We start from the raw sequence: 261188 nt of genomic DNA, 5'->3' as shown, positions 1-261188 counted from the left end.
CAATAAATAAATTGATTCAAGAGGAAGGTTAATGTTATTTATTAATTTATTTAATTAATAACAATCATATCTCTAACATTACAGGTTACCCCAATGTTGTGTTGAATGTGCGAAGTTGGGGCGGGTCCCTAGTTATAAATAAGATCTAGATATTTCTATAAATAGTCCCCGAAAGAAGCGCCTATTCAGACATGACGTCTATATCGAAGGCAATGTAACTACCCGCCTCACAACGACCCCAGAGACATTTTAGTTCTAGGTTCGCTCACTTTTATGTCACAAATGCAGTACAATTAACTGCAGGGTGTGGAGCTCCTTGCCAGTTTAACCATCATCTTATCAGCCAGTAGTTCTGCTGGTTCTTTAATTATTTTTAAAGCCTTTGGTTTTTTATCTATATAATTTAGGGAGTCTTGCTAAAACGTAGTCGCTAGCCGAGGGTCCATTTATTACATCTTCTGTCGGATTTACGACAATATGGCACGGGGATATGGCATGGACTTGTAAGGATGACAGACTCAATAAAGTTTAGTCCAAAGGCGTGTTTCCATTAGTCACCAAGGGCAATTAGATGTCAGCGTTATTTGGCCCTATTTTCTTGCGGTTACACCCATTATTGCTCTAGCGTTCTTCAATAATAACCTATTCGTTATGTAGTTATTACATTATTTATTTAATTTAATATAGAGCTGAGCAAATAAGTCAAATTCTTATCATCGGAGAAACCAAATCTATCTCATATCATTAAAGAAAACCTTCACTAACTTGCAAAGCTTCAGTCACATTTGTGAAAACAGCTGATAGATTTTTGATTGATTAGATAAAAATGATGGTTAATGTCAAGTTGACATTGTCAACATAAACTTTACTGAATAATAGTGGTAGAGTTAGAAAGAACAATGTGTGAACCAGCCAGCTATACCTAAAGAACTTGAAGCGTTACTCACGGTACATTGGTTTTGTTTGTCTTGCGAACTCCGAGCGTAAGGTTTTACAACGGCTATCTAGTAACTTCGAAGTGCGAAAAAAATAAAACTGAAAACAAATGCTAAAACAAATAGAGCAGCTAAAATAAAATAATGAGGTGTGCTTTGGATGGACTTTTGCCATTTAAAGAGTACTAATTCATTTCAATCGCTCTATGTAAGATCGTGGTTGTATCACGGTAGTGAATAGAGAAGAAATTGCCCTAAATAAATATTTAAATCAAATTAAATGGATTTATTTATTTATTAAAATATGGGTAAAATTTACCCATTAAAACGCTAAAGAACATACCAATAATATACATACCATGTATTGGTTAAGGTATACAAGTGTAAATGTTAATGTATGTTTTAAGTTCAATAAATTATTTGTATTTGTATTTGTAAAGATATTGCAATAGAAAATAATAGAATAAGGAGAACAGATGCATTTTGCATTTACAAAATTTTATGTATTTGCTTTGCAAAGTCTTCAAGCGCTTCAAAGTCGTGCGTAATATATTAACCTATCATCTTCACACCTGTCAATGTCATTGAAGTAGAAGTAGTATGATCATATAGCTAATGCAGCTACTATCGAGGTTATAACAGTAGTGATCAAAACCCTAGGTTCAGACCGCGAGCCGCCATATGCGTCTGAAATGCCCATTATGACCTCCAAAGCCTGAATTTAGGTATGTTCTGACAATCAGCTGTTGACGTTATTTAAATAGTTATGGATATTAAATGTAAACATTGAATGTAAAGATATGGATAATAATTGAAACGGTTTCAATTAAGTGGTGTACACTGTACGCTTACCGCTAGCTTACAGTGTACAGTTAAAGTGGTGGTGTAAGCTAGCTAAGCTAAGTGGTATAAAAACTCAGAAATATGCGACATATTTACGAGGTATTATTTGTCATGAATGATAAATCGTATTTCGTAACGGATACTTTTAAACGACGAAAAGATACCATCAATAAATAATCAACGTATCCAATATCCGATAGGTCAATCAATCACCTTATTAGACTTAAAAAATCAATCAAACATAGCGTGTTACGTTAAAAAGGTCAATGTAATGTAAATTGTTGTAGCTCAGGCGGTTATGTCATTATCGTGGAACGGATTGTGCCTACTACGCATCCCCCCACTGCAACCACCACTAGCAATGCCTCTGCAAAATCAGGTGGTTTTGTTATAGCTAAATTGTTATCTAACCCTAAACGAAATTGATCATAAAGGGAAAGAGGGAGCTTAAAGCTTAAGTAGTCGACACTATTTAAATTTTGCTGGAGACATGACTAAACTATAGCACCATTGTTTAATATCTAATTATGTAATAACCACTTATGTGGGCGATTAATTTACTAGTTGTTATGTTCAATAAAATAATACGTTCTATTCAATAACATTAAGCGTTCAATACTCACCTAGGCCGGTCGAAGTTACGCAAGCGAGGTGTCCCGTCTTCACATCACTCTTTATCTAAATCTACTACTAATTCTACGTCAATAAAATCGTTATAAAATACAAAAAGACGCCATATTCATTTATAAAAACACTCGAAAATATAAGGTGAGAACGATCACAGCATTATTGCAGTCATAGTCACTGGCACGAAATAATTCGCGAAAAAAATGGAACGCGCGTTTGGTTTTTAAATTTTTAAATTTTGGTTAGCGCGATGGTTTCGTTCGGTTTAGGGTTGTGGTTTTGGTTTTTGGTTTTTTGTAAGTTGTTTTTTTATTAGTAGAGATCGTATTTGGGTGTATTTCGGTGGTGTAAAGCGCGGCGCGTGCATTCGGCCGCTCGGTCTGGGGCGGCGGTGAGCGGGCCCGCGCGCAGGCGCGAGTCTTGCACCCCCAGAACAGGCCCCAATCCAGGTCCTGGGGATTCCGATGAAGGATAAGGTGTCTTGGAAAATGCAAGTCAATGAGTATTTTTAAGTACTTTTATAACCTATTTTTATAATATAAAACCAGCCCCGTTGAGCATCGGATATGATTGCTTTCAGTAGTGTTGAATTTCTATGGACAGTCAAACGTTTGGGCTTGTAGGCAACACATTTGTTTATACAAAAATCTAAGTTAAGAAGTCTTAGTTTACTTTGAGTTACTTTCAATTGTAATGTAGGTAGATAGATGTGTAATTGTAGCTTACTGTATTTGATGCTGTCATCTTTTTTATAGAATAAATGCAAAACATACCGTCCCATTTTAATGACAGCATAACCCTTTTAAACAAAATTTGTAGAGAATTTAGTATTCTACAATATTGATAATAAATACAAATAGCAAAAAACCCATAGGAAATGAGATATTTCCAAAAAAAGCGCAAAAAGCCGATTTTTGTGACCTTTGACCTTAAAATTTAATAGTTGCTTACACCCTACCATATGTAGGTTTTGAGACAACTTTTAGGGTGTCAATATACAAGTATTTACAGACTTACAGCTGGGTATCTCGAATTCCGAGATTCTTACCTAATTTAAGCTTAAATGACTGGACTACATATCACACAAAGGCGACAAAAATCAATCGAAAATAGCCCCCACCAGTTTCACTCCTAACTCCGTCCACTCCTGAAAGCTTACACGCTTTTCATTTTCCGGAAAATCTCGACCGCCGCCGAACTTTTCCGAAGGCAGACACGTCTGAAGTTGCACCAAACGTGCGGAGCCCCTACCGATCATTTATACTGCGTAAACGACGTAATCAGATTTGACAGCAGGGCTCAAGGCGCACTGGTCGCGGGCGATGGCACATGCGCTAAGACATCGACGGCAGAGTCTTAGAAAATTCGTTCTTGAATGTCATGTCCTCATTAGATTAAAGGCCTATTCAGATCTAAGCGATATTCGCTACCGTCTGCGGCAGAGAAAACCCAGTGGGTATGCGGTAATAATACTGTTCGGACCTGAGCGGTATTCGCTACCGTCTGCGGCAGAGAAAATCGCTCTAGCCGCGGTACTTGATACTAAATACCTGAGCGAAACCCGCGTGGTATGTACCTCTACCCACAGCGGCAGCGAATATCGCTCAGGTTTGAATAGGCCTTAAGGCTGGGTTGCACGTTACTTTGACTGTAACACACGTCAAAAATCTGTCTAACCCCATACAAAAGCACCGGTTATGGTTTTGGTTAAAGTAAAGGTGCAACTTAGGCGTACAAGCTTGGTGTGGAATACTTATATGGTAGGGCCCAAAAGATAAGGAGACATGTAAAGTGCCCCATAAGGGCTACCTTTTCTTTTTTTATTATTTTCTTTTGACGTTCATAAGTGCCACTTGTGGTCTATATAAATCTAAATATTTTTGATTTTGATTTTGATTTTATGGTATTGATTTGTTTGGTGATGATGATGATCATGTGATTGTAATGTAAGGCGAATTTCATAAGTTTTAGATTAAGTTTATTCGTAATTGGAGATGGTTTTAAAATGAATGAAAATTCGTGAGTGGTTCACTTTGCGAACATTAAGTTTATTTACACGATACGAATCTATGTAAACTACCTATTAAATTACGAGACTTTGGCATTCGATTAGAGACTGATAGTAAATAAATAAGCATAACTTAATACTCGTAACAGACAATTGAAAATAATAGTTTTCCTCAAATACTTGCTTCTTCCATTGAAGTGCGTAAAACAATTATAATATAATATTAATACCTATATACATTATAAGGAAAAAGCCCTTATAATTAAGTCATAATTATAAATAGTATATTATTTACAAAGTAACACAGATGTTTTATGACAATGATGGCTTAATATTATTGTTATCAAACTTATTGTTCTAAATGACTATTAAAATATTAAATATGTTTTCCTCGGTAGGGATATATCACTTGAGAAATAACTGTCCCAGGTGGGACACGAACCCTTGGTCTTCCATTTTCCATCAAACGCTCAGGGATCTGGTAAACCTGAAAATATCAAAACACTTGTTATATTCAACTGTTATTCTACTTACAGTTCTCTACTATACAATATTGAAGGAATTATCCTAATGTGTAATATTTTAATATCATTGTCAGTTACAAAAAAGTTAGTCCAGTCAAAATACGGCATAGAGGGAAACGCGTGGAACACAGTTTTTGACTTCGTGACTTTATTTAGACTAGTTAGGAGGTAAGGCTTCTAAATTGTCATTTTTAGCTTGTGCTCATTTGCTATTTAAGTATGAACTTTTCATATTAAGTTGTTAATGCTTAAATAGAAGATGAGCACGCTCTAACTAAAAAAACTTAATCTAGAAACGATTTGTTATCAAATAGGGTAATAGGGATGTTTCCTGGGTCAAAAAGCAGGAGTTTTAATTAGTTCGTCAGTTAACTTATCAAAAAAATACTCTACACGTATATTTCACTTTTTCAAACTAATGAAAATTTAAAGAGATAAAGCGCGCCAAAGTTCATAAGAAGAGGCCCGTGACGTCAATGCTTGCATAAAAGTGCCGCACGTTGTGACGTCATGCGGAACTTCAACGCACCATAACTATGTAATTGTTAGATTGACAAATAAAAATATGTGTCCTATATTTTTTGATATTAAACATGACGGACTAAAACAATTTTTTTAGGAAACTAGCCTATTATATTACTCACGGTATACTCCAGAGTGCGCGCAATACTCCACCACTTTATTCGCCGCGAATTTTACTAAAATGCACACACCCACTGCCGCCAAAGCTCCCACAACGCCGGCCATCACCTTGTTAGCTACCGCCTTACTCTTTTCAGGATCATATTTGTGAAGGTCACTTATCGTTTCTGTAGTTGTTGCTACATCATCTAGCTCACCAAACAATTCTGCATTCTCTTTATTTATAATGTTGGGATCAGTTGAATAAACATCTTCAGTGGTAATAGTCTCAAGATATGATAAATCAATATCATTCTTTGCGGCGATCGATGTAGCTTCTGTATCCTTATCACTAATTGGTATTGTTGAATTGGCAGTAATTGTTTCTACTTCTGATGGAGTGGAGCTATCTCCTTTATGTGTAGCTGTAGATGCTGTATCAGGTATTTCTTCAGTCGATGATGTATTTTCCCCTACAGTAGATATTTTTGTATCACTTGTAGTAGTTGCAGTGGTCTCGAGATCTGATGTACTATTAACACTCTTTGTGACGAATAATGCAGCTTTTGTATCCTCATCAGTAATTGGTATTGTTGATTTGGCAGTAATTGTTTCAACGTCTGATGGAGTGGGGCTATCTCCTTTATGTGGGACTGTAGATGCTGTATAAGGAATTTCTTCAGTCAATGATGCATTTTCTCCTTTAGTAGATATTTTTGTGTCAGTTGTAGTAGTTGCAGTAGTATCAAGATCTGACGTACTATTAACATTCTTTGTGGCAAATAATGCAGCTTTTGTATCCTCGTCACCAGTTGTCATTGTTGAATTGGCAGTAATTGTTTCAACGTCTGATGGAATGGGGCTATCTCCTTTATGTGTGACTGTAGTTGCTGTATAAGGCATTTCTTCAGTCAATGATGTATTTTCCCCTACAGTAGATATTTTTATATCAGTTGTAGTAGTTGCAGTAGTCTCAAGATCTGACGATTTTTTAACATTTTTTGTGGCGATCGATGTAGCGTCTGTATCCTCATCACTAATTGGTATTGTTGAACTGGCAGTAACTGTTTCAACATCTGATGGAGTGGGGCTATCTTCTTTATGTGTTATTGTAGATTCTGTAGTAGTTGTTTCTTCAGCCGGTTCTGTATCTTCTGTAGTAGATATTTTTGTGTCAGTTGTAATTTTAGGTGTTGATTCTGTTTTCATGTCGATGACAGTAGGTGCTGTACTACTGTCATCTTCAAAATCATCAGTCATCGTAAAAGTTACATTCTGACAGTAAAGATCTAATACACAGGACATATCAAAATCAATTGTTTCTCTGCCCTTATGGAGTTTGGTTATATTCCAGGTTATGTTGGATCTGAAAGTTAAAAATAAAACGTAAATAATCTAGTAGTAAAATGAGTACCTAGTCGGTAGTTATATTAAGCTGAATATCCTACTAACATTATAAATGCGAAAGTTTGGATGTCTGGATGTTTGTTACTCTTTCACGCAAAAACTACTGAACGGATTTTGATGAAACTTCACAGTATTGTTGTTTATAACCCAGAATAATATATAGGCTATAATTTATGACGATCTATGACAAACTAAATTTCACGCGGGTGAAGCCGCGGGCAAAAGCTAGTCTTCAAATAATTAATTTTTATTTCTTTCTTTCAAAAGTAAATAAGATGGGTTACAAAGAAGGTTCGATCCTATTGCAGTACAATAGAAATAGGAGACATAAGTTTTTGAATCCAAATTCAATTTTTTTTTCAAATTCAAATCCAATGAAAAATTATGTATATCCAATAAACAAATTTTGTTCAACTATTATTAACTTATATAAATACATATAGTACCTACTTACTCGTATATTACAACTTACTTTTGAATAGGTTCGTACAATGATCCGGCGTGGCCATCAGTAGAGTTTAACATAATTATATAGTAATTTTCGCATTTAGCGAAGCAAATTGCAGGAATACTGACCATCTGCAAAATATAATCTATTTTTAAACTCTTAAAACACACTTTATTGATCGTTCTCATAGCACGTAGAAAATTAATACAAATACAAATATTATATTTAAGCAAACACTCCGTTTACGCATACACATTCACATACAATTAGAATTATTAGGGGCAGCTTTATTAATAATACTCACAAAACTAAAAATCATCACACTAATATAACATTTCAACTTGAACATTTTGAATTCACACAATGCCACTACAATTTAATACTTTTTAATTTAAATAAACTCTAATAACACGCAATAAGTCAACTGAGTGGATCTCTCATTGTCAGTGTGTCGACTATTAATAATATAATTTGTAACCGAGTTAATTATTATTATCCTCAGTGATTCAACATGTAAACCACTATTTTAGTAATATGTTCAAAATAGTTTCATTAGAAGGCAAGTTTGGTTTGGATATTACTTTTACCTTGTTTTGATGATAATTAATGTCAACTATAGACAGCAATTGAAAAAACGAACAACCATAATATTTTGTTGTTATACTAATAGGTATAAACTCTAAACTCTATACCTATGGTATGGTATGGATAGTTTCACCCACAAAGACGCGCCCTATCACTTTTTGGTTGAGGGAAGCGCGGTGTGCATCATAGGTGTATCATAAAAAGCATATCCATCCATCCAAGTTAGTATGTAATTATTTGATTAAGTTTGAAATATAAAAGTTTTGTTTAATTTTGATCAGCATCACACTACAAAAGCTTTATGGGTCATATGACGGTGGCGCTTCGAGACGAATAATAAGATTGATAGCCAGTTCTTCTGTGGTTTGAGAATTCCGAGTGAAGCTCGATTCCACCTTCAGCATGTGTGGTTGTGTTCCCCAGTCGATGAAGCACTGATGTCATGCCCTGCATACCCAAACAAATGCACGCAGGAAGATTTAATGAATGCTACTGACAACGCCACTCTAGTAGCGGAGTTTTGGGCAGATATAGGTTTGTTGTCGACACGGCAAGAAGAAGAACTTCGGCCTGTACCTCTAGCATGAACAACTTTTGTCTTCGAATCGTTTGCGTATTCGATAAAATTCGATACTCAACTTTCAAATTAAACGATAACGCGACAATTTTGATTCTTACAATAAGTTTCGTGCAACCATTTCTCACACTAAGTTCACTTTACGACACGTTCACAAGGGCGCTGTTGTAGTTTTCGTACTAAACCTTTTGATAGCGATTCGAGTACGCAAACGATTTGAACTCGAAAGATTTTCGTGCTATCCGTACTGATTATCACTTTCCTTCAGACCAGGAGCCTTCATCTTTGGAGATAACAAAACAGATAATTTTTTTTCAAGACACGTTTTTTTTCGTGAATTCGCAATTCGTTTATCACAGTTAAAAATAACAAGAGCGTTTTATCAGCGGCATCTTCTGGCGCAGTCGGGTAAAAACAAAAATCCAGTGACTTCAATAGTCCGTTATCGCATCCGTAACATTTCACCCGCGGCGCAGTGGTTGACCCCACTTTCTGTGAACTCTGTCTCTTTTATCAGTTGAACCGATGGTCGGTTTGTCTGTTTGTAATTGTTTTTATTTTGATAGTGATCTCAAATATTTTTCTTTTTTAACAAGCTTTATATTGACTTCGCTTGTTATTACTATTTATTTAACTTCATATTTAGAAGTAGACGTCATTTGGCTGTAACGAACGAACTACCTATTTAACGTTTGTTATTTATCAAAACCATAGCAAAATGGGATCGCTATTTTTTTAATCAATCACAATCTCAATTCGGAGGTCTAAAGATTTACTAAGAAGCCCCCCGATTTAGAGGTCCTGGATTTTATTGGATGAAAAAAGAGCGATTTGGTCAGTAAAACTTATTTTACTAGGGTTGAACCATCTTACTTTAACTTTGACAAACGTCAAACAACTGTCAAACCCCAAACAAAATACACCGGTTATCGTTATAGTTACGGTCAAAGTTAGCTCGTGCAACTCAGCCTAAGTTACTTAATGTCAGTAAGGACTAAACGACTCGTTTCGTTATAGAATTTAGATGCAGTTACAGATCTCATGTGTAAGAAATGTATTTTGGTATAACAAATAATGAGGGCTATCGTTTTTATACTTAACAGTTGGCACCCCTGGCGATTGACAAGACCTTACTCTACAGTGGCGCCATCTTGATGAGTGCAAATGCGATAGTCCTTCTACCACTTTAGCGCTCACCAGTTGGTGCCACTGTCTTCGCTACTAGCAAGTGACAGGACCTTACTCTACAGTGGCGCTAACTGGTGAGCGCTAAAACGATAGCCCTCATTACATATAACGTTTTAGTATGCAAAATCAATGTAGAGCAGCCAACCATTAGTCGTAACCAAGTATGTTCTTGATAGCATGTTTCTTATAATAGAAAATTTGTAGCTGTGTACAGACCACGTCAAAACTGGCATCTTAACCTGTTGCAATAAGACATAGTTTGCAACAAACCTGTATAGTCTGATGTGCCTCTGTTGTCAATTCCCGCCGCCAGATAGCCCGTGATTGACTGGGAGTGATTGACACCAGCTCGTGACGTCAAACATGGAGATATATGATATTGCACCAGCTGTAGTTTAGGGATAAGTGTATGAGTATAGGGAAACGGAATTTACCCAGAAGTAATACAGTATCCTTTTGTAAAATTACAGGAAAATTGTCTCTAGTTCTCTACATTTCAGACTTTACCCGATTAGGCATAGTCATACCGTTCGTCTACTTACATATACATATAATTACCTAAACCAATCATATATTGAAATAATTAAGCAATTTAGTCATAGATGAAATCTAAGATCTAAAAGATCGTTGTTACTAAATGAAATAGGCATAGAATTCAGTTATTAAATACAATTAAAAAAGAATTAACAATGTCTATAATAGTCTATATTATCTAAAAATTAAGTACAATATGTAGAAATATACTAACAGTAGGTACCATTGAATAGGAGTTAAAAATCCAAAGACGTTAATTGCTGGACAAAGATCTCCCCTAAGGATTCCCATAGCAACCGGTCCTACGCTTAAAAATGTACAAAAATAGGTTTAAGAAAAAATAAAATAATGCCCGTTTTCACCATCAATCCCTAATTTTTAAGGGACCTCTATGTAACACATAACAGGAATTTTGTTTTCATAGGGGTCACTAAAAATTAGGGATTGATGGTGAAAACGAGCATAATGCCCGTTTTCACCATCAATCCCTAATGTTTAAGTGAAACCTAACCTATGGTAACATAACAACACATATCAGGCATTTCGTTTTCATAGGGGTCACTTAAAAATTAGGGATTGATGGTGAAAACGGGCATAAGTCTCTCAAAAAGCTGTGTAAAACTCAAAACTATTTTCACTGCCAAACATACTCGCATGATTTCATTGTATGTTACTAAATCAAACGACTAACAAAACTAAAGGGAGCTTTCAAACGTTCAAAATAAGAGATGTATTCCATTGTTTTGTGTATAATCAGCACTTCATATTAATGATATGGACATTTTAAGTAGATTCAGATAGCCTCTTCACACAGTAGCCGGGTGTACAGTATAATGGTGGTGTCAAAAGGAATGTAATTGCGCGCAAAATTTGACAGCTTTTCGAATCTGAAAATGGAACTAAGTTTTTTTTAAACGGCCAGCGTCTGTAGTGGATACTTAGCTCTTTTATATTTTTTTGTGAAAATGTTAAGGTTGCCAGTGCTTTGTTTAGTGGTTTTGAGCGCAGTTATAGTGCGGGAAGTGACGACTTTGAATGCCGGTGACGTTGGAGTATGCATGACCAAAATAAGGTGCGTGCGTACTTACGATTGGTTTTGTTATCCTTGAGCTACAAATACAATGCATTGTGAGGAAGAGTGTCACAAGTATTTAAGTACTTATTATTATTCTTGGACTTTATGCTACGAGTTTTAGGTTTTTATTAGAGTTAAGATAGTCCCTTAATTTTTATTGACTACATACTTATTATCCTTATTAGCTTAACATTATGGCTCCTGTTGGAAACCAACATGAAGGTTGCAATACTTTTTACTTAATAAAACAAAAAAATAGTAATATAAAATACAAAACATAATCGACACTCTTTTGTTTGACATATTAATATATTAATTTTAATAACAATGCCTGAAATTAAAGTTCAATAGAGCTTTAAAATAAAAACAACATTTAAAATTAAATAACTTATTTTTGATCAATAGAAGCTTTGAATATAAAATGGAAAACTTTCAAGAAGAGAGTCGAATTTTCCGTAATTAGAGATCAATCACAACTTGGAAAATAATTAAAAAAAAATGGTTTGAATGAAATCTATTTATTAGTGACTTCAAATATAACAATTATGTACACAATTACGTAATTATTATCTGCCTTTTGGTGCGCATTTTTGGGGTAGGTTTTTTTTATCTGTATGTTAGTGCAATGCCATCAAAATACTTTAAAAAACGCAGGAAGTTTTAATGAATGTCACTCTTGTAGCAGAGTTTTGGGCTGACACTGTGTAGGTTTGTTGTCGACACGAGAAGAAGAAGAACATTTTCAAAATACTTCATTTTCCATAGCTCCCGGACGAGCAAAAGGGTGACGTTCACGAAGCTCAGCAACAAATGGTGCGGCAAGAGAAAGTGCGTCGTACGGGTGGCCAGGATACAGGTTAGTTTAGTTACGATTACCAATAACAAAATGTAGAGCTTTAACATTGCAGTTAATGTAATGTGTCAAACTGTTATTGAGATAAAGGTTTTTTAGATTGTTTTATAAACAAATTTTGAACTATAAATGTAGAATGGCCGATTGTTTCTTGAATATTTGCGAGTTAAAACTTTTAGGTTGAGTTGCACTACTAGCTTAGATCGTAACTATAAATAACGATAAGCGGTGCTTTTTGTATGGAATTTGACAGATTTTTGTCATTTGTCAAAGTTAAAGTAAGATAGCGCAAACCAGCCTTAGCCTATGCGCAGACCACCGATTTTTTGTCGGCCGATAGTTTAGTCGGGCAGTTAATCAGGATGGGCATGTATGTAAGTGCGCACATTACACCGATTTGGTGTCGGCCGATTCTTCATACAAATAAGAATCGGATTCAATTATTGGCGAACTAAAAGGTGGTAGTCTGCGCCCAGGCTTAGTTATTTAAAACTTTTCTGTTTTTTTTTTTATATTTTGATCACTTTCGTACTATGGGAAGAAACTATTCTGTATGAATATTTTAGAAAAATTGTGTTTATTAAAAAAAACCTTTTTTTTATAATTTTTAGCCAGTAGTGGAGGTGCACGATCGACTGATATGCTGCAGTGGCTTCCAATACCAAGCCGAGAGTGATGACTGCGCGCCTCTGTGCACCACGGGCTGCCTCGGCGGCCGCTGTGTGGCCCCCGACGTCTGCCAGTGTGACCCACCAGCTTACCTCGAGCCTGGACACCAGAACACCTGTGTCCACCCCGTCTGTGACCCCCCCTGCCTCAATGCAGACTGCACGTCCAACAACACCTGCACCTGCCACCAAAACTTCCAACCTTTCAACTCTACCCACTGCCACAACTGTGGACCAGGGTACTCTGTCGCCCCCAACTTGACTTGCAACCCCATTTGCGACCCTGAATGCGACGGGGAATGCACTGGGCCCAACGTCTGCTCCTGTTCCCCTGGGTACATTGCTGTTGGACACAAGTGCGAGCCAGTGTGTGACCCAGTGTGTGTAAACTCCAAATGCGTAGCTCCTAACTCGTGCTCCTGCTTCGACGGCTACTCTGCAGTGAACCGCTCTTACTGCGCACCTGTGTGCGAGCGTTGCGACACGAAATGTACCGCTCCGAACGTGTGTGAGTGCTTCGAAGGCTATGAGCACATCGACGGGACTTGCAGGCCGATCTGCAACTCCAGTTGTGAGAACGGCTACTGTTCCGGCCCGAACGAATGCTCATGCAACGAGGGGTACAAGAAGAATGAAACCACGGGGGTGTGCTCCAAGCCTTGCGAAAAGTACTGCCCTGGCACGTGTACTGTACACGGAGAATGCCGCTGTGTTGTTCAATCAACGTGAGTATTGTAATTCTAATCTTTACTAGTAACAGTGGCGGCGTAGCAATAATAATGGCACACGGGGCGATCTTTAACGCCAACGTAAAGTCGAGGGGACCCTTAACCTTAATCGATTAAGCAAGAGGAAACTGACATGAATTTAATAATGACCAGTCCAGTCGCAGCTTTGCCCGCGTTTATGGTTTGTCCCATAAATACCGGGACAAAAACTATCCCTAGTCTTTCCCTGGGTTTCAAACATCCTTTTATCAACCTTTCATCTAAATTAGTTCAGTGGTTTAAGCGTGAAAAAGCAACAGAGTAGATAATTTTCTCATTTGTAAAATTAGTATCCATATCGGTTTTTATAAAAATTACTTGAATTATCGAAAGCCGCCGGGCGGGCTTGGTGTATAGAGTCTTTAAGTAATCTGCTAGCAATTACAATACAATGTAATTATGCGGCGTAAGATCAGGTGTCTCATCGCCAGCGTATGGCACCGCGCAGGAAGCCAAGATGCGCCCGCGCATGCCAAATCGTGCGCATTGTCGCTCATTACGCATATCCTGCGCGTACAGTCAGCGCCAAATAGTTCGTGACGCCCAAAGTGGCCAAAAAGCTGATAACACATTCTTATTCCAATTGTAACAAAGCGCGAAACTTTTTGGCTACTTTGGGTGTCACGAAATATTTGACGCCGACAGTATCTCCACGCATCAGGTCACCCGCGCACAGCAAAGCTATGTTTTTGCCAAAGACATTGTTCTTACCCAAATCCGTTAGTGAAATAATTAATTTAAATAAACGGGCTGGAAGACGTAGTGTGGGCAGGCCTCCTACTAGGTGGACCGACGATCTGGTAAAGGTCGCGGGAAGAGCCTGGATGCGGGCAGCGCAGGACCGTTCATTGTGGAAAACCTTGGGGGAGGCCTTTGTCCAGCAGTGGACGTCATTTGGCTGAAACGAACGAACGAACGAAACTGCCGGAAGAAAAAATATTTCAAAATTCAATCCAGTGACTTGGACCGTGGACCAAGCTAAAAGTCGGCCAAGTCGCTGGAAGGCTCACAGAAGATAACACCTTGACACAGTGATAACCTGTCGTCAACGACTTTGAAACGTCAAGTGGCAAAAATCAAAAACTAAAAACCCACTATTAATAGTAGAGCCCTCCTGTATACAGGGTGGCCAAAACAGTGAGGTCTAAAAGAAAAATTTAGATTCCGTACATCAAGGTGTATCTAAATCACCCATGTATGTTCTAAGATTTTGCTTAGTTTAGGAGATAGAGTTAATTTTGTGATATTTTAAAATTCTATGACCTAGTTAGTAGGCTTTAATTTTTTTAAACTTTTTTTGGGTTCTGGAAATAAACTAAGCATACATATTACATGGGGGTGATATAGATACACCTTGAATCTAAATTTTTCTTTTAGAACTCTTTGTTTTGGCCACCCTGTATGTCATAATTATATTAATAAGGTTGTCCAACGTGGCAATAATAGAAACTAATGATCAGTGTTGATAGCAGCGCCCTCCTGACAATGTGACGCTGGGACGCGTCCCAGCTAGAAGGTTCAGTGTAGGACATCTACGAGTATCAATGAGGGCTATCGTTTTTATACTTAACAGTTGGCACCCCTGGCGATTGACAGGACCTTATTCTACAGTGGCGCCATCTTGATCAGTGCAAATGCGATAGTCCTCCTATCACTTTAGCGCTCACCAGTTGGTGCCACTGTCTTTGCGGCTAGCAAGTGACAGGACCTTACTCTACAGTGGCGCCAACTGGTGAGCGCTAAAACGATAGCCCTCATTGGTCATTGGTAAATTGCCAATGTATTTTATTTATTTACATCACGGAGGCTCACTCTGTTGATGAAACTTTGGCGAATAAAGATAATGACATTTAATAGTTCCGAACATTTCCCAGAGATGGCGTCTGAAGTTTCGAATTGATGCCTTAGTTAGAGGAAAACATTAGCTATACAATTAATATATCAATAATCAATAATTAAAATATACAAATTTTATAAAAAAGATAATTCAATTTTGACATAAAACTGAGTTAGGTAATTTTCAATTTCTTGTATATTTTTAGCTTTTAAATCAACACATTGTTAGTCAATTGAGTTCTCGAATTAAATGACTTTATAATCAGGTTTCCCATACAAAATCTACAGGAATAAAAAAGTATGTCAATCAGGCGTACTAACTACCCTTATTCAAAAACTTTGAAGATTTAAAGGAATGTTTGAATTGGAGCTCGAAAATATGTTAAATGTAGTTCTGATCGTCTGCGAGAGATGGCGTTAGGAGTAACGAAATATGTCATTAAACCGGTAGTTAGTCGTGATTCATAACTGAACCTAAAAGCTCACTGATGATACTTTGGTTGGTGGTTTACTTTGTAAACATTAATGTTTAACTTCATATGAAGTTTTACATAAAAATGAAAAATAAAATAGATGCAGAATCTGGGGGCACGGCAGTGCCCCCACCAAGTCGAGCAAAAAAGCGGCACGGCCGTACCATCCTTTTCTCGAAGCAATTCAGGCCATTTTCGACTGCCTGTAACTTCGTTGTGGATAAAACTAGAAGGCTGAATTTTCATTAGCTATGCAGGCATTGTAAAGACACGGTATATTTAAAATTTCATTCAATTTGAACCAGTAGTTTAGGAATTGTAACGGGTCAAAGTTACTTAATTTTGTCACTCACTGACTCACTGACTCACCGATCATCAAAATTCTAAGGCACTTCTAGCAGACCTAGAAGCTTCAAATTTGGAATATAAGTAGTGTTTGGTGTATGAATCAAGGAAAAACTAAAATATTTGGGGGCACGATAGTGCAACCGCCAAGTCGAGTAAAATTTTTCAATTTCGGTCCAGTTTTCTAGATACATAACTGCTAACTGCTGTCTACAAAAAAATACAAAAAGAAATGAGATCCCATCAAAAACAATACTTGTCAAAAAAACCAAGTCTCGCAACTCAGTTGTTCTACGGTAAAAAGTTGTGAGATCCATGTAATACCTACCAAGTCCAGGCTAGGAAATCTTTAACATTTTATATAAATATATTGACTTGGCCATCGCATGAAAACACGTGTAAATTAAATTATTTAGTGCGATGGCCAAGTCAATATATTTATGTAACACGTTAAAGATTTCCTGGCCTGGACTTGGTATTACATGGATCTCACAACTTTTTACCGTAGAACAACTGAGTTGCGAGACTTGGTTTTTTTGACAAGTATTGTTTTTGATGGGATTGAATCTTTGTTAAACTATGTTTTCCTAGTACAGATAGGTAGGTGTTAGGTATCTAGCTTTGTGCTATCTGGCTGAATAATATAATTTTGTGGAAAAAACAAAAAAAAAATGTTGTTGTATAAGCCTAGGCGCACACTACGGATTTTTAGTTGGCGATTGGGCCCAATTTTAATTTGTATGAAGGATCGGGCGATACCAAATCGGTGTAATGTGCGCACTTTCATACATGCCCATACTGATTAACAGCCCGACTAAACTATCGGTCAACAAAAAATAAATATATTTGTACAGTTATAACTTTCAGTGTAACTGAAAGCTCCTCTGCTTTTCTACGAGATGTTCATCATTATACTCGTAGTACACCGTTGTACACCAGATAAATGGTTGGAAGGACACAATATCGGCACAACTACTTTAGTTGCCAGATTCAAAATAATGCATGGGCAATAGGGATGATGACTGTTTAATGAAATATAAATTCTATTTAGTCCGTCAGACAGATAATTAGAAAATATTTGACTCGTATTTTTTATTTTTTTCCATAATCGAATAATTACAGTATTATATTAATTGACATGTCGCTCATTTGAGTAAAAATTCTACTCAAACGTGACGTATCGCGCCATCTCAACTCGATGTAGCACTGTTATTATTTAATTATGAAAGAAAATTAAAAATATGAGTCTAATATTTTCTAATTATCTGTCTGACGGACAAATAATTGAAATTTTGTCATCTAGCCTATTACATGTGAAGCAGTCATGTTGGTTAGGTACATTGCGTAGTTACAGGATGTTTCAAGATTAGGAAGCTTTCAGGTATACAATATTTAGAAAACAAATGTCACTCCCTAGTATATCTAAGTCATATAAAAGGCAGTGGGCGAGGCATATGGCTCGCAGAGTTGATGGCCGCTGGGGCAGAAAAGTTCTCGAATGGTGACCATGGGCCGGAAGACCTAGTGTGGACAGGCCCCCCACTAGGTGGACCGACGATCTGGTGAGGGTCGAGGTGCCTGGATTCGGGCGGCGCAAGACCGAAATCCTTGGGGGAGGCCTTTGTCCAGCAGTGGACGTCATTTGGCTGAATGGAACGAATGAAAACGCTATAAATTAAATCAACTCTCCCATAAAACCGGGTAAATGGCTCTTTAGCGTCACTGATCCATTACCCCGGTCCAAGGACGTGTGCGTTGTTAATTAAACAGTTATCCTGTCAACAAGCTATCGCACCCATTAAAGCTTATCAAATAGGAAAAATACATAACACGTGTTTTGTTGCGGGCGACATAGCAGCTATGGTGTGTCTATGTATTCATAACCGAGTCTATATTTTAATGCTAGTTTTGGTTTTTATAATAAAATTAGCAATGTTTCTTTCTATCGCAAATATACTCGGAAAATGAGGGCTATCGTTTTTATACATAACAGTTGGCACTACTGGCTAGTGACAGACAGGAGCAGGACCTTACTACCAAACTGCTATTTCAGGTGTTTTTAAACATTATTTGTTTTTAAGACATGTAGAGATTCACCTAGTAAATCATACGCAATAGTATTGTAATAATTTGGACTACAATCTTACTGATTAAAGCTGTATTTGTGTATCGATATGTGTTTTAAATTAAAAAATATTTTGAGAAAGACACCGGTGAGTGGATCTCTGAATCATGCAAAACAACTGGTGATAAAATTACGTCCCGCATCCGGCACAAATGTATAACTGGTTGGAGGGAATATGTTCAGATGATTAATTAAAAGTTAGGTTTCATGGTATCGGAAACAATGTAGCATACCATACCAATGAAGTGACTAATATTTGCTAGAGCAAAGGTTCCTTCATGAATTATTGTTTCTCATGGCCGGGCCATAATTTTCTAACAAAACCATAAGTTTTCTAATATTGGACAAAATAACGAAAATTTAATTTATACTTACTAATATTATAAAGCTGAAGAGTTTGTTTGTTTGTTTACTTGAACGCGCTAATCTCAGGAACCACCGGTCCGATTTGAAAAATTATTTCAGTGTTAGATAGCCTATTTATTGAGGAAGGCTTATAGGCTATATAAACCATCACGCTACGAGTAATAGATGCAGATCAAAAATGAAAAATGTTGCGAAAACGGGTTTTCACGCGTACGAAGTCGCGGGCACAGCTAGTAATTTTATAAAACTTAAAGTTGAAAGTTATGTTCTATAGCTATGGGGTTTTTAAATGTATAAAGTGTGCACATTAAAAAAAAATGAAATCCCCATAGAACATTTAACTATTTGTAAGACTCTTTTATGAATATTTCTATAACCGTCTATTTATTCCTATTATTATCGCAAACTCTGACGTCATTAGTGCAGCAACACTATTCAATTATAAATGCATAACCCATAATTGGTTATTTTAATTATATTCAGTTTGAATTTCAATAATTGCAGTTCCCCAAGAACATTTTCAAAACGTTGACCATGTAGGTAGTATATAAGTTTATCCTTCAGTTGTCTCTATTTTCGCTCGTTTCAGCCTAAAGACGTCCACTGCTGGACAAAGGCCTCCCGCAAAGATTTCCACAAAGACTGGTCCTGCGCTTTTCGCATCCAGGCACCTCCCGCGACCTTCACCAGATCGTCGGTCCACCTAGTGGGAGGTCTGCCCGCTATGTCTTCCGGCTCGTGGTCGCCACTCAAGAACTTTGTCTCTATTTACTCTAGTAAATTAGAAAGGGTCGTGTCTCTTCAGCGGATACCAATCTGATGATGATGACGTGTACCTACTTATGAGATTGTAGTTAAAGAAATATTTGCTAACCAGAAATGCCTGTTAAGTTACAAAATAGTACAAAGTAATATTTTTTCCTTTGTCCAATTTATATGGTATCTACAGTTATTCCATATTGTAGTCACGCTTAGATTTTAAGTCTAGTCTATAAATTATCGTCACATTTTAATTCAGGTCTCATACGCAACGCGTAAATTCAAATTTCGCTAATCGTTTTAGTGTATGCTAATGATTGTGGCTCGTAAAAATCCCGCAAACAAGCGTTGCGGCCATAAGCCCGCCTTGTGAGGATCGATTTCGCATAACGGATCGATTGTTTAACGATCGTCTGTCCGAGTAAATCCGTAAAAGATATAATGCTACGGTTGTGCTGCACTTTTTGAAAGGAAGTCGTGCTTAGGGTTGCTCATTTTCAGGAATTAAGTCTGCTATCTGACTAATTTATTTACCTAATTAAAATATCATTTACCTACTTTGATAATTTGAACATCCAAAAAGGTTCATCATCATCATCATCATTTCAGCCATAGGATGTCTACTGCTGAACATAGGCCTCCCCCAATGATTTCTACATCGCACGGTTGGTAGCGGATTGCATCCAGCGCTTTCCTGCTACCTTTATCAGGTCGTCGATCCACCTTGTGGGTGGTGAAAAAAGGTTCAAAGTAACATAATTTAATAATTATGCTACCATCATTTCGGTACATATCGGCTAGTGCTGAGAAGCCAATGCAATGGGACCTGGTTTCACTGGGCCCCATTGGCCAAGATTTTAGCATGGGAACATAATTCCTTAGATCGAGTAGAGTCCCTGTTTGCTGGACCTAGCTGATATCGATACCTACTGAAGTGAAAGTCAGTAATTTATATTAACAACACAACACAAAAGAAGATAGATAGAGAAATAAATAATAAGAAAAGAAAGAAATATACAAAAAAGATGTCACAATCACAATTTGGTGAGGGTCGTGGGAGGTGCAGGACCGGTCCTTGTGGAAATCCTTGGGGGAGGCCTTTGTCCAGCAGTGGACGTCTTTCGGTTGAAACGAACGAACGAACGTACGATGTTACAACATGATGAAGTCTGTAATTTGTGTGGTATTTTTTTGTGTAATATTTTTGTGACCAGTAATCCAGTGGCATCCCTCGTGCATTTCAAGAGTGCCGGCGCCGGGAAACGCGGCAATAAAAGACATGCAAAATGTCATTGTACGCAAACGACTCGATGCGCCTGCGCTGAAACCCAATCGCGGCACGTATCAGGGCTAGTACTACGAAACGCTGTTTCCGTAGTATCGACTCTATCTGTCACCGTCGCTCATGCTAGCTTCTCGCTTTGCGTGAGAGGGATGGTACTATTCGAAACTTCAGATTAACCCCCCAGAGTAACCCCCCAGTTCAAGAGTTTGCATGCGAAACGCAGTTCAAGGCGCATTCACGCGGGTCGAAGCCGATATATGAAAACAACGTTGTTGTATGTGAAAACGGAAGAAGTGTTCTTACGCGGTACCTCACACTTTTATCATAGATCAATATTGCACATCCTACAAACTATATTATGCTAATGAAATGGACTTTGATCCGGGCTCTTTGTAAAATATATACTTACGGTAACTAGTACGGAACGTCTGTGTCAGGAGTCACAGGGCTTAAACTCATTATTAGTGTATGATACTATCATGCTACTACGACAGTCATCTATAGTAATAAACTAATATTATAAAGCTGAAGAGTTTGAACGTGCTAATCTCAGGAAAATTAGCGATCCGATTTAAACAATTAATTTTGTGTTGGATTTCCCATTTATTGAGGAAGACTTTAGGCTATAATAATCAAACGTCCTTTGAGCTCAGAACTTCCGAAGTTCAATAAACTGTGAGCACATTAATTGGGTACTTTAACCAAAATCGCAAAAGTGCCGAAGACAAAAAACATATAGCCACTAGGGGGAGCAGTAATGAAAAATGTTTCAAAAACTGAAATTTTCAAAACTATTTTCATGCGCACGAAGTCGCGGTCACAGCTGGTGCCAAATAAAATAATAATTAACAGCTTCATTTCGAAATTCAGGTCACATTCAATTTAAATCACATTCAAGATGTTTGTAATTTTGTAATTTTTATGTTCGGTTTTATTTCATAAATAATGATTTTCTTATTTATTGATTAAATGACCATAAGTCCTGTACTTAACGTCCTGTTTTTCCTGTTCAAGATAAGATGTGGCCAATGCCAAATATAGAGACATTTGTTCAGTATCATGACACATTTCACAGTATAATAACATCGAATATAATGTGAAAAATGCGCTCGGTTTGACGACCGCGATGCATGTTGGCCACACTCGCAAACATTGGCCGAAGTTGATTTGCGAGTTTGTGTATTTGACAAAATCCATTCGCTGTAGTAGCACGGCCGGTGCGTAAGCGACCCCGGTCAGTTTGCGTTTCGGTGGTTTGGTGTTGTTGACGGAACGACAAAGTGGGAAATGATCTTGGTGATAACGAGTGATATCTTGTGAAAAGTGAAGTGATATTTTTGTCTATCGGCAACAGACAACGACAATTTGGATCTACTTAATTTTCAAACTGAACTTTAACTTTACTCGTAGTAGTAAATTGATGTCCTTCAAGTCTACGCTGATGCTTAATTATCTTAAAAGACTTCCTATTTTTAGAGAATTGATAACACATTAGGTATCAGTCTTTAGATTAAAAATAATAACATAACCTCAATTTAACTGATAACTTTTTATTATTGAAGTTTAAGTTCAAACTTACATTACTGAATTTAAAACATCAAAACATTTAAAAGATACAACGAATTATTTCAAAGCCTATGGATGATTTTACTGTATGTACGGACGATAGCATAATAAAGCTTTTTTTTATGCATATCAAAGCAGATATTTGACCACAATCGCACCTGATGTTAAGTGGGATGCAGTCTAGGATGGTACATATCTGCCCTGTAAGTGCCTATTTACTCTCGTCTTGAAAACGCCCGGATTATAGTCTTCGGGAAAGACAGATAATCACTAATATGTTATACGAGTATACTTAGTTGTATTAAATGCGATTTTGGAACAAAAATGTGTGATAGTGATGTGTATCATGTCCTGGGGACTGTACATAAATAATATATTATTTTGAAATAACCCGAATTATTTCACATGTAGAGGCAATAAACAACTGAAACAATATTTAGTTGATAACGTATCGTCACAGCTCCATGACCGTTTTTAATGAATCGCCTTTATCGCCTCAGTCCAGTGGTTAGAGGTGGGCTCTATCGATCCGAAGGACCTGGGTTCTATTCCTGGGCGAAACAAAGTGAAGTTTATTGTTCAAAGTTTGGTTAGGTTGGAGAAACTGGGGACACTTGATCCCCCTTTTGTTTTTTAGCCATTATTTCGTAAATATTGACCGATTTGAAAAATCTTGGTACTGAAATAGGTAGTACGTGGAATTTCATTGGCTATACTAAGTATAATAGCTATTTAATAGTATATTTTTCACACGAAGGAAAATCATTAAAATATTTTTTTCAATTTTGAACTGACTTTTTGCTATTTCCTGGCGTAATTTTATTAATTATTAATATATACATTAGTATAGCAATACTTTGTTTTGACCGCAACTACACTTGAGTGGTTTAATATGACCCAAATCAACATTGTTTATTGTGCGCTCCTAGATCTAAAAACACTGTCGTAATTTAAACTATTCAGAATAAGATTTGTGACACAAATTCATATGAATTTTCATGTCTTTACCATGAAAAAATCACGAGTTCCCATAGAAAACTATCCCATGTATCAACACACAGATAGAAGGGTTACTCATAATGCAACAAATTAATCTTACTTACCTATCAATGAATTTCGTTTCTGCGTACAAAGACAATGCATTAATTTTATAAATATATTTGAATCGTGTGGATTGTTTCAAATTGCTACTCAATATAAAGACTTATTGTAATGTGGTTGTGGGAACATTGCAGGAAACGATAACATATCTACGCTCCAATACATTCTAGCGAACAGTAGCAAACTGGACATGGAGGATACTGCAGTCTATTATTAAATAATTACATGAATACACGTGTTTATATTTATTTATTTCGGACTTATAAAATAACACTATGAAGTTAAATGTGGTGGTACTTTTAATCGTGTGCTGTGTTGTGCCAGTGTTGAGTGACAAACTGAAGAAAGGTGACCCGCACACTTGTCAGGAGAACTTGGTGTAAGTTTAAGAAAGACACTCGGCTTGAAAGTTTTTTGAAATAACTTCTTTGCGCTTATATTCTAATAATAGAAGGACAGATTTAACTTGATCATCTTCATCAGATCATTTTCTCAGAGGCAAACGCAAGTTGTACTTCCCACACTAATCGGGTTGGGGATCTTGGGATGATGTTCAAATTTTTTTTTTAATAGATCGACAGTTTAAAGGCTAAATTCGACTTCTAAGAATATGTTTTTATTATTATAAAATATCTCGTATTTGGTGAGAGATTTTTTCTGTATGAAGAATTTCTGTTCAAGATCACTTACTTAGAATGTCAATTTAAAATATTAATAATGTTTATTATTATAGCGAGTAGTCATGCTCATGTTAACAGTTTAAAACAAGATTTTCTGACTACATTTTTCACGCGTAAACTACTGAACGCATTTTGATTAAGTTAATTGGCCGATTTACAACGAAAGGTGTCAAGAAGGTAATACGTTCTTTCAGTGACACACTGAATTACAGCCTTCAGGGAAGTGAAGACATGAGCCACAACTATCAGTAATAAATATCATAAGAAGTGAGAGAATTCAACACTAGTGGGTTCTCTTTCGACCTGAGGATTCGGTTCCCCAGTGGGGGTTAATTGGTTAGGAGGATAATGCTGATTATCTCACGAGACTGTATTGGATATTGAAGCGAACTCTGTTTTGGTGGACATTTCGAAACTGACATTGACATAACTAAGGCTGGATTGCTTCACCTAATTTTAACAGTAACTTTAACGATAACCGGTACTTTTTGTATGGAGTTTGACAGATTCTGACGTTTGTCAGAGTTATAGTAAGATGGTGCATCCCAGCCTTAGTGTTCGCGCGTTCGTTTCAATCACTGCTGGACAAAAGCCTCTCCCAAGGATTTCCACAACTTACTACTTATAACAATAAAAAACTTAAAGCTGCGTCATTTCAAATCAATTAAATAAATAAAAAATGTATTTGTTGCCTTCGAACCATCATACAATTAACGTTTTCTTCTTTACAGTGACTTAGTTCCCAGGAAAGTGCAATATAAGTGCGGCCCGAGAAAAAAACAGATATGTACTACAATGAAAAAAGAGGTAATAGTCACTTATTTTCTCCAATTTCATACAAGAAGTACTTTTTCTTCTTCTTCTCCTCTATGGCTACTGTGTTTCCACGTTTGATACACAAGAAGTTAGTAAGAAACGTATAATTTTCGTAATCTTTTAATTGTATTTTTTGTCATGTTTTCAGAAAGTGATAAAAACATCGTATATTTGCTGCGACGGATGGACCTACCTTGATGGCAAATGTGTTGCTAAGTGTGATCCGGTATGCCTCAACGCGCAGTGCACGGATACCAACAAATGCACCTGCGACTCCGGCTTTGTGCCTCTCAACGAGACCCTCTGCGTCCCTCCGTGCCCTCCCGACCAGTACAACGACCTCTCAGTCCCAGAATTCCCATGCAGGTCCAAATGCACTCAACCCTGCTCTAACGGCACCTGCGTAGACTTCAACAAATGCTCATGCAATTCCGGCTTTAAACAAAAAGACCAGTTTACCTGTGAGCCTAAATGTGGTGCATGTGAACATGGCGTTTGTGAAGCACCTGAGTATGAATGCACCTGCTTATCAGGATATGAAAAAGGTGAAGATGGGCGCTGCGAGCCGATATGTGAAGGCTGTGAACAAGGAAAGTGTGTTGCTCCTAACGACTGTCAGTGTCATGACGGATATAGACGAGAAAATAACAAATGTGAGCCTGTATGCCACAACTGCGAACATGGAAGCTGCAGAGCTCCCAACGACTGCCAGTGCCATGACGGATATAGAAGAGAAAATAACACATGCGAGCCCATATGCTATGATTGCGAACATGGAAGATGCGTGGCTCCCAGCGATTGTCAGTGTAATGACGGGTATAGGCGAGAAGAAAACAAATGTAACCCAGTATGTGATGACTGTGAATATGGAAAATGCGTAGCTCCCAACGATTGTCAGTGTCAAAGCGGGTACAGACGAAAAAACAACAAATGCGAACCCGTATGTGATGAAACGTGCCAGAATGGTCTCTGCACGGCACCTAATGAATGCACATGCAAGCGTAATCACTCTCACGATGCAACAAACAAATTCAAATGTAACCCCATTTGCGATAATGCTTGTGTGAACTCTCTTTGCATTGCTCCTAATACGTGCATGTGCATCGACGGGTTTGAATCTTCTGGCAACAATTGGACATGTCGACCGAGCTGCAAGTCTTGCGACAATGGACAATGTTTGGCACCCAACGAGTGTGTATGTAACAAAGGATATGAAAAAAATGATAAAGATATATGTGTTCCTGTTTGCAAATTACCATGCACTCACGGAGTTTGCACACAACCAGATTTATGTGTATGCAATCCGGGATACAAGATGGATGATATCTCGAAGACTTGTAAGCCAACCTGCGACCAAAGTTGTGTGAATGGCACTTGTGTTGCGGTTAACGAATGCGAATGTTTTTCTGGCTACGAAAAGACCGACGTCGGAAACATTTGCAAGCCAATCTGCGCACACACTTCTTGTGTGAACGGAGATTGCGTTGCGCCCGATGTTTGTCAGTGTCGCGACGGATATGAGTTCGTTAATGGAACATGTGGGCCTGTGCCGTTGTGAGTATATTACTTTTCACTTCTTAGTTAACAAAAAAAAAAGACTGCTTACCTATCTGTTTACATTATAGGAACCTTAATGCACCTGCGCTACAACTCCTGTGTGACTCTGTAGTAGATCCTGGTTACACAGGAGTTGCAGCGGTGGGAACGAGAGGTGGGAATAGTCCCGTTACATCTATTTGGTTGACAGCTTGTCACAGTGAATTTTTTGAATTATTTTTACCCAAAAAATTACTCACTGTGTGAAGTATAGGAAACTACGAGGACAGTAAATGGACACAAATCTACAATACTACGTCTCAACGAGTGTTCATACTGATTCCAGGATGAACTGCAAGGACTGCGAGGGATTGTGCAAGGACGGCGTCTGCGCGTGTCCCAACGGCTCTCTGTGCCACCAGGCCGAGTCCGCTTCTACTGACGTGGAGTCTACCCCTACGTGAGTTTGTATTTTTCTGTAGTACCTTAGATCAGGGGTCTCCAAACTACGGCCCGCGGGCCATATCCGGCCCGCCACTGCCATCAATCCGGCTTGCAACATACCGAAAAAATTATATTGTACCGAATAATATTGTCGGCCGTTTGGTGTAGTGGTTCAGAACGGACTACAATGCCGAGAGGTCCCGGGTTCGATTCCCGGCTGGGCAGAAATTGAAATGATGAATTTTAATTTCTGTGACGGGTCTGGGTGTTTTCTATGTATAATATGTATGTATTTACAAAAAAAAAGTATTTAAGTATGTTTATCCCGTCGTCTAGTACCCATAGTACAAGCTTTGCTTAGTTTGGGACTAGAGGCGCAGTGTAAAATGTCCAAGGATATTTATTTATTTATTTATTATGGCCCCAAGGCCTCAAAGTTTGGAGACCCCTGCCTTAGATTAATAACGCCTAGATGGATATCATACAAGCGCTTTGTCTAAAGTGAGGTAAAAGTAATGTATGTAATAATTATGTCATCCAATCTCATCTTACATACATTTTCACTAGTGTTTGACTTTAACAACTGTCTGAACGTATGGAAGAACTAAGGCTGGGTTGCACCATCTTACTTTAACTGTGACAAACGTCAAAAATCTGTCAAATTCCATACAAAAATCACCGGTTATCGTCATAGTTACCGGCAAAATTAGATGGTGCAACCCACCCTAAGCCAGTCGTTTAGTTTGAAATGACTCACTTTTATCTGCGCGTAATCCTCGGTTTCTAGGTGTTATATATAACTAATTCTATCGTTCATAAGTGCCTCTAGTGGTCTAAATTGAATAAAATATATTTGATTTGATTTTTGATTTTATGACCGATTCAACTCGACTGAACATTGATTTTGCGTTTAACTTTTGCGAAGCAGAATAAATAGGTACTGGATTTGTACCACAACTAAATTGTTGAGTAAATATTAAAATTTCTTTTATATTTAGTACTAAGTAATTTTATGTTCTTTAAAAAAATCCTAGAAAATAATGTTCTGAGGTTTTTTTTATGCATAAAATTTTAACGGCACATTACGTTCTCCTACCTTATTATGGACGTGAAGAAGGTTCTTTCCCCGCTAAATAGACGACGTCAAGAAGAGAGTTGGCATTTACTGGTTAAAAAATCGGAAGATCGTGTTTTTTGATGGTCCTTGAGCAAGTAATAATCATTATTTTGTCCTTGCTTCAAACTTTTATCGACCGCAGGCCGATAGACCCAGCAGTTGTTTTATATCGACTGAATGATAATGATGTTAAATGTATAAGGTCGCGCAACCAGTGTTGAGGCCATTAACACAAGCAAAGATTTGTATCTTATACGCTGTCTGTTTCTGTCTCGCTTGCAGACATTTACGAGAGCGTGGTAGCTTACTAGCTGTATATTCGATTTTTTTTTAATTTATTTTACAACTAAACGACAGTTACATTGGGACAATTACATTTAGATAGCTTTAAAAACCACTAGGGTTTGATCTAAAGCTAATGAGTTTGCAGTGGGTACATTCACAATTTCACATACCTACAATTACATAATACAGCATTTGAAATGTGTTGTTTGTGTTCTGTATTCAAATATTACTTCAGTTTGAGTACGTGTTCGCCTCAACTTTCGTTGAGCTATCTATAATGACTATGTGACGTCACAGGTTAGCTGGTCTGCAGTTGACGTGGGCGCTGGGAGGGGCGGTGGGGATCCTGCTCGTCGTCATCATGATGGTGGTCATGGCTCGGATCTGGCGCCAGAGGCAAAGATACGACAAGAAGAATCCAGACAAACGTAAGAACTGCATTGTTAATGAGGGCTATCGTTTTTATACTTAACAGTTGGCACCCCTGGCGATTGACAGGACCTTACTCTACAGTGGCGCCATCTTGATGAGTGCAAATGCGATAGTCCTCCTACCACTTTAGCACTCACCAGTTGGTGCCACTGTCTTCGCTACTAGCAAGTGACAGGACCTTACTCTACAGTGGCGCAAACTGGTGAGCGCTAAAACGATAGCCCTCATTACACCATCATTGTAAATTGAAAATAGTAGAAGGGATTTGCAGCATTTTCAAGCAGACGGCAGATGAATCAAATAAACTAAGACAAGCCGCCTCCGCCTCTATAACCGCCTCTGTGATGTTGTGGTAAGACCACCTGCTTTTGACGCAGAGGTCCCGGGTTCGATTCCCAGTGGGAGCAGATTTTTCTGTTCGGTTTGGTTGGTGGTGGGCTTGTTCTAAGTCCGCCTGGCTAGCTACCACCGTCTTACCTAAGTCTGTCGCCATAACAACAATGTCAACAGCATTGTTGTGTTCCGGCAGTAGATGTAAGATAGCCAGTTCCTCCGTGGTTGAGGATTCCGGGTGAAGCTCGCTTCCACCTTCGGCCTGATATTCACTTATCATCAGGTGAGATACAGGCCACGAGCTTCCTCGTTGTGGAAAAAAAAAGCCCAAAATATGAACAGTAGTTTATAGTGACATTTTCATACTAAACGTCACTTTCAACAAGTGTTCAACGAGCGAATAACTTTTATTAGTAAAGAGGTTAGCATTGAGCCAACATCATTAATTGACCAGGACAAATTGCTTCTTATTTCTCAGATGATGCAGCCTATGGCAGCGTTCTGTATCCTCTTGCCAACACTTTGGTACCTCGGGATCCGACCGACGTGGATCCTGACTACGATGACGTAGAACTGAACAAGCAGACCGATGTGGGTCTTCTAGGGCATATACCCACGGAAGACTGTGTCGAGAGGATATGATGACTTTGTTAACCTTTTACCTACAGGAGGCGCCTATTGATGCCAAGTCAAAAGTCACTTCTCAAAATACTGGTGGCATCTATCGTTGTTTTGGCAAAGCCAAAATCACGGTTCACGACAAAAAATGAGCATGTAATTATGAAACTACATTAGTTGCAGAATTATATTTCAAATTTCAATACCGTAAGTCTCATACTTTTTAAAATATCTTGATGTAAAGTAAAGCAAAAATGTTGGCAGCATAAAATACCCCGTATTGAGAGGCGCACTTTGGTTTACAAGAGCCCGTAGGAAAAGGGTTACTGACTATTATTGAGAATGGCTCCAGTGTGAGTTTAGGAACTCTGTAACACGGAGAACGTAGCTGACTGTAGTCATATTGTCACTGTTGATTTCAACCACTGAAACTCCTGTGTAGATCATCTATAAGTAGTGAGTTTTCAGTAGCATGTGAAGTTTTATGTAGAATGTAATTTATTTTTTATAATGGATTATGTAATTAAATTTTCAGACTGCAACATAGCTGTAAAATATGCAGTGAAGTACAACGTAAATGCAGTAGAGGCTCAATTTTATTTACCAAAGTTTTAAACGAACTTACAAAAGAAGCTTAAAAGCTTTTGTATCTCATAAATGTACTTTAAACGCCTATTATTTACAGTATTGTTAGTTCAATTGGTCAATAATAATGATTTGTTCGTCGCTTCTGTAGTAGCATACAAAATACACTGCAATTTTAATGTTGAACGTAAGATATGTACAAAAAGTTACTAAAATGTTACATAAATGTAGGTACAGTGAATCTCAGTTGCAATCTTAGTCTAATAAAATAAATACATAATATTTATTAACTAACTAACAAACAAAACGTAGAAGTATGTTTGTCATTAAAAAATGACTTAAAATTGTATTATAGGAGACAATTAAGAATAATAAAATGTATTAGGTTTAATTATTGCACTATGTAAATTAAAAAAGTGATGGCATTCTTTGAATGTTTTAGGCTGAGATGCACCACCTAACTTTAACGGTAACTATAACGATAACCGGTGCATTTTGTATGGAGTATGACAGATTTTTGGCGTTTGTTAAAGTAAGATGGTGCAACCCAACCTTAACTTTCGTTATCTCATCGATAGTCTAAATTTTCTTCTTTGTATGTACTTAGCAGGTGGTTTTAGAATCGAATTCGAATATAACATTGTGTAAAAGAAAAATATTGCATTGTTTTGTGCCATATTCATTTAGATTATTCCATTTTAATGCCAAAGTTATGTTAAACTTTAGCTCGGTACCAAAAGGTTCCCTGCGTGATCGAATCAGAAATGAGGAGATCCGCAGGAGAACCAAAGTGACTGGCATACCCCGTAGAATCGCAAGTGGCAGTGGGCGGGGCACATACATAGCTTGTAGAGCTGATGGCCGCTGAGGTAGAAAAGTTCTCGAGTGGCGACCACGAGCCGGAAGACGTAGTGTGAGCAGAGGTCTCCCACTAGGTGGACCGACGATCTGGTGAAGGTCGCAGAAGTTGCTTGGATGCGGGCGGCGCAGGACCGGTCTTTGTGGAAAACCTTGGGGAAAGCCTTTGTCGGCAGTGGACGTCTTTCGGCTGAAGCGAACCAAAAAGGTCTAAAGATTTATCACAGCTCACATCTAAAAATCACAAATGGCCTGTGGTCTATGTGAAGTGTAAGACCTAGAATTAGCAGATGCTGTTTTCTTGAAGTATAACGAATTCTCTTTATCTGTGGAACTATGGTGGAACTACTCGTACAAAATTTGTGGTTAAACTACGTCGTGGTAACTTTGACTTTAGTATGGTATTATTAACAGCTTTTAGTCTTCCCTTTTTTGCATTGCACATTGGAAAAAAGTACCTTGTTTTTCGTATCACGTAATATACAAACATCCAAACTCTTTGTAAATAATAATCACACACAAGCATTATTATTATAAAATTAGTCGTTAAAACTTGCAAACGCAGTTGTGAAATTAATAAATAATTATAAATATTTTATAGGTTTATCTTTTAGATGTAGGTTTATCTTTTCAATGTAATGAAACTGAGTGAAACTTGTTTCAAGTCCGTATCACAGAACGGTGCTTAAAACTCGATTCAACTTTAATATCGTTCATTCACTGCAATGACTACACGTCAAGAGTTCTGGAAACGTCAAGTGTCAAGCTTCCAATGCATTATTATCAATATCATCATCACATCACGCTTATTTAAGTAAGAAATCGATTGTGATCATTGACAATTCTCATAATTTATTTGTCTAAAAACTACTTTTCCGTAGGTACTTTAATATTAAAAAAAGTAAATAAATTAATTTAACCTGAAATCTGTTTTTTAATACCACTCTAGGATATTATCAATACTTGAATTTTGAAATTATGTTACAATGCTGAAAAGGTGACTAATCGAATTGAAATTAATAATTATTGAAAGAATGAGGGGCAGGCCTCCCACTAGGTGGACCGACGATTTGGAGGAGGTTGCGGGATGTACCTGGATGCAGGCAGCGCAGGGCTGATCGTTGTAGACATCCTTGGGGAGGCCTTTGTCCAGCAGTGGACGTCATTTGGTTGGAACGAACGAAATAATAATAAAATGGTGGAATGTCGGTGATATGAGTTATCAGTTGAATGACTGTTCGAAGAATGACTCATGTGAAATAGCGTGTCAATTTTCAGATAAAAGTAACCCTAACTAAATATATCCCTTCATGTTGTTAAAGAAGATTCACGGAAAGACAAAAAAGAGGATACGTCAATTAAAGCTTTAAAGGAAGTAAACTTTTTATAAATTGCTCACCCCTTTTGAGAGATATCTAACTCGAGTCGATGTTTCTCTGAAGGGATGCGCGAAGCCACAACAAGGGCTCTCGCGGAAGACCAGTTTCTTGACATGCCCTCACGAGCATGTCAGGATAAATGCTGAGCGGAAGCCTTTTGACACAGTGGCCCACTATTTTATATATTCGTTTTGTGTTGTTATTGTTTATAATTTGTGCTTACTGTGTTCAATAAATTCTACAATTCTTTCTTTCTTTCTTTCTTTCTAAATTCTTCTAGAATAAACGAGATTGCGCAATTTCTGGAAATCGACCATAGTACGTCGCACTTCCTTCATGGAATCATTATACATAAACACGAATTCAAACTCGATCTGTCTCCCATTTATGACCGTTCCTTTGTTGAAGTAAATCATGAGCATATCTGCATGAAATGTATTCATATTACTTGATATAGGTAAAAACTTTATGAATTTGATCCATGAAGCACTGTAATAAGTATACTCGTACCTATACTTTTTGTGCTTTCTATGATTCAACTCGGACGCAGCCAGCCCATTTTACCCGACCATAAACAACGAAGATGGAAGGGGAATTAATATTTTAATTAGTGTCCATAGAGCCTAGATAACTATATCAATATCATCCTACACATGAATATATCGCGCCAATAGGAACTGGTAATTTTGTGAATATAGTATGATAAAAAAATGGACTGGAACGAGATTAAATGACTGAACATCCTCATTTATTCAGATTACTGGATACAACTCGGTATCAATGCTACGTCAGCATTGCTTGTCATAAATATTGCCAGGTTTATTTGGCGCTGGTTGTACATCCGTAGAGCGCTGATACTTACTCTACTCTACAATTTACCTACTCTATTTAATTTTGCTCTTGCGCATTATTTCGGAGTTTCAGACTGGAGTGTGTCTTGCCATGTGGAAGTTTGTTGTGCTTGGGTTGGTGCTGGTGACATGCCAAGTGGAATCACGAGTTGGTGTGTGTCAAACTGTGAAAACGTGAGTGTTTTTTTATTTGTAATAGAGTAGTGCTAAATTTGGATGTTTGCTCATTAATAACAATTGGAATATCAAAAAGAACCTAGGATACAGTTTAAAATCAATAATTTTACATGAAGGAGCTAAAGTTGATTGTGATGTAACTATAATGTGTTGTAACTAATCTGGTGAAAACTTAGATCAAGACAAATAATTTTTTAAATACATTTTGAATTTAAATAATGATTCTTTCTGTTTTCCACGACAGATACGAAAAGACATATTGGGGTCAGAAATGGGGTAGCTATGTCCAATCCTACGAATCTTGTTGGACGAGTCTGTGGTGCTCCACAAAAACAAGAATAGCTCATGGTTTTAGAGATGCTAAACTGACGGTAGGTAAATATTTTTTCTATTAGTGGTTAGTAAGCTTATGGATAAACTAGCTACAACCCGTTAGAGGTGACTGCGCACCTAGTACCGTGACGTCACATCGACACTGGTACGGAGGGGGTGAACTCGGGCACAGAATAAGTAATAGTACAGGTACAGAAGGATTACTCCGTAAGACGATTTAAATAAATGCGAGTCTTGCTGCGACGCGATACAGTAGAATTCAGCTCGCACAGCACTACGTACCTACAATTTTATTCACCTACAAGTTTTGTCTCTTTCTATCGCGTGCCTCTGAACTCTTCTTACGCTGTTAGGGTTGCTGTCTAGTGAAAAAAATAATTAATCTACTTATATGTCATGAGGTACGTACCTCATGACACGTATGTATGTAAGTACGCATTCATTATGGAAAACCTTGGGAGAGGCCTTTGTCCAGCAGTGGACGTCATTTGGCTGAAACGAACGAACGCATTCTGAGCAGTAGTCATGGTAGGTTAGGTTCCTATACTATCCTAAGAATTATTGATACCTTTCAGCATCTCTGGGAAGCGAAAAAAAAAGATAAATCCGGTAGATTTCTTTTCGAATTTAAACACCAGTACCTCTAGTAGGAAAAACTTTCGAGTTCGTTTCGTTGCGTATTCAAAGTGTCATCGAAAAATTTTGTATGAAAAATTAAACAGCGCCCCCTATATTATAGCCGCCCTAGGGGGCGCTGTTTAATTTTTCATACAAAATTTTTCGAAGATTAATAAAAAATCAAGTTTTTTGATTAATGATTAAAACATTGAAAAAGTGACCAGAATAGCATGATTTTTAATTTATATTCTCAAAATGTGATGTATTGGGATCACGAAAATTCGCTGAGAGAGTTGAAGAATAGCATCAGTCGCATTTCAATTTCATTTCAATGGACGAAATACGGCAAAACAGGGAACGCTTCATGAAAAACAAAACTGAGTGGATTCCCGGAGCCATAGTGTTACATGTTTCTGTTCATAAAGTTCAGCCTTCCACGTCGAAAGATTCTACACCTGGACGACCACTCAAGGAGTTCAACGAGTCCAGCAAAAAGACGAAAAGAAGAAGACTTTTAGACCTCATTTCCTCAAGAAGTACTTGAGAACTGATATTGACTGCTGAAGCTGCAGCGCAAATGTCTGCTGGCCACAGCAACTTGGCAAGTCATTAATGTTGTCCCAGTCTACCCACTAAATTAAAAAAAAACTGAGATTCTTTGTTCCATATAAATCGCAAAAATGTTTATATCGAAAAATTGATTTTCATTAAATTCTCCATAAAAAACGGGAATTTCATACTTTAACACCTAATACATCATAAGACCAATTATTATTATACTGTAAAGTTAGTTTCTTCTTTCCTTTTTAGTCTGTTTCTCTTGATTTTAGGAAATAAATATTTTATTACCAAAAAAAATTTTTTTTTCAAACCTACCTAATATAATTATAATAAGAAGCCTAATTAATCTTAAATTGCACAAAAAAGTAAGTAATGCGTGTATTAAACCCATTAAAGTAAAAAAATAATATTGTCCAGCTAGCTTGTTCTACTCGAATCACTGTGCGGCGGGGCGCTTCGCTGTAGGTAATTATCGGATGTACCGCGCGGAGTGAGCCAGGCCTGACTCGGGGAGTGCGAGGGAGTCGCATTTCAGCGAGGTGCGCAGTTTACTCGATCGGGTTGTACGCCATGACATAAATATCACTTAATCATTAGTTTGTTGCGGAGCTATTTTATAACTAACTAGCTGACCCGGCGAACTTTGTTCCGCCTTAATGGCAATAAATAACGGAATAAAAAGTATCCTATGTCCTTCTCCTGGCTCTAAACTACCTCACTGACAATTTTCAGCTAAATCAGTTCAGCCGTTCTTGAGTTATAACTGGAGTAACTAACACGACTTTCTTTTATAAGTATAATAGACTAGCTGACCCGGCGAACTTTGTTCCGCCTTAATGGCAATAAATAACGGGATAAAAAGTATCCTATGTCCTTCTCCTGGCTCTAAACTATCTCTCTGACAATTTTCAGCTAAATCGGTTCAGCCGTTCTTGAGTTATAAGTGGAGTAACTAACACGACTTTCTTTTATAAAATAGACTAGCTGACCCGGCGAACTTTGTTCCGCCTTAATGGCAATAAATAAGCAGACTTTTTTTTATTTCGAACGGGATAAAAAGTATCCTATGTCCTTCTCCTGGCTCTAAACTACCTCCCGGACAATTTTCAGCTAAATCGGTTCAGCCGTTCTTGAGTTATAAGTAGAGTAACTAACACGACTTTCTTTTATATATATAGATGATTTTCCTAAGATATTCATAAATTAAATTATGTCAAGCAAGGGTAATTTTGTTGGAAAGTAAATACATTACATGTAACATAATGTTACATTGTAATGAATAACGTATTTACTTGGATAAGGATTAATACTTATTATGTCTATTAAAGACCTTGGCAAATAACGCAGTAACTTCAGAAGCCAATCTATACCTACTTTTTTTAAATTATTTAATTAAAAGCGTTTTATATTTCTTCTGTAATCATGCATTGCCCTGCTAAATATTTTGAAGATAATGTAATGTATTGTAATGTATGGAATAGCAATAAAGAATTTAAAATAAATTAAATTGTCCTAAAAAGTAACGCCAATCTGACTGAATCGTAGCCTTTTAGATAAACATAACTTGTCACAAGTAAAAGTCGTTAAGAAGTTACTGTCATATAATAATTAAATGTTAGATGTTATAGATGACCCACGCTGAACTGTCCCACCAAACTCAATGACAGGGGGGCGCTACCATCGTTCAACTATATGGTTTCCAACATGGCAAAAATCTGAACCAGCGATCCGGTATTGACGGTGGCGCCCCACTGTCAATGTCATCGACAGGACAGTCCAGCCCCCCTAGACAAAACTCACTTTTTGATCGAATCGAAAATCGAATCCGTCAAAAATCCATACAAAAAAGGGGCTTTTCGACCACTTTTTGACTGGTTTGCGATTATAATTTGCACTTTGTCTAGACCCACTGTATTTTGGAACTATAGGTTTATAGTCAGTGTCAGTCAGTTTTTCAAATATGTAAAATAATGATATGCTTTTTTCAGAAAGTTGGCTATAAATATGAAGATGTTTGCTGCGATGGTTACACAGGCAATCCCAAGTATGGAGGACCCTGCAGACCTGTATGCAATCCACCCTGCAAAAATGGCTTTTGCGACGCACCGAATACATGCAGATGTAACTTCGGATACAAAATGTCCCCAAGCCTTACGTGTGAACCACAATGTTCCAGGGGATGTTCTCATGGCAAGTGCNGAAAATGTGTCGGCCCAGAAATGTGCCAATGTGACTTGGGATATAAACTTTCTAAGTCCTTTACCTGCGAACCCCAGTGCTCTAAAGGATGCCCAAATGGAAAATGCATTAGCCCTGAAGTTTGTGAATGTAATGTTGGTTACAACATGTTGGAAAATAAGACTTGTGCCCCTGTGTGCACGAAGGAGTGTCCTTCTAATGGAAAATGTGCCAGCCCTGAAGTGTGCCAATGTGACCCCGGCTACAACATGACAATTGATGGCACTTGCGATCCTCTTTGCTCTGACGGTTGTCCTTCTAATGGAAAATGCACTACCCCTGAAGTTTGTGAATGTAATGTTGGTTATAGAATGTCGAAAAATAAGACTTGTGACCCTGTGTGCACTAAGGGGTGTCCTTCTAATGGAAAATGTGCCAGCCCTGGANCCTCTCTGTTCTGACGGATGTCCTTCTAATGGGAAATGCATTAGCCCTGAAGTTTGTGAATGTAATGTTGGTTATAGCATGTCGAAAAATATGACTTGTGACCCTGTGTGCACTAAGGAGTGTCCTTCTAATGGAAAATGTGTCAGCCCTGAAGTGTGCAAATGTGACCTCGGTTACAACATGACAATTAATGGCACTTGCGACCCTCTCTGCTTTGATGGTTGTCCTTCTAATGGAAAATGCACTAGCCCTGAAGTTTGCCAATGTGACCTCGGCTACTACATGACAGTAAATGGCACTTGCGACCCTCTCTGTTCTGGCGGATGTCCTTCTATTGGAAAATGTGTCAGTCCTGAAGTATGCCAATGTAATCTGGGGTACAAAATGTCGCAAAATGCCACCTGCGATCCTCACTGCTCTCGGAATTGCCCAGAAAATTCTAAATGTGTAAGTCCAGACGTTTGCCAATGTGAAATCGGCTACAACATTACATTTGATGGCACTTGCGACTCTTTCTGTTCTGATGGTTGTCCTTCTAATGGGAAATGCATTAGCCCTGAAGTTTGTGAATGTAATGTAGGTTACAGCATGTCGAAAAATAGGACTTGTGAACCTGTGTGCTCTAAGGGGTGTCCTTCTCATGGAAAATGCGTCAGTCCAGAAATTTGTCAATGTGACCTTGGCTACTATCCTCGCATACCTAAAAATAATATCTGCAAACCTCTTTGTCATACAGGTTGTAGAAATGGAATTTGTGTGAGCCCACTCCACTGCATATGTAAGCTTGGCTTTAGAATGTCTGCAAACGGCACATGTGAACCTAATTGCTCTAATGGCTGCCCACACGGAGAATGCGTAGCCCCAGAAACTTGTCAGTGTGATTCCGGATACAAAATAAAAAATAATACCTGTGAGCCCCAATGTTCTTCAGGATGTCCCTATGGCAAGTGTGTGAGTCCTGATACTTGTTTATGTGACCCTGGCTACACATATTCGAATAACACATGTCAGCCGGACTGCCCGAATGGTTGTGACCATGGCAAATGTGTTGGCCTTGGTAAATGCCTGTGTGATACTGGATATTTGTATACGTATTCGAATGAGCATATAAACGGTACTTGTAAACCATATTGCAAAATAGAGTGTGGTAATGGGAAGTGCATAGAACCAGACATTTGTACTTGCGCTCCCGGCTACACTGTGGATTTGCAAAACAATACGGAAAATAAAACAGAGGGCCCTCTTTGCATTCCTAAATGTACTAATTGTCAAGGACTATGTGTCGCTCCAAATCAATGTATTTGCCAGCTTCCATTCATCGCCAAGAACACTACCGCAGATGGTGGCGAGTGTGATGGTTTTGAATCAATATCTGGGTTGATTATGTGCAATATGACAATTTGTGTGTTAAATTCAAGCACACATGATGACAATTATGTAACTGAAGTATTTGAATCCTCAGAAGGAATTGATTTGGAAACAACGTTTATGTCATCAAAAGTTACAAACAACAAAGACATTGACTTATCAACAGCTACAAACGATGAATTAGAACAAAATGATACAATAATGTATCCTTCTTTTTATACGACCAAAGTAGACATGGACGAGTCATCAACACCAACAGATTATGAAGACTTTACGCAGAGTGAAGTAAATATTACTATCTCTTTCGTAACTACAAAGCTTGCAGAGAAAAGCTATGATAGTAAACTCCAAAATGGTTCTAAAAGCAGGTACCTACCCAATTTATTTAGTTGAATTATTTACCATTCAAGTGTTGGTCTAATAAACATACAATTTTGTAGCGGGCTAGATGTTTAAAAATTAAATTACTTACGTTTTCTGTTCCAGGTCTATTCCAGTCTGGGTATACATTGTCGCAGCAGTAATGGCCATACTGATTGTACTACTTATTTTGATGGTCTATCTTAAAAGAAATCTTTTGATGAATTACTTTAAGCGCAGCAAATATGAAGTGAAAGGTAAATGACTTTAAATACACAACTTCATTTTAAACTGTTAAATTAGCTTAGTTTTTACATAGTTGCTTTCAAATCCACTTTTTGAAGCCCCGATAGCCGAACGGTGACGGGGTCAGACTGGCCGACTCGTGATCCGGGGAACGCGGGTTCGGTCCCCGCCGCCGCTCGACTATTGTGGTGAGCTCACCCGTGATACAAGCATATTTAGCTTAGTACGAGGGGCTAACGGGACTTGCTTAAGTGAAGCTGCAAATCGAATGCACAGCGTTGAATAGAGTTCTTTGATTGGTTTGTTGTGTGTCACCCTGCGCATGCACGCGTACAGTGAGACCTCATTTACTATGAGGTCGGGTTGTTTGTGAATATGGGCGTTAATTGTGGTTGCCTATACATTTTCAATGAACTCAATGTTTCAGATCACACTGAAGAGTACAGTATTCCAACTATCCAGTTCACAGGAGTGAAGTCGGAGGATGACCGTTCTATGCACTCGAATGAAACGTATGAATGTGTAAATTAATCACTAAATAAATGAATAACACCTTAATAGGTTAAATTATTACAAACATGTTATCGTATGGATAAAAGATATACACAAAATGTAATATTTAATTAAACCCATTCTTATTAATTATTTCTTTATTCATTGTAGTTGTTCGGGCCACTTTATGGCCATTTTTTCACGTTTAAAACTGCATTACATAGCACTGGCTGGCAACTGACAGGTGGACTTCATTCGGAAGAACGTCAGCCTGTCCTGTCAAGTCTACACCGCAGGAGATTCCCTCCGCATTCGCACACAAATACTTGGAGATAATTTGCCAAGCCAAGGAGGGCTCAGGAGTCGTCACTCTGCGATGGGACGGCTAGTCGAAGGTCCGGTGAGTCCCCTTTATCTAGACGACCAGGCTATCGAATTTCCATATCCCGTATTCCCACTAGTTCTCGTAGAAGTATTTTTGTATTTAGGAATGAATTCGCTCACTTCGTATATTTCATAAATTAGTTTTCATAAAAAAAAACAGTCAATGATTCTGAAAAGTTAAGTTAAAAATCAGAACTAATAACCCAGTACTGATAGTAGCGCCCTCCTGTATATGTCATAATTAAATGGGACACTTCACAAAAACCGCATTCTATTGTAACATTAAATTCAATATTTTCACTCGACATTGGCAAAAATAAAACTCCCAGATTGGTTGCGACTAAACAAAAAAAAAATAACATTATTTTTGCCTGACACTGTGACGATTTTAGTTCTACCCCCGATTCTATGTTTTTCTCCAAATTCTTTTAGTCAGTCATAGAAATCAGTTTTTAATAGGCGCTTTTACACGTGCCTGTGTCTCTTTTACTTTAAACCTGATTCGGGACAATAAATGTGTCAGTGTTGAAAAGAAGTACCGCACGAATCTCAATAAGTTTGTTAGCGTCTAGAGATTTTGTGGAGAACTTTAGAATAATGATTTTATGGAATTATCAGGAAAAGTGAAAAGTGATACTGAAAAGAGTGTAACGACTGGAAGAAGAACTTTTATAGTAAGTGAATTTTTGTATGTTTTAATTCTTGCACATTTTCCTTTTGGATTATTAGGTTAGGATTACATATTTGAATAGTAATGTTGCTGTATTTTTAAAATATACACGCAGTTTCCTATAGTGTTTGCAGTTTGCATACAAGTAGGTATACAATTATGGAAAATTGCATCAGGTATGCGAGCTAAGCTAAACTACCTTCTATTATAATATCTTATTATCGAGTATGCACTGGACCGCAAATAAAATGGGTCGGTCGGAAAATCTTCTATATTATCTTCAATTAGGTACCTGAACCAGCTTTAAGGAATAAAACGTACTGTAAAAATTTCGTAATTTTTATTTTTTATTAAATTCTTCAAATCATAAAGCTAGGTCAGGTATTTCTAAGATATTGAAAATTTTGTAACCGATCCTTCTTTGCGGTCCAGTGAAGTTGTAAAGCTGCTCAACGAATCCGTTTGACGCACACAGCGTGGCCCTTGACGCTGGTATCCCGGTAGTAGCCCTCGTCACATGCACAGGAGTGCGGCGCCGCACAGTAACCGTTGAGGCAACCGCCGGGGCAGTGTGGGCGACACCTGGAAATTTAAAAAAACTCATTTATTTTTGCAAATTGGCTTTTAAAAAGCACTTTCACACGTCCCAGTATCAACCCTGCCACTGCTTCGGGACAATAAATGGACCACGGGACTATTCCCACGTCTCGTTCCCACCACTGCAACTCCTGTGTAGCCAGGATCTACAGCTTGACCGCCATAAAAACCCAACCAATGAAGGTCAAGTTTGTCCCGGGGGAAAGCTAAACTGTCATTGGACCCGCAACGAAATTAATCAGAAGAACATAGGACATCGAAATTTAAGGTTCGACTTCCCTCGATAAACAAAGATTTTTTTTCTTTTTTATGCTAGATTAAAAAACAGATACATACAGTCCTACATATAACCTCCTCCTTTTTTGAAGTCGGTTAATAAATGGGCCAGTGCTGAGAAGAAGCAGCGCAAGAAACTCAGTAACTACCTACCTATTGAGCGTTATAAATGAGCAGTATAGACGTTTACATTTTTTATATTATTACTGGCCTGTGCCTACCCCTCTGCAGAGTGGTACGAGTTACTTAAAATGTAAGACTCAGGTCAGGGGTTCCTCACGATTTGAATAAATGCGGTCTTCAAATGACAGCACGTCAAGCAATGCAGTGCGGTTTTATTTTGCAACTATAAATGTACAGCTTGAGGTGAGTTGTTGACTGTACCGTTTTTGTTAGGACTCAAGACTATTGAGCTCTATTTTGATGATGTGAATTCTATGCATTTTATGCATATATTTTTGATTTTTGTACCTATGGCTGTCACGAATTTTGTGGTCAAGATTTTATAAGTTGACAACGATATCAATAATTTACTTACCGACTTCCGCTGGGATCATTCTCATCTGTTATGTAGCCTGGATTACACCTGCACCTGTTGTGGTCGATGCATACAGCGTTGACGCAGGGCTCAGCGCACAATGTCTCTTGGACTTCGAACGTGTTCTGCTGGCTGGGGTTATAGTTCTGATAACTTGGGTACCCATTCGAGTAGTAACCTCCCTGATTTGAAGGGTAATTGTTTCCCGGCTCATTCGAAGGATAGTACCCGTGCTGAGGAGTAGGATAACCGGGCCTTTGGTAAGATGGGTATTGAGGGGAACCCCCTTGACTGTCAGTAGTTGCATTCGATCTTTGACCATATTGAGGTTGCCCAGGTACATTCGACGGGTTTACTGGACCGTAAGGGCCAACTTGATTGTCCGGGTACATAGGATGAGGATAAGTCACGTTGATTGTTTGGAATGAGGGATACTGAGGGTTTGACGCTTGATTTGATGGGTTTTGTGTGTTTTGTGGATTGTAGGGGTATTGCGGTTGATTATACTGAGGATTCTGACCAATTTGACTGCCTGGAGTCAAGGGATAGTGATGAGTTCCATAAGATATGTTGTATTGAGGATTTGTTGAGTTTTGAGGGTATGGATACTGGTGATTTTGATTGTAAGGATATAATGGATTGGGTTGGGGGCCTTGATTTGTTTGTGATCCGTTTTGAGAATTCGGATACTGAGGATAGTTAGAACCTTGATTATGAGGATAAGATGGGTTCGGTTGATAGGAGCCTTGATTTGCTTGTGATCCGTTTTGAGAATTCTGATATTGAGGATAGTTAGAACCTTGATTATGAGGATGAGATGGGTTCGGTTGATAGGTGCCTTGATTTGGGTGTGATCCATTCTGACTAGAGGGATAAGGATAATAGGGATTATAAGAGTTGAAATTGTAAGTATTCTGTCCAGAGCCGCCTGCAGGGTTTTGAGGGCTTGGTCTCTGGCCAGGAGGTAGTCGTTCCGCGTCAGGGGACGTACTGCATACGTTCGGTGCTAAGCATTTTCCATTTGGGCCACAATTTCTGTAACGAAAGAATAAGAATTAAATTGCATTTTTCTTGTCTTCAATTCTCTGGAGGAAACACACTTCACAAATACTTCAATGTTATTCACGAATATTTTAGTCGATTAAAACTTTATGGTTATTAATTCTGATAACATATTTATGTTATGCGACACCTATTTGGTGTCGCAGCAATTTAACTTACGCCCGCATTCACAAACATGTCTCACAGTGCGCGTGGACGCACAGGGTGACACACGAACCAATCACAGAGCTCTATTTAACGATGTGCGTTTAATTTGCTGCTTGTGTATGTTCGATTTGCTGCTTCACTTAAGCAAGCATCGTTTGTGAATACGGGCGTTAGATTTGAGATGTTTTAAGAGAGGGGTTAACATGGAAAGCATTGGGGGAGGCCTATGTTCAGCAGTGGACGTCCTAATGGCTGAAATGATGATGATGATGATGAAGAGAGGGCTTGTTGCTTACTGGTTGCAATGAGGCATACAGTCCCCTTGGGTGTCCCTGGCGTAGCCGGCGTGGCAGCGGCACTGGCCCCGCACGAAGTCCCCGTTGGTGCACCGGTCGATCGCCTGGCACGAGCCGTCCGGGGTAGACCGGTAGCCTGTATTGCACTCGCAAGTGTTGGGGGCAGTGCAGTTGCCTGAATGGTTATCATGTTAATTAAATTATAGTTGTCGAAGTTTTCACACACGACTTATTTTACTGACACTTGCTAATTACTTTAATGACTTTACTGACACTTGCTAATTGGGTACTATACTGACCAATTTAGCTATTGAAATGAAAGTAATAGAGACTTAGACTAGTTCTTTTTCTTATAAAAGTAAAAAAAGGAGATCCTTCAGTAATTGTTTTCATGTCTTCTTATCTTATGGGCTCTAGCTCAAGCGCCGAAACATAGGCAAGTGTTTAAGTTGGTACTACAGATTCGGAATCATTATTATTGACACATAAAACATGTCTAAATGTATATGAGGTGGTGTTTCTTCAATCTCCCACTGTAAATAAAAAATATCTAGATATTTCGTTTGAGATAGAAGAAAACTTTACCCAATCCACCGCAGTTAAGCCTGCAGTTTGGCAAGCAGAATCGTCCGTCTATGTCCAGCTTGTATCCCTCTTTACACAGGCACTCTCCGCCTGAGCAGTGTCCGTTCTGGCAGCCTATAGGACAGGTGGCGACGCAGATCCCAGCAAGGTTCCTGACGTGGTCAGGGAAGCAGGTGCAGGTGTCTGGAGCGGTGCAGAGCGCGTTCACGCACTCCTGGCTGCAGACTGGCTCGCAGATCTTGTGGTTATACACGTTTCGTGTGTAGCCCTTGCAGCACGTCCGGATACGGCTGAGGTCCGGGCGTGACTGGAACCATTGGAGAAATTGGGTTACTGGCTGCTGGATCTTAAAGGAACAGAGACTCTTGGCTCGATGCGCTTCCTTTGGCAGTGCTTGCCAATGACACTTTATCAACTAAAGGATCAGTTTCTATCTACAGTTAAAGAGTGTCTGAGTCTGAGAATCTTAAATGCGATGCTTAGATGGGACGCTTAATTTATTGTTTTGTGTAATAGTTTCCAGTTTGGAACATCAGGCTTGATAGGGGCGGAGCAGTGAAGACCTTGACCTTTAAGACTGCGGTTCTACTGATCTTGTCAGACACTTTTAGCTTGTTATTTTTAATTATAGGGTTGGTTTAGTCTTTTGTGACAAAAGAGCAGGGAATTCTAATAATGTACAGACATTTCTACACAACCAAATCGTCTGTGATTACGAAACCGAGTCCCTTTGTAAGTCGCAGACAAAGTGAAGCATTTCAGGAATGCTTGTATCTCAGACTACTGACGTTACACGATCATTTGCAACGCGAGTGCCGACGGTGGATCCTCGGTATAAGGACGTCTAGAGTAAAAACAGCGAGTGTGAACGCTCCTTAGTAAATATTTGGTTAACTGAAGGATATAAATTTCTTGGAATATCACGTGTGAAACGTGATGTAAGCATTTTTATATGAAAGTATCGAGATTTTCCAAGGGTTGTGCCTTTGAGAGCATTTCCTTGACTTAAATTAATGTATCGGAAAGATCACGATCATTTAGAAGCTTAATTAGTTTAGTTTCTACTTAGTAAGTGATACTTACCCCATTACCTGCAGGGACATGAGCTGGGTCTCGCACTAAAGTGGCAGTACTGGAATAAAGAAGGAATTTGTTTTGTAATATTGCATGTTATATGTTGCACTTGTGTGTAGAGACAACAGCACATTACCTACTTAAAGATTGATTTAAGAAACTTGATTAGTTGATAAGATGACTTGTTTAGATATTTTTGTTTTTCTCTTCATTATTTTACTTTTGGTGTGCAGTTGTATGCACCAGCTCTTCTCAGTACTATTGATTATTACTTACGGCACTTCGATGTAGCATACGCCGACTTCAAAGTTGACTGACGGCGCTTGCCCGTAGCCACCCCCGCCACTGGTGTGGGATGACGACCCATTGTTGAAGAATCTGCGTACATTTTAATCAAATTCAAATTCTTTATTGCTATTCCACACATTAAATAGGATGTTACAAATAATATAGGACAGTATGGACCCTGTCGGTGATCATCATCATCATCATCATCATTTCAGTCACAGGACGTCCACTGCTGAACATAGGCCTCGCCCAATGATTTCCACAATAGCCGGTTGGTAACGGCCTGCATCCAGCGCCTCCCAACTACCTTTATAAGGTCGTCGGTCCACCCTGTCGGTAATCTTCTTAAAAGTTGGTTTTCCGTGCATTCTTACAGCAAATCGTCGATTCGTGCTTAATGCCTGTTTTCCACCGGCCCGGAGGGGAGAAGAGTCTACATGGAATAAATAAACAGATTTCGTTATTCCCAAATCACCAGGTGTGTAAGATTCGGTTCTGTAACTTGATTGGTTATATAAAACTCTTCTCCTTTCCTCTTTGCTTTTGTGGAAATCGGGCCTTAAGTTTGTCAGACTTTAAACAACAACAAGAAATTAGGTTACCTGCATACTTATAATTAGATTGTTTGTCCTACGTGTTCACTTGTTTTGTTATGACTGGATTTATTTGGCAACTGTACAGCAGATGCACAATACTTGTTTACATTTCCCATAAAATATGAACTTTATTTTAAGAGCCGATAGGGCTCAATTTCAACAGAAACAAAATAATTAATTCCTCTGCAGTTGACTGTAAGCATTGTTGTTGTCACCTCCAAGTACAAGTGATTCACCTGGTGACGTCACCTCCTCGGTACTGGAAGCTGTGCTGGCCTCCTTTAACGGATTGTGTGGACTGGGCGAGGTCGAATGCGCGTGCGCTGACCACCACCGCGACTAGCAATAGAAGCCGCATCTTGCTCTGAAAATTCCATAAAATTAACTTAAAGCGAACGTAATTTTCCCCGAAGTTGTGGTAGTTCATGCTATATTGGGACATGTAAAAAGGGCCTACTTAAACTAATCTATACTAATATTATAAATGCGAAAGTAACTCTGTCTGTCTGTCTCGCTTTCACGTCTAAACCACTGAAGCGATTTTGGTGAAATTTGGCATAGAGATAGTTTGAGTCCCGGGAAAGGACATAGGATAGTTTTTATCCCGGTTTTTGAATCAGGGACGCGCGCGACTATGTTTTTCTGTGACAGATAAAATTCCACGCGGGCGGTAAGCTAGTTGTTGCGGACAGCCGCTCGGGCGTGCGGAAATAAGAAAAACCTTCGGTTAAAATGAAGATATATTCCTGCCAAATATGCCCACAACGGCTATCAAAAAACATCAACTTCAAACTAAATAAAAGGTATCAAAAGTAATAAAAAAAGTATAAAAAACATAGACAATATAAAAAAGAGGTTGATTCACCAATCGGTTCCCAACACTAGTAAATAAATAAATAAATATCCTTGGACATTTTACACTGCGCTTCTGAAAGTCCCAAACTTAAGCAAAGCTTGTAGGTACTATGGGTACAAGACAACGGATATAAACATACTTGAATACTTTTTGTTTTCATCATTCAAATTGATCATTTTAATTTCTGCCCGGCCGGGAATCTAACCCAAGACCTCTCGGCATAGTAGTCCGTTCTGAACCACTACACCAAACGGCCGACGAAAGAAAAACGAATAAATAATTTGAATTAACTTTAATTAATAAGGCTGAGTTGCACCATCTTACTTTAACTTTGACAAACGTTAAAAATCTATCAAACTCCATACAAAAACCGCCGGTTACGGTTAAAGTAAGTTGATGCAACTCAGCCTAAGAAGGTTAGTAATAAGCCCAGTTTTTTTAATTGAAAAAACAGCTACCTAATAGGGGTTAGTAGTAGTTTCGCACGATTTTCCTTCGCAATAATGTGCGAAACGTCCCCTTTCAATAATTTTTTTAGTAGGCTTTCGCCCCGATGCATCAAAAGTATTAAAAACGGGTCCGAATCGACCCCTTTGAGAACTAGTAATCACATACTACTAGTTCAAAAAAGAGTGGATTCGCACGCGATTTTAATTACGTTATCGTTATCGTCATAGTTACGGGCAAAGTTAGGTGGTGCAACTCAGCCTTAAAATTGATCGACCCATTTCGTTTGGTTGCACTTTTGTTTCATTGAATAGTTTTATTTTATGTAGACTAAGTTAGGTGTAAAGCACATTAGTAAACATGTATTTTTAGATCTTATCACGGAGGTCGAAAAACAAATTCAATTCCAAGTTCAATTTGTTTATCTCCTGGCACATCTTAAGTAAACAAACAAAAACAAGAGAGTCAAAGTTACTTGTTTTTATTTTTTTAAACTTAAGTTTATTTTAAGAGAGTATTATTTAAGACCAGAATACCCTATGGAAGTGGTGGGAATAATGCCGATTACATAATAAGAAGTTGTTACCTTTGAGTCGCGAAATTATTCTGTGAAATATTCCTTACAACTTGTTAAAAAACACTAAAATGTTTACCGATTTGAACTTCATTAACACTGGGTGCACGTCTATTGAGATAATCTTACCTTAAATCAAATTATAGCAAGTTGACTAGTTCACTAAACGTTTGGTTGTACACTGAGATGTTATTTACTTCGAGCGATATGTTTGAGGTCAGCTTGACTTGTCAATGCGAAATCCCGATGGTTCCGTATGAAAATTTAAAATGTATAGTTCATCCAGTGTCTAAGTAGCTCAGTTGGAAGAGCTGTTGCCCGGCAAGCGGAAGGTCGTGGGTTCAATTCCCGCCTTAGGCAGTTCGAATTTTTCAAGTTATTTATTTATAATTTTCAAAATGTATAGTCTAGTTTAAAAATACTAATACCTGATAGTTTGGCCCCAAGGTTGATTGGAGGATATTGCCGAATGACATTAAGTTCGCCTTATGTACTGTAATTTATGCACATAAACATTAAACTTATAAGTATGTATGCACATACATACTTATAAGTTTAATGTTAAACAAAAAAGTGCAACTCCGTAGTTTCTTAGGTTCTTAGGTTTAGTGGGCAACTTACTTACTGTCAGTCCTTATTGGGATCCTTGTAGAGCCAAATGAGGTTATTTAGAAGTTTATGGTGGTGTCTACAAAGCTTCTAAAATGATAACAATTTTTTTACTAATATTATTATAACCTCGAGAATATACTTCACAGATTTGCGATCATCTGATAAAAATGTTAAAACAAATTGGAATCTGCGCTAGGTACTCCAGAATATTTTTTTTGAAGTTGATGATTGGTGTAAGTAGTGAAGATCGACCATCACATTAATTAATCCATGCATCATTTCGCATTGAGTTTAAAGATGCTTCTTCAAAATAACTTATGTCAGATTAGGGCATCAAATACGAATTAATCTTGTTTACAAAACATTTTCCTTAAAATTTTCCTTAGAGCGGTCTTCGATTCACCAGCTGACCCCTAATTCTAGTTAGCAACATGTCGTCATGCGTATATCAGAAACGGTGAGATAATGCACGCTACTTTGCATATTGGAGTATTTTGATTCATGTTGATTTGTTTTTTTATGGATAAGTTTTTGTACTATTTGCTAGCTAAGTAGTGAACACGTCACGAACGACGATATGGAAGCACCTGGATGCGGGCAACCGGTCTTATGGAATTCCTTGGGGAGGCCTTTTGCCACGGTGGTACCCATAGTATTTTTTTATTAATATACCTACTTACTTTATTAGGAACCTATAAAGGAATAGGATCTACTTGATTACTCGTAATGGCTGATTTTTAACCGTCGGAGATATTTGAGCTCAAGAATAAAATTGACATTTTGACATATTTCCCTGTCAGTAGTTATTCGATGATTGAATTCGATGATTGAAAGATCTGCCCTATGAGAACACTCGAGTAACAGGGTTAATTTTCTTTGTTACAGAGAGGCTGTCCGAGGCTGAGCGAGCACCATGACTTCATACGAAACAACACAAAAGGGTAAGTACTTACTTATTGATTTCAGCCCATCTTTTTTTTCAACTACAATTGATCCGATATTAATTAGATCCGAGATTAATCATGATAAATCGGTTTGTGGGGATCGAACCCGTGTCGTCGTTTCAGCCAAATGACGTGCACTGCTGGACAAAGGCCTCCCCCAAGGTTTTCTATAATGAACGGTCCTGCGCTGCCCGCATCCAGGCTCTTCCCGCGACCTTTACCAGATCGTCGGTCCACCTAGTAGGAGGCCTGCCCACGCTACGTCTTCCAGCCCGTGGTCGAACCCGCGTAATTTTGGGAATTGTTGTTGTTGTTGTTGTTGTTGTAGTGTAGCTTCTCCGATGGGTATTCTGATGACCAGTGGAATAATTTGACGAGTATTGTTTATTGGCTCGTTACTGTGCAAATATAAACGGCTGTAAATAGGAAGTTTCGCAAACTAGATAACAGCGCACGCAGCGTCCACGACCTTTCTTATCAGAGCTTCCATAGAATTCAGTTGGGTACAGTCCGATGCAAAAAGGTGGCTTCATTGTGTTAGTTTGGGGGTAGGTATATTTTCTGGGCAGCGATAACGTGAAAAATGCCTTTATTTGAAAATTGTGGACGAGTTTTTTAAATAAGGCCGAAAGGGAAATTTTGTTAAAACGAGGTATGAATGGGGAAGATATTTTTTCTTAAGATCTATTCATCTCTATTATCTTGGCTTATACTTAAATTATGTATAACTAACATAGATAGATTGTTAGTTATATGAGCATATCAAGCTAAACTTTCATATTTTATGTAAGTAGGTATAAAATGTACCGCATTTATAATGAATAATTTGATATGCTATTCACTGTACCTACCTTATAGATTATTTTATTATGCTGTACTATTAATTAGTGCAATATTTTGGCATTGATTTTATTGTTTATATATTTTTTTACCTCCTAAAATCATAATACCTTCTACTTAGTATTTACACTGGTATATTTATTTTGTAGTTATTTAGTGAATAGTAGTGCCTCGTGTTTGACCTAATTCCTTGAGATAGTTCATGCTGATAAGTACATACCTAGAAAATAGATAAGAATATTTATCAACAAATATTCTAAATAAAACGTTATCAAGCATACTTAGATATTTAATATTATTAGTTAATCCTACATTTCTTAAGTTAAACATATAAATATCCACAAAACATTTATCATTTACTTTAACACTAAAAAGTCTTTGGCAATACATAACAAACACTCAATATTGAAATTAAAAATATTATTTTGTAAAAGAGCATATCCTCAAATAGCGCCATCTGTCATTTTAGTTCTGAACTATCTTTTTGTCAAACGTTGTCGGTCATAACTCCGTGACCGCTTCACCATTCATGTTGATTATTTCTACAGCGTGCTCTGAAGGTGGTCGCCAACAAGGAATCTCGGCATATAGCGGCTCCGATTCGGCGGTGGTCGTATCAATAACGTCTAGTTTAGCTTCGCATTTCAACGCTTCGATGGCAGACTCTGTCAGAGACGCTCGCTGTAGGTTTAGTTGCTCGCTAATCGTAATAGATGGCGTTACTGAACACCGAATTTGTTGAGAACCAAAATCATGGCATCTACGAGGAACATCGGTAAATTCGTGGCTTCGTCGTGGTAAATGGTCATAATGACATTCTAGAATACCTGAAAAATGTGAAAAAGTGTTCGATGAAGAAGGTAAAATTCCAATTTAATTAATTTTTGGTGTGATCAATACATACCTCTGAAGTTTTCCAGCATTACAGGCGAAATCTGTTGTACCACAACGGGTCTCATGAATTGTTTTAAATTCCTATCAAGTGTTGATATTGGTTGATAGTGACATTTTTCGGAATTTGGAGGATCTGCAAATAAAAATAAATGTCAATAATAAAAACAAAAATATTTCGTGGCCCATGAGGGGATCGAACCCGCGACCTTCGCGTTATTAGCACGACGCTCTAACCAACTGAGCTAATGGGCCGATGTTCAGGAGAGCGAAATTCCAGTTCAAAGGTTTTTTACTATTTGATTTGACTCTGCTCTCTGGGATTATTCTTTTTTGTTAGACAGCTGGATCTTGATCATTTTGAAGATATTTTGCTTGTTTTAAAAATAGTCACAATTTTCTTAGAAACTTTCTAAAAAACGTCATTAGTATGTAGTTATGTACTCGACGAGCATGTTTGTACGAACTGAAAACCTTATGTTGCGCGCTACTATTAATAAATCGGGAATCTATAAATTTCATTTTACATTAAAATATTAATGATTTGTTTCGAATTCTATTCATGAGAGTAACAAGTTCTAACTTACCAGGCAATGGCGTATGAAAGATACTCCTCACATACGGAGGCGGCACGTCGTTGTTATCAATCATAACTTGCATTCTGATATCGTTGATCTTCCTCACATCTTCATATCTGGGCTTCTTGCATCTCTCAATCATCACTATGATCACCGCTACCGTGATCACCGCCATCATCACTCCGCCAGCTATACTTATCACCGAGACAAGATCAACTGACGACCTCTCAGTACCCTTGTCCGTCATAACAGCTGTTATGTGCTCCGGCTCTGTCAAAATATGAAATGTTTCTTCATCTCCCGATGGCTTATCAGTGGTTACTGTATTAGTTTTAGAGTTAGCTGATTTAGATACAGTCGCTTTAGTATCGTTAGTTCTATCTACTTTAGTAACATTTTTCACTGTAACAGTTTTCGTCGTCGTCTGCATGATATCCACTGTTTTGTTGGAGGATTTCTTCACATCAACATGTTTATTAGGACTTACAGTAGTTGTAGCACGTTCGGTTGCTTTACTTGCATTTAGTTTTTGCACAGCTTTTTCTATGGTTACATTACGTCTATGCGAAGACGAAGGTATGTTAGTTGAAGGAATGGTTACTGTCGTTAAAGAGATAGAAGAATTCAGTTTTTGAGTGACTGCAGTTGACGTGCGTGTCATGCTATTAGTTATATTATTTACAGAGACAGATTTGGTTGAAATTCCTTTCGTTGACGATGTACGATGTGGTGTGGACTTAGTAACATTCATAGTTGGAGTATTCATGGTCGTAGTAAAATTAGATTTTGTAGTAACATTGGTAGAAGGTTTCGTAAAAGGTGCCAATGTCGTGGTTTGGACAGACATCGCTTTGGTAGTTCCTTCAGACGACTTACTGTACGATTTGAACACTGTGACATTCTTATTAGAGATATACGACGCTGTGGATAGTGCGATCTTTTTAAACGTTGCATACGACACTGACGTGGGTATGATTGATACTATGATTGTCTTAGGCGTCGTATTCGGAATGATTTCTATCATGGTGGCATTTTTATACTTTGTATGTGGGACCTCATGGGTAACCTTCACTTTAGTTTCAACAGTAGGAGTTTCCTGACCTTTTTGGGCTGGTCTGATCCATATTTCTTTTGGTTTGAACTTGAGAGTCGTAAGGGAAATTCTTGTAGTTTCTGTTTTTCTAGTAGTCGTGTCTATTTTTGGCGTAGTTGCAGTTGTAGTTGGCAATTCTTTGACTGTTGTTGAACTTAATGTAGTCTTTGGCATTTGAGTTGTAGTCACTGTAGTCGTTTTCGTAGTGGGTATTAATTTGACAGTAGAAACTGGTGTGCTTGCCGTTGTAGTTAATTGAGTCGTCGGAGGTATCAATACAGCGGAATCAGTACTTTTTCGAGTGGTTACTGGAACTTCTGTTCTATTGTAAACAAAGCTGAGTCCTTTATTGCTTTTAGTCGTGGCTTCTGTGTATGTGCCAAGAGTGGTTGGGTTTTCTGAAGACGTTGTTACTATTTTATAAGTACTAATTGTTGTCTTTGGCTGAGTAGGTGAAACTGTGGAAGTTGAAACGTTCAATTGTTTCTTGTTTGACAAAGGCCTTTGCGTCTTCGTCTCTATTTGTAATTCGGTAGGAGCTGCAGTTGTTGTCGTGGGTGTGGTCTTCACAATCATTTCTACGGTACTTCTAGAAGAAGTGATAAGCGTGAGTGCTGTGGTAGAAGGTGTAGTGGGTTTAGTAACAGCTTTAGAAGTAGTAAGTAAGTCCTCCGCTGGCGTCGTTGAGGTTGTAGTGGTAAGTAGGTTCTCGCAACTGGAAAGGATGAAAAACAAAATTCGTAAAATTTGTACGTCTTTAAATTTCTTTTATTAAGCTCTACATTTGGTGTATCTTTTATAAACAAATCAATAAATAGTTCAATGAGCACGTAACCTTTTTTCCAATGGACGATTAGAAAAATAGCGTGTTTTATGACATTGTGATACATAATTATCTATTTATGAAAAAAATTGTTGTGGAGATGATAAGAGTCAGTACAAATTAATAATGAAAATGCGATGACGCACCTCTCACCTTGCCAGCCTTGTTGGCAGACGCACTCCCCGTTGATGGGGGAGCAGACGCCATGTTCAGAGCAGTCTTTGCACTCGTTCACGCAATTAGGACCCCATCGGTTTGGTTGACAGTCTGCAAAATGTAGATTAGGGTGTTTTATAAGATGTCGATAAACCAACTTCCTAAGTTACAAATCTTACCTACTCATTAACACAAATACTTCAAAATTAGTCTGTACTCGTATGTACATTTTATTTCAATTTTGACTATAATATTAATGTAAGATCTAATAGACTGGAAAGTTATGTTTTTGTAATATAATAGACACAGAGACTCTACAACCGTCTTGGAATACAATTTTCTTGTACTCGTATAGATGAAGGCTCATTGTCTAAGCTTGTCATTGAGGCATTATGCATCAAATCTTATGCAGCATTAATGGGTGCTATTTTAGTAACAAAATTCTATAGTCTGATGTCTGTCGATTATACATCCAATAAATAATAGTCGGCAATACCTTCAGAGCAGCCAGGCCCTGTTTTTCCGTTGGGACATATTGGCACGCAGGATACTTCCTTCATTTTGTAGCCCGGGCAGCATACAGCTACTTCTGCTGTGCGCTCTTCAGTCTGAAAGCAATGTTGTATGAAATGAAATATAAAATAAATACATTTAGTAGATACTTTCCTATAAGTACGATCGCACATTAAGCAACTTACCTAGCTACTTCTATTAGAATACGAATCTCAAATCACTATATTTTAAAATTAACATTAGTATCATTTTATTGTAAGTTGCAGTTCAATAAAGTTTTAACTTTGCCCTCAAACGAATGAGGAAATACTTTCATATATTTACTTCTTGGTAAGGTTTAACACGTGACTAATTTTTATAAATGAATGGCATCGTAATTACAGTACGGGAATGTAGCTACAATTACCACGATAAGTGACAGTCTCTTTGCAAATGATCTAGTTTTCTTCAAGGTTTTCTTTAATCTTATACGTCTGCGCAGCTCTACTTGGAATCTGTTTGATAGAAATTACTATAATAACTGTTGACATGGAAACTCAGTAAATTATTATTCTAATGGCTTATTTGCAAACCTTTAATGTAGTTGTAATGATTTAATCGCCTTAGGTCTTGGCCTATCTACCTATATCTTTAGTTGTTAATGTTTTCCTTTGAATTTTATAATTTAATTAAGGATGCAGGCGTCCGGTTCGAGCGCAAAGTTAGTAAATCAAGTATTCATAAGGACCTACAACTACATACAGATGTATTGGTTTGAAGACATCTCTTAAGTTACGCAATCAACATTTTCTGATGATGTCTCACTTAAAGCATTAAGAAGTTAGGTTTACTCGTGATTTAAGTAGGAATATAAGAGGACCTAACCTCGAGCCTTGTGAGATCCCTCATCTCAGTGTTCCAGCGGGAACACCGCGGTGGCATAGAGAAGCACCACTCGTATGTGCGGACGGACATCGGGGCACGGTACTTGATCCTCTTTGTTATGTTATACCTGAAATCAAAATTATAACATACATTAAGACCATGAAATACATTATCTGATGCCTGAGGGATTTCTAGGTCTTGGAATTTTAAAATATTTAACAATAAGGACCATTCCCATTACAAAATTTACTACCATCATGGCTTATTCAATGCTAATAATAACAAGAAGGATTTCCTGATTTCAATACTCATTTCCTTAAATTAAAAACTATAATTTTACAAATACTCCTTTCGTAACTTTCAAACTTCTCTTCCTATATTACTTCAGAAACGAATCATGCTTGACTATAAAGCAAACAAGTCTCCTTGTTAAATAGATGTAAGTCTAATTAGCGTAATAAATTCAGTTTGCCGGCGTTATGGAGATTCAAGGCACTTAGGGAAAGATCAAAGGAAATTAATAGAGCCTTAACGTCACATAATTAGCTATTTCATTACGTCATAAGTGCTCTTTGTTAAAGGATAATGTATGATTGCATTTCATAAACGCAGGACAAAGATCAAACCATGGATAAACACAAGCAATTGACATTTTAAAAGGTCAATCAGTTTTGCTAAATATATCAAACTTCCTTTAAAGTCATAAAAATATATTTGAAAGTAGTCCACTGAATACGACCTACGGTTTTCCTTTTTTGAATTGTTTTGAGTCTTTTTTGACTCGTAAATTCCTTCGTGGTTTAGTGGTAAGAGAGTTTGTCTCTATCAAATTAAAGGTCCTGGTTTGACTCCCAGGAGGAACTATCAAATTCAAATAATTTTATCGCATATCACATTAGTAAGGGTTGACAGAACATTAATATTGGTAGTGACGCCCCTTGAAGGCGATGTCTCAATGTGTCTGACACCATGAACGTGATATATCAGTAATTATATCCCCCGAAACCCAAGGTAAAAAGAGTTTCAAATATCTTTGGCAATATAAACAGCTGTTAAATTTTACGTATTCCTTTATTTGCACTAAGTGTAGATAAAAGTGAATTGTTAATAAAACTGAGATACTAATTCTTATTTCATAATTCTCATCACCTAAACAGATGATGATGAAATAACGAATAATAAATCTGACATAGTTACATTCACAGAGCCCTTAATAGGGCTCTAATTTCCTGTACTAAGTAACGTATTACGTTTTACTTTATTAGCAGGAGGATTTAGTATCTCTTGCATTGCGTCACTCGATACCTGGATCGTATTTCTACTCTGTATTCCTTATAGTTGCAATAATTTATATAACAGTCAATTTACTTATTACTTAAGAATTAGTTACGAAGGGATAAGGTACCTTTTCTAAAACTAGATCATTATGAATAGTTATTAAAAGTACAGTTATACAATCCAATGCTTATAATATACTTGTATATTGTTATCTTAATTAGCTAGCCCCAATCTAATTAGCGCTTGTACATGTATCATTTTAAAGTTACTCTAAAGTTGGGCATAATTCTTGTGTTAATTTTGATTTAGAGTCAATGATAAAAGATAAAAACACTTTCAACCACTTTTTTAAACAAATCACACCGGCAGANTGGACGAAATCGGTTTGACACTGCACTGGTATAGTTTTTATTACACTGATCATTAATTCACTTTCACAACTTGGATTCGCACTAACGGGGAACACAGTCATGACGTCGCAGATGTAGTCGCTCGGGCTTATCGCTATGCATTCCTTCAGTGAGTCAAGGTTACAATATTCCGATCTGTCCTTGGTCATTGCTATGTATCTNTAATACTATCTATAGCAGCCTCCCAGCAGCACATCAAGGAGACGCAGCGACGTAGTAGACAATATACTTGCACATAACTCACCCTCTGAAGGTGTCAAGCGCTTGTAACCGCTGCTGGATGGCCAGCTCCTTGTCCCCGTAGCGCAGCTTGCCAGTCCGGCGCACGCGCGACATCAACAGCTGCACTCATACGTATAGCAGCCTCCCAGCAACTCGCCGAAAAGAACCAGCAGCGCTGTTAAATAGTATACTGGCACATAACTCACCCTCTGAAGGTGTCAAGCGCCCGCAGCCGCTGCTGGATGGCCAGTTCCTTGTCCCCGTAGCGCAGCTTGCCAGTCCGGCGCACGCGCGACATTAACAGCTGCACTAATACTACCTATAGCAGCCTCCCAGCAGCACATCAAGGAGACGCAGCAACGTAGTAGACAATATACTTGCACATAACTCACCCTCTGAAGGTGTCAAGCGCCCGCAGCCGCTGCTGGATGGCCAGCCTCTTGTCTCCGTAGAGCAGCGCGACATCACCAGCCGCACCAAGACATACAGCAGCATCCCAGCAACTCGCCGAAGAGAAGCTTGAATGCTATCATACAATACATATACTTGCACGTAACTTACCCTCTGAATGTGTCAAGCGCTCGCAGCCGTTGTTGGCTGGCCAGCCTCTTGTCTCCGTAGAGCAGCGCGACATCACCAGCCGCACCAAGACATACAGCAGCCTCCCAGCAACTCGCCGAAAAGAACCAGCAGCGCTGTTAAATAGTATACTGGCGCATAACTCACCCTCTGAAGGTGTCAAGCGCTCGCAGCCGCTGCTGGATAGCAAGCTCCTTGTCCCCGTAGCGCAGCTTGCCAGTCCGGCGCACGCGCAACATCAACAGCTGCGCTAATACGTATAGCAGCCTCCCAGCAGCACATCAAGGAGACGAAGCAACGTAGTAGACAATATACTTGCACATATCTCACCCTCTGAAGGTGTCAAGCGCCCGCAGCCGCTGCTGGATGGCCAGCTCCTTGTCCCCGTAGCGCAGCTTGCCAGTCCGGCGCACGCGCGACATTAACAGCCGCACCAAGACATACAGCAGCCTCCCAGCAACTCGCCGAAAAGAACCAGCAGCGCTGTTAAACAGTATACTTGCACATAACTCACCCTCTGAAGGTGTCAAGCGCTCGCAGCCGCTGCTGGATGGCCTTGTCCCCGTAGCGCAGCTTGCAAGTCCGGTGCACGCGGGACATCACCAGCCGAACTAACACGTATAGCAGCCTCCCAGCAGCACATCAAGGAGACGCAGCAACGTAGTAGACAATATACTTGCACATAACTCACCCTCTGAAGGTGTCTAGCGCTCGCAGCCGCTGCTGAATGGCCAGCCTCTTGTCTCCGTAGAGCAGCGCGACATCACCAGCCGCACCTAGACATACAGCAGCATCCCAGCAACTCGCCGAAGAGAAGCTTGAATGCTATCATACAATACATATACTTGCACATAACTCACCCTCTGAAAGTGTCAAGCGCTCGCAGCCGTTGTTGGCTGGCCAGCCTCTTGTCTCCGTAGAGCAGCGCGACATCACCAGCCGCACCAAGACATACAGCAGCCTCCCAGCAACTCGCCGAAAAGAACCAGCAGCGCTGTTAAATAGTATACTGGCACATAACTCACCCTCTGAAGGTGTCAAGCGCTCGCAGCCGCTGCTGGATGGCCAGCTCCTTGTCCCCGTAGCGCAGCTTGCCAGTCCGGCGCACGCGCGACATCACCAGCCGCACCAGGACGTACAGCAGCCATGATCCCAGCAGCACGCCGAGGAGAAGCAGCAAAGCTGACAATAAACCATCCTTATCGTAATAGGATAATTTTAAAAAGCCTGATCGTTACTACGGTTTGGTAGACGGACGTGAAATGGCTTTTGTCTTTGTACAGTCAGCGTCAAAAAGTTTGTAACACCCGAAATGGCCAATAGGTCTTTGTTACAATTGGAATAAGGTTGTGTTGTCCCTTTTTGGCCACTTTAGGTGGCACGAGCTATTTGACGCTGACTGCACCCACTCAGAAGGTACACTATCAACCAGAATCTGGCCAACTATAAACCTAATGATGAAGAAAATTTAACGAGGGAAACTCGGGAGAAATACATTAAAGGAAATCTACGTCTTAGCTCTACTACGTATTGCTGGACGTCCTATAACTACGAACATGCAATGCTAAAGGTTATATGTATCATAGTAGTTGTAGTGCATAGGTAGTGAGTACAATTGCCGTTGAAGCTGCTGTAAAAGATTATTACCTAAATCTACTCAGATGCGCGAAAACTCATTTCGTCTAACCGAAAAACGCAGAACAACTAGAACCATAATACGGAGCACAGTTAATTACTGCGTCTAAACCTTTAAACACTAACGAATGGTTACTTTATACATATGTGTGATCTAAAATAAATCAAAATCAATTTACAAGTAGCAGTTACACCATAAACGTAGCCGCAAAGGTAGGTAGTTGCTTGTGTCTCTAATCGCCAGGTAGGTACGGTGACAGCGGTAGTGGTTACGATAATTACTTGCGTAATAATCAATGGACAGCAACCAGAAATGGTTATTAGCTGTTTTATAATATAATTACTAATTACATTAAGCTACACTGATTGTAATTTCAAGGCGAGAATAGAAAGGTGCTATCAAACTTGGATAGTTATAAAACGTCAAGCTATAGACCGCATGAAAATCGTATGGAAAAACAATTTTACTAATCATTACCGATTCATCGAACTGTTGAATCATTTTAACATGACGGCTTTTTACTGTATACTTTGAGTGAGATATCATCAAATGTGATAATCCTATACTTTTAAAGTGAGATAATATCAGTAGATTGTACCAACCAAAATACTACAAAGGCAACCAACAGATCCTAACGACATTATGTAATTTTAACAAGGGTTAAATAAGTCATTATTCTAGTATGAATAACAGTTTAAAGCGCCATACATTTGGCATTTTCCCATGAAATTTGCATCTAACCACTATATTTTTTGCTTTAATGGGAAGCCGATTGCATGACTGTTCTTACACAGTGACTGAGATACTATTCACACGACCTAATCTAAAGCTAGCGACGGTCTTGTCATGTTTTTATCGTTTATTTACTACATCATCGGAATTCTATGATTTTCAATGATTCAGACTGATCCAGATTATTACTCGTAAAACTTGAAAATGACCTAAACCTACAAATATTCGTTAGGTAGGTATTTAACTACTATAAATTGAAAAGGACATTGTCAGAAACCGCCTAAAAAACCGCCCAAAAACATTAACCCATCATAATTATTTTCTATTTTTTTTAATACATTAAGCACCCTTTCATTCTAATGGACACTTAAGCATTGAAAAATNTTTAATTATCTCTTTATTTTGTATAATAAATATTTCATAGATCAGTAGTAATTTTCCTTATTTTCATACTTTTTTTTGCGTTCCGCTAAATCTGCCGGTGTGTGTATTTTTTATCCTTCTTACAACAGAGAGTAACAGAGATCCTGAGAGTAATTAATTCAGGAAACAAAGAGCTTTGTTCTTTCCTTTCCCTTCATAGTTATTGTAAATGTTTATTTACACATTGAAATCAAAATCACTTACTTCTGCTTCACCATGCACACGTTGGGCCCGCTCAGCGCTATCGCTTCCATCACCATCATCATCACCACCGCCACCAGTATCCATGGTCGAGTCCTCGTCCACACGCACTTCACTGAGATCATCATCGTCACTCACTAGTTCCAATCCATCATTAAAGTTTATAGTTCTCACAACATCTTAAATTAAGTTTGCACTGGCATTGTGGATGATTTTTCAGATACTGCCCTGCAGGTTTTTCTTTACGTTACCTGTGGAAAAATAAATGTGTTTAGTTAACGTCCGAAGTTATTCTTCAAAATGTAATTTTCATTTAGATTGGATCATTCATTGGTATTTTCATAGTTATCAAAGGGAACGCACATGATGTTAATTTTAAAATTTAAGTTTTAATTATAATTTTATAACATTAAATCATTCTCATCACCTAAATTCACTATTACATTGATTATGTTTTTACATTTCCCATTTACAATATGAAATAGCTTTGGGTCTCGGATGAAAAATAGTCTAACTTAGTTCGTCTCAGCACCGGCCCATTTATTGTCCCGAAGCAGTGGTAGGGTTAATACTGGGACGTGTAAAAGTGCCTTTAAAAAGCCTACTTACATAAATAAATGAGTTTTATGAGTTTTAGTGTGGTTAACAGAGGTCTTATCATAGGTCACCAAACGCCGGGGATTGATCACAGCAGTTAAAAGAAAGGGTTTATGCTTGTTTGTATAGGTTAAGTAGGAAGGGGTAGTAATAATACCTTTTATCTTTTAAATAAAGCAAGCAAATACGAGTAGCTATAACATAGTTCAACCTTACAAGAGCTATGCATGAATGAATAGCAACAGTTAATATTAGTTAACTTATAGTAGCAATTCATTGCATGGGAGCCGTAACTATCTCAAGTGACAACGACAATTACTCAATACCCTCGGGACTCTCCCCTCTGGGTTACTTGACCTCTCGAATGACGTATTCGGGTTATGGATGACGTGGATGGAATGAATATGGATTTAATTAAAGCTTTCAAGTGCATGGAATGTGATAATTAAAGGTTTGAATTTGGAGCTTAGGGTGATTTTGGAGGGAAAGTATAATTTTCCAATTTTAGCTTGTTATTAATTGAACTCTTGTTTATGTTCTTTGAAGCGTTAATTGATAAGTGTTTGACGGAATGGTTTTGTTGGGATGATATCAAAAGGTTTTATCAAAGTAATTTCGTAAGATTGCTTTGTTCAAAGTAATTTTTTTTGGACCTAATTCCATAATTTGAATGAGATGGAGTCACAAACTGTTATAGAAATTAATTTTTAAATACGTAGATTGTTAGGAAGTTGTAGATTAAGTTGAGCGTGAATAGGCACTTACAGGGCAGATATTATTATGTACCATTCCTAGACTGCATCCCACTTAACATCAGGTGCGATTGTGGTCAAAGACCTGCTTTGTTATGCATAAAAAAAACTTTGATTGAATTGAATTGAACATTTCTCTGATGGGTTTAGCCTCTCCTAATTTTATGGACTCTTAAAATGGTCTCGTATTTTTTTGACAATCCCATAGTATAGACTTTTCAGATCTTGTCTCAACCTACAGAGATTTGAATAATACGTCACACGCGGGAGTTCGCGCGTTGCGCCGGCGCAACAGGATGTGCCGTTTGCGCTTATCAATGCCGACGACCTCTGGCGACGAAAGCTGACGATCGCTAAACTCTTTTGTGCTGCGAAGAGTGTTAGCAATTGCTTTTTAAACTCGGTTGTCAAGTGACTATGATAATATAAGATGAATACGAGATTTTAAGAATACTCATGTAAGTTTGAATTGTGATACCATTCTCGGCTATCGTCAAGGATGTTAGTAGCAAGGGACTGACTGTAAGATTTACTTTTTATAATAATATCATATAATAATGATGATGCTATAAAAACTGTAATAGCGACGGCAACAACCTTTGCCGACTCCAGATCCTAATATAGAAAAATCTTACGCTTTTCGGTTTATTTTATCTTAGTTTATCTATACTACTATTTAATACTTCAATATCCTCAAACAAAACCACGAATCCTCTTTTATTTCTTTGATTTCCTTTCGTAATAATGTCCTTCTTTCTTTCTACCACCTCCCGACCTTTCTCCATGGTCGTATATTCGTTCAAATTCGACACCAAGTTCAAAAACACTATCACAATCAATCAAACACAAGCATAACCCGGTGTTTTGTCAGCGCGCAGGCCCCAACGGCCTGATGGGTCCCCAATGGGTCTCTTCCGTCCGTCCATTACAATATTGCGCTATGAATATATTGGGACTAGTGACAGGTTTCCTCTCCGAAGTACATGGAGTGTGATAGTTCTGAAGTTATTTACTTTTAGAGCAACTTTATCTCCAGTAGTATTTTTGACGCCTGTGCTCTATGCAAAATTTTTGTCAATTATTTCTTTTTCCGAAAATGAGGTTAGGTTGCAGGTCCATAGGTTGTGGCGGAGTTTTGGGCTGACAATGTGTAGGTTTGTTGTCGACACGAAAAGAAGAAGGTCCATAGGTTGTCTCGAAGAGATCACTTCATAGCAATAAGACCGCCTAGTTGTACCTTATGTGTTCCTTTTCTTTCTGTTCTGTTCTTTGGTGTACGTTTTAATGGGCTTATCATCATTTCTATTCTATTCTATAACCTTTTTAAGTTAAATTTATAACGCTTGTATTAGAGGTAGGTTTACCACAGCAGACTAAGGGATGCCTTAAATAAAATAAATAAATGACGGGGTTCGAATTGTCGACATTCTAATCGCCAGACTGGAACCATTGAGCTATTGTAACGTTTTAAATATTTTTTCCCGAATAAAAACTGATTTGCAGTCATAAGAAACAATAAAACGACCAAAACAAATGTGAGAAATTGTCTTAGATTCTAGTTCCAGTGACCTACTCATATTCCTGGACACAGAGTAGATAGTGGGCTAGGTCGTTAGTTAATTGAAAATCGTTAAGATTGCAGCAATCGTCCAGCTGTGAGGATACGTGATCCAGTTAGATAACGCTTACGCTATGATACGCAGTTCCGAGCGCAATTCTACAATAGTGCGTTTCTATTCTGCAGGGTACATAAACGTATTGAGTATTGAGAGTATTTTTTTAATGAGATTCTATGTAAAGTTCAAAAGCTTTAATTTTTACAGCTACGAGTTATTATTAATTTTGTTTCATATGTTTTTGTTATGTACCTGACTGTATTACTATTACGTACTTATTATTATTCTGTGCTATTACTACCAATTTGTAGAGTACGGAAAGACGACATTTGCGCAATAATAGGTAGAGTAGTAAGGTTTTTATTTTTCTTTATGACGACTTAGGAGTATATTTAGTAAATAAGTAGGTAGGTAATTCGATAATATAATTTTACTTAAAGTTCACTAATAGAAGCCTAGACTGTAAACTGTTTGTATACCTATTACAAATAAATAAATAAATAAATAGGCACAAAGAAGACAGACTTGGATTATTTAAATTGTTGATTTTAAAATGCAGCTAATCCTGTGTAAATATGTTACTAATTTTAGTTTTAGAATCAAAGATATTAAATTTTTATGTCTCTACCAAAATGCACAGAATATCAGTAGACATGTAAAATCACGTAGTTACGAAACCTTTTAAAGTCCGTCCTTTGCGTTACCATTCCGTCGTCCTGTGACTCGTCCAAACATGGCTTCTGTTAATAGGACATCTGTTATTTAGCTAAGTGGCCGCCGGCACGATATTTAATTGGCTTAACGATTCCACCATGCACTCCCAGTTACATAATTATATTCGGCTTGATACCCCACTCTGAAAACCGAATCCGATAAATGGCTCTATCTGTCTCCCTCAGTCGCATTGGGATCGTGGTATGTGTGATAGAGATGGAATCTTAGAATAGGCCTTTTGAAATCTTTGTAAATGGTAGACCCTCGCCACTGTGGGAGGCGCGTAACTTCAGTTCACTTTGAAGAATAGTTTTAATGTTGCGTTAAAATGTAACAGTCATAAAGATTTTGAACATTGTAGTTGCTAGTATCCAGTTAATGTTGTTTTATTTATTGTTAGGTAGATAACTAACTTGTTGCTCTCCGGTATCACTACAATGGTGTCAGAGATCGTAAGCCACAGGTGCTTGATAAAAAAAGTAATGAAGATCATTTATTTCGCACAATCCGTTTATTTAAATCCCTAACCGGGTGTCTACAAGATGAATTTTATTTTCAACTTTCGTGTCCCGTCTGGAAATCGTACCTAGTATCTCTAGATCTATGGATTTTATCTATTTAGGTAATCAATTTTAAAATAAATATCGTATGTTAATGGTGCCCTAAAAATATTAATATTTTCATACAAAATTTATTCTAAGAAAGGTCTTTGTTTTCTCTCGGTAACTCCTCGAAATTACCCCATTTTTCGTGGTAATGCGCCATCGCGTTTTCTTTTTAAACAACATCTCCGCATCTCCGCGGACCTCTGTAATCTTTCCTCCAATATTTACCCTCGAAATGGGGACGCAAAATGATATTTTACTAAGCTTTTTTGCTTTGGGTTGCTATAAACCCTTTTATCCTTACAGAATGTTGAAAATGCCAGGAATAGTGTGGATTTTGTATGTACGAGCAATTTCTTTTATGATCCAGGTATATGGGTAGAAGCGATAAGTTTTCATCGAAAGGCCCATTTATATTGTTCCATAAAATACCTACTATAGGAAAGTTTTAGATTAGATTTTGCCGTTTCGGATAAGCTTTCAGGTTTGAAAAAGCGATCGGCATTTTTTATGCAAAAATACACATTAACGCCCGTATTCACAAACTTTACTATGAGGTCTCACAGTGCGCGTGGACGCACAGGGTGACACACGAACCAATCACAGAACTCTATTCAACGCTGTGCGTTCGATTTGCTGCTTCACTTTAGCAAGCATCGTTTGTGAATACGGGCGTAAGTCTTATATGTAAAATCAAATTCTGTTTCAGCCGCGCTCGTGCACTCTGCTACGAGTATACTATTATGAAAAACTCCATTAATTTAGTATTAACAATTTTCGTTCGTTCGTTCGTTCGTTTCAGCCGAAAGACGTCCACTGCTGGACAAAGGCCTCCCCCAAGGATTTCCACAAAGACCGGTCCTGCGCCGCTTGCATCCAGGTACTTCCCGCGACCTTTACCAGATCGTCGGTCCACCTAGTGTTAATTAACAATTTTACACACTTCGAAATAATGAACACTATACCTATCATGATAGAATCGAGATAATGACCACTCTCGTTAATGTCTATAAAGATTCTATTGATTCGTTCTCACGAAGTGTTTTTAATTACTTTATCAAACAAATATCGAAAGTCTAACAAGTTTATCGAAGGAAGTTTATAATATTGTTTGTACAATAAAATTTCGATCACTGCATCATTATCAAAGATAACCAATTAATTAATTAGAGTTCACACAAATAATGTAGGTAGGTAATTAAAATGAAATAAAGCATTTTATTATGTTTTTACGAAAAAATCAATCTACATTTCTAGCTCTATTTTAATACGGCAATTTATTATTTGAAAACTAAATATCGGAAACTATTACTCGTATCATATTTTGATATAATATAATACAAAAATAATGGACAAAGTAAATAATTATATTCATATAATTTCAAAATTATTTATAGATTTGTAAATAAACCAATATTATTAAATTCTAGTTTCTTTGTACTCTACGAGTATAATACGAGTAAAATACAATTCTAACCCTTATCATAATTAGCTCTTATATCTAATTAGCATAAATAAATATTTACCTAATTAATCAAATCGGTCACTTATAGTCCATTCGCACTTGTCACAATCACAACAATGTACCAGGCTGTCAGAAACCGCGCGGGATGCGACGCGGACGGCAGTCGCCAGACGACTGGCGGGATGCGCCGGGATCGCTCGGGATAGTCTGGATAGAAAGCAATCAGCGAAATTAGGGATAATTGATATTAATGACGGATTTAGGTTAATGTTTTTGGGGATAACTGTCGTTTTTCGGATTTGAGACGATGCTGATGCTGAGAAAATACGCTCTATCGTGTAATATTACTCTATCTACTCGTACACTAGTGTTATAAAGAAGAAAGATTTTATTGTTTGTTTGAATTAAATAGGCTCCAAAACTATTGAACCGATTTGTGAAAATCTTTTATCATTAGAATCCTACTATAGTTCTGATGACCATAGGCGTATTTTTGCGGTACATAGTCCGCCAAGGGTCATCTAGTACGTAATGAAAAGATGAAGAAATAATTTTGACTACAAATATAGGGTTTATGTAGCGACTTACTTACTTACTATTTAATAACGACGGTAATAATGTAGAGCGACAGTAGATTTTAAGAGACTGAGTGCCTAAACACTCACTATGTCTATAGTTGCACTCTAGGGTGGTAAATACCTGTCTCAGTTCTAATATCAGGTGTAACTGCTGTCAAATACCTGCCTTTTATTGCTTTCAAAATATTTTACCAAGTATTATAAGGCTAGAATTAAATATCTCGTGTAATTATTTAAAAGTCAATCACAGTCGACTCTACAATATCAAGCATCTAAAACTATCAAGGTTATCAAAGAAAATAAAGTATGAAATATACAGAGTGGAAATTTGTAATGCCACCTGGAGGGAAAGTACTCTTAATATTGTAGATCGATTTTTTTTCTCTAAGAAAACATTCCTTTATTTCTGAAAAGAAATAGAACTGCATTCAAAGATTTCCAAAAAATTGCTTGCCACACCCGGAAATCGAACCAACTAAAATCTGTTACAAATTACCCCCTGTCTTTTTATTGCATCGATCGTTAGGGTTAAGTATAAGGATGAAATCTCTCTAACAAACTTGATAAATCAGATTTAAAGGAAAACTATGAAATCTTAAATTATTTTAATTTTGTACAGAAAATTGTATGATAAAATATGGTAGTGAATTATTTTCGAAAAATTTTCGAAAATCTTTGAATGTAGTTCTCTAGTAATAAATTTTCTATCTACATAATTAAGAATACTTTCCCTCCAGGTGGCATTACAAAATCCCACCCTGTATAAAAGAGTAACTTAACAATGCAATTTGTTACATGACCCTTTTGAAACTGATAAGTAAATAATTGCTTTATTAATTAGCACTATGTAGTTATCAAGTAAAAGAGTCGGGGGCATAGGTCTGTTATTTGTCTTATTGTGTTTATATGAGGTCACATCAAAATTGTTATGATACTGATATAGTTTTAGCATAATTATTCCTTACAAGACAATTATCAATAAATTGTCCTTAATTATTTTTTCTTATAAATACAAAGTACGAATTTAGAAAAAAAAGCTCTCTGCTGAAAAGTTTGATAGTTTCTCTTTTAACTTTTTTTTAAGACGAGTGTTTCTTTTGTCGTATTTTATATGCAATCGTTTAAATAGTAAATAGTTTTCTACTCTTACTTGTAAATAGTAAAACTCATAAAACTAATTTATCTGTAAGTAGGCTTTTAAAAGGCACTTTTACACGTCCCAGTGTTAACCCTACCACTCCGGACAATAAATGGGCCAGTGCTAAGATTCGCAGCGCAAGAAACTCAGTTAGTAGTAAACTAGTAAGACGACAAGCGCCATCTTAAGAAACTAGTCAAACCTCTATTCCGAACTAAAACTACCAGGCGAGCAGAGATCCAAAGGCGGTGGCTACAGTGTAGACGCTCGATAAAGCCGGCGACACATTGTCGAGGGAGGGGCGCCTGTGGCAACTAACTACTCGCATCACAGATGCAGGGGAGTGTGGTTAGTCGCATATTTTGATTTGGAACGGAATAAACAAACGATAATGGTTACTTAGCTATTGCTATTCTTATGGAGAAATAAACATTTTGTTTAACTGTTAATGTTTTTTTTCGTCACAATAACTAATAAACAAACGATTTAGTTACTTAGCTATTGCTATTTTTATGATTTACGAACATTTTGTTTACCTGTTAATGTTATTTTTCATAACAATTACGTTGTAAATCGTCTCTACATTGCACAATAAAGAAATGCTCTAACAGTTTAAAGTTATAGGTAGGTATTATAGGTATTATTTAAGTAATAGTACCCATCTAGTATTGGAATATAATATTAAAACAATAATATCTTTTGTAGAAATTATTTCCGATTTGATTAATTTTTACCCGACTGCGCCAGAAAGAGGGTTATGTTTTTCGAGTGTATGTATGTAGTTCATTTTTACACAGTTAGGTTTTTTATGTTTTTATTCTACTGGCCTATTATTGCTATTTCTGTAACAGTTTGCATGTGTTAGTGTGTGTATTCAATCAGTGTATGATGTGTATAAAGAGGTCTGAAATACAGATCTAATTGAACAAGACGTTATAATTGGAAACTGGAGTCGAAATCAGTGGATAGACAATTAACCAATTACGTAATATCAGAGTTCGGTTTTAGCTTCTAATTTAATTAAGATAGTGGAAGCGATAGTCAAATATGGGACAAAAATCTCAGGCTTCTTACATAAGCTAAATTTTTGGTGATATAATAGTTCATAGTTATTTTATAGACATCTTATTGGATTAATATTAAAAATTCCTAAATCATATTGTTCACGATAGTTGTTTCAATCAAAATCATAAATACCTACCTAAAGTCATCTATTATGTTGCATAAAATAACATATTTCCTCCAGAACTATGCGACAAGTAGGTAGTTACAATTTAGTTATTAATTACCTAAATGATAATATCTTCAACTAAATGGTAAACCTACATAAATATATCAAGACATTCTAAACGCTCATAAGTAATTTTATTAAATAAGTCTAATTAATTTTATGTTTTAATATATTCACGACGTCATAATACGAGTACATAATATCAGAACTAGTTAAACTATTACTACTAGGAAAACGAAACTATATCACAACTAAAAGTACCAGGAGCGCATAACGCAAGCGGAGCTTTCTTAAACTTACAAGTAACGCTGTAAGGTTGGCGTCTCACTGTCCGAGAGTAGGGCAGGGGTCTGTCCTCCCGAGTTTACTTACAGATTAAATAAATAACTAACCGTTATTGCCAGGCGATAAGAGCGTGGGGATTAATAAATATACGGCCAAAATAGAATCTCCTTTGTTGTGTGGGGAGGGGTGAAAATAAATGCGCCGTGATTCGGAATGAGGATTTAAACAGCACGTTATCTCTGTGTTTGGTGTAAATTGACAAACTAATGAGGTAATTTTAAGGGAAAAAGGTCTGTTGACGTTTTTTCTTGGGGGCGGGATGTTGTGCTAGACAAATTTTTTAGTTAACGATTCGTTGAGTTTATTTCTTCAAAGCAATACATAAAATTGAGAACCAAAGGTGCTATTTGGAGAGGGAACATATTAGCTATTTAATTGACTGTAAAATCCAATTGATAGCCATTTGAAAGTGTACCACCACATTATACGATTTAAATTATCAAATGTTTTTTCTTGAGGGCGGGATGTTATTCCAGACAGATTTTTATAAGTGAACGATTGCTTAAATCGTCGAGTTAATGTTTTCAAAGCAATGCAGTGAACCAAAGGTGCTATCTGGAGAGGGAACATCATCATCATCTTATCATCCAATTTTTGCTAGACATTTGAAAGTCTACATTAAGTCACAATACAATTTAACCCTTTACCTACGGGCCCTTGGAAACCCAATTGGGGTATTTTAACCTATAAAATTGTTTGCTCCACTTTACATCAAGATATTTTAAAAAGTATGAGACTTACGGTATTGAAATTTAGAATATTATATTCTGCAACTAATGTAGTTTCATAATTACAAGCGCATTTTACACTTAATTTGCAATTTTATTGTTTTTTTTGTCGTAAACCGTGTTTTAGTATTGGCTTTGCCAAAATAACAATAGATGCCACCCGTATTGAGAAGTGACTTTTGACTTGGCAACTATAGGTGCCTCCCGTAGGTAAGAGGTTAAGAATAAGTTAAATTGTCTAATTTTATGTTGATCTAACACAGTTTAAAACAAAGCGATAAAGCGTCACAGGTGCTTCTCCCTTTTTGTCGATAATAAAATACCAGGATGGCATACAATATTGAAGATGATTGTGCCAGTATCAACTATTCATTCGAATACCGTGCATGTCAACACAAACATCGATGTATGTACATGTACACATCTCCCCTCAATACGAATACTACCAGGGTACTATCTATAAATAATAGGTATGTACATTGTCGAGCGGCACTGCGGATATTGAAAAGTAAAGTCAATTTTATGTGTATTCACTTTTGTAATTTCCAGCACTTTCCTGTGCCATCGTTTCCCATAATTCTTACTTGTTTATCTTATTTCTTTCATGTGAATCGAACATTTAGACCATGAAGCACCAAACCCAAAACAGGCTATAACAGACCCCTGGGTATCGACTATCGTTAGAGTAGGTACTTTGGGTATCAGCACTTTAGTATATGTGTACGTAGACTATTACATACAAAAATACCTGTTTTTGATTCCCAACAAACCATAAAGGTAAGAATATTTCTGTACATTGGGTACTTTACTAAATGCAGAATGCACCAATGCAATAGTTTACAAACTAACACCCTATTCGAGCTTCTACTGGTTTCAATGTGTACATATTCATTGTTATTCTTTCCCTTCACACTGGCCCAGTATGAAGTCTACCAGGGCAGTATAACCTCCAAGTATGCAAACTATTAAGAGATCATTTAACTCTCATTTGTGAATTTCCGTTGCCATCCTTTCCCTTTACACTCGCCCAGTAAGAAAACTACCAGGGCAGTATAACCTCCAAGTATGCAAAACTATTACAAAGCATTTACATTCAATTCTCACCTTTATTACCAACTAGCTGACCCGGCGAACTTTGTTCCGCCTTAATTTTAATTTCGAACGGGATAAAAAGTATCCTATGTCCTTCTCCTGGCTCTAAACTACCTCCCTGACAATTTTCAGCTAAATCGGTTCAGCCGTTCTTGAGTTATAAGTGGAGTAACTAACACGACTTTATTTTATATATATAGATATAGATATTTCACTTGTGCTTTCCCTTTGCGCTAGTATGAAGACTACCAGGGCATTATAACTTTTGAGTATGCGAAATATTATGATCATTAGTTACATTCAATTCTCACCTTTATTACTATTATTTCACTTGTGAATTTCCGCTGCCGTCCTTTCCCTTTGCGCTAGTGTGAAGACTACCAGGGCATTATAACTTTTGAGTATGCGAAATATTATGATCATTAGTTACATTCAATTCTCACCTTTATTACTAGTATTTCACTTGTGAATTTCCGCTGCCGTCCTTTCCTTTTGCGCTAGTATGAAGACTACCAGGGCGACAGACGACGCGAGTAGTTTCGCGACGCCGAGGCGCCCTCTGCTCTCACAGCAATAAACACGGGGGCGGTAGTGGCTTATTTAATATGGTTGGGCTATGAAGTGGGCGGTGAGGAAATAAAGACGTTACGTGTACAGAAGATGGTGTAAAAAGTAAATCATAATAAGTTATAGTTATAAAAGTATAGTAGTAGTTACTAAAGATTTTTTTTTAAATCTTTGGACAATTTCACACAGCGCCAGCTAGCCCCAAAGTAAGCAACTTAATGCTTGTGTTATGGGTGCTAGCTTAACGGATATACTACTTATATACTTTTTTTTTAAATACATACATATTATACATAGTAGTCACACCCAGACCCGTCACAGAAATTAAAATTCATCATTCAATTTCTGCCCGGCCGGGAATCGAACCCGGGACCTCTCGGCATAGTAGTCCGTTCTGAACCACTACACCAAACGGCCGACAGTTACTAAAGATACTGTTGTATAAAAGAAAAGTAACGATGAATACATTTTTCAACTAACGCCCATGTGATGTAGCAAAACGGCTAATGCCCGTATTCACCATCAATCCGTAAATTTTAAGTGACCCTGATCCCTTAATTAATAAAATTCCTGTTAAGTGTTACCATAGGGGTCACTTAAAAAATAGGAATGGATGGTGAAAACGGGTATAAGCCACTTAAATTTAGGAAAAGAGTTTGTGTAGTTAGGGGTTGTAGAGTTAGAAGCTGGTGTGTGACTCTACATAAGATCTCACTATATTTTCACAATACGAGCCAATGGTTTCGTCTATGAAACATTTTGTTTTGGTGCTAACTATTGTCTGGCACAAGCTTTAGTAGATAGCGCTGCGTAAAATGTTCAAGGACATAATAAATTCCTCATTATCGTATCCCTTACGAAACTTTTTATTAATTTTCTTCAACTTGCCGACTGTATGGCCCAACCTTATGATAGGGAAGGTCAACATTACCGTAGTTTATATTGGCGGGAGCTGTATCGGGATGTTTTTACTGGATTTTACATCAGCTTTCATAGTAAACAGCCATCAATCTTCTGCGTAATTAAAAATAGTACTGTTTATTTAGTAATTTTATCAATATTTGTATTTGTACAATCTGATTAAAGAGAATGATGTAATTACGTACGAGTAGGGTTAGTTTTGGGGGCTAAAATGAATAAGTCAACATCATATCCATTTCTATGTCATGTCGTTAAAGGTTCCCATATTATTGTCCTTAGCATAGTTTTACATAGGTATCTTTCACATCAACATTTTTTTGAACGTTTTGGCATATAAACTTACAGGTGCGTCACATTTTGCGCTTTAATAATCGTAAGTTCGTGAATTTAACAAAACTCAATTCAATTCAATTTTATTTCATTACGTAGAGAAAAAAATATCTAAAATAGGCCTCAAACATCATGGGTAACTAAAAAATAAGGAGAATTGATATAGACTCCTTTCTCGTTTTTATTACACACTCATAAAGCTCTTTGTAGCCGACTCTACCGGGTCGATAAGGTGTGGTCTTTCCTTAAAAGGAAAAGGCATAAAACTGCACGTAGAATATTTAATTTTAAGCAGTTGGGTGTGACGTCACCTTTTTTGAATAGTAGCATAACACTACTAGGTTGAGTGTAATTCGTTAAAATCTTGTAAAGTAGAGATGGAGAGTGATGAATCATATTTTAAAGAGAGTAGTATGAGTCCAGTCCGGTTTTACTACATAAATTACATACTTATGCTTATGATCCATCTGACTGATTTCAGCCATGGTGACCATTACGACTTCTAGCTGTCTTGGCGGCGCTGGTGTGCCCGAAGATGGCTTACGTAGCCGATCTTCGCGGCAAACCCCCTCGCACATATGTATACTACTTACCTACAAAAGTGGTAGGAGTTGCCATCCCCAATAATTGGCAAACATGTCACAACAAAATTTCTATTTCGGTGTTAATTGAATAGAAATACATCATGATACAGCAAGATCATAATCATTAGTCCCCCTGCCCAGACAAATGACCGATTAGTCAATACGATGACCGACAATTGACCCGCATCGGGCAACCCAAGTAGATTAATATCAATCAAGGTTTACTTGGAATAGCTGGGGTAAGTTTAACACAAGTATGTTAAAGGGAGTTTATGAATTTACATCAGTAGGGGTGTGATATGCGCCACGATATAATTTTATCGATTTTAGACGATAAGCCGATACATTTGTCGTCAATAATCAACGATATGATTATAACCGCATCCTAGGCCGGCAGGAGACGTAGAGTCGTAGTATGTTAAGAATTTAAAACTTTCATGTTTTATTTATTTATTTATTTTAAAATGTAAATGTAGTCTCTTTCAAAGTTATTATCTTTTGAAACGTAATGTATTGGCGAACCTAATTTTCCTTTATTATCTTAAAGGTTCAAAACATATTAAAAGTGACAATGATAAAAAGAAAGTCGGGATCTTATAAAAATAAATAATTTATGTGGATAATAATAAAATTTAAAGAACACACATAAAATCAAAAAGTTTTAATCAGTTATCACATTACATTCATGTCATGTTAATTCAGTTAAATATTTACAAAATAACTAAGGTCTAAATAAAGATACACTTACGTCTAAAAATATACAAAACTGTTGTTAATATAACCCTGAGGAAAGTGGTTAAGTACTTATAACATTTTTATAATAACTGTGTAACTCAAAATAATAGAGCTCTGAAAATCATGTAACAAACAATAATGATTTTGATTCTTTGTAATTTTTTGTATTACTTAGATATCTCGTAAAACAAAACATATGGATATTGTAGTTTTGACAATAAATTCAATAAAACAAATTGACAAATCCTCCATAATAATATTAAGACAAAATACATCGCTTGTCTTTCAGATCTACAAATTATTATTTTAATCAGAGCCTGGTCACTGTCAGCTAGCAGATACAATATTTTCATTTTACGATGCACCTTTTAACCATGTGGTCAGGCCGTAACAAAATTCATAGTTATCGCACGCGCATCATAACGACTGTAGTTAAGAACGAAGCGAGAAGTAGAGAGAAGAAGCTAGTGACGTCAAAGTGCCGGTGCGCTGCGTTGTAGAACCCTCCGTAGACTTGCAGACCAGCTGTCTCGATGCTGGAAGGAAGATAGAACGAGTTTAGATAAACTATAAAAGTAAATACTACAATAGCTACTGATGCATGTTGAATCGTATGAGCATATGAGTAGAGTCTAAATCCTAAAGGTTTTTATAGTTCACAAAACTCTGTGTTAGCAACATAATAAAAGCCAGACGCACTGGCGTCAGCGTCTCGAATACTAGAACTAGAAACGTTTTCTGCATTTCTACATTTTAGAATTGTGAGCGTCACTCAATTGCCTCTTGCATTGCAACGTCCAGACGTTAAGTACATACTCGTTCTATACTTATAATAAATCTGTAGAGAGGTCAATTCTGTACATGAAATATATTTTCAAAATAACTATCAGGGGGTGATTAGTGATCGATACTGATGCCAAAAATGCAATCAGTAAAATTTTTGTCTGTCTGTCTGTCTGTCTGTCTGTCTGTCTGTCTGTATGTTCCTTATAGACACAAAAACTACACGACGGATTTTAACGAAACTTGGTACAGTTATTCTTCATACTCCTGGGCAGGTTATAGTATACTTAAGAATTCCCACGGGAACGGGAATTAGCGGGAAAATCCTTTTGTATGCAAAATCTAAACCACTTAAGTTAGACGCTTGAAATTTGGCATGCAAGTACCTTAGTAAACTGAGTTACAACAGGATATTGCAAAATTCCCACAGGACCGGGAGTTAGCCGAAAAAAACATTTGTATGAAAAAATCTAAACCGCGTAAGATAGATGAAGGGGGTAAAACGGGATCCACGCGTACGAAGTCGCGGGCGGCCGCTAGTATTAAATAATTCCCTTAAAAACCAGAAGACTGAATCATTATTACGCAAAATTACATCTGAAGAGCCTACTACGGAATTTGTGTTCAAGATTATGTCAATTTTCAAAAATTCAATGAACCCTAAGAACATTATCTTTGAGCCATCATCATCAGTATGATCAGTGATCAGAATTTTTCTTGGATAAAGATATACAGGGTGTTAGGTAAATGAGTATATGAGCCGACACTAGACACATCATCATTTTAATTTTTTAAATTTTCATACAAAATAAATTTTATAAAATCCGATTTGTATGAAAATTAAAATAATTAAAATGAAGATATAAATTTTCTGACTTCACCATACCATTTATATGCCCATGTTAACATGGGCTAGTGTCGGCTCATATACCCATTTACCTAACACCCTGTATATTTGTGATGGTTACCTGAACTTGCAGTAATCGCCATCATAGCTCCAGCCGAGGTACTCCCCAGTCCTGAGGTTCTCGCTTCGCAGCCAGTCTTCGAGTGGCCTGAAGTAGTCCCTCAGGGCTTCACCGTTGAGCCGCCCCTCGCCGATCGTCTCCTGAAGGATCTGCGACCAGGGGGCTGATGACCCTCGCTCCATGATACGTCTGGAAGAGAAATGGCAGTCAATGAGTGATCAAATTGCTGTGTGGTAAAGGTGGAGTGGAATAAAACCACGCCGTAAAAGCCCAGTAAGGTAGTAAACATGCGAACATCAGACCTCCCTAACACATCTGACCAGCGTCAGAAGTATAGACCAAATCCTCTGATAAAATAGAGAGGACTGCTCCTGCGGTAAAAACTAAATGATCTGATGATGATGATGATGATGATGATGGAGGGGATTTGTGATGGTTTGATGGAAATTACCAACTCTTATAAGCAGCTTTATAACTGCGTTGCTATCTGACTTACATAAAAAATGGACAACATGTGATAAAGTTTTTTCGCATACTTTGTTTTTTACTTTATTAGTCTGCAAGCTCAGGGATTGCTAAAATAAAGTTGACATCTGTCTGAAAGTCAAAAGCTTTCAGCAAAAGCTTTTAAAATACGTCTGCTTCATCATCGTGCTCGAAAACTTTTGCTCATAAAGTGTAATATATGGTGACAACTCATATGCACAGGGAGCTTTGGTAACTTTAATTAGGAAACTGTCGTTCTATACGTGTGTGTGTTGACTTGAGAAAGTTCTGGTGATGAATATCATGTGGTTTTTACTAATGGGAATTATTAATTCCATCAGAATTAAAATCTAAGACAACACTTAGTTCTAAGCACTTTTAGTTATAGTAATTCCATGTATGCGTGTTTGTCTTGTTGGTTGTCCTAATAAATAAAATAAAGTAAATAAATCTAACGTCGTTATTTAAATAAACGAATTTCTATGCAATAACACAAGACAACATTATTGTTGTCATCAGAATTATTTTAAGGATTGAGATGATTAGGATTAAATATTTTTGTTTAACTTATGTCGTAGCAGAGTAAATACAAATTAGTAGGTCATCTTCATAGGAACGCACGGGCGCGGTTTGTATGTGAGCGCGCCAACACGTATGCGGCGCGCACGCACACACTGGTCTTAGGTTCTTCGAGTTTAGGTGTCTCGTAAGCTCTTACGGAAAAAATACTATAAAGCAGTTGTTTTTCTGATCTTCCAACTTATTGTGTACATGGTTGGGTTTTTATGGCGGTCAAGCTGTACTGGCGGTGATCCTGGCTACACAGGAGTTGCAGCGGTGGGAACGAGAGGTGGGAATAGTCCAGTACATGTCCTTATCAGTCAGTTTTTAGTATACGAGAGAGACTATAGAAACCTATAGATGAGATTATATTGCTGCAAAGATTCAGGTGCTGTTCGGGAATCATTTACTTTTAAATCCAGCATTCCATATACCGGTGTTTCCCCACACAGCAGTTATTGCATTAGAAACGTCTAGAAAACACGCTTCGGCTCCGATTCGGAATTATTCACAGTTGGAGCCATAATTATTAGTTGTGTATGGATTGCGGGTCTTGTTGAACAATTTAATGTGCGGTTGGTGCGAATTTCGCGGGTATGCAGGGCAAGGCAGTTGGGTAAACAATTGCACGCGTTATACGCTAGTTCCTTGACACACTACGCATTTTATTTGTTTATTTTAAACGATATAATGACCATAATCAAGTATGTTTATCCATGACATGGCAGAGCAAAGCAAATATGAGTATAATAATTTTAAAGTTCGCTATGTGAAATTATTAAATTGACTGCTTGCTAAATTTTTGATGATCTTTTGATGCACTAAGGCTGAGTTGCACCACCTAACTTTGACCGTAAATATGACGATAACCGGTGTTTTTTGTATGGAGTTTGGCAGATTTTTGACGTTTGTCAAAGTAAAATAAGATGGTGCAACCCAGCCTTAACGTCACAATCTAGACAACGAAGAAACATTTTGTGAGGAAAGACTAGGTATGTTTAATTTCAACAAATTATTTAAAGCATGTACTTATGAGAATAACATAAACATCTAAGACAACGTTAACTTAAACATAAAATATTTACTACTTTATATCAATCTTACATCCATCCTACTGACATTTGTACCCGCTAGGATTTGAACCCGCTCTTCTTAAGGCTACTGGAGGGTAATGGTACATAAACCACCAGGCTAAGTGACCGTGAACAAAAGTAGGTTAACCAATAACATAACATAGGAGACTTTACCGGCTCCAATTTCGTTGGAACCAGGCCGCGTAGTGCCGGAAGCTAAGTAAACGTATAACTATAGGCCTTACAGACCCAGGACTATTACATAAGTGAGCATAATGGCTGAAACAATTGACCGGTGGAAATGTACCGTTTGTTTGATCCATTTTTAGACACAAAATTTGACAATCTTCTTCTTCTTAGTCGGGCACTCTTGTCAGAGTGGTCGTGGTTGCGCTGACGAGGTGAGCTGAGGTACATGGTGGGGTGATGTTATCTCCGAGGGTAGCTCTCCTGGCGATGTGCTCCATTTCTGACGGTTAGAGGCGTCGCGAGTACATTGGACCATGGTGGACTCAGTGGCCTTCGTGATGGCGTCTATCCAGCGGGTTGGCTATCGACCGCGTGCTCTCCTGCCTTCCACCTGGCCCTGAACTACCAGTCTCTCCATCGAGTTCTCATTTCTAGAGACGTGACCAAAGAATTTGACAATATTAAGCCGATAACTTTAGTGAAGAGTTGAGTTTCGAGATTTGAGCGTTTTGTTTGAGATTTTGCTGAAAGCTTTTGATTTGAGAGGTAAGTCCGATTGAGTCATTTCAAATGCACCATCTTACTGTAACAATAACTTTCACCAAAAACGGTGTTTTTTGTATGGAGTTTGACAAACTTTTGAAGTTAGTTAAAGTTAAAGTAAGATGGTGCAACCCAGCCTTAGTGTGACATTGCTTGCTGTAAAGTGGCATGAGGAGTGACAGGAACTCAAAACACAACTCATTCATAAATAAACAAATAAACAAACCAGTTCCGAAAATATAGAATTTCTTTTTAATCTCTTGGGAAAAGTAGTACATAAAAGACTCAACCTAAAAACACCCTGTATTTTAAAGTCCTAAATATCCAACCACTGACCGCTCGTTTACATAAGCGAAGCCGGGAGCAGACATTGTCTTACGGTAGTGGGAGTTATGTAACCGAGTCCTAGTTCGGTCACGACTCGGTTGGTTAAATTCAGCGACAATCGATGAAATAAGCCCTTATTTTGAATAGAAACCTTATTTTAACCATTTTACATATTCACTTGTATTTGGAAATACGTTGTAGTGTTGTAAGTGTAGCTGGGGGAGGCCTATGTTCAGCAGTGGACGTCCTATGGCTGAGATGATGATGATGATGAGGTTGTAAGTGTATACCAAATCTTCTATTTGCCAGAAAGACGCGATGAGCTGATTTGTAGAAGTTTTTCATGTATTATTATGTCTACTAATTGGTTGTAGTTAAAACATTACATTAGCTGTACTCAGATTTGCGGAGATTTCATGACTATCTAACGTCAGATAATTCATCTGAATTTAAAACCTGTGAAATATTTCAGATACTTCAATATTGTTGTGTCTCACATGAAGTGTGTTTGTTTATAATAAACCATTTTCATTGAAGAGGCATCTTATGTTTGTAACAAATACAAATACCTATTATAACTTGATAAAATGCTGTTATCTGTACTTATATTAATAAACATAGTGAAATAACATTTGCTGACGTAATAAATTCAAAGCTCTCAGACCACAAGACTAAAACCGTCGGTGGAACCAAGAAAGCAGTCTTAAATTTTATCCAAACATAAATGACAATCTAAGCCCTATATTTGACATTACAATCGGCATTATTTCTACCAATATTGTAACTGGACAATACTATTTCGATATGACATACATCTACATTTCGGAATAAGATATCTATTGAAACAAAAACATTATTTTAGACGTTTGTATAAGCCGTAATTTGTGAACAGAATGTAATTGTTTGTTAATGGTCCATACATAGTGTAATAGAAAGGTAAAATATAGATCTCTATTTGAATTTAGTGACTAAGGGAGCACAGAGATGGGTTAAGGTGGATCGAAAATGAAAACAATGTAAAAACAGAGAGACTTTATTAGTGGAATGATTCCGGTAAGCAGTCTTCGACGTAACTCGAAATACAAATATGGATACTAATATAACACCAGTAGGCCTAAGATGCGCGCAGTGATAACTTTTATCGACGTCAAAATGTATGGGCAAAATCGATAAAATGACGTGATAACCGCTTATCGCGGCGCGCATCTTAGGCCTACAGGTCACTTTGGATGTCACGAACTATTTGACGCTGACTGTACTACTCTAATGTTCCATAGGATTACATGACATGCTAGCTGATTTAACAGTGTCTGTAAAAATATAAGCTCAAAACAAAAAACTAACTTTAAGTTGTTAGGCTGAAAACGAGTTTAGAGCGTCACATTGTTGTGGTGACTGAGTTTGTTGCGGCGCTTCTTCTCAGCACTCGCCAAATGTTGGTCTCAGAGGCGTTGGTAGGGTAAAACGATTGAGACATGTAAGGCTCCTTCAGAGCAATATATTTGACGATTTGTAAGTACTATTTATTAGTCTAAACAAATAAAGAGACTTTGAAGAATTTGACTTTGATTTTGACACATTACATTACGGGCCATAAAATCTTTATAATGTTATCCATAGATTCAAGCCTGTGATAAGTCGGATTTCAATATTTAGATGAATTGATTGAAAATAGGGCCTGATTTCGGCCCTGGTCCATTACGGCCGGTCTTCGCGGTCAGAAGCATGGGCCGTTGTTTTGTAACCGGCCCATATACCCGGCTTCCTGCAGCCCGCACAGATGTAATTAGGACTGCCAAACGGTCACGTTGCGGGATAAGGGCCGGCGCACACTTGCGACTGTCTGCAGGATAGCAAAGTAAGCCAATATACATACGTCCTGGTTCAGGGCACAGGCGTCGTCAAACCAAGTGTGGGATGGTTCGGGCTATACTTTAGCAGGTGCAAACTGCATTTTTAGGGTTCCGTAGCCAAAATGGCAAAAACGGAACCCTTATAGTTTCGTCATGTCCGTCTGTCCGTCTGTCCGTCTGTCCGTCTGTCCGTCTGTCCGTCTGTCCGTCTGTCCGTCTGTCACAGCCGATTTACTCGGAAACTATAAGTACTACAGTGATGAAATTTGATGGGAATATGTGTTGTATGAACCGCTACAAAATTATGACACTAAATAGTAAAAAAAAGAATTGGGGGTGGGGCCCCCCATACATGTAACTGAGGGATGAAAATTTTTTTTTCGATGTACATACCCGTGTGGGGTATCAATGGAAAGGTCTTTTAAAATGATATAAAGTTTTCTAAAAAACATTTTTCTTAAAGTGAACGGTTTTTGAGATATCAGCTCTCAAAGTCGTAAAAAGTATGTCCCCCCCCCTCTATTTTTATAACTACGGGGTATAAAATTCTAAAAAAAATAGAGGTGATGCATGCTAATTAACTCTTTCAACGATTTTTGGTTTGATCAAAGTATCTCTTATAGTTTTTGAGATAGGTTGATTTAACTGTTGCTGCTACGGAACCCTTTGTGCGCGAGCCCGACTCGCACTTGGCCGGTTTTTTATAGTAGCTGGACATCTGATTTTGTCACTTTTCATGAACTTTTATCAAAAATAATTCTGTTCAGTGACCTTCTCGATTTATTCGTGAGGATTTTTTACCATCATATTTACAATCTCTACATCATATTCTTATTCGTTTCGATTTTGGCAGAGCGGTCGTGGTCACGTTGAGGCGTTGTTCACATCTGTTATAGATGCGGATACAGCTTTCCCCATAGGAATCCGCATCTCTACATAGGAATCTTGAATAAGCTAGTTATTTTTGGAGTTTGGTCTTTGTATCAATATTTTTAAATTGAAATATATGTCGTAATGTGTACTTTGTAGAGTTACATAGTGTTTGCAATTGATCTAAACCTGTGCATAAAATCAGCTCTTAACACACATACTTAATTCATTTTAACTTATCCCAAAACTGACTAGTAAGCGACGACCCTAACTCTCGATTAAACCAATATAGTATAGAAGTGCCAGCAAATATTATGTAAACGCTACAATACGGTCGCTATCGTATATTATGTAGTTTTGCACGAACGCATCTGACGATATAACAGGGTCTATTTATGTACTAAATATACATTGTTGCAAACCTGGTCCTAAAGTATAACTTATCTATTTAACTAGTTAGGCAAGACAAATATAGAATACAAGAGAGCATGTTATAGTGACCGAGTTTCTTGCGCTGATTCTTCTTAAAACTGGTGCATTTATTGCCCCGAGTCAGTGGTAGCGCTTTTTAAAAGCATACTTGCAAGAAATAATAGAGTTTTATTAAAATGTTATTTAATTTAGAGTTTTATTTAAATAAAATAAAATAAAATGAGTTTTTACCGCTTTTTTGATCGTAGTATGCGCTATAGTCTTTTAACGTACTACTATACATAGATGCTTAAATCCATGTGGGCAAAATGACTAAATCTCAGTCTCTATCTTTTAGTATCCCGTAATTAAACAAATAAACAAATACCATCAGCAATACGGACCCTCAGTATTACTGATATTCCTTCCTTCGGCAATGATGACATTATAAATCTTCCCACATAATAAATGGTCTTCTTGCACTACAACCGCCAACCGTCTTTGTTTATTCCAACCACCACACTGTCAATAGTGTAACACCCGCATCCACAAACATTACTATGAGGTCTCATAGTGCGCGTGGACGCACAGGGTCCCAAAAACCTATTCATAGACAATACTTGAGTGGTAGAATAACAAACACGAACCAATCACAGAGCTCTATTCAAAGCTGTGCGTCCGACATCGCATAGTATTGCTGCTTCAGTTAAACAAGCATCTTTGTGAATACGTGTAAGTGTAGTAATGACATTACTTCAATGTATGTCTGTTACTAATACGAGTAGTGGTGTCTGGTTCGCTGAGTCTGACATTGATTTCACACAATGACATCTCAGAATGAATCTCACGCCATCTCAAAGGAAAGGGGCACAGATTCACATCGCTAGTTAAAGCAGCATTTCGCATATCACTCTCAATATATGCAATGGACACTCTCAATGCTTGGTGCTAACGGAATTAATAGAAACCCGCATCGACTAAGTGGATACTTCCTGGACACCAGACGATGCAACTGCATTCTTGCTTTATTTTTCAAGTTGAAGTTTAGAAAAATGCCCTTTGGGTTTGAGGAATAAGGACGAAGGTAGCTTGAGAGTTTGGCAGATTTAGGTAAATTGGTAATAATTGGGCAAAATAATGCATTTGACCAAAGTGAGTTCAAGTTCGTTTGAGACTTGATGATTTGGCGTAGATTTAAGGTATTAATGCATTGAAAGGTTACAGCAAATAGAAAAGGTTTTGTTAGTATAACCAGGCCTGTTCATCTCCGCGAGTTTACATTGAAAACAAAACACGCACGATGGCCCACCTACAGTGTACCAACCATGAGTTTACGTTGAGTGTGCTCGCTAGCGAGTACGTCAAAAATCTCTATGAAGATTTTGTTTCTTGTAAGTAGCCGCTAGGGGCGCTGCACAATATGTCATACCATTAATGTCATTTTTTTACGCAGTCGCTAGCGAGCACACCTAACGTAAACTCATGGTTAGCACTCTGGACACTATTCGACAAGGCCTCACATACGAGCGAACATTGACTGACGCACGCGTATTCTTGTGTATGATGGAAGAAAATAAAGAAAATGGTGTACTAAATACTGTGCAGTATTTAACTGCCTAAATAATAATAAAAACACAGAATGTACTTTTTTAAGTTGCCTCAAGACACTGGGAGGTAAATAAGTAGTTAATATTATTCATGATAATTCATGCTAAATCATGTATTTCCTCCGCCATTTTCCGCAGTTTGGTACCTCACGTCACATCATTTTACCGAAGTCAGCCCTATAGCTTCGGCGCAGTGCCGATCACTGACGTTTGTCAACAAAATGGTGCTTGACTTTTGAGACAGGCTAAATTACACCATATTGTTAATGACATTGAGCATACATTTGTTTAAATACCTTCGCGAAGTAAAACTTCTGTACGTAGTACTTATTATTATTCTGTGGTATAACGTGAAATGTCAATATATCGTTCATAAAAGACAATTGATTTGTATATTGATGGATACTTCCCTACTCATTTTTATTTTATTTATACGAATAATATTAAACCTAACAAAATATATTGGATAAGAAACCAGTACAAATAGAAGATTTTCAGAATCAATTACTTTAATAAAGTATCAAAGGCTTTTTAGTTTTAATTATAATAATAAAAATTACGTCACAGAGCCAAAGTCAGTAATTACATTACGTCATTGCTAGGCTAGTTGTTTGTATGACATAATTTCAATTTTATAAACTGTGTCAGAGGATCGTGGTACCTAATTGTTAATAGAGCTTGCACAATATCTGAGAACTGGTATTTATGTTTAATAAAACACAGCCCTTTTAGATTATTGGTTATGGCAACACTATAACAGGTACAAGGAGCTAATATTCTGTTACATCACTGAGTATTACGGATTTTGAGTAATTTAGTTTAAATATAGTTATTTTATTTGATAATACAGTTAATGGTAGGATGAATGAGTTTTAAAGTAGTAAGATATTATTACTTTTCTTCTTTACTTGATATTTCCATCTGGACGTCCTAGATTCTGTTTTCAGAAGGTATGGTCGAGACTAAGCACACCTAGTATGTCCTATTTTAAGATAGGATTATATTTATTTTCTGGTAGTTATTTTTATGCGATAGTAACATATTATTTTGTGTCTGTATTTAACGTAAGAAAAGCAAGTTGTTTATATTTTACTGATAGTTTCATATTTGAAAAATATATCTCAATAAAAACAATACGTTACATGAATTGCGCGATTTTTTCTCACTCGACCGGTACAATTGAATGAAAAAATTGATGTAATAAACGTACGATTACTACGTTTCCATTGTTCTTTTTGTTTTGTTCTATTTATTATTATTTTAAATGCTTTATCCCAGCCTTGCCGGCCCGGTCAAGGTCCCCTTAACTTATAGACATATTTTTCGTTATAATGAAGGTACATGTGGTAGGCTAGCATTGAAAATGAAAAATCTGTATTCAATTTGTACAATATTTGACACTTATGAATGTCAGAATCATAAAATGTAGGGCTCTCTACATGTCTCCTTATCTTTTGGGCTCGCTGACCTCTTTACTTATGAAGATACATAGTTACGAATGGTTGCTCTCTCAAGTAAATATGGCTGAACGAAGCTTGATGTAACTTTACAAAATTAAAAGCTCATAACAGAATAACACTAAGCTATCGTCTAAGGCTGGTTGCACCACCTTAATTTAACTTTGACAAACGTCAAAAATCTGTCAAACTCCATAGAAAAACACCGGTTATCGTTTTAATAACGGTCAAAGTTAGGTGATTCAAATCAGCCTAAGTCGCGGGCAACAGCTAATTATGTAGTTAGATAACATTTTAGTATTGGACTTGCTGTATCAACTTCCACTGCGGTCTCACGATTAAGAATAACTTAATATCAGCGCCATTGTTGTAAAAGATATACATCTTTTTTATGCAAAAATGTATCGATCGATTGTACTTCTAAAATGTCCGTCAGAAATGTAATTCGTAGGCCAACTGCGTATCGAAGGGAGTAATGTCAGTTATTTCGATTGACCTTTGATTGATATTGTATTCGAGTTATTATTTACATTATCGGTATTATTATTACCTGTAATTACTTTACGCTTGGAAAATTTGAAATATTACATTGCAAACCGATTCATTGACAAGGTAATACGTCAAAGTATTATTATAATGACATAGTGTCTGGAGTTTTTATAAAATAGATTGTTATTGGGAGTAATAATTTATTTCCGCGTAATAGTTCGTAGCTTAAATTAATAAAACTTCAAACAAAATAACTAATTCTAAATGAAAAAGGTCAACACCTATATTGTAGTAAAAACTTTATTTCCAATTAAAAGTTGCATCGTGTTTTGGTACAGTTAGCGTCAAATATACTCAACATCAAATAAACCGCACCTTCCGCGACGCGAACTTTAAAGATTTTCTTTTAACACAATCATGGTGCCCCAACATATATTGGTGTTATTTAAATACATTTATTTTTTTATAAACATTTAACAGGTACCATAAATGTGATTTGAAAAAAGGCCTCACTTGGGGTTCACCTCTGGGAACAATTAGACCAATTTTTGTGGTTATAAAACCAAATAATGATATTACGTGTGATTTTTAACAGTTGGATAGCAATTAATCACAATTTAACAATTTTATAGCCATAAAATTTGGTTCAAGCGTAACTACCTATTTTTTGAAGAAGTGACTCTGGATCCTTCTAAAGACACATTTTTGGGGTAAAAACCTTTCCTTTAATGAAATGAAGATTAGAACTAGGCTTTCAAATGGAACCAATGTTGGTGGGAAGTGGGGATGCATACGTTTGAGAAGTGCTTGTTGTGGGAGGTGCGATTTATTTGATGCCGAGTGTATTTCGTAGCACTCAAAGTGGCCGAAAAGTTGACAACACATCCTTATTCTAACGCCCGTATTCACAAACGATGCTTGCTTAAGTGTAGTATCAAATCGAATGCACAGCGTTGAATAGAGCTCTGTGATTGGTTCGTGTGTCACCCTATAGAGTCTACGCGCAGTGTGTGACCTCATAGTAATGTTTGTGAATAAGGGCGTAAGTGTAACAGAGACGTGTTGCGAACTTTTTGACTACTTTGAGAGTCACGAACTATTAGACCAGTGGTTCTTAACCTTTAAGTCATGAGGGACCATTTTACCAAATTTCTGTTTTGTCAGGGACCACGAAAGGTTAGACAAACTTCGTGGGTGTATAGGTAAGGTCATTTTGAGAATAAGAATGATTTTTTTTTAAAATCCTATGAAAGCGGAGGTCGATTTCTCGCCCACTGTGCGCCGCTTGCGTTGTGCTGTCTCTACTCATCACGTCACATCACTTGTTTCTTACGACGTCTTTGCGGACCACTTGGAATGCCTCCAGGGACCACCAGTGGTCCGCGGACCACCGGTTAAGAACCACTGACTGTACCACCTAAACGTTTTTCTTTCTTTACATTTTCAAGCTATCAAAATTATGTAAGTATTTTTATTATACGTATTATATTGTTATTGTTTTGAGAATTATTACGAATTAAACGAAATCTAATTGATTGTTTAATTGGAACGAGTGTATTATACAATGGCAGAGTGTAAAAAATTGTTATTTGACTCCATGCGGGTCAATTATGATCAATTAAAATGCTTTTTATTTATGTTTCTTAGGTTTAAAATTAAAATTATTGGTATTTAGCTTAGGCCCAGAACAGACGGTGAAACGCAACTGCAACGAAACTGCAACTTTCTGGTGATTCTGATGAATGAAACTGAAACTGAAAGTTTCAAACTGGTCGCGTCATGTGTGGTCTCTCAACGGACGCTATGGCAGAAACTTAGATGCAACTTAAAAGTAACTAGCAGTTGCAGTTGCGTTTCACCGTCTGTTCTGGCCCTTAGAGTTAGGTAATTGGTGTGATAGTTGGAACAATCATTTATTATTATTAATTATTACTCGTATTTTATATGTTAAATATAACAATGCAAAAAAGCTAGTCTGATTTGAACAGGATTTTTAAAGTTTTTTCCTTTTGATCGTTCGCATACAGGATAACTATGTCAGTCGCGGGTTCGACCTCCACACAATACATCTTGCTTCTGGTAAATTGGAGACCGTCATGCTCCTGCAGTGGATACAATTATTTTTAATTTATTCCCGTTAACTCCTCGTATTAGGCTAAATATGTTAAGAGTAGATTCGCACATAGGGTTGCCAAGTGTCATGTATGTTTGGCTTTTTACGGTCTTGTCCGGCCAAATTTTGTCTAGTCCGACCGGCTTTTTATGTAGCTGCCGCGCATAGGCGAAAGTCGATCTACAGAATAATATCAAGCGAGTCACTCGTGAGCCAGCNTAAAATGTCCGGCCAAATGAAGCAAAGAGTCCGGCTTTTGTGTTTTTGGACCTGGCAACCCTATTCGCACATAATAGTCTAGCGGCGGCGGGGTTCAAACCCACATTCCCCGGATCTTTTACTCGGGTCGGCCAGTCCGACACCTTCACCATTCGGTTATTGTCGCTTTCAAATGACCAGTGTGCTTACCATGACTGTTTATACTTGTCACTACGAATTGTACAGCGCCCCTAGCAGTTACTTTCAAGCACTAAGATCTTCATAGATTTTTTACACACTCGCTAGCTAGTTGGTGATGATTGGTACTTACGTCAGTATCCTGCCTGCTTCAGGGTTTCTGTAGATGTCGCACTTGTGGAGCGGGTGAGACGGATCTCCCGCGATGAACTGCCCGGTGCGTTCGCAGAGTGCCCGGTAGATCTGGAACTGCAGGATCGTGCTCACGAAGTATCTGTGGGCAAAGTGAGAAACGTTTTAGTTATCGGTGACACAATGAAACAAACCTCCAGTTAAATGAGACCTCTTGTTTACATGTGGCTGCGTTAATAGAGAGATTATGATACATCTCAAAAATTTCTTATTTAATATTAATCGAAGTAAAATGTGAAAAATTTTAGGTAACGTGCTGCAAAATAATGAAGACTTGTATCTTTGAGGCTGGGTTGCACCATCTTACTTTGATTTTAACAAACGTCAAAAATCTGTCAAACTCCATACAAAATACATCGGTTATCGTTATAGTCACGGTTAAAGTTAGTTGATGCGACTCAGCCTTAGTAACGCATAAACAAGACAGACACAAATACAAGCAAAGGGGTTTACATACATAATTTGTTTTAACCTAAAAACCACGCAATTACTTAAGTAAAATAAACACGGGCATGTTCGAATAACCAAAATGTGGATGTTTTTACTTTAAATTCATGTTCCTCTGAAAACACAAGTTATTTTCGTACCCTGCTTACAAGCAATTTTCGTACAGTCCAGTAAGTGGCCGGCCGTAGACAATTTTCCACTCTGTCAAGCAAATTAATCGGTGCACCAGTTAGCGGCGATTTGTTGGACATAATCGCTTGGACAGCTCGTGCACAATACAAGGAGTTGCAGCAGGTTGCATCTAATAGTAATTCGTGCATTGTCTTTCTTACTTTTTTGTGTGACTGTTTATCTGTGTATGAAAATTATTTGTCCCGCGGGACAAACTTGACCGCCACTGGTTGGGTTTTTATTGGCGGTCAAGCTGTAGATCCTGGCTACACAGGAGATGCAGCGGTGGGAACGAGAGATGGGAATAGTTCGCGTTTTTCTTAGCTCTAATCTATCATTTACTGTTCACTATAACGAAATAGACTAGTGTTAATGTGGTCCTCAAGGAACTTTAAACTCTTAGGACCCACATTTTGAAATTGGAAAGCGTTTCTTGATTATTTATGAAATGTAACAGTAGAATGGGTAGGCCTCTACCCGTTGCCTGATAACATAATGAGTGAGGGATGCAAACAATCCAGGGTCTGGATACGTTCTATAGGGAACGCCTTAGTCCAGCAGTGGATTAAAAAAGGTGATTTTATTTATCTTAGCTGTGTTTAAATTGAACGAACACGTGTGATAAGGCGAAAATTTAGAATATGATTCATCTTGGTTTAGAGCGTGTTCTAGGTATAAGTTTCATTCGATATGTCTTGGGGTGAAGTGGAATAATAGAAGCATGGCAGATTACTGTGTAAACTTCTATTGTGGCTTGTAGGAAGCCCGATGCAAATATATACCTTGATTACACAATTTAAATAGGAATCTGGACCATGATTCATCAATGCATTGAAGCTGTTTAATTATTCTGTGAGAGGCATAATATTGCAAGCAGTAAAAGTGGGTTATGTAGTCCCTTGGGTGTTGGGAACCCAACCCGGTAGTACTCAATGTACTTAGAACGAAGTTGATTTGTAATTACTATTGTAATTAACCATATGAAAAAAAAAGAAAATGAAAATGAAATATTTTATTCAGCGACACAAAACAGCATCAAAAATATTTAACAAAAGTAAAGAGAGTAGGTAATGTGCGTGTCACCGAAACGGTATCCACTCAGCATCATGTCGAGGTGTCGTAAGGGACACCACGACGCTGGTCTTCCGTGGATACTCGGAGGGCAAGAGGCACTGCTATAACACAGCAATACTACTCCGGTTGCAGTACAAGTAACACAGTTATCACTAAAAAAACACACCGATTTCCTTACTGGTAGGCGAAGAATACAACACTGTTACTTAATGAACAAAGACTAGGTAGGTACAGTCGACAGCACATCAGGCTACACACTCCGATTGCATATTGTACCTATTTGCAGTGGGTAATGCAATCCGGACCCATTTAAAGTTGAATATTGTTCGTGAAATTTAATTCCATAGGACAAGGTATTGCTACATTGCGTTACTCGGGATAAGAAGGGTTTTTAGATTTGACGATTTCGACCTTATTGCATTATAAGTAACTAGCGGCCGCCCGCAACTTCGTACGCGTGGATCCCGTTTTACCCCCTTAGGGGTGAAGTTTCGTTAAATCCGTTCTTAGCGGATGTCTACACTTTACCCTACTTGCAAAATTTCAAGTTTGTGGTTTTTATAGTTTCTGAGATTTAGTGACTAATCAGTGAGTAGTATTTCGCTTTTTTATCTAGGTAATTACAGTTTAATAATAAATTTAGTGATGCCTCGATTCAAAATACATAGTAGCTAGGTAGGTACTTGTGTTTTTTTTTTTTTTTTAAAGATTATTAGTAATTTGTTATTTCACAAATTACTAATACTCCCGTTAGCCCCTCGTACTAAGCTAAATATGCTTGTGTCACGAGTGAGCCCACCACAATAGTCAAGCGGCGGCGGGGACCGAACCCGCGTTCCCCGGATCACGAGTCGGCCAGTCCGACCCCTTCACCGTTCGGCTATCGTGGCATTAAATTAAATTAAAAAAAATAATTTAAAATATTAAATCATGTATGAAACAAAATCCAGTTTTTAAATATGATTTCTTAATATTTAATAATATTGTAGTTTGCTTGTAAATGCTATACAGTACAAGTTATAGCTGTCTTTACACAAGTAAGACAAATTACAATATGATTAAATACTGATTTGTTTGAATGCAGCAAAAAAGTAAAGCGGTTTTGCAAGTGATGTTATGCTATTTTGGTTGGTTAAAGAGGAAAAATAAATGAGTTTTCGTGAGTTTTTCAATAGGTCAAATTTAAATTCAAAATTCAAATAGTTTATTCAGTACATAGGCCCTTTGTAGGGTATACACGTCCCAAATATAGCTTGCCCTACCACCACTTCGGGACAACATAATAATATGGGCTGGTACTGAGAAGAAGTGGCGGAAGAAACTCAGTCACCTTTGTCAGCCTCTTATTTAATAAAATACAGTAATTATAAAGGTTTCGTCATATTTTCAAGTCTGGATCAATTTATTTTTAAACAATTTCAATCAGTCCCTGAAGCTAATGAAAACAGAGGGAGCAAACTGAGAGATTTAGAGATTTTAGATATCTTTTTACAACTTTGATATCCACATGTTCTGCTTTTAATATCACTTTTACATTTCACCACAGTTTTGTTACCATAGTAAAACAGTTTCTTTGGAATCAGTTCTCTTTTAGTTAGTTAACTTAGCCATGGACGCAAACAAGCAGTACCTAACAGGTTAAGAAGGATACACGTAACCGATCCCTGTGTTAAGATGCTAACTCATTAACATGCCCTTATATAATTGGTCTACATATCCGCGAATTGCAATGACTTACATATTTAAATTCGATTACTGCATTACTTGTAGGCTTGTAGCGCAGGAAAAACTATTTACTTGCAAATTCCTTTGATGTTTATTTTTATTGGACAGAATGAAATGTGTAGTAAATAAACTATAAATTTTTTATTACGTTAAAATACATAATTTGTGAAGCACTGGATGCGAGCAGCTCGGTACGGCTAGCACGAAAAACTTTCGAGTTGGAATCGTTTGCGTATTCGAATCGCCATCAAAAGATTTAGAACGAAAATACAACAGCGCCCTTGTGAACGTGTCGTAAAGTGAACTTAGTAGGTATGAGAAATAGTAGCACGAAACTTATTTTGAGAATCAAAATTGTCATGTTATCGTTTAATTTGAAGGTTCAGTATCGAATTTTGTCGAATACGCAAACGATTCGAACTCGACAGTTTCGTGCAAGTCTTACTGGATCGTTAGTTGTGGAAATCCGTGGGGAAACCTTTGTTCAGTGGACAGCATTTTGCTGAACAAACGAACATAATTTGACGATTGTTTGGGATTCATGCCTGGAATGATTCCAGCATTCTTTTAAGTCAAATTATTGTATGAAGCTTTGTAAAAAATATGAAAACGGGACTATTCCCACCTCTCTTTCCCACCACTGCAACTCCTGTGTAGCCAGGATCTACAGCTTGACCGCCAATAAGAACCCAACCAGTGAAGGTCAAGTTTGTCCCGGGGGAAAGTTAACCTGTCATTAGACCCGCAACGAAATTAATCAGAAGAACATAGGAGGAGTTCGAAAATATGAAAAGTATGCTTTGTTTAGTTCTTAAATCATAGCTGAGAATAATATTCGTTATTAGTATAATAGAGAGATATTGCAATAAATCGCAACCGCGTGAAATTGAGGTTATTACTTTAGATTATAATTATTGCAACACAATAAATACTATGATATAGTTCGGTCTTATCCCAATAAGTAAATCATAATTATCAAGAATCAATCTATGAGTAATTACAGGCACTGACGAATGTATGTTAAGCTAAACACTGTGGACTCTTATGTGTTATGTATTAGGGGTGATTTTACAGTACAATGTGTAACCTAATGTGGTAGGTATCTTTGGTACCTCGGAGTTAGCCTGTAATTAAGTAGGATTATCGCGAATCAATTTTCGACCGTCTTAAATTTTGTTGGATCGGTCCGCCACAGAGTTTTTGAATGCGACATTATTGGACTTGATTGAATTTGAAATTAAAATAATAAATAAATAGTTGTAGAGATCTTTATCATTTCATTACGACGTAAATAATATATGTGAAAAGTTTGATAGGGTTACCAATCATATTGAAAACACAGATTGGTAAATCACATAAAATGTGACGTAATAAAAATACCCATACACATTTTATACATAGTTTCAGCAGACTTTTACCTTATTTCCCTTCAAAGTTACTTCATTGAGAGTAAATGCAATAATTATGTATTTGCTTCGGTTAATCCTAAGTTTCATAATAGAGTACTGACTTACGCCCGTATTCACAAACATTACTATGAGGTCTTACAGTGCGTGTGGACGCACAGGGTGACACATGAATCAATGACAAAGCTCTATTCAACGCTGTGCGTTCGATTTGTTGCTTCACTTAAGCATCGTTTGTGAATACGGGCGTAAATGGGCCAGTGCCGAGAAGACTCAGCGCAAGAAACTTAGTCACTATTTTCAGCCTCTTTTTCAAGGGTTTACAAAGTTTCTATTATAGTATCTATAAAAGTAAGTAGTATCTATATAAGTTTGTGAATACGGGCATTTTTATGTTGTAATATTAACTTAACTGCTCGTTAGAATAATTTTTGATTTCCTTTAATGCTAAATAAAATTTCAGCCTTCTTCTAAGGGAACTACTTAATTTTTTCGAACTGGTTTAGAACGTAAAACAAAGTAAGTAGGTATCTGTTTATAAGTACAAGTGTTACAACATTCCAAACCAATTATGTGTATGAAAATGTCTTTGATTACTTTGTAAGTGGCTTTGCGTGACCTTAACTAATATGTACAGTCGAACGCACATTACCCTATCACATAAATAATTTTCCGAAACGATTTTGAATTTTATCCCTTTAGTATAACGTTCAAAATCATTAGCCACTTTATTTAAGTTGATATGTCGTGGACTGTACTTGATGGAGTAATGGTGAAGCCGTTGAAAGATGGTGGTTAATGTGTAACGTAAAGGTCGAAATATCTAAAATAATAATGCGTTGGAAACTCTAGTCTGTTTTGTTACGTTTGATATACCGCTGAACTAATATTGGTGAGTTGTATTACAGAAATCGCTTTTCATCAAACTCTCTCACTAAATGCGATGAAAGCGCCGGAATTACTATTAATAATAATGATAGAGCCGCTTTTGAACATTATTTTTTTCTTTTGGGAAATCATCTGATATCTTTAGAAGTTTATATTATTGTTACATTAAGGCTAATTTCCATTATCTTACTTAACTTTAACAAACGTCAAAAATCAAACTCCACACAAGAAACACCGATCATTGTTATAGTTACGGTTAAAGTAAATTGGTGCAACTCAGCCTAAGAATTCAGGGCATAGGAATTAAATCTCGTAGAAAATTAATAAAATGAATATTTCGCGACCATACTTAATACTTACGATGTCCACTCCAAAACCGTATCTCTATGGCGTCCGAACTAGAAATGACTTATTTAGAATACGCAATCTGCCTACCTATCATTTCCCTGGTCGATTAGGCCGCGAGTAGTTGCACACCGCTCCAGTTGCCTGTCGAAACTGCGTGTCATTACGATGGGCTGCACTATACGGACTAATGGGGTAATAGTGGTTCAGAGCATGGTTTCCCAAACTAGCCCCCTACTAAGTGGGGGCGTGTTGGGTCCCGCCGTGTAGGGCGGGACGTCCGCGCAAGGCGCCTTGGTCGTTTCTAGTACCCAAGGCGCCGACCACTATGCGGCAGAGGGAACACCCCAGGTTTTTAGTGGGTTCGAGCCCCACATAACCTGCCGTCCCCCGGCGGCGGTAGGTATGGATAGGTCATTTTCCTGGGTAAAAAAAAAAATGGGGTCCCAAACTATGGAGTTTGGGACCCCATTTTTTTTTTACCTTTTATTTTTGGGAACTTTTATTAGATGAGTCGTAGCCCAGACAACTTTGGGAACCACTGGTTCAGAGAGTTTAAGAGACGATCATTGCCAATAATAATTATGTTTTTCTATGTCTTTTGAGTGGTTTCTTAAGTCTTATCATTAAGGTGTCCATTTATTGGGACATAAGGCAAACTTAATGCCATAAAGTAAGCGACGTCAATCCTTTTTTTTGGGATAAAAGAGTCGGAAATTAGTGTTTGAAATACTAAGTTACACGTCGTTAACATTTAACATTTTCATGCGTAGGTCATAATCTAAATATCGCCCATTCATACCAAGTCACTGAGTCGCGATTACTAAGCCAATTTAAACTGTTTTTTTTTACGTTTATCTGTCACTCTACCAAAATAGACGGTCGTTCCCTCAACGCTCTCTTATTTTTCTTATAATAATCTTAGTTCTATTAGCACTCTGCACTACTACTAGTTCCTAGTGTTCCTAATTCCTAGAATTCTTCCATCACAAACTTTAAGCATGACTCTACTTTTCAATAGGTATACAAATAGTTACTTTTTAAGGGACAATTTCTGTAAATTTCTATGCTCAACAATGGACTGCAGCAGGCTGTCTAATATATCTCTAAAAATATTGTAGAGATTTTTAGGTGCCTACTCTTTTTATGACCCTGCAACTTTTTCACACATTATCATGTGTAATTAATAATAAATTAATTGTTTAACTAGACTGGTTTGGTTTGGTAAGTAGCCCGAAACTATCAATAATGATGCCTATTTAAAAATAGCCTAGTTGTTGAAGTTTTTTCGTCACTATCTTGATGCACGCGAGGCACAACATATTACAACGTTGCATAACTGTTTTATTGATGCATACTTTAAAATATGCGTTCGCTGGTACTAATATTTAATTTATGGTCTCTACGAACGATGAGGCTTAACAGGGATATAAAGAATCGTGGACCTTATTATGACAACACAAGTATTCAAATACTAATATTATGCAAAGTTAGAATTGATAACTTTTTGTTTATTATTGAGATGGGAATGAACAATAACATATCCCCAAGGGTAAGAAAACAAAAAAAACTAAGGCTGAGTTGCACCACCTAAATTTAACGGTAACTATGACGATAACCGGTGCATTTTGTATGGAGTTTGACAGATTTTTGACGTTTGTCAAAGTCAAAGTAAGATGGTGCAACCAAGCCTAAGGGTAGCATCAAGTTACATTATGTCAATTAATTATTACTAATCGATATAAAACGGTTGCAAAAGTACAATCACATAGAACCACCATTCTAATGTTTATGTATGATTAACGACGCTTGTTCTCCTTAATTAAAATTTAGTAACCAAATACTTCATTAATTACCCTTACTTAAGTGATCTGTGGTTGTGTATTATCTTGAGATTGTTATGACATAGTTTGATGAATCGGTTCGATTGCAATACAAACATTGTTTTGATTTACAGTTACTATGCGAAACGCAGGATTTATGATATTTAAAAGGCCGCCAAGAATAATAGAAGTTAAGTTAATAACAGTTGTACACGAATCTTTGATTTATTTCACAATGGAATAAGGATATAAACTAATGGGGGGAAGATTTTGAATGTAAACGGAGCAAAACAATAGTTATTTACTAACAGTTTCACTTATTTTGGTAAAACAAACTCTACTTTGACGGGGACTGAAATGATTTTTTTGAATTAAAGAAAGAAAGAAAAAATGATAATTTGGCACCAAATTACATGCACTTTTATTAAAATATACCTACACAATATTAAACTTATTCTAATACAAAACAAAAATGTATAAAATTAAAAAAAAAATGGTACCAAATTGGGCTGCGCTCAGTAAAGGCAATTTTCTTTTTAAATTGTATTAGATGAGTTTGCGAAGTTATGTTTTTTAATTGGCTGGACAAAAAACATAGAGATCATGGATCTATGATGCTACTTTGACTTTAATGCAATTATTATTGAAATTCTATGGGCCCTGGCCTGAAATAAATGAATTTTTATTTTAGTTTTTTTACTTGCTTTTATTAGTAGACTTCATTTGCCTTAAATAATGAGTTTAAAACTGGATTTACTGACTGGATACTGGATTGTAATATGCAAATTAACACCTCAATACAAAGCTTTGAACGATTTAGTAATTAAGATCCATACTGCAATTTTGAACGCACCAATAAAGCTCCAATTAAAAATTAGCAATACTATTGCGATTGGGAGTGATATATTTGGCCAATAGAATATCATGGCAGTTAATATTAGCATATATTGTGATGGATTGGCAAGTTATTAGCGCTCTAGTCTAGTCCACACAATGGCGGTCAAATTGTAGCGCAGTAATGAGCGCAAATTGTAAATTATTGATACTTAGAGGCGTTATGCGGAATGATGGGGCTGAATGCGAGCGGGGAGCGGAATGCAACTAAGATATATTTCATTAGTGACTTAGGCCGGGTCCCAATCGAAATCCGTCCTTAAACTGTAAAACTTCAATCCGTTTTTGACACTTTCATGTTGTTTATGAAAATGTAAGTAAAAACATCGAAAACCGTAGATATTTAGACCAAAAACATTGAAAGACAGCTAATGGAGGAATTTGGATTAGAATTTATTATAGCAACCCGGCGTTAACTGACAATTGAAAACGTTGTTTTTATGTTATAAACAAAAAAAAGTATCTCTCAACAAGACTGAGTAAAAGTAATATTACTCGTAATGTGAAGTTAAAACTAACTGATACATTATCTACTATTTGAACTCTTTTCAGAAATTACGAGTAACTTAATTGCTTTCAAAAACGAGGAAGAAAAGACGAAAAATATTTTATAAAGACAAAACTGGTAAAATGTGTAACTTATGTGGATAGCGTAGCGCAGATAGTTATAGGTATAGTACCTAATCTACAAATAATTTGAAAATAAATAGTCCGCCTTTAAATCCAAAGAGGAAGGCTTATAATATTTTCAACAGACAAATTATCATTTGGATAAGATAAATAAAATAAATTTAATTAAAATGAACAATCGCTTATGTTTGCACCACGGCCGCTCTGCGTTTGGTCTCACGCCGCTAAACTTGATTTGTGGAGATGACAGCGCAATGCGGGACACGACCCGTTCGCGTTTCCTTACACCGCATTATCCAACAACCTGTTCTTTGGATATTTGTACATTAATACCACTTGATTTACTGATGTTAGTATTTAAATATAATTAATCTGCGCTTATTATTGGCAACGTACTGTAGGTGTGTTAGTTTGTTATATTATGTTGACGCCCAAACTAATGGAACACTTTTGATTAATTGGTTAGAGGGACTTCGGACACCCTAAATACAAGAATAGAAGCAATAAAGGACTATTTATTTATTTATTTTATTATTTAAATCGCTGCGTCTCAAAACAATAAAAACAGTTCATTAAGGGATCTATGGTTCTGGGGATGATTACACGATATTTACAGCTAATTTATATTCGGACTTAACATCTGCCCTCGATTTCGGCTGATTTTTTTTGTCTCCCACGCGTTTCACAAATATCCATACAAATCTTTCAAGCTACCACTAAGTACAAAAAGCTATCAAAATTCAGCGGCAGGTGTAAACACGTAAAAACAGAGCTAGCTATAATAGAGTCACCACATACACCAAACGGATCTCACGATTAAGAGCGCCACGGCCGAGACAATCTACGAGCTGATAAGATGACTGATGATAAGCAATAATCACAATAATATAAACTATTAGTATAGATTTGGGATTAGTACTGGAATGCGTCTGTTATTACGAATAAAGGTCGGACCGCATTTGCGCGGCGCATCGTGGCACTGCACGGCGCGGCGGATTACTAATGTTTGGCCAAAAAATGTTTCCCAAATTATCACATCGCAAACAACGTTTCGCAAATTTTCATTTGGCAAATTCTCATTTGGCAAAGCAACTTATTGCAAACTTTTAATTCGCAAATGTTGTTTTTGGCATATTATTGTTTAGCAAATTATTGTTTGGCAAAGTATGGTTTGCCAAATGTTTCATTAGGCAAAAATATTTCACGATAAACTATTTACAAAATAATTTGATTGGTGCATAGAATGGAATACAAATTAGCTTGTGGTTATTATTTTGTTTAGTGGGTAGTGAACATACAATTTGTTCTACATTAATTTCCTTATTTCATTCTTTTTATCGAAATTTCCAAACGATTCATTAACAATAGAGGTGATTCTAGCGCTCGGCGGCCGCTGCCGCGGCACGCTTCGCTCGCCTTCGCGCATTAAGGGTCACTGTTCTAACCTAACCTAACCTACTATTTTCTGTAATACCTACTTTTTGCAACCATACTATTTTCTGCAATGTTTTACATAAAATTCTTGTGAAAACCATGATCATGTGCCTTAAACTTTGATTTGTGGGTAACGGTGGGAAGTATGTGAAGTGTCAATTTGACCAAACAAATTATTTGGGATATAATATTTGGCAACATAAAACATTTGCTATATAAACATTTGCCAAGTAAAATTTGGCCAAATGATAATTTGACCAAATTAATTAGTTGCGAAAAGTACAGTTGCTAAAAGTTCATTTGGGAAATGAAACTTTGGCGATCAGTTGTTTGCGAAGTGAAATTTGGCGAAAAGTAATTTGGCCAAACGGAAGGATACCCGGCGCGGCACAAATCGTCAATTTTTTAGTCATTTTGCATGGAGCGCTAAAAGCGTCGCTGCTCAATGAGGGCTATCGTTTTAGCGCTTACCAGTTAGCGCCACTGTAGAGTAAGGTCCTGTCACTTGCTAGTAGCGAAGACAGTGTCACCAACTGGTGAGCGCTAAAGTGGTAAGGAAGACTATCGCATTTGCATTCATCAAGATGGCGCCACTGTAGAGTAAGGTCCTGTCAATCGCCAGTGGTGCCAACTGTTAAGTATAAAAACGATAGCCCTCATTGCTTACGTACGAGAGTATATTTTGATGCGCAGTGCCGTGCACGCAGCGCCGCGCAAATGCGGTCCGACCTTAAATCCTGCCTAACTCTAGATACTCTTGACGTGGCAACGCAGCACCATTCAAATACAACTCGATCTTTACTATCAAAAATTGAATTAATTAATAATTATATTAGTTTTTAAAATAACTTGAAAAAATCGAACAGCCTAAGGTGGGAATCGAACCCACGACTTTAGCTACTGGGCGACTGCTCTTTCATCTGAGCTACGAGTACTTAGACATTGGATTATTTTAAAAATATTTAAATCGAGTGGCGACTCTTAACGCTAGTAAATTTTTTATTGCCACTTTATATTAGTTTTTTATGTTCCTGATTTGCAAAATTTAAAGCCTGATAAAATATTACCTCATTATTAGCAAAAAGATGTCGTCACAAGGAAATGTAGACCATTTTGATGTAAATAAGATCATATTGGGAGATATAAATGCAAAGAATGATTTCCTTGATGGAATCTAGATAGGCATTTACTGTTTTATGTATTCTTAATCGCATTGAAATGCCATTCAAAAGTAAGTTAGGACAAAGTAACTTAAAATGAAAATAAAAATAAATTCTAGATTCCAGAAAATGTTGTGATACAATAAAAACAATGACAGGGAAATTATAACAAAATTTTTCATTAGAATACATTGAATCGAATCAACGACTTTTTATTGGAAGTTATGGCGTCAATATTTTTATTACTTTTTATATGAAACATAATTGTTGAATAATAATGGTTTTAGTAATGGATCTGTAAAAAGTTTTTAATGTGTAACAGAATTAGACACGATTTATCTTAAGTTATTTTGTATCTTTTATACCAAGTCACGTGCACACTGATCGTAAATAGAGGAGCTTTTTATTATGATTGGACTAGTCAGCCATTAGGTATTTCTTAACGTAATTTTAGAGCGTCTTCTGAGATAGACCTGTCAGCATTGGTAGACTTCCTCAATAAATAAAGGTCCACAAAAACTGAGGCTCTAAATTCCAGGATTCCTAGCCAAAGTTATCTAGAACACGACAGGTGGCGCGCAAAAAGTGGCAATTTGCTCTTTAGTAGTGTTGGGATAAAGTCGATTTTTTTATTAAGATATGGAACATTCAACGAAAAAGTGTTCCTGTTTTGTGAATTTTTGTAATCTACTTACGTCTAGAACCAGTAGTTCAGATGAAGAGGTCAATAAATTCTTATTCAATGTTCTTTAGCCATGAAAACGTTCATAAGTGCCAAAATATTGGTCTAAACTGAATAAAATATTTTTGATTTGATTTAAATATTTTTGATTTGAACTTACATTTCGCAAAATGTACCTAGTCTAATAAGCATTTAAGGCAAGAGGTCAAGTATCTACTGTCTCCGGTACAAAATAGATTAAGTAGCTAAAATACTTGAAATAATAGATTAAAAGACCAAAGATGCACATTAATATAAAATCTTTCAAATTAGATTAGAGCAAATTAGTATTAAAATGAAAATCTTATCATAATTATGTTCATAATTTTAACTTTTTCTAAACCACATTCGAAATGTGAGTATCGATACCAAATCCATCGACTATTTCCCACCACTGCACTGCTGCACTCGGCCAATTACATAAACAGTTGCATCTGGTAACGTTATGTCATAAAACATCTTCTCGCCGCAATGCGCTAAGGATAATGACCGGTGGGTATATTATACTAATCTAATTAGTTATGTGGGTTATGTAAATTTGAAATTTCAGTACTTTAATAATAATACCATACAGAATTAGGACGTCCACTGCTGAACATAGGCCCAGAACATCCCCCAGTGATTTCCACAGTGGCCGGTTGGTTGCAGCCTGAATCCAGCACCTTCCTGCTACCTTTATGGAGGTCGTCAGTCTACCTTGTGGGTGGACATCCTACGCTGCGCTTTCTGGTACGTGGCCTCCACTCCAGAACCTTGCTGCCCCATCGGCCGTCAGTTCTGCGTACTACGAGTATGTGCCCTGCCCATTGCCACTTCAGATTGCTAATCCGTTGGGCTGTTAGTTATCTACTTACTTTTATTCACGAAATATTAATAGCAAAAACAAAATTAATTTTATGTCAAACCGCTTCACGCTTGGCCAGCTTCGTACCACATAAACAAACGTTGCGCGTGCTCAATTAAAACATTTGTATTGGATCTCATTAGTTATTAATTACAGCTTGATTGACCCACGATGCTGGGACGACTGCCCTTGGTGCCCTTTACCTCTCTCTTCATAGAGTGAGTGCATAATAAAAATAATATAGGGTGTCGATAAACTCACTTGGCTAACTTTTTATAATAGAGTATAAAATAAAATTATTGTTGCTTAAGTAAACATTAACTGTACGATAATATTTTTTCTAGTAGAAGGAATATTTTCGTAGTGCAGATCTAGTTTAATTATGCCATAATTATTATGGGACTAATACGGGGATTGCATCCTTTCCAAGTTTTTGACTTTTGAAGTTTAGTAGGTATAGGGATTACTTAGGCACAGCTAAAACTTGTTTATGTACGGACACACTGTGCATCTAGGTGTCCTTTTAATAGGTGCGATTTTGCAGCAAAAAAACATGATGTAGACCTATTGGCGACTGTACAAAAATTTAGTAGACTTTGGATCACAATGATTTTGAGTTACATTTTTACTAACTTTACACCCTGTATGTTGTTTGACCGACAAGGACAGAGCGCAATCAAAAGTTTTGTAACGACAAACTATAACTACTTATACCTCCGCTTGCGCATTTTGACGTATTTCAGGATGTAGATCTACAATAGGCATTCCATATTCGAATGCAATGTTTCCCACGGCTTAGTATTTTCGTTTAATTAATTGGAATTTGCTTTGTTTAAATGATGACAAATAACATTCCGGTAGCACTGTTTTTGGCAATATACACAAAGTCTTTCGGCTGAAACGAACGAACGAACACAAAGTTATTTAAATTATTGAGGTTTTTAGCTTAAAATATTAGCACTTTAATTTGAATCAAATATTTAGTAGGTACTGAACTTTTTGTATCATAAAAATAACAGAAACATTTAGTCATAGTAGTCAAATACCTGCTTTGTTCTGCTTAAAACTGTCAATCAAGTAAGCTGTATGAGAGTCCATTCAGTAACTCCAGAAAGAAAAGGAAAGGATACATAACGCAAATTTTCATTTTAGGTAATAGACAAATTACTATTTATAAATTGATTTACAAATAAGAAGTCCCGTCATTACATACTATTTGCAAATTATAATCAACATGTATCACAATTTTGTAATTACATATTTCAAACGCGGAAATTGCAATGCAGATTGCATCCAAGCAACGCAATGCAACTGATGTACTGATTCGCGCTCATTTGGACATATACCTACCTAGCACGTGATTAAATCATAAAAATAATGTACTTAGGCTGGGTTGCACCATCTTACTTTAACTGTGACAAACGTCAAAAATCTGTCAAACTCCATACAAAAATCACCGGTTATCGTTATAGTTACCGTCAAAATTAGGTGGTGCAACCCACCCTTAATAGTGACAAAATTGACGGAACGAATTTGAAACCACAAAAAGGCCATTTGTGGTTCTAAATGTAATGATGTGGTTTGAATTAGACAAAGTAATGTCAAATCTTGGATAAGTAGTAGGGATTTTCAATGGCACTGATAAAATTGATACCTGAACTTGTTAATTATAAATATCCTTGGACATTTTACATTGCGTCATCTTAGTCCCAAAGTAAGCTAAGTTTTTATTATGGTACTACGAGTAGAGACAAAATATAAGACGATTTTGGTCATGAGGAAACAAAATTATAGGGATTCTATTTTGTATTGCTCAATACTTGTCAATTTGTCGACTTCAGCAAGTCACTTTTTCGCAAAAAGAAATACATAATTTCGTTGTCAGATAAAATTGCAAACTCCCAAAACATCTGGACGTAAGCATAATAATCCTTAAAAAGCTTCAGTAGTAATAACGTGAGCGTTTTTGACCATAACGTGACCATCTGTAACAGCGTACGCGTTTTACATAATTTCGCCGGTTAGTCACATGTGCGAGGCCGATTTACAGTCAACGATATTTTGCAAAATCCGTAAGACTTTTTTTGGAAGGAAAATTGAATAATCACAATAACTTATAATAATATTTGGCCAAAAAATAAATAACTAACAGTATACATGTGTTTGTTTTTGGCCGACCGATATATATATTTAGATCACAGGTCAAATAGGTATTTGACCATTTGACCATTGACAATTTTTTTTTATGCTAGACAATTTTAACCCATGTCAGGATTTATGAGGCACCACAGACATCAATCAATCCTGTAATGCGTAAACTGGGAGGAACTACGAAAAACATTTTTTTATTGTTTTATTACTACCACCTGAGAATCAAACCCTTGGCCTCTATCGGTAGAGAATAATAAACTACGGGCTACCAATATAAAATCGTAGACGTATCGATTCGTGTAAAACCCCCAAGATTCCCGCGTAATGCGACGCGCATTTATTTCTTCATATGAATTTAGTAATGATATAAATTAAAAGCTATGCCACGAAATAGTCTCTCGGTGAAGGTCGGCGAAATTGGTGGCCCAGATTTCATCAGATGTAGCCTCCGAATGCTGACGGATCCGTTACAAAACGGTCTTCGCGTTAAGGTGGCGGGACATCAAACAGGTTGCGATTAAAGGAATGTTTACACCTTGCGTACGTGTCATGTAAGCTATAAATTACTGTATTGGATTGAAAAAGAGGCTGACAAAGATGACTGAGTTTCTTTCGCAGCATCAGCCCATATTATGTTGTCCCGACGTGGTGGTAGGGCATTGTATTTGGGAAGTGTGTAAGTTCCCTGGAAAGAGCCTTTGTACTGAATAAACTATTTAATTTCATTGCGATAAAGAGTGATTGCTCACTGAGTATCAATGACATGGTATAATTATGTAGTAAGTGGTCTGAAAGTTAAATGGTATTTTTTTTTTACAATATTTTATTAGTTTGATACAGATTTATACACTAACTTTTAACTAGTGTTCATGCTTTTTAATGCTGTGTATCACTGAAATGGTGTAAATGTTGTAAGTGAGCTAAAGTTATTTTTTTTAAAAGCCTTACAAAGATTTTTATAATAACAATTTGAATAATAAAATGTATTTATCAAGTAACATCAATAAGTATTACAATTAGAGCAATATGTACTAATTAAACGTAAGTTATTGCAAATTAAATAATGTACAAATAAATAATTAATTAACGAAATAATATAAATAGTAATTTATACTATCGCATCTATTGGATAACGAATAATAATAACCCAGATATTAAATGTAACATATGTTATTGCATAATTTTACCAATGTAAACTGATTCAGGCGTTTTTTTAGAGACTGATCCGAACATAAAATGCTCAATACAATTTTTCCATACAAATTTTTGCATTGTGTAGAACCGAACCTGTGGCCTCGATGCAGTACCCATCCGAGTTCTCAACCACTAAGCCCAATCTGCTGTCTTACTTATAAAATTTCTTATTACGAATTATTTCCTATCTTTTTGCTAATTTAAATAATTATGTTGCTGTTATATAATTTTTATGAAGCAAGTTCTGGTAAGCCAGGTCTTGGTTCTGCTCAGAATATAAAGTGTCACTTGTTCTAAGATGAATCGCATTTTGATGGCATAATCGGTTTTCCTGCAATAAGTTTATTTATGTCTTATTATGAAAGAGCGCGCAGTATTCTTGCGCAATACTATATCTTATAGTTTCAGGATATAAACATAATAATTTATTTGGGCATCCAAACTCAAATCAGTAAGTTGAAAGGTACTCTTAAGAATAGCTGTATTTATTTGTAAAACATAGTGGCAGAATATAAGTGGTACATAATATTTAGTAGAGCTTATGTTTACCCTATGAGTTTCATGAAAAGTTAAATGGCAGTGAATGCCTTATGGCATTAAGTTCGCCTTATGTACCAATGTTCTATCAGGCTCTACACGTCCGAAACTGCAATCGATAATAAAACGAGCATCGACCTATTATTTAATAATATCGATTCACAATTAGGTCGAAATTGCATCTGTTAAATGGCAACGAACTGTGCGCATGTGCATATCATATGCCAAGGACCGGGTGACACGCCCGCTTAATGCCACCGCGAGGCAAAAGCAAATATGGGCGCTGATTCTGCTTATACATACAAAAAATCTCATTTAATCACTGTTAGTTTCCTGAATTTTCAAAAAGAAATTCAGTTTTTATGGTCATTATTCAATATGCGACAAAAGCTGAGCGGTGCAAAACTTTAAATAAAAAGTAAACATAGAACCAACAAGTAGGTTCCATACAGACTGGCTGACTGGAGATCCGAGGAACGCTGGTTCGGATCCCGACTCCGCTGGACTATTGTGGTGAACCCACTCATTAACGGAACTTATACAAATTGTTATTATTCTTAAATTACTAAAACTCAGGAGTGACGAAAAGGAAAAAAATATATCTTACTTTAAGAATTTAAGATACTTAAAGCTTAATGAGAATTGCCGCCATCGGGCCTTCGTGACAGATCAGATACCAAAAATGACGGTAAAATTCATATTTACTGTTGAAACGATTTAATCGTGCTGACAAGCAAGTATAAGGAATTGGGTCAGGCTTCCATTTTAAAATCTTATTTAAGAACCATAATACAAAAGTTTCCCTAAAGATAGATGTAAAGTTGAACGTCATGTTTGAGCATTGATGGGAATGAAACAAAAATAAGATGTCCCTAATTAAGAAAATCTTTGAATATACCTATGAAGCAGCCGGGTTCTCAGGCAAAAGCTAAATAGTCCAGTAAAATTGTCGTCTGAAAGGGATAACATAATAAGTTACTCAAACTACTAATATTTTTTCAGAGAATCAGTAAAGGTTATCAAGTTCAAATGTGTGGGATCAACGTACTTTTGCGAGAAGGAAATGATGGTCATAATGTGTGATAAAAAAGTGCATTTGTCATCACTTCATGTTTGCATATTCTGTATCATATCCTGCATTAGTTACGCTGACAAATCTGTCAAACTCCATACAAAAAACACCGGTTATTGTCAAAATAAGATGGTGCTAATCAGCCTTATGCCCGTTTTCACCATCAATACCTAATTTTTAAGTGACCCCTATGGTAACATATAACAGGAATTTTGTTTTCTTAGGGGTCACTTATAAAATAGGTATTGATGGTGAAAACGGGTCATTGAAATTAGTTCTTGTCCTTTAGAATTCTGGTGTGTTTACATTATGGTCTGATACTAATGACTCTACCAACTGTATTTACATAAAATACCTACTTTGCCTTATTTCTAACATAACATTATTCTTGATTATTCTGTACAACTTTAAAACTCATCTACGTTTGAAATTGACTGTTCTACTAATCAATATAAAGAGTATTACAGTATCTACTTCCATTTTTAGTTCAGTGACCTTTTCACTGACATTTTCACAAATTAAAAACAAAAAGTCTGACGCCCGTATTCACAAACTATGCTTGCTTGAGTGACGCAAATCGAATGCACAGCGTTGAATAGAGCTCTGTGATTGGTTCATGTGTCTGTGAGACCTCATAGTAATATTTGTGAATACGGGCGTTAGGCTGGGTTGCACCATCTTACTTTAACTTTAACAAACGTCAAAAATATGCCAAACTCCATACAAAAAACACCGGTTATGGTCAAAGTTACGGTCAAAGTTAGGTGGTGTAACTCAGCTTTTAAATTCACGGTCACTGAAACAACCAAACATTGACGTAGGTCAAACGACCTTTCTTCGCGATAAAATAATTTGTCTACCGTATCGACACAGATAATCTCGGCTTGAATGAGGTTTTAATTGCCACTACGTATTATCGGTATTGCGAGTGGCAGTGTGTCATACGCTACACGGATGTAGTAAGAGACAATTGGGAGTGGACGCGGCATAATACATAATTTAGTTGAATACTTCTTACTCACACACCAGTACAGCCAGAGTCAAATTGAAAGAAAGAAAGAAAGAAAAAATATTTATTTGGTATCAAAGATATTACAATACAGATCAACAAAAGAGCAAAATAAGAATTATTTGTACCAAATTGGTCTCTGCTCAGTATGAGGCCATATTAGTAACACATTTATAATAAGGTTACCCAAAGTGGGTAAAAAGTTCACAATATGTTGTGAACTTTTTACCCACTTTGGGTGTCACGAACTATTAGACCCAGCTTGTAATATTATGCTTTTATGAATGAGGCAACTTATAGAGCAATGAGCGAAAAATTGCTCACAATGCGTTGTGGTCACTGTAAAGGTCATAGTATTAACTTACTGCACGTAAAGGGATCAACGCCATATCGCCTTTCGTAAGTTGTCATCGCCTTTTACGCGCTGTCAACCGTGCGAATAAGTGTGCATTGCAGTATGGAGTTCATGCAAAGAGTCTTAGATTAATAAAACCTAGATGGATAGTCTTCATACAAACGCTTCGTCAAGAGTGAGGTAAAAATCTTATGTCATTAGTGTCAATTTTGTCGGGGAGTGTAGACAGTAAAGGCGATTTTCCCGAAAGTAGGGAAATTTTTAATACGTTTTTAATTATTTTATAATTAACAAAAACAAAACGCATCATGTACTTACTTATTTATTGAATTCCAATAAGATAAATCGACTTAAAAGTCTCGATTTCATAAAAAAGGAAGTGTATTTGTACGTGAACAATTGGGAAATAAATTTTCTTGTTACTGGTATCATTCCCGTATTTAATTTTTGAAAGCCAAATTCAAGCAAAATACGCGTCGAATTGTATTACTTACTTATGAAATATAACACTGGTCAATTTCTTTCGTTTTTCTGATGTATTTTAGACACCCTTTCACAGCACAAACCGTTTTAATTAATTAAAATTCGTCGGACGTGTTTACCAATTTTTCACTTTGACAGTTCATGTGACGTTTACGGGTGAGCCGTGCCAGCTCCCTAAAAACTGCCTCACCTTTCGTGCACTGACTATCTATCTAGGCTTTATTAATCTAAGCAAAGAGTACTGACCGCCTCGAGTTGATACGGTTACGATCCCTTTCCGGGTTGATAAGTGTACTACGTCTTAAAAACTTCCATTTTCAAATTCCTGTTGTGGCTGCTTACAAAAACATCCCCGACGAGTTGTAGCAATAAAGAAAATCCATGACGTGTTCTGATTACTAGTAGAGCACAAAGGGTTGAATTGTGTGCTAGTTAAATTTAGTCTTTTTACTGTATAATATAATAATGCCATATCCATTCTCCTTCTTGGCTCGCCGGCTACCGGAACCCACAGCCGGAGCTGGCCGAAGGGCGCCGCCGCCTCTCTCTCTGTCAACTGTGCACGTTGCATTTTTATTACACGAAATGGTTTTATATCCCTTACTGATAAACATCTACCTGTTATAATAATTTACTGTTTAACCTCAAAACAGTTAACTAGCTCTACGACGAATAGATCACAGACGCAGAGAGATATTGGTTCTCAAAAGCGATTTAATTAGGACCAAAAATGTAGAGTACGATGTGGGTGCAAAACGATCACGTTCTTGAATCTACAGCAAAAGTTTTTTCCCTATTTATTAAGTTGAGATGACGATAATAAATTACTGACGTCTTTAGTCCTGTCTCTACTTTTGATATTGTAGCTTTGGTTTTCTTTAAATTATTAATTAAAACTAGTTGAATTTCGGCTCAAACTACAAACAGCAAGCAGTATTGTTTAGAATTGGGATATACTGTTGTTTTAAAACTACCAAAAAATTCAGCTTTAATTTCATTTGCTAACTAATCAACCTTCCCCTATGTAGCCATTTCTCACACATCTCAATCAAGTGCATGCCTTAAAGCCACTTGGCCACACTTGGCACTTGTCAAGATCGTGTCATGGTTGCGACACTTGCGCCAGCGTCGGAACCCGGCCAGTTCCCCAGGAAGCCGGCGCTTAGCGCGCCTGCTGGTTGCGAAATGAGTGACATTGCCTCATTGAGACTTGGCAAAGTACTGCCAGGGTAAGGCCGGTCGGTTTAGGCTATGTAGGACCTTTGCTTGGCCGGTTATGGCCTTTTAACTTAAGATTAAGAGTTAATTAACAAGTACATGCGGAGCAAGATGCTTCTTTGCTTAAGAGGGTACGTCAAGACCTGACACCAAGATGGTTAGTCATATTATAGTGACACAAAAGAAACAGGAGCCAAAGAGTGAGTTCTGCTCAGGAAATAAAAAACAAGTTCAGAAATTTAAAAAGAAAGAGATTTAATTAAACAATGAACTTTGCTAGATGCCTTGGTCACTTGTTGAAATATGAGACCTACGTGTAGTTTGGCACGTAGCTCTTGGTACTTCAGGATTACTACAGTTTTGTAGCATTTATAAAACCGTTAGGTCTGATTGTTCGCATAATAGTTGCCAGCCGTAATTTTGGGTTCGATCACACTGATAAATGAAAATGTGAGATGTGAGGAGTACCCCCCACCTAAGACAGAGTTACATTTATTCAATCCATTCTATTATAACATTAACGTGAGTCTGCCCTCATCCTTGTCACCTTCCTGCATCTAATTGCACGAAATGCCACCTCCTTTCAACATTCCGTACATCGCGATCGGCGCAGGCGCAGCGGAAATATAGTATTTTAGACTGCAATTATGATTGGGCTGGGAACGACGCTTGGGAATGTTTTCGCTTGATATTGGTCTTATGGAGCTAGTAATACGGACGAAAATTCTGAATAAATATCGGCGAAAATATGGACTAGTTTTAAGATTGACACATTCAGCCGACGTGAGTCAGGCACGACATGAAAGCGTCGTTCTTGTCCATACCAATTGCCTGAATAAATTCACAAGTGTGTGTTCGTGTGCAGTCGAGTTGACAGCTATAAAATATCATTCTTCTTCTTCTTGAGTGGGTAAAAAGTAAGGGGAAACTACGCAACATCTTTTCGTCCAAAATACCTCAGTGCCTGAAGACGAAAGTGTACAACCAATGTGTTTACCAGTGATAACTTATGGCTCGGAAACGTGGCCTCTCACTATAGGCCTTATACAGAAGCTCAAAGTTGCACAGCATGCTATGGAGAGGGCTATGCTTGGTGTTTCTTTGCGAGATCGAATCAGAAATCCGTAAACGAACTTAAGTCCCTGACATAGCCCGACGGATTAGCAAGCTGAATTGGCAATGGGCAGGGCACATAGTACGCAGAACTGATGGCAGATGGGGCAGCAAGGTTCTGGAATGGAGACCGCGTACCGGAAAACGCAGCGTGAGACGTCCACCTACAAGGTGGACCGACGACATCGTAAAGGTAGCAGGGAAGCGCTGGACGCAGGCCGCTACCAATCGATCAACGTGGAAAGCATTGTGGGAGGCCTATGTTCAGCAGTGGACGTGGCTGAAATGATGAAGAAGTAAGATAACCCTGATGTTGAACTTTATGATACCGAGACCGACTTAACTTCATCGAACTTGATAGACGCTCTAAGTCGCAGAGTCATTTATTTTTCCATTCAAGTCTTCAATGTCCTGTAAGCTAGGGCTACCAGATAACAGGGTTTCTGACCAAAGGGGTCACAGTGCAGCCAACTCTGCGTGGCATATGACGGAACCTCTTCTTCTTCCAAGGAGTGGAGCTCGCTTCTCACTGATAGAGCTAATGTTTAGCAACCTGAATGCTTGGGCTTAGAAAAATATGAACTTTTCCAGGGGTTAAATATTTTCCTGATTTATTAATAACTCATATTGTGATTAACTGTACTACTCGAAGGACGCGCGGCCGGATGCTATCGCAAACCAGACTTTGGGCGCCATTCACAAACTCACTGGATTTGACTCTGACGTTGAGGACATGCAACAGTGTTTGCAACATTACACATTATTCATTAAATGAAACGCGATGTGTGTTTACTGCTAACGTGACGTGGCTTTGCCGTAAATATAATAAAGACCATAGGTGGAATTGTGTAAAGCAATAGTAATCATTTGACAGTTCATAATGTACGATAAAGTCAGTTAAACAAAGCGTTTGATAGAATAGGTAATCGTACGTTATGAGCTGTCAAATGATAACGATTACTTTACACAATTCCACCTCTGGTCTGGTCTAGTGTTGTCACCAGGCTGCTGAGTTCTTATTTCGAACCCAGTCTACTGGGATATCGTGGCAAACCCACTCCTAACACAAGCGTCTAAATTATTAGCTTATCTGAAGGGGTTAAAGGACGGAAAGCTTAGTAATTTTTGCACGAAATCTTACTCGTAGGAATACTTTATCTAAATAAATGAATACAATAATCTTGTAGGTAACTATTTCCAGTATCTAACGGAATGTTAATTTCCTTTAATCAGTTTTTTGCTACAAATTCTTTTCGATTCAAATAAACGGCCTCGAGGTGACTAAGCGGCGTAGGCGCAGCGGGCATGTAAAGCGGTGCCGGTTCTCTTCCTGGCTTGGGTTATGCTTTTGGTTATATCAACCTGCTATGATTTATTGATGAACGACTGAGACGATGAAAAGGACTATATATTCCATAGCTGAAAATACATAATATGTACATTAAAAAAAGTATGTTTTTGCGTCACAATTATCGATTGGAGAGTCCCTGTTTTAATCTGGGTTGGCCGCCGATTTATTCTATTAACCTTTTTCTATAAGCTTATCTTTTCTAGTGGGGCTAATATGAATAACATTTACGGGTATGTACCATTATTTGAGAGATCTTTACAAAAATATGGCACATGTGAAATAATTGAGCCAGAATTTGACTTTTAGTATGTAGTATTTTCAAAGTTACGAAATTCCTAAAAATAAGCGCTTAGTAACCTATAAATTTAGTAATTACACAGTTCTAGGAAAGAACGGAAGCTCGCGGCCGATCGATCAAAAGGTTCACATGGTCGTTAATGGAGCTATAATTTTTGCCGCAGTACAAGTTAATTGATGTAGGATATACAGGGTGATAACTTGTTACAATAAATTGACTTTTTTACTTTTGTATTTCATTAATCTAAACTATACGAGAGTCGTCCTCTTTCAGAGATAAAAAAACATCACAAACATAACGAAATCATATAAATAAGATATCTAGGATCAATATTCAATATTATGAAGATAGATATCGCAAAATTGGACAGTTATTATAAGTTTTTTTTTTATTTGCACAGAAACATGCATTGGCAGTAAAATGATTCTTCTACCTATTGCAAAAGTTGAAATAAAACCGACTCCAAAAAACATACACTAAAAAGTAGAAAAATAATTACTTATCTTATTTATTAGGACGAATTAATATTTATGTATACCATGATTGATACTTCTGGAGTCGGTGCCAAGATTATGAAACGTGTGAAGTTTGCCTGCACCGACTCCAAAAGTATCAATCATGGTATACATAAATATTAATTCGTCCTAATAAATAAGATTAGTAATTATTTTTCTACTTTTTAGTGTATGTTTTTTGGAGTCGGTTTTATTTTTTTTTATAAAAATTAACTTATTTCTTCCTTTTTAGTTACTTACTATTTATTACCTTGATGTTACCACTGAATGTAGGCAGTACATTGAGACTATATTCTTCATGTCAAGTGTAAAATAAAAATCCCTACAAAATACAGGTTACCATATCGGCAACCTAAAAAGACCTTAAACCGTCAGCCCACCTTAAAAACATGAAAGAATACAACTGTTGGTCTATTTCTACCTATAATATTTAAAGAATTATCCTTCAACTCCTAAGCGTTAAGGAGTTGTACGTATCAAGACCAGTTCATCATGATGAGATGATGACTATCTGATGCAAACACTTGAATAACTTTAGAAACTATACTTATCTATAAAATTAAAAGAATCATCCTCCAACTTCTAAGCATTAAGGAGTTTTACCTTCTATCATCAGCTCATCAATATGAGATGATGATTTCCAGAAGCAAATATTTGAATAACTTAAGAAAACGTTTGAAAAACGATATACGTGCCTATAAAATTTGAGGGTTGCCCTCGATTTCCCTAGGATCCCATCATCAGATCCTGACTTGGTGACAATGGGACCACCTCGGAAGTGTACCCTATCGAACAAAAAAAGAATTTTGAAAATCGGTCCACAATTGACGGAGTAATCGGTGAACGTTCATAGAAAAAAAAAACATACATACAGTCGAACATATAACCTCCTCCTTTTTTGAGTCGGTTAAAAATTTACTTATAGTTATAATATTAGCGGTTCAAAAGTCATCATCCTGTGTAATAAATAACATAGATGTAGGATATGATCAAAGTTAACTACTTGTCGCGGTTATAAATCTATGACTAAAGGTAACGGGGTAAGGAGCTCAGTACAGTCAGGAATATACACATTATGTTGGAAATATTATGGTAAAAAAGCTTTTGACCGTTTTTGACCAATTTGACCGTAAATGACGGTCAGTCAAATTCAGCCGCTTTAGTCATTTTCAACACTACTCGCATGAAAAACGCCGAGCTTATTTGGAGCCCTGATTGTTTTAAATAATTTTGCATTTACAATACATTCTATGTTCGTTCATGCATTTCTATGTATGTTTTTAACTATGTACGTACATAGACCTGCCTATATCCATTCTCTGATAGATAGTCGCAATTAGTGTAACAAAACAATTTATTATTAAATTTTTGCTGACCTTGCAAAAAGAATCTAAGACAAATGCCACAAAACCTTAATAACACTAAGTTATACCACCATTAGAACGAAATCTAGATTGGGTATTATTAGGCAACAATAATCCATTAATTAATTCTTCAAGCGACCTTGTGGCGGCCTTGTTAAATCTTTTAGAAGATTTGGTTTGATGATAGGGTAAACCAGAGAGTGATTGCCCACTGGTAGTGATTGCCCGCTTTAAGAATAATATTGTCAGGTGCTGACTTTGAATCACTATAGTTAGATTTGAATTTACTAAGTAGATGGCTCCGAGATCAATGTACAGTAGATTTATAATTTACAATAGGAAACACTAAAAAAAAAACAGTTATGGCGGATTTTGTCAAGACGGGTGAAAATGTTACTCAAACAGGTAAAGACTTTAACAATTTTACTAAGGAATTACTTGCTTAGAGGTTAAATTTTTTTTGCAAGTTATTCAATATTCAACAAATGGTGTATAGTCATGATGAAATTACAAGTGTTTTCTCCATTATCAATGAAAATAACTGATAAAATTTGATTTCTAACGGTCATTTTAACGGTGGGTAATCACTGCACGTAAATCTGTATATTTTCAGTTATTGCCCACCATCATTTCAGTTATTGCCATATGTTAATGTATAGTTATTGCCCAGGGCAATTATTATTAGAGTGTTGCCACAATGCAGTAGCAGTGTTTAAGTTGCTCATTGCTAGACTTGTTTTGCAATTTACAGGCATAAATATTGAAATGGCTTTTAATGTTTCATTTTCAGTATGCCAAAGACTCCAAAAGTTCAATATAGCATAGAAAATTTGCAAAAAGCGATCGAAGCTGTACAAGATGTATCCAACAATTTATCTACAAGATAAATTGCTGAAAAGTATGGTTTGGCTTCAAAAAGTTGATAAAAATTGAAACGCAAATACAAAAAATGAAAAACCTACGTTAAATCTACTAGTGAAAATGTTAATTGTAAGGAAATAGATACAACTTTAGGGAAGAATAACCAACAGCTAATTGAACATTCTGAGCAACCACTTGAACTGATATCAAAGAAGATAAAAAAAATACATATAAAACTTACAAATAAAATTCATCATCGTCATCTATGTTTTGAAGTAGATGATTCTGTCTCTACCGATTCTGACTCCTCAACATTCAGCTCAAGAAATATTTGATAATATAGTTAATAAGGCCAAACGCAATTTATTTTTAAATTTTGAAGACTGTACTACTAGAATTTAAGTTTAATGTTTTGTTTTGTTTATTTAAAGCCTATTTTGTCATTTTAAAATTGATTATTTTGTTTTAAGATACTGGGCAATAACTGTGCTTTGATGTGGGCAATTAGTGTAAGTAATGGGCAATGACTGTACTTTTTGGAGGATTTTAAATTTATTTCAATATTTTGTAAGTTACGTAAGTTTTAACTAAAAACTGTTAATATTCTGTTTAAAATTTTATTGAGTTATAAGAAAAAAGCCATAAATGGTTCATAATTAAAATACTTTCTTTAATTTTTCATCTCATTGGTTTTGAAATCTTTAAGTGGGCAATAGCTATACGGTTTACCCTATATGGATAACGGACATGGCGATGATTATATCGATTGTTGTGTAGGACAGTTGGGAAATTAATCGATCCAGTCCAAGGATGTGTGAAGAATTTGATACGATGTGTTAGATAAGATAAGATTCATTTGATTGCATAAATTATGGCAATCTCATGATCCGTCTTAACGTTTTCGGAGGTAATGGTTGGACATAAAATCTAGTTTATTTCAACGAACTTTAGCTGTTAAACTAAAAATAAATAGAAATTGTAGATTTTAGGATCACAAGGCGTGATGTCATACGAGTCGCCAGACTATCAATGTTTTCTTTAAATAAGGGTTGAGACTATGGAACCCTAAAAATGGCCCATGTTTTGATAAACACAGATTTTTAGGGGTTTGATGAAAGAAAAGTCAAATTGAAACGAACTCGTTGTTATTGACAGATTTCCATTGAATTGTTAGATACAACCTCTAAGTATTTACAAGTAGATAGTGATGATGATGATGATGATGATCCATCCGACCGATTTCGGCCATGGCGACCACTCCGACTCCTAGCTGTCTTGGCGGCGCTGGTGTGCCCGAAGATGGCTTACGTAGCCTATTTTCGCGGTAAAATCCCTCGCGCATTGAGGGCATCTGAGCACGCCGCCAACATAGTTATAGTGAATGGCGGCAGATGGACGGGCCTTCAAGTCATCGCGCTTCGCGTCGAGTTTAGTCGTACGCTGCACCTCGAACTCGTGGACTTGCCTCTTCACAATCTCCCGCCATTCTGGACGCTGTGCTGCCAAACCTTCCCACTGAGAGGGCTCAATGTTGCATCTTTTCATGTGCCGCTTCTGTACATCTTTGTACCTGAGGAGTTGACCGCCATGTTTCCGCTTACCCTCCTCAAGTTCAGAGTAGAAGATGCGCTTCGCCACTCTCTCCTCCGTCATACGTGATACGTGACCACACCATCGAAGTTGGCGACGCATTATATAGGCCTCAATGCCACCCACATGGGCTCGTCGTAGCACCTCGGTATTGCAACAAGTAGATAGTACAAAACAAGGAAACAATCTTTAATTGGTGTTAAGAAGACCTCATAGTTAATGCTCACCTGCTTCCACTAAACATAAGTTATAGCCATCAAGATGCCGCATCTAATCTTAATTTTATGCATTAATGAGTACCAAAGTACATAATAAATAATAAGTACATCAAAGGCGACCGCTTTAAGCAGTAATGAACTGTTAGAACATTGTTTTGAAATGTATACTTTCTTACCATTGTTTATGGTCTAGTCTTCAATAACTACTAAACCATTGAAAAAATATGATTTTTCATGAAAATATGCTGAAATTTCAGCGCCTTTTGAAGACCTATGTGTCTTGTTTTAGAACCGCTGATAAAACTGAGAAATTATGTCTTTACAGGGAGAATATATCCTATATCTGACAGCTATAAGTTGTTTAGCTATGTAAGTAGTTGAGAAAACCCGAAACTATGTCTAAACACATAACCAGTACCTACTGTTATACACACTTAGTTCAAAAGGTCGCACTGATTTTCCTTAATGGATTTAAAATTACCACGAAGATATGTTTCGACACACATAATTTTCACTGTTGCTTTAATACATTCCTATGGCCATAAGTATTGAAATAGGCATATTGACAAGGATGATAATTAATTCCAATATTACACATGCCTGTCCTTGATACGAATTTTTGAGTAAACATCATTTTTAGGCTTGAAGTATTTATGAGCGGTATATTTGATTACGATACATTATTCCAATCACTTAATAGTGTTGAAATTTTTAATCCACTTAATAAAACTAACCCTTACAACATTTGGACATAATATAAAAAGATGTGGTATTCTCGCTTAAGTAAACGCTGAACAATAGGCTTATAACAGCTAGCGGTAATGCAGAGCGCAGTGCGACGAAGAAAAACGGACAAAAAAATTTTTTTAATCTCACGCATGCATAGAATTTACTCCAAATTAATTATAATAATTGAAAGTAATTTTAGGATAGATCCAGTTTATTTTATAACCTATTATTGGTATCGTTTGATAGAGCTCACATAGAGCTCACGAAGCACTTTCAGGATCATTAACTAGTTTTTCGATATCTTGTATAGTTTAGAAATAATCGAGTGAGATCACTTATCGTTTCCACCCTGTATGTACAGTTATTGGCGAGACGGTTTTCGATGGCCTGATGATCAATAGGATGATCAATCAATTCTAGTCCGACCCTAAGGCCTACTGCATCATACTCTAGTATTGTTACCGTGTCTAGTATCAACCTCTGTATGAATAATGAATACAATTTTAACAGTGTCAAATAATAAGGAACTTCTTCACGACCATGTCGACCATGACTTAGCAATTTGTTAATTAAGTGTGATTACTAAAGATGTTTTAATTTTAAAATTTCATAAATCTTTGACCCGAGTGTCGCGTTTCAAGCAGAGAATTTTAATTTGAAAATGACCCAATCTTAGTTTGTTACAAATCCAGAAATTACAGTGTTTTTTTCGGTTTCCTGACATAGATTTATTAAAAAACTAGCGGCCGCCCGCGACTTCGTTCGCGTGGACCTCGTTTTACCCCCGTTAGATATCATGTTGATAGATGGCGTTTCACGGCTTCCCCCGAATGAATATGTACGAACGTCAAAACAGTAGTTTGTCCAGCGCTGTAGATTTTAACAAATGATGATAGATTGCGCTTATTAGATACGTCTTATTTATTTAATGAAATTTATTTGTCACATATCGTCATAAGTTATAGCCTATATGTTAATCTGGGTTATAAACAATATTACTGTAAAGTTTCAACAAAATCCGTTCAGTAGTATTTGCGTGAAAGAGTAACAAACATCCAGACATCATGACATCCAGACATCCAAACTTTCGCCTTTATAATATTAGTACGATAGGATGTTTCGCTTTTGAATACGCGCACAAAGGTAGAGCTTTCATTTTTTTCGTTGCACAACTCACAAGTCAATTAATAACAAATCCTTTATTAATTTTACCCAGTAGTCTATTTATCTTTTACACTATTCATCAATTACAGTTCTATGTCTAATTATGTCGATGCCCATGCCTTGCGCAAGAGACCTTGCATTGACAGCTGTCATCGCATATATTTCACAGGCTCTATTTTTAACGCGTTCAGCACCTATTGTCTTATAGTGTATAGGTATTGCTATTTCTGTGCTGAGTAATAAAATTATTAGCATGTTATGGTATGCAATAATAGGTTTAACAAGATTGACATTTTTAATTCTTCCTTACCATCTTATAAAAAACAATTGAGAGAATGTTTGAATATATAACTTGCTTTTAATTTTGACCTACATAATTATTGTGTTTTTAATTTATATAATTTTATTAATATTTAACTTTTTGACATTTTATAATTTTTATTAAATTTAACTGTTTGACATTTTATAAAATTGACATTGTATTTATTTGACATTTAGAAATTAATGTATAATTTATTACTATTCAATTAATTTTTAGTCTGCAATCTGTATTAATTTTAACTGTGGAAACTTTGCTGATTTCTGTCCTATTTTTTGTGTGATTATTTGTCTGTATATGAAAATTGTTTGTTTCCCTAATATAAATAAATAAATAAAAAGTGGAATGCCGAGTTGTATTTCTAAAACTTGTTCTATTATTTTATACTATTTGGCTGCGACTCGGCGTGACGACAATACAAAACATTTTTCGCGAATCGGTGTTCATACATTCACACAATACATTAGACGCCATGTTGTCATAAACGACATATTATAAAATCGCTGTAATTTAATATTCTTAATCATTAATTTTATGGCAAGTGTCCATCAGGAATCATTGTTCTTACACACAGAATCGTATTATTTCGCTTTCGGGTAGTAATATGTCAAAATTGTTGGTTCTTAGGCGAACAATGTATGGAGAACGAACATTGTCCTTTCATCAAAATCGGTTGCGAGGTTTAAGCGGGAAAGCGTAACAGACAGACAGACAGACAGACAGACAGACAGACAGACAGAGTTACTTTCACATTTATAATATTAGTTGGGAAGTTGGGATAATACTATTTACTGCACTGCTTAACCCAAAAGTTACGGAATTGAGTTCATTTAGTGTATTTTTTTTTTGTTATCTTTTTAGCCCCACATCCTGAATTTAATTCATTCTCCACAAGAACCCTAAAACTAGTCATCGTGCCCATTCAGAAGGACATTTTAAACGAACGTAGGAAACGCGTTCGGTATTCGCGCAGGTCGTTCGACAAATCGCGTTAGACATGACGTCTTTTCACTCATTAGTGAAATACTTAGGCTAAGTTGCACCATCTTATTTTAACTTTGACAAACGTCAAAAATCTGTCAAACTCCATACAAAAAGCACCGGTTATTGTCATTGTTACGGTTAAAATAAGGTGGTGCAACTCAGCCTAAGTCATTACTAAGTATAGTTTAGTGGTGCCTAGCCTAGTGGTATAGGTAACGCACTTCGTAACGTCAGCTACCGGGTTCGAGTCCTGCGAAGGACAAGTATTAAGTATGGACTTTAAAATAAAAAACTAAACTCAGTAAAACTCATTTATTTCTGTAAGTAGGCTTTAAAAAAGCACTTTTACACGTCCCAGTATTAACCCTACCACTGCTTCAGGACAATAAATAGGCCAGTGCTGAGAAGAAGCAGCGCAAGAAACTCAGACACTATTGTCAGCCTCTTTTTCATAATAAATAACAGTAGTATCTAATCTCGAGAAATAGTTCGCCTCTCCATCTAAATTTTACCAGCTGATCAGTCATATCAGCTTTCTTAGATTTGGTCTCATATTTTATTTTATTTGAACACTAGCTTTCCGCCCGTGGCTTCGCCCGCGTGGAATTTTGTCTGTCACAGAAGAACTTTATCGCGCGCGTCCCTGTTTGAAAAACCGGGATAAAAACTATCCTATGTCCTTTTCCGGGACTCAAACTATCTCTATGCTAAATTTCATCAAAATCGGTTCAGTGGTTTAGGCGTGAAAGAGAGACAGATAAACAGACAGACAGAGTTACTTTCGCATTTATAATATTAGTATAGATTAGAATCACACCCGTTGAGTTCGTCGGACAGTTTTTTTTTTTTGGGAGGCAGGTATCTCTCTTTCTCTATTAAAAAAGTAAACTAGATTCAAAGTTACGACTAACGGCTGTCTTAGAACTCATTTCCCTACAAATTGAATTTCACATAAAATATCTTAATACAGTGTTCGTTGAGTAAACAACCTCAGGTTGAGTAATAATGAGCCAGACGCAGGAGTCTCCGCGGCGCCTGCGGTTGCCAGGCAACGGGGCGCCGGCGCCGCCCGCCCTCGGCGCCTGATGTACAGCTGATAGATGTGGCAACGATAATGCTATTTCTAACGGGAACAGAAAAGACATTCTTTTGTAAAGTTACAGCAATCAAAAGTCACTTTAAGTATACAATGAAATTATGTATAAGCACACGGGATCGGTACCGGTCGTAGTGATACTTTGACTTCATAGAACTAGACAAGCCGCGCCAAGAAAAAATACTCTCACGATATATGCAGTCTTTGCAGTGTGATTGCCAATTGAAGGGGTGAGTGGACAAAGGTGTTATCTGACAAAACTGAAGAATCGACTTTTTTGCATGAACATAGGTTTTAACTTTTAAGTGATGAAAAAATCGACTAACGAGCTCAAAACACGCAATTTATTTTGTTACGTGTCAAACCTTAACAAAGGTGTTATCTGACAAGCATTCATACATTATTTTCAGGATTCAAATGTGGTATGAGCAGATTAACATTTTCAAACACTCATAACTCCTTTTGTTAGTTAAGACCTTTGTCCACTCAACCCTTCAATTGGCAATTCAAGCTGAGGCCAAGCTGAATTCAGCTTCATCGTTCCATCAACGAAGACGCGCCCCATCAATTTTTGGTGGAGGGAAGCGGGGGAGTTTGATCCGAGCAATCCGAGCGTCATTATTGTAGTGTGCGTGTGCACTCATGGATAATTTAACGTGTACCGATAGCACTCAAACATTAGCGGAAGAATGGTGGGGCGCGTCTTCTTGGAAAATAAATAAATAAATATATTAGTATTTTTTAAGTCAACGCTTCATCGACATGGAAGCTTTTCTAAGAGCTTTCAAGCGACAATCATTGCCCCATCTAGTGGCTCTACATCTCCGTGCCTCATAATAGTAACATATTCATGCTATCACAGCAGTTTAATGCGCACTGTAAGTGTAACGTCCGTCTGGACACTTAGGATACGTTATAACCGGTTTATAGGACTTTTAGTACTAATTTCATAAATTGAATATGGCTGCGACAATGTTTACACGCACTTGGATGTCTAGATCGTTAAGATTTCATGCAATTACTCGTCTGTAACATTTTCAGGAAGGATTTTCAAAACAGTGTCCCTATATTAGTTTCAATTCCGTTGTTATTCGACGGAATAATAAAAAATCAATGACCTAACTTTAAAATTAACATTATATCAACGGCTTAACCTGTGAATGTTGTCTGCCTAACCTGCTTTTGGCATATTTTCTAAATAGATCTGTAAACTGCCACTTAGGTACAATAAAATATTGAATTGAGATGAGATGAAATCATGTATATGTATATTATATCGGGCGTTGAAAATATAGAGATTAGAGACCTTTCAAATGAGCGCTTACTAGTTCAGCTCACGACCCTTATAAAATATGTACAACTAATTTATATTTTAACACAATATTTTTTGTTCTTGCAATAGGTATTTTATTTCATATAGTTTGGCCGTTACATGGCGTTATAATAACACATCGCTTGCAAAAAAACAAGGATAAGACTTTATTAATGACAACAAAAATTAAAAGTTCACATAATAATTTGCCATCGCAATTCGCAGACGCCACGCTTGGCGAGCGAGGGCAGCGGAAGATCGCAGACTGATAACAGCCTGATAAGAAAGCCACGGGTTCGAAAAGATCGGTTGGAGCACACGTGGGCGATAATGACTGCTATTAAAAGTTGGAGGTTTGAAATAAGTTGGAGCCGGAAAAGCGTTGTTAGTGGCGCCATCTTCAGGCAATTACTACAATCAAATCTACGAGGTTTGCTTTGCTATATTCCATTTTAATATTGTTATGGTCCTCTTAATAATGTCGCGTAAGATAGCGGTAGCCAAGATAAACGTATCTTGGCCATCATGGTGACAAAGGTATCAGAGAGTGACTCTCTGTGTCAAAATGTGCACTTCAAACCACGAAAATCAACACGATTTATTTAGATTTTATCATAATTACAAGCATAGATCCACAACTAGTCATAGTTTGGGAGGGTTCTCAAGATTTACCTTATAATGATTTTCGAAACAACGTCGTTCGCGACTACATCATTTGAGTCAACAAGGTTTCTGAATTATGAGGAAGTGGAAAAAATCGCTACAGCGTTCGTCGCAACAACGGCACTCGAAACTAGTAGGGAACCCGTTTTCCTTACTGCTGTTGGCGTCAAAACGCGTTCATTGAGGACTAGCTTCAATGGGTCTGAATTCTTCGCTTAACAGCGGAGTTTTGTGAATATGAGAGAAGCCAAGGAGAGGTTGCTTTACCTCCTTGAACTAAATAACAGACAAAACATTTACCATGTTTTCGTAACTCCCAGTGGCGTCAAAATGCTTTCATTGAGGACTAGCTTCAATGTGTGTGAATTCTTCGCTTAACTGCGGAGGGTTGACTATAACTTTTGTAAACATAAGAGAAGCCATGGAGAGGTGAGAACACTGGTAGAGCCCTAAAGACAAGGAGACATGTAAAGTGTCCCTAGGGCTACCTTTTTTTTATTATTACGTTCATAAGTGCCACCAGTTGTCAAAATTGAAATAAATATGTATTTTGCTTTTGATGGCTTTTCCTCCTTGAATAGCAGTAACAGACAAAACATTTACCATTTTTTCCTAACTCCAACGCGTTCATTGAGGACTAGCTTATGCTTCTGAATTCTACGCTTGACAGCAGAGGGTTGAACATAAGTTTTGTGAATATAAGAGAAGCCAAGGAGAGGTAGCTTTCCCTCCTTGAATAGTAATAACAGCCAAACCATTTACCATGTTTTCTTAACTCCCGGTGGCGTCAAAACGTTCATTAAGTGGGACTTGGTCTAATGGGTCTAAATTCGCCGTCACCGGCAGACGCAGCCGGCGCGACCTCGCCGCCACGCATCGGGGAACACGCCCCTAGCTGGACTATTCTGGAGTCGATAGACTGAGTCTAAATGGTCGATATTTAGGCTTTTCGAACGTCCCAATGTATTTTGTTACGATGGGTTTGTTCAGATAGAGTACCTATGTCGATAAAGCGGCAATCATAATTTAGCCTTTAAATCACATCAGGTAGTTTTAGTGACATTTGATTGTGCTCAAAGGTGTACTTTAGTTCGTTTATTAAATCAAACCGCGAAGCTGCAACAATGCAATCTACGTATTAGAAAATAATAAGAACCAAAGCTCTAAATTATTTTAGATAATGTTGTGCTCCCTAACCACATATTTTACGGTAGAAAGCGATATGAATACATGTGCATGTGTTATAAAAGCCTGTGATCAATTCAGAGTAGTCTGAGGTGGTTCAGACTATACTCCACCACAAGCCAAGGGTCCAGTGCAGATTGAGTTGTGGAAGGGTACAAAAGTGTAAGAAAGGCAAGTGGCCAAACTTACCGTACCTAGCAGTATGACTGCTACAAGATCACTTTACTTTTTGCCTAAGAGTAGTATGCTCCTATCGAGCGGTGCCCAAATAGTTCTCCCGGCGTTATAATTACACGGCAGCGATAAGGCGGCGCGGGCGCACGCGGCGACCGGAACGGGCATCTTGATCCGCCATGTGAAAGTGAATCACAGAAAGTTCGCGCCGTTTGTTTTAACACTTTGTAGCCTCCGAGGAAGGCGTCGCTATATTTTACTCGGGGGATTCCCACGCGTATTATCCTAAGGTGCTGCAGTTTTGAAGGTACTGCGTTGTCATGCGTTATCTACCTGCTTAATACTCGGGTCATCGAACTTGTAGCCTTAATTTGTTTAGGGTCGTCGACGTCGTTTAAGCCAAATCACGTCCCAGTGCTGGAAAAAGGCCTCCCCCAAAGATTTCCATGAAATATTGTGGTTGTTTTAAATTAACTTTTACTGCTTACAACTATCGACGAGTTTTCGGTCTTCTTCTTCATCTTCTTATCCCTAGCCCTTTTTCCATTATTTGAGGTCAGCTATCCTTGTTCTGAGGCGCCAGGACAATGTTTTGGGTTGTCCAAATATTGTCTGTAAGAAATAATATTTTAATTAAATCTTGAGAGAAGTAATGTAGTTACTTTGGCGTATTGATTTGATAACCAAGCAGCATCAATTTTGATAAATAAATTCCATTCAAAAATGTAGTAAAAATTCTAACATTTAACGAAGTCCATCATTTCTATCCGAAATTAAAAAGAAGGCTATAACGGCATCAAACCCAGCGCTTCAGGGCTTTAACGAACCACTGACCCAATTAGGTCCTTTCCAAAAACAGTGTAAATGCGTGAGTCAATAAATTAAGGACTAAGGATGTTGGCCACACTGTAAGAAAATAGAAAAGGCTCAGTTTGGTTAAGTAATGTTTCAAACCATAGCACTAAACTACCTACTTATTAGTTAACAAAACAAGCCCAGTGACTCTTAGGTTGAGTTACAGTTGAGTTAATCGGTGTTTTTTGTATGGAGTTTGACAGACATTTGATATAATAATATGTTGTTAAAGTAAGATGGTGCAACCCAGGCTTAGTGTAGCAAAAGGACAGCATATGGCGAAAACTCATGACTTTTCTCCATACTTTTCTCTAAAAGTTTTTTGTGAATCTGTCTAAATATGTATACAAAAGTTAAAAACATAGTAAGTATGTAAAACTACTTAGATCTACCTGTATTATGACAACATAGTTTTTTAGTTTTTATCCAACTAAACCGATGCAGACATTAATTAAAATATTCCTTTGTTGCATTCAAATAAATCCCCGACGATTTATTGGGGACAGGATTTGAAAAGGGAGGAATTGATTTTTAGGGATCTATGACTGAAGAGGAAACCATCAACACCGTAAAAATGCTAACGTACAAATTCCTTAATATTTCTATAACTTGAATGTAACTTACATCACATTACAATTACATCTTAACCTATGAACAGCGTTTATTTTATTTATTTTTTTGTATAGGAAGCTCTACCCTTTTCACCCTTTTTGATTAAACCTATCTTGAAGCTTTAGCATTCTTCTTTTTGATCATTTTATCACGATTATTTATACATATAACATTATAACATGCTTGCATGCCAACCAACCAACAGATCAATATGGAAATCATTGGGGGAGCCTACTAAGTTTAGCAGTGGACGTCTTATAAATTAAGATGATGACACTAAACAATGATAAATGACCTGCCCTTCTAATAAGCTTATAACGAACCATTTTCCGCAATATTCGAACAAATAGGGATGATGACTGGGTAATGAAATCGAAATTCTATTTAGTCCGTCAGACAGATAATTAGAAAATATTAGACTCATATTTTTTATTTTTTTCCAATAATTACAGTTGTATTTGCAATATTGCGCAATTGTTTGTTATCCCAAATAAAATAAAATAAAATAATAATAAAATACAGTATTATATTGAGTTGAAATGTCGCGTGACGTCACTTTTGAGTAAAAATTCTACTCAAGCGTGACGTATCGCACCATTTCAACTCGATGTAGCACTGTTATTATTTAATTATGAAAGAAAATAAAAAATATGAGTCTAATATTTTCTAATTATCTGTCTGACGGACAAATAATTGAAATTTTGTCATCTAGCCTATTGAAGCCCCCATTTTTTTAAAACATACGGACCCCATCCACAAAGTATGCCCTAACAGCTAATTGACCTCCATCGTAGGTGGCGACGTCACTAGACTTTTTGCCAGGTCCTAAAACAATGCGAGCTGAAAATAAGATAAATATGCAGATTTATCGCGCTCCTGTGAGAACGCCGCCTTTATTAATTAGCCCGTCTTATACTAATGAGGTGCGATGCTGAGGTCATTTAGCCTTCCTGTGAGGTGGTCTAGTAGAATCGTTGTCTATTTTATCAATAGCTAGCTAGTAGTTCCCGCGACTTTGTAGGCGTGAAAATAGTTTGAATAATATTTCCCGTTCTTGTAACATTTTTCTTCACTGCTCCACGGTAGGGTGATGTTATATAGCCTAAAGCCTTCGTCGATAAATGGGCTATCCAACACAAAAATAGGGTAAACCGTATAGCTATTGCCCACTTAAGGATTTCAAACACATTGAGATGAAAAATTAAAGAAAGTATTTTAATAATCGACCATTTATGTCTTTTTTCTTATAACTCAATAAACTGTTAAACAGAATATTAACAGATTTTAGTTAAAACTTACGTAACTTAGCAAATATTAAAATAAATTTAAAATCCTCCAAAAAGTACAGTCATTGCCCATTACTTACACTAATTGCCCACATCAAAGCACAGTAATTGCCCAGTATCTTAAAACAAAATAATCTATTTTAAAATGACAAAATAGGCTTTAAATAAACAAAACAAAACATTAAACTTTAATTCTAGTAGTACAGTCTTCAAAAGGACATTGTCAGAAACCGCCTTAGATTCCTGGGCACAGCAGTAAAGTATCAAAATTAATCTCTTACTTTTTGAATACTTAAATATTAAATAGATTGTAACGGACACTTGAGGACTAGAAAATGAAATAATAAAAGTCTTTTATATGTATTCCATAATACTATGACGACATCCGGACATTTTAGGGCGTGGCCTGCTCCATATCCTATGAAGTTCCATAATTTGTGTCGATAAAATCTATGTAAAATCGGCACAAGGCAATGCCGTACTTCATTGTTAGGAATCCATGTAATAGTGATGTTGACTGCGGTCATCATAGACAATAAGATACCGATCTTGTAAATAAAATTAATCGTCCAAATTGCTACAGTATGACTAGATTTTAATTAAAAGTTAAAAATAGCCCTACTTCATTGTTAGGAATCCATGTAATAGTGATGTTGACTGCGGTCATCATAGACAATAAGATACCGATCTTGTAAATAAAATAAATCGTCCAAATTGCTAGATCAGAAGGGCACCCTATTATTACTTTCGTAAGGTTAGCCGTACTACATTCTTTTTTTCTTCTTAACTACTTGCTACTTGTGACAAAAAGAGCAGGTTAGGATAGATGCCCCTAGGTGCATGGGACATGGCCCTAAGGGCATCTATACCCAAAAAAAATTAGGCAACTATCCTTTTAGCATAGGATAGGTGCCTTTTTTTAATAAAAAATATAATAACACTAAAATCGAATTAAACATGGCTATCCCGTCTAATTTATAAGATAGTCTATCAAATTATATAAAAATCTGCTTCATTTTACAGCTGACAAAAAAATTATGCATTAAAAGATACTTACCAATTTTATTTCGACGCTCGCTAAGGTTTGGCCGCGGAAGATTTTTGCTCTCACTGGCTAAACGAACGCACTCTTTGATGGTTTGCGAGGCGAAAAGTGGTACGGGGAGGTCCCTTTCTATTATACGTACTATAACTTTAGGCTAAGTTGCTTGTAACATAGTGTACTTAAAATCGCGGCACCTATCCCACTGGGGCATGTATCCTGGAATTACCCTACTACTGAGGTCACCAATCACAATAATACATAGAATTAATTTCGTTTCAAGCTCCGACTTTTATTCATTGTTCTGTGTTTCATGTGAGACTTAAAAAATCTCATCTAGTGTGTCAACTACTAGTTTAATTATCAATATTCACAGTAATCTGATGATTGGGAAATTGAGTTCCAAACATGGTATTCAACACTAGTTACAGACGATTTATAAGTTTATATTGTCACTAGATTAGGAACTATAAATAAAATCTATTTAGAACTAAGTCAAAGTCAAAGTCAAAATTTCTTTATTTGTTTAGACTAATAAATAGTTCTTACAAATCGTCATTTTGCTCTTAAGGAGCCTCTACATGTCTCATAATCTTTTTACCCTACCAGCAGCGCTTCGAGACCAACATTTGGCAAGTGCTGAGAATAAGCGCCGCAACAAACGCAGTCTACTAACATCAATCCGCGATCTATTTCTGTGATCCAATATTTGGATTAAGTTCATGGTAACACTACGCAACCTTATTAACATACTATTAAGTATCTTGGTCTTAAAATAAACAATCAAATGCATTTTATCTACTGCTTATCTACGGATATATCTGAAATATGACCATTTAAGTTGATGCTAAAAAAGTGGATCCAGCTCATAATTTCAGAGGCCAAAACTATTGATAGAGATAAATTATGCGAAACTGTGCTTCGGTTTTTTTTGTGAAGAAAATAAAAGTTTCAGTGTTTAAAATCTTAAATTGTCGGCTACGGAACCCTTCATTATTATAGAACGTGCTTAACATTTCACACTTCATAAACATAATCGGAAATCCGTTGAAAATATCCCGGCCGACCTCTGCACCTCCAAATGAGAACCGAACTTGTACCCTTCTCTGATCTTGCACCAGTTCGAACCACTGACCTTCGTCGTTGGCCCAATTAAAACTATTTACATAATGTTCTGTATGTTTATTTCAATTTTTGGATGCGCTTGATTGCCGAGAAACTGGTAAGGCGAGAATTTAAAGTTACTAGATTTGTATCTAATGTTATGTAAATGAATTATGTTGTTGTTTTGTTGTTTTATTTATTTGGCTACATTTTAAAGCAAGGAGGTTATGTTTTAGTCCTGAATTTGTTCAGCCAGTATGTGATATAGAAGTCATGTCTAATTGCTTTTTAGTGTCTTACATGTACAAATACACGTCATAGGTATGCATAGCATAGCATAGCATCTATCATAATCTGTAAAAGGTTCTGGGTAAATTTTTTAGACATGATGCAGTATAAAACCATTCTGATTCTGTAGCTAAAATAATATTATTCCGTGCTTTCAGTCATGTATGAGTCTGATAAAATTATGTCAGAGCTCGTCGTCGTCCCCTGTCGGGGCTCATCAAGTCTGACACCTTTCTTTTACCAGGAAAATGGCCTATCTATACCTACCGCCTAGGGACGGCAGGTTATGTGGGCATGAACCCACTAAAAACCTGGGGGGTGTTTCCTTTGCCGCATAGGGGTCGGCGCCTTGGGTACTAGAAACGATCAAGGCGAGTAAGTCTGACAGCTGGTGTCAGACCTGAGGCTTTACAACCTGCACAACATAATAGAAGAGGATATAACAATCATCTTTATGTCAAACCGCAAAATGCGCTCTACCAGCATTGTTCCGCCAACTGAACAAATAAGCTAAGATTAGAAAGGCTTACATAAGCCAAGTTCAAGTTAAATTGAAGCGGCCTTGAGCCTTATTTTTGTAACTGCGCGTAAGAACCAGCGCAAATGTCATTGTTAATAACTGTAGTTTCCATTAAAATTCTTTGGGTTGTTATGATGGTTTCGCTTTTAGTTTATGGGCTGACCTCTTTAGTATTGTACTTGTCTTTGTCAATGATATGTGTTGACTTAAACCAATGCAATATGAATATTCAAGCAATATGACAACAGAAATGGACGGAGATTTAATAACCAAAATATAACTGGCCTATTTTTTAGAGATCTTAGATTTGTCAAAAAGTAAAAAAATAGGCCATAGCTTCTATTTATTAAATACTAGCTTTCCGCCCGCGGCTTCGCCCGCGTGGAATTTTGTCTGTCACAGAAAAACTTTATCGCGCGCGCGTCCCTGTTTCAAAAACCGGGATGAAAACTATCCTATGTCCTTTCCCGGGACTCAAACTATCTCTATGCCAAATTTCATTAAAATCGGTTTAGTGGTCACGCCTATGAAAGCGAGACAGACAGACAGACAGACAGACAGAGTTACTTTCGCATTTATAATATTAGCATAGATGCTTAAAATTGCATTTATTTATTTTTCTTTTTTCTTTCTGTCAGCAATATGTTTGTATAATAACCAGCAATAACTGTAAACAGTTTATTAAAACCTTCAACGCACGTAGAATGCTGTAGATTATATCTTTAGATTTATTTATCCCGTTAATTTGAAATACTTACTTATTATGCATACACAAACATTCATATTTCATATCTGGAAAAACCCTGTAAGCGTTAAAGAAGTACATACCTACAAAATAAATTATTTTCATACTAACTAATACCAGGCCTCCGTCACTCGCCTATACCGGCCGAGATAATTACCTACAGCGCGCGACAACTTCAAGTTGCAAATCAGTCAGGACCGCCACGCGCCTGTGAGCACACGCGTATTTCTATAAACGCTCGGTCGATCATCGTCACAATCAAGGTTTATTGTTCCAACAGCACTGTTATCCTTCTTTAATGTAAAATCGTAGTATTTAGGAATAATAATTAACTGTTCTAATTTAAATAAAAAAAACTACACTTTTTAAATAATTTTGAAATACTTATGACAAAAAACTGTAGCAAAAAAATTATTTTAGCTGTTCTTACATAAAGATTTGTGTCATTTAGAACCTAGAAAGTATTTTTTCGGCACTGTTGATCTAACGGCGAACAATGTATGGAGAACGAACATTGTCCTTTCGAAATAAATTGCGTTTGGCCTTATTAACTATATTATCAAATATTTCTTGAGTGATGTTGATGAGTCAGAATCGGTAGAGACAGAATCGGTAGAGACAGAATCATCTACTTCAAAACATAGATGACGCAAAAATTTGAATTTTATATGTACTTATTTTTTTTATCTTCTTTATTAACAGTTCAAGTGGTTGCTCAGAATTTTCAATTAGCTGTTGGTTATTCTTCCCTAAAGTTGTATCTATTTCCTTACAATTAACATTTTCACTAGTAGATTTAACGTAGGATTTTCATTTTTTGTATTTGCGTTTGAATTTTTTTCAAGTTTTTCAAGCCAAACCATATCTTTCAGCAATTTATCTTGTAGATAAATTGTTGGATACATCTTGTACAGCTTCGGTTCGCTTTTTGCAAATTTTCTATGCTATATTGAACTTTTGGAGTCTTTGGCATACTGAAAATGAAACATTAAAAGCCATATCAATATTTATGCCTGTAAATTGCAAAACAAGTCTAGCAATGAGGTACTTAAACATTGCTACTGCATTGTGGCAACACTCTAATAATAATTGCCCTGGGCAATAACTATACATTAACATATGGCAATAACTGAAATGTTGGTGGGCAATAACTAAAAATATACAGATTTACGTGCAGTGATTACCCACCGTTAAAATGACTGTTAGAAATCAAATTATATCAGTTATTTTCATTGATAATAGAGAAAACACTTATAATTTCATCATGACTATACACCATTAGTTGAATATTAAATAACTTGCAAAAAAAATTATACCTCTAAGCAAATAATTCCTTAGTAAAATTGTTAAAGTCTTTACCTGTTTGAGTAACATTTTCACCCGTCTTGACAAAATCTGCCATAACTGTTTTTTTTTAGTGTTTCCTATTGTAAATTTTAAATCTACTGTACATTGATCTCGGAGCCATCTACTTAGTAAATTCAAATCTAACTAGAGTGATTCAAAGTCAGCACCTGACAATATTATTCTTAAAGCGGGCAATGACTACCAGTGGGCAATCACTCTCTGGTTTACCCTATATTATTTTCAAATCGGACCAGTAGTTCCTGAGATTAGCAATACTTATCAACCAAATTATAAAAAAACTCAGCTTTATAACATTAGTATACCTAGAGTCCTAGAACCTAGATTGTTGGCTTTTGTACTTTAAATTAACTCGCTAATGCTTTTTTGATATGTCTAACAACCCAAATCACAAACTATAGTACCTATATTTTATGGACATTAAAAACGATCTAGATAAATGTAGTTCGTTCGTTTCAATTCAACCAAAAGATGTCCATTGTTTTTCTACCTCTACCTAAGGAAACCATTTGAAGCTTAAACAGACTTTACATTTCATAACGAGCATTTAAAAACTAGGCATCACAAAGAACATTCGCGAAAAGAAATGTTATTAGTCTTCCTTGGATAAATTTATTGTATTTTATTTTTCTTTATTAATTGCAAGATATTATTGGTACCATCGATAATCTACGCATTTTACAAATCCACATAATCCCACAGTGAATAACACCTCTACTGAAAGTTTCTTCAAGTGATTAGTTAAATATTTTATTACGAATAATACGCGAAAATTATTCTGATTTAGCTTTCTTTTCCTTGAAAATCATTAATGATCTGGAATTCGGGATAGCGATCTGTATTCCCTGTTTGGCTTGTCCCTGCGCCCTGTTCCAGGTTTTATCCTCGCCGCGTCTTGTCACCGCGTTAACAATTATATGGTGATTGATATCAAAGCGTTCTGCGAACTTAGCGGTGTTTATGACCAACGTTGGGCGTGAGATCGGCCAATGTTGGCGCAAGTTTCAAATGCTTTCTTTTTACGAGAAGGTACGAAATTCTAATAACTTTTTAAATAAATTATACATATAACAATTATCTATATCTATTGCATTAGTCTGTCACCATAACTAATAAAAAATTAGCTATCTGCCCCCACCAAGTCGAGCAAAAAAGCGGCACGGCCGTAGGTACCATCCTTTTCTCGAAGCAATTCAGGCCATTTTCGACCGCCTGTAACTTCGTTGTGGATAAAACTAGAAGGCTGAATTTTCATTAGCTATGCAGGCATTGTAAAGACACGGTATATTTAAAATTTCATTCAATTTGAACCAGTAGTTTATAACGGGTCAAAGTTACTTAATTTTTCCCTCACTGACTCACTGACTCACTGACTCACTGACTGACTCACCGATCATCAAAATTCTAAGGCACTTCTAGCAGACCTAGAAGCTTCAAATTTGGAATTTAAGTAGTGTTTGGTGTATGAATCAAGGAAAAACTAAAATATTTGGGGGCACGGTAGTGCAACCGCCAAGTCGAGTAAAATTTTTCAATTTCGGTCCAGTTTTCTAGATACATAACTGCTGTCTACAAAATACAAAAAGAAATGAGATCCCATCAAAAACAATACTTGTCAAAAAAACCAAGTCTCGCAACTCAGTTGTTCTACGGTAAAAAGTTGTGAGATCCATGTAATACCAAGTCCAGGCCAGGAAATCTTTAACGTTTTACATAAATATATTGACTTGGCCATCGCATGAAAACACAAATACAAATACAAATATTTTATAACACGTGTAAATTAAATTATTTAGTGCGATGACCAAGTCAATATATGTAAAACGTTAAAGATTTCCTGGCCTGGACTTGGTATTACATGGATCTCACAACTTTTTACCGTAGAACAACTGAGTTGCGAGACTTGGTTTTTTTGACAAGTATTGTTTTTGATGGGATTAATCTTACTAGAATTGTTTCACACTTACATCATCCGGCACACTGCACTTCAGTTTTTTTATCCACAACGAGGAAGCTCTTGGCCTGTATCTCACCTGATGGTGAGATACCTGTGTCAGGCCGAAGGTGAATGAGTTAGATTTAAATATTCATAAATTCGTAGCGTTATTATGGGCGATAGTGATAGAAAGTTCTTTTTAGCATTAATGTCACAAGGAATGCAAATGTGTACACTCCACGTTCAATTTTGGGGGAGATGGACCGATGAGCTTACAAAGATCAATGGTCACCTCGGAGACGGAATTGCTATTTGCGGCAGACACTTTTCAAAAAGTGATGACTCTACTTTCTTTAATGTTAGGTGCAGTGTTGTAATACGCCAGAACAGCAGAGGGCCTTAATGTAAATTTACATCAAACGGGCTCACTAGTGAGCGCGTAAAAAAAAGCCATTAAATGTATGACGGATTGTAGAGCGCCCCTAGTGGAAACGTTCAAGAACTAAAATTTTCATACATTTTTTAACGCACTCACTAGTGAGGACTTTTGATGTAAGCTCACACTCAGCCCATTGAATGTAATTAATCTATTTTTCATTGCTGATGAAGTCGCAAGCAGCAAGCATGTATAGACATGATATAATTAACTTTAAAAAATAAATAAAACCGACTTCAAATGCGTGAACACTAAAAAAAACTAAAAATTAAAAATATTGCGTATAAAAAAGTTCATCCCCAATTTTCCACCCTTGGGGGTGAAATATTTTCTTCAAATTCGCATGAAACCACCCTTTTAATAATACCTATTCAACAAAAAAATAATCGTTCAAATTGATTTATAATCGGCGGAGATATTGCGTATAAAAAAGTTCATCCCCAATTTTCCACCCTTGGGGGTTGTTTTTTCTATTATTAAATTTAAATGGGACCACCCTTGAGGTATTACCTACAGTGTGAGTCACGTTAAAGTGTACATATGAAAATAGATGAAACTAGACCTATTTTTATCGACAAAAAAGAGGTCAAAAAATGTTTGAGATTTTTTTAAATTTTTTTATCGATTTTTTTTTCTTCCAATTACCTATTGTAAAGAAAACGTAATAACTTTTAAACTAAGCGGTATATCCTGATAAAATAAAAACAATAATAATGCTAAATAACAGGCGATACTAAAAAACACATAAAATATACAAAAAAGGCCATGAAATAATAAAAAATGATACATTTTGAAAAAAATCTGCTTAAAAATTCGTGTTTTTTTGGTTATTTGATAAATTTCTCCAAAAAATGCCCCTATAACCGATGGTTTTTATTACTTTGTATTATTCTCCATCGTATTACCTTCGTAAAACCAAAAATCGCATGTCCCTATCCCTATCACAACGTTTGCAATGATTGTTTGAACTAAGCCTCTCCGGGCGCGCCATTCAACGCTTCGTTAACAACGAAAATGAAAATGGCTCTAGATTTGTAATTTTGATAAAGACAAGTTAGATTTCAAATAAAAACAAAATATTTCGAAGTAAAATAAGCATTTTAGTTAAAATTAAAATTGTCTCTACCTGTAGCGGAGAATAATGTTGTGGCAGGCCTTTGTTCAAACGATCATAGCAAATGTTGTGATAGGGATAGAGACATGCGATTTTTGGTTTTACAAAGATAATACGATAGAGAATAATACAAAGTAATAAAAACCACCTGTTATACGGGCATTTTTTTGAGAAATTAATAAAATAACCAAAAAAATACGAATTTTTAAGCAGATTTTTTTCAAAAAGTCTCATTTTTTATTATTTGTTAGCATTTTCTGGGTATTTTATGTATTTTTTCAGTATCGCCTGTTATTTAGCATTATTACTGTTTTTATTTTATCAGGATATACCGCTTAGTTTAAAAGTTATTATGTTTTCTTTACAATAAGTAATTGGAAGAAAAAAAATCTATAAAAAATTTAAAAAAAATCTCAAAAAAATTTTGACCTCTTTTTTGTCGATAAAAATAGGTCTAGTTTTATCTATTTTTATATGTACACTTTAACGTGACTCACACTGTATAAGCCGAAAAAAGATTTGTTCAAATCGGTTCATAATTGGCGGAGTTATCGCTTAACAAACATAGAAAAAAAAACATACGGGTCGAATTGAGAACCTCCTCCTTTTTTGAAGTCGGTTGAAAATGACTTACTTAATTCCGCAATATTATGGCATTCAATTACCTGGCAGAGTGCGCGGACCTAACGCTCGCCCGCGGGCGGTAGTGGACCACCCGCCGAATTTATGAAAATAACGTCTTAACGTATTATTGCGGCGTCACTACAGGTGTGCGTGGACCGTTTGCGCACAGGGTTCTATGGAGTTGAATGTGTGTGGAGTTTTTTATTATACAGCGCCATCTATGACACTTTAGGGTCGGGCTTTCTCGTATCATACAAAAGTTGTTGCAATATATTAGAGCAACAGTCCCTTTCGGAGTGGGTAAATTTTTCACCTAATATCTGCCGAATTTATGAAAATAACGTCTTAACGTATTATTACGGCGTCACTACAGGTATGTACAAGACTCTGTAGAGTCGCAAGAAGTTAATATTCCTTCGGAATAGAGCAACAACCACGAGCTATCAAACGAAACCGATTTTGGATGACACTGGATGTCATGATGTGTGTGTCAGTGGGCAGAATTATTTCACTGTTTTGTGACAATAATCAATCAATGAATCACGTAAAATCTGAAAAAACTCAGAGCTCATATTTTCAGCGTGCCAATGAGTGCTAACGAACTGTCAAATAGTTGCAACGACGACTAAAAAATGGAAATGAATGGCGAAAGAAGATTAGGCAACATAAATTCTAATTCCAATCCCAACACGAATTCAAATTGTTAGAAAATTGCTGACTCGCCAATTTCACATTTTTTTTACAATACAATAATTTTTATCAGGTCTAATTACTTTTTTTTTAACTTTGTTGTACAATAAATTCAAATGACTCTACCCCTTTCATTAGCCTCAATTCTCGCAGAATTGAAAAATGATTATTATGAATTGGCAAAAAATGATTAATATGAGTGCCATTATTTCAACATACCTTTAAGTTCGTAGAATATTTTTATATATTTTCAAGTTACTCGACACCTTTCCTCTGTCCTTCTAACTAAGCTGCGACACGCGACCCGCAGATGGGATGCGGTGTTGCCTCTGGTGTCTTATATTGACTTCTTTTTTCAATTAAATACCTAAATCGAACTCATGTGCATTTATTATATTGCATTCAATTAACTCATACACGTATCGTCTTTAACATAATTGCATACGGGAACATTCCATGCATTTTTGTGCACGTAATTTAGTTCGCTATTGGTAAAATATTCTTTATAGTACGTTATTTATCGAGCAGATGTAGGGTCGCGTTCGTTGGAAGTACTTCGCTTATGTTTCGCTTATGGCTTATCTAAAAAAAATATAAATGATAAGTACTTGGGATTAACCTATAATGTAAATGATATTTAAATGAACGCTGAATTATTATTTTTAATTCATTTATCGTTGATCATAGGAACTTTATGCTGAAATGCCAGAAATTTTTTTCAGCTTTTTTATACAGGGTGGCCGAGTTGACGTTCAAAGCTAATATTTAGATTCCTTACATCAAGGTGTATCTAAATCACCCCCATGTATGTCCTACGATTTTGCTTAGTTTATTTAGGAGATAGAGTTAATTTTGTGATTTATCCTTAACTATCACCTATGGTGGGTTTTCAATTTATTTCTCACTCTGGCGAGCACTTGTAGTTTGTTTTTACTAACTTACGCTAGAGAAGCTTCCAGAGTGAGAAAAAATTAAAAACCAACCATAGGTGATTTAGATACACCTTGATGTAAGGAATCTAAATTTTAGCTTTGAACGTCAACTTCCTGGCCACCCTGTATAAAATAATTATATAAGTGTGAGTAAATCGAAACAGTTTATTATAAAGTTTATCTAGATTATGACATAGAAGCCTACTAAAAGTTAGAATCAAAATCATACCTACTAATGTATTCTTACAGTAACTGTACCGCTAGTAAAACAAGCTCCGTTGGTTATATTTTACGTTTTAAAACAATACGAAGCTCAAATCTTTAACATTAACATCCGAGCACATTGTTACTGACTACTAATCAGTTAAAATAAAGTTGTTAACCGTAATAATAACACTCATTATGAGAGAAAATACACGTCACAGAGTCACGTGTTCACTAGGAGATGGGTACTATGAGAACTCGATTGCTAATCGATTTGAGTCGAATGTAAATCTATGAAAAGAGTTACTTAGTTTTATGTGAATAATACAATAACTACTAATAGATTTCATACACTATACTTATTTTCAGACTAAAAAGAAGTGGAAAGACGACTTAGGTTAGAATCAAATTATTTTACCCATCAATTACTTTATTATTTAGCATGATTTGATCAATATTTAACCTCAAAACGAGAATTAACGCGATATTAAAATTATCTTATCCTTATTTCTGAAAACTTCACTAACTTGTCTACTTTATTTATATCTTACTAGCTGACCCGGCGAACTTTGTTCCGCCTTAATGGCAATAAATAAGCAGACTTTTTTTTATTTCGAACGGGATAAAAAGTATCCTATGTCCTTCTCCTGGCTCTAAACTACCTCCCTGACAATTTTCAGCTAAATCGGTTCAGCCGTTCTTGAGTTATAAGTGGTGTAACTAACACGACTTTCTTTTATGTATATAGATTTCTGTTTAGAATTATACCAATCTGATATACAAACACCTGTATTAATAAATTACCACCTAGAAAAGAAAAATATTCTATTCATAATATTATATCGATACAAATGTCCTCGCTCTACATCAACAACGATTTCGCATGAATTGTTGAAACTTGCCATCAGGTGAGATACAGGCCAATAACTTCCTCGTTGTGGATTAAAAAAAACTCGATCTAATCTCGAACCAATTTGGACTCGCTCGATTATCCTTCGTCGTTTTCTCACCTAACCCTCGTCTCCACACAAATGGTACCCACCTAGATATCCGTAACGTTGGAGTTATATTTACTTGCGGGCGCGAAAGAAATAAACCACACCCGCGGCAAATGCTTTCGGCTGTAGGTGTTGCCACGGTTATAGTTCTAGAGTCCTTTGACTTTTTACACGTCCTTGATCCGTTTCTTGTGGGATTCTGTGGCCATTTTTGAGAGAATATTCTAAACTAGCTTTTGTTCGCGGCTCCTTCCGCGTGAAAATCAATCTGGAAAGACTGACTCACAACACTTAATTCGACTAATAAACTTACGCCCGTATTCACAAACATTACTATGAGATCTCATAGTGAAAGTGGACGCACAGGGTGACACACGCATTAGAAATTAAAGCTTATAAGTCATGATGATGTACAAACAATAGTACCTACTATAAAGTTTCATGAAAATCGTTCAGTAATGTATGCGTGAAAGAGCAACAAACACCCATCCTTTCTCATTTTTGACTAAACTAGGATATAATAGGATAGGATTGGCAGTAGGGGAGACCGAGGAGAGCTGTGACATTATTGATTTTTGGCAACTAATAACTGTCAGAGACCTTGCAACAGCGCGTATTTGTTAGCTCGAAACTTGAACTAAGACGCGCACTGCTACGAGCTTGCTAGTAGTGAATAATTTCTTAGAAATTAAAGTCGTTTCTCAGTGTCTAAGTAGCTCAGATGAAAGAGTAGTCGCCCGACAAGGGAAAGGTTCGATTCCCGCCTTAGGCAGTTCGATTTTTTCAAGTTATTTATACAAAGTTCCAATAAATCGACAATGTCACAACTCTCCTACCTAGCAAGATACGGAAGAATGTAGAGCAGCATTTTTACACGCTAGGCTAAATATCACCTTTAACAACTGAAATAATTGTGGTTATACTTTAAAGCAATATCGTTTTATATAGCAGGAGTTTTGTAGGAGTTTTAGAAGACGTATCACTGAGGATAAAACTGACCTAGCTGGATGGGATTGGTAAAGGCAATAACCAAAAGATATGATATAAATGTAGAGTAAGCAAGCTGAAGTAAAATAATTACTACTAATAAGTTTTTAAATGAAATTGGCAATAGCTAAGCTATAAGCTGCCCATCTTGAGTGTCCGATCGCTATAGCTGGTAATTTATGTTATAGATTGAGAAGAAAACAGATAATGGAAAAATGCGGTATTTTGATATTATGTAAAGTTTATATAGGCAGCTCGTTTTATAGTCAAATGAATGAATTGTCCCTCCTATACGATATATATGTAGAGTGGGCACATGATGTCCAATTTTGTCGAGTCTGGTTGCTAAGCCATATCAATTAGTCCGTTTAAAACTACACATTGGAGTGAACGTATCATATGAGACGTCATATTAAACTATATGTTTCTGTAAATCATTCAATGCTGGTTCTCTTTTTTGACCTTATCAGTAGTGTAATAGAAAATAAACGCTCTTAGCTTACAACATGTAAAAAAATTGAAAAGGACTTCATATTTCTCAACTTTCACTGGCCTTTGCCACAGTCGAAACCACAGATCGGCACCCTCGAAAGGTCACGTGACGCGCGTAATTACTAAAATAATGGGTGTTTATAATTATTATTTGAGTTGGCTATAAATCGAGGCCCCGCCCCCCGGTTATCGGTCGATAAATAAATATTTATGTGCGGACGTTATGCGGGCGAAATTATGACAATTTAAACAATTACGCGGTAACGAGAATACGCGCGCCGAGGGTGGCCGGCGTTCCGGTGAGGAAGGGGCTCTACCATCCTAAGATTTTTAATAACTTGAAAACATCTAAATGATCTATGATCTGTGGGCTGAATATATAAATATATGACAGGTTGTACAGCGGAACCTTTCAAGAACTAAAATGAAAGCTCACACTAAGCCCTCTGAGTCTTTTAGCTATTTGTCAATTTCGTTCGTTCGTTCGTTTTAGCCAAATGACGTCCACTGCTGGACAAAGGCCTCCCCCAAAGTTTGCCATAATGAACGGTCCAGCGCTGCCCGCATCCAGGTTCTTCCCGCGACCTTTACCAGATCGTCGGTCCACCTAACTAGTAAGAGGCCTCCCCACGCTACGTCTTCCATCCCGTGGTCGCCACTTGAGAACTTTTCTGCCCCAACGGCCATCGTTCTACGAGCTATGTGCACCGCCCACTGCCACTTGATTATAGCAATTCTGTGAACTATATCGGTCACTTTGGTTCTCCTGCGGATCTCGATCAGGCAGATGATCTTTTAGCTTTTGTCAATTTCATTTTTATCTTTTTTACTTACTGAGCTACTGCTCTCTTTAACCCATTTATCATTGAAACAATCCCACTAGAGCAGAGAAGGTCAGATCTTTAACATGTCCCAGTATTAACCCTACCACTACTCCGGGACAAATTAATGGGAACGAAGCGTTCCTAAGTGAATCGTTAGGGTTTTGAAAAATAAACTTTTTAAATTGATAGGTAAAATCGGCAACTCAACATGTCCTCTTAATGTGCAAACAGGTAGTCGATATACCGTATGATTTGCCATTTTTCCTAAAATTTCATTCGGATTTCAGGCAGAACTTTGAAACTCCACTCTCTCAACTCTTCAATGTTTGACATATGACTTAACCGAGGAGCTACTTGTAGTACCTATGTTTTAACCTAAGTATTCTTAAATTTTTTTATATAATATAGCAAATTGTTAATTTATTTAATTATTACTTAATTACTATTTTACGTGTGATCTTTTTTCGCCTGAAACACAGGTTTTTAACCTAGTTCAGGCTACAAAAGACTATTGAACTATATGTAAACTCTAGCATAATAAGTTCTTATAATGTTCTTATTTTGATGAATAAATTATTATTATTATTATGTTTGTACGCTTTGGAGCTCACGGGTCAAAAGTGGCCCGGTCCTTTATAAGGCTTGCGTGGGGATACAGATCCAACACGTAGAGGCCGTTTTAAGCGCAAAATAATCGACAAAAGTGAAAGTGGTGCACATTATTATTATTATTATTTATATTTTGTGCTTTTTCCACCTCAGCTTAAAAGCTGGAAAATTAAAGATCAGCTACGGGCATTGCCAATTATTATTATTATTATTATTACTCCATTCAACGGTATTTACTCGTACTCGTACGTATTCATATAAGTCCATCGTATTAGCAGAGTATCGTTCCATGCGCAATTTTGCATCAGTGTCTCTTTAGTTGGTACGTAATATCCTTAAAACCTCATTTTAAAATTGACTTCTCAGCGCCCTTTAATAAAGAAATTAATCTACTGAAGAAATTGCTAAATATGCACTGGGTTTACTTACATTATTATAATGCTATATGCGTCGGAGTCGGTTGCTGGAGACTTTAATACCTTAAAGTGCGCGCGAGTGGGCTGCGGTATTCAAATTGTGTTACTTGTGGATTTTTTTAATGGCTCACATTTTAAGTTTATAGTAACACACTTTGCTATATTTTTTGGCCTTAGATACAGCCTCTTTCACCTTTAACTTTTTCTTGTTTTATACAGGGTGGAAACGATAAGTGATCTCACCCGATTATTTCTAAACTATACAAGATATCGAAAAACTGGTTACTGATCCTGAAAGTGCTTCACGAGCTCTTTCAAACGGTGCTAATAATAGGTTTCAGAATAAATTGGAACTATCCGAAAATTCAATGTTTCCAGCTTCCATACATTTGGTAAAGTCACATTATTTTAAAAACAACACATGATATCGTAAAACTGATTACTGATTCTAAAAGTGCTTCACAAGCTCTATCCAATGGTATCAATAATAGGTTACAGAATAAACTGGATCTATCCAAAATTCAATGTTTCCTTCTTCCATACATTTTGTACTACCACATTCATGACACTCATCTCTTGACAATATTATAGCAAGTAAAGCCTAAAACTAATATGTTTTCCATGAATAATTTAAAATAAGAATACAATTTACGAGTTTATTTTAAGAGTTTTTATTAAATAAAAAAAATTACACATCTAATATTGTGTGTCTGGCATACATTTAGTATGTAAGCTGGAAACATTGAATTTTTAGATAGATCCAGTTTATTCTGTAAGCTATTATTGGTACCGTTTGAAAGAGCTCTTGAATCACTTTCAGGATCAGTAACCAGTTTTTCAATATCTTGTATAGTTTAGAAATAATCGAGTGAGATCACTTAACGTTTCCACCCTGTATACTAGCGGCCGCCCGCGACTTCGTACGCGTGGATCCCGTTTTACCCCTTAGGGGGGCGTACTACCCTCGGACCTCGAGGTGATCCGGGCTGGCAGCACGAAGGTGGCACGCCAGACCGCGGCCAGGGACGAGATGAGCAGGCGAAAGCGCGAAATTTTGGAGTCAGTTGTGCATACTTGGCAGACCAGGTGGGAGGGAGAGACGAAGGGTCGGGAGCTCAACCAGTTTTTCCCCGACGTGTCTGGGAGACTCAGCATGCGCTGGGTCGAACCAGATTATGTGACTTCCCAGGTTCTTACGGGGCACGGCTGCTTTAACAAGCGGCTGTGCAACATGGGGTTGAGGGACAGTGCGAGCTGCGATTGCGGTGAGCTCGAGGAGGACCGTCACCACATACTGTGGGATTGTCCCCTATATAGGAACATACGCGAGGAGCTGCTGCAGGGAGTCGTGCTGGAGACGCACGGCCCCGCTTGGTACCCCGATCTAGTTGCGTCAGAGGCGAACTTCAAACGGCTCAAGGCGTTCGCGTACAAGTGGCATACGAGGAGGACAGCACCGAACAGTTCGGCGCCATAGGGTGCCACCCGTTATGTGATAGTCGCAGCCCCAGAACGGGGAGAGTAGCATATATAGGGACAAGGAAGTAGATCAAAGAATTTGTAGGGAGTCAAGCGTTGCGCGCGGCAGAGTGCAACCTGCTACGGCAGACGCAGTTCCGCGCGCATCTGCCGCGATTCGGCCAGTTATAACCGCAAGGTTGGCATGGCCATGGGTGGTGGTGGGTTGTTACCCCCTTAGGGGTGCAGTTTCGTAAAATCCTTTCTTAGCGGATGCCTAAATCATAACATCTACCTGCATGCCAAATTTCAGCCCGATCCGTCAAGTGTTTGGGCTGTGCGTTGATTAGATCACTATGTCAGTCAGTCAGTTAGTTAGTCAGTCAGTCAGTCAGTCACCTTTGAGTGATTCGTTGTAACGAATAATTGAGGACTCTACCCCAATGTTACACTATGAGCTATCATAGACTACTTTTAACCACTCCTCTCTCACATACTCGTAGTTATAGATCGTTTCATCCACAAGACGCGCCCCACCAATTTTTGGTCGAGGGAAGCGCGGGGTGCGGGGAGTTTGATCCAAGCAATCCGAGCGTCATTATTGTATTGTGCGTGCACACTCATTGATAATTTAGCGTGTACCGATAACACTCAAACATTAGCGGAAGAATCATGGGGCGCGTTTTCGTGGATGAAACGATCTATATTATGTAAGTTAACTTCAAAATAAGCTATTTACCTACCCTACTTCAATGTCACAAGCCCATATCAAGTTGCATAATTACAAAACCTTTGAACATTACTCATCTTTACACCTTTACGACTAAACACCTGTTTCGGCTTTACAACCCAGCGCCTCTACCTTCGCTAAGACAATACTCATTGTCATCCCTTAACACTATTGTTTGCAGCACGTGGTCACCATTACAGGGGTGTGGGAACCAATGGGTCATGGCGAAAGATAAAGAAAATATCTTGTTAACACCTAAACAATGGTGTAATAAAACACCTGCAATTTAGGAGACACTGGTTGTAACCGGATGAAGGATGTTTAGATAATATGCTTATTTATTTATTTTCTTTTTTATGAACAGCACATTTTTTTTGCAAAATGATACCTATTTCGACTTACTTAAGACGTAATATAATTTACGTTGATGTTCCGTCATCTACGCGTAAAAACGAAATGCAAGTTTGTCGCGGTAGCTTTTCAAATTGTGCCAAACGCGTGACTCTACACCAAAGATGCACAAACCGAAGCCCGCTAATAAATATAAGGGGTAGACCTTACATTAGAATTTGATTCGAGATCGTGATCGCTTTGATAACTCTTCAAGCTTCGTTCAAAAGCACTTTAAGCTCCACTTTCTTCACAAGGCAAGGCAAAGCGCCAAGCGAGCTTCTGGCTGTTTTTTTTTTATATCTGGCTGTATTTCCAAAGAAATAAAACGGAGTTCCCGTTCAATACCACCCTTATTTGAAGGTCCTGACGCCGGCTAGTCAAAGACGTGAAACAAGCCTGATCCGGCGACCAATTAAAGGTCCACAATAGCGCGTACCCACGTGCGAACCTTAAAGGTACAACTTCCTAATAATGCGTAGTTTAGGGGACAGGCAACTAATTAGACTTGACATAAAATACTTCTATGCAAAATGTTTTAACCACCTTAATATTTTTTTCTACTATTTTTTTTTATCCACAACGAGGAAGCTCTTGGCCTGTATCTCACCTGATGGTAAGTGATGATCAAGCCGAAGATGGGATTTGCTTATACTCGGATTTCAATCATAGAATTTCATTTCGTTCGGCCAAATTAAAGTAATTTTTTTCTAGATGAATACTCGTAGTGTAACTTTCTAACATTATTTGAATTCAACATTTAAGTATTTCTTATTTCCAGGAATTGGCCTTAATATTCAAACCTATTAAATAATGTTATAAGGACACAACAATGTTAGTGATTTATTTTTGAAGGCGAGTAATGAAGCCAAGGGTGTAATAATCAATGTCCACGCGTGTCATGCGATGCGTTGATTTTCAACACACTTGCAAGAAATAAATCAAATTTTACTTACTTAAAGTTCATAATTAATGAACTTTTGGATTTAAATGCTCAATTATTAACTTCATTACACACCATAACATATATTTTGTGTACACTATTTCTACAGCAATTAATTTAACGTACGAGCATAACATTTTTCTTCATTGCCAGATAAAACACTGAACGTGTTTAAAAAAAAGTCCAATTTGTTCCACATTCAACTCTACTTTTCCAACACGACACTTAACAATGTACGTACTTTGTCCCCTAGCCTAAGTTCCGCCGGTCTTTTTGGTTAAAAAAAAACTGTATCGGTCATTCATAAATTGGTGAATGAACACCTACCTGGGCAACCGGGATGTTTTCCTCAATTTGTTTACTTTTTTAGCCGGATGTGATTTGAGACCGTTACGGCCTCCTGGATTGTGAGAAACATTTTGTGAATGACAGCTTTTTTTAAAAGCCCGCCTTCTTGGGAACCTTGTGGGATGACTTGAGCTTTTGTTGATTAAGTTGTCACATGAGAATTTGGGGCTGGGTGAAAGTATACGTGACGTCAGTATTGTAAAAAAAAATTAAATACATTTCATTTCAATTTGCAGTAAAAAAGGTTTTCTACCAAGGCACTTACAGGGCAGATAATATGTACCATCCTAGATTGCGGTCAAATACCTGCCGTGTTTTGCATAAAAAAAATTATAGTTAACCACTTTGTTACTAAAGTCTGCGAACAAAATTAAAAATTGAGAGTTTTATTAATAAATACAGTATTATAAAATATTATTTTAATATTAATAATAAAGAATTGGGCGCGAGCGAAGTAAATAAACAACATGAAAAAATCTAAATGCCTAAAGGCGGGACTTTTTTCAAGTTGTTTATTTAAAATGAAGTTAGTATTGTACTCAAATGCCTCTATCTACCTCCTGCCTAACTCTACACTCACTAACACCGACAAATCTCGGACCTACGTGGGGTCAAAGCTACGGCGCTACATCGTAGTCGCTACGAGCTCAAAATAGGGGTGTCCACTTTGAAAAAACATCGATGTTTTTTTCGATTCGATATTTTGAAACTGTACATCGATTTCTTCCGATGTATCGGAAGAAAACATCGATGTTTTGTATAAATCGAGTACTTTTTAAAGATTTTTTATAATCCACTAATTTAAGCATTGTATTATTAAAAAACAGTAAAAGCCATACATGAGAAAAATCTTCATTATACAGTGTGAGTCACGTTAAAGTGCACATATGAAAATAGGTGAAACTAGACCTATTTTTATCGACAAAAAAGAGGTCAAAAATTTTTTTTTTATTTTTTTTTTATAGATTTTTTTTTCTTCCAATTACTTCTCGTAAAGAAAACGTAATAACTTTTAAACTAAGAGGTATATCCTTATCAAATGAAAATAGTAATAATACTAAATAATAAGCGATACTAAAAAAATACATAAAATACCTTTCACTTTTTGAAAAAAATCGCTTTAAAATTCGTGTTTTTTTGGTTATTTGATAAATTTCTCCAAATAATGCCCCCACCCCCATATGGGTTATATATGCATATGTTGTGATAGGGATAGAGACATGCAATTTTTGGTTTTACAAAAGTAATACGATAGAGAATAATACAAAGTAATAAAAAATACCTGTTATAGGGGCATTTTTTGGAAAAAATTATCAAATAACCAAAAAAACACGAATTTAAAAGCAGATTTTTTTCAAAAAGTACAATTTTTTATTATTTGTTGGCATTTTCTGGGTATTTTATGTTTTTTTTAGTATCGCCTGTTATTTAGCATTATTACTGTTTTTATTTTATCAGGATATACCTCTTACTTTAAAAGTTATTACGTTTTCTTTACGAGAAGTAATTGTAAGAAAAAAAATTCTTTAAAAAATTAAAAAAAAATCTCAAAAATTTTTTGCACAAAAAAAACATCCGCATTTATTTTTATAAGTTTGTTATATCCTAAGTATTTCCAGTGTTCTTTTGGAAGACTTTGCAAAAACAACAGTTTGTTTAAACGTTTGCCTTTCAGGCTATTTCTTTGTTGATTGACACAAACAAACTCGCCAACCGACACGCGTGACGCGACATTGACATATAACAGTTTTTTTTTTAATTGTCACTAGAGACACTACTCACTGCACTCGTACGCAGTGTTGCCAACATTTTTAAAATACAAGTTGGGTTGTCCGTATAAGTAAAATTTTAGTGGTCAGACTTGAGTTTTATGAAATTTTAATTGGTTATCATCGATTCGATGTTTTAACACTGAAAACTTAAAAACATCGATACATCGAGTATTTCAATAGCTTTTCAAAACATCGGATCCATTCGATGTATCGCATTGTAAACATCGATGTTTACGATACATCGATGTATATCGAATATCCCTAGCTCAAAACACGTTAGAATCAATTACTTACTATGCGGCCTGTGTATAATTATAATCCAAACATCGATAAAAATAGACAACACTGACAATTATGATTCTTTTTATTAGTTACTGTTTAGACAAAAAAAATGTTTTAAGTACTAAAAACCGGTTTTCTACATTAGCTAAGTTATTTTTAAAATTGCTAAAATATTTATGTAGGTAATTTGCGTAGGTTTTCTTTTTACGATTGAAAAAAACTTAGGTACTAGGTCGCTTACATTTTTTCTAATATGTATTTAATTATAACTTAATTGTATGAATTTGCAATTCATTTAATTTTATTTATTATTCATTTGATTAAATTATACACGTCTCACCTGCATGTAAATAATGGTTTAAAATAAGTCCTTATTATAAACTAATTAATGTACAAAAACGTTTAAATAAAAGTTAAGCGACATCGGCTTTATTATTTACTACTAGACCTCAAAAGTTCAAAATTAAGCATTTTGAAACAATCAAAAAAGCATTTTCAATCATAATAATTATCTTTCCATTTACAAAACCCAGTTTATTCGATATCATACGAATTTTACACGCTAAATTTCATCTTTAGATATTATTACTATTATAATGTAACCGCAACTACACCAACAGGATTCAAGTTGCTAGTGGTAGAAAAAAGCGTGAATACCACCCCCAATCAGGTGGTAACTAATTACTAACAAGCGAATTAATCATCGTGCGAGATAAATCAGACGCGCGTGCCCGCTCCGTGCGGTACTATTTTGGTAGGCGGAGCGAGTGAATCAGTCGAGCGCCAGTCGAGCGCAGGCGGCCGACGCGTACGGAACGCGAGCGTGACGTGAAGTGTGAACGGACCGCGATGGCGCGATGAGGGCCTGCGGGACGGCGGCGTGGTGCTGGGGCTTGGTCACCGTCGTCGCCTGCGGTCTGGCCGCGCCGCGCCGCCTCTACTGCGAGCGAGCCGACGTCGCCTGGAGGGCCTACCGGGCCCCCGCGGCCTTCGAGGCCCGCGTGCAGTCCCTCGCTCCGGACGCAGCCACCGTGCAGGTGCGCCGTGTCCTCCGCCGCCAGGGACACTGGCCGCGGGAGGACTCCGTCATCAGGCTCAAGCTGCCCCCCCAGGAACCCCTAGAGTGCACCGGACGTTTCGAAGTGCCCTTACAGAACCGCCGCGACTACATCGTCTTCGCTGAACGGAGAGGCCACGCCGCGGTCGCGCTCGGACCGCCCTTGCGGAAGAAGAAGAATCTGCTCCGGCGCATCCGAGCCGTCTACAAGCCGGGCTACAGTGAGTGCCTTGTGTTATGTGTTGTGAGCAACGAGCCACATGGTAAGGTACCCCCGATTTTTCTTCTCTCCATGTGGTTCAGTTGCATGTCTATTTTTAAGATAGTTCAAAGAAAACCACGCAGACGTTAATAACAAAGCATAAATTACATATACACTGTACACAAATAGAATTTAAGATGCCAATAAATTTTACTGGTAGCAAATTTTAATTTGCAAGAGCAGGTGTATGGTGGGAACAAGTAGCTATTACGAGTCCATTTTAGGTGCAGTGCTCAGGGTTGCCAACCCCGGAACACGATTATTTAATTCATAATTCCTCAATATAGTTAATTTTCATAATTTTCTGTACTTACTAACGGCCAAAAACCTAAAGCGCTTTAAATCCAGAACTAAACACAAAATAAGTAACGTTAACATGTCTGCTTTCTTTAAACCCATTAAAATATACGAAATTTTAAATAACTCTTTCAATTTTCATAAGATCAATAAAAATCGATATAAATTTGCACAAACCCAAAAGTGCAGCCCCAAAGCCCATAATATCAACTCACTCTATCTAAAAAATATTCAACATGACTTTGCAAAACCCTTCCAAACCCCATAGATCTATCTTGGCAACCCTGGAGTCATGGGAGTAAGGTGGTTATACACTACAGCGGGCGACTGCACGCGCTCATTTATGCACCCCTCGGCTCAGGGGCAAGGAAATAGGAGCTTAGAGGCTATAAATATATATATATAAATATAAGTGGCGGATAATAGCAATGGCAGTTAAGATCCGTATCGTCTTCGGCTTGTGTTGCAACGATTACCGTTAACGCTCAATCGATTTGACAATTTGATCCCGGTGACTAACTATCCGTCCTTAGTCACGTACCCTTAATACCCAGTTCTGTTTACTGAATTTTTCGTTAATTTGATAAGCACTCTACATTTACTTTTACTTCTAAACATAACTATTTATTTCAAAATCTACAAAAATAACAATGATCTATCTTTATAAACTTATTTAATCATTAAACAATATCAACACCACTGTATTCCTGGCAAAAAATAAATAGTATAAAGAAGTTTGCTCAATAGCATTACTAAAACTTATCGCAAAAAAACTACATGAAACTTGAAAAGTTAATATATTTTCAGGTAATTCATAGTTTAATTATAATAAATCTAAATTAATGTTTTAAAATCTGTGTAATGACGAGTTGATCTTGATTTTTATCTAAGCAAATTATTACCAAAACACCTGAAATTACAATCGCTTGATCGACAAATTATGCGTAAGAGCAAATCCTTTGCTACCATTCGTTTCACAATTCCGATTTACGCTGTCCCAAACAAAAGCCCGGAATGTCCCCACGAACCGGGACACCTGGCAACACTACGCCGGACGGACAGGTCGGAACTGGAGCGTATAATGACGTCACCCATTCAGAGCCGTGCCGAATCCGACCGCTGACAGTGGACTCCCGGTCTAGACCGACCCACGGTCTTATAGGAATTTAAACTAGAATTTGGAGACAATAAAGTCCAAATTTCACCGTGATGAAGGATTTAATGACGCGAATGCATCCACCTGTTCTGTCAATAGAACCTCTTGATGAGACAGGTGATCAAAATGACTACCAACACCTTCGAAGTACTCCACGTACTCCGATACTTTAAAATGTTGATGATTATTTTTATTTGTCGTTGTTCCTCATTTTCTTTAATTTTTATAAATATTTTCATTATTTTAAAATCAATTTCAATATTCTGCTTCTTATCCTGTCATCGAACCAATTATGTTAAAACATTTTGATATTTACTATCCGGAACAAGATTACACCTTAAGCCTTGTGAAACGCAATGCAAATAATCCAATAGCAAATTAAGATTAGTAATATTTTCACTATTATTGTACGATTCTTTACTACCATTTTCATAAATGCTCATAGATACTGCATAAAGAATAAGTCAAATACATATCTATCTGAGGAAATCAATCTCCACATACTACCATTATAACTCCGTATCACTGGAAAAGTTTTCCAACCATAGTGCTGCTTCTGTTTACACGACGCTTGAAGCACATTGTTTAATGTTTACCTTCTGGATATATCCTCAGTTTTTCCTTTGTTAATGTTCTTTCAATATAGCCTGTAAATCTGTCTCAAAGATTTTGATGTACACACTCAAAACTTTCGCAGCTTTTAATGTGATGGCTTGTTTGGACTCGTCACTTATTTGTATGGTGTTTACAAATCATCGCAATGCCAAAAATTCTGTTTACGATTCGTATGAAGACGTTTTGATATGTTTTGTAAATATGAGTATTTGTAGTATGCATTTTGCGTGGAATTTGCTAAATCGGTTATTGGCACTTACAAATTTAATCGAATTCAGAGTAAACATTGGTATAAGAATAGACATTGCAATGAACGTTGGATTGTTCAAAGATTTGACGAGCGATAGCGCTTCCGTATGAAGACATCACATCATTTACAATCCCCCTAAAAGCAAAAGCATTTACAAACATGTATATTCTACATTAATCACTAATAGAACGATCTTTTAATTTTCTCAAAGCGTCGTGCGCTGCCGTCACGCCTTGACAGCCGTCCATTATTCCTGCCATGGTCCGATGACTCCTGTCCTATTAAAATATTAACATACGTAGTATTATAAATTTTACGATCAGAGTTGTTAAGATTTGAAGATAATACTCAAATAGCACTAGCAAAGACTAATCTTGAAGATCTAGTTATAAAAGACGCGGTTACGAATGGAAGACGAGCGCGCATATTCTATATCTACTGAAGATTTAATTGTCTCAGTAAAAAACTTGGCATGATATTGTTTGGTATAAAAGACGGTATGTGCACATCAGATGTTAGCAGCGAGTAGACTTATATTTTAATTAATTTACTACAAAGCACTTATATTTTTACAGCATATTTCACGATGTTATTTTAATTAAATCAAATTCTAATCTCGTAAGTTTTCATAGAAGCAGGAACAGCTCATCAATTTAGATGAATAGACGTTCGTTTGAATCTACGAGTTGAAAAGTCATAAAAATCATTCATTTTCTGCAAATAGCCCTATACTAACTATATATAATAATATAACTTTAACCCCGTCATTGAAAATTGGACCCGATTTGATCGTTGACGTGTCCCCACTATTCCCAGTAGATCATCTAATTCCAACTTCGGCCATAATCTTTAAACTCCATAATATTTAAACTGAACCCTAGCTCCGACAATCAATGGCGGTGGCCTTGTAGTGAACATCCGCACCCACCCATGGTGCCCATTGACGCCCGACTAATCGACCCGGCCTGATTGATACCGTGTTTAACTTTATAGTCATTCAGGCAAATTAGGCATTAGACGAGTGATGAATGACAACTTAAATGCACAGACTAGGACTTATACTGATGATAATCATTAGCTAAGTAATTAAGATGTCTGTTATTAAGCGTTAATTAAATCAATGTGATATTTCTGTATCTAATACTTAACTTAAAACAATAGCGTGATAAACTAAGCTATCAATTGATTCTTCACAAAGTATCCTAAAGACGCACGCACGAGGTCTATAGAACTCATTGCAATTTTTTTCTTAGTATAATAGCTCTTTATACAAAACATCCTTCTTTGGGACAAAATCAGTCATAAATTTTAACGATCTAGTAAGAATCGCATAAGAAATTTAGCTGAGACTTATTGACGTCGAGTTCATATTTTTTAAACGTTTACCAAACCCTAAAACATCTTTAATTTAATTTTATTTTGTAAAGATTGAACAGTATTTGGTAAGGCCTCCCTAGTTAAAATTAAAAATATTTGCGAAATTGGATATCTAAATGGATATCTGCATTACGCTTGCTATTTCCCCTAATAAGGAAGGAATGTCTAAAATCCTTACATGATTCCAATATTAATGAGGATGTTATAATTTAAAAGACCCGATCATCACTCATTGGGTTTCTTTAATTCAATAGCTTTAATTTGAATTCAAAGAGTCCGATGATCGTTTTTGGCTCATCGTCGCGTATCTTTTGATCTAGGTCAATACAAACTGGATTCAGAAGCAAATGTCCCTTGTAAGGCTCGCGATCCATATCCTTAGGTTCCAATGATTGGTGCAGATCAAATGCCTGGGAGGTTTATGATGATTTCTGGTTACGATGGCGAAACGTTTATTTTCGTTGGAGACATCGTAACTGAGGCTATCGTATTAGTATCAAAAATTACTTTAAACACCATGTTTTGATTCATTATAAAATCCAATAAGATTTCAGATAACTGTCTCAATTTTAGATAGGTGAATTAAACACCAATAATCATCGTCGTCAAGAATTTTTTGCGTATTGAATGAATCACAAAATGATTAGAATTACATAAAAATATTCTTTTAACTAATATTATCTAGCTAGTATGTATCGCTGTTGGTTTCTATAAATAAATAAATTGCATTCCTAGAAAAGAAACCATACTTCAAAGCAACAAAACACCTAGACTTTTTAGAATTGAAAATTCCTCAGCTGATTACCATGACTCGTAATTACCCCATTAAAGGCTTTATCTTAGAGAGTGCAAAGTCTTAGATTTGTGGACCCGCAAGAAATCTGCATGGCACTCGCACCGTGGCGGGTGGGCTCTAATGCGAGGATTACGCACCTACCGCAGCAGGGAAGTAATGACGTCGAGGTGGGAAGCGGGAAACAAACTGGGGAAAGAATTGACGATGTGCTAGCTGAGAGAGGAATATCGATTCGGGTATGATAATGATGATATTGATGTGATGTCGGTCAAAACTTGAGCCGTGATTTTGATTTCTGATTGAAAAGATGTTTTAGTAACACAAATTGATCGGGTGATAAAAATATAACATAGATGTATATGGATAACATTCTTGGTGTTAGAAAACTACATTTACTCTTCTAGATTTTATTTCCATAATTTTTAACAAAGAAAAATTTCTAACAATAAACGACAAAGGAATTCGCAATAATCAGATATTATTAGAAAATATTTCAGATACAAACTACAAAACTGTGATGACTCAAAAAATTCCAGCGTCGAATTCGCTATTGCAAGTTTAACGACGTTTTTATGGACACAACTACAGTTAATACACGATCTCGGATCATCTAGCCTGCTTCCGTCTCTCCCAGACGTCCAGACGTCTAATTGGGAACCACAAAAATACCTAGACGACATAATGTGACAAATAAAAATTCCGCATCACGAATTTATCGCGCGAACGCCGAAACACAGGAACGGATCGCGTCTGGCAAAACACGGATCTTCGAAGTGACTGTGGTTAGTGATGTTGGTAAAAATCGTAAGGTGTATATGTTGATGATCTTCTTATTTTTTCCGTCTGCTTCATATGTTGAGTCTTTTAGGACTCCTTCCCACTGCAATCCAGTTTTGCGGGATCCAGTTACGCAGCCCGCAAAACTGTACTGTCATTTGAACACACATTAATGTGTTTTTGAAATTCCAATTACAAATTCGAACGGATCGGTTTTTTGCGGGACACTTCAAACGGGATGTTCGCGTGAACTAAATATTCTACTAAACTTGATCCTAAGAAAAACATTTCCTGCAAAAAACGGAATGTCCAAGCCCAACTGTTGCATTAAATAAAGTTATCTGCTGATTACCGTGAAAAGTAATTTAAGTTAAGAATTTCTGTCCATAAAAAGCACCTTAAAAGATCTTGTGTCATAATAAAATATCAGATTTAACCTTAAAGCAAATTGTTTAACCACCTGCAATTGAAAACTCAAAAACGTTACATAATTTTTGTATACCAACAAGTGACTTTAGCGACCACACAGCGTCACTTTCTCCTCAAATATCGCACTCTATTTTTCCCTCGTAAATTTAATGGATGCAAATGATAACCCGGGCATTGCGCAAGAGTTGACCGCGCTTCGAGCCAGTTTCGGCAAACTCGCAAATGTCGAGGGCGTGGCGCGGTGCAGGTTACGAGCGATACGCGATGAGTTTTAACTAAATTAGCAAACATATGAAATGTAATAGTGGACCCACAAAGTGGACCGACGACTCTTAAAGGTAGCGGAAGGCGCTGGATGCAGGCCGCCACCAACCGGCCATCATGGAAATCATTGGGGGAGGCCTATGTTCAGCAGTGGACGTCCTATGGCTGAAACGATGATGATGAAATGTAATGTCTTATTCCAGAGAAAATGCTCCTCTAGCCCTCTTCCGAACTGCTACTACTAACCAGTTTGCAGAATGTTCACTTTTTACGGAGATTTCAATCCTCAAGTGGAAAAACTTTTTGGACTTTATAGAAATCACAAATTTTGTAAGACATGACAATGTATAAAATGTAGGTATATCTGTTATCTATCAAAATTTAGTTAAATTAATTTCAAACATTAGCCAATGAACGAAACCTTTATGATAAAGGGCTGTTAGTACTTCGTACTGACTCGCTAAATTGATATCATGAATTCAAAAACTTTTTTTTTATTTACATAGTCTCCCCAATTGAATTATTTCTTGTTCTTTTGACTCAAATTTCCCCCGCTGACGCTTATGCTTTAAATGTATCAAAGAGCAACACATATGACATTTAGAATTAATTGGAGGGCGCAATTGAACGAGTGAAAATGTCGACCGATTAATGAAGAAAGCGCGGGTCTGTGTAACGGAGGAAAAATGAGTCCATGGTATTTTGGACACCGATATCGGACCACCGGGAGAGTCCGCTGCTCGGTTATTACTGTTGCATGTGTACGCTCCCGATTCGCTGACAGGTTGTGCTGATAAACATCGAGTTGCTGATCATGTTAAATCAGATAATAAAATACACCTTTTGAGTAATTTGAAGATTAAGGATATCGTAGAATTCGTAGACTAAGAAGTGCGTTTCATTTCGCGTTTATACGATATTATAGTTTAAAAGATAAAAGAAGAAACTACAGTGACTGTGGACCCTCGATAATTCTTATACAAAATTTTCGGCAAATCTTATACACCTAAAGCATGATTGAACAAGTTGGAACTTGTAGGTTATGCGCCACCACAACTGTTCTCAATGCGTGTTGTCTCAGTTTGTTTTTTACTATAATATAGATAGTTTATAGTGATTTTGGTTTACTGAATTCCACATTTTTATTATGTTCAAACGGAAAATTGGAAATGGATTGGATTGATTTGTAATTAATTTTTCAGATTACAAAGTACTCTTTTCTCCAAAAATTTCCAGAAAATCGAGGATTAGACTCTACACTCATATAAAATCCGATAAATCCGACACTATTCTGCAAAACGTTTGTTGGACTACCGCGCGGGTTCACTGTATAGAGTAGATAGTTCTTTTGCTTTATCAATTTTTATTCGGAACTTCTCCAAAAATCTGTTCGCTTAAAATATTGGACCAGTCTCTTGAGCGCTTGCTCGTAGATCTCTACAAAATCTGCAGTTCCATATTATGAAATTAAGGCACACGTTCACGCAGGGAAATCAGGTGGAAAAGGAGTAGGAAGGCCTTTGCCCTACAACGAGCCATCATACCCACTCCATTAAAATAATAATTTATATTCTAATGATCCTTCTGATGAGTCTACCATTTAATGTCAGTAGGATTGCCAATCAATCGACATTAGCACAATACTAATTAAATTACTATGTTAATCCACCGGTTTTCCTCTAATATCCATACAGTGAGCCGTGTATACGCCGCTCACGTAGTAAGATAGCATCGCCCGGCGCCACTCCATAATGGGACTGAGTTTTTCTAACGATTTCAAATTAATGTCACCTTTATGTCCTGACTATGAGTGAAGTGGTAAATATAGAAGTAGTAATGAACTTTGCGCAACACTTTAACTGGAATAATAAGGCTGGAATCACGGGGATAAAAGACTAGCAAATATCCCTAAAAGAATCCAAGAGATATCCCCGAAAAACAAACTCATCCCTTATCAACGAATATAAACCAAAGAAAAAGGGAAATAGGCCAGTGCCAGTAATATAAGATGAGTCAATGAGTTCTTACCTAACTTTCTTTTCTCCTAGACACCCATAAACACCCCATAAAAACTTCTGAACTTACGACACTAAATCACCCAAATCGAACCACCGTTTTGCTATGAATCTACTCCGCACGCGAATCCGGCATATTTAAATCTTTCAATCTCTCTCGCTTTCTCTGGAGCGAAAAGAGGAGGATAGATGCGTTGTATTGAAACGTTTTGCGGAGTCGACCCCAAGTTTGCCCTAAACCGTCGTTCTAACATTATAATTATAACGCCGCTTACGCAACAGCTGAAGTGGTTCGAACTGAAATATTATTTTAGGAGTTCACAGACCGACCAGCCGAGCTGGGAGCACAACAGACTCTCAACCTTGTCTTTACCTGTTAAAGTTTGTTTTGCAACGTATACACGTTGTGCATTTGTGACGTTTTACCCACGGGCCACCACACGTGTCGCATATCACTCAGCAACGCGCTTCCTTTTCGACAATAATAAATAAAAAAGTTGGGAACGCACTCCGTATCGGACGGTTTTATACTGAAATCAAAAAACCCGTGACATTTCTCACGTAATATTATGTGACTTTCCAACAGAAAGCAGTTCCAACTTCTTTCTGTAAGATTTGTATTAAAATTCTAAAAATTCAGACAAGTGTCTGTCTCAGTAGCAACTAGGCATAAATGATTGACAAATTCAAGAGTACGTGATTTTCAATATGAACTTCAACGACGTAATTTCTGACGATTGTCTACTCTGTCATTGGTATCTGTTACATCTAGACCTTTCTTAATTATTTCTCTTTTTCTTATTACCTCCTTTAATTTCTTTCTCACCTGTACTCCACTAATTAAGGCAGTATCCGCATACAGACCTACTGATAAGATAACACCAACAACAGTCGACATGTCAATCTGGGGGATTATCTCTCGCTCTTATTACGTCACGTTAAGGTTCATTATGCTTTTTATCGTTCGGCTAACGGAGTCTCGACCGAGCGGGGTATGTAAGGCAGGGTCTAAAAACCAGCCTATCCTTATTGGGGGGTCGATTATTAGCAGGTCGAATGCGGACCTCGGGCACATTTGTCAACCGGCGGGTTATTTTGACGAGCTTTCGGGGAAATTTATTTAGTTTTGGTCAGTAAGATAGAGTAAAATAATCTTTCAACACATCCAAATCCAAAATATTCCATAGAACTTAGATAGGTAATGTGAAAATTGTTAGATCACGAGCCTGATATATTTTCTTAGACAAATAGGAGTTGTGTTACGTCGTTATTAGGTACATCTTCATTGTTATTTTCCCAACAAGTTAGACTGAATATCTAAAGAAGTAGTAAGAGTAAACATTATATACATTAGTTTTTTTAATCTTAATTAAGTTTCGTGGGACAATAAAATGATATTAAACCTTGTTATTGTTCTGCAAGAGATGGTTATCGTTAGTGATTCAAATTAAAGTAAAATACCTGCTTATACCGTATTCTAGTCTAAGGGCAAGTGACTCTGATACAAAGACGACTCGCATCATCTTTTCCGCAACTAGTAACTAGTTATATCTTGTTTTGTCTTCAATTTAATATAGCATGTGAAGCCCTTTGTTTACATATCTGATTCACTAGATTTTTCTTGACTTCATCGCTCAACGATTTCAACTCGTGAGAATTAGCAAACCTATAAAAATGGTCCGAGGCGACATTCTTATAAAGGTCGAATGGATATAGCAAACAAAATAATAGATGGCGCTGTAAACAACACTGAATCACGCTAACAATGTTCCTAAAATGTGAAATGTATGTGATGCTGCTTCAGTTCAATTAGATTCTCCCCGTTGGAAGATATCCAAATGCAATTAATGGTTTTAGGAAAGCATAAGAATGGATAAAATATTTGACTGCAAACCAATTTCGGAAAAAAGATTTATCTTCTCTCACGATTTTATATGACTATGGAAACTTTGCTGATTTCTGTCCTATTTTTTTGTGTTATTATTTGTCTGTATATCAAAATTGTTTGTTTCCCTAATATAAATAAATAAAATAAAAAAATGACAGTATCGAAAGAGTTAGTTAAGGTATCCAATAGTTTTACCCCCAAACAGTTAAGGTATAGATAAGGCCATTTAAAACTAAGTCAACCTTTTATTACACTGACCTGGCGAACTTCGTATCGCCTCTGTTCATCAGAAATATTGTAGGATCAAATCTTACCTCTTTATAATATTAGTGTAGATAAAAAAATCAATACAACTGACGTCTACTAAAAGGCTAAGGCGTCTTCCGTATAGGTGATAAGCTACTGGACCCAGTATCCTTCCTTGCGATAGTATCGGCACCTCGCTAGCTCATTGCGCACGCGGCTCGCATCCACATAACCAAATATGAAGCAAGGCCTCGGTTCTACTACTAGGTGTGGTGCAAGTTAGGAGCGTAGTTAGGTGATTGAAAAGACGCCTATGATTTTTTAATGGAAATTATTATAATTGACCTTTTATGAAATAATGACAAAATTATAGCTGTAATTTCTTTATCAGACAACTTTCGTCATAATATTTTATGATACAAATATACATATTATTTGCCTATAGCGATTAATTATGTCCAAAAACAGAGTAGTTCCCATACGGCAAAAGAACTTAGAGACAATTAATTAGCAGAATAGTAAATTCACAAAATGTAAACCGTTAAAGTAGACGTAAACGTAATAAATAGATAGATAAAACTTTTATTTGCATAACAGAAACAACAACACACAATAACAGAAACAAAATAGACAGTGTAAAGACCAAGTAAAAACCTGTGCCATTAACGGAAACTATAAAGATTCCAACCACCCAAGAAAACTCTACCCCTGTTTGCGATGACCAAACTGGCTCTACATCTAACTCCAACGATAAAGAATAAAACTCGTGCCACATTTTTTGATAACTCGACATGAATAGTTATATAATTTTCAACAGAATATCTTTCAAATAGTTCGATGTTCTATTCAGAATTTTGTTATAATGAAGATGAAAATCTTCCTCTAGAGTGTGAAACTTGGGCCACAAAACACGTTCCAATCAATTCAACTCCTATAGAGTTATAAGTTGACACATCAATCTCCAATCTCAGTACAGCCATTTGTATTTATGTTACAACTTAGAACAAGGCCTGAATTACATTAGAGCGCCATTTATTCGGAAACCTCACCGCAACATAGAATTTTATCGTTTTGTTGTTGTTTTTCTTGATCTAACTTAGCGGTCTGAACAGCAATTTTCTTCTTGTGAGAAAACTTTCGAAAAACATCCTGGCTTTGATAGAGGCAACAAATGTGTAAAAGACAAAGGAGATAGCAATTGTTATGTAAACAATATTGAGCATTTGAACGACTTTATTTACTTTGACAATACTTCTCTTGATGGTGAAAAGTCGAAGATTGTACAAGCCACTATCTATCAAGCTTTGTGGTATGTTTAATGTCTTAATAAAATTGTAAATAATATCAAAGTAGACAGTAGATATAACCAAGTAGATTTTGGAATAAAAAATATTTTGTGATGAAATTTGAGAAACTTGAAGATGTAACAAAGTTGTAAGTCAATTCACACTCTTCTACCAGGCCTAAGATACTATAAATTCTCAGTAACAACAACAATGGTCTAGACCCCACAAAAGGCTAGACTAAACATTTACCCCACTGTCTAAAGCCAAACAGTAGGACTCCGCTCCTAGAATCCGACGCTTGACATGCGGTCAGGTATGCAAGACTTGTGGAGTGACATGCTTTGATTACAGACTGATCTGTGTGCTAACTGCTGATTTGAAATGTTGGGTGTCATGAGTCCGATAATTAAGAGACTTAAACTTGTTAATGGTCAAACATTATGGATCTAAAGTTACAATTTTCGCATTAACTAATAACTTACAAGCACCTTCACATACTTTTTCACTTACTTTATGACACTTTAAGAGACCCCAAATGTTTTGCTTTTCATCATTTTTCTGATTGACTCTATGATCCCAATACGGAAATGACAAAAACATCGCGTCCAACGCCCGTATTATTCACAAACATTACTATGAGGTCTCACAGTGCGCTTGGACGCTCTTGCGTTTGATATGCTGCTTCACTTAAGCAAGCATCGTTTGTGAATACTAAGAAAATCTATCTTTACATAATTTGATAATGAAAAAGTTTCAACTTTTTCATGAACTTTAGACTTGTGTACAATACTTGACTCGTTTATCATTTGGCTCTAGATCAGAATGAACGCATTGTCCTTAGTAATAATCGTTGATTTGTAGTTGCGTCATCATAGCTACCTAAAATAGTGTAATTGGCAGAGTTTCTCGATAAATTGCTTTTTAAATGGCCAAAAAAGCTAAACCTAAATTTCATACACCTAGCAATATTTGTAAAAATATTATCTTTTAGAATAGTAGTAACAATATATCTTGTAAACTTTAGTTAGATTTAAATAATATTCCTTTTACGGCAGCTGGCCATGTGCCAGTTGGACATCGACAGGTTTTACACCTCAATTATGTTAAATCTAAAACGATTCTTAACGTTATAATACATAATCTTTAAAACTTTATTAAAGTAGATACAACTGTAAGAATGTTTAGAACTCAAAATATTTCAAAATTTCACAATGATTCATCTGATTATAGCCACGGGACTACGGGTGTCTATGGGCGACGGTAATCATTTACCATCAGGTGATCCGTCTACTCGTTTGCCTCCTGTCATATAAAAAAACTTCAAAATTAAATATCTAACGCTCCTGACATAAAACCAGTAAAATTTAGATCAGATGATCAAACCAGACTAGATGTGCACATAAAAATGTGCCTACGTTTTTATCTCAACAGTTTTTAAATTGTGCCGGCCGGACGTGTAAACATACGGGTCAACGCATTGTTCAGTGTTTCCAAGAAAAATCTCGTTTTGCAGATCGATTTATTTTCTTTCTGGCCACGATCAAGGCAAGGCTGACCGTAAATTTGTTATCAAAATAACGATTAGAAATCAAACGGACGCAGGTTAGCGTACCATCCCTATATTGTTGACATTCCACCAGCTCACACTAAGCGTTTCGATGACTCTTTTATAATGCGAACAGCTAGGGACTGGAATTCGTTGCCTGCTGCTGTCTTTCCCGAAAACTATAATCCGGGCCTTTTCAAGGCGAGAGTGAATAGGCACTTACAGGGCAGATATGTACCATCCTAGACTGCATCCCACTTAACATCAGGTGCGATTGTGGTCAAATACCTGCCTTGTTATGCATAAAAAAAATGATTAAAGATCAGTTACTTACGTCTAAAATGTTAAGTTCAGCTAATTACAGCTGATTTATGGAAAACCAAAGGAAAGCGGATTCATTATCTGAAAGGAAATCCAGAGAGATCTAAAGCTTTTACCCACCATGAGAAGATCTCGAGCAAGCTTGTTTATTTGGCTACTTCACAGAACGCTGGCGCCGCCTTCGGGCTAGCTTCCGAGAAACAGTACGTGTTTCACCTCGATCATCGGTAAATAGTTTTGAATACGATTATCTTTGTGGTGAAGTTATGATAGAAATTCATAATTTGGTTGTCATTTTGAATTTGCGAACGTGGAAAAATGGTGGACTTATGAGTGCACCTTGGGAAATTATTTTCTTCTTCTTATCGTGTCGACGATAAACCAACACATTGTTATAATGAAAATGATTTTTTTTATTGCTTCACTAAAAAATAAATTACTTACATGTGAATGGGTACACAGAAATAAAGAAAAAAGAAAAAGTTATAAACAAAAATTTGAATCTTATGATGTTACACTTTTATAGATAAGCAAAAGGTACCAGTCTCAGCATAATGCTGAGCTACAACCTCAGCGCTGGTTTTCAGACTGGCCCTGAAACTGGTCGGTTGGGTTGGGAGGATAGTGTGTCAGCCCAAAACTCCGCTACAAGAGTGGCAATTCTTTTTTTTTTTTATTTGAATGAGTAATCATAGGCAAATAATGTTAAAGTTAGTGATAGTCATAGTTTCAAAAAGAAAACATTAATGATTTCAAAACTTTAAAAAGCTCGGAAAATTATTTACTTGTTTCAGCTATTGAATTATGCCTATTCTGTTGTTATTATGTTTCCATAGTTAAAAATATATTAGATTTAAAGACAGTATGTACATAAATGGTGCTATTATAGGTGCTAACTAAAGTAGACATAAAAATACTTACACAGAACCTACAATTAATTACCCATTAACAGTAACTAATTACACTAATGAAACATTACATCATTGAACCTAAAACAACTAATCTGAACCAGTAAAAGTTAGGGAAAATCAAACGGCCCGCCGCAACGTAAATATTCCCTATTCTGTTTACTACAAATAACGGATTATTTACACCCGAAGCAGTCGGAGTGTAAACATTACACAGCGGGCTGTTAAGGAGAGATCCAGAAACAATTCTATATAAAGTGTTGATGAATATGTAACTGTATTACTTTTTAAGGAGTATTGTGAGGAAATGGAAGAAGAGCCGATTATACAGCAGACATCAGGAGTTAAGATGTTGTCTAGACTCTTAGCTATGGCATTATACTACCTACTCTTAAACAAAATAGATCACAAGATAGATGAAATAGAACTAGAAGATGGCGCTTATTAAAATCTGCTAGGAAACGTAAACGCGAAATTGAAGCTGAAAATATGATCCCAATGGCAGGAATTTAGTATGTTGCCTTTTACGAGTGGAGTCACCTTTTCGAAAAGTGCAGATTTGGTAGAACTTTGTCGAGAAAAAGATAAAAAAGGAATCTAAGCTTGTATCAAAATTCAAGGAAGTTATTCACACACTTTTAAATATAAAGTCGACTCTAAAGTTTTTTAAAAACAATTACCTACTTAAATTAATTACCTATGATCACTTAATATGAAATTAACATAAATAATAGATTTATTTCAACTGTAAGATTTAATTAGTGGCAGGATCCATATCATTTACAGCATGATCTTACTCTTCGTGATTTTCATATCCTGTCAAGAAATTTCATTTTTTCATGCAGGTAGGTCAATGCAGATTGTATTTATTTACAAACTTAGTGCTAGGTAAAGGGCTCCTAGAACATTACAATGTTTGTCTAGGTTCAACGTCTAATTTTCTCACTAGCTTTCAATCACTTTCGTAAACTTTTCAAATTCAAGGACTTATTACCTCACTTCAATATATTTAGATAGACATGTCCTATCCTCATAGTAAAGCATTTATGAAAACGATTTGCGGCTTCATCTTCATCGTAACCTCGCCCCTGAATTGCTTTTATAACGAGTGACGTTAAACGTATCATTCTATGATCAGCCTTCAGCAATAAAAGCCAATAAATCCGATGCTAGTTATCATAAAACACATCTTTATGACATTAACATTTACAATTCAGCGCTATTCACACATTATTTAGATGTAACGATGGTATAAAGTTGGTTATTTTATTCATGACGAGCCTTTGCCAACGGATCCACTCGCGTTTCTATGTATTGGATATAAAGACACCACACGTCTTTCAAGAACTGTGTGCATAGCAACAGCAATGAAATGAAATTCCTATGTACGCAGGAAAATCACTCCCGATACCATAAGATTCGGCGGATCATAAGAATCGACACTATGAAAATTGCACGTAGTATAAAGAATAAGATAAATAACGGTAACAGATAAACAAAATTACTTCTACCTACTCAATCACTGCTAAGTCAGAAAGAGCTTTACTAAGGCTGAGTTGCACCACCTAACTTTGACCGTAACTATAACGATAACTGGCGTTTTTTTGTATGAAGTTTGACAGATTTTTGACATTTGTTAAAGTTAAAGTAAGATGGTGCAACTCAGCCTAAATATAAATTATGTAAGTATACGCAGGGAAAGTCTCCCAATATCATAAGATTCAATGGATCATTAGAATCGATACGATGAAAATTACACGTGCTAATAACCACAATAAGATAAATTTAATACCTACTCGATCCGATGCCAAGTTAAAAAGAGAGCTTTACTAAGCTTTAAAGCTTTGTGTAATGAAAATAATCTCTGGATCAATTTTATTATGTGCCTAGAGTAGCATGTCCATTTTGGGTACCTTTCAGTAATAGGTATCCGAACATTTTTGAAATAGAGCAAAACAATCGTAATAATTTACACTCGATTTAACAAAATGACTGTCGTTATCTAGAAGTCTACCAATTTCGCAAACAGTAAGTGATCACATATAAGAACAGGGTAATGGTGTAATTTCCGATGATGCATCACAGCCCGACATCTGGGTGAAGGTGGCGCAAAGGGCAAAGGACAAGCCTTAAACTACTAAATAACCTGTTGATCAGGGATGTTATGGATATCCGTAACCGAAACTATCGGATATCCGAAACAAAAAAAATATCCGTAACCGTAACTGATTCAAAAGTTTAGGATAAAAGCGGAGTTTAAATCTTATTAATTTTTTAATATTTGTTACTTGTCTGCATACCCTGGCACCATCTATTTTACCTTTATCATAGGTGTCGTCATATTACATAAAGTGGCTATGTGAGTCACGCAGCATCTTGCTATTAAATTTTACATTTTTAAAATTCTAATTAGGTATCCGTAACCGAAATTATCCGAAACTTTCGTATAGTCCGAAATGATTTCACATCCGTATCCGGTATAATATTATTCTAATATCCGTAGTCGTATCCATAACCGAAACATCATATCCTTAACATCCCTGTGATACTGAGGTAACTGCTAAGTTACGGTGGGAGATAAATAAGAAGCTGATAACGTATCTCTCATTAAAGAGGCTCGAACGCATATCCGAACCGTCAATACGGATGAATGATTTGCATGCACTCATCAACAAACATATTTACTGTACCCCCAGTGAAAAGGGATCTAACTCGACTTAGATCAAAATTGACTTTATAACATAATGTGAATCTCTGAAAAATTAGGTATTTTTGTATCTAATCGGTATGTTTCTACGACGTATAGAAAAGAAAATAATTTTGTGCCAAATGATACAAGTAAGGCTTTGTGAACCAATTTTGAGTTTTCTTTCGTGTATATTGATACATGTCTACTTTTAACAAAGTGTACCGGAGGCTTCTTTCAATTTTTTATTGTGTCAAGAGGTACGACTCGTGTTACTACTTTTTACACGATTGAAGTTGTTCAGATTGAATTTGTGATTAACAATATAAGATGACTCATATTAATATACACAAAAAAAACTATGTATTGTTGGTTGGTGAAAAAGAATGTAACTTAATTTATATCACAAAAAGTAAAAGACAAATGATTATTTATTTTGTGTATAATGATTCAATTAGACTAATACCATTAACCACAAAAGTTTCGTACATGTGTAAAATGTTATCAGTTACTTAGATCAAAAACATTTGAAAATCGCAACTAATGATTTGGTTAATTATTTGGTGTAAAATGATATAACTTAGCCCAATTGTCAGATTAAAGGAAAACATAATGCGTAGTTTATAAATCAAAGAACTTTAGTTAATAGTTTTAATAAATAATGGTTAACATCTACTAGTAAAACATATAATTGAATTCATAGTGCCTAACGTTGTCAATAAAAGTACTTAATAAGTGCATTATAGAATTTACAAGAGCTCCAACTACCAGAACTCTTTATAAACAAAACTCATCACCTTAGACAATAAATTGAACTGGGCGAGTCATGTCGAGAACAAAATAAAAATGGCCTGTATAGCATTCCATCAGTGCAAGAGACTCATTGGTAGTAGATGAGGTCTCAACCCAAAGATAACACTGGCTCTACACGTCGGTTATATGGCCCTCTTACACAAAATATTATAGATCACTTGTGTGGTGGCACAGAACACAACTATCAACAGCAAGATCAAAACTCCAAAGCCTGCAACGCCTAGTAAGCATAGCGGCCACTAGTTGTATGAGAACCACTCCATCGACATCACTTGAGTACCTTCTGAATCTCAGATCTTTAGACCTCATCATTCAGGAGGAAGCGCAAGCAGCCGCTCTAAGACTTAAAGGTAAGAACGGCATATAGAAGCAAAACAAGGAGACAGGACATTCCACGATCCTGCACAAAACCCTAATAAAAGAAATACCTCTCACCGAGGCACCTATCGGCAGAATTCCCTGTGTTCACTCTTCGACTGAAGATATAATATCCAGCTTACAGCGGAAACGCAAGATTGCTCTGGAATCAATGAAGTTAGGATATTACACTGACGGCTCCAAAACCCAAAAAGGTACGGGAGCTGGTGTCTTCTCGAATTACCTAAATATACTAAGAATATCAACAACACTTGATAAACACAATACAATTTTCCAAGCAGATTGCAATCAGAGCAGCACAGGCGGTTGCAACCATAGACATCCGAGGTCTGAATATAAAAATAATCTCAGATAGTGCAAGCAATACAAAGCAACTTAATATACTACATTATAATACTTATATTGGAATGCCATGACGCGCTCCTAAGTCATTGCAGATGCAAATGGCGTTACCCTGCACTCCTGAAGTGGATCAAAGGACACAGTAACTCCTTGGGCAACGACGCAGCAGATGAACTGGCCAGAAGGGGATCGTACACGACGGTATTTGGTCCGGAACAATTATAATGCCGATACCATAAGCACAGATCAAGACCTGGCTGCGCTCCAAAATAGAAAAATAACACCACACAGAATGGAAAGATTGTGAAAGATGTAGGCAAACAAAAGATGCAGTTGTGGATATTATATCGAAAAAGTTAAAGACTCATAAGACTTAACAGGGACAACATCCGCAAGGTCCTAAGTGTAATAACAGGTATGTTAAACAAACACCTACACAGTATAGCTGTACAGACAGCCTGATGTGCAGAAGATGCATGGAGGCAGAAGAAAAACCACAGCACGTGCACAAGGAGTGCAGAAGCGTAGCAGATCAACAGGCTCAAATTCTCCAATCACCAGGGTCGCTGCAGAAGGCCTGTAGAGACCTAGATAGGCTGCTGCTACCTGGGGGGATCTGGAGCGGTTGGAATAGGAAGATCAAATAGCGCACAATGGTCTAATCAAAAGGTTAAGTGCAATATTCGATTGCCCTGCAAAACTAACTACGTAAGTCCTTATGAATGGATACTATGTATAAAGTAAATAATTATGTAAATGGCATGTGTTGCTGGACTTTATCTGCTTAGCTCGCAAGTATAACATGTCTTGTTAATCATGTCTCTATTGATTTAAGAAGATTCCCGTCTTAGGCAGTTCGATTTTTTCAAGTTATTTATGATTTAAGAAGAGGCTGACAAGGGTGGCTAAATATCTTGCGCTGCTTCTTCTCAGCACTGACCTATTTATGTCCCAAAATAAAAGTAGGGTTCAAGTGATACTAGGACGTGTTAAAGGGCTTTTTAAAAGCCTCTTTGTTGAAAACAAATGCATTTTATGACTTTACTTTTATATTATCCTTCTGTAGCCAAAAAGCAATCAATATAGCTTGACATCATCATCTCTGGTCCAGAGTTTGATTCCCAATAAGGTAATTGTAGAAAACAAACTTTTCTCTGTCTCCTGTCTAATTAGTTGATGTGAAACCATTGTTGTTTCTGGTCTTTATTACCCAATTGCTTCAACTAATACTTACTTTAAAATAGGAGATAATGTATGTGATTTAGGCCGATATCATTCATGGTATATGGTGTAATAATTAATAAAATAGTAGTTTCAGATCAGAATAAACATTTAAGGAGTAAATAATTAGAATCCACTCTAAAATTCTAGCCTTATTCCTTTACAATCGCCACTTATATCACTTTACACATAATTATTAGGATACTTAGATCGCTATTATGTTAGTTAGATCAGTTTACACATTTTTTTTCTCATCACAAAATTGGTGTATATTGATATAAGTAGAAATTTTTGGACGATTTACCCTAAATAACCTGAAATAATGATTCCTCATAGTGTAATTACTAATGTTTGTTTTACAACTTTTTCTAAAATTAAAGAAACAAAAAAATATCAACAGAAATGGCGTAAAATGTATCACTTTACACTTGTTAGCGGGTGGTCAATTCAGTGTGGTGTAAAATGATTTATGTCCCATTACATCACTTTACACGAATGTAAAATTGCCGTGCATGGCGATATAACTGGATTTTTATTTAATTACGAAAAAACTACATGCTATATTTCCCAAACTGGCACACTGCCTAATTAAATCTAACATTACCTTTCACCTAAAAAATATTTCACCAAGTTATCTCTAATAGCGACGAAGCAGGATTTTTTTTAACTTCAAATGCGATTTCCCAAAAATCACCATTTTCGACTTAACTCCGTTTTCACTGGGGGTACAGATTCACGACAGAGTATCTTTGAAATCAGCCAAAATTTATTTTTGAAGTCAATTTCTTCTGGGGATGAAGTCAATTTTCTTTCGGACACTTATGCCTGTTTTCGCCATCAATCCCTAATCTTTAAGTGACCCTTCTCAAAATTCCTGTTATTTGTTACCATAGGGGTCACTTCAAAATTAGGTATTGATGGTGAAAACGGGCATTAGGCTGAGTTGCACCACCTAACTTTAATGGTAACTATAACGATAGCCGGTGTTTTTTGTACGGAATTTGACAGAATTTTGACGTTTGTTAAAGTGAAATCTTGCAATTCGGCCTTATTTTACTATAAATTAAAGTCGTCAGTAGCCTTATTTGAAAATGTATTTAAACGTTGTGCTTATTCTCATAAGTTCCACATGGTAACCCAAATTTCAGCCGATATCATCTCTCAATCACCAAGACACTCTACCTGCGCGAGTGTGGATCCACGTAAGCGGAAGATATAAATACATAGTATATGCGACTGTACTATTCTAATAATACTTAGGACTACTCACAGGCGTGAGTAAGAGGCTATTGTTGACTCGTTGTCAATGCTTCGCTGCAGAGAAGTAGTATCCGATTAGATTTTGTATGTCGATCGATTTGAAATTAATTAAGATCATATTTTCGCGGAAACATAGGGAATATTCATTCACCGTTTTGTTAACTAACGTCGAGATAGATCATTCATTTTTCCTTTGAACTTTTTTTTAAAAGTGCAGCCAGTTAGGTCTTTTCAATTTTCTATAATAATATTGACACGAGAAGTCTTTCTGATTCATAGTAGGCATTTGTTTTTTTTATCTCCTCTTAATATACCAGAGGAAACTGATAAAGATGGCCTTTCGTTCGCTTTTGTCAGTCAAATGACGTCCACTGCTGGACGAAGGCCTCCCCCCAAGGATATCCACAATTACCCGCATCCAAGTACTTCCCGCAACCCTCACCGTACCGTCGTTCTACCATGGGAAACCTTGCCCCTACTACGTTTTCAGGCGCATGGTAGATAAACCAGAACTTTTCTGCCTCAACAGTCATCAGATCCACGAACTCTGTGTATATCAAAATGTGTAAAACTCAAACTATCCGACTCTAACATTGCTCTAGTTTCTTTGCATCAGTGCCAGATAGAGACGTTCCAAAATACTTTGAGTAATTGACCCCAATCAAAATCTAGAATCTGTAATGATACCAAACCAATGGGGTCACCTTTGTAGATTAGATGTAAATAAAAATATTACAAATCATGCGATTATACCTACAAGGGCAACTGAATTCGGCAAATATTAAACGAAAATGTGCAGTTAAAATTAATTCAGTGAACAATATATGCAGCCTTCTCAAGTTTTAAATAATAAGGCTGAGTTGCACTACCTAACTTTGACCGTAACTATAACGTAACTAGTGTTTTATGACGTTTGGTACAGTTAAAGTAAGATGATGCAACTCAGCCTAAGAGTTTTAATACTTGAAACTACGAGTAAAATGGTAATCAATGAAGTTTTGTAAAATTATAATTATTGAATGTAAGTAACTTCTTGAACTTTTTCATTCATAAATAGAGTTATTCAACTAACTCTTGTAACAGAAAAGCATATGAAACGCCGTTGAAATATGAATTAAACTCAAGAAAATACTCTAACGATCTAATCTATGATTGAACCTATACATATTGAGGTAGTTTCAGAATACGAGCCTAAATTGAACAAAACTAAAGTTCATAATCTCAGTACTGAATCATTATCTTCTAAACGTTCGCTCAATGGAGTCTGACGTAGGTACTCCCACTGGCCGTAACGCCGCCCTGAGTTGCTCGCGCGATGACGGATCAAAGTGCGGCGGTTTGTGGGAGCTTTTACACTGTATGACTATTTACTTCTTGGTACTGTAAGATATTGTATTGTGGGCGGGGCACATAGCTCGCAGAGACGATGGCCGTTGGGACAGGAAAGTTCTCAAGTGGCGACCACGGGCTGGAAGACGTAGCGTGGGGAGGCCTCCTACTAGGTGGACCGACGATCTGGTAAAGGTCGCGGGAAGAGCCTGGATGCGGGCAGCGCAGGACCGTTCATTATGGAAAACCTTGGGGGAGGCCTTTGGCTGAAACGAACGAAGGAACGAAGATATTGTAAAGTTTTCTCTACATTCAATGATTTGGGCTGAAGTCTAGTGATGTTGATGAGCAACCGTGTTGCAGAGGCGAAAAATGAAGTCTTGAAACATCGATATGAGTTAACATAAATTACTGGTTTTCTGTTTAATCTGTTATTATTTTTGTTGCTGACCCTTTTAGTGATCACACAAACTGAAAAAAAAACAATTTCAGTTTTGTATCCAGAAATAATTGCCGCATTAAGCTAATCGGTACGATTAAGCCATGACTGAAGCCTATAGAGTTTCGTAATATCTAACATCTGCTCGATAGATTAAGATTTATTTCTATTTTGCTTAATTTGAAATGCCACTAGTTTAATTGTAGAATTCTTGCTAAAAAGTATGTAACTTCTCTCCTTCAAATGTGAGACAACATTGTGAGATTGTCCCATAGCATTTTGTTCTTCGCTAATCCCAGCGCTCTTTGTTAAACTTGCTAATATTCCGACTGATTCTCCCGTCATCCAGGTATTTTTATATTTTTTATTGTAAACACCGCGCCGTGTAAATCCGCCTCGATAGTACTCGGGCCACGTGGCTCGCACATCGCGCAGGAATGTGGGGGAACTTAGGGACTTCCATAAAAATCAAAATCAAAATTATCTTTATTTGTATAGACTAATGAAATTAGTACAGAAATCGTCAAAGACTCTTAAGGAGCCTATACATGTCTCATTCTTTTTTTCCCCTGTGCTGAGAAGCGCCGCAAAAAACTCAGTCACCTCACCACTGTCTGCCGGTTTAAAATATAAAAAAGTAGGAAGTTACAATACATTCAGAAGCAAGTTACCACGCGTTCCCGTTGATAGAAGGTGGCCTTAAGACTCTCATTAAGTATCATTCTGTATCACTTGTTCTTCTATCTTCTATGTAGTGAAAATGTGAGATATGGTTACAGAGTGTTTCCTTAAAAAACCATGCCAATCAATCCTCTGCCTTATTGTAGTCTGTTTAAAAAGTTCTTACTGGAACACAGTGAACTTACAAAAGATTTTATGCTTTTTTTGGTATTGTTTAACCATAAAGTTTAAATAAAAGCTCACTTTATCAGCTATAAACAAGTACATTATACTAATTACGAGTAATTTACGCTTATGCCAATTATATCTAGTACTAACACTACAGTGATTTCAATGCAAAACATTTTAGTCCACCAGTCCATTCTTCAACTACCCTAAGAAGTTTATTCCCGTTGTCCCCACTCTTCCGTCCCGGTAAAGCAGATTCTTCGGGAATGAAAAAACTAATATTAACTATTTAATTCATTTTTTGAATAAAACTGGTGATGATAAGCCTAGTGGTGACAATGGAAATAAACCACCTAAAATTTTTCGTTCACCAAAGTATTTATGACGCCTATTAATCTTAATCTAGATTAAACAAAAAAATAACTTCATAATACCGTTGTCTCTTACAAGTTATCCATTCTAAAAAGATCCACGTGTTGCAGCGCTAACTCCCTCAGACTAGAGTTCAGAATAACTAATTGGTGGAGCCAGATAAAAACTGTCTGTTCCCAGCGCAAGACACCGTGGCGTACACAAAAACAGTTAAATAAACTGTAATTTGCATAATAATCTGCGTTTTGGTTCAAATCGTGTGAAGTCGCGGAAACTTCAAGATAGATACGGTTTAAAAGCATTCAAAATTTGAATTAAAAATGGAGGCTCAAGTTTTGGAGTCGTTGAACGTGAAATTCTAAAAAGGTGCATCATCGCGTAAATGTAAAAATTTTTATCAAGAGATTCAAGTTTCGAGATTCTATCACGGAGGCTTACGATGGCCTTCGAGGATACTGAGATCTACTTACTTCACAGAAATATTGATATTGACAAATTATAATAGTATTGCCAAAATATTTGTATCAAAACATACTACTAATACCACTCAGTGCCGTATTAAGACCACATGATGCCCTATGCCAGTTGCCAGTGATGGTGTATGGCTCTGAGACGTGGTCGCTTACTATGGGCCTCATAAGAAGGCTCAAGGTCACCCAAAGAGCGATGGAGCGTGCTATTCTCGGAGTTTCCCTGCGTGATCGAATCAGAAATGAGGAGATCCGTAGGAGAACCAGAGTGACTGACATAGCCCGCAGAATCGCTAAAATCAAGTGGCAGTGGGCGGGGCACATAGCTCGAAGAGCTGATGGCCGCTGGGGCAGGAAAGTTCTTGAGTGGCGACCACGAGCTGGAAGACGTAGCGTGGGCAGGCCTCCCACTAGGTGGACCGACGATCTGGTGAGTGAAGGTCGCGGGAAGTACCTGGATGCAAGCGGCGCAGGACCGGTCTTTGTGGAAATCCTTGGGGGAGGCCTTTGTCCAGCAGTGGACGTCTTTCGGCTGAAACGACGATGCCCTATACTAAGCAATCCACATCAGTGTCTTATCTCCGGGACTGTGAAGCAACAAACCCGCGACCTATGGTATGGATGGATAGTTCTGCACTCGAAGCGCTAGACCCCATTGGGTCTACCTTATCCTACCACGTCAACGTGGCAATTGAAAAACATTGTTTCAACGACAGCGTTAGTGCCGACCACGTTGTCTATCAATGACTAGCTACATAATCATCCGTCCATCGGACAGGTGTTCCTCATTCACGTAATATTCATTCACTCCTACTCTCGCACTACAAAATTCGCTCCCAGCCTGTTTCTTGTGTCGAGAGCAAAAAGTGCTGCGCCACGGTTCGCCGCATCGACTATCGATTTCTTTCGTCGGCGCACGCTAATCACTGGCTGCGGTGACCCCGCGTTCGATCGCAAAAACTGTTTTTTGCGGCATTGTCTTACATTTGCTTCTATTTAAATAGATTCGCTGTTGAAAAAGTGCAACAGCTGCTAAAATTGTGAGACTTTATTTTTAAACCAGTTATAGCGATTATCACTTTTTCGTAGATTTTCTTATCTTTGAAGAATGATAGTGATTAATTAATTCTCAAGAAAATCTTTCAACTAAAGATTATTCGGGAAAAGCCGTAACGTTGAATGCGTGTAGGTGTGGTACCTATAGTAAAAAATTAATCTTAAAGTCCCTATCGAATTCTGATCTATTAATGAATTGACTTAGTTAAGATACGAAAAAGCTAACGTTCACAATATTCCAACATTAATAATTTAAAACTTAGCATTACAATAATTACGAAAGAACCATTCCTCCGTAACCGAAAACTACGGAAACTGAGGGTCGATTGTCGAGACCATTAGCCGCCGCGAACGCGATCAGTGCCGGGCGGCTGCTTCGGCGAAGGCGGCTCCAGTCACAACAAACGAGGCGCACAGACAAGTGGCGTCACGTGACACCCGCTAGTGATGTACTAAGAAAATTATAATTATCGATATGTATGTGATTGTTAAATATTTTGGATTTTAGCCCAGAAAAACGCAACATTAAGGCTGGGTTGCACTATCTTACTTTAACTTTGACAAACGTCAAAAATTTGTCTAACTCCATACAAAAAACACCGGTTATCGTCATAGTTACGGTCAAAGTTAGGTGATGCAACTCATCCTTAATGACAGCGCTAGTCTACTCTGTAGTTTAAGAAAGCTATCAAATATCGTTACATTTTTAAACAATATTAGTTGTTTGTTGTCACTCTAAAAGAGTGTTCTTTGGGTTTCGCTACGGCTAATAACTATTATCATAATCTTCTGTTCTAATTAATATGATGAACGGTTTTCTTTTTTCTTTTTGTTTGTCATGAATACCACTAAAGATAGCACTTCAGTAGTCCCGCCCGTAGATAATGATTGTGAACCAAATCTTAGCAAAGCACATGTTGATTTATTCACCTCGGAAATACGTTTGGCGCCGCTCCCAGTTACAACAAACAACACACGACCTCATCTGGTAGCAGGTAAATAGTGAGACAGTAGGTACATCATTAGTCGATATGACAGCATTGTTTGTCTGGGGAAAAATATTTATAACTGTCGTTGTAAGTAAAAAGTTTGGATTAATAAAATTTAGACTGGTTAGGACTCATTTCCACGTAATGTAGGATCCCGCAAACTGGACTGTCATGTGAACACACGTTATGTGTTTGAAATACGAGTTACATATTCGAATGGACCGGTTTTTTTGCGGAATAACGCAAACGGGATGTTCGCAAACGTTAATATTAAACACATATACCTTTTAAACAAGATCCTGCAACAACTGGATGTTCCCGTGGTAACAAGCCCTTAATTCATTCATATTGTTGCGAATAATAACCAAAATGAAAAAAACCGCACTGCTTTGCTAGCAATCCGTCAGATCGTGAGAGCGCGAGATTTGTTGTTTTACTGAGTGTAAAAGAATACAGTGTTGAGTAATATTCATAAAATTAATTAGGTGACGTTACACGTGTATTAACGCTGAGATACATAACTAAGCGATACATACTCGTAACTAAGATTTGAGTTCAGTTACAAATTCCATCATATTAAAATACCTACTACAGTAAAAACCATCATTACAACACGAATCTCCCAAAATACAATAGAGAATGACCCAAAAACTAAGCCTATAAAGCTGTCGATTTTACCACTCGATCCTATTTCAGGACGAGATAAATAATAACCAGATTTGTTTGCTAAATATAGGTTAATTATTGATGCATGTTTTTATATTTTCACAGCCCACTTTATATGGGCTCTCGGGAGTTTGGGACCGAAGCGAAGCTGTCTGTATCTAATATTAATGGTTGCTGACGCTTTATTTGTGGCTAACGAAAAAAATGCTAGTGTAGTAAAATAGAGCTCTTATTTTATATTTTACAGTTAAGTTTGTTATTTAATAAGCTATGCTTGATCATTGCATTGTTTCTACAAAAAAATACACTCGCAGGCTGGTTTTAATGATTTAGGTTTTATTTTTATTGAAGAACTTTTATTACTACGGATATTTATTAACCTTTTTATTGCATTGCTGGTTGTACAAGTGGTTATTAAGAATCTTTATTATCAATACAACAATTTTAAGGTTGATTTAAAACTACGTTACCGGGATCTTAAAGGGAATCAGACAAAAATAATACAGTTCACAAATATCATACTCGCCACGGCATATTTAAAGCACTCATCTTCAAAATTAAAATAAACTACTCGAATACTTACTAGTATCTGTCGATTGTCGACAACCGACGGTCATCACTAACGCTCAGTACTTGTAACTGTAGTGTATGAAAATGAATTTACAATTTTGATTCTTACAACTCTACAAACAGGATTGGTATTTGAACGGCCAAGTACAATTTTCTGGATAATAAAATCGGTACTAATGCACTCGAGATTGTGTTCAGTTAGCATATTAATTTGCGGTTTATAAAGATTATGATAAGTGTATTTAGAATTCATTCAGTTTGAAGAGGCTTATACCTACGAGTTGGTTTTGAATCGAATATTTTCTCGTAGCGTCTCGTAGTAGCCTAGCTTTTTTGCTCGCAATATAATAGGCGAAAAATAATAACATTATTTATTATTGTCTGTTTATTCAGTCTAGTGTTTATTTCCGTAGATGTCAACTCATCAAGAAAACCTTTGAATTCCATGGTGACTTAATGAGTCGCCCGCCATGGGGTCTGATTTGAACGAGTCCTTTCTGTTTTAACCAAAGCTCTTCGTCTCTTCTTTAAAACAAGCAAGGCTTAACTAAAACGTCAAAAACATGTCAAACTCCATACAAAAAGCACCGGTTGTCGCCATAGTTACGGTCAAAGTTAGGTGGTGCAACTCAGCCTTAGAGTAGGCGCACACCGTTGATTTTTAGTTGGCCGATAGTTGTGCCCGATTTCAAATTGTATGAAGAATCGGCCAAATCGAATCGGCGTAGTGTGCGCACTCCCATACATGCCCATACTGATCAACAGCCCGACTAAACTATCGGCCGACGAAAAATCAACGGTGTGCGCCTACTCTTAGAGTAGGTACTTTGGTGTTTCTTTCACTTTAATGTGTCCCTCATGAGCGTCGAAGCCAAATTCAAATTCAGAACGTTTATTGCATGTCACATTACAATTATATGTTGTTGCAAAATAGAGGTATACATGTGACGCCCTGCAAGGGCACAGCAAAACATCAGAAAGAAAGCCCGCTAATTTTATTTAATAACTAAAGGTCTACGTCTGTAATATGATAGTTTCATATAACGCACTCTCTGTTAAAAGCACGTACCTAATATATTATAATCAAGGTATTCAGAACCAATATTAGGTATTTATTGGTATCACCACAAATCACCCGATCAAAGATCACTCGTAAATCAGACAGGTCTTTAATACCTATAAACACCTTATGAAAATATCTTATTTCCAGTGATTGATTACGTAATAAAACTGTTACGAGCAATCAAACATCTTTCAAGTATGCAGTTTATGAAAAAACATTATCTAATGGCATTTATCCATAAAAAGGACTATAAAAAACGTTATAAATAAACAGTAAAGTGTGTTTTACGGAAAATAAATGGGTATTTATTTTTTGATGGAAACAATATTAAAGCTCTGGTTTAATGAGAAAAGTGAATGCGTCTTAAATAAATGACACTTGTCTATCATTAATCATCAGAGAATATTCTATTACTGAATCGCTTAGCTACAACAATAAACATTGAGGCTGGGTTGCACCATCTTTAACTTTAACAAACGTCAAAAATCAGTCAAACTCCATACAAAAAGCAACAGTCAAAGTCACCTGTACAGTTAAAGTCAGGTGTTCTCAGCCTAAATCTTAATGAATCACATAAAGATTCGCAAACGACAACAGCGAAAATACCTATTTTCTAGTAGTCTAGTTTTCTACATGTTTTAATACAATTAGGTTTAAGAATAATATTTTGACATCGTTATCATCTACACCTAAGCATGAGCCTCTCTTAACTTCTTAGGCTGAGCTGCACCATCTTGCTATATCTTTGACAAACGTAAAAAATCTGTCAAACTCCATACAAAAACACCGGTTATCGTTAAAGTTACGGTCAGGTGGTGCAACCCAGCCTTAGTCGGGAACTCTTTTCAGAGTGGTCGTGGTTGCGCTGACGAGGTACATGGTGTGATGATGGCAGCTCTCCTGGCGATGTGCTTCCATTTCTGACGGTTAGAGGCGTCGCGAGTACACTGGACTCAGTAGCCTTTGTGATGGCGTCTATCTAGCCTCTCTTAACACTCGCCATATTGAACGTGTTGTTTGTATTTATGTATATATTTTGTATAAATATATATTATAATATTTTATGTATTATATTGTGTACATTTTTGTAGCTTTTTAGCACCGCCTACTAAATATCTCTGTTTTGCTCAAGGTCAGCTGGTAGAGAATGACGTATGGCATTAAGCTCGCCTTTTTGTACAGAACATTGTTGTGTGTGCAATAAAGTATTATAAAAAAAAAACGTGCCATCCACGAAGAAGCGTCCTATCAATTTTTGGTCGAGAGAAGCGCGGGGTGCGGACAGTTTGATCCGAGCAATCCGAGCGTCATTATTGTAGTGCGCATGTATGGATAATTTAGCGTGTACCGATAACACCGAAACATTAGCGGAATGGTGGGGCGCGTCTTCGTGGATGGCACGATCTTATATCTCCGCTATTCTTTCCCACCTCAAAGATCCGATACAATGTTTTCCTCAACTCCACACCACAATATCCCAAACAACCCCGGATTGACATTAAAATCGGACTCCACTTTGTTATTGGATGTTAAAATTTACGCGAGTGCGGCAAAATAAACACGCGTCGGGCGCGTCGTTAAAGCGAACTCTAATCAGCTCAGAGGACGGTTTATGATAGGCATTAAATAAGGTCGGTGAACTCTGTCGGGGAATAATAGAAATTGATCTTTGGTACTAGGCTATTTTACCGCCGTACCTACGTAGAAAGGAAGTGTCAAAACTGTCCACAAAGTGAATTGGATATTATTATTTTTTCGTGAAATATCGTCTGAATTTCAGCTTTGTCTTATTTCATTGCTGGATATAGAACTTGTGATTATTTCAGTTACTATTTTTCGTTTTTTAAGTCGTTGAGAAAAATAGTATTAAGGGAAATACTTTAAGATAGTCATTCATAGATTAGAAAAGTTTTTTTTTACTGTGTGTGAACCCATCCTAATATAAAAGACAAGCCCACAAGTGAATGTTTACGGGATGCAGAAGGGTAGACTCAGCGGGAGCACCGGAACTTTCAGAGATAAGCCGCACAAACAACCTGAAGAATGCGGAGTGTCACATGTCTGGCATAGAGTAGACACGTTACAGAATAGGCAATGTTTATACTTTTTTAAATCACTACATATTATAAAACAAAGTCGCTTTCCTGTCTGTCTGTCTGTCCCTACGTATGCTTAGATTTTTAAAACTACACAACGGATTTTGATGAAGTTTTTTTAAAAGATAGAGTGATTGAAGATATTTATGTATACTTAGTACCCCTGCGAAGCTGGGGCGGGTCGCTAGTTTAATATTGAATGCCGAAAATCCGAAAAGCAAACTCTTGAATAATATAATTTCTATTATTTATTAGAGAGAGAGAATCAAAAATCAAAGAGCACTTTAACTCCCGTACCGACTGTATCTCTTGTTGCATTATCACTTAGGTCTGTACTCTCTCTCTCTCTCTCTCTCTCCCTCTTGTCTGGGATGCGTCCCAAGAGGGACAGTGGACGATGAAGAAAAGTTAACAAAAACAAACCTAACTAGACCGACGTCTCTAAATGCTGTGAGTCATTCTACCGTTTATTACTCTATGTCACTTATTATAGCAATCGTTGTTACTCGTATAATAACTTAGTACTTATATGCTCACTTCCCAGCTGTCTATCGGCCGTCTGGACTGATGATATTTTATGTCGAGTCCAAAGTCTATTAAAGTAATAAAATACTTACGAGTACATACAGATTATGTCTGGGTTTGGTCTGGTCTGGGTTTAAATTGGCGAGCGATGGGAAAATAAAACAACGAACGGGCTTAAAAAAATCGTAACATTTTTAGATTTTGGCTAGCTATTGCACAAAAACAACTACCAACTTAGAATATGAGTAAACTTATAATTTTTGAATTTCAATGATAGTTATTCCTCGGTTATATTCTCGGAGTTTCCCTGCGTGATCGAATCAGAAATGGAGAGATTCGTAGGAGAACCAGAGTGACTGACATAGCCCGCAGAATCGCTAAAATCAAGTGGCAGTGGGCAGGGCACATAACTCGTAGAGCTGACGGCCGCTGGGGCAGGAAAGTTCTTGAGTGGCGACCACGAGCCGGAAGACGTAGCGTGGGCAGGCCTCCCACTAGGTGGACCGACGATCTGGTGAAGGTCGCGGGAGGCGCCAGGATGCGAGCGGCGCAGGACCGGTCTTTGTGGAAATCCTTGGGGGAGGCCTTTGTCCAGCAGTCGACGTCTTTCGGCTGAAACGAACGATTCCTACTGCAGCTTTAGTCTTTAGGGTTAGCTATCTTTAAGAGATGCAAAAAACAAACTTTCAGGCCGAAGAAAAACAATTAGCAGCCCAAAACAATGACTGCCTACCCAAATATCGACGTATTAATTTAACGAACCATTTACTCAGGCTTCAGATTGTCATAACCGTTCAGCAAAAACACGTTGCACAACAACAACAGATCGTGTGAAATTCCACGGTTATTTAAAAGACGGGAATATTAAAAGAAAACCGAGGAGTTGGCAGCTCTACACAACCTTGACCTACCTGACAGCTAATTACTATTGACTTTCGTACTGGAGCAAATGTAGCAGACGTCAAAATGTTTGCTAAATGTCTGGGAAACGATCACTTCGCGTAACCCAACTCTGAAACTTTGAAGCAGTCTGAAGGTGGAGGCAGAATGAGGTTTCAATTGTTTCATTGTCAAACCAACAAGTTTCAGTATGACTTTTAATTTGAGCTATATGAGTTTTCAATGAACTTTTGTACATCAGTAATTTTTTTTATACGTAACAAGGCAGGTATTTGACCACAATCGCACCTGATGTGGTCAAATACCTGCCTTGTAGTGGGATGCAGTCTAGGAAGGTACATATCTGCCCTGTAAGTGCCTATTCACTCTTGCCTTGAAAAGGCCCGCATTATAGTCTTCGGGAAAAACAGCAGCAGGCAACGAATGCCAGTCCCTAGCTGTTCGCATTTTATAAAAGAGTTTATAAAAGTTTAAAATAAAGCACCTACTGGTAATAAAGCTTTTTGCTTAGTATTAACAATTTATTGTTTGAAGTCTCGTTACACTCGTAGCATTGACACATAAACTCGAGTTCTTATTAGAATTTAAAATAATGGTAGTCGTATAAGAAATGTCAAAGCCTTAACTTTTCTGTCAATTTTGTGTGAATTGTCGCTCTTTGTGGAGAAAGAAAACTAATCAAATAAAAAAATTTCATAAACTTTTTATTTAATCTTTCAAAGATCGCGATACAAATGTCGCACATAAAATCAACTTGAACACCATTTTGTAGAGGTCGTGGGAATACGAGCCCAAGAACTAAGACAATGGCAACCGGCAAAAACCACTTCGAACCGGTTATCGGTCTAATTAGCCCAGTCTGTACTGTTGTTCTAGCCACAAAATAGAAACGAACAGAAGACAATCACATGCATGTACTTCACTTTGAAAGAAAGAAACATTTATTGCAATGGACATCACAAAAGAGGTAAATAAAAGAAAAAGCAAACAAGACAGAGGTAGCACATAAAACATATAATGGTAGAGTCGTATAGTAGTATATAAGTAAACTGAGCAGTGCCAGCCTGTCGCACAGCGATGCCCATCGCAATGGGACCCCACTCAGCATACACCGTGGGCCACCCACGGTGAGGAAGGCCACGACCCTGGTTTTCAGTGTGCCCCATTTGTGTACCTACGCTCGGCGCTCGCGCTAGGGCTAGGATGTCCAGGATGTCGCGCCAGGTGTCCCGTTTTAGCTGAACATGTTTGGATTTTTACGGACTTGTCCGGCCAAATAATCTCATGTCCGGCCTGTCCGGCTTTTCATGTGGGCTGCCGCACCAGTCCGAAGGTAGAAAGCACAGAATAATATGGACCACAAGTGTCAATTTCAAGATGATAATTGTTAATTACATCAGTAACAAGGCATGTTAGCTATTAAATAAAAAGCACTATTATCACGAATTTTTCCAGGTTTTTCCAGCTAACAGTTTAGTATTTAGAGGGGGGGGGGGACGCCGAACAGTTCCTATCTTAAGCCTAGGCGCAGACCACCGACTTTTAGTTGGCCGATTAGTTGGACCCAGAGTTTATCGGCAGACAGTGGTGACTGAGTTTGTTGCGGCGCTTCTTCTCAGCACTTGCCAAATGTTGGTCTCGATACGAAGCGCTGGTAGGGTAAACAGATTATGAGACTTGTAGAAGCTCTTTCAGAGCAAAATATTTGATAATAATAATAATAATAATAATAAATGATCTTTGGACAATTTCACACAGCGCCAGCTAGCCCCAAAGTAAGCAACTTAATGCTTGTGTTATGGGTGCTAGCTTAACGGATATACTACTTATATACTTTTTTTTTTTTAAATACATACATATTATACATAGTAACACCCAGACCCGTCACAGAAATTAAAATTCATCATTTCAATTTCTGCCCGGCCGGGAATCGAACCCGGGACCTCTCGGCATAGTAGTCCGCTCTGAACCACTACACCAAACGGCCGACATTTGTAAGTACATGATGATTTGTAAGTACTATTTAAATAGTCTATAGAAATAATGAAATTTTGACTTTATAAAGAAACGGCCGATACCAAATCGGTGTAATGTGCGCACTTTCATACATCTCCATACTGATCAACCCGACCCAACTATCGGCCAACTAAAAATCGGTGGTCTGCGCCTAGGCTAACTGTTTATTGAGGAAGATGAGTGTAGCGCACTTTGTATAATGTCTTCTGTTCATATCTGTGTTGTGTTTTAGCTGAGTTAGAATTATCATAACACATTAGTAAATGGACCGCCAATTAAAATTAAATTGGCGACACGCTGCGTGAAAAATTATTTTTGGTGAAAGATAAATAGGCTGAGAAACGGTGCAAAACGAAAGGTGAGGTTTCAAAGAGAACCTATTAAGAGTAAAACAATAGTAATGTTATCCTGGCTGAAATCCCTAGAGATTATTACTCCTTAGGGTAATGTAGATCAACTGCAGAAATAAGTTTGTGCCAGCCACTTTAATTTTGCAAACTGCACTGTCTTCGTCACCAAGATTCAGAATGTCTAGTTTAGGGCCCACTGCTATTGTTGGTTTTCTTTAAAACACACATACTTGTCATGCTTTATTAGATGCAAATGCAACTTCTGACTTCTTTAGTTCGTTCGTTTCAGCCAAATGGAACCGGCAGACAGTGGTGACTGAGTTTGTTACGGCGCTTCTTCTCAGCACTTGCCAAATGTTTGTCTCGAAGCGCTGGTAGGGCAAAAAAAGAATGTGACATGTATAGGCTCCTTAAGAGCATTTGACGATTTGCAAGTAGGTACTAATTTAAGTAGTCTAAACAAATAAAGATAATTTTGATTTTGAAATGACGTCCACTGCAGCTGGTAAAGGTCGCGGGAAGAGCCTGGATGCGGGCAGCGCAGGACCGTGCATTGTGGAAAACCTTGGGGGAGGCCTTTGTCCAGCAGTGGACGTCATTTGGCTGAAACGAACTTCTGACTATTTAAAGACATTTTCATTTTCATTTACAGCTGAAATTATTTTGGAAGATTCAATGAATGAATTCCCAAAGTGCAGTAAAGTACAACTTCATCTATATAAACTTTTCTGTATAAAGCTTTGCCTAATCACACATCAAAGCTTTATTTAGATCACATTAACACAGATTTAAGAATAATAATAAGAATAAGAATAAGAAGCGTTTATTTGCCAGAATACAGGTTATAAGGTTCTTACAAAAAATTTTTAGTACAAGTATTCAACCTGCATGCAGGTGTGCAAATACATTTTGTCAAGTGGTAAGTCAGTAGGATCACTCTTATTAACATTACATTCAATTATATCATTACATTACTTTAGTCAATTTATTATTTATCTACATTTACATTGTCATATTTTTATAATCCATAAATTCATTCACGCTGTAAAAACAGTACTCAAATAACCATTCATTCAATTTTATTTTAAATAGCTTACAGTCCAAAGTTTTTAAATTGTCTGGAAGGTTGTTAAACAATGTGATACACATATTGAATACATTTTTTCTATAAATGTAAGTGGAACATTGAGGCTGATATAACAGATTCACATACTGAGCCCTTAGTTTCCTTGTTTTTACTTCATTAAGTTTCTGAAATAAATTAGGGTGAGACACTACAAATGTGCAAACGTTCCTTATATACATGCAGGCTAAAGGCAGATTTGACGTAATTACGAGTATTTGTAGTCGTAATTTGCACATCGTAACGGAATGGGGTCGCGTGAATTAGTGGCAAGTAACCGTAGAAGATATTAATGTATTTGACTTTGTGAGTATAAAAAATATTTAAAAGTTATTTTATCATCATAATCATCATTTTAGCCATAGGACGTCCACTGCTGAACATAGGCCTCCCCCAATGCTTTCCATGTTGATCGATTGGTAGCGGCCTGCGTCCAGCGCTTCCCTGCTACCTTTACGATGTCGTCGGTTCACCTTGTAGGTGGACGTCCCAAGTTATTTATTTTATGAAAATAGGCTTTAAGAAAGCAACTTTCATTTAAATAATTAAAGCAATGTAATAAATGGAGTACGCCCTTAATTTCTGGCTAGTTATTTTAAAAATATAATTTATTAGGTAAAGAAGTCCAGTATTGAAAAGACTTGGACAGACGTTTAAAGAACAGCGCAGTGAAATGTAATAAATTACAAAACCTACTATTTTCATAACTAAAAGTCGGCTTACCTACTAATAAAGTTCAAAAGCGTTTGTGTTTCAACCAAAAATCGCTAAACAATAAACGCATCAACACAAACAAGTTGGAGATCCGTAATTCGTAATGCGCGAGCGCAACGCACCTGCGTCATCTGGTGTGTAAACGTTGAACTATGCAGTTGGTAGCGAAACATAATAAAGGCAGAGCTAGAAAGAATTAATTGCTTAATTACTTTTATGGTGCATAAGGATTTTAAGGAGAAACTAATAATAATTAGAGGGCTCTGCCTCTGATATTTGATTGAATATCTCTGATATTTGATGAATCTGATCTAATCTGGCCGACTCGTGATCCAGGGAACGCGGGTTCGGTTCCCGCCGCCGCTCGACTATTGTGTTGAGCTTACTCGTGACACAAGCATATTTAGCTTAGTAAGTACGAGGGGCTAACGGGAGTATTAGTAATTTGTGTAATAACAAATTACTAATACCTAATCTTTAAAAAAAAGTGCACTTGCACTTATATACCTACAATTGAAATGCAAAACAAGTGCCTCAAGAATACACACTATTCCCCTAACCCATCAACCGACCAGTTTCAGGGTCAGTCTGAAAACCAGCGCTGAGCTTGTAGCTCAGCATTAAGCTTAGACTGGTTGGTAGATACCTTTTGCCTACCAGAACTGTAATTTTTTAAACTTCTATGTTTGGGTCGATGCTGTCACCAATGAAAATTTTTGATTTACTTTCTAACTAGTATAATCAACACAAATAGTGATAATTTACTGTCAGTCATATGGGCCGGCTATGTACCATTCCCATGTGTTCTGTACTAGATCTAATTAGATTTTAGACTTCCCAAGAGATTCGCGGGACAAGTCTAGTCCAGTAATAGAAGCTTCGTATACTAGGTTAAAATGTTTGCTTTACATTCGCCAATGCTCTACTAAACAAAGTTCTAAAAGTTAATCCTATTCCTAGCTATGTTATTTATACGTTGTAATGTATTTGATTAAGGTTTAAGATAATCCTCAGAAACCCTAATCAAGCTCATCCTCTCTCAAGCTCTCTAGTAAGATTTTCAGTCAATAAGTACTGGCCCCATAGACAAAGTTACATACGTTATAGTTAATTCCTAAATCACTTTTCACTCTGGCGTTTTCTGAGTAATTGCTTCATGTCATGTTACGTCGGATCGATGGGGATTTTTCAAATTTCTTTCATAATGGTGCTCCGAACATCCGTACCAATTTTCAGCTGTATGCGAATTATTGCAGGGTAGTCTAATTTGGGAGGCCTTTGTCCAGCAGTGGACGTCATTTGGCTGAAAAAAAAAAAGAAGTCTAATTTGACCGGACTATAAACTTTCGTGATTATCTATTAGTAGGTTGAGACCTATCGTAAAGGTAGCAGGGAAGCGCTGAACGCAGGCCGCTACCAATCGATCAACATGGAAAGCATTGGGGGAGGCCTATGTTCAGCAGTGGACGTCCTGTGGCTGAAATGATGATGATGATGATAATGAGGTTGAGACCTACTTTGTTCAGGTGGGCTTATAATCTAAGAAACACCCTTATCTTCTTCCTACCCTGGCACAAAACAAAAGCCTAGCAATAAAGAAAAATAAAAATAAAAAGAAATACCAATAAATGCGCGCCGAATAATTACCAGCGATAGCTGTCGCCGCGCGCGCAGACAGAGGCAGCTGCGGGCGCATCTGCCGCGCGCACGCGTGCCTTAGGGGCCCGTAGGGAGATGTGAACCGTGGTTTAAGAGTAGGCGCATACCGTTGATTTTTAGTTGGCCGATAGTTGTGTTTGATTTTAAATTGTATGAATAATCGGCCAAATCGAATCGGTAGTGTGCGCACTCCCATACATGCCCATGCTGATCAACTGCCCGACTAACTATCGGCCGACGAAAAATCAACGGTGTGCGCCTACTCCAAGTGTTGAAGTGTGGTTAAACTAACCAATATATTTGTATCGGTGCACATAAGATCTTGGTTTTTTTTAGCCAGTATCTGTGGGCATAAAGCTAAAAGGTCATATCTGATCTAATCTAAGACCAAAAACCTTCTGTTTTTCATTTTGTTGAGCTTTAACGCTTTGAAATATGTTATTTTTTAAATGTTTTAATGTAAATAATAGGAGTTTATAACACTACTAGAATCATCACTCAATTATCACGATACGTTATAATCCGTTTTAGTACGTATTTGCATGTAACAACAATAATCTTCTATGCCCATGAAACAAACAGTTTTAATACCAAGTAGATAAAACTGAGAAATACAATTGGTCACACTAAATTAAATACAATTAATTCAAAGGAATACAATAAATTATCTTAAAATAATATGATAGTTTAGATAGCAGTAACTATCAATGTCAACCTACAGAACCACAGTTCTGTTCTCGACTCGGACTTGACCGTTATTTTTTGCCTGTTTATTCGCGACCTTGCCTGCAAGGTGGAAGCCTAGCGACAGTACTTTTTACTTTAATTACTACTAATTAAAGGGTACGTTACAATTTTTGCCGACGAATTAATTTATTTGCGTATATGATTACACTTTTTGCGAATTTACGACGTTTAATTTTACAAAGAGGCTAAGTATTGTACATTGTACTTTTTCGATGTTTTTTTTAAATAATGTAAGTTGATCTCACTTGAACTTAGTCGTCATTTTGTCAGAAACCTTATAATGGTTTTATGATATTCTGTACTCCTGGAGCGTACGGTTTAATTAATCCACTCCATAGCCTACGCATTTCAGTGAGAGATTCTGAAGTTTACTTTTGTATTAAAATTAAATAAAGTTCAATATTTAATAAATTTAATTTTAGTAGTATTTTATTAAACTGTACTTAACCGTACCTATTAAAAAATAACTACCTAACATTACTTAAAAATATTATGTCTTTTACATTAAATATTAAATTAACACGAAATTAAGAATAATCATGCAGGACATAATAATTTAAAGTGTTTTTGGGGAAGCCTTTTTCAAGGTGCGTCAAAACATATCTCCCACTTTTTTTATCTAGCCACCGCCATTACTTACATGCCCAGTCCCTAGCAAAGTAGAGCTTGTACGATTATACTTATATACTCATATTTATTGTACATATGTAGATGCCACAGTCGTTGGTTTCATGAACCGATGTCTGTACTATGATGACTAAATAACAGCAGATAAACAAAACAAAATAATCTGCCATACATGTAACTACTCAAACCGTTCATGGCTCCGGGTATGAAAGCTCGTATTCGTCTCTAACATCTACCACCAGCACGATTTGAACCTAAAACCGACAGTCCACCAGGCAGGTCCAGCTCCTTCAGATAGTTGGCGTTTCACAAACTGCACTTGCACTAAAGTATCAAGCGGTATCGCTGAAGTCAATAAACTTCGCTGGGCGGGCGGCGCCCAAAATAGCGCGGGCGAGACGGCGCGGCGGGTACGGTCAGCGCAAACGTGTTTACCAATGTTTTTTATCAATGGCCGGTTGTTTGGGGGTGGACATTGCTACTTTTCTTATATAAAAGTCTATGTTTTTTTAGTATACAGTGTAAACCTTTATAATGTTACTCGATTTAACGACAAACTCCTTATAACGTCGTAATTTCTTGACAATTTGGTTTACCTTGTTTTCTATTCGCTCAATCGCTCAACGACTTAAATATCGTTATAATAGAATTATTTGTATTTAAAAAAGGCGCACGTTTTAGCTTTTCACTTTAAAGCAACTAATTATTCACGTGATCTGCGACACAGTAGGCATAGTATAATTCTGTCTTTTGCGAACTTACAATTTAGTTATGTATTATCAATCATTGATATTTGAAGATGTATGTTGGGTGGTTTCTAAACAAAGCTACTTTAAAAAAAAACGGTGAATCTTGTTTAAAAAAATGTAACATTTATTGAATAATATTAACTAACTTTCATTCGTTCTTTTAGTTTTAAAATGTAACTTAACCAAAAGGAAAAGTATTTTTAAAAAATCTTTTATTCAAATTAATACCTATACTTAGAATAAAATCCACAACCTCTAAACTTATCGTAATTATTTCTGTAATCACCACAATATTTTCTAAAAGCTCTCAGACGCTTGCCACGCTGACGGTACCTTAGTTGTTTCTTTTCCCGAAGCACGCACATTCGGATTGAGACATTACAGCCAATATCCGAACGCGAGGTGAAGGGGTCTCATTACATTCCGATGTTATGCCGATGATCGACACTTGTTTGTTTGCTTGTTTGACGGCGATTGTTAATAAGGCAGCGCGAAATTAACGCTTGGGCTTACATATGTTTATAATTTTTTGGGTGGATTGTTTTTGATATCAGTTATAGACAATAAGGTTTGATTCGAGGTGCCTTTGACTTTGCCACCACGAAAGATATTTTGATCTGATTTCGTGTTGAGTCAAGACTTAGGCTGAGTTGCATCAGCTTACATTAACCGTAACTATAACAATAACTGGTGCTTTTTGTATGGAGTTTGACAGATTTTAAAAGTTTGTTAAAGTTAAAGTAAAATGGTGCAACTCAGCCTTTACTTAGCTATGATTTGATTGTCATTACGAAGATTGTAAAACTTCAAACAAACAAAAAGATTATTACAGTTAGTTTGATAGCGGCTGCTGAGCTATGCTGTTAAGATTGAAAACAGTGATATTATGTGCAATCTATTGTAGGTTTATTTTAGTTATCTAGGTACGTGTAACTTTAACATCCATAGAATATCAGCATACTTGCGATGCATTTCTCTAGCACACAGATTTAATAGCCCTTTCCACTAGTAAATATTTTTAACTAGACGATATCGATAACATCTTACAAGGAACTTAAAGAATCTGAATCACGGTTAACCAAATACCTTGAAAATGTTAGACCGTCCACTATTCCACGCATCGTCGGATGCGTATTTTGCAACCAAAATACCTCTAAGAAAAAACAGTCTCGTCTAACGCTAAATATACTTCGTCGGGGACTGCACCGGAATACTTGTGAATGAAATTTGTCGCAGTTATATAAGTCTCGGATCGCGGAGATATGACATTTTTATTATTGATAGACGTCTGGGCGGGAATAGACTTTCATGAAAGTTTTCTATTTATCCTTGCGAATCCATATTTTTGCGGATGCCTCAATATTGCTCATGCAGTAGGCGATTGTTGAAACGAAAAGGCAGTAGATTAAAACCAATTGGTAGTTCATTAGGTTATCTATTGATTTTTCGTTTGTATCATGATACTGATCATGAAGAAAACTTCTGAAAATTGTTTCCTCGATATATTGAAAATACCCCATAAAGCTAATTACCAGCATTGAAGCTCCTCCCACAGCTATTATTGGCTAAATATTTGACACTGCCAATATTTATATTTTCTAGGAACATTTATAAAAAATAATGCACAACACACAAACATAAGAGCAACCATGATTTTTCAGAATGTTTTTCACTCACAATACTTATGCTTTGGTAACAATAAGGAATATTTTCTAAATTAACTATACATTTAACACTTTAAACTTAATTTTATCTTGAGATAATATATTATTATACCAGCACATACAGCTGTCCCTTTGGTCCTAGGCGTCCTGGCATATTCGTCCTGGGGTAGGAGTCAACGATACACCTTTCATGCTCATATCACGTATCTCTATATGCCTTTTCGCTCCTTCTAGCTATTGCCTTTGGCAACATGTTCCTACGAGTATATAAAATACCATCTACCTACTAAGTAGGTGAGTAGTAGATAGATGTGTAGGTGACTCTACATTAAACTTAACACCTCAGTCCCCCTGTCTCATGCGAAATCATCGCGATCACATCAACAATCACTCTTTACCTAGCGTCAAAATAGTTATCTGATTTCCACAACGCTTTATGCGACCAGCGATGGTTAACTTGACAATAATCAGCAACCAAAACTTAAAGCAATATTCGAAATGAATAACTCGACTTGAAACATGTAACATCAGAATTTGTTATGAAACAATGTATGATAAATGTACCTTATACTATTGATAATTAGCTATCCGATAATTATCATGAAGCGTAATTATCTTGATAATTTCGAACCCTGTTACTAAGTATAAATGAATGGTAGATTGATAATGTAGATGACTAGATTAAATTCAACACCTCAGTCGATGCCTCAGCCACTCCTGTCTCACTCGCGAAATCTTTCTCAGAAGCTCGCGATGATTCTACAGGGTGTTAGGTAAATGGGTATATGAGCCGACACTAGCCCATGTTAACATGGTCATATAAATGGTATGGTGAAGTTAGAAATTTGATCATCATTTTATTTTTTTTTTAATTTTCATACAAAAAAAATTATATAAAATCTGATTTGTATGAAAATTAAAATAATTAAAATGAAGATATCAATTTTCTGACTTCACCATACCATTTATATGACCATGTTAACATGGGTTAGTGTCGGCTCATATACCCATTTACCTAACACCCTGTATACATAAACTGAATGTTATATAGAAGATTACCTTAAGATGAATTAAACTTATTACTAAGTATTAATAATGGTAGATTAATCTCCATTAAATTCAACACCTCAGTCACTCCTGTCTCATGCGAAATCATTCTCAGAAGCTCGATGATTCTATAAGTGTTACGTGAAACAGGAACCGTTTCCTCTTAATTTATCTAAGAAAACAATGACAATCCCAGGTGATTCAGAACTTCGTTGGAATGGTTCATTACTCACTTATAAATTATAATATTTTGAGCTTTGATTTTGGCTATTTTATGATTCGATTTGTTATTGGATTAAAGAGTTTATGCAATTGGCCAGGACCTTGATCATTTTTTATCGAATTTGACTTTATCTGTTTCTAAAAAATCACTAAAGTAGGTACCACTAAGCAAAATTGTCCCATGAAACCTGCAAGGAAATAATGTCCCATCTCAAAAATATTAAAATTTAAATAACAGGTACGACACAAAGATTTAGAAGTAAAAGTATTCATTGTATTAATTAATCCACAAAATTAACAGTTAGCAAATATTTGCGTTGTAAAGCATCAAAACCCGTACTCAATCTGAAACTTTTTTAGGCACATAAATAAAACCAGAATTGCTACGAATACTTTTATAAAGTGTGTAGGCAGATTTAAGTGTCAAGAACCTAGGCATTACATTAGCCAAAAATTTTTCAGTCTAGGCTGAATCGGATTACGCTGGCGGGAAGTGCGTGAGAATTCCAGTCTTGTGAATAGTTATACAATCTAGACTAGACGCAAATATTATTTCAGATGTAAATATTTTCCGCTGATTTATTTATCGCATTTTATTTTTGTTTGAGTTATCGTAGTGATGAGTCATGTGACACTGTCTTTAGTTTCGTATACCTATAGAGAAACTAGTACGAGTAGTTCCTTAGTAGCGCGTTCAAGTAAACAAACAAACTCTTCAGCTTTATAGGTATGTAGTAGGTATTAGTATTACATAGAAATATTGATTTTAATTACATTTCAAGTTTATTAGATTACAGCTTTTATTTAATTAAAAAGGTTTATTCCCACTGTCCCCACTCCACTAGACTTGTGTCCACGAATTTATTTTTATCATTTTTTTTCCGTTGTCCCCACTCCTCCGGCCGGTAAGGCGGATTCAACAGAAATAAAAGTAACAATTTTAATTATTTAATAAATGAACTATACTGGCGCCCAGCCTATTTATTGGATTACAACGGGAATAAACCGAGATTTTAGGTACACGTAAAGATTTTTTTTTTTAATCCCAATAGACTTTTTCAGCTTTACAGTAACAAAATACGCTTTAATAAAAAATTTAAGGTGATTTTGATAAAAATCTGGTATGTGCAATTTCATATAGGTAGGTCCTCCAACCCTAACCTGAATAATATAAATGTAATAAAATATGAAAAAACATGTTGGTATTTATGTGGAAATTGTATAAGTATCTGTTCCTCACATATCAATAAAAGTTGCGTTACTGCTCATAGCTACATTACACATAGCAACATACAAAATTTCGATTCTGATTCACTTTTTAATAATAATTTACATAACTTCTCGTACAATTTCTCGTACGCACGTTATTTAATAATTCTGCAACTCTTGCCAAATGCTAAACGAATGTGCTCGTTGCCAATTGATATTAATATTTTTGTTTCAATCATAACGTCTTTAGAAACGGGTGGGTTTATTATAAAAATGAATTTAAGCATCGGATGCGAATGATTTAAGATTTGAATATGGCTATATTTTGTGCTTATTAGGCCCGATTCGACCAAACTTTTATCCGAGAATAACGCCTGGTATAACTGGCACATTGACAGTTTCAGCATGGGAAATAATGTCAAAACTGACGATTTTTTCTGAGATTAATATTTACTCTTGTTTGGTCGAATCCACCCTTCGTATAACAAGTGTTTTATTCTTTACTTTATAAACTTATCCTAATATTGTTACTACTATAAATACAAAAAAACTGAGTAGGCATGGATTTTTGCTACGGTGTTATGCATGAACTGTAGTAATAGACTTTAACAAGACTTGTCTGTATATGATATACTCGTATGTAGTAACTAAAACCTGGTGTTTGTGAACCTGTATTACAGGTTTGTTCCCTACAATGTTTTTTCAGTGCAAACTAAATAACCTCGTGCATATTGTAACGTTTGTGATGAGAAAATAGAGATGATTTTTATATATTATAAGTAATTTTCACAATTCGCAATCACTTGACTAACCCGGAATACCTACCAAAGACACACGCATGGTGTCTGGCGTATGACCATTCTTAGAATTATGTCTCCCAGCCCATAAAAGTAACATCACTATTGTACATTAAATGGCCTTATTATTAAGTGCAAATTAATTAAGTATTCCCAAGACGGCATATGCAAACGCGTTAAAGTGTGAAGCGAGTATGCACTCAGAATGTTATGTCTAGAACAAACGTAGAAATTAAATCGGTTGTAATTAATTACTATTACGCATCTGCAACATGAATATTGTTTTTCAATTAAATACCAACACAAAATATAGACTTTAATTGTTACAATAATGTATTTATCTATGAGATAAAATTGTTTGCAATTTTAACCTACCTACTCAGTCATTGGATATTCGTTTAATTTTCCTGGAGAGGTAGAATAATTGGCAATTAATTGGAATTTTCCTTAATAATACTAATAATACCGATTAAAAGATCAACTTTGAATTGAAAAGATTTGACTGTTTGAATTTGGTAATCGGTGGTTCGATTGTTTATTTTTTTTAGGAATAGAAAAGGATCGCGTTTTTTAATCTATCATCTAAACCGCGAATAATTTTACTAACTAACCTAGTAACCTACTCTTGCTATGAATCAATAGAAACAATAATACAGAATAACATAAGAGCCGACACATAATTTAGTTTGTATTAAACCCTAACTTTTATTATCTGTGCTTCCATTCTGGCGCCAGGTTTTTGACAGCCGTTTGCCGATTCCGAACTGTCAGAATCTAATTACCGAAGCCAAAATAACCAAGGCAGTTGACCTCACTCTTATTGTTCACAAATAGAGTTGATTTTGGCGTGGATAGGTGTAAAATTATAGGGCAAATTTCGGGCGTTCTAAAGAAGCGGCGCGCGGTCTCTTGTTTTTTTCTGTTTTTTTTTTTCTTTTTTACGGGGTAGGGTGTTAGGAACAGTGAAAGACAGCTCGGTTAAGATTGATGACCTATTTGGACTCCCGATATTAAATATGGAGGGTTTGGAACTAATTGGACGTACTTTAAAGCGAAGATATTTTATGCCTATAGTTTGCGGTTCTTCATGACATTAGCAGATTGTGAAACACTATTCTTAAAATCAATAAGCTCTCTTTTATTACCTACCTATCTATTGAAATGCTAATTTTAGCTCTATCTAGCGTCTTTGTTTTAACAATTTTGAAAATAATACAAGTTATTTTCGTAGGTACTGGCACATTCTTCTGAAACATTTGATAGTTTACGAAATCGAAAATAATACTTCGGCTACAAATCCCCACTATTTCGAATACGCTTTTGACTTTATTTACGAACAATAGAGGCGGTTTAACAGTTGCATCGCCGGCGATTAGCAAAAAAGGACAACAAATACTTGGGCACCCGTCTTCGCCTTTTCCAAAGGGATTAGGGTCACCACAAAATCATCACGATCCCATTAGTATTTTTCTAGGCTTGTGTGAGAAATACTAGTATTTTATGCAATTATTCGCACGATGGAACCCTTTTTGTGTTTAATTATTACAATTACACAAAATTAAAATCCTTATCTCACTGAGTTTATGCATAATAATCGACCTTAAAAAGCTCCAACAGAATTCGAATTTCTCAATGACTTACGAGTTAGAGAAATTATGTGTGAGCATAAGTATGTGCTTATTTCATACATAAAAATAAATTGCATGAACATAATTACGTATGCCAATATGTATTACGTATTTCACAAAAGTTCACACAGCCTTATAGGTCACAAAAAAATGAAGTTGACACGGCTAGAAAACGTATTCGCATTCCTGCTCCATAAACGGCAGCCCTACAGAGTACGATACGCGTACGCAAGCGACCCGTCCGCCGCGCGGCGCCATAGCGGCTGAACAAAGAACCTGCGGTATTTATGTAAATGCCAGAATTCCGAAAATGCCAATTCGCAAAAAGAACCCGAGAAAAACGTGGGAGATGAAAGCACATTTTTTCGAGTTGACACATTTTTGCGTGACACCTTTTGGTGGGCTCGTTACCGTGTGAGCCTATGGTGAAACCCTTTCATTTTACTATAGTTACTATAGCAATAAGTTAACCTTAGGTTGGTATACTCGTAAAGAAAGATTAGAATCAAAATCTATCTTTCAACCTCATGCTAATCTGCTACGATGAGTAAAGAGAGCGATAGAGTTGAAATACATACATTGAAAATTTTTAGTAGATACAGAAATATTTAATAAGAACTTAAGAATAGGTTGTAAAAACAAATTCTTTAGCCCAGCGGTAACCAACATAATCAAATGAATACAATCAAAACAACATCACCCAAAAACATGCCTCAAAATAACAAGCGAGCGTTGTCAACAAAACTGCATACTTAAACATTATTACCAGCTATTAAAGATAATTCAAACGTGAATAACAATTCGCATTGCCCAAGTAAAAACTTAATTTGCCACTCCAGATTTTGCTAAAACGTTTTTATCTCCGACTCCCTAAATCAAAGATTGCGATCTGAGAAACGCAGACAAAATAAGGCTACCAAAAGGCCACGGACAATAAAATTGAGATACTGTTAACCCAGCTAAGAGATCTCCGTTAGTCCCCCGGGCAACATCCCGGACTTAGAAAAACGATGGAATTTGCTCTGCAAAAGGGATGCAAGGGTATTGGTGCGATGCCCGAATAAGATGGGAAGCCCTGGACTTATTTAAATTACTTTCTAACGAATTAGGCGGCTCCGTAAAGTTTTTGTTGAACAATGCCAAAAGTTTAGGCTTTGTTGTAAAATTCCTGACTTAGTTTATTTATCATCACTGCTCTTGGTTTCAAACAATTCGTAAAGTGCGAAAATAGGTAGTTAAGGTTTCTTTTTCAAGGATTAGCATTATCTGATTCTAACGCCCGTATTCACAAACATTGCTATGAGGTCTCACAGTGGGCGTGGACGCACACAGGGTGACAAATGAACCAATCACAGAGCTCTATTCAACGCTGTGCGTTCGATTCGCTTCTTCATTTAAGCAAGCACCGTTGAATACGGGTGTAAATAAAGCAAGTAACGCATATTCAAAACTATTCTCAATTACAATCATAATAAAGATTGATTAAGTTCTGAAAAGTTCGAAACAGCTTTATCTGAGCGTATATTTTCATCTCAAACTCCGAGAATCTCACATAACCGAGTTGATAGTGGCGACACGCCCGTAACAGATGGAGTGCCAAAAACCTCTTTAATAAAAGCGTAGTACTGAATCATACGGTGCGTTCATTCTCCCGCGATTCGCTGAAGTAACGCTAAATTTTGTTACAAAATATTGTTATGAAAATCACTGCAATATATGATTTGGGATGTTTCCAGTTCGGGCGGATTTGGATAACATCGGCGATTTATATTTTGTTGAAAAGGCTGGTAAACCCAGTGACTGCAAATTTGCAATTTTGTAAAGACAAATTTCGATCCTGATCCATTAACAAAAACTAGCTCTATAATACCTATTTATATTTTATTAAATGCAAAGCTCAATAAAACTTCAGGGACTGAAAATTTAACTTGAATGAATTTAATTGCCCAGTGGCGTGTAAAATTCCATAGAATTGTAACAAAGTGTCAAGGCTGCCTCCCACCAATGCACTCTTGTCTGCCCATCGATTATTTAGGTTACCGCTATTTTAAATAGTGTTTAAATATATCGTGTCACATCTCCCACTTTCCGTTGTTTCACAATTCTTACTTTATTATGCTGTTTTATAGTTTTGGTCGCGTAAAATGTTCGGCGGAACTTCCGTTGGTTTTCTTTGACGTGTATGTTTTTCTAGGCTTTTTTTCATTGTTATCTTTGTGTCCTTATTAATTCTAGATAGGTACTATAATATGTAGATTAGTTAGGGCAAATCTAAAATCTTTCAGTTCTCTTTCACAGTCATCTAAAAAATGTCTCTAAAGATTAAGGTCAAAATTAACCACATATTTTTAAGATACTAAAGTACACGTATTACACTCATGAAACACGAAGCGATAACATCGGTCAGACCTTTCTCATCAAAATGCGATTGGAAACAATCAGCGAAAGACCCAATTAAACCGTTTGGAGCAACTGAAAATACTGTTTTTGCGGTGGTCCCATGATCGCCTTTAATCGCAGTGTAATTAAGACGATTGCTATCGATTTAAAGCCGAGAGGATTCCTACACGATCTCCTCACTCTGTGAGGCCGATTTTTTCCCATCCGAGTTTTAGGCAACTAACAGGACCAAATCGGGATCACTTATTTGCGCATGATATGATAATTTTATGCAGTTTCGGTTTCACAAATTTCTTGCGATAGACTACAAAAGGTGTAGACCAAAATTGCTTGCAAATCGTTGGATTCTAAAAAGGATCAAACCAAAACGGAATAAGTAATTAGGTTTGATTACAAAACAGAAGCATACTCTAAGCATACTGATGATGTAGCTTACTTGTAGCCTATTTTTTTAAATGATCGGAACTCAGTTAAGCTTTTTAGTTCTAAGTTCAACATAATCTTTGGCCTCTTAATTAAGTACTTTTGCACTTCATTTATTTTTAAATGTGATGAAACGTAATGTTTTCTGAAGATTAAAGCTCAGGCTATTGGGCTTGAATTTGGACAGAAGCTGATCTTATCACTCACTCATTGGTTCAGAGACGTAGGTACTCATACGTCGTACTATGTTACACGCTTGCACCAGATAATTTGCCAGATTAACCTAAATATAGTCAAATGTTATATACACCTGGTAAAATTTGCTCAATAAATCTAATTATTTGATGATTCGACTATACTTAAATAACACCATAATGGAATCGGTGTTGGTATCTCATTTACATGAGTATGCCATCGCCTCTAATTACAGTAATACCTGTCAGACTCACCTTTTAACCTACTTGCTGGCCGTCTCTGGATTCCAATGCATTGTCACCAGGCCTCATTAGTATTCGAGAGCCTCCTTCATCACGGGCCGCTGTGGTCGCAAGTGTTCCTTATGACTGTCCCTTTTCATCTTCAACGTCACGTATGCCATCATCTCTTTCTTTATAATATACCCAATCCATTCCAATATCGGAAAACAAATAAGTGTCTTCAGCATTTTGATCAGTGCTTGTTCAAATATTGATAGTTTTTGTTACAATTTCTTCGGGAATGTTTCGGCGCCTTTGATTCTGTAGCCGCCTACTTATATGCCGTCAGCGCTGTTTGAATTACCATATTGTTTATTGGTTCAATTGTTAGCAATCCACACATTCCGTTGCTCTATCAACGACTTTATCAACAATCGGGGTTTCGGTAAGTTCAAATGCTATTGTCGAAACAACCTGTTTTATGTCCCACATTAACATTATTCGCCATAATAGTAGGTAATTTATGTTCCATAAATATATCGAAATATCATTGTTCAGAAACATGGAGTAGGTGATACATTTAATATGGAAGCAGATTAATATTTTGTTGTCTTTTTTTTACGAGTATAGCAAATACATCACGCCCTCATATCACATCGTGTTAAATCCACTCTCTTCGGGGAAAATGTACTCGTATCGTAATTATAAAATCAGGTCGCGTTTCGAAAACATTTTATTTTTAAAATCGTCGTCGCACGACTATCAACAATTGGTCACAGCACGGCGATAGAAATGCTAATTCAGAGGAGACTGAAATTGAAATTGGAGAAAAATTGGGCTCATCCTGCAGATGGTATGCTAAATAGAGGTAGACGAAGAGTCAGCAGGCTCGGTGCACAGTGCCGTGCGCGTGCGCAATGCGTCACGTCACGCGACCGCGGTGCGTGCGCGCGAAATTGCTGTGGCGTGCGTGAGATCTTCTTTAGGGTTTGTGCCGTTGGCCGCAGACGGCCTTTGCAGCTTCACCGAATGGATGGCAAGTTCAGAAGGCACAAGCTGGTATGGGAGGATGCAAGTAGTTACTGGTCGCGAAAATTTATATCTAACGCAAATGCGTTTGTAAATACGATCTTCTTAACCGCACTTGTAACTGAATCAGAAAATTTTGAGTGATGTCAAAAAAGTTTAGATCTATGTTAATTTTGTAGCACAGAAGTGTTTTCAGGCTAATTTGTGATATATCGGCTATTCTAATAGGATCATGTCCTAATGCATTCCTTCTTCCAACAGAGTGGGCGTTCCTTCTAACTGCTTTAACTTTATTGTGGCCCGTGGCATATGGGCTCGTCCGCACAGCGACCTCTGAAGGCGGAGTCATCGAACCCTATAATATTTCCTAAATCGGTTAACGCACTCACGCGATCTAGTTGGGGGATGATTATTGGAATCCGATGATTATAGTAAAGCTACCACGCATGCTAAATATTCAGAGAGGCCGCGAGCTACCAATATTGTCTGGTGCCACACAGCTGCGTTAAATATGCAAGCTGCGATTAGTATTCCGAATTTTTGTGCATGCGATGTGCAATATTCATTGGGAATGCGGTTTAGCATAATTGTCATATTAACGTGATTCCGCGAATAAGTTCAAAGAGTTGTGAGCTTCTTAATAAGCATTTTTGATATGTTTAAACGTGTTCGCTTTTTTGAGATGGAATGCTCCATTCTTCTATTTACGTCAGCCTCTGTAGAATAAAGACTGGGGCCCAAAGAGTACCTACGTCGCCTATTTTGATTAGGTACTTGTGTGACAACGGGTACGGTGGTAAAAAGCTCTAATTCCGGTGCTAATTGACAATAGAGATGATGCAGGATTATGGTCACCACATTTAAACTGCAATTAACACCCGTATTCACGAACAATGCTTGCTTAAGTGAAGCAGCAAATCGACCAGCACAGCGTTGAATAGAGCTCTGTGATTGGTTCATGTGTCACCCTGTGCGTCCACGCGTACTGTGAGGCGGTCCGCCCCGGGTGCCAAGCATCAGGGGGTGACAAAGTCGCGCAGATTAGTACTCACTGGCGCATCTGCATGGCAAGGACGGTCGTGATGTCATGACAGGGGGGGTGCCATTCTGGGGTGCCTTAAGCTATAATTTATATTCACACCTACTTATCTAAAAGCTAAGCTATCTACAAGCACAGCTTCTCAAGTAATGTTCCGCCTCATAACTTAATAACTTTTTGCACAGTTCTAGATCTATTTGGGCATAAAATTTCAGCACCAGCATGTCCTAGGCTGATTTGAATCGGATATGGTCCTGACAATGTCGAGGCGCTAATTACGGTCGTAATTATTGTAATCATCGCGAGATTACATTTTCTTATAACGTCTGATCTGAGTAATGGCGAAATGACATAATAACGTTTACTAATGGATCATGGTCAATGACATTATTGCTAGTGGTGTTCACGTTGAACATTAATGTTAACTTTTTGTTCCTGTTGACTTTGTAGTAATTCTATAGGAATTGGGTATATTTTTCTGATTTTACGAACGCAATACGTATCTTTAATACTTTCTTCCCCACTAGGCTTGTCACCTAGCATATTGTATTCAATTAATTAATTAAATAATTAAAATTTTTGTTTATTACCGTTGCCCCTCCTCCGGTCGGTGAGGCTGATTCAATGGGAATAAATAAAATGTAATTATTTCATTAATTATTTAAAAAAATAAACTTATGGGGACAAGCCTAATTGGGACAACGGGCCAACATTTTGCAGCTGTATCCCTTTAATTAAACTCTAATAATAAACATGCCTCAATATTGCCAACAAATTGAAACTTTTTTTGCAATAAGAACGTTGCATTTCCCCGCATCTCTATGGCGTTATCGAACCACAATAATGTTGCATACTGCACTAATTCTATATCATTTCTTTCTCAGACGACATGCAAGCGCATTTGCATACAAGGCGGAGTAACGTTATGACGGGGAGTCGGTCGGATCGCATCATAAAAATTGAGAGTCTAACATTTTCGGCGATTCCGAACGCAAAATGGGTGCGAATGTGCTTATTGTAGGGGATTCAGGGATTTATTTAACTGCCATTTTGGGTAATCGGTAGTTGGAGAAGTTTAAAGTGAATATGATTACAGGGGGCTTATCACTTACGACACCTTGTTGTAAGTTTACCGGTGAACACTTTGTCCCACCAAAAACATTTTCATGTAGCGTTGCCAAGACGACCATGGTTTGCACCGTGTAAGTGCTAAAGTTGTAAAATCTCATGTAGAGCCAAACTTCTCAGAGTAGCCCTAACTTTACAAACCTTAACCTTAGTCAAAATATTAGGCATGGCCGTGGTAGATATTGTGTGCCCATTACTACGAAAACCTAATTAACTATGTACATAAATTGTGTCTGAAATTCATGAGAGATTATATTACAGATGGTACTTTGGTGTAATTTTTTTCTGGGTTCTAAGTAGTTTCTATGAAGACTTATCTTCTATAGGTGTGTGTTGAGGGTTGCGTAAAAGAAAAAGTAAATAAACAGTGGGATCGGTGGCAAAAAGAGAAACAAATGGATACTTTTACTGTCCTCCGTACGCGAGGCGCGCGCCATGTGAGGACGGACAAAAGATCGTATTGATTTTGCCGACTATGAGCTATGCGGTGGATGACTGTGCGACGATTAGAAATCGTTTTATTAAATCGCTTGATTAATGTTTGCTGCATCTGCCATTACACAAAGCAGTTGTTTTAATTCAATAAAATCCAATACTTTACAGTGCAAATGGTTCTGGTCTATTTTAAATTGTCGTTTGATATTATCATAGTATGGTACCTATCACTTCACCTGAGCCTTTGCTAGATCCGCAGAGGTTCTTAGTAGGTAATGACATTTCTATCCGTTGCCAATTGCCATCTTTCCTACCGGTTTATAAAAACTTCGCTACTTACTACCTATTTCTCTGTTCGCTGTCGTTTTTCACTGTATCAGTTTTCATAAACTAAATAGCCTACTTTTATGGAAAGCTTCATAATCTAACACCAAACGAAGATTTAACAACGGCATTGGTATTTGAGGTATTCTCAAGATACTTTAACAATGAAAAAATTGCGTAGCACAGTTACATTAAACACGACTTCAACTTAGCACATGACCCGCAAATTCATTCCACAACATTTCCCAAAGCGTGCACCTTAATTTGCCGTACGGCGTGCGCACGCGCACTCGTCATTTAAAAACAATTCCACGGGGTTGCCTCGCGAGTAACTGTTTATGGAGTTGCCGCGCCAAACCTGGCGTTAACGAAAAAACTCGCTAGCGTAGGAGCTGGGTGCAAATGAGGATAATGCGAGGCAGGTGATGGATTATCGTGATAGAATTTGCCATTGTTTTTGTGTAGGTATGTATGTCTGTTTCGTATAATGTACTTTTTTCATTGCGAATATGCAGCACATTAAAAATCAAAAGTAACTTTGATTGAGAACAGATAAAAGGGTGAAAGCTAACAAAAGATAAAATTTCAAACTTTTGGAACTATAGGTATTATGGATAAGTAAATAAATAGTCATTTTATAAAATACACTGTAATTACAAAAGCCTTCAAACGTATTGTTTTATAAAACCTAGTATTCAGTTTTCATCGTTTACATTTTCACTTATACACTTAAAAGTTACTGAATTCACAATTTTACAAGGATACTTATAAAAAAAAATACTCGACCACTAAGGCATCTAGCTCCCGGCCTAAAGGCCCGAGTCAAAAGGAAACCCGAATGCGATAAAAAGTACGCACCGGTTGCCGTAGCGTAGTAGAATGCGCGTATTCCTACTACGCGCTTTTTGCGCGGTCATCGTAAACAATCGCGCAACTGTGTTTAGCGTGTGTGCTGTTTTTGTCCGTTTGAGGAAAATCAGGCGATTTTCAAAGAAGATCGGGGCTGTAAAAGAAGTGGACGTTTAGAAGGCAGGTTGACTTGACACTTGACGTCGTGGCGCAGGCGTTAAGTGTTGGTAACGTTGCCACATTAGTTAAAACCGTAGCAATTTGTTTTGCACCTAGAGGTATGAAAAATAGTCCTATCCTCCCTCAAACCTATCCTCAAACCTGAGTAGGTATACATACACAGTACACACATTTCATAACAATCGGTCAAGCCGTTTCGGAGTTTTGTTACAAAAGTAAGGCCTGTGACACGATATTTTTTATTAGATTTAGGCGCGAAATTGTCTCAAGATTTATTCTAACAAATAGTTTATACAAAGATCTTTATAAGATAAGCAAATAGCGAGTTATCAGCTCAGAATACGGTTGTTCTGTATTCTGAGGTTATCAGCAAGAAAATTAATTCTAAATATTAGTTTTCAGGTGAAAGAACTCGAGTGCGTAGACTAAAAGTGCGGTCAGTACACTTGTAATATATGAACACTTACTGGTTTATGGTGCCTATTTAAAAATCGCAAAATTCACAGCGCATCATTTATTTTCTTTTAAATTCTTTTTAAAACAACGCAACTGGCCCCTTTCCCAAAACAAACCTTAATCCGCTGATGACGGAAAATATTTATACTTCGACCACCGCCAATCCTGACGATGGACACTTAAAATACCTCTCTTTTTAATTTGCAACGGTATTTTTAACTTTCCACGTCACCGTTTTATTTTTAACTGCAGTTTTTAATAAAGAACCGCAGTGTAACAACGACCTTCAGATATAAGTTCATGATGTTATGCTTCGGGAAAAAACTCCTTGATGCAATATTCATTCCTTTACAAGTTTGTAGAGAGTACAAACTTCTGAAAAAACTAAAAGCTTTGTGAGATTTAATTAATATTCACATAAAGAAATGAAGGTCCTTGTTACGTTTGTAAATGATTATTGCTATAGAAGATTTCTGGCATTGAACGACTGAAAAGGTGGAACGTCTTATTCTTTGGGCTCTCCTAGAAGGCTACATCAAATTCTATGCAATGGCCAGCTAAGATTTAAATCCAGTGCGGTTTTAATTTCTCGAACAAAAAACTCTTTCAAAATTTATCACGCTGTCCAAGATTACTAACGATTTATGTCACTATCACCCGATCGTAAAAAGGTAAGAATAAATGCGTTGGCCAAGGAAAACCGGCGAAAATTCATTTGGCACTAGCCACTCGATAAAAAATCACAAGCGCACCTTCGTTTCTGAGAAACGTTGAATGTTGAATCACGTTGATTTATATTATATTGTTGAGGATCGCGCGTGCTCGGTAAATATGTCTTTGGATCGATTTGGCAGAGATCGTTCCTATGGGTGGGTCCATTTGAAACAAGGTCCAGCTTGGTACGGGAAGCAGTTTGATAAGTCAAGCTGTCAGCTGTGTTAATGGTGTGGAAATGTTAATAGGGTACATGCTAATTAGCCGTCGATAAATTGTTTTCTGGATAAGCCATTCCTTATTCTGTATTGACGTTGCCAGATGATGTCGGGCTTGGTGTACATAGTCGTAAGAATTTTCTAGCAACACGTTTCACGGAACATTTGTTTTGTCACGTTTTTTTTTTCATTCACTCTATCAATTTGAAATTATAAATAACTTGAAAAATCGAACTGCCTAAGGCGGGAATTGAACCCACGACCTTCCGCTTGCCGGGCGATTGCTCTTCCAACTGAGCTACTTAAACGCTGCCCGTAACAGCGTATTACACTCGTAAATTTCGACGGGTTCATCCAGTGTCTGTTTCATCAATGTCGGGTAAGTATCTACCCAATACCACTCTATCAATGTTGTATTATTTTCTTCGCCTATCCAATAAACCTGGTCATCTCTCTTAACTTTTAAATTTAGTCTTAGTGGTATTTATTACTAGTGTCAGATTAATATTGTTTGAGACCGCTAAATACCTTTTGTCTGATTCATAGGATATAGATCTAGGTAGGTACTCAAGAAGATTAAACTAGACTTCTTTCACCGCCTAGTTAAATAGTAGTTAATTTAAACAATTTATAAGTATCGATCCAAAGAAATCGGTCGATCCCGCTAATTGACGGCGAGAAAAATTCTCGGAACCGCCTCTATGTCACGGATTAATTGAGATTAACTAATTAATGTGACACACTTGGTAGTTGCACTACAATGTATACTGGTCTTAGACATGGGGAACGGCTGTCTTTGAAAAGGGTCTTTACTTTCTTGTGTATAAATAAATAAATAAATAACTTTGTTTTTAGATAGAAGAAACTTTGGAACACCTACAAGGTGGACCGACGACATCGTAAAGGTAGCAGGGAAGCGCTGGACGCAGGCCGCTACCAATCGATCAACGTGGAAATCATTAGGGGAGGCCTATGTTCAGCAGTGGACGTCCTATGGCTGAAATGATGATGATGAAAAACAAAGGTTGACTCATTCTTTTAAGTGTATTTGTATAAGTTTTACGTACGACGCACAGGGTAACACACGAACCAATGCCAATCAAAGAGCTCTATTTAACGCTGTGCGTTCGATTTGCTGCTTCACTTTAGCAAGCATCGTTTGTAAATACGGGCGTAAGTTACTAACGACCTTTGTAGGTCCTTAGCCATCCACTAGTGTTACCTCATACCTATACGCCCATCAATTACTTAGGTAAATATACAGAGATCAAAATACGGACCTTTGCAGAATTTCCTTGACTCTACTTCCACTCCAATAGTTCTTTTAAAAGACCTAATGGAGACTTCTCACACTAGACCATTAGTTCCCAATCTTATTTGAGACGCGCCCCCTTTCGACCATACAAAAAATTCCGCGCCTGACCGCAAAAAATCCTCCAGTCAAGATTATTTATTGGTCGTATTACTCGTATTGAGCAGTCTGTAATGTATTCTCTCAGCGGTCGCAGGTTTCTTACAGATGGCCCGCGCCCCCCTTTAACCCTTTAACTGGTATAGAGAAAAATATTTTTCATTAGTTTTGTACCTTTGTTTTCTCAATAAGGTTCAAAATATAATACGGGAGGGTTCATAAGTGCGGATTTTAATTTATTAAATGAAATTTCGCAATCATTTGTCCATTCAAAACTTACACCTTTTTTACACAATCGGTTAAGTGGATACACGATATCAGCGAAACCTGATATGAATCGTCGGTAGTAGTTGGCAAATGCAACAAAGCGTTTTACTTCGTCAGCGCAACTTGGCCGTGGGTAAGTCTGTATGGTGTCAATTTTGCCTGGGTCTGGGAAAATACCTTCCTGAGTTATCTTGTGTCCCAGGTATACTATTTCTTTTCGCAGAAATTCACATTTGATGGGATTTAATTTTAAATTTACTTTTCTGAATCGATTTAGAACATCAATGAGATTTTTGTTGTGGTTTTCGATACAATTTCCTATTACAACGCAATCATCGAGATAAATGAAACATTTTTGGTAATTAAGACCGGCCATAGCTATCGTCATTAGTCTAGAAAAAACACTTGCGCTTGTTTTAAGTCCCATTGGACAGCGCTTCATTTGGTACTGTTTTCCAGCTGTGAATGTGGTATATTTTCGAGATTCACTATCGAGAGAAAGTTGGTACATTTTATTTAAACTAAATGAGGTATATTTACGTGAGTTTGGACTTAAAGATAACTGATAATATGACTGTGAAAGGTCTAATTTTGAAAAGTATATACTTCCTGATAAAGAATCTAAGATTTCGGTAATATTGGGCAACGGGAATTTATCATCTTGTATTCTGTTATTTAACTGTCTGTAGTCAACTACTAACCTCCATTTCTTTTGATTTGATTTGTCTGCCTTTTTTGGTACTAATAAAACTGGACTAGACCATTCCGAAACTGTCTCCTCTATAATGTCATTGTCGAGCATTTCCTGTACTTGCCTATCTATCTCGCTTTTTAAAGCTTGAGGGACCCTATAAGGTTTCATATAGACAGGGGTCACATTATCTTTTAAAACGATGTTGTGCTCCATCAAATTAGTTACTGATAAAGAATCGCCTGGTAAGTGAAATACGTCGGCGTATTTGGCACAAATTTGTTCGATACTGAGTCTTTCCTCTTTATTTAAGTAATTCAGATCGAGTAAATCAAATAAAGTTTTAACTCGCTCTACAGAATTATGACTTTTTCCGAGATGTGCTACTTCAAAACTATTAATAGATTGTATATTAATATTCGAAAAATCAACCTCAATATCCTCATTAGTTGTATTTAAAATTCGTAATGGGATACTATTATTTGAGGGCTTTGAAATCATTCCGGCTATAAAAACTCCTTTCTTTATTTCTTCCGCTAAAACTACACTGTCCTCAGTTAAAATGCAAGGAATGTGTTTTATCACTTCACAACGCGCGGGTATCGTATGTACATACCTGTCGCGATTTCTACCTATGCTTATACAAACTAAAGATCCTTGATTGGATAACCTTAGTGTATTTGTTCCATAATCGATAATGGCATTATAACGCCTAAAAAAATTTTCACCTAAAATACCGTCTGCAAGACAAGATAAATTCTTAAAAACATAAAACTTTTCTTTTAAACTAACGCCCTTACATGATAAATCTAAGTATATGTAACCTTCAGAAATTAACCTACCGCTAACACCTTTGATAGTTAATTTATCGTAATTCAATGCATTCATATACTGTGGGTGACGTAGTAGCCACTCATATTTCATGACACAAATACTTGCACCGCTATCTACTAATAAGCTTATATTTTCATGCGTACCTAACTCTAATTGAACCGTACTATCTATGTTATAGTTTAAAATGAAATGTTCGCTAATTGAAGGGGCGAAAAAACTCACTATTCGGTGCAGATTGAGTGCGTTGTTCGCTCTCATTTTGTTCAGGCTGCACCTGGGCAACGCGGGCTTCGTTCACGTTTGACCGGGGTGAGGCATACTGCCCACGCGGGGTACCTCGTTGGTACCTTCCGCGACCATTTCCCCGTGTCGAACGACCTCTATAAAAAGTCCTATTATTCTGGTTATAATAACCGTTTTGTGTATTATGGTTATTATTATTGCCCGAATTATACCTATTCGTGGTATTACCGCGTCTACCACCGAATCTGGCATTTCTATTCCCACGATACGATTTATTGAAGTTCATGACTTGCTCTTGACCGACAGATAAACTACTTTCGTCGAGGGCGGTTTGGATTGCCTCTGGAAGAGAATGGAACTGTCGTGAGGCGATGATGGTACTTAAACGTGAATCGGACAGTCCATCTGCAAAACGTTTAATTGCGATTTTTTCGTTTAAAGGACGAAGGACGTCGAATTTTTTGTCGTCTCCGTCAGCCTGTGCTATCGTTAGGTTAACGAATAACTGTTCTAATTCGGACCCAAACTTGTCAATCGACCTGCGACCTTGGCTAGCGCAATGAAGTTGCGATTGAATTGCGATCGCAGATTTTTTCTGTAGTAAATGCATACGCATATCTTTAATCAAATCATGAATAGATGTGTAACTTGATTTTAGTCGTAACTTAGCACTACTAGAAAGCCTAGTTTTCAAAACAAAATCTATCAATTGTTTCCTGCCTTCGTCGTTAAGCATGCCACTATAAAGTTGGATGCTATCTATCAATTGCAAAGTAATATTTTCCTGAGTAGTCATTATAGGTAACAGCGCTAAGGCCGTTTTCAAGTCAAAATTGTCGGAACCCATGGTTTCCAAGCTATCCTCGAACTCTAAGTCTTCGGAAACACAACACAAACTTAAAATGTTTTTATAAATATTATGTATATCGTCTATGCACTTATTAATTGCTTGCAAGTTACTTGTACTTATCTCAGAATTCTCTATCTTAAGTTTAATGCTAGATGAAATATAATCTAAACGTGAATACAAATTTTGGGCCTCTTTAAATTTATTTTTAGCGGTTTCTGAACTTTGTCTACGAGTTGGCCCAACTTTCACTAAATACTCCTTTATATCTTTTAAATTTTTATACACAATATTAAGTTCACTTAATGACATTACCTAACAATGTAAAATAAAATATAGCTAGTAAAATAAGTACTTATCTAAGGGCGTAGTTAAAAGGATGCAGTGCAGGACGTAGTGTGGGCGTCGCTCATGTTCGGCGCGGCGAGGCCGGGGCTGGGCACGGCGCGCGGCGGCAGCAGGAACTGGTCATCTGCTTGATGTGGGCCGGGATATCCCTGGACTCCTCTTGAAGTGGGCCGGGCATTCCCTGGACACCTCTTGAATGTGGGCCGGGCTTTCCCTGGACTCCACTCTTCTTTCTTCTTAGGTACTTAGTTGCGTGACGCGAGGTTTTCAATGGAGATGGCGTTTAATTCTTTCCTCAAAGTCTTCACGGCGCTCTTGCGGCACTTTTTGAAGATGTAGACGGCGATTGCGGCGATAATTAGGACGAGAGCCACGATGAGGAGGGTTTGAGTGACGTGGTCGCTTTGTCCTTGATTCAATTTCGTGTCGGCCGAAGCTGCTCCGTTGGCGTTTTGTGCGACGACGACTTCTTCTTTTGAGTATGATTTTCCCATGTTGTTGTTGATGTTGATTCTTGATAATTATTCGGCTTAATTCTTCATTTAAAATTTAGTTTCTGTTTTTCTTTTCTTCTCCAGCAAATGTAAAGTTGGCCAGGTGTGGCGGGGTCGCCATGTAGTGTTAGGTTTAGGGTGTTGAAGACGGCAGTAGAAATTAAGTGAAACACATGTTTGATGTACGGTGTCTCTATATTGAATGATTTAAAATTCACATGATTACAATGTTCGTAGTTTGCTAAAACCCTAAGTCAGCAGAACGATACGTGCGCGTGACCGGTTTACGGGAATTGGATGCTATTTGTAAAGTAAGCAATTTACATACTTCAGTGGCAACAATTCTGCCACTACCAGGTAAAGGTTTAAAGGTCTTTGCGCCCCTCACTTTAGGAACCAATGTACTAGAATCTTGACTGCGAGGTGTCAAAGAGTGCCGCACACAGCTGCATCTATTGTGCGGTTAAAAATACCAAGTGGTTTATTTTGATTCGTCGGCTGTCTGCCCTGTCTTTAATTACCACTGATATTTACATCAGCCCCCGCTTCAGCCCTCTTATTTTGATTGTCGGGTAAACAAATTAGAGCTTAATTTTGCCTTGCTTAGACAATTTGGATGGTAAATTTATGTTTTAGTAATAAATAAATTAAGTAATTGGAAATAATAAGTTTCAATAGGTATCACATTATTTATTATATTATTTACTAGCTGACCCGGCGAACTTTGTTCCGCCTTAATGGCAATAAATAAGCAGACTTTTTTTTTATTTCGAACGGGATAAAAAGTATCCTATGTCCTTCTCCTGGCTCTAGGGAGGTACCCTGACAATTTTCAGCTAAATCGGTTCAGCCGTTCTTGAGTTATAAGCGAAGTAACTAACACGACTTTCTTTTATACAGGGTGTTTCTTGTAAGGTGTCAAGCCGAAGGCAGGTGATAGGTGAGGACTAGACCTATCGATTTCACCCCCATGTATGTTTTACGATTTTTCATAGTTTAGAAGTTATCGTTAATTTTGTGATTTTTTCAAATTGTGTGACCTAGTAGGCTTTAAATTTTTTTATCTTTTTTTTGGGTCGACTTTTCTCAGATTTTTTTTTTTGACAGATTCCCTATTAGTTGCAGAGTTTTGAAAAAAATAATCAACTTCCTATCTTTGATGCAAGATACAAAATTTTTGCTAGAAACATAAAAAATATGCTTTTAGCGGAACATTCTAAAATTTTCAACTTAAAAGTTTAAAAAAAAAACAAAATTCCATAGGTCCAAAATAATTTTAAAAACTGCGCAGTTTTCTGAACTTTCATAATAACACAAAAAAACATGTACTTAATAGGCCATTATTTTCTGTAATCGCTCCACTAAAGTGGTAAGTCGGAGATTCCGTTACATGTTTTTCACTTTCTTAGGACTAAGTAATGTTTGCAATCCCTTAAGTTTACGTTATGTAGAACACATTTAGAGACAATAACTGAACAGAACATTGTTTTATCCACAACGAGGAAGCTCTTGCCCTTCATCTGGTATACAATAGGGAATATGAAAATATTGATGAACTGCGGACAAAGCTGACTGAAGCACAAAACCAAATTAAAATGAAGAAGAAGGTTTTACGAAGATTTTTTTTGCGTCGTTGTCGAATGTGCATTCAGGTCAACGGCGGACATTATGAACATTTACTTTAAAATAAATCATTACACCCATTTTTGCTCTCTCTCTCTAGAAGTAGAAAACAGATACAAGTTTCATACATTTTAAGGGTGTAAGAATGGATTTAATTAGAAATAAACATGATTTTTTTCACATCTTTTTCAGTTATTTCCCAACACAAGAAAAACCAGGTCGTTAAGGTATGTTTTATTTGCATTTTATTATTAGTATTTGAGCTGTTCTACAAAACGAATGTAAATTTATTAGTCTACGTCTATTAGTTTCGACGTAATTGTTGAACAAAGATACCCCTTCCCAGCGGTTTCCATAGTAATCGGAATAGGTTGTGTGATTCTTTCAGGCAGTGCATTTTCGCATGTCGCGTGCGCTATGGAAACCGTTGGGAAGGGGTATCTTTGTTCAACAATTACGTCGAAACTAATAGACGTAGACTAAAAAATTTACATTCGTTTTGTAGAATAGCTCAAATACTAATAATAAAATGCAAATAAAACATACCTTAACGACCTGGTTTTTCTTGTGTTGGGAAATAACTGAAAAAGATGTGAAAAAAATCATGTTTATTTCTAATTAAATCCATTCTTACACCCTTAAAATGTATGAAACTTGTATCTGTTTTCTACTTCTACTAATAGATAATTTTATTGGCTATCGCATGATATAAAATTTTTGCTTATTAATGTTAAACTACCCACGCTATCACTTGTTTTTGAAGGAAGAGGTAAAAACTTAAAATTAAAAACTTAAATCCTTGTAAATATGCGAGAAATAGGTCAAGCCCCAAATTTAAAGTATTTTCACCGATACAATTGTCCATAGATTACGCCCTTAAAGTTTGATCACTACATGCCCGGACACACTGTATATAAGATTATACCCAGATTTAACTACATAATGCCCACATTACTACTTCGAACTCCTCCTATGTTCTTCTGATTAATTTCGTTACGGGTCCAATGACAGATCAACTTTCCCCCGGGACAAACTTGACCTTCATTGGTTGGGTTTTTATGGAGGTCAAGCTGTGATCCTGGCTACACAGGAGTTGCAGCGGTGGGAACGTGAGGTGGGAATAGTCCCGGAGACGAAAGAATTCATATTTGAAAATCTAACCGTCATAAACAAAGCAAATCTAAGGACATCCCTAATAAAATTGCTCAAATTATTTTGTACCTATACAAAAGATTTCAACGAAATAGATGAACATGAATTCGAAAAACAGATACCTACCTAACACCTCACAGTGCGCGTGGACGCACAGGGTGACACACAAACCAATCACAGACCTCTATTCAACGCTGTGCGTTCGATTTGCTGCTTCACTTAAGCAAGCATCGTTTTTGAACACGGGCGTTTTAATCTCAGAGTAACTAATATGTCAACCTTAGTCTTATTTATCTACCTAGAAGTACTAATTGTATTCATTACTTTCGCTTCTGACGATAGAATAAGAAAGTTGGTCACTAGCCAACCTTCTAAGTTACTTTCTGGTGTTGATTTTGGATGGCTTCTCAGCCTGACTAGTCGACCTCTTTTTCATTCTGTTTAGAGCGTAAAAGAACATTGCAGAATTTAACCTTCTAGAACTATTAATATTTGTAGCCCTATAGTCCTAATTTCTTACTTGCATGAGATGATTATCCTCCTCTAGCTCGCTTCACCAATACTTCTCAATATCTATCTAAATAACTCATACCTATTCTCCAAAAGTACGGTCGACGGCAAACCCGAACATTGCAAACTACTTATTATGGTTATGATGCCGCCTGAAGAAGTCGCTGTGTTTAGCTATTTTGTGCCGTCTATATGTATACTCTCGCCACTCGTCGCCAATAGAAAGGTACGTTCCCGGGTACCGTGGTTGATGACGAACTACTGACCCCTACCGCCGCACAGGTCAGATCGCGATGATGGTCTGCAGCGTCCTCTTGGCCTCTTGTAAGCCACGCGCAGGCGGTCCTCCACCGGGTCCCGTGTTGCGCGACGGCGGTGGCGCGTCCACGCTGCCAGGGTTTGCAGAAGCTGACAGGGATTGCAGAAAGAGATCCTGCGCCCCCATGACTGCCTTCCCTCTTTTCAGGAGGGGTTTACAGTTAGTTACTCCTGTGGTGGCTAATGTCACAGCCGGCCTCGGTACAGATGGCACAGTGCGCCTGACCTTCGCAATCCACAGCCTTATTCCGGATTGCTGCACCGGAAACATAGGCCGCTTTGGTCAGCTGGAGAGGGGCACAGCTGCCCACCACCACCCATGGCCATACCAACCTTACGGTTATTCTGGCTGAATCGCGGGAGGTGTGCATAGAATAGCGGCTGCCTGAGGCAGGTTGCGCTACAACTGGGCAGTTGATCGTGACTGATCACTCGCCACGGGTGCTGCGCCGGATCTCCCCCACTCTCACTGCTTCCGGAGAGCACTTACTTACTTGATTAGGCGAGCTCCAGTTGCCAAGTCAGTGACCTTATTAATGTTGGGGATTACCAGCTCGGCTAGGTCCACTGTAGCCTTGGCCTTGGTGAGCACCTTCTTGTACGATGGCTGCGCTGCGGGGAAGGGTCAACTTCACCTTCGGCTTAGGCTTGGGTGCCGGCAGAGCCTCCGTCTCGGAGTGAGCTGCTAGCTGGTCGAGGATGTCCGATAGGTTGTCCGCCGATCTGTTGAGGGCCCATTTCAGGGGACCCTGTAAACGTCCGGAGATCTGAGAGACGCGGGCAATTTCAGAGACAAACAGTCCCCCGCAAGCCCTCAGCTGTTCAAAGTTCAGTCTCTCATAGTCCACCTTGGACTTGGGATTCGGCGAGATTGAGCCCGCCCGGCTCTTTTCTCTGCGGATCAGACTGGCCTTGGCCCTCCTGTCAAGGTCGGCATTAATATCGAGCTCCTGCAGCTCCTCCACCCTCCTGTTATAACTCTTGGGCCCGCTGGCCACTGCCGGTCTTCTTTACCACGGCGGGCAGTGTTGAATTTGGGCGTTGGGCCCGCCTCCTCTTCCGAAAGGGAAGAATTTCCATCCACAGAGGCAGGCTCCTTCCGGCGAGCCTCCCATCCGGCAACGCAGAGGTTACGGAAGACTCCGACCCATGATCCGGAGTCCGTCCTGTTCGTCGTGCTGTGGTTGCTGGTTTCGGCGTATGCCTTCGGGGCATAGGCCTCCACCTCTTGGTTGTCGAGTTCCAAATCGTAAGGCGAGTTCATGTCCGTTGTGGGTTTGCGTTGGTCGCCAAATCACAGCTGAGGCCGCGAAACAGTGGTGGTCTCCCCGTATACACGAGACCGATCGCCTTTTGGGCGGCCACGGGATTCCCTAGCATGGCTCCCTCTAGTTTTTCATAGAGCCACATCCAAGTCCTTCACTTGCACTTTCGTCGTGAGTAAGTAGTAGAACTAGTACAAATGCTGCTGTGTTTCGCTTGTCGTGCCGTCTTTTACCTACTTTAGCCCTCCTTCCCTACCCCTCCATAGAGCCCCGTTTTAGTCCTTATTTGAACTTTTGTCGTTGTTACCTACAAATGCATAAGATACCGCTGTGTTAAGCTTGTTTTATCGCCGTCTGTAGGACCTACTTTTTAGCCCTTCTTAGTCCTCCACAGAGCCCCTTCTAAGTCCTCACTTGCATGCACTGCCATCGTGAACAGTACAACTACAAGTTGCCGTCTGTACTATCCCTCCCTAGTCCTCCATGCAGTACTATCTAAATCCTCACTTGCACTTTCGTTGTGAGCAGTACAAATACATAAAAACCCGCTGTGTTTAACTTGTGTCCCCGCCTGTACTCTAAGCCCAATAGCCCCTAGCACCATAGAGCCCATCTAAGCTCTCACTTGAGCTTTCGTCGTGAATAGGAAGTACAACTACAAGATATCGCTGGTTTAGCATGTGCCACCTTCTATTGTACCTACTTCAGCCCTCCCTAGTCCTCCATAGAGTTCCGTCTAAGCCCTCACTTGCACTTTTGTCGTGGGTACCGACAAATACATAAAATTCTGGTGCATTTTTTAGCTTGTTTTGCCGCCATCTGTACTCCTCGAGTTCCCTAGTCCTCCATAGAGCCCCGTCTAAGCCCTCACTTGCACTTTCGTCGTGAGTAAGACAGTTGGCCGTCGGCCAGCGGGCTCACCTGCGCCGTCCCACTTCGGCTTCCGTCCACGGCTTGCCCAGCCTATTTATAACAAGTGACGAACCAATTGATTAGTTGGATTCGGGGGAACACGTACAACTGTTGAACTGGTGAATTTTCTTTGCGGACGGGAGTTGATGCCCAGGAGTGTATGATCCATATACGCATTTAGATGGGGCCTGGCTTTTAGGTCTTGATCAAAATTGATAGCTTTATGTATTTGTAAGAACCCCCTGACTTATGGAAGAACTACATAACAACAACTATGTACCTACTACAAGGGTATGTAAACGTAAAAATTTCGACATTCTAATTTATTTATTTATTATTGCAAAACACTTGTAAGCTTACAGAGCAGGTCCAAAGCGCTTACAAGCTTAAAAATAAAATAAACATATCATACACTTAGGTCACAAATAAAATACTAATAAATTTTATAAATTGGCTGAAACGAATATAATATGTAGGTACCTAGACTTACCTACTTTAAAACGAAAGATCACTCGTTTACAATGTAGCAAAGCACGTATTGCAGAATCGGGATGACCGTGCCGCAAACAAGTTAATATTATAAATATTTAAAATAAAAACGATGCTCTTTACTTTCTCCGAATTATCTACTTCCAAACTATTTCCACCCACATCCTTGACAGAGAGCATTATCCTGTGACGTATCACCGGCTAGACGCGTGGGCATATAAATTGGCAAGGACGCCGCATGTCTGTTGCGTACTTAAGCTTCCTGAACCGTATCTTGATGGCATGAAGGCCTATTTTTTACCACCATTAACAAACCACGTCACATCATTCATAGTTGCACCGTTGCTTGAAGAGATCTCAACACCTACTTACAGGAGATGAGGTCATTTGATTCGCAAATGCGAAGCTCCTCGCATTTATTATCACGCCAGATTCTTGGATTGGAATTTCAAGTGGTCTTTACGCAACACCTTTCTGTGAAGGCCTATGATGTAAGGCGGTGGGTAGCTTTTTCGTTTCAATAAACTTGAATTGAAGGTATGGTTAAAAAAATATATTTTCATCTTCAGGAAGAACTTCCGCACTATAATGTGAGATTGATAGGACAACGACACAGATGTTTGTCTGAACATTACGATCAACACGACCATCTCAATTTCGTCACAACTAGACTTCTGCGGTTACGAATAAAGAACTTCAAGTCTCTTTCTTTGATGGTTTTTATTCCCGTTGTCCTCACCTAGGCTTGTCCCCACACATTTATTTTATTAAGTTTTTTTTCATTCCCGCTGTCCCCACTCCTCCGGCCGGTAAGGCGGATTCAACGGGAATAAAAATACTAATACATTTTAATTATTTGATAAAATCAATAGGTGGGGACCTAGTGGGAACAACGGAAATAAAGATACCCTTAGTTCTAGAGGAATGCTTTTTCAATAATCTAATTACATCAGCCAGCATCGGTCTCCAATATTCACATTTCATATCTGGGCTTCGCTAACAAAAAATAAACACGCCCGTATTCACAAACGATGCTTACTTAAGTTAAAATATCGAACGCACAGCGTTGAATCGTGCTCTGTGATTAGTTCGTGTCACCTTGTGCGTCCACGCCCACTGTAAGACCTCACAGTAATGTTTGTGAATACGGGCGATAGAAACGATAGAAGACTGAAAATGATCAAAGCTGTTGAAAAATCTTCTCCTGCTCACAATGGAACTCAAATGGCTAATGTGCCTACTCACTCTAGTAATTACGATACGGCTCCTATTGACGGCAGTAACAATAGAGCAACTGTTTACGCAGCTGTCAATAAATCAACGTTGTCTAAAACGCACTCCCCAGATAATGGCGAATGGCAACCTAAACATCTATTTGCGGCCGATATCTTTATGAATGGGACCGTGGGTGGAACAAATACGGGCCTGAATGGATGACGTCAAGGCTTGGGGATGGACGCGAATGTCAGGGGTCAGTATCTGGGCCGGTGACGCAATGTCATATTTATAGGGAGATTTATGAGCACTCGTGGGTAGCACACGTAGCAAAGATTAGGGAAATTCATGACAAGCAGATAGATTTTAAATTCTTTCTATCACTGTCACGGTAGGTAACATGCAGCAGTCTCTGAGACACGTTAAAAGAACGCTCCAATGAACCTAAGTAGGTACCAACAAGAAAAGTGGAAAATGTCTTCCTAATTTATAAGGGTATAACATCGGGAAGAGTTAATATTTTCAGCTTTCATTTGCGTCCGTCTGAAACCTAATATTTGTAAAAAGATTTGGAATCCCAAGTAAAGTACATAAGTCTAGTCCCGTTGGTATACAATATAGTGTTGTCACACAGACCGATCTTTTCAATTTAAAAAATACAAATACAACATTTGTTTTCACGAAAATTCGTGGCGCAATTTCTTGAAAATCCCGCCCAATCTATTACAAACAAGCATTAAGCTGACACGCTCTAAAGATATAGTAAATGATTTACAACTAGCTCGGAGTTTTTCACTCCCTGAAATGCGGCCAATTTTTTTGTCCTATGGATGTCCAAACGAGTGGCTCCCGTTTAGATAACACAGGTTATTTCTGGTCTTACAAATGTTACTCGTCAGACGAAATAATAAGGCCATTGGCCTAATGACAGGGACGTTATTTTTAGTGAGGGACTTTTGAAGACGACTCATTTTTGTGTTTGAGGTGAATTCGGAGCGAGAACCGTTCATGCATTTCCAGTGGCCAACAAGCGCGTAAAATATAGAAAATACTGCGATGCAGATAAAAAAGACACCCGAAAAGTTCAATAAGGTGTGCGACATAAGATAGTGATAAGGATTTTTGAATGGAAATAATTTTAAAAAGATCTAAATTCCTTTCATTCACATAATCCATTGAAAAAAATTGATTTAACTATGAACAAAAGCAACAAACAATTCTGCACTCTATCATTTTCTTAGCACTTTGATGAGCAACCTTCCAAGGTTCCCTAACTATTATTCCGAGACTATGTACCCTACTCCAGTACACTCCACATAACTTTAAGCTAATAACGACACAAGATACAAACCGTACATAAGTCTTTTTTTTATGTGATAGGAGGCTTTTAGTCTGAGGACGGCATAGAAGCTGAAACTAGACTACGATTCAACTTTACGAGACTGCTAAAGCCCTAACTTCTGCCATCTCTTGCTTATCCACGCTATCAAGGCTCTTCATTGCCACCGGACATCATAAAGGTAGCAGGAAGGCCCTGGACGCAGGCCGATACCAACCGGGCAACACGGAAAGCCTATGTTCAGCAGTGGACGTCCTATGGCCGAGATGATGATGATGATGAGATACTGAGCGCCATTTTTAGTAGAATCCTATCAACCACATTAACCACCACCTCTCCTCCCCAGGCAGTCCAGCGCGAGTGAGCGAGATGACGTCAGTACGGACGACGCGAGGCGCGCGCGTGCGCCTTGAGTGCAAGGCGAGCGCGCGGCCGCCCCCGCGCATTGCGTGGTATAAGGACGGGAAGCCCGTCGCAGAGATTGCGTTGAGGCGATTCCGGGTGCAGAAATTCAGGTAAATTTAGCAATAGGTACTATGAGTATGCTTGGTCCATACACAATAATCGGCCTGGTTTCCACGCAGAGAAGAAATGTGTTTGGAAATCAAATTAATTTGTTCAAACACTTCTCGTCTCCTCTACTCTGGTGGAAACCTTTATTTTTATTATATTAAGTATAGGAGTAAAATAGTTTACAGCCGAAAGTGAAGAATTTGACTGAAAAAACTTTAGACAACAGACAGAGCAGACTCCAAACCAGAGTAAATCGTAGTCATACGTAACACGTAGGTAGTATGCATTCTCTATCAGTAGCAATCTGAATCGCTCGAGCTTTGATGTTAAGTTAGAAGAAACTAAGTATACCTAAGCAGAAAACTTCCATGGCATAGCAATAAATTTTCCATTTGTGTCAAATGGCACGTAAGAAGTCTTTTCGCATTCTGAAGAGGCGTGAGCTTGTACACTAAAAGGAATAAACCTTTCCTCGTAAATATAATATTACGATATAATGAGCGCAAGCTGATTAAGTGACACAATTTCTTTTTCCAGCTAAACGTTATGACCCACTTATGCTCGTAACTCGCAATCTTGATCTTGATCCAAAATTGTTTCTACAAACAACAGCGCGATGTAACCAAACAAATGGTGCTTGCATTCATATGGTGTTTGCATTAGCGTTCATTGCTCAGGCGCAGATTGAGCTAATCGCAACTGCAGTCGACTGTCATTGACCGGCTAAGGTATCAACAACTTAGCCCACCAGCCAATAGACAAAGGGCCTTATTACTCAGTGAAAAGGGTGCCAAATGATGCACTTAGCAGCAACTGTAACAGGCAATTATGACGAAGTGACGCGAGCAATTTCACGGGTCATTTGAGATTAATATCAGACATCACCGTTTGATGGTATTACAACTGAATAGGTAAATGCAATTTGTCTGTCTGCGATGAACTGAAACAAACACCGATTCATCAGTTCAATACTTGCTTTATTTCTTTAAAAGTGAGTCACCCTTTGTCTTTGGAATTCTATCGCAGTACTTGATGGTATTTTAGCGATCGATCTGGGCTTGCGAGATTGATGTATTGTTCGACATCAGTGACTAACTTTAGGTTCCACTCGGTAAACGATATCGGTTTATTCGATCCTATCTCTCTTAATCGTCCACTGTAGCTGGGATGAGTAAAAAAGACGGATAGAGTCGATATTTTGAAATCATTTTGTAGAGTTAAGACTCGATGACTTTGAGAATCAATAGGATCTTATAAAACCCGTCATCAGTGATCATAATGATGTCACGCAGGAGATTATGGCTAGTCTTTTGCATATTTCAAATGACGGTTACTTATTGCACATTATTAATGTTGGCTATTAAAAGTTCAATGTACCTGCAGTAGACCTTTAATAAGTGTTTTGTTTATTCAACATTTGCTGTCGATACTTGCAATGCAAAGAACTTTTGGTTTTCTCTTAGCTGCTGATGTTCTTGTTTTAAAAGAACTCTTAGAAGAACTTGAACATCTTTACCTATTGCAGCCATAAATTAGTTTATAGCGCATATTTCGAGGCGAGCGGAGCGGAATTTTTTTATTTACGTATCACTTGTATTGTGACCGGAAAACAAAATAATATCTTCAGAGTTTCCTCCCGCGCCCTAGGCAACCTGGCTGTGGCGGCTAATCCGGTCACTCTTGGCTGCCTAGTGCGCAGGCTCCCATCATAAGGTTCGATTAGCTGCTGCAGCCAGATCTTGTTTCTTTCTTGAACTAAATTCTGCCAACTGTCACTGTCCTATATTAACTTCTCAATCCAGCTTTTTGTTCATTCCAGGAGGCGCTCGGTGTTAGTAATAAGGCACGCGCGGTACGAAGACTCCGCGACGTACGAGTGTAGAGCGCAGGGAGCCGTCGGGCCTCCGGCCACGGCCTCTGCCAACGTCAGCGTAATGACGCCAAGCACGTCACCGCCTGACACATGTGAGTATCCTTCGAGAACATTCTAGAAGTTCAATCAATAATTCCCTATTGAATACCCTATTTTAGTTCCGTATTAAGTACGCTGCTAAATATTGAAGTCTTCTCCAATTTGCGCCACACGTTGTGGCTTCTCCCGCTCAGGTGAAGAGGTCACCAATTGGTTGCTGATTCTCAGCCAAAGCTTTACGCCCTTTTTCATCGCCATTCAAAAATCTTCAGGCTCCATCGCATCAAACTGTCATTGTGCTGTTCTGTTACTCAGGGCCTCTCCCTAAGTCACTGTTCTGGATTCACCCCTATTCACCCAAATGAATCCCCCACTCCCCAGCGATAAGCCTGCCTAAATTGTGCCATTTCTATTTTTTATTTCTTTTTTGTGGTTCATTCATAGTCCTCGTGGAGTAGCTACCATGTACCACATTATCCTACATATTTGTTATCACGTCACTTCAGTTTTATGAATATCCCCTAGGTCCAGAATTTGTAATGTTTCTTTTCTGATTTCAGCGTCGGTGGGTGCGCCCTGTCCGATGCCGGACCCCTCTTCGTACTGCCTCAACGGAGGCACGTGTTTATATTTTGAACCAGTACGGGAGCAGGCTTGCAAGTAAGTAATGTATTTAGTACCTATATTTTGTTCTTGTATGGGCTGGAGTACCATTTCAAGATTTATCGAAGTTTAGGCAAAACGTTTACGTGACGATAAACACTTACTTATTGCCAAAAAGTTGCCAAAGCATTCTCATACATTGCAAGTTACTCGTAACTACCATGTCCTTTTTGAACCCATTAGGCCCAGAACAGACGGTGAAACGCAACTGCAACTGCTAGTTACTTTTGAGTTGCATCTAAGTTTCTGCCATAGCGTCCGTTGAGAGACCACACATGACGCGACCAGTTTGAAACTTTCAGTTTCAGTTTCATTCATAAGAATCATCAGAAAGTTGCAGTTTCGTTACAGTTGCGTTTCACCGTCTGTTCTGGGCCTTATCTAGTGGTTTAACTGTTTATTAATTTCTTCTGATTACATAACGTTTAAAACCCTAGTTTTCCAAAATAAACAATGGCCTAGACATTTTAAATCTAAATTACTAATGTAAAAAATACATTTTCCAGGTGTCCAGAAGGCTTCAACGGACAAAGATGCGAGAACAAGGACGTATCAAATAGAAGCAGTATGTATCACCACCCCTATACATGCAAATTGGGCTTATCGACGTCCTTCTACTGTTAGCCGGCGGTTGCGCCGGCGCAGAACCCACCTTGTTCCAATTTTGAATTTAAATTTTAGCTCGCGCGTTCCGTTGTACTACACCCTTCGTAAAAACAAATGAAAAATATGGAGTTCCTATTTTGAATTAAGAAAACGGTTTTTATGCATACAGCAATGTCTATTATTCTAAAAGCTGGAAGTATTTTACGTTAGTTCTGGACGTATGCAAAAAGACAGATCATAGCAATCAACCAACATTACACTGACACGAGTGTTATTTTATAAGCTAATAAAAGTAGATTAAATTACTGTAACCAATAACATTTTTATGGGTTAATTCCATCGGTTATTATTACGTTATTCCAGCGTAGTTTAATAGAGATTGGTGTATCATCTAGGGTTGTAGTCCGGAACGCGCAGTCGCTACAAGAATGGACTGTAATCCAGTTGGTTTTTGTGTCGATGTAGCTAGACATGCCTATTTTTGTTTGTAGTTAAGGGTCAGCTGTTTAATGGCTATTGTAAATACACTTTTTTCCGAATCTCAGTCTCATCTACGTTTGGATGAGGATTTGTGAAGATTCCATTTTTTATTAGTTGCATTAGTTGTAGTCTTGCCGTTTAGCTAAGTCAGTTTCTGAGATTTTCCTCGACTCTACCATAGAAATTGAGTATTGCTCAAGGCAGTTTTGAAGGAGGAAGGTGGAAATACCTTGCAATAGATATCGAAAACGACTTTTTAGCAGTTTAAGAATGAAAAGCTTTTCAAACAACAAAAGAATACTACCAAGTAGACTCTATACGAATCTAACGCAAGCAATAATAGTAAACCTAAGTAATCTTAATGGTCAAAACCAAGTCAAAATTGAGACGAGTCGAACAAAGACATAATAAAAAATTAAATATGGAGTTACAAAGTATAAGAGTGTATAAAATAGTTTAACCGTCAGAATTCTAATTCTAATTTGCACAAACACCCACGTAGACGAACTTCTACACGATTTGTAGGTGGTATACCTAGGTAAAAGGGCGTGGCCAATTGTACCACCTCTTCAAATCCCTCCCAGTAGGTATATAGTAAATTCATAGTCATAAGTCACTTACTAAAGTTACTAAGTATTTAAACTGAAAATTTATGAAACTGCACTTAGCTAAACGGCAAGAAGAGCTATAGTAGATATAGCTTCAACTTCCAGTTATAGGTAAATGGCTGGCCCAGTGAGATTATAACTTTTAAGCATTTTATTTTCTAATTTATGTTCCGACATTTATTAATATTTAATAAAAGAACTGAACGTCATTCGAGTTTAGATTAACGAGTTTCCGAAATAATAGTAGGCTAATGTAGTTATGAATGCTTTGAGATGCAACCGAAAATTTTTTTAATTTGCTTTTCGTTTAAACTTTAAACAAATCTGAACCCCTCATAGTAAAAGCTTTTAATTTTCCTTCTATTGAAGTTGTAAATATTTTACACATATTTGTATTATTACGATTTATTTCATTGTTATTATTAATTTATGTTAAGGTTTGGTAACTCGTAGCTGTAACGTCCTGAAATGAGACTAGCAAGTTATGTACATATCTATTAGTTTAAGGCAGTTTTTATAAAACAAATTATACATCATAGTAAAAATTATATTACGTTCTGCTCGCTGTACTTATTTGGTTGTTCTCTTATTTTTTATTTATCAATGCATTAGACAGATTTATTATATTTTTATTCACTTAGGTATCTTTTTAGTTTTTATTTTATCTTCAGTAGAGCGAGTAAGACAACTACATCACAAATCAATTCTGAATGGTGAAATATTTCATTCATTTCGTTAGATACCTAGTCAGAGATCAGTTTTAATACTATAGCTAGGTTAGCCTAGATTGAATTTTATGTATAATTTTTGAGTGTCAATTGGAAGTATGGTTGGGGATGTAGTGAAATATTTTTTTTTAGTATATTTCTTGATTTTTTCAAACATATTACGATTTTAAATCCGTTTTTGGGACCGAATACTCACTCAGTAGGCAGTTTAAATCTTAATTTTAAAGTTTTCATTTTGTATAAAGTTTTCTATTAATTTTTAAGTTCACTATTTATATGTAATTAAATCAGAAGGGAATTATTTATTTTTAATACATATCGATGGTTACATGCTTGAGGCTAGTGGCATCATTGAAATATTACAATAAAAAAGAGATTATAATAAAATAATTTTGAAAAAGATTAATACAAGCTAATAATTATTAAAAGTAATCAATAACATTTTCAATGACGTCATCGCGCCCATTTTCTCACAACAAATATTAAGGCGATTGTGTTTAGTCATTGTAAAGATACTATACCAAAATCACAATAAATGAATGAGTGTTGGAATTAACAGAATGGCGACAATTTGTTTTCTTTTATCTTAATTTACCTAAATCCTCAAAATGGCGAAAGTTGGAAGCCAACATGAAAAATGGTATGTATTATTCGAAATTTTATTTATGTCGTGCACTGAATTAACACTCAGCACTCATTTTACGAAATGGAAAAAATACTTTGCATTTTTTACATATTTTTTTTATTATGTATTGTGACAAGGTTTTTTTTTTCATTTCCCATTTTGTATTTAGTGACTAATGCTTAGTAAATATTGTAACAAATAACAACATAGATGCATGGTCTATAAATAGGTACATTTTATTTAAAAAACTTAATTATTTGTTGTGAGATAAATAAACGCGGTAACACTGCATGCAACACACCAAAAAATGAAAAAATAGCAAAATATTTGTTGTTTACTTTTTTTTTCTGTTACAGGTAAAGGAGAACCATTATGGTAGGATTCAACTTGGAAACGAATTTGAAGTTTGGAGAGAAATCATTCCTGAGGTCTGCACAAAATTATACATTGACTAGTTACAATTCGGCTTTAGTCATCTCTCTCACTCTCATTAAGAATGCTAGGCTGAGTGAAAGAGAAAAAGATGTTAAAGTTGGAATCAATTTGCAAAATAGACCTTCTGTTGGCAAATTATAAAAAAGAAATGTAAAGTTACATATTTTTCTTTAAATGTAAAATTACATATTTTTAAGCAAAATAATCTTTGAATGCCTTGGCCATTGGTTTCCGTTTAAATAGCAGATTGCTGACGCATTTCGGTGTAATTAAACTTTACTGTGGGTCAATAGGATAAGCTTTTGTATTATAATTTCGATTAGTTTTAAGTTAATTTATAATAGTGGTGCTTACAATGCGACTTATTGTATACAATGTAAAGGGCGCTAATTCAATACGAGTAAATATTTACTCTTTCTTTAAATCTTAGTATGAACCTTGTTGAATTAATTAAAACATCTCTATCAACGCCAAAATTACACTATTTCATAAAACTTAATGCATTCGGTAGCCTAAACTATAGGCCCAGGAATTTCAGTGGTGGAAACGAGAGGTTGAATTAGTCTCAACTATCCTTCAAGAAAGAAATAAAAATCAATATTTGGTACCAAATAAATAAAACTTAATTCTACCTACAGCTTCAGAGGAGCGTAGGTGTACCGGGTTTGACGTAGACCGTCTCATTCATACGCATTTCGTCACGAATTCAAAAATAGGACCACCATTCACATTCGAATGTAAGTAGGACCATTTTTTAATTGTACCTACCTAACACATAAGCCGAAGGAGAAGCTACCAGACTAAAGAGTGACAAAACCTCAGATCATAGATGATGTGAGGACAATACATTAACATCATGTGCATGTGCATTATCATCGAGAAACCCTAAATACCTACTTTGAAAATCAAACTAAAATATGAAGGACTTAAAAGGCTACCTTGAATCCCAACTAATATTATAAATGCGAAAGTAACTCTGTCTGTCTGTCTGTCTGTCTGTCTGTCTGTCTGTCTGTTACGCTTTCCCGCTTAAACCTCGCAACCGATTTTGATGAAATTTGGCATAGAGATAGTTTGAGTCCCGGGAAAGAACATAGGATAGTTTTTATCCCGGTTTTTGAAACAGGGACGCGCGCGATAAAGTTTTTCTGTGACAGACAAAATTCCACGCGGGCGAAGCCGCGGGCGGAAAGCTAGTAAACAATAAAGGCGCGTTCACATCACGTGGTACACGCGAGAATTATACCGTTCGTTCGTACCATGTCATTCACGCCACAGTACATAGTGAAAAATACTTGTATGGATCCTTTTTGTGAGAAATAAAACAGCTTTTTAAATATATTGATGTGTCCTTACCTCGCATTTTCTGTAAGATCTCAAGTGCCCGGAATTATTGAAATGTTAAGTTGTATTAACAGATTGTACAGTATTATTTGCTGAATAGATGATATTTATTGTAGCTTGTAAACGCTATTTTAAGAGCTTTGTTATACATAATAAATTAATCAAAACTATATTCATTGTTTTATTACCTTTAGACCTAGGATATATGCGCGCCACGATAAATTTTTACTAAGTTACTATTCTATCGATTTGGCACGTTAAATCCATACATTTGTCGTCTAAAGGAGTCGTTAAGATTAAATCATGGCGCGCATCTTAGCCCGGCTAGTCTATTGCATGACTCGATTGGTTTAACACAGAAAAATACGCTACAAAATCCCTAATGTGTTGGTAACCATGTAAATGTTTAACGCCCCTATACACAAACATTACTATGAGGTGTCACAGTGCAGGTGACCTACGAGCCAATCACAGAGCTCTATTCAACGCTGTGCGTTCGATTTGCTGCTTCACTTAAGCAAGCATCGTCTGTGAATACGGGCGTATGTATCTGTCTACCATAAATAAAAGAAATAAGTAAGTTACAATCCTTTAATAAATTGATTGTTCCGAAAAATGCATCTAAAATTAAAATGTAAAAACCTTACACTACAACTTAGACTAGCTACCATAATATTTACACGAATACTGCGATACCCAGTCGATAATAACCGCAAGATTACTGCAACTAACTTGTTCAAAAAAAGTACTTTGGAATGTTATTTGTGTGAGTATTCCATAATGTGAAAAATAATTATCAACCATCAGTTGAAGTGATACTCAACCTTTTTATAGTGGTCAATCTCCATATCAGACATTTAGCCATATAAGAGTAAATACAAATGAGTAGGTCATCTTCATAGAAACGCCCGAGCGCGGTTTGTATGTGAGCGCGCCAATACGTATGCGGCGCGCACGCACACACTGACAAAATTTAGCGTGGAGTTGCCCCGAATTTTGTCAGCAACTTGTTTTCATGATTGGTTTCATTAGAAAATCCAATTTTATGTTGCAAAAAACTGCATTTAAATAGACAGGTACAAAGTGGAAACTTCATCTTTATGCAGTATAGCTTTTAGCAATGCTCAAAATAGGTACAAAAATTTGCTTCCTAAACTTAGGAACTTACAAAATTCGGTAAGTTCTTTTCAGTTTACAAGAGCAAATAAAAAACTTAATTATAATTATTGTTAGGAAACAATAAATATCTTAATCTGCTAACTTATAACTAACAACCGTTTCCATTTTATGTAAACTAGTTGTGAATGTTTTGAGCTGAACATTCTGCGCGTTGGCTATCGACACTGGTTCCGCTTCTGCCCATTTCTCCGGTACATCGCAGTCTGTTTTGGCATGAACTAGCACATCGAACGAACACCGACAGTCTAAGAACGGTAGGTACGATATCGTGGCTGCAACTTGTAACATCACATCCCTGATTTCCTGCTGTATTTTCTTCAAATCTTTACTGCCTACGGTCTCGTTTTTCTCCTTAGATAATGCTATGTCACCTTCTTCGTACTGAACGTTAAAATCCCAGCACTCCAAGACTTCTTTGTTTGCTACGTTTAATATAATCAAGGATAGCTTGCTTACTTTTTTGTTGATAATCCATTCTGGAATGTAATAAAGTCTAAGAATAATAAAAATTGAAATGATTGTTCAGTAAGTTTTATAATCTTCTATTAGCTCAATCAGTTTGTAATGGCATAATTCAAACTATAGTCCGATTTTTAATTCGACGGAATTCTGACAGCTGTCATTTTTTGCGAATTCAGATGTGATAAGCCTTTTTTGCTTTGAATTATTAATAAATAATATGAAATGAAATTTCATCAAGTACAACTTACAAGAATGAACTATTGTTTGTTTTGTCAATTCAATGTACACTAATGATTATGTACATTTTAGAGATTAAATAGAAAAAAACGAGTTTTAACACAGTAAAACGACATATTATCATAAACGAAAATATTTATTGATCATCAATAATCATCATCGTCGTCATAATCAACTTGGATTATAAAATTGGGATCTTGTTAAATTGGTTATTTTATGAAGATAAGATTTTATTAACAAAAAGATTTTCATAAAAAAGGTTTGTAACCCATGGATTATTGACCAGGGAGTCCAGTAATAGAAAATTAATTTCCCAACTTTTTTTGTAACTTCAAAAATATGATAATAAAAATTCAAATAACCATTTTGAAGTAATCAGTACATTTTTAAGCCTTAGTTTTTTAAGTGAAACCTTTAATTCAAGAAAGGATTATTTTTTAATTTGTGAAAATGCTCTCCATTCATAATGGGAATGTTTCAATGTTGACAACACTTCTGAAATGTCAAAATTCCGTCGAATTAAAAATCAGAGTTTAAACTGCAAATAATTGCAAAGGGTGATTTCTCAAATTGTTTTTCCAAATCACACCTTTCACCAAATCTATTGGTTAAAGTACTTTGAAATAGAAACATTCATGAATTAATTCCTTAAGAATGTTCAGAGGAATATTTTAGCAAGAACAAATTATTGGCCTGGCACTGGCCCATTTATTGTCCCGAAGCAGTGGTAGGGTTAATATCGGGATGTGTAAAAGTGGTTTTTATAAGCCTATTTGCAAAAATAAATGAGTTTTATGAGTTTTTATTACCTTCACTTTGCTTCAAAAGATTGGTCAGGAAGCTTTTAATTTGAGGATCCTCAGATATCAACAATGTAATCCCGTACTGCTGCTCAGCCTTGAACATCTCTGGTGGGTACAGACCTCGTTGGAAAAGGACTGAGTTGATTGCAAAGTCTAGAAGCAAGATATTAGGCTGATAAAGTATGTGTGCCATCACAGAAAATACATAATTATTTTATTATGATCTTCTACATTTGGGCGAAAATTATAATAACTAAGGACAAGGAGAGTAGTCTTATTAACTGGCAAATGCAAATACAATATCCAACTGCTACCCTATTATGTAGAGATTTAGGTAGATCTACATTTTGTACCTATATTTATTTAATGTTACGGGATATGAGTAAGAGACTACTTGTTGGACAAAGAAATATAACTTTTGTATGAGTATGTAGCTTGGGAGTAATGTAAATAAAATGAAGGATGACTTACTCAGATATTCGCAAATAATTTGAGCAGAACCACGAAGGGTAATGCAGTTTTTAGTTTGTTGCTGCGACATTTTGGTACTTTCTTTCGAAATAATAATAGCAGAACCTTAAAAACAATAACTTTAGTCCTGAAAGAAAGTAAGAAACACTGATTTTCGACAACACAACGGTCGATTTTTTGAACCGCGCAAACTGCTGGGGCCGGTGAAATCAGTGTTGCCAGTCGGGTCTAGTCAGAAATTACCAGAAATTGAAAAAAAAGTAACCTTTTTGAATAAAAAGTAACCTTCATACGCATGGATGGAAAATGAATACAATTGATCATCTAAATTCGAAAAGTGACCAGTCGTATAAAAACGTTTCATGGATTTGCGTTTTATTATCGAAAAACATTCGCTAAAACTCATTTTTTTTAACAAATAATAAATCAAATTCAAGTTTAAATGCACTTTATGACATAATTTTTAAATTGTCACTATTAATATTTTTTACTGAATAACCTTTAAAGTTAATTCTACAATTTCTGAAAAATCACCTAAAAGTAACCTTTTCATTAGTGTAACCTAAAAGTAACCACAGCAGTTCAAAAGTAACCTAAAAGGTTACAAAAGTAACCTTCTGGCAACACTGGGTGAAATGAATTAAATGTCAAATTTGACACCTGTTTGTCGTTCAGAAACACAAAATGTCATGTGTTTATTTGTTTTGTTTCAAATTATATTTTGGTACCAAATAAACGATTTTTCTTTCTTTATTTTCACTTTAATTATTTCGAACAACCTTAAAAAAATGATTGAATTCTCTAGCCAGCAAAAGTATATTCTTTTTTTGGTGTAAAAGTAAATACGCCCAAAAATTGTATGTGCTGTTGATGAACGAAAAGCGTTTGGTTGTTTCTATTTTAAAGCAGCAATGAGTTTGATTTAAATTTGTTCAGTGAGCTGCTATTTATTAAAATAATTAAATCAGAATAAAATAATCTAGTTATAATAATTAACGATATCAATAATTCCTAATAACTGTAATCTTTTCTTCTGTTGGAATTTTGGATCAACCATGTTGAATAATAAAACGTGTTAATTGACTGTCAAACATGATAAATGCCAAAATTTCCAAAACATCGTCGCACGCAAACTCGAAAATGTAACGTTACCAAAACAATATTCTCTGAAATCTTTATAAAATTCTATGAAACCTATTAAATAAATAGTTACAGTCACAGGACTTACTTTCATGTCCCCTAATAAGTGTGAAAAATACCGTGATGGGTCGAACACAGAGGAAAAGAAAACAAAACAAAGTGCGCAACTTTCGTACTTGTGACGATGAGAAAGATTTGATATTATTGAACACTTGGCTCTCTAAACAGAGTATAAGGCGAAACGAAAAGCTAGTTCTAGCTGTCTTCGAGGATACTGGCCGAGGAGTGCTTACAAAAAGGAAGATATTGGCGGGCGAAGAGCTGATCAATTTGCCTCTGAATTCGACTTTGAATGTGATCACAATACTGACAGATCAGGCTTTTTGTAGTATATTTTTAGAGAATAAATCTTCATGCTTACTAGATTACAAGCAGTCAGTCTCATTCCAGTCTCTTCTAGCTTTTTATTTGACCTATTTGAAAGTACAAGGTAGTGAGACAAAGTGGCACTTGTATTTGAATAGCCTACCCAGAGAATATACTGTGCCATATTTTTTACCCAGCAATATACAATGTGACATTCACTCCGATATACAGACAGTGATATCCAAGCAAACGGACATAATAAGGTCTTCTTATGATATTTTTTATACAATTTTACGATCAAGTGCAAGTAAGAATAACTTTGTGGCAAAATTTCAAAACAACTTTGATGTGTCTGTATATGAGTGGGCCTATTTTACAGTGAACACTAGATGTGTGTTTATGGACTTAACAAATGTGCTAAATCTTAAAAATGTCAGCGACTCCATACTTAACTTGATTAACGACAACACAAAAATATCACTATGCCCTTACTTGGACATGATAAATCACAGTCCAAATGCTAGAAATGAAACCAAATTGATGGTACGGAAGAGTATGGAGAATGTCAACATTGTGAATTTAGATCAAGATTTTTTTTCAGATGTGTGGTTTTCAATTTATACAAAAAACAATTTTGAACCCTTTACCCAAGTGTTCATTTGCTATGGTGATAGTCATAATTTAAAATTGATCACTGAATATGGATTTTTTCTGCCAGATAATGACTTGGACTATGTGTGTTTTCCATTTGAAGATATTGTAACATATTTAGGTACCAAATCTATCAAACTGTCTCAAGAACAATGTTCGTTTATAACTAGTCATGGTCTAAATAAAGACTTGTACATCGATTTTAGAGGCCTAAGTTTTAATTTGTATGGACTTTTAATGGTTGTAAAGTATTACTATGATCACAGTAAAGATGTAAGTCGGCTGCTTTATTCAGCAGCTGTATGTTCTAGCAATAAAGATTTAAATGATCTAATTACACCACTTGTTATGAACAAGGTGAAAAATATCAAAGAATCAATTAATAGATTAAGGAATAATGATAGTAGAAGTGTTATTTTAAGTAATTGTGTAGAGCTCATGTGTCAATATGTTAATATATTAGAGAAATTTATTAAATGTTAGATGTTGTAATAATAAATGTCTTTTTTTTTCAAAATTTCTTTACCTACATGCTTTATTACCTAGATCAAAGCAGTACAGTAGCTAAGGGCTACCCTGGCTACCCTTACTAGGGCTTACTTAGCTAAGTATAGCTACTCATAAATAAACAAGCATGTTACATTATCTACCTACCTATCTATGCTAGTTAACTACCCTATGGCATAGTGGTAGAGTGAACTGTCATGCATGAGCGTTAGGTCTAAGGTTCAATTATTTTAAGTTTTTAACTCGAGCACTAGTAGGTACCTACGTAAGTACATAATTCTAATTTACTTCATGCCATACGATCTTATTGAATATTTACCTAATTATTATGCATTCAAGTTCAACCAATAAGTAGTTACTACTTCTCTATGGTTACTACAAGAACAAAGCTAACGAACGAGTTTGATCACTTGTGTATCATACGAATTTATATGTGAGATTTGAATGTGATGATAATGAGATAACAAGATTTAATAAATATTAGGCACAGCTATTCGTTTTTTATGAACAAATTTTATAATAATTTATTGCAATCTTTTTTCTGTTTTTCTTAATTTTTTACTCATTTCTTCTATTATGATTATTATTTATGGTGGCAACATCGTTAACACTTGTCAGTGTGCCACCATGGCGGCCGCGCTCCTGTCAAACAGGAAATTCGACAAAATATTTCGAAATCATGTAAAATTTACAAAAGCGTCTAATAATCATAAATCTATAATTCTAAACAAACCACAGTTAAATTTAATTTGTAAGCAATGCGCGGTTACGAGCTATTTCAGGGTATGTTTTTGGTTCCATTCATGTCTTTTGCTATGTTAGTGATTTTCGCGTATTTTTTAAGTTTTCAGTATTTAAAATGCTAATATAACGTGATTTTATTCTTCTAGTTTTACTCAACAACACCTCCAAGCAGTACTGGTGCCTCTGGAGGTGGAGATACAGCGAAAAATGTATTGGCGGCAGTGTTGGCAAACAAACCTAAAACTGGAAAAATTCCAGTTGGTATGTAAATAAACTAATAACTTTGGTTCTTATTATAATAAAATATATTCACAGAATACACGTAAAATTATTCAAGGATATTTTTTGTAGAATTCATGGAGTTACATAATGTAATAATTTGGTCTTGACCTTGTGGGATGAGTACGAAATTCATTATCAGCAATATATGTGTAAAAAGTTCTCAGATAGTATTTTTTGTGGAAGTACTCAATAATATGACATTGATACTAAATACTTCTTGATACATAATAATATCTTGTATAGGTATTTATTTATAGTCTGTTCAAAATCAATGTTAGAATGTATGTATGTACCTACAACAGCACATCAATGTAAACACTGTTTCTTACATAGTTGCGATAAGGTCTATATTGCAACTAAAATCTAGTCTTATGTCCTGTTGCCTGTATGAAACTGACCTTATCCAAATATTGATTCTATGATAATAAACATTCATAATCACAATGTAGATACCTATTTACTAACTGTAATTGTGTTCCTTATCTCTGTTATTAGTTTTTTCTTACTTATTGAGTACTATGATACAGATGAGCTTTTTTGATTTATGCAAAATGCCTGTTGATGATTATATTAATTCCCTGATAGTCATGTAGCCTCTCATACAGACGATCTATATCTATCTATACTGACTATCCACAATATTTGTAGAAAATAAAATTGATTTAATGGTTTGAAAAGTAAATTAACTTTAAAATGCAATACAATTTAAAATTACACACAATTAAAATTATTGGGCTATCCCAATCCAATCAATAAAGTAAGAGAGCTAAAGAGAGTCTCAGCTTGTATTTAGTAGCTTTAAAGAAATATCATTTTTAAAATATGTACTTGCTATTGCCTTCCATTATCTTAGCACTACATTACTTTTATTTGTGTTTGTAAAATAAAATAGTAGTAGCATAAAAACTAGTGGTTTTGGCCATCCAAAAAACATAGCGCTATGTTGTGTATTGTTTTTGTTTATTCAACACCGTCTGCTAATTTACGCTGTTATGTTACTAATACTTGGTTGAAACGCAGTTCTTTTCCCGCACGCATCCTTCTACATCCGCTTGCATCCTTCCTGTGTTCACCCTTCCTAGACTATCCGTGCTATCCTGATGGAGGTGTCCTATCCCTAGGTATCCAAAAACGGGACTGCTTTCACCCAGGTGCATCTGTTTTGTCTCGTGAAGATATCAACCTGGGGGATGCCAAACCAGTTTCCGGAGTGGACATGTTTAGGGGCATGTTGGAATATGTATGGCCGAAGGTGAGCGTAAATTATTGTTGTTACACTATCCTACTAATATTATAAATGCGAAAGTTTGGATGTCTGGATGTTTGTTGCTGTTTCACGCAAAAACTACTGAACGGATTTTGATGAAAATACAGTATTATTGTTTATAACCCAGATTAACATATAGGCTATAATTTATGACGATCTGTGATAAACTAAATTTCACGCGGGTGAAGCCGCGGGCAAAAGCTAGTTCTCAATAATTATGATTTATGGATTTTGGATACCTTTTCAGTATCACTGTAATTACTTGTCAAATAATTTTTTAACTGTGGAAACTTAATTGGTTTATGTGTTTTCTTACTGCACCTAAGTTAAATTATATTGTAACTGTATGTTTCCCAAAAATAAATAAATAAATAATTTTTTAAGTATTGTTGTAGTTTTGTCGAAGCGTATTGTCGATGATACTGAAAAAACATTTCTTCTTTCTTTCTTTATAATAGTCTAGTTTCTGTCTCAAATCAAACGAGAAATTTATTCAGTACTGAGGCTCTTTCCCACTTATGGCAGGACACTTGTATATGTATGACTCAAATATAGCTTGCCCTACCATCACTTGAGAACAATGTACCTATGGGTTAGCACTGAGAAGTGGTGGAAATAGTCTGTCCATGCGAGAAACATTTGAATAAAGTAAAGTATTTTTTTGTAACAGACATGTTATTTATGTGGGCCAAGCCAAGGGCAAAAGCTAGTATCTTATTTTGAACCGCATTATATTTCTATGGATCTAGATGTAGAACACTTAGTACACTTCATTCATAAAACTTTTTATACTTTTTCTTCTAGTGCAGTCATTGTAAAGTGGCAAATTATTCATTCATTTTTGATGTGCTCCTAATTAACTCAATACAATATCTCATTTCCAGGACAACGCAATGATCAGGAACCGGGTTATGCTGTCCCTTTCCTTGCTATTCGGAGCGAAGGTGATGAACGTATCGGTGCCGTTCTTATTCAAGTACGCGGTGGACGAAGTCAATATGGCCACCGCGACGCCAGCGGGGGATGCTTTATTTGGAATGGCCACCGTGCCTCAAGCGCTAGGCACTGCTGCCTTCAGTCTGCTGATTGGATGTGAGTGGTTATAGTAAATTGAACCTTTAAGTTAGCTTCTGTCGTTGATGTAGCAATATTTTATTCTGGGTGAAAGGTTTTGTCAATAAGATTTATACTTCATTTTGTATGCTGAAGATCTAAATGGGGCTCTTTTCTTTCCAATGGAAATGATGAGTGTTTTACAAAGTCGAGTTTCTCGACTTCTGTCTCTATTATTCTGCCACTCTCTTTAATCATCAGAACTTAATTCTTGAAACAATTATTGAACCCCAAATCCTTATTTTTATACCGGCGGGGACTGCAGTAACTTATCGCATCGACAATGTCAAAATGTTTCGTGGCTTGAAATCTTGTCTCATTGAAGTATTTATTATTCAGTTATCCTAATACTAGCGACCCGCCCGGTTTCGTACGGGTGCTAAGTATACATATAATAAACCTTCCTTTTGAATTACTCTCTATCTAATACCAGGCCTGTTCATCTCCGCGAGTTTACATCGAAAACAAAACACGCACGATGGCCCACCTACAGGATACTGTTCAACAAGGCCTCACATACGAGCGAACATTGACTCACGCACGCGTATTCTTGTGTATGATAGAAGAAAATAAAGAAAATGGTGTACTAAATACTGTGCAGTATTTAACTGTCTAAATAATAAAAACACAGAATGTACTTTTTTAAGTTGCCTCAAGACACTGAGATAAATAAGTAGTTAATATTATTCATGATAATTCATGTATTTCCTCCGCCATTTTCCGCAGTTTGGCACCTCACGTCACATCATTTTACCGAAGTCAGCCCTATAGCTTCGGCGCAATGCCGATCACTGACGTTTGTCAACAAAATGGTGCTTGACTCTTGAGACAGGCTAAATTACACCATATTGTTAATGACATTGAGCATAATTTTTTTTAAATACCTTCGCGAAGTAAAACTTCTGTACGTAGTACTTATTATTATTGTGCTAATACAAAAAACCGCATCAAAATCCGTTGCGTAGTTTCAAAGATCAAAGCATACATAGGGACTGCCGGACAGACAAAGGAAAGCGACTTTGTTTTATACTAGGGTGGGTGTACCAGTAACAAACCGAATAAGCGACATTTTAAAAGTAATTTTGATATTGTGACTCAATTATTACAACAATCATTGCAATAAAAGAATTAACTACTCCTTGTCTATCATAGAATCAAGTAGCTTATTCCAGTTTTCTTAATAGCTGTAAGGTTTATTTTTATTGAACAATCAATGTGGAAAGTTGCAATGTGCCTAAGGTTGACCAGATCGTACCAAGTCGTGTTTGTCGCTTTTATTTATGACTAATGATTGGTAGAAGTACGGCAGTGCTACCAAACGTATCAAAAGTGGCGGGAAATTCGACAGATTGTTAATATTTTAATGTGAAATTAGAAATGGTGTACTACTGGTTCCTGGTGTGGGACTGGTGCACCCACCCTACATAAAATATGTAGTGATGGTATCAATTTCATAGCCTAGTACATCCGTTAAGTTAAAGCCGTGGTGAACAGTGAGACAGTTTGTAACAATCAATGATCATTAACCCAATAATTTCCAGACGGCATAGCCCGAGCCACAGCGGCTGGTTTCAACGAGCTACGTAACGCGGTGTTCGCTAAGGTAGCGCAGCACTCCATCCGGCGGCTGGCCTGCAACGTGTTCACGCATCTACATAACCTCGACCTAAGCTTCCATCTGGGGAGGCAGACTGGGGCGCTGTCCAAGGTACTGATACCAGGCAGAGTACTGAGCAAAAAGTTAATATTCCTTCGGAATAGACACTGGATGTCATTTGTGTGTCAGTCAATGAGGGCTATCGTTTTAGCGCTCACCAGTTGGCGCCACTGTAGAGTAAGGTCCTGTCACTTGCTAGTAGCGAATTAAATGTTTATTAAATTCTATGGACCCACCGCTTTTGAAACTACTATCAAAATTCATTCAATCCCGCAAAATTCGTTTGTAGGTAACCGAATTTTTTTCTTTCCTCTCCCAATCCTTAGTCCCACCTACCCCCTTCCTTACATTTTAATTTCTATGTTATGTATCTATTTGTGGTGTCTCAATTTGTGTTGTCTTTTTTGTTATAGGTACACAAATAATAATTTTGCTTATTATTAGAAACGTTAAATATTTTTGTTTTTTGTAAACCCTGTTACTTTGTCAAAACTGTTTACGTGACATTGGCGAAATCATGGTTCTCAAAACCAAGCCGTTGCCATAAAAAAAGAAGAAGAAGAAGACAGTGGCACCAACTGGTGAGCGCGAAAGTGGTAGGAGGACTATCGCATTTGCACTCATCAAGATGGCGCCACTGTAGAGTAAGGTCCTGTCAATCGCCAGGGGTGCCAACTGTTAAGTATAAAAACGATAGCCCTCATTGTGTTCACTCTTTTTTACCAATAAATCAATTACTGAACCAGCCTGTTTGCTGAAACACTATTTCTCATAAACATCCAACATTTCACTAACCTGGACCTCAGCTTCCATCTGGGAAGGCAGACTGGCGCGCTGTTCAAGGTGATTAAAAGACAGGACGCGCGACCAATGCCATCGTCGACGCGATTTGCAAGCGTTGGTTTGGCTGAAGCTTAATAGACTTTGTTATGAAACTAATCGTGTGGTTCCGACAGAGCAGAACAGGAACATTGGAAACTGAATACAGGAAAATCACTTAGACAGCCAGTCAAGAAGATTTAAGACAGGTGCTAAAAAGCGAAACTTTCCAGAAAACCTACTTATAAGTTCGTGTGCACAGACAGCTATTTCCGATATCGAGTTTGAATCCCACTGGAGATAAGATGTGACAAACAAAATATCACTTCATTCTAGCCACAAAACCTATTCAATATTAATTTATTGAAAATTACGACTACTAAGTCGCTTCGAATTCAATATTAATCCAAGTGCATGAATTTCCATTTTGCTTTACACAGAGTGTAGGCGTTTTACAACTTATAAAGACTGTAGGTGGTATCACTGCCCTACAGATTTGTTCTGTTCTGTTTTTGTATGTTCTATCCAACATAAAAGTGACGTTATTTTTTCTTATTGCTAAATACTATTTTCAGGCGTTCTATCTGACGTATGTGTGTATATAATTTCAGACGATAGACCGAGGGTCGCGCGCCATCAACTTCGTGTTATCAGCGATGATATTCAACGTGGTGCCGACTATTTTCGAACTGGCGCTCGTCTCGGCCATACTCGGCTTCAAAGGAGGCATGGCTTTCGCAGGTAACGTCGGCACAAATTACAATTCAAATAGTTTATTCAGTACATAGGCCCTTTGTTGCAGACAGTGGTGACTGAGTTTGTTGCGGCGCTTCTTCTCAGCACTTGCCAAATGTTGGTCTCGAAGCGCTGGTAGGGCAAAAATATTATGAGATATTTAGAGGCTCCTTAAGAGCAAAATATTTGACGATTTGTAAGAACTACACTGGTCATCACAAAAATCGGCCCACCTACGTTTTACAGGAAAACTCGTTTCTACTGACACAATCATGGTGCCCCAACAATATTGGTGTTATTTGAAAGCCCAATAAATATCCTTAAAGAAAAACACATTTAATTTCCTAATAAACGATTAACATGTACAATAAATGTGACTTGAAAAACTTGAAAAAAGACCTCACTTTGGGCTCACCTCTGGGATCAATTAGACCAAATTTTATGGTTATAAAACCAAATAATGATCACACGTGTACTCTTTAACAGATGGATAGCGATTAATCCCAACTTAGCAGTTTTATAGCCATAAAAGTTGGCTCAAGCGTAACTACCTATTTTTTGAAGAAGTGACTCTGGATCCTTCTAAAGACACATTTTGGGGGTAAAAACCTTTTCTTTAATGAAATGAAGTTTAGTACTAGGCTTTTAAATGGTACCAATATTGGTGGGAAGTGGGGATGCATACGTTTGAAAGTGCTTGTCGCGGGAGGTACGATTTATTTGATGCCGAGTGTAGTTTATTCAGTACATAGGCCCTTTGTAGGGCACTTATACACACACGTCCCAAATATAGCTTGCTACCATTTACCACAAGGTTTATACCATAGATTTCTAGAGAGATGCCAACTAATGCGCCGAATTCTCAGTGTCGCATTAGAAATTCACACACACAAAGTATTTCAAACAAAAACATAACATTTATTAACATAAAATTACACGACTTTCCCTGCCATATAACTCTGTCTTAGGAAAGTGAATGAAAAAATTCACATTTATTTATTATTATTATACACGTTCATACATAAAAAATAAAACATCAGTATTAAAACGACGCCATTTGCACGCGGCTTGGTGACTTTCGGCGGCCTTATTTAAATGCAATTTGAAAAGCCGCGGAATTATTGTATGCTTCACACAAAAAACTACTTGGTAGAAATTGTGTTCAAGTCTAAAACAATACAGCGAGGACTATAATTGAAAAAATAATTATGTGTATTTATCTATAACGGGCAATAAGTACGGGAACAGATTTTGAGCCATTTGCCTGCCCCACACAAAGTCTGTGTGGCTGAAATTCTTGTACGGCATCACTTGGTAGTACACGACATTCGGCAGAGACTGGTTCAAGCGCTCCGCGTCTTTCACGGTCCCCAAATAGTCTTCCTCGCCGACGAAGAGAGCAGTCTTCATAGTAACCTTGCTCAGATCGAAGTCCGGAGGCTCGCTCGTCCCGTACAACTGCAGATTCTTATCTTCTCCGTAGTCGAAGTTCGCAAACTTATCCCTCTTGTACACCTGCCCCAAATGCTGGAAAATTTTCCGCGTCGAACCGCCGGGGTAATGCCCGAAAAACGTCGGTGTGTACGCCATCTCGAAACCGTTCGAATCCACGCCCAGGGCTCCGAACAACACTATTTTGACGCAAACCTCGTATCCGAAAGGCTGCGCGTCGCATATCAACCTCAACAGCGTTCCGGTTTTCTCGTAACTGAACACCTCCTCTATACCGAGGTCCGCGAAAAGACTCGTGATCTCCAGGAGATACGGAAGGATGATGCCCGCGTATCCTCTCACGTTTTTCAGGAACGCTATCGGCGCGAGAGATATGCCGACGTTGATTTTGTCGTTGTACTCCGGCTTTTCCGAGCCGAGGACGTATAAGAGCGTCGTGCCCACCGAGTGGGATACGACGGTCAGTTTTTTTTGGGCGGTTTCGGTTAAAACCCTGTCGATGGTAGCCGATAGGTCGTAAACGGCCTCCTCATAGAAGCTGTAGTTGAAGAATTGCTTCGGTTGCGTGTCGGGGTTTAGCGTGACATGGCTGCGAGAGTAGCGCGTGCCTCGTATGTTGATAGCCCACACGTCGTAGCCGAGTCCGGCCAGGGTGATGGCCAAGGAGCCTTTACCCCTGTCTATGAAACAGTCCGACGTCGGCGTGTTACCATGGACTAAGAGAACAGGCCGGCTGGTGTTCCCTGGATGCCTGAAGAGTGTGAGGATATATCCATCCTCGGTGGTGACCTTATAAGTGGTGGCCGGATGACCGTACTTTGCAGCGAGTCCGGTATACGTCAATGCCGCATCTTCAAGGCCGGACAGGACGCTCAGTTGCGAATGTACGAAAATGTCGCCCGCTATTACGGCGAAAAGTAGCAGTCTCAAATACATGGTCGTTGTCTATTGTTACGACTATAGAAAGCATCTGCCGAAACACATGGCCCTTTTATACTATGTGCGTACTTGCAAAGTTATTATAACAATTGTTTAATTTAGTTTTGAAACTAGCGACCCGCCCCGACTTCGCACGAGTCAATTAATTTTGAGAATTTATAGATTTATAGAGTACATTTAATGTAACAAAAGCCACTTCTAATAAATTATTCCTGAAAACTTCCGGAAGTTTTTAAAAAAGTTTTTTACTTATTTTTTTTATGCATAACAAGGCATTTGACCTCAATTGCACCTGATGTTAAGTGGGATGCAGTCTAGGATGATACATAATCTGCCCTGTAAGTGCCGATTCACTCTCGGCTTGAAAAGGCCCAGATCATATCTTTTATCTTTGGGAAAGACAGCAGCAGGCCAGCGAATTCCAGTCCCTAGCTGTTCGCATTATAAAAGAGTCATTGAAACGCTTAGTGCGAGTTGGTGGCGCTAACTGGTGACCGCAAATACACTGGCTCTTTATGTTCAGCGCTATAAAAATGAAAGTGTCACAGACAGATTGTGTTCATTTTGGTTTTAGTATTACATTTGGTTTCGAAATATGTATGTATATGTTCAGATGTTTTTCAAATTGTTTAATTATTAACTTACTTACTGTCTCGAATATTGATGAGCGACAAAATTTATGAAAAACCAATCGGAATCGCGTCTGAGGGGTCTTAAACTATCGCATTCCGCTCAAAGTGAGCTAAATTTTGCTAATTTGCTGTTCATTGTTCAGTCATTATTTGATTGAAAGTATACAGGGTGACATTGCAAACAGTTGCTAAATTTTTAAGAGCAATTCAGAATTAGTAATTTAATCGATTTACATGCCTAGGCGCAGACCACCAACTTTTAGTTGGCCGATAGTTAGGCCCGATTCTAATTTGTATGAAGAATCGGCCGATATCAAATCGGTGTAATGTGCGTACTTTCATACATGTCCATACTGATTAACAGCCCGACTCAACTATCGGCCAACTAAAAGTCGGTGGTCTGCGCCTAGCTTAAGATTTTTTTTTCATATTTAATTATTTTTATCCTGATAAGGCATAAAAATATATCATATACTCAATTTTTTCGCTCTATTACACATAATCCTGTATCCTAAAACATGTAGGTAGATGCAAAATGCAATAGGGATGTTTCCTGGGTCAAAAAGCAAGAGTTTTAATTAGTCCGTCAGTTAACTTATCAAAAAATACTCTACACGTATTTTTCACTTTTTCAAACTAATGAAAATTTAAAGAGATAAAGCGCGCCAAAGTTCATAAGAAGAGGCCCGTGACGTCAATGCGTGCATAAAAGTGCCGCACGTTGTGACGTCGTGCGGAACTTCAACGCACCATAACTATGTAATTATTTGTTTGATTGACAAATAAAAATATACGTGTCCAATATTTTTTGATATTAAACATGACGGAAATATAAAATTTTTTTTAGGAAACTAGCCTATTCCAAAAAATATGGATTATAAATCACAAAATGTACTCTATCGGATTTTCCTTATTTATCCTTGAGCACCGGAACCCTAATTTTATTACCTTCATACTTTAAATAAGTTAAAATTTTAAAAATTAGATATTACGCATATTACGCATGTTGAAACAGATGTTTATACATCTTCATCGCATAGTTTAATTGTTTGTATTCTAATTATGCTTTCTACACATCACTTTATCTAATAGTTTTGATAGCTGTTGTCACGTAGCGAGTACCTACTTGAATTGTTTTTTTCCCGATGGCAATTTTTTTTCCCGATGTTCAGACTCAGACCAGCTCGTAATGTAGTAAAGTACTGTCATATAACAAGTACAGTCATATTTTATATTTTTTAAATAGGTTTTATTGAAACTCTTCGCAAGATATTTCATGGTTGTTTATAACAAAAATTTCCTGTTTGTCATGATGTGACAATCACATATTTCAATGTACATTTTACTAATGTGCATTTTTTTGCGACGGAACATTTAAGAGCGTGGCCTTTACATAATTTTCACAGTACATGTAGGGTGGCCGACGTGTGTCGAAAAAAAAATTGAAACGTTTTTTCTTTAAGAGGTTACCATAACATTTGTATGTTACCTCGGCATTTTGCAATTTTGCAATGAAATATAAAGCCTCGATGTTGAACACAGACATACTGTGAATTTCACGACACTATTTTTATTATACTAGTGGCAAAGATTACAGGAAATGAAGACATTCGGAAATTTGTCTATAGGGAAAAAAGACGATCAGAATATTTTATACAAGAAAATAAAAATATCGGAAAAACGTTGCAAAAAACGGGAACATTATAAAGTTTCGCCACCCCTTGTAGGCCTCATCCTAGGACTACAGGGGTAACGCGCGCCGCGATAAGCGTTTATCACGCCGTTTTATCGATTTTACGCGATAGGCCCATACATTTGTCGTCTAAAATCATCGATAAGATTTTATCACGGCGCTCATCTAGCTTAAATATAACCCATTCTCTTGTGCAGGTCTGGCCGTGAGTTGTGTAGGCGTGTACGCGGTGTTCACGTTAGCCATCACGCAATGGCGGACCAAGTTCCGCGTGTACATGAACCGCGCCGAAAACGAGGCGGGAAATAAGGCCATCGACTCGCTCATCAACTACGAGACTGTCAAGGTTTGTGACTTGAAGTATGTAGATCGTTTCATCCACGAAGACGCGCGTCACCATTCTTTCGCGAATATTTGAGTGAGAGACCGTTGTTTAGTACCCATAGTACAAGCTTTGCTTCGTTTGGGGCTAGCGGCGTAGTGTAAAATGTCCGAGGATATTTATTTATTTATTACTAGCTTTCCGCCCGCGGATTTGCGCGCATTGTCTATATTATCTACATATTTTACGGAACCCTATTTTTTCCAAAATAAAATTTAGCCTATGTTACACGTGGATAATGTAGCTTTCGAATGGTAAAATAATTTTTAAAAACGGTCCAGTAGTTTTTGAGCCTATTCATTACAATCAAACAAACAAAGTTTTCCTCTTTATAATATTAGTGTAGATAGTGTAGATTTATCGGTACACGCTAAACTATCCATGAGTGCACACGCACACTACAATAATGCCTTACGGATTGCTCGGATCAAACTCTTCGCACCCCGCGCTTCCCTCGACTAAAAATTGGTGGGGCGCGTCTTCGTGGATGAAACGATCTATACGTTGTGTAGGTAAAAGTACTGATTCATTAATACTACTATAGCTTTAGCACTTAACTAAGTGCCTGAGGTATGGCAGCGGCACGAGAGTGACATTGACATAATTATGACGTGACAGCATATGAATCTGAAGTCTCACTGACATTTGACGTTACAAAAACATCCCCCTGTGCCACTCCCATACCTCAGACACTAACTGAAGAAAGAAAACGTATTAAAATGTCAAAATAAATTCATAGTTAAAAAAAAACACATAATTTACCCAGGCATTCTCAGGACAAACGAAATTTGGATTTTCCCAATAATGTGTTGATATAAAATCGATAAAACATCCGCTACCAGATTCATCCACAATGCTAATTATCTTGCCAGCCGGAATGATGAAGGCTTAGGTTGTTGAATATCGGCTACCCGTTTTTGTATTTAAAGCGCGTTTTATAATATGAAACGATCATTGGTGCCACTAGGGAATTCGAATGAGCAATGTACCAAACATGTTTGGAGCACTGTATCACGTACTACGCTTACGCCCGTATTCACAAACATTACTATGAGGTCTCACAGTGTGCGTAGATGCACATGGTGACACATAAACCAATCACAGTGGGTACGAACTACGGTTCGTTTTGTGAGTTAACGTCAAACGCATTCGAACGCAAATTGTTCAGCGCCCCTAGCGGAAACTTTCAAGAACGATTTTTTTAACGCAGTCGATATGTAATGCGTTTGATGTAAATTCACACTATGCACCCTGAGCTCTATTCAACGTTGTGCGTTCGATTTGCTGCTTCACGTAAGCAAGTATCGTTTGTGAATACTGTATTTTTTTTATGCTGAATAAAGTATTCTTATTCTTAATACGAGCGTTAGTGTATATGTTACGGTCAAAGTGATAAATGTGAAAATTATGAATAATCGCCGGTTATTATGAATAATTACCGCATGATTTGGTAAATGTGATTAATATGAGGTCATTTATGTGTGTATAAAACTAAATAGGCGGCTTAGGGGTGGCCCAAGGGCCACCCCCGCCGCACCCTAACCTATTTTTCACTTTAAAACAAAACATTATGTTATAGGCATCATGGAAAAGTAATATTATGCAAGAAACATTCCAAACTCATTATGCCAAATTATAGTAATATATGATATCAAAACGTTCAAAAGTTTGGCTGTACACGAGCACGTACACAAGATGTTGTTCTCTTTTATGAAATTTGTTAGTACTAAGGTTGAATTATCAAATAATCACTGTTAAATGTGATTAATTTATCACTTTTACCACGACTGTCGGTAATTATTCATAATAACCGGTTATTATTAATAATTTTCAATTTATCACATTAACCGTAACATATGTTACGGTCAAAGTGATAAATGTGAAAATTATGAATAATCGCCGGTTATTATGAATAATTACCGCATGATTTGGTAAATGTGATTAATATGAGGTCATTTATGTGTGTATAAAACTAAATAGGCGGCTTAGGGGTGGCCCAAGGGCCACCCCCGCCGCACCCTAACCTATTTTTCACTTTAAAACAAAACATTATGTTATAGGCATCATGGAAAAGTAATATTATGCAAGAAACATTCCAAACTCATTATGCCAAATTATAGTAATATATGATATCAAAACGTTCAAAAGTTTGGCTGTACACGAGCACGTACACAAGATGTTGTTCTCTTTTATGAAATTTGTTAGTACTAAGGTTGAATTATCAAATAATCACTGTTAAATGTGATTAATTTATCACTTTTACCACGACTGTCGGTAATTATTCATAATAACCGGTTATTATTAATAATTTTCAATTTATCACATTAACCGTAACATATACTTGAGGAATCAATATGACTAAACTTTCCAGTACTTCAACAACGAGCAATACGAGCTCCAGAAGTACGACGACAGCCTCCGCAAGTACGAGCAGGCGTCGCTGAAGACTGCCTCCAGCCTCGCGCTGCTGAACTTCGGTCAACATGCTATCTTCAGCGCGGGCCTCAGCGCAATCATGCTGCTAGCCGCCAACGAGATCGCCGCAGGTAAAGCCTGGTCCGTGAGCACGTAGAATTTTGTCCAATGACCCCAAGCTACCCATCCTTATCGCTCGCGCGTAATTATATTGCTGTCGCGACTGTGCGACGCGCGCCCGCAGTGAGTGTGCGAGCGCGACAGCAACATAATTACGCGCGAGCGATAAGGATGGGTAGCTTGGGGTCATTGGACAAAATTCTACGTGCTCACGGACCAGGCTTTAGAGACTGATCCCACCTCTAGTGTGAAACACCACTGTAGATGGCTCCAGCCTGACGCTGCTCAACTTCGGCCAGCACGCTCGAAATTCACACACAAAATAATCACAATATGTGCTTATAATCCACTGCGATATCAGTACTCAACGTTCGAATAATCTTTAGTATTACGCAAGCAAGCAAAAATAATGACGTCGCTGCTGTCATCATTGCTGTCACGAGCCATTTGTGTTCTGTTTTTGGGCATATTGCTGCGACGCCTGCGACACCGGCCCTTGTCACATCTCCCTTTAGTTTCTATGATCTGGGAAACCATTGCAACTCCTATAGGTATACGGGACTGTTCCCATCTAGAGATGGGAGTAGGTCCCATCTAGAGATGGGGTAGTTTCCCAGTACCCTAGAGGGTACTGGGAAACTACTGCAACTTCTACTGGTATATGGGACTGTTCCCACCTCTAGTGTGGTGAGACACCACTGCAACTCCTACAGGTTCGTTAATTTCAGCCAAGTTTCAGCCAAGTTACGTTACCTGCTGAACAAAGGCCTCCCACAAGGATTTGCATAACGACCGGTCCAGCGCTGCCCGCATTCAGATTTTTCCAGCGACCTTCACCGGATTGACTTCCGGCCCGTGGTCATCATCATCATCATCATCTCAGCCATAGGACGTCCACTGCTGAACATAGGCCTCCCCCAATGATTTCCACAATGGCCGGTTGGTGGCGGCCTGCATCCAGCGCCTTCCCACTTCCATTATGAGGTCGTCGGTCCACATTGTGGGGAAACGTCCTATGCCGCGCTTTCCGATATGTGACCTCCACTCCAGAACCTTGCTGCCCCATCGGCATCAGGATTTCCATAACGACCGGCCCTTCGCTTCCCGCATCCAGCTTCTACCCGCGACCTTCATCAGGTCGTCGGTCCACCTAGTGGTGGGACTGTTCACGCTACGTCTTTCGACCAGTGGTTGCCACTCGAGAACTTTTCTGCCCCAACAGCCATCATCGTAATAGGTATACGGACTATTACCACCTCTAGTGTGGTGGGAAACCACTACAACTCCTGTGTAACTAGGATCTACAGTTTGACCGCCAATAAAAACCCATCCAGTGAAGGTCAAGTTTGAAAGGCCAGGTGAAACTTTTCCAAAATTAATCAAGAGGAGTTTGAAGTTAAGGTTCGACTTCCCTCCAGTGCAAAGCGGATGACAGGTGACAAAACAAAGGTTATAGTAACCCTTAAGAAATATATGCACCACGGATAATCCCTCCGCCAACACAATCTACTTTTAGCTTAGGTATACTGTAATTGTATCCGACTCTCATTTACTATGTAACTAAGGAAAAGCTGTAATTGGCATTATTTGCGCATACATGTAATTATTTTATAAGAACATGCTGTAGATTTTCCTTTAAAAAATAAATGAGCCCATGGTTCTACCTGCCTCACGGCGTACGTCTTCTCATTGAAATTCTCCCTCTTATGGGGCTTGACACCGAAAAACGGAACTTCGCGTCGGGCTACTATCCCAACTAATATTATAAATTCGAAAGTAACTCTGTCTGTCTGTCTGTCTGTCTGTCTGTCTGTCTGTCTGTCTGTTACGCTTTCCCGCTTAAACCTCGCAACCGATTTTGATGAAATTTGGCATAGAGATAGTTTGAGTCCCGGGAAAGAATATAGGATAGTTTTTATCCCGGTTTTTGAAACAGGGACGCGGGCGATAAAGTTTTTCTGTGACAGACAAAATTCCACGCGGGCGAAGCCGCGGGCGGAAAGCTAGTCGTTGATAAGTGCGTCAATTCTTCTCGAAACTCCGCCTCATTGTGTGCCAGGAGTGTACAAACTCGCTCAGTGCGACCCAGTTATTGCGACGACTCGTAAAGCCCTGGTGTAAACAGGTCCTCGCTCGGCTCTCTGTATTGCATCCAGTATGTTCTGTCGAGCTTCATCATAGAGGTTACATTACCAAAGTGCGTGATCGCGGCCTCGTCGACTTTCTCGCCGCTTACGCACAGTGTCGACTCGCACGGCGTCAGTCTATGTAGGCGCTGTATGAAGCAACCGTGTACAGTTAACAATTGGGAAACAACGAAATCTGGTCCCACCCAACCGAGTGAAAGCCTCACCGCCACGATGGGAAAGAACTGGTTCAGTAACTATTTGACACCACCAATCAATTGACGCACTTTTTAAAACTGTCAAAACGTAGATCAAAGATTTTGTATGGAAATACAAGCAAGTGTCGTCAATGTTTTGCATCCCAACGGTCCTGCCAAACGGCAACAGCATCCTCTCTAACGGTGGTCAATTTCCGGCGCTCCCTGGGGCCAGTTGGTGTCCCTCCTCCACAATTCGTCCCGCACAATAAGCGCCGGTGTCTGAGTACCCTCCAACCACCTTTCTCATCAAAAGTCGACGAGCATCGGCACCATACGGCCGCAGCGTATGTCAGTTTGGCCACATGAGTGCCTGCGTACAAAACACTCAGGGCCGGGTATCTGACGCCCCATATAGCTTGCCAAAAGCATTGGCAGCATTCAAATCTCGCATACGGCACATAGGACCTAGCCTCGTCGAGGGTCACACTTAGCTGAGTAACGTTCGCAATGCGATCGCAATCGTTACGTCGTCTGCGCACGCTATTCAGTGTACCCACTCAGGACACGGCAGCAGCGGGAGGTCGTTGAGGAGTAGGTTCCATATATCGGGCCCATTACTGATCCCTGAGGACATCCCTTTGTGCTGCTTCCACGACGTCTGAGCCCCCATATAGAGACCCAGACGCCGGTTTGTGGAATAACTCAAATCTATTGTATACTGGCCTTCAATAAAATCATTGGCCACCACGCATTGTCAAAGGCACCAGAGATGTCCGGGAAGATCAGCTGCACATGACGCTGTACTGTTCTCAGTAATAGAATTAATGAATCTGAGTGCCGTGATCGAAGATCGGCCAAGGATAAAATGGTGCTAAGCGTCAGAGATATTTCGGTGCAGGCAGGGAGCGCAAGAAAAGAATTTATAGGCTTGTAACCTTATTCGAACCTAATTAATTATTTATCTTTCTTTTCTTTCTTTATTTTCTTTGTTGTTTTATTTCTTTCTTTGTTTTCTTTCTTTGCTTTCTTTCATTTCTTTATTTTCTTTCTTATACGCTTTCGAGTCAGAGAGAGGTTTACCGTTGCCCTTCGTAACGACCAATAGTCTGCCTACCCCATCCCTTCCCTTCGATTTCTTTCCCATTGTGGCAATGAGGCTGTCACTCGGCTGAGTGGAAACGGACTACGTTGTTTTCCAATCGTTAACTGGACGCGGTTGCTTCAGACAGTGCCAACATAGGCTGACGCTGTGCGAGTAGGCACTGTGCGTATACGGCGAGGAATTCGAAGAGGCCGCGATCACGCACTTTGGGAATGTAACCTCTATGATGAAGCTTGACAGAAAATGCTGGATGCAATACAGAGAGCGGAGCGAGGACCTGTTTACACCAGGACCTCACGAGTAGTTGCAGTGACTGGATCGCACTGCGCGGGTTAGCGCGCTCCTGGCACACAATAAGGCGAAGTTACGAAAAGAATTGACGCACTTATCAGTGATAGCAGCCTGACTTGAAGTACCGTTTTGTGATCTCTAGAGGGGAATTACTAAAATTGAAAAGGGACGGAATAGATAAATTTAGAAGGAGCGCAGTATAACGCAAAGGGAAAAGAGGTAGAACCATCGGTTGGCGGAGTTATTGTTTCGATTTTTAACTTTATTCATAGTAAATGGAGATCGCGATCACGATCGTTGGGTCAGAAAGACTTTGTAGTGGAGACCCCGCAATAACACCCGCGGCAGAGGAATACCGTTTTAAATATGGACAGATGACATTCGGCAACAAGCTGGAATAAACTGGATGCAAGTAGAAGGTTGAGGAGGCCTATGCTCGAAGAAGAACCCCAAAGGCTTACGGTGTTACATTGCATCCTTGCCATTTTCACAGAGATAAAATTAGGGAACAATACCTTTATTTTAGATAAACAAGGGACTCCCTTAAGAAAAGGACATTAAGTTTTTAGTTAATTTGGTTTTGCAGTACAAACTGGAACTAACCAGTTTGAAGTTTCGCACGTTGAACAGGAGCAGTTGGAATAAACCTATTGATTGGCGTCAGCTTTTTACAAGTGTCAAAAAGAATTTCAAACACAATAGATTGCAATAGTTATTTAATAAAAGGTAAACAGTCTCCGTCGCCAATAAAATATTCAAGATTAAAAAACAAAATTTTCGGGCATTATTTTTTACTGATTTGTGTTTTTCAGTGACCTCTGTAAATATGGCAAGAATGCAAAGTAACACCGTGTAGATTGTGCAACAATGCGGTTTATTGTAGCAGCACCTTTACGTTGCAGGCAACATGTCTGTAGGCGACTTGGTGATGGTGAACGGGCTGCTATTCCAGCTGTCGATCCCGCTGGGCTTCCTGGGCTCGGTGTACCGCGAGGTGCGCCAGGCGCTCATCGACATGCAGACCATGTTCACCCTTATGACCGTGCAGTCAAGGATCAAGGTAGCGTACCACTTGTTTTATCTTAAAGCCTGGTCCGTGAGCACGTAGAATTTTGTCCAATGACCCCAAGCTACCCATCCTTATCGCTCGCGACTGTGCGACGGGCGCCCGCAGTGAGTGTGCGAGCGCGACAGCAACATAATTACGCGCGAGCGATAAGGATGGGTAGCTTGGGGTCATTGAACAAAATTCTACGTGCTCACGGACCAAATTATATAGTACTGATCACTGACATAATGTAAACGAAACAGTGCTCGATTCTGAGACAAGCTAAATTACACCATATTGTTGACGACATTGAGTAGGCATTTTTAAAATACCTTCGCGAATAAAACTTTCTATACGTACTACATAATATTTGAAAGTTATTTGTTGACTACCTGAGCCACTCCACTATTGGGGTAAAACATGTGTCCTGAACTGGGACGGATATAGTCCTATTTTATTAACCGACTTCATTTTATATACCTTTTTATCCTAGTAAGAAAATACATAGTTCTATTCTTTTTATGTTTTTGGCACGTATTTTACCTAATTTGTCTTTCTTCCAGGAAATAGACAAAGCTCCACCCCTAATAGTGGACACAAAGACATCGACCATAGAGTTCAAAGATGTCAGCTTCAAATACATCAACGGGAAGCCGATATTCAACAACCTTAGCCTCACCATCCCTGCTGGCAAGAAGATTGGCATCGTGGGCGGTTCTGGTAGCGGGTATGTATTAATTTCTAATATTTATGTGTCGGAATCATAAAGTTAATTTACATAACGGAATAGAGCAACAAAGGACTGAGCGAGATGTCACTAGCATCAACACTGTGATAAAAAGAGATGCGTGATTCGCGTAACAGAACCATTTTTCGAAACTATTTGACAATAGGGTATTTTACTCCATGTAAGAAAATATATAAAAATGCATGTCTTTAATAGATTTCATAAAAACTAATCGGGAAACGTTGATATTTTTACATAAAAGTGCAAATATAATTTTTAAATTCACTTTTAAAAACGCATCTTTTTAGTCTGTTCTTCAAATGTCTAAAACGCCATGCAAAATTTTACGGGAGTAAATAGTGCTTCAGAAACGTAGTGACTGGTTCAGTGATTGATTTTGTTGTACAAAACAGCGAAATAGTCCTGAAAACTGACACATCCAAAAACATCCTAAAATCGGTTTCGTTGACAGCTCGTGGTTGTCGCTCTATTTCGAAGGAATATTAACTTTAAGGTTGGAATTAAATTATGACATTCCTATAAATGTTGTACATGAACGATCTGACAGTAAATAGATTTTGGTTATGTCGTTAAACTATTAGAATATGAACTAAACGATTTATTAGATGTATTTTCCGATACGAGTATTTTTCTCTGTAGAAAAATTTATGAACGCCTTCTTTTCACATTGAAATATTTGGCTGTATATTTTCTTGTATAAAAAATTCTGAATGCCTTCATTCCCTGTAGACATATTTACCGATAATATGTATTTGTTTTTGTATAAAAATATTATTGTCAATAAAAGAAGCGTATTTGAATTACTTGCTACTATTCTTATTAAATAAATATGTTTAAATTTCAGAAAATCAACAATGGTGCGGCTTTTGTTCCGGTTCTTCGAACCTCAGTCGGGGCAGATCACGATCGCCGGACAGAACATAAAGGATATTGACCTGGCCAGTTTACGGAAAGCCATCGCTATCGTTCCACAGGTAATCATCATCATCATTATCATCATTTCAGCCTTAGGACGTCCACTGCTGAACATAGTAGACTACGAGCTAGTGAACGCCAGACCTACGTCATTTTATTAAAGCTGAAAGTTTGTCAGCGTATGCTCCCAATATAGGATATAATGTTGGTGAATTATGAAGCCAGACAGTTTTGACAGTTCCAACTCCTTGCCAGACAATTTTTTTATGGTAGCTCCCAAAGCCACGATGACCCAAATTCATAATTTCTTCTCATCCTATATTGGGAGCAAACGCTGACAAACTTTCAGCTTTTATAAAATGACGTAGGTCTGGCTTATAGGCCTCCCCCAATGCTTTCCATTTCGATCGATTAGTAGCGGCCTGCGTCCAGCGCTTTTCTGCTACCTTAATGATTCGGTCCACCTTGTAAAAAATGCTTATTGTTAAATGCCCAAGGATATTTATTACATCGTCTAAAAGAAGTGGAGTGGAGATTATGTTGTTGAGACGATTTACATGTATCCCTGTAGATTTCACACCTTGACGGATTTTTGTTTATCGCTACGGAATATTAGTGAAAATTGCAAATCTGTTTGTATGTCTGCTTTTTAACAATAAGGCATTTTCACTACATATTATAAAACAGTCGCTTCGCTGGGTTTAGGCGCATAATGTCAAAAGCACAAAATGTTATGATATTTTTACCCTGTTTTAATTTTGTTGATTAGTTTACCCGCTAAGTCATTAAAGTAAAGAAGAAATAAAAGTTAGGTTAGGTTTAAGATTTTTATGGAAATGACATTTTGCGTCTGCCTCTATGTATGCTTATATCTTTAAAACTACACAACGGATTTTGATGCGGTTTTTTTTAAATAGTGATTTAAGAGGAAGGTTTTTAATAATACATTGTACCTGTGCGAAGCAGGGCGGGTCGCTAGTCTATTATAAATTTAAAAAGTGCGAGAACAATCTGAACAAGTTTGAATATCTTTTACACTCATTGATTTTGAAAAGCTTTAAAAATTTGGGCAGTCTATACAAATGAAAAAAAAATTGTCATCCAACTTTCACACAATATACTCAAGTTACTCGCAAAGTCCGCTAGATGGCGTAAGCCACGATTATATCACCGAAATACAGAGAAATTACTGCCATAACATCGTCTTTAAAGTACTGAAACACAGGTAAATTATTGCCTCTTCAGATCTTCTGACAAGCTTCCCCCGAATCTTTAGTCAACCTCACATATTGTGTTCTGATTCCAGGATTGCGTGTTATTCCACGACACGATATTCCACAACCTACACTACGGCGACTTGTCGCAGCCGGCCGAAGAAGTCTACCGAGCTAGCAAGATGGCCGAGCTCCATGACTCCGTCAAGACTTGGCCTAAGGTAAACTATCACGTAGTTTTATATTTTTGAACAGCATCCCAAATATAAATAAATAGACATCGTTTTGTGAACTAACTATTAGCCGTTCAGCTCGTGCTCTTCAACTCATCTCTGTATCGTCATATTCCATGATGATAATTTCAATAGTTTCCTGTTTCTTCAGTAGTAGTTTTATTTCTTCTTCTACTTATTCTGCCTCGCCTTACCCCGTTGCCCGGGGTCGGCTTTAATCATGCGCCGCCATTTGATTCTATCTTGAACGTCTTGTCCGTAAAGTCCCAATACTCATGTTGTACGCAATAGCCAAAAATTGTATTTTCTTTCTCAATATCTACTAATCCAAACATCAAGCTGTCTACTATGACCGCTCGAGCAGTGCTAAATTTATGCTTGTGAAAGGAGTGATTTAATTACATAGTACAGCGGTCAGCTAGGATCAAATTCAACTCGGTGTTCTTCGAATCTTGAATCGGCAGTCTGTCACTTTCATCGTAGTGCTATCATCGCTTTTTAGATCACCATAAGCTACTAACCAGTCATCTGTCCATATCAAGCAGGCATCTGGACACAGAAGCTTTACTTCCGCGCTGAGCCTCCTTATAAATAGCCTTAAACACACTACATAACATCACAGCACTTTACTCACACATAACACGCACATTACACACAACACACAACACACAATACACAACACACACACACACACACACACACACACTACCTCATTTACTTTTTGTTCAGTTTTGTTTAGTCTAAGTAAAAATATTATAATTATCTTAAGAGTTTAATAACTGTTAATTGCTCTCACAATTGTGTCCTCACTATACTTTTCAACATTGTTAACCTGTGTTACTTAAGGCTGCCGCGACACAAGCACAGCTTAGTGCAGCAGCCGCTAGATAAACAGACTGTAAATTTTTTGCTGGCAAATAAAATACTTTTACTTTACTTTATTAACGTATACCATGTCCGCAGGGCTACGACACACAAGTGGGTGAACGCGGACTGAAACTATCGGGCGGCGAGAAGCAACGCGTGGCTATAGCACGCGCGATACTCAAGAACGCACCTATCATCGTGTTCGACGAGGCCACATCCAGTCTGGATTCACTTACTGAGCACGTAAGTCGATTTGTTTCAAATTCATAAGTAGTTAATCCTTTTTTAGACACTTGTATACGTCCTAAATATAACTTGCTTTAGAACCGCTTCAGGATAATATATCGGCTGCTGCTGAGGTTTCATAGTCTTCTTCACTGGAGAGAAGTTGACTTGATACTTAACTTAAAACTCATTTTCTTCTGATCAATCTTGTCTAAGTCATAATTCCCTACTGAATTAGTTTGGACAACACACGTGTCAAGGTATTGCCACACCTAACCTTTGTTGCTTCAAACTAAAAAATATTACCAGCTTTGCTAATTTTGCTTCAATCAAAGATACCTCTTTAATGGCAAAGATAGCGGATTTCATGGTATGGAATAGATACTGCGATACAAGCTAGCCTGGTGCAAAACCTGTGGCTCTGAGAATACTTTATGTTTTTAGAATGCAAGATTAAAGATTTTAATGCCACTATTCCTTCCAGGCGATTCTCCAAGCGCTCAAAGCGGCAACCGTAGGCCGTACATCAATCTGCATCGCACACCGACTATCCACAGTCGCCGACGCCGACGAAATACTAGTGTTGGAACACGGATCCATCTCAGAGAGAGGACAACACCATGAATTAATAAACAACCCTAAGTCCTTGTACTACAGGCTGTGGGAGAAACAGAACAAGGATATACCCTTGAAATGAGTGATACGTTGATAAAGTGTATTTAATTTTGATACTGTTTGGCTCGGATTACATGTACAGTCAATGCAATGAAGACCATACATTTTTGATATAGGTCGCGCAACGAATCTTGAGGCTAACACTTACACTGATATAATATTTGAATTTAGAACACAAAATATCTCAGAATCAGAATATGCAAAACGTTAGTACCTCTGTGGTAATATAGCCAGTTCCTCCGTGGTTGAAGATTCCGAGTGAAGCTCGCTTCCACCTTCGGCCTGATCGTCACTTACCATCAGGTGAGATACAGGCCAAGAGCTTCCTCGTTGTGGATAAAAAAAAAGCTAGCATCCATAACAAGCATATAAGTTGCTTACTTTGGTGCTAGTTGGCGCTGTGTGAAATTGTCCAAATTTATTTATTTTATTTAAATCTTAGCTTGTAATGATCGCCTCAAGTTTTGCTACGCGACCTATACAAAATCGCATCTATTAAAGTTATGTAAGATGCTACAATGTTTACGTTGACGTGCTGTCTGTAGTTTGGTGATTCGTGTGTCGGTCGCGGGTTCGATGCCCGCACCGCACTAATAATTATTAGAGACTATACATCAGTCTCGGTATTTTTTATGTATCAAAAAGTATTTATGTATGTCCATTTCTTTGGCACTTTGGTACTCCTGTTGCAAAGTATATGGCGCTGTGTACATTTTTATTTATTTATGTTTTTCGTTGTATTTATTTATATTGCCTTTCATCTATTGAGCATAAAATCTGGAGCAAATTTTGAGCGTGTTGTAACTAAAGAATTTGGAATATATTCGGGCTAAGCCCGAACCTAAAGTTGACTGGATCGATGTTTTTGTATTCAAAACAAAATTGACTAAAGTGAAGGCATATTCAAGTAGCCAATGAGAGTCATGAGAAACTATAAAAGGCAGTTACACAAAATTTCATTTTTCCAAATGAAAGTTAAGCTGAGGCTATACAATCTATTTGTTTGTAAAACTACACCCTATTTATCTTAGAAGTGTATAAAATAAACATATTATTCTATACTAAGACAATTTTGTAAAACACAGTCACTAAAGGCATGAAGAAATACTTGCATAAAATAAGAAAAAAAAATATGAGCTCATGTCTACGTGGCCTAATATTGTAATATTCTAGTCTCTACCTCTTAAACTTGAAATCAAATTGTATCACAAGTAATATTAGATGAAATAAACATGTTCAAAATCGTTGTTCTGAAAATACCTAGTTTAATAAATAAAATAAAAATTATACTTCTGAACATAGCTGCTATGTATGTAACAAAAAAACTGAATAGTTGTTACTATTATAAACGAACATTGTTCTACCTTTTCAATGAAATAATAAGATTTTGGTTAATCTATTTTTATGTTATTTTGATAATAAAATGTCTGTAAGCACTTCTGCTATTAAAGGCAACCCTTGCCGCTCATATGTAAATATTGTACGTTGATACTTATGTACATTGTACAGTGAACATAATTTGTTGAATAAGTATATTATTTTGATTACAATTCATTGTTTTATTTTTACCGACAAAAAGCTTTAGTAAGGTCATCCCATTTGTTGAAATTCTTAGAATAATTTTCTTTGGGTGTTATAAATGTAAAAAAAATAGGAATAAGACTTCAACCTTTCATATT

General features: G+C 37.3%; 11 protein-coding genes and 1 non-coding gene across 16 annotated transcripts; 5 read left to right on the top strand and 7 right to left on the bottom strand.

Annotated features, from left to right (window-relative positions):
* Positions 1 to 4673: 4673 nt before the first annotated feature.
* LOC114356865 (mucin-5AC-like) lies at positions 4674 to 7570 on the bottom strand. The gene is made up of 3 exons (XM_028310271.1): positions 7438 to 7570; positions 5582 to 6924; positions 4674 to 4900 (listed from the first exon to the last, which is right to left on the bottom strand). The coding sequence occupies exons 1-3, from the start codon at positions 7542 to 7544 to the stop codon at positions 4884 to 4886; spliced, it is 1467 nt and encodes a 488-aa protein (XP_028166072.1). The 5' UTR covers positions 7545 to 7570; the 3' UTR covers positions 4674 to 4883.
* Positions 7571 to 11110: 3540 nt separating this feature from the next.
* On the top strand, positions 11111 to 30934 carry LOC114356946 (multiple epidermal growth factor-like domains protein 11). The gene is made up of 8 exons (XM_028310380.1): positions 11111 to 11369; positions 12138 to 12228; positions 12837 to 13618; positions 24928 to 25003; positions 25161 to 26566; positions 26895 to 27008; positions 28692 to 28822; positions 29638 to 30934. Exons 1-8 carry the CDS (start codon positions 11263 to 11265, stop codon positions 29799 to 29801), a joined length of 2871 nt encoding a protein of 956 aa, XP_028166181.1. The 5' UTR covers positions 11111 to 11262; the 3' UTR covers positions 29802 to 30934.
* Positions 30935 to 33524: 2590 nt separating this feature from the next.
* LOC114357036 (protein draper-like) lies at positions 33525 to 40330 on the top strand. The gene is made up of 6 exons (XM_028310495.1): positions 33525 to 33624; positions 33872 to 33998; positions 37128 to 37712; positions 37867 to 39500; positions 39619 to 39749; positions 40166 to 40330. Exons 1-6 carry the CDS (start codon positions 33542 to 33544, stop codon positions 40267 to 40269), a joined length of 2664 nt encoding a protein of 887 aa, XP_028166296.1. The 5' UTR covers positions 33525 to 33541; the 3' UTR covers positions 40270 to 40330.
* Positions 40331 to 41574: 1244 nt separating this feature from the next.
* NimB (nimrod B) lies at positions 41575 to 48803 on the bottom strand. 2 transcript variants are annotated; one of them, XM_028310719.1, is made up of 8 exons: positions 48750 to 48803; positions 46980 to 47107; positions 46136 to 46237; positions 45869 to 45917; positions 44786 to 45092; positions 44201 to 44375; positions 42696 to 43730; positions 41575 to 41866 (listed from the first exon to the last, which is right to left on the bottom strand). In XM_028310719.1, exons 2-8 carry the CDS (start codon positions 47099 to 47101, stop codon positions 41734 to 41736), a joined length of 1923 nt encoding a protein of 640 aa, XP_028166520.1. In that variant the 5' UTR covers positions 47102 to 47107; positions 48750 to 48803; the 3' UTR covers positions 41575 to 41733. The 2 variants fall into 2 exon arrangements, with proteins under 2 accessions (XP_028166520.1, XP_028166588.1); XM_028310787.1 differs by lacking the exon at positions 48750 to 48803 and adding an exon at positions 48633 to 48729.
* A 2692-nt stretch (positions 48804 to 51495) lies between these two features.
* On the bottom strand, positions 51496 to 67328 carry NimA (Nimrod A). Of its 2 annotated transcripts, XM_028311094.1 has the most exons (9): positions 67226 to 67328; positions 61419 to 61666; positions 55935 to 56061; positions 55054 to 55165; positions 54548 to 54668; positions 53587 to 54293; positions 52495 to 52755; positions 51921 to 52043; positions 51496 to 51843 (listed from the first exon to the last, which is right to left on the bottom strand). In XM_028311094.1, the coding sequence occupies exons 2-9, from the start codon at positions 61541 to 61543 to the stop codon at positions 51518 to 51520; spliced, it is 1902 nt and encodes a 633-aa protein (XP_028166895.1). In that variant the 5' UTR covers positions 61544 to 61666; positions 67226 to 67328; the 3' UTR covers positions 51496 to 51517. The 2 variants fall into 2 exon arrangements, with proteins under 2 accessions (XP_028166895.1, XP_028166820.1); XM_028311019.1 differs by having other exon boundaries at positions 52495 to 54293.
* Positions 52089 to 52162, bottom strand: TRNAI-AAU (transfer RNA isoleucine (anticodon AAU)). The gene has a single exon. It is a non-coding gene; the product is annotated as a tRNA-Ile (tRNA).
* A 7996-nt stretch (positions 67329 to 75324) lies between the features above and the next one.
* LOC114358391 (angiotensin-converting enzyme-like protein Ace3) lies at positions 75325 to 118467 on the bottom strand. The gene is made up of 4 exons (XM_028312389.1): positions 118385 to 118467; positions 89673 to 89813; positions 77165 to 77353; positions 75325 to 75949 (listed from the first exon to the last, which is right to left on the bottom strand). Exons 1-4 carry the CDS (start codon positions 118465 to 118467, stop codon positions 75817 to 75819), a joined length of 546 nt encoding a protein of 181 aa, XP_028168190.1. The 3' UTR covers positions 75325 to 75816.
* A 32550-nt stretch (positions 118468 to 151017) lies between these two features.
* On the top strand, positions 151018 to 229400 carry vn (membrane-bound neuregulin protein vein). 2 transcript variants are annotated; one of them, XM_028308917.1, is made up of 6 exons: positions 151018 to 151528; positions 222232 to 222400; positions 224218 to 224363; positions 224871 to 224970; positions 225480 to 225538; positions 228377 to 229400. In XM_028308917.1, exons 1-6 carry the CDS (start codon positions 151108 to 151110, stop codon positions 228397 to 228399), a joined length of 918 nt encoding a protein of 305 aa, XP_028164718.1. In that variant the 5' UTR covers positions 151018 to 151107; the 3' UTR covers positions 228400 to 229400. The 2 variants fall into 2 exon arrangements, with proteins under 2 accessions (XP_028164718.1, XP_028164640.1); XM_028308839.1 differs by lacking the exon at positions 228377 to 229400 and having other exon boundaries at positions 225480 to 227811.
* Positions 229401 to 230379: 979 nt separating this feature from the next.
* Positions 230380 to 233157, bottom strand: mad2 (mitotic arrest deficient 2). Its single transcript, XM_028310045.1, has 3 exons — positions 232952 to 233157; positions 232487 to 232633; positions 230380 to 231454 (listed from the first exon to the last, which is right to left on the bottom strand). The coding sequence occupies exons 1-3, from the start codon at positions 233019 to 233021 to the stop codon at positions 231048 to 231050; spliced, it is 624 nt and encodes a 207-aa protein (XP_028165846.1). The 5' UTR covers positions 233022 to 233157; the 3' UTR covers positions 230380 to 231047.
* An 894-nt stretch (positions 233158 to 234051) lies between these two features.
* Positions 234052 to 235591, top strand: LOC114356550 (SET domain-containing protein 4). The gene has a single exon (XM_028309794.1). The coding sequence runs from the start codon at positions 234215 to 234217 to the stop codon at positions 235589 to 235591; it is 1377 nt and encodes a 458-aa protein (XP_028165595.1). The 5' UTR covers positions 234052 to 234214.
* Positions 235592 to 236236: 645 nt separating this feature from the next.
* On the top strand, positions 236237 to 260921 carry ABCB7 (ATP binding cassette subfamily B member 7). Of its 2 annotated transcripts, none has more exons than XM_028309463.1 (14): positions 236237 to 236398; positions 236506 to 236620; positions 237817 to 237893; positions 238793 to 239000; positions 240563 to 240729; positions 242109 to 242238; positions 247146 to 247294; positions 249702 to 249876; positions 254487 to 254644; positions 255196 to 255359; positions 256225 to 256354; positions 257602 to 257730; positions 258706 to 258852; positions 259319 to 260921. In XM_028309463.1, exons 1-14 carry the CDS (start codon positions 236243 to 236245, stop codon positions 259529 to 259531), a joined length of 2118 nt encoding a protein of 705 aa, XP_028165264.1. In that variant the 5' UTR covers positions 236237 to 236242; the 3' UTR covers positions 259532 to 260921. The 2 variants fall into 2 exon arrangements, with proteins under 2 accessions (XP_028165264.1, XP_028165194.1); XM_028309393.1 differs by having other exon boundaries at positions 237763 to 237893.
* LOC114356460 (lipase 1-like) lies at positions 243395 to 244840 on the bottom strand. The gene has a single exon (XM_028309696.1). It carries the CDS (start codon positions 244618 to 244620, stop codon positions 243439 to 243441), a length of 1182 nt encoding a protein of 393 aa, XP_028165497.1. The 5' UTR covers positions 244621 to 244840; the 3' UTR covers positions 243395 to 243438.
* Positions 260922 to 261188: the final 267 nt, after the last annotated feature.

This window comes from Ostrinia furnacalis, unplaced genomic scaffold (genome assembly GCF_004193835.3).
Source record: "Ostrinia furnacalis isolate ACB-3 unplaced genomic scaffold, ASM419383v2 OfSCF0058, whole genome shotgun sequence".
Lineage (NCBI taxonomy): Eukaryota > Metazoa > Arthropoda > Insecta > Lepidoptera > Crambidae > Ostrinia > Ostrinia furnacalis.
The sequence above is the reverse complement of the archived record's forward strand: the minus strand, read 5'-3'. Positions and strand labels throughout refer to the sequence as shown.

Coding starts and splice junctions, on each gene's coding strand:
- LOC114356865 (XM_028310271.1), bottom strand. CDS start 7,544: ATGGTCAGTATTCCTGCAATTTGCTTCGCTAAATGCGAAAATTACTAT. Junction 6,925..7,437: donor TTGTACGAACCTATTCAAAA/GTAAGTTGTAAT, acceptor TTTAACTTTCAG/ATCCAACATAACCTGGAATA.
- LOC114356946 (XM_028310380.1), top strand. CDS start 11,263: ATGTTAAGGTTGCCAGTGCTTTGTTTAGTGGTTTTGAGCGCAGTTATA. Junction 25,004..25,160: donor GTACTACAATGAAAAAAGAG/GTAATAGTCACT, acceptor TCATGTTTTCAG/AAAGTGATAAAAACATCGTA. Junction 28,823..29,637: donor CAAGAAGAATCCAGACAAAC/GTAAGAACTGCA, acceptor CTTATTTCTCAG/ATGATGCAGCCTATGGCAGC.
- NimB (XM_028310719.1), bottom strand. CDS start 47,101: ATGCGGCTTCTATTGCTAGTCGCGGTGGTGGTCAGCGCACGCGCATTC. Junction 45,918..46,135: donor GTATGCTACATCGAAGTGCC/GTAAGTAATAAT, acceptor TCTTTATTCCAG/TACTGCCACTTTAGTGCGAG. Junction 41,867..42,695: donor AATGATCCCAGCGGAAGTCG/GTAAGTAAATTA, acceptor TTAAATTTCCAG/GTGTCGCCCACACTGCCCCG.
- NimA (XM_028311019.1), bottom strand. CDS start 61,543: ATGATGATCTCAGTGAAGTGCGTGTGGACGAGGACTCGACCATGGATA. Junction 54,669..55,053: donor AGGGCCTGGCTGCTCTGAAG/GTATTGCCGACT, acceptor TACATTTTGCAG/ACTGTCAACCAAACCGATGG. Junction 51,844..51,920: donor AATGCTGGAAAACTTCAGAG/GTATGTATTGAT, acceptor CACATTTTTCAG/GTATTCTAGAATGTCATTAT.
- LOC114358391 (XM_028312389.1), bottom strand. CDS start 118,467: ATGACGGAGGAGAGAGTGGCGAAGCGCATCTTCTACTCTGAACTTGAG. Junction 89,814..118,384: donor CATGGCGGTCAACTCCTCAG/GTACAAAGATGT, acceptor CTTTGCCCACAG/ATACTTCGTGAGCACGATCC. Junction 77,354..89,672: donor GAAGCAGGCAGGATACTGAC/GTAAGTACCAAT, acceptor TTTCTCTTCCAG/ACGTATCATGGAGCGAGGGT.
- vn (XM_028308839.1), top strand. CDS start 151,108: ATGAGGGCCTGCGGGACGGCGGCGTGGTGCTGGGGCTTGGTCACCGTC. Junction 151,529..222,231: donor CGTCTACAAGCCGGGCTACA/GTGAGTGCCTTG, acceptor TCTCCTCCCCAG/GCAGTCCAGCGCGAGTGAGC. Junction 224,971..225,479: donor GTACGGGAGCAGGCTTGCAA/GTAAGTAATGTA, acceptor TACATTTTCCAG/GTGTCCAGAAGGCTTCAACG.
- mad2 (XM_028310045.1), bottom strand. CDS start 233,021: ATGTCGCAGCAACAAACTAAAAACTGCATTACCCTTCGTGGTTCTGCT. Junction 232,634..232,951: donor AATTATTTGCGAATATCTGA/GTAAGTCATCCT, acceptor TCTTGCTTCTAG/ACTTTGCAATCAACTCAGTC. Junction 231,455..232,486: donor TCTTTTGAAGCAAAGTGAAG/GTAATAAAAACT, acceptor ATTACATTCCAG/AATGGATTATCAACAAAAAA.
- LOC114356550 (XM_028309794.1), top strand. CDS start 234,215: ATGGGTCGAACACAGAGGAAAAGAAAACAAAACAAAGTGCGCAACTTT.
- ABCB7 (XM_028309393.1), top strand. CDS start 236,243: ATGGCGGCCGCGCTCCTGTCAAACAGGAAATTCGACAAAATATTTCGA. Junction 236,399..236,505: donor CGGTTACGAGCTATTTCAGG/GTATGTTTTTGG, acceptor TTATTCTTCTAG/TTTTACTCAACAACACCTCC. Junction 236,621..237,762: donor AACTGGAAAAATTCCAGTTG/GTATGTAAATAA, acceptor TCCTATCCCTAG/GTATCCAAAAACGGGACTGC.
- LOC114356460 (XM_028309696.1), bottom strand. CDS start 244,620: ATGTATTTGAGACTGCTACTTTTCGCCGTAATAGCGGGCGACATTTTC.